The sequence below is a fragment of the Triticum aestivum genome, chromosome 4B (genome assembly GCF_018294505.1).
Source record: "Triticum aestivum cultivar Chinese Spring chromosome 4B, IWGSC CS RefSeq v2.1, whole genome shotgun sequence".
Classification (NCBI taxonomy): domain Eukaryota; kingdom Viridiplantae; phylum Streptophyta; class Magnoliopsida; order Poales; family Poaceae; genus Triticum; species Triticum aestivum.
In genome coordinates, this window is record NC_057804.1 from 401,430,233 (window position 1) to 401,718,590 (window position 288,358).

Below are 288,358 nucleotides of genomic sequence, written 5' to 3' on the forward strand. Positions count from 1 at the left end.
GTCGAGATTCACCAAGGAGCAAAACCAAGTGGTAGGCTGCTCCTGTCGTGTTGGTGTAGCAACTCAAGCAGGGTCAGTCCACACACGAAATGGCGACACACTTAATAGGACCCCTTTGGCAGACATGTGGCTCATCCATCGTCTTGTTCCACGTGCGATGTACCAAATTACAGTTCGGAGCAGCGGTTGGAATTGGACGCACCCCAGTCGTAGCGCTGCAGTAGTAGAAAATGAGCGATGAGGGGTCAAATCACAAAGCCCCACCTTTCCCGCATTAAGCTGGACGGACGAAGCAACCATCATTTCACTCTAGCGCGCAAGAGCATAAAGAAAAGAGAAAACAATGATGCGTGTGGCAGCTACCTAGGGCACCCTAGGGTAGGGGTCTCCACTACAGATCCTTTTTTTTGAAAGCGCCTCCACTACAAATCGGCTTCTCCCTTGTCTTCTTGAAGAAAACCGATGATGAGTGCGGCGGTAGGGTTTGTAGGAGTACTACGGCATGCAGGGCCATGTCGTAGTAAACGGGTTCGAGTCGACGCCATAAATATGTGTGGGCCGCTTGGTTTTACAGGAACGAGGCAAAATTTTGGGTTCGTCGACCAGTGGAGATATAGTACGTACAAAAAATTGTGGACGTAGGTTCGACCGAAAGGCAATGATGCATGGGCCCTGCATTTTGATATACCTGGGGCCGTGTGAAATTTGCTACTCTACTCAAAACTAGTAAGGTACACATGTATTGAAGGCATGAGATTTCGAAACCAAATTATGAATAAATACACACTATAGCATGTAAAGCTTTGAGTCATATATGCATGATATAGATGTTCGTTTAGTTCTTATAGTTCATCTCATTCAAAATCAATTAGTTTTATAAAAATGTTAAGATTCATGAGGTTGTGCATTGTAAATCATAAAGTAAAAAACAAATAATGTTCATTTAGAAAAAATAATCAATTATGATACATAAGATTCTAGAACAAAGGAGAAGTGCTTGTGTTTTGAGGTTTGTGCATTATGCTTAAGTTCAACCATGGAGTCTTCTAAATTGTACATGTGGCAGATCTGGTGGAATGTTGATGATATCCAACGGCCAGTAGTGCTTAGATTTTCCCATCTCTGCACTGTCGGGTTAGCTTCATCCAGTGACCGTCTTTCAAAGTTATTGGCACACTATATAGTTCTTGTGCCATAGTTGCATGTTTTGGAAAAAAGCTACTAGTGGGTTGTACTATCTATTTAGGAATAGAAGATGTATACATGGAAGTTGTAGGGAAAGATATGACATGGAGCATCTCAATTCCTATGAGTAGGGATTGGAAAAGAGATGTCATTTGGTTCGCATCATAGGAATTTTTCTATTGAATCTAGAAATGACATGTATCTCAATTCCTATGAGGAGGGATTAGTAAAGAGATGTAATTTGGTTCATATCATAGGAACTTTTCTATTGAATATATGCTAATGTTTATTTTCCTTTGAAATTAAGGGAGTATAGGAATCCATTCATATGAACCAAGTGGCTCTAAAGCTATAGAAATGATATCATGTTTATTTCTTTTGAAATGTAGAGTATATGAATCTATTCCTATTAACCAATTGGCTCTAAAGGAAAAAATCCTATAAAAATCATATCATATAGAGTTCCTATGATATTCCTCGACACTTAAGGATGGTTGAAATTGTTACGGGTGATACGATGTTCTTTCTTTGTAGACTCCTCACCCATCTTTATTCTACATGTGCAATTTGGTACATGAAAACTCGGTAAAAGTTTGCGAGGTTCGAATTTTCAATAAAGCTATATGCACTGCATTTCGGAACGGAGGGAGCATACGGCAGTTGCTAACACTCACGTGGAAGATTTGTGTGTAGGAGGAGTGGCTGCTCTGTTAAATGACATGGTAAAACTGACACTGTCGCATGCCGATCTAACGGTTCTGACGGCGTTCGTCGGGAAAAGGCTTGTGGCGAACATTTGTCGGATAATGATTTACGGACACATGCATTGCATTGATACGTGCCCCCCTCCCTCTCATGCACACACACCCTCACGAGTCACGACTCTCCCGAGTCCTCTCGCAGACTCGCACTTTGCACCCATCGTATATCTGCAGGTAGACGTCACACACATATGTGCTCTTCACACCCTACCCTCAGAACTTCTAAATAACAAAAGATGGTGCACACATTTTATTTTAGCTCACACGTCACACACTTATACTATTACTCTTGCGGCGAACGTTCTTTGGGCATAATATATTGTACTCTCACGAAGAGAAGCGGTGCACGCACACACTAGTTCTCTCACACCCACTCGCGGGTACACGTAGGCGCATTTTTTGAAGCTGGTACAACAAAATCACTCCACTATATATAAAAGCAGGAGCCTTGGCGCTTGCTTTACTAGGGTTCCTCTCGTTCACTCTCTCATGCTCTCCAGATCTAAGCAAGACATAGGTGGCCACACTCTCTCTCTCTCTCTCTCAGCTCACGGCTGGTCACAAATCCGGCCGGACAACCTCGACCAGGATAGGGGTGTAGGTGCATCGTTCACGCTGTCGTCAGTGGCGAGGGAGGAGAAAAATGGCTGCTCGCGCGTCCCGATCGGCGGCCGTGCCATTCTCTCCGAGAGAGCGCCGGCTCGGGAGGGCCTCCGACCCCTTCTTCCTCCCTGCGGTATTGTGGCCAAGATGCAGCCTCCCGACACCGTCTTTGCCACATGCCGATGACCCTCAGGTATATATTCCTCCGAAACTGCCTTGCTCTACTACCCCAGCTCCCTTCATGTGGATCCTTTTCTACTTCCGTCTGCTGTTCCAAAGCCACCTAGACTTCTACTATTATTAGAAGTAAAGCTAGTTCATACAGTCGATTCAAAGCATTGGTTCAAACAGGGAAGAAAGTGGGAAAGCTGTAGCATGAATCTAGGACTTGGTTCTAAGAGGAAACAGGGGAAAGTAGTAATATCTGTCACTGTTTAAATAACCGTATTTTGTATTTGCACAAACAGGGATGTCTGTCTCCATATCGTTTCGGGATGTCTGTCTCCGTATCGTTTCTATCCGCCCAATCAAAAGCACACACCTCAGTTTTAGTACAACTGCGCAAAATGAGATGGCTATCCCTCGTTGCCGTCGTCTAACCTCCCGTCTTAAGGTATCCCTACGTTGGTAGTAACTAAGGTAGAATGACCAACACAATCTAAAAGAAGCTGATTCGTACGTTTTACTTCCTGATTGCAGTGCAGGGATGAGCGAAAACAACTGCATCCTAGTCTGGAATGCACTTTCTACCAGTTCATCCATGGACCGAGGACTAGCTGGCACAGCTGCATGGCGGTTTTTTGGACAGGTGCGCGGACAAGAGGCATTGTGGTCTGCTTATTTCTGCAAATAGCGGTGCTTAAATTTAGTGGAATGCACAAGAATTTCACCTGGTCAGTACACTGCATGGTTCAGTTCAGCATTCCAGCTGAGACCACAATTATAATTGGTTATTCTGGAATGAGAGAACGTAACCCTGGATGGTGGCAACAAGAAAAAACCAGAGTGAACTCCAGGAAATTTAAGCCTTCCGGGAGGCCCTTTGCTCAGAGAATCTTCGCTTGTTTTTTCCTGATTTGTAAACCTTCTCACGACTTTGTCTTTTGCTGTGAACTAGTATATGTTTGTTATGTTCTATGAATCATTGAGATGTATAAAATTGCTTAACTTATGCTTTTCAAGTTTTTTATGAAGACGAGTTTAATGTGAGTGTTCCACATGAGCGCTGGACTAGCATGTGAACAGTTGGAATTTATTACATTGTGGCCTCAATTAACTGCATGAACCACTGTAACAAGATACATAGTTGCTTATATGTTAGACATCAGATTGTTGATTGTTAGCTGGTCGATAGCCTAGTGTTGAAGCGAGCTGAGCCAATGTGCCGTGTTTTGCACAACTGCTTACAAGTGGGGTAGCACCAAGAGTGTTTACAAGTACTTATGTATACGTCGGCGCACGGTTCTTGAACGAGTGCTCTATTTCATCAAAACACACACTGCTCGTATGATAAACGGTGACAACTTATGTCTTACCATGCCATATTCATGAAAAAACTAGTGAGGACGCATCTGTTTTGGCAACAATTATGATGGTTCTCACATGATTCACGGGCACACAAAAGTAGCAGCAGTTCCCATAGACGGATTCAAACAGAGTACCAGCCCCAGAGGGGTCGATAACAGGCAAGGTTTAGATAATTAGACACAATCCAAACTACTTTTAAATACTAGCTGGGGCGACTATTTCATGCCTCGATCTAATTTGGGCTGGACACAAGACGGACCTTGCCATGAACATCATCGAGGACATCCCGCAGCAGCTCAATCCTGTGAACCTTCATGAAGACAACCTTGTGGCCTTGCCACTGATAAACTTGTTTGTGGAGGCATGCCACGTCATCTTCCTGCGTAAGCTTGACAAGAACAGTATGCCTCACAAACGAAGGAGTAGCTTTGAACTTCTTGTGCTTCAGTACACCCTGGACAACACACCTGACAACAGTGAGGCTGGAATACAACTCTTCATTGGTATAACCGCAAATGGCTTCTAGGATCCAATAGCCTAAGAACTATGTTTTCCCAGTGCGTATATTCAGGTTGTCCGCCTCATAGAGAGTGATATGCACAACCACACAATCCTTGTCTGCATCAGGGCTCTAATTGAAACAGAAACAAATTCTGAATTACTTTTCAGTATAAGAAACACAAGTTATTTAAACCATTATGTACAGCATGGCATCGAAGCTAATAAAAATTTGCATTATTAATCACCACATACTTCCTTTTCTAAAAAAATCACCACATACATAGATGAAAAACCACAATCGAGATCGGCAAAGAAGGAAATCACCTTGGGCATCTCAGCGGGGGGGGGGGGGGGGGGGGGGGGGGGGACACATCCTCGAAGGGGGAAAACTGCTCCTGCAGTGCCACGGGGGCTGTAACCTCAAACGAGGCATTGACCATCTCAATAGTGGCCATGTGCGTATCTGGGGTCGGCTCGGTGGTTGCCTCCATCTTCTTGGAGCTCTCTGTCTCGTGGGGATCAGCCTCCCGCGTCTTCTCCAATATCGGCAGATCTTTGCCTGGTTCTCCTTGGTCCATCATGAAACTGACGAATACTAGGAGACCACTGAAAGGAAAACACAATCTCAATGACAATGAAACAAAAAAGAGAGTGAGGATCGGTTACTGCTTTGCAAAAGTTCTTTTTCTTTCTCTGAACAAAAATATACCAACATCATGGATCCGCTTACCTTCCCTTCGTTGGGAGAGAAGAACAGTGGTAGATGCGACTGTTGCCTTTCTTGAAGACGGTGAGGGAGAAGGGGATTCAGCGAAGAGTGAAATGATGGTTGCTTCGTCTGTCAAACTTAGACTGCGGGGAGGTGGGTTTTGTGATACGACAGCTCGTTACTGTCGCGCTATGACCGGGGTGACTCTCCGCCTGCATACTGCCTTCTAATTTGGTGGATGGCATTTGGGCCCGTGCGCTGCATGGCCCGCATGTCGGTGAACAAAAATATAACGGCATTCAGTAGAGGGAGACGTTTCAGTGACCTAGGAGGAGTCAGAAGCGGTAGAGTGTCTCCACTATACTAGTAGTAATTGTTTTTCTAGGTAGCTGTAGAGTGTCTCCACTGTACTAGTAGTAATTGTTTCTCTGGGCCCAAGACAAAACAGCCCATCCACACTTGTAAATAGTAAAATCAATTCAAAAGCCCATATATTTACTGAATGAGAGGGGCTACCCACACCCAGCACATCGTCCCCCCACCCAAAAAAAACCTGGGTGCTCTTCTTCCTCCTCGCTCCCACCCACCTCACGTCAGCTCGCTCCACTCGTACCCCCAAATTCCTCACCTCACTCCTACAGAAAACCCTAGATCCCCTTCTTCCTCACTCCTACAGAAAACCCCCAGCTCCCCTTCTTCTTCGCTCGCACTACAACTAGGCTCGTCATTCGTTACTCTGCTCAAATCCATAAGCGCGACGCGACGCCCTCGAGGTAAATGGAGCCGGCTGACCCCAGCGCCAAGAAGATGAGGCTCCCGCCAGCGGCGATGCCTGTTGTAGATCCCGCACCTGGCAGCGCGGGGAGAAGCGGCGACCTGCCCCCACTGTATCTCAGGAACCCGTAGAATCTCGGGTAGACTGCATCAACAATCTCCCGCACGCCGTCCTTGGGGAGATCATCTCGCTTCTCCCCACCAAGGATTGATGCCGCGCCCAAGTCCTCTCAATTTGGTGGCGCCCTCTATGGCACGCCGTGCCCCTTAATCTCGATTGTCGTCAGCTATCTCTCTTGAATGATTTTGAAATCCCCAGAGCCATCATCTCCTCCCACCAGGGCTCCGTCCAAAGCCTCTGCATCCCGTCATGCTACCTGAGCAAGCATACCATGCCCTGCACGGTGGACGCCTGGCTGAAATCCCCTGAATTCACAGAACTACAGCTGCTTGAGTTCTACTATTCCCCAGGAAATCACATACCACATACCGAATGCCATGAACTTGTGCCCTCAACACCGATGTCCATATCGCGGTTTTCCTCCTCTCTCCACACCGCCATCTTTGCGCTGTGCTACCTAGCAGACAATCTGGTACTAAACCTTCGACTCCCATTTCTCAAGAAACTTTCACTTGTGCGGGTTCGTATATCGGAGGCCTCATTGCACAACATCATCCACTCCAGTTGCCCTGTGTTTGTGACACTCCAAAAATTTTCATTTGGTTTTCAACAAATTTCTTGTTTATTTGAAGGAAGCTATTTAAAAATATTTTAAAAAGACTCCCCTCTCAAAATATTTTTTTCTCTTGTGATAAAATCTCTTTGGTGTTATCCTCAACCTTGATGGTTGCCTTTGAAGGTTCTTCTTTGGTGTTAACTCACCACAATTATTTTTGAGAGTTTTTCATTTAAAAAGAAAATCCTAAGGACTTTGGATTTATTTCTTTTATCTCCAAACATCACCTTTCTCCATATCTCTTATCAAAGTTTTCCCCAAAATACCTCCCTTCACTTTGGGTCAAGTCAAGTAGTCAATCCCAGCAAGTTCAACTCATTTTTGAATTTATATTCCATTTATTTTACCCCAAAACTATTTCTGTTTTTATTTTTGGACCTAGGTGGTTTACAAAGGAAGTATCTTTTTCCCTTTGAGTTTTGATCTCAAACCAACTCCCCTAGATAGTCCTTAGCACCCCCAACCTAGATCCATCAAGATCCACTCTTCCACAGTTCAAATATTTCAAAATTTGCCCACTGCAATTTTGGACCAGATTCATCATTTTGGTGAAATTCATTTCTTCTCTTCTCCAAAAATTCTGAGAAAATTCAGGCAGCCCCCAGATGCATTGAGAGGCCACCCCACCAAAGATCAGCTCAAGGAAAATTCCCCACATGTCAGAATCATTTCATCGAACACCTTGCTTGCACTGTTACTCTTCACTTTCAGGAAAAATTCAGAATTCAGTGATCAGATTCAGTCATCGGCGTCGTTTTCTTCAGAGATTGTCGTCAATCTCACCAGTGCACGTGCTTGGCTCCTTTCCCACTGCACCCTTCCTTATCCATGCGCCGCACACTTGCTTGGCCGGGCGTGGGCATCGGTGGCGGCGTGTCTCGCCGATGCCGGCAACATCTGCGGTGGCAGAGCCGTGGCGGCCGACAAGGAGCGGTTGCAGCTTTCGGCGCCGTCCACCACCGCCCAAATCACCCGAGGCCTCCGCGTGGCCATCTGCTCCCCTGCGCGCACCGCAGCACCGTCGCCGTTGCCTGGCAAGCACAGGGAGCACTCCCTGCCGCCGACTGGCCCGCGGAGCACTGTTTCGTCATAACCGTGAAGCGGGCCTAATCCCAACGAGGCTAGCATGTGAGTGGAACCAGTAGACCTCCATGCTGATGCCCAACCACCTAATCTGCCCGTCCGGTCACCGACTCGCCATAATCATCACCGGCGTTATCCTGTCTGCGGGACCGCCTCGGGCCGGCTATAAATAGCCACCCCGAGCTCGCCTTCGACCAGCACCACTCCCTCCACCTCACCAGAGCCTCGCCAAGCCACCAGAAGGACCCCGGGGAGGTCTCCTTCCCCGTATCCGGCCACCCCGATCCGCCTCGGGCTCCGGCTCGATTCGCTCAGGTGAGGCCATCCCCACCTACCGTACCTGGTTAGCAACCTCCTAGTGCACCCACAATCCTAACCCACGCCCAAATTTGAAGCTTGCAGCTCTGTTGGAAGAGAATCAACCTCGCCCGAACCACCGTCCGCCGGAGTTGGGGCCGTCGTCGACGTGGTGCTCGCCGACGCTCAACTCCACCACCCTCAGGTGCTGAAGGACACCGTGAACCCGTACCTCCCGATCCCCCTACCTTGCCGTGGATCGCCGCCGACGACAACCGCGGCCTTTGGGCGCCGGCGCGCTCTGTTTTCCTCCCTCCAGATTTCAAACCTGACGGGTGGGACACCCCCGCCAGCCTCTCTTTTCTTTTAAACGAAACGTTTTCTATTTTTTTTAATAAAAGGAACCCTGGAAACTTTCTGTTTCATTACAGAAAGGTCCCTAGACTAAAACCCTTGTAACTTTTAAACAGAAAATGATTTTTGATTGATTCTTTTTCTGTCATCTTTATTTTTCCGTCTAGTTTTGTCATATTTATTTGAAAAATATTTGGAACTCTTTTTGTGCACACTCGGTATTTATGTTAGAACGTATTTTTCTCTATACCGTAGATACCGGAGGAGGTGATGGAACCGCGAACTTCACCGAGCTAGGCTCTGACTACCCCGAACCAGGCAAGCATGTTTGAACCTTTGATATGATAAGTGTGTTGCATGTTTGCTTGAGTAGCTAGTTTATGGCATGTTCATACGTATAGCAGTAAGTGGTACGTTACATGCTAAGTTGATGCAAGTGAGCTTCAAAACTCCATATACCTTGTGATGTGAGTTTATATGATCATGTGGTGACATGAGAGGTGGTAAGATGGCAGTGTTGAAGCATGCCAGTCTTATGCCAAACTGTTTAACTCCAGGGTCAACGTGAATCGAGTCATGTTACCATCCGTTTCCTTTCGTGCTACCACACGTTTTCTGTAAATAATATGGTTTAGTAAGTTGCAAACCACTTTCCTCGTACACACCAAATAGAGAGGCCGTGATGAGGGTTCCATGGCCCTGGATTAAAGCCAGTCATCCGGTCAGGGGGCATGGGTGTTTCCGGTTGGGGCCGAGAGGGGGGCACCCCTTAGAGCGCGTGTATATAAATTTGATCCCATGCTATTCGAGGTTGTAGCCTCCCCGTCTCAAAGTTTTTCTTGAATGTTGCCTAGGGTGGTTCTTGGCATCTTGAGGTGGAAATGGGTGTGTACTGGTTAGATGTGTCTCTACCGAAATACCGTAAACGGAACTAGTCCCTCGTGACTACTGAAATCCGTTGGCTGTGGTTAAATAGTACAAACTCTGCAGAGTCAAAATCATTCAAGTAATCATATCTTGATCAACGACTGTGTTCATCCTATCCTTGTCAGTGTCAGTCTCAGTGACAAAACTCCGGAGAATAAACATGGGCGTTAAGTCCGGCTAAAGGATTGCTTCTATGGATGGATTAACCCGTTTATTTTCATGCGTGGAGTATTTCCTGTGAGTGATATATATTCATGAATTTATTGAATACGAATGATGAAATATAAGCCCTTTCTGTGATGTCGCTCAGACGTCCGACTGTGGCACTCTTGTTTGTACTTTCAATATAAGCCCTTTCTGCGATGTCGGTCAGACGTCCGACTGCGGCACTCATGTCATTTACTTTCAATATAAGCCCTTTCCGAGATGTCCCATAGACGTCCGACTGTGGCATCACTGTTATCTGCTCTCTTTATAAGCCCTTTCTGTGACGTCGCATAGATGTCCGACTGTAGCACACACTGTCATTTACTTTTCATTTATAAGGCCTTTATGTGGTGTCACCCAAACGCCCGACTACGGCATGTTAATTTATTTATTTCACCTTTAGAGGCGTCACTTCAGACACCCGATCGGTTTCTAGTTATTTTTTTTGGGATTTCGGGACGACTACCGCCTGATTTCCTATTATTTATCATGCTGTGCAAATTTACTATTTGAGTGTGCATTGCTAACTGCTCATGGTGCATCGTGTTGCATTTGTTATATCTTATGTCCGAACTGTCTTGTGAGTACATTCAAAGTACTCACCTGGCTTGTTGATTTGGCCAGATCTTGACGAAGGCGATCTCATGGATGAAGAGTACGATAGCGAGTCCGACGCCTAGAGGATTCCCAGTCTGTCCCGTGCGATCCTGGATTTGGTCACTTGTTTTATATCCGCTTCCGCTACCCGAATAAATTCATCGAGCCTCACTCCGACGCTCGATGAGCTGCAAGACCAAGAGTCTTGTTACCCACTCCACTGTGACATATCCACCACCACTTTTATATCTAGCCAGTAGTATGCCACCATGCCTTTGTGTCATATCCGCCTTTATGTAATATATTGGCGTACCTGTAATAAATTGTTGAGCAACCTCACCTCAACCCTGTACTATATTTAATACTACTGGATTTCTGTATCAAGTTTTGTCTACCCGTAAGAAGGATTTTCCTATACTGGTCTGCAATAAAGGTCGGTTGCTCAATAAGCTTCTTATTGAAAAACCGGTCGTGAAAAACTTGGTATTAGAGCCAGGCTGACTGTAGAAAGCCACTAGGTGCGATCCCTAATCGGTTATTAGCGTAACTAAGGCTATTTTAATATTTTGCAAATGTAGTCATTTTTCTGACAATCAGCATAAATTTATGATCTGACCATTCAAATTTTTTGCCTACTTTTGTAGATGGCTGGCATCGACTGTGAATCGCAGGTGTTCGCCAGCGTACATGAGGGGTTCGTAAAGCTCCTCACTTCCATCATCAAAATCGCGATCGGGCCTTTGACTCGTCCGAAGTTCACGCTCTACCGGCACCAGATCAACGACGGTCTGTCCATGCACTAGGCCGCGGTGCAATTCAAGGGAGGGTGTGTTGAGTCCTGCCGCTTCCGGTTTGTGGGCAGAGCCATGCCTACGGAGAGGCATGCTATGCAGATGGCTGCCTGTGAGGCGATAGCTCGCCTTCGGGATGTTCTTCCTTCTATGAAGACTCGTCGCTACCGCTACCTTCCCTGCCACGTGCCATACACCTGTCACTACGCATTTGCATGCCCTAGAGGAGAGAGGGATGAGGCTATTGAGATGCTAGTTGAATATCTCAAGGCGGTTGAGGCCGCTTTTGATAACCTTGTGGACGACCTCGTGGCTGCTCGCATGTCCGTCGTTCACAGCTGTTCCGCCAACAGGAGGGAACTTCTCCATACAGCTCCTCCTTTGACTTACATCTCGTCCTCGGCATCTCACACACCTGCCACACTCGCCACTGCTTGCCGCCTACCTACTCCTGAAGAATTTGACCAAGTCATCGCTCCTACCCCAGTCAGAGCTGCACCGGCTACCGCACCCGTTCCAGCTCCACAGCTCAGTGCTTCACGTCTGGAGCCTATTATTGAGGAAGAGGTTGAGTCTCCAACTCCACTGGGCCTTACCCTAGGCAGGCCAAGGGAAGTTCTCACCATCTCCGACTAAGTGCGCCCAGCATGCCGTGCAGAGTGTCAGCATGTATGATATGTATGATATGTACATAGGTCGTGAGAAGTAGTCCGTTTGCGCAACATGTAGGAACTGTAGAAGTGCACTAGCCTAATAACATGTCAGGGTTGTGTATGCACACCCTGAGTGACGTATTGTATAATTATGCTTGCGTGTAAGATATGTACTAAGCGGTCCTTCTCCGTGCGCAATCGAATATTTCCTTGAAAAATATTGGAGTCCTAAACTTTTTGTGTTGCAAAAAAAATTTATTTTTGTCTCACCGCTTTTCTCACATTTTTTTACAAAAATACCCCAGAGTGTAAAATGCATCGCCCTTGGACTCGCTCCATGCCAAGTCCGCCAGAAGAGAATTTTGGTACGCAGACAAGCAACAACTTCACACAGGGACAATCAAGTTAGCAGGGCAGTGATGCCGCATTTTCTCAAGTATGCCGCCTTTATGAACAGAGTAAGCAACATCACAAGGAAATGATGAATCAAGTCATCAATATGGGAAATCACCATGGTCCGTATCAACAGCAATCCAAATTATCAGAACTACAAAAGACGCGTCCCCTAACATTTTCTCATACTGACAAACCTCTTGAGGCCGACGACTGGCTTCGAGACATGGAGAGAAAGTTAATTATTGCACAGTGTTCAGATCATGAGAAAGTGCTATATGCACCACGCTATCTCACTGGAGCAACTGCATCATGGTGGGAGAATTTTCTACACATGCACCCCAATGAAAATGATATAACCTGGGAGGAATTCAAGGAAGTTTTCGTGGGGCGCACATCCCTCGAAGTATTATGAAGATCAAGAAGAGGGAGTTTGATGACCTCAAGCAGAGGACCATGACGGTGACTGAGTACAACAGTCAATTTACACTATTATCTCGCTACGCCAACGAAGAACGTATGACTGAAAACAAGAAGATGGAGAAATTCTTGGACGGTCTGGCACCAGCGCTTAAATGCCAGCTGGTCATACACACCTTCCCAGATTTCAAAACACTGGTGGATAAGGCTATTACCTTGGAAAATGAGCGACGCAGCTTGGAAGATTTTCGTAAGCGCAAGAGGGACCAGACTACACTTGTTTGCAACTAACGAAGCAAGACTGATTTTCAGAAAGGTGGGGCACACAAACCCACCACCAGTGCTTCACATCCTATCAAGAATTTCCACGCAAGAGACAAGGAGTTCACATATCGCCCATGCATTACCTGTTATGCTTGTGGAGAAGAAGGACACTATGCTAAGCAGTGTCCCAAGCCAAGGAACTCGGCCCCAAAGCCAAACAACGGTGGTAATAATGCAGCGCCCAAGCGAAACAGTTTCAACCCCAATAATAACCACAAGAAGGGTCACCTGAACCACGTGACCAGAGAGGAATCACAGAATGCCCCGGATATCGTACTCGGTACGTTCCCTGTCAACACAATACCTGCCACGGTTTTGTTTGATTCTGGAGCTTCTCACTCGTTCATTTCAAAGAGATTTGCTTTGCAAAATAATTTTTCGCTACTTCCCTTGGAAAAATCAATGATCATCAAGTCCCCTGGGAGTAAGCAAGTTACGCAGAATTACTGCCAAGGTGTGGTAATTGATCTTGAAGGACTAAAGTTTCATGCAAACCTCATCGTATTGGAAAATAAAGGACTGGATGTTATCCTAGGAATGGACTGGTTAACCACCAAGAAAGGATTTATTGACTGCTTCAATCGGACTGTGATCCTCACCCATCATCACGGGAAGACAATAAAGATTCCAGCTCAGGAAAGACAGATATCACGACAACCAAGGTTGACCAAGGTGGATATCTCAGAGTTAAACAAAGTTCCAGTGGTATGTGAGTTTCCCGACGTATTTCCTGAGGAACTACCAGGCATGCCGCCAGACCGGGAAATAGAATTCATCATTGAGCTAGCACCTGGAACCACCCCCATATACAAGAAGCCATACAGAATGGCACCCTCTGAGTTAGTAGAATTAAAGAAGCAAATAAAGGAATTAATGGACAAAGGGTTTATTCAAGCCAGCTCCTCATCTTGGGGTTCACCGGTATTATTTGCCAAGAAAAAGGATGGGACACTAAGATTGTGCATAGACTATCGAGCGCTCAACATGGTCACCATCAAAAACAAGTATCCTTTGCCAAGGATAAATGACTTATTTGACCAGCTCGTACAAGCCAAAGTATTCTCGAAAATTGATTTGAGGTCGGGGTATCATCAATTAAAAGTACGGACAGAGGATATTCCCAAGACATCATTTGCCTCAAGATACGGCTTATACAAATTTACAGTAATGCCTTTTGGACTGACGAATGCCCCAGCATATTTTGTCGACCTCATGAACAAAGTATTTATGAAATTTATGGACAAATTTGTTGTGGTATTCATTGATGACATTCTGGTATACTCCAAGACACCAGAAGAGCACGCTGAGCATCTCAGGATTGTACTGGGAGAACTAAGGAAACATCAATTGTATGCCAAATTCATCAAATGTGAATTTTGGTTGAGACAGGTCGGTTTTCTAGGCCACGTGCTAACCCAAGAAGGCGTTGCCATAGACCCGGAAAAGGTCAAGGCCGTACTTAGCTGGAAACCACCAGCCAGCGTAACGGATGTACGAAGTTTCTTGGGGATGGCAGGATATTATCGAAGATTTATTGAAGGGTTTTCACAATAGCAAAACCAAAGACCCAGTTGCTCAAGAAGGATAAAAAGTTTGTATGGACCGAAGCATGTGAGAAAAGTTTCCAAGAACTCGAAAGGAAACTGACAACAGCACCAGTATTAATTGTGCCCGACATACATAAGAGCTTTGAAGTATATTGTGGCGCATCCCGAAAGGGCCTCAGATGCGTATTGATGCAAGAAGGCAAGGTAGTCGCCTACGCTTCTAGGCAACTACGGAAACATGAAGAAAATTATCCCACTCATGACCTGGAATTGGCAGCAGTCATCCATGCACTCAAGGAATGGAGACACTTTTTGCTTGGGAACCGCTATGAAATATATACAGACCATAAAAGCCTCAAGTATATTTTCACACAACCAGAACTCAATTTGCGGCAACGACGCTGGTTGGAATTAGTGAAGGATTATGATGTTGGCATACACTACCATCCAGGAAAAGCAAATGTAGTGGCAGAAGCCCTTAGTCGAACCCCAGTCCGAGCAACGACATCCTACCAAATTTGAGACCAGAATTTCCACAGGAGTTTGCCAGACTCAACTTAATAATGGTCACCGAAGGCAGTGTGTCAAATTTGGAAATACAGCCTACCCTGGTAGAAAAGATTAAGGAGGCTCAACGTGGGCACCCCAGCATCGAAGGAATAAAAAGAAAAGTGAGCATGGGCAAGGCCTCAAAGTTCGTCATAGACGATAAGGGAATATTGTGGTACGGAGATAGAATTTGCGTACCAAATATCGAGGACCTCAAACAGCAAATTCTAGCTGAAGGCCACACCGCCCCATATTCAATCCATCCTGGAGGAACAAAAATGTACAAGGACCTTCAGGAAAATTTTTGGTGGCACGGTATGAAAAGGGACATAGCCACGTTCATTGCATGTTGTGATTCATGTCAATGCATCAAGGCCGAGCACCAGAAACCAGCCGGACTACTACAACCAAACAAGATACTCGAGTGGAAATGGGACGAGATTGGAACGGATTTTATTGTTGGACTACCTCGGTCACGACACGGAAATGATGCCATATGGGTCATCACAGATAGACTGACTAAGGTGGCACATTTCATTCCGGTGAAGACGACCCACACCACTCAAAAGCTTGCCGGGCTTTACCTCTCCCATATCGTCTGTTTACATGGAGTCCCAAAGACTATAATATCCGATCGAGGCACATAGTTCGTCTCTAGATTTTGGGATCACCTACAACAGGCACTAGGAACTCAACTGGCATTCAGTACAGCATACCACCCCCAGACAGATGGACAAACTGAACGGGTAAATCAAATTCTAGAAGACATGCTGCGGGCTTGTGTCCTCACCTATGGAACCAGTTGGGAAGAAAGCTTGCCGTATGCAGAGTTTGAATACAACAACAGTTACCAAGCCAGCCTACAAATGGCACCCTTTGAAGCCTTGTACGAGCAGAGATGTCACACCCCGTTGAATTGATCAGAGACCGGAGACAGCCGTATCTTCGGCCCAGAGATGCTCAAAGAAGCCGAGGAAAAGGTTAAGAAAATCAGGGACTGACTCAAGACAGCTCAAAGTCGACAGAAGAGTTATTATGATCAAAAACATCGGGAAGTCAGTTTTGAACCCGGTGAGTATGTGTACCTACGAGTATCCCCTATGAGGGGCCTGCAATGATTCAGAGTTAAAGAAAAGCTGGCACCCAGATTCATTGGACTGTGTAGTTGCACGAAGAGGCACCGTAGCCTATCAGCTAGACTTACCCGAAGAATTATCAGATGTCCACGACGTGTTCCACGTATCACAATTGAGGAAGTGCGTAAGCAACCCTGAGAAGCATGTATCGCATGAAGACATTGACGTGCAACCAGACCTCACCTATAGGGAACGCCCGATAAAAATATTGGAGGAGTCTGAAAGGAGGACCCGTCAGAAAACGATCAAGTTTTTCAGAGTTCAGTGGAGTAATCACATAGAGAATGAAGCAACCTGGGAGAGAGAGGATTTTCTTCGGACAGAGCATCCACACCTATATGAGGATTAGCTGAAATCTCGGGGACGAGATTTTTCCTAAGGGGGTAGGTGTTGTGACACTCCAAAAAATTTCATTTGGTTTTCAACAATTTTCTTGTTGATTTGAAGGAAGCTATTTAAAAATCTTTTAAAAAGACTCCCCTCTCAAAATATTTTTTTCTCTTGTGATAAAATCTCTTTGGGGGTTATCCTCAACCTTGATGGTTGCCTTTGAAGGTTATTCTTTGGTGTTAACTCACCACAATTATTTTTGAGAGATTTTCATTTAAAAAGAAAATCCTAAGGACTTTGGATTTATTTCTTTTATCTCCAAACATCACCTTTCTCCATATCTCTTATCAAAGTTTTCTCCAAAATACCTCCGTTCACTTTGGGTCAAGTCAAGTAGTCAATACCAGCAAGTTCAACTCATTTTTGAATTTATATTCCATTTATTTTACCCCAAAACTATTTCTGTTTTTATTTTTGGACCTAGGTGGTTTACAAAGGAAGTATCTTTTTCCCTTTGAGTTTTGATCTCAAACCAACTCCCCTGGATAGTCCTTAGCACCCCCAACCTAGATCCATCAAGATCCACTCTTCCATAGTTCAAATATTTCAAAATTTGCCCACTGCAATTTTGGACCAGATTCATCATTTTGGTGAAATTCATTTCTTCTCTTCTCCAAAAATTCTGAGAAAATTCAGGCAGCCCCCAGATGCATTGAGAGGCCACCCCACCAAAGATCAGCTCAAGGAAAATTCCCCACATGTCAGAATCATTTCATCGAACACCTTGCTTGCACTATTACTGTTCACTTTCAGGAAAAATTCAGAGTTCAGTGATCAGATTCAGTCATCGGCGTCGTTTTCTTCAGAGATTGTCGTCAATCTCACCAGTGCACGCGCTTGGCTCCTTGCGCACTGCACCCCTTCCTTATCCATGCACCGCACACTCGCTTGGCCGGGCATGGGCGTCGGTGGCGGCGTGTCTCGCCGACGCCGGCAACATCTGCGGTGGCAGAGCCACCCGTGGCGGCTGACTGGGAGCGGTTGCAGCTTTCGGCGCCGTCCACCACCGCCCAAATCACCCGAGGCCTCCGCGTGGCCGTCTACTCCCCTACGTGCACCGCAACACCATCGCCGTGGCCTGGCAAGCACAGGGCGCACTCCCTGCCGCCGACTGGCCCGCGGAGCACCGTTCCGTCGTAACCGCGAAGCAGGCCTAATCCCAACGAGGCTAGCGTGTGAGTGGAACCAATAGACCTCCACAGTGATGCCCAGCCACCTAATCCGCCCGTACGGTCACCGACTCGCCGTAATCATCACCGGCGTTATCCTGTCCGCGGGACTGCCTCGGGCCGGCTATAAATAGCCACCCTGAGCTCGCCTTCGACCATCACCACTCCCTCCACCTCACCAGAGCCTCGCCAAGCCACCAGAAGGACCCCGGGGAGGTCACCTTCCCCGTCTCTGGCCACCCCGATCTGCCTCGGGCTCCGGCTCGATTCGCTCAGGTGAGGCCATCCCCGCCTACCGTACCTGGTCAGCAACCTCCTAGTGCACCCACAATCCTAACCCACGCCCAAATTTGAAGCTTGCAGCTCTGTTGGAAGAGAATCAACCTCGCCCTAACCACCGTCCGCTGGAGTTGGGGCCTCCGTCGACGTGGTTCTCGACGACGCTCAAGTCCACCACCCTCAGGTGCGGAAGGACACCGTGAACCCGTAGTTACCTCCCGATCCCCCTACCTCGCCGTGGATCGCCGCCGGCGACCACCGCGGCCTTTGGGTGCCGGCGCGCTCTGTTTTCCTCCCTCCAGATTTCAAACCTGACGGGTGGGACCCCCCCATCAGCCTCTCTTTTCTTTTATACGAAACGTTTTCTGTTTTTTTTTATAAAAGGAACCCTGGAAACTTTCTGTTTCATTACAGAAAGGTCCCTAGACTAAAACCCTTGTAACTTTTAAACAGAAAAATGATTTTTGATTGATTCTTTTTTTGTCATCTTTATTTTTATGTCTAGTTTTTTGTCATATTTATTTGAAAAATATTCGGAACTCTTTTTGTGCACACTTGGTATTTACGTTAGAACGTATTTTTCTCTATACCGTAGATACCGGAGGAGGTGACGGAACCACGAACTTCACCGAGCTAGGCTCCGACTACTCCGAACCAGGCAAGCATGTTTGAACCTTTGATATGATGAGTGTGTTGCATGTTTGCTTGAGTAGCTAGTTTATGGCATGTTCATACGTATAGCACTAAGTGGTACGTTACATGCTAAGTTGATGCAAGTGAGCTTCGAAACTCCATATACCTTGTGATGTGAGTTCATATGATCATGTGGTGACATGAGAGGTGGTAAGATGGCAGTGTTGAAGCATGCCAGTCTTATGCCAAACTATTTAACTCCAGGGTCAACGTGAATCGAGTCACGTTACCATCCGTTTCCTTTCGTGCTACCACACGTTTTCTATAAAGAATATGGTTTAGTAAGTTGCAAACCACTTTCCTCGTACACACCAAATAGAGAGGCCGTGATGAGGGTTCCATGGCCCTGGATTAAAGCTAGTCATCCAGTCAGGGGGCATGGGTGTTTCCGGTTGGGACCGAGAGGGGGGCACCCCTTAGAGCACGCATATATAAATTTGATCCCATGCTATTCGAGGTTGTAGCCTCCCCGTCTCAAAGTTTTTCTTGAACGTTGCCTAGGGTGATTCCTGGCATCGTGAGGTGGAAATGGGTGTGTACTGGTTAGATGTGTTTCTACCGAAATACCGTAAACGGAACTAGTCCCTCGTGACTACTGAAATCCGTTGGCTGTGGTTAAATAGTACAAACTCTGCAGAGTCATAAATCATTCAAGTATCTATATCTTGATAAACGACTGTGTCCATCCTATCCTTGTCAGTGTCAGTCTCAGTGACAAAACTCTAGAGAATAAACATGGGCGTTAAGTCCGGCTAAAGGATTGCTTCTGTGGATGGATTAACCCATTTATTTTCATGCGTGGAGTATTTCCTATGAGTGATATATCTTCATGAATTTATTGAATACGAATGATGAAATATAAGCCCTTTCTGTGATGTCGCTCAGACGTCCGACTGTGGTACTCTTGTTTGTACTTTCAATATAAGCCCTCTCTGCGATGTCGCTCAGACGTCCGACTGCGGCACTCATGTTATTTACTTTCAATATAAGCCCTTTCCGAGATGTCGCATAGACGTCCGACTGTGGCATCACTGTTATCTACTTTCTTTACAAGCCCTTTCTGTGACGTCGCATAGATGTCCGACTATGGCACGCACTGTCATATACTTTTCATTTATAAGCCCTTTATGTGGTGTCGCCCAGACGCCCGACTGCGGCATATTAATTTATTTATTTCACCTTTCGAGGCGTCACTTCAGACACCCGATCGATTTCCAGTTTTTTTTTGGGATTTCGGGAGGACTATCGCCTGATTTCCTTTTATTTATCATGCTGTGCAAATTTATTATTTGAGTGTGCATTGCGAACTGCTCGTGGTGCATCATGTTGCATTTGTTATATCTTATGTCCGAACTGTCTTGCGAGTACATTCAAAGTACTCACCTGGCTTGTTGATTTGGCCAGATGTTGACGAAGGCGATCTCATGGATGAAGAGTACGATAGTGAGTCCAACACCTAGAGGAGTCCCAGTCAGTCCCGTGCGATCCTGGATTTGGTCACTTGTATTATATCTGCTTCCGCTACCCGAATAAATTCATCGAGCCTCACTCCGACGCTCGATGAGCTGCAAGACTAAGAGTCTTGTTACCCACTCCACTGTGACATATCCACCACCACTTTTATATCTAGCCAGTAGTATGCCACCATGCCTTTGTGTCATATCCGCCTTTATGTATTATATTGGCGTACCTGTAATAAATTGTTGAGCAACCTCAGCTCAACCCTGTACTATATTTAATACTACTGGATTTCTGTATCAAGTTTTGTCTACCAGTAAGAAGGATTTTCCTATACTGGTCTGCAATAAGTCGGTTGTTTAATAAGCTTTTTATTGAAAAACCGGTCGTGACAGTGTTGGAGTTCTTGGTGCTTGTTTTCATAGTTAGAATCGGTTGTCTCCAAATAAAGTCGCCTAACCTTGTAAGAATTGGAATTTCTTTTGACAAAAGGCAGCTCATCATCCAAGATGCTCCTTCACTTCAAAGGTTGATCCTTGATTCTAGTTATTCACCGTTGCAAATAACCGTCCTCTCTGCGCCTAAACTGGAGACCTTGTGTGTAATACATGATCTTTGTGCTCATTTCAATATGGTGTTTGGCTCCACAGTTCTTCAGGTACTTTATATTATCATCTACACTTGTAACCATAAGCTGCATTTTAAATTTCTACGCATAATTTATATATCATCTTGGAGTACACATTTTGTACTAATATTATGTTCTATGCTCAATGAAGAGTTTCTCCATGGATGGCCTATCAATGGTGCTGGATTCTATCAAGATCTTATATATCCAAATGAATAGTTTTGATCTGAACAAGATTATTGGCTTGCTGCAATGCTTTCCATGTATGGAGAATTTGTATATAAAGGTGATAACTTCATGCACATTGGAAGCCCGCATACAGTGTACTAGAATTAACCGTTCAGCTGTTGCTCTTTCGACACTCTTCTTTTAGACCTTAACTATTTTCAATCTTCATGTCTATTTAGGCAATAGGACGGGGTAAGAAAGTTATAACCAATCGGTGGATTCGTAAGCATCGGGATTTTCTCACTTCTCATGAGATTCAATTGAAGACAATAACGCTAGAACGATATGTAGCCAACCGTGCAAACAAAAGATTTGTCACATTCTTCCTGCTGAATGCGAGGTTACTATTGTCCATCAGGCTTAAGTTTATCAGCAGCATGGTTTTGACGGATGGGTATGTCGAAGAGCGAAAAAAGGAGTTTCAGGTGGGCAAAAGAGCTTCTGAACGTGCCGGGCTTTTATTTACAACATATTGTGGTCATAATCCAGTAAATTTTACGAGCCAGGATGTTCATTCTATGGACCTGACCGATACATTTAATCGTGACTGCCGAAAACAATGCTGGAGTTAGATGTTGTTGCCCTTTTCAATCCGGGTTTTTTGTAAACCTGATGAACAATTAACCCTCATGCTTTTGTATAGTTTGTAAGCTGGAGTTAGATGTTCCTGCCCTTTTCAACTCGGCTGCGACTGTCATATTTTCTTTGAAACAAGGCAAATGGCTTGCCATTCGTTTAATTTAGAGTGAAATATTGTAACAAATCCCAACCAAGGGAAATAACATCACTCTCGCCGGCTGCTTGAGCTCACTGTGCATTACAGAAGCCAAGTGATTAGCCCGCACTAGCACCCACAAACTTATTTCGAACTAGCACATCAAATGGGCTGTAAATTTTCATAGGAAAGGCTGCATGACCGTGACAGATTTGGATTCTGACATTTGGGACCCGCGAGGAAATAGCCCATCCAAGGTGGTGTCGACTTACTAGCCAGTCAACAAACGATTCTGCCTACCAGCCGTTGGATTGACATCCAACATCTGTCGTGTATCTATCTATCTCTTGTCTTCTTCTTCATCCAGCCGCCCAAACCAAACCACCCCGTCGGCTTCGCCTGCTCCCGCCTCCCATGGCTGGCTGTGCCTCCGCCGCCCTACCGTATGTACCCTCCAACATTGGCCAGTCCCTCCCTCTATTCCCCCACACGTCCTATTATTCTCCGGCGACGTTAGCCCCAACACGCACCCGCGCCCGAACCAATCAACCCTCGTACTCCCCTCCTCCTGCAACTGGACCGGCGCATCTTCAACGGCTCCTGTTCATTCCGTCTGAGGCCTCGCTGTCGTCCTCCTCCTTGCGGCCTTGGTTCGCTTGCCGTGCGCGGTGCGTCGCCCTCTTGCGTTGTCAACGTCGTCAAGAACTAAGAGGAACAAGGAGATGACTATACGTGGAGAGGATGACAGTAGGGGCCCACCAGCGTCATGGCAGTACACAAGCAAGTGCCTCTATAGTACAAGCCCAAAAATATGGTTCCTCCTAATGGTTGGACATGTGGGGCTCATGCCATTGTCAACGTAGTCAATAAACGAGAGAATTACACTATGATCGGCTGACACCTAGGGACCCAGCAAGTCGTGCAGTTTTTTTAGGAACAAGTTGTTGCTATTTATACTAGTTTTAGCGACGGATCAGGGTAACAATGGGGCTGTGCGGGGGCTGTGGCCCATCTAGCCAGGGTTTTATTTATGTTTGCCACATCATGAGCCCAGTTGTGTTTTTTAGGGCTGAAAATGGCTAGCCCAGTTCTATTTTTTTAAAAGAAATACCCAAACAAGGCCTACTTGCTTTATCGGCCCTGCTGGGCTGCAAACTTTCAAGACGAGGAGAGTTTCATTTGGTTTGCCCAGAAATGGCCTGTACATTTTTAAAACACATCAAACCGGGAAATAGTTTCAATTTTTTTCATTACAAGATCTTAAATTCCATTTATTTTTATGTGTGGAAAATTATTTGGATTTTATATTTATATAAATTATTTTTCAAAATAGTTTGAATGTGAATCGCTATTTCTGGATTAAAAATAGTTGACCGCACCAAAATATGCAAAATTTGGTATACTTTTTAACCGTGGCGACAATTTGGGGTGTAATGCTAACCAAAAGAAGATGGGCTCCAAAAAAAATTCTTAAGAATTAGCAAATGGGTTGTACATTATTAGAAATAATGGCAGATGGGTTGTATGCTGTTTTCCACATATTTGAGGCTGACTTGTGCGCCTACTAGAGGTTGACGCGTATGCTTTCATAAAAAAAAGGTTGACGCACACGCAACGCCCTGTCAACTTAGTCAACACACGAGAGAAGTGACTGTTGGATGTCCATCCAATGGCTGTCGTGCTTCTTCAATCTCTGCTCTTCATGCTCCAGCCGCTCAAACAAGCGCCGGCGGGACAGCCTGCTCCCTCCTCCCGCGGCCGGCTATGCTGCCGCGCAGGCCTCACGGCCCCACCGTACTCCCATCGCTGGCCTAGCCATCCCTCTACTCACCCACACATGTTGTTATTCTCCGGCGACGGCAGACGAACTAGTAAACCCTCATACTCCTTCGCGTGGAAAACAACTGCCGAGTATTCCCTGGCTTCGTGTCGTTCCCTTCCTAGGCCTCGCCGTCATTCACCTCCCTGGTGCTCTCGGCGCGGCCTGGTCAACATGGTCAATGAACGACATCCATCGGAAGTGGACTGTACGTGGAGAGGCTGACAGCTGGGTCCACGACCGCACGCAAGGAAATGCCTCCTTATTACGCGCAAAATAATGATTCCTCCACCTGACAGCTAGGACCCACAGGAAGGGACTCTGTATTTCACGAAAAAAACACCCCCCCCCCGCTGACAGGTCAGACCCACCAGCTATATCTTCGCACGCAAGGAAGTGCCTCCTTATTACGCCCAAAAAAAATGAATACCCCCCTGCTAGCTGGGACCCATCATATTGTTGGGCTGACTTGTGGGCCTACTAAGTTGATGGGGACGGAGGGCTTTGTCAACTTAGTCAATACTCCAGTGACCGTATGATGTCCATCCAACGGCCATAGTGCTTCTTCAACCTCTGGTCTTCTTGCTCCAGCCACCCAAAGCAGCGCCGGTCGTGCCGCCTGCTCCTGCCTCCCGTGGCCAGGCTCCACGTCATCCCCTTCCTAGGCCTCACCGTCGTCCACTGCCGTTGTGCTCTCGGCGCGGCATGGTCAATGTGGTCAACGACCGACTTCCATCGGAAGAGTACTGTACATCGAGAGGCTGACAGCTGGGTCCACGGCAGCCTCAAGGAAGCGCCTCCTTATTACGCGGAAAATAATTATTCCTCCACCTGATAGCAGGGACCCACCAGACGGGCCACCAATATTTTGCGAAAAAATCGTTTCCCCCTGACTGCTGGGACCCACCGGACGGGCCACTGTATTTCGCAAAAAAAATGTTCCCCCGCTGTCAGCTTGGACCCACAGGAAGTGCCTCCTTATTACGCACACAAAAATGAATACTCCCCCGGCTAGCTGGGACCCACCATGGTGGGAGGCTGACTTCTAGGCCTACTAAGTTGACGGGGATGAAGGGCTTTGTCAACTTAGTCAATATGAACGATTCTAGCTCCAGTGACCGTACGATGTCCATCCAATGGCCGTAGTGCTTCTTCAACCTCTAGTCTTCTTGCTCCAGGCGCCCAAAGTAGCGCCGGTCGTGCCGCATGCTCCTACCTCCCGTGCCCGGCTGTGCTGCCGTGGAGGCCTCACCGCCCCCTACTATTCCCATCGCTGGCCAGGCCCTGCAGCGACGGCAGCCTCACACCGCAGCCGAACCAGCGAACCCTCGTACTCCTCTCCGCGCGGGCTTCCACTGCCGCGTCTTCCCTGGCTCCGCGTCGTCCCCTTCCTAGGCCTCGTCGTCGTCCACCGCCGTGGTGCTCTCCACGCGGCATGGTCAACGTGGTCAAGGAATGACTTCCATCGGAAGAGTACTGTACGTGGAGAGGCTAACAGCTAGGTCCACGGCCACAACCCAGTTTTTTTGTGATTTGCCAAGTAAGTCGCTTTGTAAGGCCTGTTGGGCTGCAAATCTTTCAAGACAATGAGAGCTTTCATTCGGATGGCCGAGAAAATGTCCCATCAGTAATGAGAAATGGGCTGTACATTTTTAAAACATATCAAACCGACAATTAGTTTCAAATATCTTTTTTTTTCATTTCAAGATTTTAAATTACATTAATTTTTATGCGTGGGGAATTTGTTGGATTTTATATTGATATATATTTATTTTTAAAAGTAGTTTGAATGTGAGTCGAAATTTCGGGATTAAAAACAGTTCGGACCGCACCGAAATATGCAAAATTTCATATAATTTTTTAACCGTGGCCACAATATGGGATGTAATGCTAACAAAAAGAATATGGGCTCCAAAAAAACCTTAAGAATTGGCAAATGGGCTGTAAATTATTAGAAATAATGGCAGATGGGTTGTCTGCTGTTTTCCACAATTTTGAGGCTTTCCTGAAAAAAGTTGACGCACAAGCAGTGACTGTTGGATATCCATGCAACGGTCGTCGTGCTTCTTTAATCTCGGCTCTTCCTGCTCCAGCCGCTCAAACAAGCACCGACGGGACTGCCTGCTCCCTCCTCCCCGCGGCCGGCTGTGCTGCCGCGCAGGCCTCACCGCCCCACCGTACTCCCATCGCTGGCCTAGCCATCCCTCTACTCACCCACACTTGCTGTTTTTCTTCGGCGACGGCAGACGAACCAGTAAACCCTCGTACAGTCGTACTCCCCTCCGCATGGGAAACAACTGCCGAGTCTTCCCTACCTCCGTGTCGTCCCCTTCCTAGGCCTCGCCGTCGTCCACCGCCGTGGTGCTCTCGGCGCGGCGTGGTCAATGTGGTCAACGACCGACTTCCGTCGGAAGAGTACTGTGCGTGGAGACGCTGACAGCTAGGTCCACGGCCGCAGCAAGGAAGTGCCTCCTTATTACGCGCAAAATAATTATTCCTCCACCTGACAGCGGGGACCCACCGGATGGGCCACCTTATTTCACGAAAAAACGTTTCCCCACTGACTGCTGGGACCCACCAGCTACACATTCGCACGCAAGGAAGTGCGTCCGGGCAAAAAAACGATTCGCCCCCCTGACTACTGGGACCCACCAGCTACATCTTCGCACGCAAGGAAGTGCGCCCGGGCAAAAAACCGATTCGCCCCCCTGACTGCTGGGGCCCACTAGCTACATCTTCGCAGGCAAGGAAGTGCCTGACAGTCGGGACCCACCTAGTCGAAGCGTACGTAGCATTGTCATTGTGGTCGCGAACGTGTACGTACATACTGGTTGATGTAGAGGAGCACACGTGTCGTAGTAGAGGCGCGCACGTGTCATAGTAGAGGCGCGCACATAGCATGTACACGTACGTACAACAGCGAGGGTGCAAGAAAGAAAATACGGCCATGTACGTACATACGGGCAGGGTCTCGAACGCCTAGTCGCACATACGTACATGGCTGGGTCGGAACGGAAAAACAGCGTCGTCCTCGTGTTCATGGGGAGCCAACCGGCTGGGTCGGAACGGAATGCGTGGTCGTGTTCATCAGGAGGGCTTGGACGGAACAGGCGATGGAAACGAGGCCTGGCATACCGCACAACGGAGGAAGCAGACCTCCTACGTTCAAAATGGGGTCCTATTGATCGAGAGGGGTGTGGCGTACCGCAAAATGGAGGAAACGGACCTCCTACGGTCGAAACGGGGGTCCTGTTGATCGGGAGGGTTGTGGCGTACCGCAAAACAGAGGAAACGGACCTCCTACGATTGAAACGGGGGTCCTGTTGATCGGGAGGGATGTGGGGTACCACAAAACGGACAAAACGGACTTGTGTTGGAGCGCTACAGTCGAAAAGGGGGTCCTGTTCATCGGGAGTGGTGTGGCGTACCGCAAAACGAGACTCCACGGGATACTGTTCATCTCCACCATCGACCTCCTCCAGCCTCCACGGGCTACTGTCGACCTCCTCCAGCCTCCACGGGCTCCTATTCATCCAGCCTCCACCACGCGCTACTCCACTGGCTACTTTTCAACCACCCCTCCACTGGCACCCCTCCACCATCTACTGTTCATCCAGCCCTCCACACCACGGGGTCCTGTTCAACCACCCCTCCACCGTCTACTGTTCATGCAGCCCTCCACACCACGGGGTCCTGTTCATCCAGAGGCAACGCCACCGCTCGTTGTTCATCCACCCCCCCCCCCCCCGCAACGCTCACTGTTCATCCAATCGACCGGCTTCAGTTAACAGCAGTAGCGAAGGAATCGCTCCATCGGGTTCAGTTAACAGCCAAAGATCGATCGCTCGGGTTCAGTAATGCGTAGCCCACAGTGTAATCGCTCGGGTTCAGTTAGAGCTCAATGCCTTGCTCGGGTTCAGTTAGAGCCAACGCCTCGCACACACGCGCGTACGTGTACAAGAGAAACTATCAGGACCGGATTTTCGGGATATTAATTTTCCCAAAAATGCCCCTTGTGCTCACCAGCCCCAGGATTACTGTTAGCTGATGGGGCACAAACTTAATACAGAAATTTCAAGCAAAATACAAAAAAAATATGTAGTACAAGACCATTCTGGCCTATGAGTACAACAAATGGTTTCTAGTGGCTGATGGCGGAAGCGGTTTGTGGACTCTCAGCGTCTATGGGACTCCATTTCCCACAGGAACAGTTGACCTGGATAACTCCTATGTTCGCGAGGCTGCTATCGCCATTGATTGGGTTTCTGGGGCTAGCATCGCAACGCTCCTCTCCAAGCAAGAAATCTGGCCAAGACAATAGCCAGGGACAAGCCAGTGAGTACTTTGAATGTACTCGCAAACATTATGAACATGGGTATAATATAACAAACGATAATCATGCTCTGAAATATTCTATGATCGTAACGCCAGTCATAAAATAAAATCCATGATGCACGTAAGCAAGTTATTCACATAACACACAATTAATGAAATTAGAGAGTAGAGATAGAATGCCTCAATCGGGCGTCTGAGCGACACCGCATAAAGGGCTCATAAGTGAAGTAAGTAACAAATGTGCCACAGTCGGGCGTGTGTGCGACGCCACATAAAGGGCTTATAAAGTAAATCAATAACAAACATGCCACAGTCGGGCGTCTGTGCGACACCGCAAAAAGGGCTTATATAGTAAATCAATAACAAACATGCCACAGTTGGGCGTTTGTGCGACACCACATAAAGGGCTTATCACAGAATAATCACAGTCAATATCCAGGAGGTAGAACCATCCCAGGGATACTCAATAATTCAAACAATGAGAATAGTTAGTCTGTCGTGGAATTAACACATCAGATGTCCTCATGGAAGGACTTAGTCATGGAGCCATCGCAATGGGTTAGTTTGAAGGGGTTAAACCGGACAAGGGACACAAGAGTTTTTATACTAGTTCGGCCCCTTCGATGAAGGTAAAAGCCTACGTCTAGTTGTGATGGGATTGATTAGGTTTCGATGATCAGGGAGCAAATACGCTTGCCTGAGTCTCGAGTTGTTGTCTGTTGTCCCTGAACCGCCGCCGGGTCGTCCCTTTATATACACAGGTTGACGCCCGGCCGGTCTACAAAGTCCCGAGGCCGACTCATACAAGGGTCCGGCTCGGACTCTCCTAACTTACAATACAAGTTACATAACGATGGCGGTTTGTTATCATGGGCCCTAATCCGCTACTGGGCTCCGGGCCTCTACGCTTCATAGTAAAATGCCATCTTCTGAGTCTTCATGGGCTTCAATACGGTTGAGGGTAAACCGGCCCCTCCTGGGCGGTTTATACTCAATAGTTATATCCCCACCATTAGGCCCCATAGTGATTTGAATTTGTTCATATCAATCTCAGTACTTAGAAAAATCCCGTGAACATCTTCCTTTGCTTCTCGTAAACCGCCATGATGTCTTGCTTTATGAGCTTTGGTAAATCGTCATGATGTCATCCTCTGGATACATCAATGGATCATCATGACGTCATCTCTATAAAAAACAAAATAAAAAGATTCCCTTTATTAATGTCATCCCGGAAATCGAGGCGACAGCTGCGCCACTTGCCGCTTTGGACTCCTCAATTTTCGCATCAGTCTTTATCCATTTTCCTTATAAAAAGACCCGAGGGCCCTTTCTTTTCCTCCCCTTCCGTACTTCTTCTTCCTCCTCGCGACGCCCCAGCCCTGAAGCTCCGCCGCCGTCCTCGACCTTCGAACGCTGCGTCAACAAAGGCCGCTGCATCAACCTGGTTGTACCAGAGATCTTCAGTGTTCCTCTGCTATCCTGCGCATCCGGTAAGCTTCTCCCTCATAACCCTAGATCTGCATTTTAGGGCTCCTATTTCTGCCTGCGTTCATAGGTGTTCATCCCTAGTTTCTTCGTATTCACTTCTGCCATAGCTTGTTTGATTCAACTGCAGCATAAATCTCGTGCGGTAATCACTTCGTATCTAGTTTAGTATTTAGTAAATCTTCCTTGTTGTACAGAATCCCTTGACAGATCGCACGAACTCCTCTGTTCTGTTTATTGCCTTTATAGATCACAGAAAAATTTCTTTACGGAGGCGTGGTAGATCCAAATAAACTTGATCATTGCGTGAAACCTGTTTCTGTCAACACTTAGCATATTTTCATCTGTCTCCTCCACCAAAGGGCGGTTTAAACCTTGTAGTAATTTTAGTAATCCGCCACTCATTATTAGCCCTTGGTTAAACCGCCAACTGAACTTGCATGACGATTTTCCGGTTTGACTCTGAATAGTACACTTAAACCGTTAATTTGTAAACCGGCCTTATTTTTTCTTTCAGTTCCCCTTCCAAGATGACGAAACAATTCTCAGCTTGCAATTGGGTACCGTCCCGGATTACGGAAACACAAATCAACGGATACGTTACCACTGACGCTTTGGCCTCAAAAAGGGTCCTTCACTGGCGAGTTCTGGAATCTGAATGTCCACCTGAACCTCAAGATGGAGAAGTGATTGTATTTATGCAACACTTAGACCGGGGATTTAGCCCGCCCGGATCAAAAATTTTCCGGGATGTCCTCACAAGCTTCCAGCTCCATCCGCAAGACATTGGACCGAACTCTGTGTCCAATATATGCAACTTTCAAGTATTCTGCGAAGTCTACCTTCAGGAAGAACCAACCGTGGAATTGTTCCGGGATTTCTTTCATCTGACCCGCCATACAGAATTCTCAGATGGTCCCAACATAGAGCTTGGTGGCGTTTCAATTCCGAAAAGGAAAGAAGTTGACTTCCCTCATGCAAAACATCATAGCCATCCTAAAGATTGGAACCAGACTTGGTTTTATTGCCGAAACACTGCCCCTGACGGAGAAAATCCTTTGCTGGGTTATCGCCCTCACCGACTTAGCAATGGCCACCCATTACCTTTACGCTTAACCGCCGCAGAACGGAAGAACTTTGCACCTCAACTCGCCAAGCTCCGAGCTCTCATGGCCAATGGTTTGACTGGCATTGATCTTGTCCGCTGCTGGGTTTCTTGGGGCATCTTGCCTTTAAGACACCGCCCCGGATTGATGCATGAATATACTGGCAACGTCAAGGACCCTCAACGATATCACGAAGTAGTAATGACCGATCTTGAAGTTACTGAATCTGTGAAGAAAATGCTTGATGAGCCGATCTCTGCCTGCAGCCAAACCGAGTTGCCACCTTTTTGCGTCTCCAATAAACCGCCATCGGTAAAATTCATCTAAATACTTTATTGATTCGCCTCTGTATTAACTGTGTACTAACCTTTCCTTGCCTTAATTTCAGGAAAACAACTCCTTTTGGAAACGGACTAAACCGGTCAGGGCTCCTCGTGCAAAGAGCAAGGCCACCAAGACTGCCAAGAAGAAAACCACCGAGTCTTCTAATCCGCTAGAAGATGAGGAATCAGACGTAGAGGTAGAACTTGACTCACTTGGTTCCTTTTTCGTACATCTTATTGACAATGACTATTCCCAGGATGATGTTGAGGCCAGCCACACAGACCATGTTGAGGTAATCCTTCTTTCTTCTGATTCAGATCTTGTACCGGTTCAAAGAGTTCGCCGCACAGTCCGGAAAGTAAAACAATCTCACCGCCTTGCTCATTTGGATCCAAAATTTTCTTTGAAGACACAGCAAGTTGAAGAGCGTCGCACAACCCAGCATAGTGGTCAGCAAATCACTTCATCCGGTTTAGTAGATACACCAAGACGGAAACGTCGTCCAGAGGTGACTTGTTCTCCTGAAAAACTTTATCCTTTGAAGGGTTTCTTCCGATGCCCACTCAATCCGTCTGACCCGAATTATCAGGCCTCTTCCAACTCGTCTGGCGGTTCATCAACCACTCAGCTACCTCCTCTCAAAGTCATCGCTGGGTAAGTACATTACTCCTCAACTTGTTTCTTCATGTGTCGGTTTATCATACTCTAAGCTTTGATGTTGTAGTGCCAAGGCTCGATTAAGTAAGAAAGCCAAGACCAGCGACCCTACTGATGATGTTGATCCAGAGAAGATCCTGGAGCATGATGGCGAAAATCCTGAGATTGCCATAGACAGCTCTGCTGCGCAAAACCAAGGTGCTGATGCTAACCCGCCAGAAGTTGACCCAGATGTACATGTTGACACATCACCTCTCCATGCCCCTCAAAGTACAATTGTTGAATAGCGGGATTCAACTGCTGATCTGCCAAGCCCAACTAACAGACCGCCGAGCCCTGCTGCCAAAGTGCCAGGCCCTATTAAGAATGTCAATCCCTCTAGCCCGGCCAAGGACGATGATGTTATTGTTACTGGCACTGCATATACCGCCCCTGGTAATCCGGTTGCTCTTTCGAAGCACACTGCTAAGGATGAATCTGCTGCCATGAGCAAGGGGAAAGGGAAGACTGATTTGTCAGCCTATGTTGATCTTTCTGCTCAAGATCTTCATTCCGGTTTCTTGAACCGGCTTTACACCAGCCGTGATTATGAAGCCGGTTTGGTAAATCTAATGAAGGAGCGCTATGAGGTAAATAATTTGATCTTTTGCTCTGTATCTTCATTGCACTGTAGCCCCCAAGTGCCAGTTTGTCTTTTAGATAGTCAAACCGGGACTTTATGTATTCCATACTATGCTTTATTAATCTTCCTTGTGTATTTTTGATCAAACACACATTAGCCCCCAAGTGCCATGATTAAAACTTGTATTAATCCATGGGACTTCAATAATCAGCAGAAAAAATGATCCGCATTAGCCCCCAAGTGCCAAGTCTATAACTGGTTATATGCTTGGGACTTTGAATAAAGGTATTGACCTACCCTTCTTACTGTTGCAGAGTGAGATAAATCAACAAGTCTCGCAAATTGCCGATCTTCAAGAAAATCTGAAATTCCAACAAGCAGAAACCACCAAGGGCAAGGATGAATTGAAAACCGCCTTAACCACCATGGAGCAGCTCAAGGAATGGTTCCAGTCTGAGCAGGCCAACTGGGAAACCGAAAAGGCTGGATTGCTGAAGCGGGCGGAAGACGCAGATTCAGCTCTTAAACCGGTGACGGAAGAGCTTACTGGATTAAAGCGCCTAGTCAATGCCATGACTTCTGCAATATTTGGTAAGCGCTGTTTGCCAATGCTTTATGAATATTCCGCTTTGAAATTTCTCCGGTTTAACATGAAATTCTTAAACCGCTGTAGGTAGCCGCATTGCTCATCTAGGCTCTGATATGCGGAAGAAGCTAAAGGCCGCCTATACGCTGATAGAATAGTTGTATACCGGCGTCCAATGGGTTATCTACGCAACTTCTTATGACAATGCAGCTCCAACACTGATCAAGGACACACTGGACCAGCTATCTATGATGCTCGCACAAATAGAAGAGTTGAAGCGATCCGCTGCCAGGGCTGGTACCTTGTTAGCACTTACTCAAGCCAAGGCATGGATAACTGATCTTGATCCGGCTGATATAGCCAAGGTCTTCCCCAGTGAAGAAGAAAATGGCGAAGTGTTTGATAACGACGCCCTCAAGCGTGTGACAAGAGAGATGCATCCTCTAGCGAGTCAGTTGGCAGAAGAAGCTAACTTGACGGTTCACCGATCCTTCTATGACGCTAACAACAAATGGGTTGAAGCTGTTCCGGAAGTGCAAAATCTTGTTCCGCCAATCCGTAAGCACATTTACGCCCTTAACGTTGATCCGACTGAGCTTATAAGTGAAGAGGCTGTCTTTCAGGCCTTAACCCGGATTGACTAGACCACCAATGATTTCCAGCCATTGGATGGGGAGGAGGAGGCTGAAGCGACGCCAGACGACCCATCCACTTCACATCAACATGGCGATGAAGCTTGACCCGGTAATCCGGTTGATACCTCAGAAACTGTCCGATTTAAAACAATTCCATATTTTGGGCTGCTAAGTGCCTTGTAATAGGGTAGCAAGAATATTTTGATCTGCTGCCATCGTGTAGTAGGAGATACTTTATGTGATCTGCCATGATAATTTCAATGCTGGTTCATGTATCATAATATGCAATTCCTTTGTCTGCATAAAAAAGAAAGGGTCCTGGCGGTTTACCGCCGGACGGGTCATAATGCCCAAAAAAAGGCCTGATTGATTATCAAACCGTAAAAATATGAAATGACTCATACCTATGATGTAATATCATTTTAGTTGGTTGACCAACTTTGATTTTAATAAGGGTTAAAACCCAAATATGAAATTCTCGTATAACTCCATCATGTACTGATGTCGTATAATAAGTCATACCGGGTGATGATACACACCATATGATCAAAGCTGGCGACAAGTAGTTAGAGCCAGGCCGAGTTAATGAACTCCGGTTTAATAATAGGGTCTGTCAACGTGTAGTTGAAAACCAAGCCGGTTTAAGAAACACCGGGCTAATAAGATGACTGAGAAGTCATATGAGGTCAAAGAAATCGGTTTAACATACAATTCAATAAAGAAATGACAAACGCAAATAAAACTGTGTAGTCAAGGCTTTTTGAGGGCTGCCAGGCCCAAATTCGAGGCTTTTCATGGGCTGCCAGGCCGCTGAGTTGAACCATTTAACAAAGCCTTTTAAGATGGACCTCCAACTAACTAATCACCATTTTAACTTTGACAAGTGCAGGGTCTCAATGAGAGTAACTGTCAAATGTTCGGAGGGTCATGCCAGGATGACCTGGATAGGAGTGTCTTACTTGATGAAGGCGGGTTAACCCAGGGTTTTATGTAAATGTACCAGGCTTCCAAGCCGTGGGTCGATACCCGACTACAAGGGTCCATTCAAACTCCTTGGTATTTGACACAAGGAGCCCCCAAGTAACGTGATGAGCTATGCTCATTGGGTGCCTATGTTTGAGTTGTGCATAGCATCTAGACTCTCTTTGGCCCCTTGGATGTGAAGCTCCCAAGCTATGTTGTGGCGTGATGGCCGGTTTAACAGGTAGTACTCCGCTTTGTCAGCTGAAGCCCCCATGTGACTCAAAGGATATTTGAGAAGAAAAAGCAGAGGCCCTGCTTAGAGCAAGGATGTTGGTTTATTTATTGATCATAATATATATATTGTCGAAATATGTACATAAGAAGAGCCTATGGCTCAAGTGTAGTAAGGCCGGAGCAGAGCTATGTTCCACGGCCGCCGGGTCTCTTCCTCAGAGTTGCGTGAGTCGTATCGAACATCAATGAGGTAGTATGATCCGTTGTGCAGATTCTTGCTGACCACAAAGGGCCCTTCCCAAGGCGAGGATAACTTGTGCATGTCGGTCTGATCCTGGATGAGCCGGAGCACCAAGTCACCTTCTTGAAAGGTTCTTGTCCTAACCCGGCGAATGTGATAACGCCGTAGGTCTTGTTGATAAACCGCCGATCGAGCCAGAGCCATGTTTCATTTCTCATCTAACTGGTCCAGCGCCTCTTGGTGTGCTTGCTCGTTGTCCCCTTCAATATAATTAGCAACCTGGGGCGAGTCGTGACGAATATCACTTGGTAATACTGCCTCTGCTCCGTACACCATGAAGAAAGGTGTGTAACCTGTTGATCGATTGGGGGTGGTGTTGATGCTCCATAACACAGAAGGTAATTCTTCCACCCAACAACCCGGCGTTCCCTTCAAGGGAATCATGATCCGGGGTTTAAGACCCTTCAAAATTTCTTGATTTGCTTGCTCTGCTTGACTGTTGGATTGAGGGTGCGCCACAGATGCTAAGTCAAGCCAGATGTGCTCTCTCTGACAGAAATCCTCCATCTCACCTTTTGAAAGGTTTGTACCATTATCTGTGATAATACTGTGTGGAAAGCCAAAACGGAAGATAATCTTTTTGAGAAATTGAACCGCCGTAGCTGCATCACACTTGCTGACAGGTTCCGCTTCAACCCACTTGGTGAATTTATCAACTGCTACCAACAGGTGGGTCTTCTTGTCCTGGGAGCGCTTAAAGGGCCCCACCATATCAAGCCCCCAAGTAGCAAACGGCCAAGTGATAGGAATCATCCGTAGTTCCTGAGCCGGAACATGAGCTCTGCGTGAATTTTTTTGAGAAGCATCACATCGATTTACCAGATCCTCCACATCAGCATGAGCTGTCAACCAGTAAAACCCATGACCAAAAGCTTTTGCAACCAGGGATTTTGAACCGGCATGATGACTACAATCCCCTTCATGAATTTCCCGTAGGATCTCTTGGCCTTCTTCCGGAGAAACACAACGCTGAAATACGCCTGAAACGCTACAACGGTGTAACTCGCCATTGTGAATAACCATGGACTTGGATCGCCGGATTATCTGTCGAGCCAGGACTTTATCATCTGGTAGCTCGCCCCGGTTCATATACGCTAGATATGGAACAGTCCAATCCGGTACAAAATGTAAAGCGGCCACCAACTGAGCTTCCGGATCAGGAACAGCCAAATCCTCCTCTGTAGGTAACTTAACAGACAGGTTATGCAAGATATCTAAAAAGGTATTAGGAGGTACCAGTTTACGCTGAGATCCAAGCCGGCTCAAAGCGTCGGCTGCTTCGTTTTTGCGCCGATCGATATGCTCAACCTGGTACCCTTTGAAGTGACCCTCCACAATATCCACCTCACGCCTGTAAGCCGCCATGAGTGGATCCTTAGAATCCCAAGTACCAAAAACTTGCTGAGGCACCAGATCAGAATCTCCGAAACAACGAACTCGACTTAAGTTCATCTCTTTGGCCACACAAAGACCATGGAGTAAAGCTTCATACTCAGCTGCATTGTTAGTACAGGGAAACATCAAGCGGAGGACATAGCAAATTTTATCACCTCGAGGGGAAGTAAGGACAACTCCAGCCCCCAAGCCTTCCAACTGCCTGGAACCATCAAAATGAATAGTCCAGTACGTATTATCCGGTTTGTCTTCTGGTGTTTGCAACTCGGTACAGTCATTGATAAAATCCACAAGGGCCTAAGATTTGATGGCCGTTCGAGGTACATACTTCAAACCGTGTGGACCAAGCTCAATTGCCCACTTTGCAACCCAGCCAGTTGCTTCCCTGTTTTGAATTATATTGCCCAAAGGAGCAGAACTAACCACTGTGATGGGATGGCCTTGAAAATATAGCTTGAGTTTTCGACTTGCCATAAAAAACCCATACACCAACTTCTACCAATGTGGATAGCGTTGTTTTGACTCGATCAGGACTTCACTGATGTAGTATATAGGTCGTTGAACCGGATATTCCTTCTCAGCTTCCTTACGCTCAACCACAATTGCCACACTGACCGCTCAGGCATTCGCAGCCACGTATAACCGCAAAGGCCCATTATCAACCAGAGCTGCGAGAACCGGCGGTTCAACCAACTGTCGCTTTAACTCCTCAAAGGATGCATTGGCTGCTTCACTCCAGACGAAATCATCCGTCTTTTTCAACGTTGGATACAAAGGAATTGCCTTCTCTCCCAAACGACTGATAAACCGGCTAAGGGCTGCAATCCGACCTGCTAGTCGCTGAACATCATTGATACACTTTGGTTTAGCCAGGGATGTGATTGCCTTAATCTTTTCCGGATTAGCCTCAATGCCCCTGTTGGACACAAGAAAACTGAGAAGCTTGCCTGCCGGAACACCAAAAACGCATTTGTCCGGATTAAGCATCATCTTGTAACCCCGAAGATTGTCAAACGTCTCCTTGAGATCATCTATCAATGTTTCCTTCTTCCTGGATTTTACTACAATGACATCCACATAGGCATGAACATTACGCCCAATCTGCGTGTGAAGACAATTCTGCACACAATGCTGATAAGTTGCCTAGGCACTCTTGAGCCCAAAGGGCATAGAAATGTAGCAGAAGGATCCAAAGGGAGTGATGAAGGATGTCTTCTCTTGGTCCTTAACTTCCATCTTGATCTGATTATATCCTGAGTAAGCATCCAAAAAACTCAGGCGCTCACAACCCGCCATCACATCAATTATCTGATCAATACGCGGGAGTGCAAAGGGATCAGCCGGACAAGCTTTATTCAAATCCGTGTAGTCAACACACATACGCCAAGTGCTGTTTTTCTTAAGAACAAGCACCGGATTAGCCAGCCATTCAGGATGAAATACTTCAATGATAAACCCCGCAGCCAACAGCCAGGCTACCTCTTCACCAATTGCCTTACGTCTCTCCTCATTAAAGCAACGAAGAAATTGCTTGACCGGTTTAAACTTGGGATAAATATTAAGAGTGTGCTCAGCGAGTTCCCTCGGTACACCTGGCATGTTAGAAGGTTTCCATGCAAAAATATCCCGGTTCTCACGGACGAACTCGATGAGCGCGCTTTCCTATTTCGGATCTAGATTGGTGCTGATGCTGAACTGCTTGGACGAATCGCCAGGCACGAAGTCAACAAGCTTGGTCTCGTCAGCCGGTTTGAAATGCCGGGTTGGGTCATGCTCAGTGGTGGGCTTCTTTAGAGGGGTCATATCTGCCGGATCAACATTTTCCTTATAAAACTTTAGCTCCTCTGTAGCACAAACCGACTCAGCATAGGCCGCATCACCTTCCTCGCAGTCCAAAGCAATTTTACGACTTCCGTGAACCGTAATAGTCCCTTTATGACCCGGCATCTTGAGCTGCAAGTATATATAACAAGGCCTTGCCATGAATTTTGCATAAGCCGGTCGCCCAAACAGTGCGTGGTACGGGCTCTGGATCCTCATCACTTCACAGGTCAATGTTTCAGATCGGGATTCATGCTCATCACCAAACACAACTTCCAAAGCGATCTTACCTATAGGATATGCCGATTTTCCTGGTACCACACAATGAAAAATAGTGTTTGACGGTTTAAGATTCTTGTCTGTCAAGCCCATGCGATGGAAGGTCTCATAGTACAGAATATTGATACTGGTTCCTCCATCCATGAGTACTTTGGTAAACTTATAACCTCCCACCTGAGGTGCCACCACCAAAGCCAGTTGACCCGGATTGTCAACCCGGGGCGGATGATCCTCCCTACTCCACACAATAGGTTGTTCGGACCATCGCAGATAGCATGGTACTGCCGGTTCAACAGCATTAACCGCCCTCTTGTGAAGATTCTGATCACGCTTGCACAAACTAGTGGTAAACACATGATACTGCCCACCATTCAACTGCTTTAGGTGACTCTGGTAACCCGACTGCTGCTGGTTTCCTTGATTATTCTGCTGATTATTACCACCTTGGTTGCTCTGGTTGCCCTGGTTATTCTGAAATCCATAAATTGAACCGCCGCCACCATGAAAACCTGGACCTGAACCGCCCGACGGACCCCGATCATACCGGAAAAGATCAGAGTTTATGAATTCCTTCATAATGTTACAATCCTTCCAGAGATGCATTGCAGGGGCCTCCTTGGTCCCATGCTTTGGACAGGGCTGATTCAACAAACGCTCCAGATTCATCGCCCCACCACGCTGGTGCGGTTTACCTTTACGAAGCTGCACATTAGCGTTAGCCACAAAATCTGAATCCGCTTTACGCTTACCATTATTCCCATGGCCTCCTTGGTTGTTCTGCTGTCCCTTTGCACCACCGTTCTTCTTTCCCTTCTCCGGTTTCTCATTATCAGAATCGAGATCCTTGATATTATCAGAATCGGCATACTTGACCAAGGATGCCATAAGGGTTCCCATGTTGTTGTAGTGGCGCTTGAGCCGTCCCAACTTCATCTTCAGTGACTTGAACCGGCAATTGCGCTCCAGTGTTATGATCGCTTGACCAGCGTTAATCCGGTCAAACGAGTGCAAAACTTCTAAAACCCGGCGTACCCAATGAGCTGTTGACTTGTTCTCCCCTTGAACACAAGCATCCAGATCCACAATGGACATGGGCTATTTGCACGTGTATTTGAAATTGGCTATAAACCGGGCCTTCAGCTGATCCCATGACTCGATGGAATTAGCTGGTAGATTTTTCAACCAAGTACGGGCCGTTCCTTCCAACATCATCATGAAGTACTTTGCACAGGCCGCTTCATCTACATCCAGCATCTCCATTTCCATCTCATAACTCTCGACCCACGCCTCTGGTGGCTGATCCACCATGTAATTAGGCACTTTACGTGGACCCTTGAAATCTTTGGGCAGACGCACATTACGGAGAGCCGGAATAAGGCACGACACTCCCCAGGAACTGAAGGCAAGACCGGTGCCTCGGTCAACTGACGTTGTTGGCTGAACCGGGGCGGGTTGATAACGACCTAAAGAGGCATCCCTTCGTGCCCTGCCATGATCCACCACATCTTGAGCATTACGATGCCGCGCGCTGCTAGACACTTCCGATTCATCCATACGCCTGCTATAGCTTGGGCTCGGACGAGGGGTTGAATGAATTCTGTCCCGATTATAAGAATAAGCCTACTGTTGCACCATGGCAGTTTGAAGAAGGTCACTAGCCCGCCGCATTTCAATTGCTGCTATTGAATCTCCCTCCATCAGAATGGCTGCCAGGCATGATGCTGCGGCAATCATGTTATCCAGAGGGCTCGAGAAGTGACCCGGCGGTGTAGACACGTATTGCGGTGGGTTATCTGTTCGTCAGGGTGGCTCCGTTATGCGCAGTTGATCCGAAGCTATCCTAGGCGCATCAGTCCGGTTTGCAGCTGCCGGATTGCTCGGCCCAGCGCCTGGCGTCTGAAAGAGATTTAACCCTTCCTAAACCGGCGGCAGACGAGACCGGTACTTCCCTCGTATTACATCCTCTGATGCTGTCCGATCCAGCATGAGTTGATAATTCTGCGCCTGTATCTACTGTGACTGGGCATCCAACGCGGCCTATTCTTCAGCCATCCTAGCATCCTCCGTTGCCAGGTCCTCCATAGCCTGTGTTATCTGGTCTTTCAGTTTCGCAATATCCGCATTGTGCTGATCCCGCATCTCCGGGGTGACTGCCGTGGTTAACAAAGTCGCCCAGGCATCCATCAAACCGGAGAGGACTTGAGCCGGCCGGCGCACCGGGACCCCTGCCGCGGCTGCTGATCCGTTATTCATTGCTGCTGTAGATGAAGACTGCAAAGTGGGCTGTGTTCCGGTCATGTAAACAGCAACCCGACTTTGCGGTTCAAGGAGGTCCGGAATACTGATACCATCGGAATATCCTTCAAACACACCGTTATGAATCTGGTACAAGGACTCGGTTTTGCTAGTGGATGACACGCCGTCGGAATATACGGCCGTCTCGCCTTCAGACACCGGTTCAGATCCGATCTCATGGACACATCCTACGAACGCACGCTTCATGGCTGGCTTAACTCGGGCTAGACTCGCACACTGAGCCGACTCGACGAGGTCGGTGCAGATGTCCGGTTCAGGGCCCGGTTCACCGATCTTGCCGATGAAGATATGAATTCCGCCAAAGGGGACCCGGTACCCGTACTCGATTGAGCCGGCCTCGGGGCCCCATCCTTCGTCGTTGATGTAGAGCTTGCCGCGACGACTCTTGGTCATCCGACCGATCACGTACCCCTTAAGTCCTTCAGAGCATCTCTTAAAGAACTGGACACCATCGTGCGATAGCCCCATGGTGGGCGCCAACTGTCATGGAATTAACACGTCAGATGTCCTCATGGAAGGACTTAGTCGTGGAGCCATCACAACGGGTTAGTTTGAAGGGGTTAAACCAGACAAGGGACACGGGAGTTTTTATACTAGTTCGGCCCCTTCGATGAAGGTAAAAGCCTACGTCTAGTTGTGATGGGATTGATTAGGTTTCGATGATCAGGGAGCAAATACGCTTGCCTGAGTCTCGAGTTTTTGTCTGTTGTCCCTGAACCGCCGCCGGGTCGTCCCTTTATATACACAGGTTGACGCCCGGCCGGTCTACAAAGTCTCGAGGCCGACTCATACAAGGGTCCGGCTCAGACTCTCCTAACTTACAACACAAGTTACATAATGTTGGCGGTTTGTTATCATGGGCCCTAATCCACTATTGGGCTCCGGGCCTCTACGCTTCACAGTAAAATGCCATCTTCTAAGTCTTCATGGGCTTCAATACGTTTGAGGGTAAACCGGCCCCTCCTGGGCGGTTTATACTCAATAGTTATATCCCCAACATAGTCCATAATAATAATAATAATCATAATCATCATATGTCACCGGTCATAATCAAAGTTCTGGCTTAGTAGTTTTTCCTCCGAAGACCGACACTAGGACCGACACTTGACCCAACCCAGACTGTGGCAGGGACAAGTGGTAGCACGGAACAATTATGGGGGTTACTAGAACAAGACTCGATCTACGGTCGACTCAGGAGGTTTAAGTGTTACCTGCATGATTAGAATAACAAATATGTTTCCAACCAACATGCAGAATCACAATTCATCATACCTTACTATGCTATACCGGACACATCCGTCTCGACGAAGACCGGAGACAAGCTCGTGTCTACCCAAGACAGAGGCTTTCCCGGCTTCCTTCCGATAGGCATGATAGGCATACGAGGGTGATTACTATCACAACGTTTCAAATTCCAATAGCACGGAATCATCAATATGCACTTATGAGTAGGTTCATATCATCACAAAATGAATAAATAATGGAAACTCCGAGATGAGAGGTGTTGTAACTGTATCACACGACAATATTATGCCAGAGTTCAGAATGCTTGCCTTCAAGTTGTGTAGAGGCAGGGTGCATCCTAAAGCTTTTGAAAGTTTTCCTCTTCTTCAAAAATCCTATTTTTGAAAATATTGAATTAAAACATAGTTTCAAAACAGTACAAAAAAGTTGTCTGAATTTTTTTCAAATAAATCTAAAAATAAACTAGACAATATTTGAGAAAGGTAGGAAAAAGAATCAACTCATTTGGAGTTATATTTAAAAAGTTATAGCCAGTCAAAGTTTAGTCAAATTTCCATTTTTAAAATAAAACAGAAAAAAAAAACGTTTTGAAACTAACCACATCGAAGGCGTATTCTGGGTTTACGCCTCCACTTATTCCAGCGGGGACGGCACGTGGGTCACTGTCAGTGGGTCCACGGGGCCCACTGGTCAGGTTTGACCAGTCGCCTGCGCCTCCCTCCTCCTCTGTCCGACCGGGGCAGGGCTCCGGCGATCACCGTAGACGAACGGCGCTCCCCCGCGGGGTTCTGAGGGCGGGGATGGATCTGCCAGTCTAGGACGGTCCTCCCGATGGTCGAACGGCTGGCGGGGGTGAAGGGAGTCACCGGCGGCGAGCTTCACGGCGGAGATGGTTTCGGTCCGATTTGGGGGTTCGGGCTATGGTGGCTCTCCGTCGCAGCTGGGGGTTTGGGAGGCTCCGCAAGACGAAGAGGAGTCGAGTGGTGGTGCTGAAGGGTGGGGGAGGCCCTGTTCGCGATGGATGGGACCAGAGGACGGCGGGGGCCGAATCGGCCGGAGGCGAGGAAGAAGGCCTCCCGCCGTCGCTTGCTGGCCGTGGGGTGCGCTAGAGGGGTGGGACGAGGCTGCCTGAGGGTGCTCGAGCGAGGTCTGGGGCTATTTATAGCCGGGGAAGGTCTGTTCCGTCGCTACTGGGGATAAGATCACTGGCCGACCACTTCTGTTGCGGCAGGGCGACGTGGCGATGGCTAGAGTAGGGTCGATGCTAGCGGACGGGCTTGGAGATAAGGACGACCTGCTCACGACACTACTAGGAAAAGGGCTATAGATGGAATTGACACTAATGGCGCACCAGACATGTGGTGCGCCATTACTATATACTAATGGCGCACCACGTGTTGGTACGCCATTAGTGTCCAAATACTAATGGCGCACCACATCCACGGTGCGCCATTAGTAAAAATATTTTTTTAAAAATTTTGTTCAAAACTACTAATGGCGCACCGTGGGAGTAGTGCGCCATTACTAGTTGAACTAGTAATGGCGCACCACATCCACGGTGCGCCATTAGTAAAAAAAAAAGTAAAACTTTTTTTTAAATTTTTTTCAAAACTACTAATGGCGCACCGTGGGAGTGGTGCGCCATTACTAGTTGAACTAGTAATGGCGCACCATGCCACGGTGCGCCATTAGTAACTTGGCCACCACTTCCACCGAATGCACCCCCGCCATGGATCGCCTTTTCAGTTTTTAAAAAAATAAAAGAAAATGATGAAAATGTCAAAAAACTAAAAGAAAATAAGTTTCCCATGTGATATGTGGCCTAGTTGTTGGGAAAATTTGCAAATATGAATTTTGACTTCATTTGCAAAATCTCGCGAGAATTTGTAAAAATGGGCATAACTTTTGCATACTAACTCGGATGAAAAAGTTTTTTATATGAAAAATCATCTACTCGAAAAGTTACATCCAAATTTAACGGGGGAACCCGGTTAAACATTTTCAAAATCCTCAAAAACCTAACAGAAAAAAAGATACGGGGCTTTTAAGATCTGGAGAGGCAAAAAATTAAAAAAAATTCAAACTTACTAATGGCGCACCTACCCATGGTGCGCCATTACTATCTTCCCACCTTCAAAATTCAAAATAAGTCAAAAAAATAAAAAAAAGTTACTAATGGCGCACCTGCCCATGGTGCGCCATTAGTATCTTCCCGCCTTCAAAATTCAAAATAAATAAAAAAAATAAAAAAAACTTACTAATGGCGCACCTGCCCGCGGTGCGCCATTAGTATGCCGTATATATGGCTGGTCGTGGTCCTCTCCTCCTTATCTCTTCATTCCACCTCTCCTACACTCCATCTCCTCCTCTCCTCCACTCCATCTTCCCTTCTCTCCTCCACCATACTTCTCCTCTCCGGTGACCTCCTCCTCCTCTCCAGCGACCTCCTCCTCCCTCCTCCCCTCCCCTCCCCTCCCCTCCCCTCCCCTCCCCTCACGGTTTCTTCTCCCTCCTCTCCGGTGAGCTCCTCCTCCCTCCTCTCCGGTGAGCCCTCCTCCCTCCTCTCCGGTGAGCTCCTCCTCCCTTCTCTCCGGTGAGCTCCTCCTCCCTCCTCTCCGGTGAGCTCCTCCTCCCTTCTCTCCGGTGAGCTCCTCCTCCCTCCTTTCCTCCCACCCCTCATGGTTTCTCCTTCCTCCTCTCCGATGCTCCGGTGAACTCCTCCTCCTCCTCCTCTCTGGCGAACTCCTCTCCGGCGAACTCCTCTCCGGCAAAAGACCACGGCAAAAGAACGTACAAGATCCAAAAACAGGAACAAAATTTGAAATAATGTCGTGCCAAAAAACAAGCAAAAAAATGAGCAAAAAATGGGCAAAAAATCACGATCCAGATCAAGATTCAAAATGGCGCATCACTAATGGCGCATCACTAAACAGTGCGCCATTAGTATGCCGAAGTTACTAATGGCGCATCCCGTTGTCGTGCGCCATTAGTATGCCAAAGCACCTGGGTATACATGGCCCGTGGGAGGCATACTAATGGCGCACCGTGGCCTATACTAATGGCGCACCAATGGTGCGCCATTAGTATACCAGATACTAATGGCGCACCAGTGGTGCGCCATTAGTAAAAATTACTAATGGTGTGCTAGTAATGGCGCACCAGTGATGCGCCATTAATGGCCAAATTAGGTGTGCCATTAGTAGCGGTTTTTCTAGTAGTGCGAGGGCAGCTGGCGAGAAGTTGTGGCTCGGGCGGCGCCGTCCATGGCAGAGGCGTACTGTGGACGCCGGCATGCCGCCAAGAGGGCCCTGACGGCGGCGCTGTAGGGCGCTAGGGCAGCTTGGAGTGTTCTGGCGAGTGACCGAGGGCGGGGCGTAGCTCTGCAGGCGAGCAAAGGCCAAGGCATGGGGTAGCGAACGCGGCGGCTCGGTTGCGCGCACGCGTGCAAAACGTGCGCTCTAGGCGCGCCTAGAGCACGCACGCGACATGCTCGACAGAATGCCAGGGTGGGCTAGAGTTCTTGAGCGCGGCTGGCAATTAACAGGACTAGGTTAGAGTTTGCAAGGAGGTTAATGGACATGGGGGTTAGGTCAGGGGACCAAGCTTACAAAGCTAAATAAAAACCATGCCAAAACTGGCCATGCACACAAGGTGTTTGACAAAATGCTAGAGGCATCTAGGCAGTTCTTGGAGTGGCCAAAATATCCAGATCAGTGTCTCATTAGGTGGAGGTGATGGTGGCCAGTTTAGTTTTCCAAATATAGAAACTTGTTAGTGCAAATATTTGAGAAAACCAATTCTGGACATAACCTAAAGGCTATCATTTTATGTACTAAATATACTCCAATAGGTCCACTCTCCTGGACTTAAGGGTTTTGCAGGATGGACTATAAGCAGGAAAAAGAATCATGGGTAACAGAGCAAAATAAAATGTGGTTGCTGTAGAAAGTGCCAAACTGGATAAGAGAGTAAAAGATGATGATTTGCTCAAATATTGCAAAGAACATTCATAGGTTTTTGCATAAAGATGAATTACATGTATCTACTGCCATCTCCAAATACTTGGTAAAATTTTCAAAGAATTATTTAAAGGGGTTGTAGTGCAAAGGTACCAACTAGACTAGTTTTGAAAACTTGGGGTAGAGCTCAAAAATTTCAATGAATAAAAGATATTTTTGCATCAAAGTGATTTAAAAATATCACATGACATCCCCAAATTTTGGTGAAAATTTTAGATGCATTTATCAAATGGTTGCATTGCAAAGGAGGCTCCAAAACTTATGAAAAATCATTTTAAAAGAATAAAGCTCAAGAAAAACAATTGTGCAAATAAATCCACTGATAAAGAATTGTTTTATTGAACGAGTATACAAGTCCAATAATAATCTTGGAAAGTTTTTACTTGGGGCAAAAACTTCACAATATTAAAGAAAAAGGGGTTTTGAATTCAAAAGAAAATCCAGAAAGAAAAATTTTTAAACCCTTGTCAAAATTTTAATAATCAAAACATGGTTAATTTTTTGGGGTGTTACAGAAACGCGCATCGCTCGGCCCCCGACCTCCCACCGTAACCGGGAACTCCCCAAAATTTTCCTCGCCCTCGCTTCTACCACAGTTTTTTCCGTCATGGACGGCCCAAAGAATGTCATGCAGCTGCATCTCCGGCCCGCCCAGGACAAAAAGCCCATTTTCTGTCATGATTTTTTGTCATAGAAGTAGGATCCACCACATCTATGATGATACCGGATTTTGTCACAATTATTGTCATAGAAGTGTCATATGTATGACAGAAAAAAATTGTTCGGCCCAAAATGTCATGAATGTGTCTTTTTTTTGTAGTGTTTCCCTTTTTCATTTTATCCTTTGGCAAGCTCTTCATGTTTGAAAGATCATGATAAATATATCCAACTGGATGTAAGTTAGCATGGGCTATTTTTGGACACCTTTTATAATTGGGAGCACTCATTAAGTATGACATGCTAAAAGAGTTGATGTTGGACAAGGAAGACAACGTAATGGTTTATGTTTTCTGACATCTCAGTTAAAGTATATTGTCATCGACCTTCCAAACATGTTGAGCTTGCCTTTCCCCCTCATGCTAGCCAAATTCCTTGCACCAAGTAGAGATACTACTTGTGCTTCCAAATATCCTTAAACCCAGTTTTGCCATGAGAGTCCACCATACCAACCTATGGATTGAGTAAGATCCTTCAAGTAAGTTGTCATGTTGCAAGCAATAAAAATTGCTATCTAAATATGTATGACTTATTAGTGCAGAGAAAATAAGATTTCTACGATCTTGTTGTGGAAGTAATAAAATTGACGGACTGCATAATAAAGGTCCACATACAAGGGGCAATATAAAGTGATGTTCTTTTGCATTAAGATTTCGTGCATCTACCTTAAACGCACATGACAACCTCTGCTTCCCTCTGCGAAGGGCCTATCTTTTACTTTATGTTTTTTTACTTTATGCTTGAGTCAAGGTGATCCACACCTTTCCCTTTTTTTCATTTTATCCTTTGGCAAGCTCTTCGTGTTTGAAAGATCATGATATATATATCGAACTGATGTAAGTTAGCATGGGCTATTATTGTTGACATCACCTACAGGTGAATATGTTGGGAGGCAACTCAATAATCCCGTATCTTTCTCAGTGTCCGGCTGAAACTCCATAACCACAAGTATTGCGTGAATGTTAGCAATTGTAGAAGACTACAAGATAGTTGAGTATGTGCACTTGCTGAAAAGCTCTATTGTTGACTCTTTTTGATGTTATGATAAATTGCAATTGCTTCAATGACTGAGATTATAGTTTGTTAGTTCCCAATGAAGTTTTTGAACCATACTTGACATTGTGAATTGATTGTTACTTGAGCATAAGAAATTATATGATAAAATCTATATATGTTGTTGTTATAAGAATGATCATGATGCACTCATGTCCGTATTTTCTTTTTATCGACACCTCTATCTCTAAACATGTGGACATATTTTTCGATTTCGGCTTCCGCTTGAGGACAAGTGAGGTCTAAGCTTGGGGGAGTTGATACGTCCATTTTGCATCATCCTTTCATATCAATATTTATTGCATTATGGATTGTTATTACACATTATATCTCAATACTTATGACTATTCTCTCTTATTTTACAAGGTTTACCATGAAGAGGGGGAATGTCGGCAGCTGGAATTCTGGCTGGAAAAGGAGCAAACATTGGAAACCTATTCTGCACTGCTCCAAAAGTCCTGAATCTCCACGAAACATCTTTTTGGAATTTATAAGAATTATAGAGCGAAAGAAATACACCAGGGGGCCCACACCCTGTCCAGGAGAGTGGAGGGCGCGCGCCCCCTACTGGGCGCGCCCCTATCTCCTGGGCCCCCTGGTGGGCCTCTGGTGTCCATCTTCTGCTATATGAGAGCTTTTACCCTGGAAAAAAATCATGGGCAAGCTTACGCGACGAAACTCCGCCGCCACGAGGCGGAACCTTGGCGGAACCAATCTAGGGCTGTGGCGGAGCTGTTCTGCCGGGGACACTTCCCTCCGGGAGGGGGAAATCATCACCAACGATCCTCTCATCGGGAGGGGGTCAATCTCCATCAACATCTTCACCAGCACCATCTCCTCTCAAAACCCTAGTTCATCTCTTGTATCCAATCTTGTATCAAAACCACAAATTGGTACCTGTGGGTTGCTAGTAGTGTTGATTTCTCCTTGTAGTTGATGCTAATTGGTTTACTTGGTGGAAGATCATATGTTCAGATCCTTTATGCATATTATTACTCCTCTAATTATGAACATGAATATGCTTTGTGAGTAGTTATGTTTGTTCCTGAGGACATGGGTGAAGTCTTGCTATTAGTAGTCATGTGAATTTGGTATTTGTTCGATATTTTGATGAGATGTATGTTGTCTTTTCCTCTAGTGGTGTTATGTGAACGTCGACTACATGACACTTCACCATTATTTGGGCCTAGAGGAAGGCATGGGGAAGTAATAAGTAGATGATAGGTTGCTATAATGACAGAAGCTTAAACCCTAGTTTATGCGTTGCTTCGTTAGGGGCTGATTTGGATCCATATGTTTAATGTTGTGATTAGGTTTACCTTAATACTTCTTTTGTAGTTGCGGACGCTTGCAATAGGTGTTAATCATAAGTGGGATGCTTGTCCAAGTAAGGGAAGTACCCAAGTACCGGTCCACCCACATATCAAATTATCAAAGTACCGAACGCGAATCATATGAACGTGATGAAAACTAGCTTGACGATAATTCCCATGTGTCCTCGGGAGCTCCTTTCTCATTATTAGAATTTGTCCAGGCTTAACCTTTGCTACATAAAGGATTGGAACACCTTGCTGCACTTTATTTACTTTATTTAATTGTTACTCGTTACTATTTATCTTATCATAAAACTATCTATTACCTACAATTTCAGTGCTTGCAGAGAAAACCTTACCGAAAACCGCTTATCATTTCCTTCTGCTCCTCGTGGGGTTCGACACTCTTACTTATCGAAAGGACTACGATAGATCCCCTACACTTGTGGGTCATCAGTCACGTCCGAAACGCCCTTGCATCGGAGACCACCTCTGGTCCCCTTGGCCGCCTTCTTGGTTTTCTTCTCCGGCACCTTATAAGGCGTCGGAAATAGCATCTCGTCAGAAGAGGCGTTTCTTGATCTTCGGGCAGTGGAGCCGAACATTTGATCTGCTCCGCTATCGTTACCTGGGCCTGAGAGATTGGCATGGAGGCTTAGGTTCCTCCCACGAATATGCCGGCAAAAGATATATCTTGCAAACATAAAGGAACTTACCGGATTAGCCCGGCGTTTTGCGCTAAGCCCGCGGTCTTCGAACATGGGCGGTGGAACCTCGCCAGCCTTAAAAAGCACCTTCCGGATGTCTTCATGTGTCATATCAAAGAGCTCCAGCAGTGTCTGGTGCTTGGCTGGGTCGAACTCCCACAAATTACGAGTCCGGATCTGGCACGGAAGAATCCGGCAGAAGAGCATGACCTGGATCACGTTGACAAGCTTGATTTTCTTGTCAATCATGTTCTGGACACATGTCTGGATCCCAGTCACTTCTTTCGCCGAGCCCCAGGCTAAACCCTTCTCTTGCCAGGAGGTGAGCCGCATGGGGACTCCGGATCGGAATTCGGGGGTCGCTGCCCAGTTAGCGCCGCGCGGTTCGGTGATGTAGAACCATCCTGATTGCCACCCCTTTACGGTCCCCACAAAGGAGCCCTCGGGCCAGGTGACATTGGGCATCTTGCCCACCATAGCGCCTCCGCACTCCGCTTGTTTGCCGCTCACCACCTTGGGCTTCAAATTGAAGGTCTTCAGCCATAGGCTGAAGTGAGGTGGGATGCGGAGGAAGGCCTCAGACACGACAATGAATGCCAAAATGTTGAGAATGGAGTTGGGGGCCAAGTCGTGGAAGTCCAGCCCGTAGTAGAACATTAGTCCATGGACGAACGGGTGGAGGGGGAATCCCATCCCATGGACGAAGTGGGATAGAAATACCACCCTTTCTTGGGGCTCCGGGGTAGGGATAATCTGCCCCTTGGCCGGAAGCCGATGAGCGATGTCTTTGGACAAGTACCTAGCCTCCCGGAGCTTCTTGATGTCCTCCTTGTTGACGGAGGAGGCCATCCACTTGCCTCCAGCTCCAGATCCGGACATGATGGGAGTGCTTTTTTGGGGCGGAAGAGATGGGTGCTTGGGCGTTGGAGGTCGAGGATGAATGAGCAGAGGAAGAAGATGGCGTGGGTGAAAGAGGGGAATCCTTATCCCTTTATAAAGGTAGTAAAAATCGTGCGCCTCCCCGTTCGCCCTAAAACTTGCTTATATCCCAAACGCCATGCTGATGGCACGATTGGTTTACCCATGCCCGCATTGATGAGAATCCCGTGATAAGGGGACACGATCTCCGCTTCGACAAGACGTGCCAATGAAACCACACCTCGAAATACCGAGGGGCAGGATAAAAACGGTTTGTATAAAGACCAGGACATGGCGCGAGGTCACGCTTTGAGTTGTCAGTAGATTGGACTCGTGGGATATTATACCCTCTACCGTGGTATGTGGAGTTTTTTGCAGAGGCGGACACGATTCTTGTGTTCAAGATCTACTTTGGAGTATTCAGAGAAGGAACCCGCCTTGCAATGCCGAATATAATCTGCGTTCCGGACTCATCGTCATTGAAGCCTGGTTCAGGGGCTACTGAGGGAGTCCTAGATTAAGGGGTCCTCGGATAGCCGGACTGTATGCGTATGCCGGACTATTGGGCTATGAAGATACAAGATAGAAGACTTTGTCCCATGTCCGGATGGGACTCTCCTTTGCGTGGAAGGCAAGCTTGGTGATTCGGATATGAAGATTCCTTTCTCTGTAACCGACTCTGTGTAACCTTAGCCCCCTCCGGTGTCTATATAAACCGGAGGGTTTAGTCCATAGGACGAACAACAATCATAACCATAGGCTAGCTTCTAGGGTTTAGCCTCTACGATCTCATGGTAGATCAACTCCTGTAACACTCATGTCATCAAGATCAATCAACAAGGAAGTAGGGTATTACCTCCATCGAGAGAGCCCGAACCTGGGTAAACATTGTGTCCCCCACCGCCTATTACCATTAACCTTAGACGCACAGTTCGGGACCCCCTACCCGAGATCCGCCGGTTTTGACACCGACACCCACGGCGTGTTCTTCCCAAGTTATGCGTGATGAGCAGCGCCACCCCGCTGGTGACCCTGGGTGCTGCCCTGGGAAGAGTCCTGCGCGTCCTTCGTGGGACGAGGAAGGCCAGCATGCACGCCGAGGTGCTGGTGAAAATGGCGGACAGCCGCAGGGCCGTGATAGAGCTCCTTCTAACATAGTTAGAAGTCGAAGCGCATCACGGTCCACACAGCTTTCGTCGCCGCCCACACTAGCAGAAGCTCTGGCGCGTGCATAGCTGCTCCTCGACTTTCCTCCTAGTGCGGAGAAGCTCGACGATTGGAGAGCCACTATCCGGAGCCTTGTCGGCATCGCCAACAAAGATGAGCCGCGACCAGCGGGGCCCGTAGGCCGTCGCTCCATCGAGCCACCTTAATGCCAGCGATGGAAGGGCCAGTGGCGATGCAGCCATGGTGCACTCTCCTTCCCCACGCCAGCCACCGCGGGTGTCGATCCGTCGCGATGACGCTTGCGATAATATCTCCATTGAGTCATCCGATCCGCGGACCCACCGCGACCAGCGTCAAGTTCTATGGGAGTGATCCCTTGAAGACGCTTGAACCACCATCGAGCGTCGGCGTGATGCACGCCATCAATCAGACAGGCGGGTAGGACCCACTATGGGCCACCTGACACCGGGAGGCTATGGTGGCCTACCCTACGAGGTGGGTTGTCCGGCCTACACCCGTGAGCTGTGGTAGTTCCAGTGGCCCTCGCATCGCATGTTCAAGCCCGACGTTGGGGAGAAGTACAATGGCAAGACCCACCCGTCGGAGTTCCTCAGCATCTACACCATCGCGATGCAAGCTGCTGGAGCCCGCGATGATCAGGTGCTTGCCAATTACTTCCCTTTGGTGCTCAAGCCCAATGCCATGTCATGGTTGATTCACTTGCCGGTGGACTCCATTTTCTGTTGGTAGGATCTGTGCCATGAGTTCGTTGGTGCCTTCACTGGAGGCCATCAAGCTCATGGCCAAGCAAGCGACTTGCATATTATCCCCCAGAAGGAAGGAGAAAACCTGCGCAAGTACATGCAAAGGTTCAGCCAAGGGCAGTATAACATCCCAGACGTTCATCCCATCACCGTGATCAGCGCATTCCATCAGAATGTCTGTAACCGCAAAATGCATGAGAAGTTGGTGATGAACAAGGTCAAGGATGTGGCTGAACTTTACGTTCTGGCCGATAGGTGCACTCGGGTGGAAGAGGGGAGGAAGTACCGTGGCGAGGACACCAGCGCAGAAACCGACTCCACGGAAGACGACACCGCTGCCCCGATGAAGAAGGGCCGGCGCCGTAACAGGAAGCGCAAAGGCAAGAGTGTACTTGCTCTCGAGGGGTCCAATGACACCAGCACCGCCAAGAGGGCCAAGGCGAGCGACCCCGGCAAGGAAGTTACCGGGTGTGCCGCCTACCAGGCCTTGGCGGCGGCCGACAAGCCGGGAATCTCCGACAAGCAGTATTGCAAGATCCACCACACCAAGGGCTATGACCTCCAAAACTGCCGGCAAGTCGAGCTGCTTGCTGAGAAGCAAAAAGCTGAATATGAGAGGCGGGACAAGGTGAAAGGCCAGGAAGGTGCCGAAGGATCCGGCAAGAAGCATGGCGCCCAGGCAGGCCGCCGCGGCAAGGATAACCAGCAAGAGAGGCCCGCCCGGGGCCGCGATAAGAAGCAGGAAGATGATGATGATGACGAGGACGACGAGTCCGGTGACAACGACTTTCAGAAAGCTACAGAGTCCATGTGTGTCGATGGTGGCGCCTCGCTGCACACCTCTCACCGCTAACTCAATCAGTGGGCACGTGAGATCATGGCGGTGGAGCCGTCACTCGATGCACGGAAGCCACTGAAGTGGTCCAGCACGCCTATCATCTTTGACACCGAGGACCACCCTGATCGGACAACTGCGGTCAGGTGTTTGCCGTTGTTGGTTTCACCAACAATCCGCAACCTCAGAGTGACGAAGATGCTAGTTGACGGCAGGGCCGGTCTAAACTTGATCTCGCCGATCGTGGTCAAAAGGCTGCAGATTCTTGATGGAGGCCTCGAAGATACAGGCACGTTTCAAGGGGTCAATGTCGGATTTCGAGTTCCGGCAGACCCTTGAGGTTCGAACTCTAGGGTGCGCGAAGATCTCTCCTCCTACCAGCTCATGTCTCGAGGCCTCGCAAGGGTCTAGCTAGGAAGAAGAACATACAAGGGACACGAGGTTTATACTGGTTCAGGCCACCATTGTGGTGTAATACCCTACTCCAGTGTGTCGTGTGGTGGATTGCCTCTGGGGCTGATGAATAACAATACAAGGAAGAACAGCGTCGCGAGGGGCTGTTCTTGAGCTGGTGCGATGAGCTGCTTGGGTGAGCTTAGTCGCTTCTCTCTCTCTTGTCGATCTGTCGATCCGCCCCCTTGCCCTGTGGTGGGTAGCTCTATTTATAGAGGGCGGCCCTGGGCCTGTTCCCAAATTATGAGCGGGAATGGCGCCAACAATTGGCCATTTTGAAGGGGAACATCTAGTACACTTATCCTGACTAAAGTTGGTTTTCGACTGCCAAAGACTCTAACGGTGACACCGTCCTGGGCTCCACGATGACCTCCATCCTGCCGCTCTGCTGGTCTTGGTCTTGTTGCACCGAAACGGTAACCTTTGCCTGATGCCTTGGCCTATGCTTGCCCTCTTTGCACCGAAGGGTAAACAAGGACACTGCGCAGGCCGACGCCCACCTGATCTTGATCGTGATGGCTTGCGTCACGGGTACCCTCGCGAGGTACCCTGCCTTGATCTCTCCGACCCCTCACGAGCCCGCCAGATGAGGCTGCTCCTGAGGAGGCTTCCTGTCGTCCGCCCCGCGAGGCTTGGCTCCTCGCGAGGGTCTTGAGCCTGAGATGATGAAGCTGGGCTGCACTGGGCCCCCACTTGAGCCACGCCGCAGGCCGCATGTAGGCAGGTCTTGGGACTCTTGTTCCCAGAACGCCAACAGTAGCCCCCGGGCCCAAGGCGCGCCCGGACTTGGCTTAGCAGAGAAGCGAAGGGGCAAGTGCGAAGCGCCGCGGGCCCCAATAGCCTGCGGCCTTGGGTGCCGCGTGGCGATTGACTGGACGTGGGCGTCTCCGCTTCCCCAGGACGCCACGGCAACCGCACGACTTGACAAGTCCCTGCATGCAAAAATGGGTCATGATTACCTGCGATCATGGAGGCCGAGGGTTGGCCTCCTCCGGCTATAAGTACGGAACGGCGCGAGCCCTTCCAGTTCATATCTCCCTGCTACTCCCTTTCCTCTTCTTCCTCGCCCTTGCTCCACATTACGCCAATGGCACCAATCCGCCGGTTTTCTGCAGAGGAGAAGGGAAAGGCCCCCCCGAGAGGGTCCCGACCCGCTTCTGTCAAAGAAGCGGCCAGTCCCTGGCGTCGAGGCCCTAGTACGAGCGGCCGCAGCCTGGGTTTCCGCTGCCCTTGTACGCTCACATCGAGGGTCCTGGAGAAGAAAACGCTGAGCGACACCGACAGTATTGCCGTCGTCGCCGGCGGGTCACGGCGGTGCACGCCATTCCCCCTGAAGTCCATGTCGAAGGCTCTTCTCGCGAGCTTGTGCTTCACGCCGCCATGCCTCCTCGGTCTTGGATTCGCCTTCCTCCCTCCTCCGCCTTCGAGATTCCACCGAGGGGGCCTCAGGAGCTCTGGCTGCAGCACGCCGACTGCAACACCCCCGCGACTGAGGTGGAGGTCGAGGTTGTCGCCTCGGGCAAAGTCTTCCTGACCCATGGCTGGGGCGAGATCGCCCGGGTCTGTTGGATAGGGCGTGCCCTTGTAATCCATCTCGAATATGATGGCGCCTCCCTGATGTTCTTCAAGGTCTTCGACACGGAAGGACGCCGGCTGGAATGCTGCCCCAAGGAAAGCGGCCGGGGGATCGACGTGGCGAGGGCTAGGCCCGCCCAACGCTTCCCCAGCGGTTCCTCAAGCGGCAGCGGAGGAGACGGAGAGTCCAGTGACTCCCCCAAGCTTCGCGCCACTCCGGAGATGAGCGACGACAGCTACGAGCCCCCGAGCTCGCGTCGCGCTCGGAGCAGGGCAGCTGCGACTGGCCGCCGACGCAGTTGATCTGGATGGGGTTGACGCTGGCGCCTGGCAGCCAACTGTTGATGATGGCATCTCCTGTGGAGGCGCGCGTAGTTAACACTCCTTAGGATTAGCACCTTTTGTTCCCTGCGAGGAATCAAAGTAGCACCCTGCGGGGGTATGTAAGGCGCCTGCCATGTCTTTTGTGAATATGGTACACTTATTATGAATTGATGCAAGGTGCGTGTCCTGTTCCGGCTCGGCTCCCCCTTTATTTCTTCACGAGGGCTTGGTGCTCTACACTGACAGGTCCCGGTTCCCAGGCAGGCTTCAGCTGTCACTGGTATGCCAGGTCGCGATGCCGTGGTCAAGGCCAGGAGGTGAGCGGCCCAAGGTCCAGTAAGATCCCATGAGTCGCGATGCTCAGGAGGTCCCCTTTAGCGCTCAAGCAGCCTCCGCTGGGGGAGAAAGGAAGGCAGCCGTCGCCGTGACAGAGCTGCACTAGTCGTGGGCTTAGCATCGCATTGATTTAGCCTTTTCTGAAGCGTGACTTATCTCATGAGCTTGGAGTCGTCCTTCGGCGAGGTGCTTGGCCCGTGTGCCGGTAGCTGGGGTATCACAGGGTTGGGCCTTCGTGAGCTTCTTCCCTCTCGCCCGCACTTTCCTTCATGCTCTACGTCCTCAGGTCCCGGACCTCGAGTGAGCTCAGCCGCCACTGGTATGACAGGTCGCGATGCCGTGGCCAGGGGGTGAGGGCTGGAGAGCCAGTACGAGCCCATGAGTCGCGATGCTCAGGCGCCCCCTTTTAACACGCGAGCGGTTCGTGCCGGAGAGAGGGAGAGAAAACTCGCGATGCCACCAGCGTTACTCCTGGAGCGAGTCCTGCATACCAATCACGAGGGAAACAAGGTTTGCCGTTACGGTTGCCAGCCAGCCATTGGTTGCTCCGATGGAGTGATGGGGCACTGAGGGCCTGGTGAGGTGGTGCCTTACGGGGCTGCCGTGGCTAGAGCTCGACCACTCAGATTTCCCGGTGTTGCAAGGACAGACCCATACGCAAGCGCCGTGCCAGAGCGAGCGGCTCCAAAGGTAGGTGTCAATCGAGCAGGCGATTAAGTCAGGCAGGTTAAGCATGAAGGAGCAAATCCATTTAGATAGATGCAGAAAAAGCAAATGCCACTGGGTCGGGCATGAGCAGCCTGGGGATAATGCAGCCCGAGGGGCGCCCCCTCAAGGTAGGTAAAGAACATAAGCAAAATGGATACATGCCGCAAGGATGGATCCACACGGCTTGGGAATGATGCAGCCCTGTGGGCGCTCCTAGCTGAAAATGGAACTTTGAAAGATGTCACCTGATACCGTTGGAGATGAAGGGATGCTGAAGTAGCAGACGACCGTGGCGAGGAGGTTGACCCTCATGAGCTCCCGGGACCGGGAGCCTCGGTAGCCTCCGGGGCACGGGTGGATCTTCGAAGACCATCTCCATCTCCGCCAGGACCGCGCAATGCGTGACTTCCTGTCACATCCCTAGCTTCTGGCATTGTACTAGGCTAACTTCATGTGTGCATCATGTTTAAACTTTGAAAGAAACTTGAAATGGGGATTGTCCAAACCCTAGCATTAAAGGAATTCACTAGGTTCACCTAAAATATTTTCAGTAAGTCCAAATGGCTTTCAAAAATGTTCATCATTTCTGGATAATGCTAGAAACCATAACCAGTGGTGTTGCACATTTTTCCATGACATATTTGGTCACTGAATTAAATCATACATTATTTGCAATTGGGCATTTAAATGATATATATTATTTTAAGTGCTCAATTAATTCTGAACTTAAGTGTGGGATGTTAGGAATAATCCCAACAGATCCCACAATTATTTGCAGGATTTTTGGAAACGTTTTACTATTTTTAATAAAGCCCAATATTTACAGAAAAATAGAAACAGAAACAAAAATTAAAATAGAGACACAGTGTTACCTGTAGCTTACCAGCAGCCCACTTACCTCGGCCCAGCACCGTAGTCGGCCGGCCCAGCCCACCAGCGCCTCCCTGTCGTCTTCCTACTCGAGACAGTAGGACAGGGGCGTGTGTCCGCGGCGCGCACGCACGCGCAGCGCCACCTCCTCCCTCCCTGCCTGCCTGCCCCCTTCCACGACGCCGCTGCGGATGCCACGACACCTCCTGGACCCTTCTCGCTCTCTCCCTCGCCGTCACTTCGCCCCTGGATCCCTCTCTCTTCCCCACCGAGCGGAGCTCGTCGCCGCCGACGCCGTTACCGCAGCCACAATCACCCCGTCGCCCCTCTGACGTGCCCATGAGCTCCGCCTCCATCGTCTACGCCTCCTCGATGACTCACGCGACGCCGGAGGCCCTGTTTCATCGCCATCGCGGTCATCTTCAACCTCGGGCACCCGAGCCCCTCGCCGTCGACTCGCGCCGTCAAGGACGTCTCCGAGCCCACTGACCTACTGCGCCGCCTCCCTGTGAGCTCCTGACTCATCTCCTCCTAGCCCCGCCGTATTTTTCTTCCTCTAACCACGCCAACCGCCGGAGCCGTGAGCTCCTCGCCGCTGGCCTCGATGCCGTCGTCGCCACAGCCGCCGCCGCTTGCGTCCAAGCACTGGAACATGCTCAGGACCTCCCAAGAAACCCAAAGCCACCGCCCAAGCCTCTCTCCGTGCACCCTAGCCTCGTCTCCGAGCTCGGCCGAACTCCGGCCGCCGCCATGGGGTCGCTCCCAGCGAACTCCGGCCACCCCACGCCATCCCACTGGCCCCCCTAGATGAGCGCGGGCATGGGATACCTCCTGGTGCCCTGGGCGCATCGATCCATCGCCTCTGGCGCAACTCCGACGGACGCCGCCGCGACTTGAGGTTGCCGCCGGCCATACTCCGGCGATGCTGACGTGGCACGTCATTAGCGGCTAACCACCCGCTAATACCGCCACTAACTAACCCCTAGCTCACTTACAGACGGGCCCCACATCCCTTAATTAACCTGGATTAGTTTCTGACTAGGATTAGATTAACACCAGTGGGCCCAGGCTGTCAGGTTTGACCGGCCCAGTCAGCTTTGACCTGGCCCCACTGGTCAGCCTCTGCTCCTGCCATGTTACACTGACATGCGGGACCCACGCGTCAGGTTGACCGTGACTGACCGTGTTGACCTGCTGAGGTCAGCATGACGTAGTGCTGACGTCATAAAGCTTTTCTGGTGTTTTTGTTAACTCAGGAAATTCCAGAAAATGTTTAAAACTCGTAAAAATCATAGAAATTCAACAGTAACTCCAAATGAAATAATTTATATATGAGAAATGATCAGAAAAATCCAATCTATCCATCTGTACCATTTTCATGCATGTTAGAACAACTTATGACTATTGTTTAGGACAATTCAATTAAATGGCATGTAATAAATCACATATGGAGTTTGAATTTGAATCTTTTATTCAAACCAACTTCATTTAACTTTGTTGCTAGCTGCATTAGCTCAAAACACCAGCATGTTGCCATGTCATGATCATGCATCATAATGTGCATTGCATTGATTGTGTTTCCTCTCTGTTGCCGGTAATTGTTCCCTCCCGATAGACGTGGTTTCGACGATGAGTTCAATGACACCGATGAAGAACTATACTATCTTTAGAAGTGCCAGGCAAGCAAAACCCCCTTGTTCATTCCGATACAATCCCACTCTCTCGCTCCTGCTCTCCTTTAATGCATTAGGACAACACCGATTCATCTGTTACTTGCTGCGGTAGCTGAACCCCTTTATCCTTTGCATGACCTGTCATTGCCACAGTAAATAGATGAAACCCACTAGCATGAGTAGGAGTTGTTTGAGCCCTGATGTGCCTACTCATTCATGCTTGTTTGTCATGCCTGCTACTGCTTAGAGTTGAGTCAGGTCTGATTCATCGGGAATGAATCGGAGGTGTGTGAACATGTCCTACTGTGTGTGAACTAAGTGTGTGAACACGATTTGGTAAAGGTAGCGGTGAGAGGCCATGTAGGAGTACATGGTGGGTTGTCTCATTGCAGCCGTCCTCAGGAACTGAGTTCTGTGTTTGTGATCCATGATTAGTTACTACCACACATTGGGCTCCGGGTGCTCCAAGCTCTCTCGACTTATTAATCAACTCGATCTCTGTCCAGGAGTTGCAACTAGTTTCTGGTGTTTGTAGGTAGTGTTAGTAGTCTACCAAGTGGCACCCGGTACTGGTGGGCTTGGGATAGACTAGGCACAGTGGCCCGGTGTACCAAGTAGCACCCGGATGGTGGGCTTGGGAACCCTGCACACATCATTTGGGGCCGTGAGCGACACCCCGGCCGGATCTCCTTGCGGATGGAACCCGAATAGGCGATAAACCTGGACTAGAGACTTGTGTGGTTAGTCAGGTCGTGGCCGACACCCTCGCCAGGCTTCCGCTTGAAGGTTGCCGAGATACATGACGTGTACATGGAGGTAAGTGGTGAGAGCGTGCCCTCGCCAGGCTTCCGCTTGAAGGTTGCCGAGATACATGACGTGTACATGGAGGTAAGTGGTGAGAGCGTGTGTGAAGAAGTAAACCCCTACAGGGTTAATATGATCTATTCGAATAGTCGTGTCCACGGTAAAGGACTTCTGGGAGATAAGCGTGAGTGCTATGGATGGCGTTCTCGTAGGGAGACGGGAGCGGATCCATAGTGGTGTATTGATATGGTGAATATGTGGACTCGTGTGCGCCACCTCAAAAGAGTTACTTGCAGTCGTAGTTCAGGACAGCCACCGAGTCAAAGCTGGCTTGCTGCAATTAAACCCCACCATCCCCTTTGTTGATAATGATGCATATGTAGTTAGTTCTTATGTAAGTCTTGCTGGGTACATTTGTACTCACGTTGCTTAATTTATGTTTTTGCAGAGAGACTTCCGCCGGATCCTGTGCTATGGCGACTCGGATTTGGTAGTCCAGCAATCGTCTGGCGTTTGGGACTCCAAGGACGCAAACATGGCGAGCTACCGCTTCCTCGTTCAGCAACTCAGCGGATATTTTGAAGGATGGGAGTTCCTCCACGTGCCACGGGCCGACAACGAGCAAGCTGATTCCCTGGCATGAATAGGCTCCACCCGACAAGCTATACCAACCGGCGTCTCTCTCCAACGCCTCCTCAAGCCGTCTCTCAAGCCATCTCCAGAATCAGATTCCATCTTCGTGCCGCCTGACCCCGACACAGTCGGATCCGGCTTGGGGAACCAAGCAAGCGGCTCGGGGACTTCGACAGGCAGCCCGGGGACTGCCATAGTCGCACCCGACCCGGGGACTTCAGAACCCGACCCGGGGACTACTGCAGTCGGCCCGGGGACTACATCAACACAACAGGCGGTGGCCGACTTCAACTCGTCACCACCCAGCCCACCCGCCTTGGTAGCAGTAGCCGTTTTGACAATAGAAGAAGTCACAGCGCCATCATGGGCCCAACCCATCCTCAACTTCCTGGTAAACACGGAGCTACCGACTGACGAGATCTCGGCAAGACAAGTCCAACGCCGAGCCGGAGCATACACAATAGTGAATCGAGAGCTCGTCAGGCGCAGCGTTATTAGAGTCTTCCAGCGCTGCGTGGAGCCAGCGAAGGGCATAGAAATCCTTAAGGACATCCACCAAGGCGAATGCGGCCACCACACAGCCTCAAGATCACTCGTCGCAAAAGCTTTCTGCAATGGGTTCTTTTGGCCGGCTGCTTTGGACGACGCCAAGGAATTAGTGAAACACTGCAAAGGGTGCCAAGTCTTCAGCTCCAAGAAACACCTGCCGGCTTCTGCACTCATGACCATTCCTCTCACTTGGCCCTTTGCCATTTGGGGACTGGACATGGTGGGCCCATTCAAGACGGCACGCGGCGGCATGACACATCTGCTCATCGCTGTGGACAAATTTACCAAGTGGATTGAGGCGAAGCCGATCAAGAAGCTGAATGGGCCGACTGCCGTGACATTCATTGCAGATATTACAACCCGGTATGGCATACCACACAGCATCATCACCGACAACGGCACGAATTTTGCCAAGGGAGCACTGGCACGTTTCTGCGTGACACAGGGCATCCGACTGGACTTAGCGTCCGTTGCCCACCCGTAGTCAAACGGCCAAGTCGAGCTAGCAAACGGCCTCATCCTCTCCAGCATCAAGCCCTGATTGGTCGTGACACTGGAGCGTTCAGCCGACTGTTGGCTCGACGAGCTGCTGGCCGTCCTCTGGAGCTTGCGCACTACCCCGAACAAGTCAACCGGCTTCACCGCTTTCTTACTTGTATATGGTGTCGAGGCTGTCATCCCAACTGACATTGAGTTTGACTCACCTCGGGTCAACATGTACACGGAGGCGGAGGCCAAAGAAGCACAAGAAGACGGTGTCGACCTGCTAGAAGAGGGCGGGCTGTTAGCCCTCAGCCGATCCGCCATCTACCACCAGGGTCTACGCCGTTACCACAGTCGGAAGGTCAAGCCAAGATCCTTCCAAGAGGGCGATCTTGTGCTCCGGCTGATCCAGCGAACAGCCAGCTAACACAAGCTCTCGGCCCCTTGGGAAGGCCCATTCGTCATCAGCCGGGCTTTAGGCAACGACTCCTACTACCTGATTGACACGCAGAAGCCGAAGGCACGCAAGAGGGATGATTCCGGCAAGGAGTCAGAACGACCATGGAACGCCAATCTCCTCCGAAGATTTTACAGTTAAAATGCAGTATGTACCATGCTACCTTTTGTATTAAGTACGAGATAATAGCCCCCCCGAGGAGCACTCGGGGACTACCCTCTTTTATCTATGAATGATGAGTATCATGCCTATGATTATGTTACCACATTTGTTTTCTCGTACGACACCGGGTTCGATCAGTCGGCCTGGGGACTTGCCGCCTTGAGTTATATTCAAGTTCCACCTGCAGTCAGACAAGTAGTGTGCCAGCACTCAAGCCCTCTCTTGTTTGAAAGTCGCAGCTTGAAGAATCGACTGTCCGACTGGCAAGAGCCAAAGGCAGGAAAGGATGCCCACACGAAAAACGGCTAAGGACTAACGAACTTATATAACACAAGCTGGCCTCCACCCCCCCCACCAACCGGCTGTCAGAGCAGCCGGCTGGTCGGCTTCCCTTCTTACCTTGTTACAATCCAAGAAATCTCAAGTACTTGTCCTCCCAGACGGCCAAGTCCTTCCCCAGCCACAGACTGCAGAGCAGCTGTCCGGTTAGAAAGGCGGCGACCAGGGGATGGCGGCAAAGGAAAATAACCAAAGGATGAAAAGCAAGTATAAACGGAAGCCAAGCACATGCATGATTATATTTACACAAAAGGCCTTCGAAAGGCCAGCATTCAACATAGTTTGAATACACCCCCAGTGGGTGGAACTGCACAAATTTAATAAAAGTTGCTCAAAGAGTAACGAGCAAGAAAGCAAAGACGGCGAATCAGGCCAAGGGAGCAACCGGCGAGTCGGGCAGGTTGGTGGAGACGGCAGCGCCGGCTGGAGGAGTGGCCGGCTGACAAGTCTCGGCATGATCATCACCTGCTGCAGGCGGCGTGCTCGCATGCGCCTTGTTGCTAGAGGCACGATCAGGCTGAGGCTGGTCGGTCGCTCCACCGTCTGGCAGGCGTCGTCACCATCCTCCTCCTCTTCCTCTTCGCCCTCGTCACTGGAATCGATCTCCTTCGCCGATTCTTCTCCTTCTGTCGGGTTCAGCCCGAACCACTCCTCTGGCTGAGCGATGCCGTCTTCATTCACCTGAGGGGAAAAGGCGCTGGTGTCGGTGAGGTCGGCGATCGCCGAGGCGCGCTGGTGATAGCCGGCCGCACCAACTCCAGCTCCTCGTCAGCCTCCTGCTGCCAGGTGCACAGCTGGGCCCAAGTCAACCCAGGATACCAAGCCCGGACGAACTCTAGCGCCCGTCGAGCGCCCGACCGAGCTGCAGAAGCCTTCTAGGCCTCGAAGCGGCCGACTGCTACCTCCAGCCAGTCGGCGGTCCAACTGGGGGTGCAGGGACTCACCTCGCCGGGCCAGAGGGCGACCAGCACCTGCGCCCCGGCACGCTGAAGACAGCAGGGCATACGGTAAGCCAGCTGGAGGCGGGCTTGAATCGCCAGAAGCTGGTCTTCAAGCGACCGGCCGGCATCCGGTGCGATCTCAACCCCAGCCTGCCGTCGGGCCTCACGGTGAGCTTCGATGGCTTGGTTGGCGGCAACGGAGTAACCAGGGAAGTATTCTGCACAAAGAAGAAAGAAGTAGAACAAATCAGAAGATAGACCAGATGACAGGGGCGAGCTAAGGGACGAAGAAGAAGGCGGCCTACCATCAATCAAATCTTCAATCCGGCTATAGCCTTCGCTCAATGTCTACCTTGCCTCGGCCCAGCTTGCCGCTTTGGTCTCATTTTCGGCTTTGAGGGCGGCCTCGCTGTCCTGCGCCGTCTTCAGGGCCGCCTTGTGGTTCTCCTCCTGGTCTGCCAGTTTCTTGGCCAGGAGATCACGTTCCTGAGCCAAGGCATTGTACTCGGCCTCCTTGGCACGAAGGGCGGTCTGGGCCCCACCTAGCTGCTCCCTCAAGTCGGCATTGGCCCTGTAGATATGCAGAAGAAGAAAAAAGCAATAAGGAAGAAGTCGTCAGGAAAGATCCGACCCGACTGCTCAGCAGTTGGCCCGAATCTCGGGGACTACACCCAGTGGGTGCGCTGACGCGCCCCCACACGAGATAAAAAATTGAAACACTTACTCCGGCTCTCAGTGAGATCAGCGGTCTTCTGGTTCATCTCCCGGGCCTGGGAGTTGAAGGTAGCCACGTGGAGGTTGTGATAGGCCTGCAAAAAGAAAGAAGGTGCAAACAAGAATAAGACATCAATCAAGTTCTGCTAAGAAGTTCCAAGCCGCCTGCTCAGCAGCCGACTCGGAACTCGGGGACTACACCCAGTGGGTGCGCTGACGCGCCCCCACAGAAGAAATCAAGAACAATCAACGAAAAGCAAGAAGACTCACCCGAATGGCCGACCGCGTTGCAAGAAACTCTTGAGTATACTGCTTCAGCGCGACGGCTGGGACTGAAGCTGGCTCCGGACGTCCTGTGCCACCACATTCAGCACGGCCATCCCTCCACCCAGCGTCCACCCTGGCGAGCTGACGCTGGCCGTCTCCAGATCATGGGCCAACGAGCTGGAGCCCGCGGCCTTCTGCGGATCCAGCTCTGAGGTCGCCTTCCCTGCGCGCCGACGAGACGGCGACATGACCACAAGATCTGCCCTCACAATCGGCTTGCCTCCAGCCGTCTGCTCGGGTGGCGCCTCAGGCCGGCCGCTTTGGCCCGTCCCAGCCGACGATGGCGGTACCGCCTCTCCCACCGGGAAGACTGTGTTGCCCTCCTCCCTCTCCATCGCCGGCTGGTCGCGGCCGGCTTCCTCTGGCGGGGGCACTGGGATATCGGGGGCCATGGTGCGGAGGGGGATGATGAGCTGTGGGGGCTGGCTACGCAGGGCCTTCGCTGCCCTCTCTGCGGTCGCGGCCTCCGCTTGGGCTTTGGCCGCCGCATCGACCTGCGCCTCCACCGACTCCTCCGCCGTCTCCTGAGCCGCCCTGGCGGCGGCCGCCCTATGCTCCTCCGCCTCCCGTCCTCCCTCGCCTCCCGTGCGTTTCGCTCCGTCACCGCTAGGAGCTCGGCACGGGGGTCCACGCGGCAGGAGCCTGCTGATCCTCCCGCCCCTCCGACTATGGAGGTGGTAGTAGTCCGCTTGAGAGAGAGCGGAGCCTTGTTTGATAAGTCAAAGAAAAGGCTTTGAAGAATGCCAACCGAAGATAAAAAAAGGCGTGAGAGAATTGACACTTACGCCGAAACTTCCTGTGGCTGCTTCACCACCTTGCGGAAGCGGGCTGCCTTCGCGGCCGCCTTGTCCCATTTGGTCGCTGCCGCAGAACCCTTGGGCTTCTTCGGCCGACTATCGAATAGGGCCGGCGCCGCCCCGAGCAGCCGGCGCGGCAAATGAGCCCGCTCCTTGATGATCGGATGCCGGCTGGCGGTGCGGAATAGCTTCGGCCTCATCATCATCCGGCCAGTCCTCAAAGCCAGCGTTGAGCCCGGAGCCGTCTGCCTCGCCGCCTCCCCCTACGGCGTCGTCGTCTAGGGCGGCCGCCCCCATGTCTTGGTCATACAAGTCATCCGTCGCACGGTCGGGAGCGAACTGGCGTTCCGCCCCCGCAGTTCCGGCTGCCGGATGAAGGAGGGGGTTCTGATTAAAAACAAGCCGATTGGTCAGGAGCCGGCCAGGGAGAACTCGGCAACAAGAGAAGAAGAAAAGAAGGAAGGCTTACCATAGGCAGGGGATTGACGCGAGAATACGGCTCCTTGCCGTACCGCCACTCCTCGGTGAGCTTGCAGTTGGCGATATAATTCACCACGTAAGATACCTCGTCATGAGGCATCTCCTTGGTGCATAGCCGACTGGGGTCGAAATGACCGCTCATCTGGCAAATCATGTGAGGGTGGCCTGGAGCGGGAGCACCCGGGGCTCCACGAAGGCGGCTATTAGGTCGGACCCGGTCAGCCCCTCCGACTAGACCAGCACCCGGAGCCGGGAGACGGCGCCAGCCCCAGCCGGCGTCAGCAACCTGGCCCGGTAGGACCACGATGGCTGCCTCCCAACCGGCGGGCTGGCTACGTAAGCCGGCAGATTGACGAAGTCGCCTTGCGGAACGATGTTCTTCATGTAGAAGTAAGATTTTTGCCAGAGCTTCACCGACTGGATCAGCGCGATGGGCAGAAATGGGTTGTCGGCCGTCGATCTCCGCATGGTGATGAAGGCGTCGCATGGGGCAGGCACGCCCGCGACGATGATGCCAAGCCTGGACTGGAAGAACTCCCCCCAAAGATTGAGGGTGGGGAGGACGCCGAGGAAGCCTTCGCACAGAGTGACGAAGGCCGACAGCAGCACCACCATGTTTGGAGTGAGGTGGTGCGACTGGAGATGATAGAACTCGAGGAAGGAGCGGAAGAAACCGCTCGCCGGCAGGCCGATGCCGCGCAGACAGTGCGAGCGGAAGATTACCCGCTCGCCCTGTTTTGGCGCTGGCGAGATCTCCCTCTCCGGCGCGAGACGGACTCGCACATAATCTTTGCCCGGCAGCTGCCGCGTCTTGCGGAGGAAGTCGACGTTGTCCTCATGGACGTTGCAGCCATCCCAGGAGCTGGACGTTGGAGCCATGAGGACGGAGAAGTGACGGGGAAAGTGCGGCGGCAGAGGGCGCGCGATTCAACTGCGGCAAGGCTACGGCGCGCCAAGAAGGTTAGTGGAATGGTGGCGCGGTCGCGAGCAGCTGCGGCGACGGAGAGAATGAAGAGGAAGAAAATGGTGGAGCGAGGGCGAGCGTGCGAGCGTCTACCGCTCCCCTCCTCCCCCTACTTATAGCCTTGTGCGGCGAAGCCAAGGAGGCGAGGCGTGGGGGAACGTGGGATTAACTGCGCCCACTCCCCCACGCCCAGCGATTATCGCGCCTTAAGGGCGTGCGGAAACTGCCGCAGGAAGGCGAGCAGTCCGCTCGGGCCACAGAAGATCCGCACTTGGGCCGAGGCATGGAAGTGGCGGGCCCTGGTCTGCGACGGCGTCCTGTCACGCGCGTGGGCTGGTAGGCCGTTCCAGCCGAAGGTTGCCATGTGGCGTGCAGGCGGCGGGCGGCCAGCCCGCAGCCTGGCTTGCGCGCCAGTTGGTTCCCGCCTTCAGACTTCAAATGATCTTACCGAGGCGGCACGCCTGCGCAAAGACGGCTCCTAGCTGCCGACTCTTCAGGATACGAAGCTGATTGAGATTCTCGTTCCCCTTTCAGCCACGAAGCCGAACCAGGTTCGGGGACTACTGTCGGAGTAAATGACCACGGGTAGCCTAGCCTGCTCCCCCTGGCTCTCCAAAAAATAACAGGCCGATCGAGCCTTCACGCACCCAAGACATTGGGCCGCCTTCCCCCGGCCGGCTATCCCACAAGACGACTATCGGAAGGCGGCCCGACCCTAAAACCCTCATGAAGAAAGCCGCGAGAGGGCCGACTCCAAGAAGCCGACCATGAGATGACCGACTCCAAGAAGCCGGCCCCTGACAGGCGGCCAAGATCGTGCCCTCAAAGTCCGCACCCACATAACGGAGATGGGACAGGGCGTGGCAACAGTGAAGCCTGAGACCCCCGAATCCCGGAGCACGCCTACCACAGTACGCCGTACGGGGCAGCAACGACCCGTCCGGCGGGGCACTGATGCCATGCTGACCATGATGTCACCCACGATAGGCTATCAGTACGGCCCGCGGGTGGCGGGTCCCTTCGGTCAGAGAGACACCCGAAGGCGGCCACACTTCCCCTAGTCGGCATGGGACGTAGCCGACTCTCACCAGCCGGCGCCCTCCCTCCCTCGAAGTATGCACACCATTAAGGAGACAAGACGAGGTAAGGCTACAGTGAGAGCCCGCCAGGTGGCGGCACTGTAGCCATGCTTACCTCGACAAAGCCATCATCATCAAGAGTGAGGCAATAGTAACCAGCCCCCAACAAGACCCCCAAGCGGTGGGACCTACCTGTCGACCAGGAGGCCGGCAGCCGGCGGGACCCACCAGTCGGCGGGCCCCAGCGGTCGGTGGAGAAGCCGGCGAATGTAGAAACTGATGGCTAGGGCCCACATCCAGCCGGATTACCATTGTACCCCTGGGGGGTAGGCCTATATAAACGCCCCAGGGCACCCATGCAAAGGGTGGGACTCTGATAGTTTTAGACACAGCATTGAGGGAAGAAGAGAGCTAGCTTTGCCCTTATTCTTCCTCTCCCCGAAAAGCTCAAGGAGCCTCTTGTAGCCTCTTGTTAATCTAGTGATCATGCAGAGACTCCGCAGAGCAGGATTAGGGGTGTTATCTCCACGGAGAGCCCGAAACCTGGGTAAGATTCACCGGCGTGCATGTCTTTGCCTCATCCCGTTTCCAGGCACCGGCGATGTCTTATTGGCTCCCACAATGATAAGCCACCCATTGGCATATGTCGCACCTACCATCCAACAGGGACTATGATGAATCCACCGCTTCCTGGCATCTTGAGGACATTGTAGCCATGGTGAGTCACTGCCATGAACTTGGCCAGGGCTGGGTACCCGAGGATGGCATTGTATGACAGGCGAATGTGAGCGACGTCGAAGTCGACGAGCTCTGTGCGGTAGTTGTTGCGCTGCCCAAAGGTGACAGGAAGGCGAACTTGCCCTATCGGAAGAGTGGAACCGTCAGTGACTCCTGAGAAAGGCTTGATCGGCTGAAGCTGATCGTATGGCACTTGGAGATTGTTGAACGTCTCGATGGACAGGACCTTTAGTCCTGCTCTGCCATCAATGAGGGTCCGGGTGACTTGCACGTTGTTGATGACTGGGGAACAAAGCATTGGGAGGACACCGGCCGTTGCCACGCACTTGAGCTAATCCGCTGAGCTGAACGTGATAGCGCACACAGACCACCTGAGAGGGCGCGTGTTCTCAAGTTTGGGGAGGACTGCATTCACCTCGTGAGCAAACTGCTTGAAGATGCAATGTGAGGCTGGGGCCTGGGCGCCGCCCAGGATGCAAGCGATTGCACGAGGCTCCTGGAAGCCCCCAGCCCCCTCGTCCTGATGATGGTCTCCATTCCTCCTCGGCGGTGGTGGCAGAGGAGGGAGGCCTGCGTTGCTTTGAGGGCGGTCCTCACGAGGGTGATCCCTCCAACCTCCCTTGCGAGGCTGGTCCTACCAGCGGTCCTCGCGAGGTCGGTCACGCCACCCTTGGAGAGGGCCACAGTCTTCCCATCATCCTCCACCTCTTCCTCCTCCTCGGCCGTAGCCCCGATCATTGCGCTCGGGGCGTCGGCCGGTATGCCCATCTCGCACAGCCCTGAGCTCTTGGCATGCGTTGGTGTAGTGGGTGTGGAGGTCATGGTACACACAGTACCGGCTGCCCTTGGATGACTCCGGCTGATCCCTGCCTCGCTTGGTGTCTAGCTTCGCTGCAAGCACAACAACTCCTTTGCGCTTCACGTCCTTGACCTTGGGCTTCTTCACTTCCGGATCAGCAGTTGGAAGCTCGAGGAGGGAGAGGTACCCTTCCTCAGCTCTCACACACTTGGTTGCTAAGATGAACAGCTCCAGAGACGTGCACAGGTCTTCGTGGATCGCAAGCTCCTCTTTCATCTTGATGTCACATACGCCATCGGAGAAGGCTGAGATGATGGCCTCCTCAGTCACCCTGGGGATCTTGAAGCGGGCGTTGTTGAAGCACTGGATGTACTTCTGCAGGGTCTCTCCTGGCTGTTGCTTGATGTGGTGCAGGTCACTCATGGCTGGGGGTCGGTCGCGAGTGCCTTGGAAGTTGGCGATGAAGCCGGTGCGCATCTCGTGCCAAGAGGAGATCGTGCCAGGAGGCAGGTTTAGGAGCCAGGTGCGGGCGTCATCCTTGAGCGTCATGGGAAACCAGTTCGCCATGACCTTTCCGTCCCCGATGGCCACCTTGATGCCCAGCTCATAGAGATGGAGGAACTCCGCGGAGTCGGCTGTACCATTGTAGCGAGGAGGCAGGTCTGGCTTGAACCTGCCGGGCCATGCGACGCCACGTAGCTCGGCGGTGAAGGCGCGGCAGCCTGCAGTGGCCACCGGAGCTCTCTGCTGATGCGGGGCTTGCTCATGGGGATTCCCGCGCACCGCTGCCTGGAGCAGCGGGGTCTTGACATGGTGGTGCAGGGATGCGATCATGGCGCACCGGTGCCAGGATCACGCGAGCACCTTCTTGGGGACGAGGGATTTCTTGGCAGCTCCTTTCTTGTCGCGCGGGCGCGTGACACGATGGATCCCGTCCTGGGCCCACGTGCCTTGGAGCCAGGGCGCCTTCTTGGGGAGAAGGTGGCGGAGGCACCTCCTGATCTGCGCCTTCTGTGTAGGACGGGGGGCGAGGCAGCGAGAGGGACGATGCAGGGGAGCCCCCTGTGGTGCTGACGAGCTCGGTGATGCGAGCGAGCCACCCGTCATAGAGGTCGTCGACGGGACGGTAGTGCAGGAGCTCACGTGCTAGGAGCAATGCGGCGTGCGCGTCCGTGGGGGCGCGACGGGCGTGGGACAACAAACCGGCTGGAGTCAGCAACGGGGTGGTGGTGCGGCCTTCAAGCCGCACCGAGGGGTGCAGTGACAATGCTTGCTGCTCGTTCCCCGCCGGGCCGGTGGCGGCGTTGGCGGCAGGCGACGGGGAATGACGGGGGCGCCCGCCAATGGGAGCTGTCTAGGTGACTCGGGCGCGAGAGCAGCCCGACGCTTGGCGCGGGCTCGACAAGCGTCAGACATGGGCGCGGCGGACGTCTAAAGCGACGCGGTGGAAGAAGGATTCCGGCGCACCCCTACCTGGCGCGCCAAATGTCGGATTCCGGGTTTCAACAGACCCTTAAGGTTCGAACTCTAGGGTGCGCGCAAAGATATCTCCTCCTACTAGCTCACGTCTCGAGGCCTCGCAAGGGATCTAGGCTAGGAAGAAGAACATACAAGGGACACAAAGTTTATACTGGTTCAGGCCACCATTATGGTGTAATACCCTACTCCAGTGTTTGGTGTGGTGGATTGCCTCTGGGGCTGATGATGAACAATACAAGGAAGAACAGCCTCGCGAGGGGCTGTTCTTGAGCTGGTGCGATGAGCTGCTTGGGTGAGCTCAGTCGCTTCTCTCTCTCTCATCGATTTTTCGATCCGTCCCCTTGCCCTGTGGTGGCTAGCTCTATTTATAGAAGGAGGCCCTGGGCCTCTTCCCAAATTATGAGCGGGAAGGGCGCCAACAATTGACCATTTTGAAGGGGAACATCTAGTACACGTATCCTGACTAAAGTTGATCTTCGACTGCCGAAGACTCTGACGGTGACGCCGTCCTGGGCTCCACAGTGACCTCCATCCTGCCGCTCTGCTGGTCTTGGTCTTGTTGCACCAAAATGGTAACCTTTGCCTAATGCCTTAGCCTGTGCTTGCCCCCTTTGCACTGAAGGGGAAACAAGGACACTGCACAGGCCGGCACCCGCCTGGCGCCCGCCTGATCTCGATCGTCATGGCTTGCCTTACGGGTACCCTCGCGAGGTACCCTGCCTTGATATCTCCGCCCCCTCGCGAGCCCGCCTGATGAGGCTACTCCTGAGGAAGCTTCCTGTTGTCCGCCCCGCGAGGCTTGGCTCCTCGCGAGGATCTTGAGCCTGAGATGATGAAGCTGGGCTGCACTCGGCCCCCACTCGAGCCACGCCGCTGGCCGCAGGCAGGCAAGTCTAGGGACCCCTGTTACCACAACGCCGATAGTCAATCCGGGGAGAAGCCAGCCAAAGGGTAAGGTCACGCTTCCCGTGACGTTTGGGGGAGAGCTTAACTACAGGATGGAGAGGATTGTCTTCGATGTGGCCGAGATCCCCTTGCCCTACAACGGGATCATCGGCCACCTGGCACTCGCCAAGTTCATGGCGGCGTCATATTGCGCCTACAACACGCTGAAGATGCCGGCGCCGATGAACATCATCACCGTTACCTCCGACAAGAAGGACGCGCTAATCTGTGCTGACTAACTCTACCGAGAAGTAGTCGCAGCAGCTGCCGCTAAGGCACTTGCTCCTGCCACTGGAATCCTGGGAGGGAAGAAGACCGATGAGACCTCTCGCACCCACTCTGGCAAGCGCACCTCTCAGGAGTGTTGTGCTCCCGTCGAGGATGTGCCAGAGAACTCCGCCGGCAAGAGCAAGAAGTCCAGAGCTGCACCACCAGAGAACAGGAAGGTGTCCATCAGAGAGGATGGCATGGGAGGGGCTTTCACCATAAGATCCACCCTTGACAACAAATAGGAAGGCAAGCTCGTCACTTTCCTGCGGGCGAATGTCGATGTGTTTGCGTGGCAAGCATCCGACATTCCCGGCATTCCCAGGGAAGTGATTGAGCACCATCTTGCTGTCTGTCCTCATGCGCAGATCGTCAAGCAGAAGGTTAGGAAGCAAGCTCTGGAGAGGCAGGAGTTCATCACAGAAGACATCAGGAAGCTAGAGGCAGCAGGCTTTGTGAGAGTTGTACTCCATCCGATGTGGTTGGCCAATCCGGTGGTGGTGCGCAAGGCAAACGGGAAGTGGAGGCTGTGTATTGATTACACATATATCAATAAGGCTTGTTCGAAAGATCATTTCACATTGCCGCGCATCGACCAGATTGTTGACTCCATGGCCGGGTGCGACCAGTTATCATTCCTTGACGCTTACTCAGGCTACCACCAAATTTTCATGACAAGAGAAGATGAGGAGAAGACATCATTCATCACCCCATGTGGTATGCATTGCTTTTTACGGATGCCTTTCGGGTTGAAGAGTGCTGGCTCGACCTTTGCAAGAGCAGTCCAAATTGGTTTTGAGCCCCAGCTAAATAGGAATATGGAAGCTTATATGGATGACATAGTGGTCAAAACCAAGGACAAGGCGACACTTATGCAAGATTTGGAAGAGACGTTTGCAAATTTGCGCAAGATCAACCTCAAGTTGAACCCCGAGAAGTGTGTCTTCGGTGTCCCGTTCGGCAAGCTTCTTGTGTTCTTTGTGTCGCAGTGTGGGATTGCGGCGAACCCAGACAAGATCAAGGCCATCGAGAAGATTGAGGCACCTAAGCGGATCAAAGATGTGTGTCGGCTCACTGGCTGCGTCGCCTCCATGAGCAGATTCATCTCCAAGTCCGCTGAGCGTGCCCTTCCCTTTTTCAAGATCTTGAAGAAGGCGGGCCTAATGGAGTGGACCCCGGAGGCTGAGGAAACACTGTAGGTTTTGAAGAAATACCTCTCCTCCACCCCAGTGCTAGTTGCGCCCAAACCACAAGAACCGTGGCTATTGTATCTAGCTGCAACAAATCAAGTGGTTAGCACCACACTGGTTGCGCACAGGGAGGTCGACGAAGAGGCAGCGGCAACGGTAGAGTTGACGGATGGTGAGCCAGAACTCTCCCCGGCAAGCCCTGGTCTCGACAAGGCTGGGCCCCCGGCAAGGTCTGACACCAGTGCGACAGGGCCCACACAACTAGGTGAAGTGGTGCAGAAGAAGAAGATGATGCAGCACCCGGTTTATTTAGTCAGCTCCCTCTTGCAGGGGGATAGGTCGAGGTACTCCGGTGTGCAGAAATTGCTCTTCGGCCTCCTTATGGCCTTGAGGAAGCTGCATCATTACTTCCAAGCGCACGAGTTCACCGTCGTCACCCGCCTCCCATTGCAACGGATACTGCATAACCCAGATGCAACAGGGAGGATTGTGGAATGGGCCTTGGAGCTGTCAAGTTTTGGTTTGAAGTTTGAAAGCACCTCAACAATTCAGAGCAGAGTCTTGGCGGAGTTCATTGCCGAATGGACCTCGACGCTCGATGAAGAGATCCAGAAGACCACTCTCCCCGGCAAGGAAACAAGTCGCAACTGGATTATGTGCTTTGATAGGGCTTTTTCTCTACAAGGCGCCGATGCTCGTGTGCTGCTCGTCGCACCCACCGGAGAGCGCCTCAAGTATGTGATCCAGATGCACTTCCCCAGGGAGATTTCGACGAACAACACTGCTGAATACGAGGGATTGCTTGCCGGTCTCAGGATCGCGGCAGACCTCGGGGTCAAGAAGCTCATCGTCAGGGGTGATTCATAGCTTGTCGTCAGGCAGATCAACAAGGATTATCAAATCCCATTGATGGAGGCTTACATGGATGAAATGAGGAGACTGTAGGAGTACTTTGATGGTATACAGGCAGAGCATGTCCCCCGAGTGGAGAACGACATCGCTGACTACCTGTCGAAGCACGCTGCCCACAAGCTACCTTTGGAACCAGGTACTTTTGTGCTTCGATTAACTCAACCATTCGTCGGACCATTAACAGAGCAGAACAAGCAGAGGAAGTCAAGCCCCGGCAAGTACTTCCCCACCGAGCTCCCTGGAGCCGCTGGCGAAGATGTTTCCATGGACACCGAGCCTGCCGTGGGACAACCGACTCCGGCAGAGCGCCAAGCCCTTGCCATGGAGGCAACCGTTCCCGCGGCAGAGGAAATGCCATTGGTCCTTGACTTTGAGCCTCAAGCTCTAGCATGGGCACGACATACTGTCCAATTCCTCCAAACAGGGGAGCTTCCCGAGGAGAAGGAAGAAGCAGAGAAAGTAGCCCGCCGGTCTTCCCTGTACTAGTTCGTTGACAATGTTCTGTACAGAAAAAGACCAAATGGATTGAAATTGAAGTGCATTCCACGGGAGGAAGGACTGGAGCTGTTAGCGGAGATACATGGAGGCATAAGTGGATCCCACATAGGGTCAAGGGCCCTTGCCAGCAAGGCTTTCCGGCAAGGTTTCTTCTGGCCCACTGCCCTCCAAGACGTGACGGTACTAGTAACTAGGTGTGAGGCCTACCAGTGTCATTCGAAGAAGCTTCATCAGCAGGCTGAAGCCCTGCAAACAATCCCTCTCTCCTGGCCATTCTCGGTCTGGGGGCTCGACATACTAGGCCCTTTCCCCCGTGCTATCGGGGGCTTTGAATACTTGTACGTTGCAGTCGACAAGTTCACAAAGTGGCCGGAGGTGGAAGCAGTGAGGCAGGTGACAGCGCAGTCAGCCGTCAAATACTTCAAGGGGTTAGTTTGCCGCTTTGGTGTGCCAAACAGAGTCATCACTGACAAGGCACGTAGTTCACAAGCCACACCTTAATGCAATACCTTGAAGACCTCGGCAGCAAGGTCTGTTTCGCTTCCGTGGCACACCCACAGAGCAGCGGCCAAGCGGAGAGGCAAATGCTGAGGTACTGCGAGGCGTGAGGACAAAAACTTTTGACAGGCTGGACAAGAGCGGAAGGCACTGGATTGATGAGTTGCCGGCGGTTCTTTGGTCGATCAGAACGACATTAAAAAGAGCCACCGGCTAGACACCCTTTGCCCTGGTATACAGGGCAGAAGCAGTTCTCCCCACGGAACTCATATACGGGTCACCTCAAGTGCTTGCTTATGATGAGCCTGAGCAAGAGCAATTGAGGCAATATGACACGACGCTCCTCGAGGAAGATCGTCTTCGGGTTGCTGTGAGCGCAGCATGCTACCAGCAAGCCTTGCGCCGCTACCATAGCTGCAAGGTTCATGGCTGAAGCTTTGAGGAAGGCAACCTTGTTCTTCGGCGCGTTCAGTCGGCCAAGAATTCCAACAAGTTGATGCTGAAGTGGGAAGGCCCTTATCGGGTAACACAAGTCACCAGGCCCGGCCCAGTCCGCCTGGAGACCAAAGATGCCATTTCAGTGAGCAACTCCTGGAACATCGAGTATCTTTGCAAGTTTTACCCATAAGGCGTGGCTGCCGGGCCCCTCAGCAAGCCACTTTTTGTACAAGCCTTGTCGACAAGGCATGTAACCCTCTGTACAAAGCCAGGCGCAGACCCTGATCATAAATAAAAGAAGCGCTAGCACCCTAAGTTATAGCATGCATGCTAGGTTGAGTATCTCCCTCCGTTAGGGTTGATGGTGCTTAGCAGCGACTAACCCCTAGCATAGAGGTCGAGTCTGCATCTCTTTGTTCTTTTCCATCTCCTTTGGTTCGCAGGAAACATGAGCACTCCTGCCAAGCTAGATGGGGGGAAAAGAACGGGCTGGCGCCCCAGCCCCGGCAAGCCAAGCTTGCTGAGGGCTGAAGATACAAGGGTCCGCTACCGGCAAGCTGAGGTTGCCGGGGGCTGCAGATTCAGATAAGTTTTTCCTTCTCCTGTGTTACATTTCCGTGTGGGTTGGGACATGTGAACCCTCGTTTCGCTCCTAAGTTACGGTGCTCCCCCTGCCCGTACCCGAGAATTATTTCTTGGGTCGTGATCTGGTTGTAGCCGCGGTGGCGAGGAAGCAAGCATAGGGCTTAACCCTACTTCACCCATGTCTCTGCCAAGAGCGCGAGTATGGTCGAATGAATAAAGGGAGCAGCAAGGCCTGTTGTGGGGTGACAATGTTTACGTTAAAAGTAACAAGGACTCGTTCCTTGGTATGGGCTTTGCTCACACACAAAGAACCCGGCAAACACCCTTTTTCATTAATACACCCCACACAGGTACAGTTCATACGGAATGTAAACATGAGCAGGGGGATTACAAGTTTTAAATCTAACTAAGGCCCGTAGGCTTACAAGATAAAAAAGATAATGTGCCCGTAATCCCCTTCTTGTCCCTCTCCTCAAGAAACGGAACAAGAAGGCAAGAGGGTAGGAGGAGCGCCTAGGCGAGGTACGAGCAGCAGAAGGCGCCAAGAGAACATGCCGGCGGCCACCTAGGGGAGGCTGGTGATGATGGTGTCGGGAGGAGAGCTAGGAGATGAGGCAGTAGTCCGTCAATACACTACAAAGGCATTGGTGCCATCGTACTCCGACTTGACGGCCCGCCACCCGCCTTCTTCGCCTTCTCCGGCCTTCCCACACCAGCCGCCCAAGGAGGCGACCTCGAGAAGTTCAAGGAGTCGGCTCCACCAGGAGAAGGGGCGCGGTGCAGATGCTGCTGCTGCTGGCACCGCCTGGGGACGGCGGGTCCGATGCCTAGTCGGACCCGTCATCCTCCTGCATGCTGCCCTTGTCGCTGCTGTCGCTGTCCTACTCGTCACTCTCGCTCAAGGAAGAGTCTTCGTCATCGGAGGAGCTCTCCACGCAACACTTCAGGAGAGTCCCGAAGTCGCCAAAGACCTTGACGGAGAGGAGGCCATTCTCCATTAGTTTGAAGTAGAGGATGAGGCCCGCCGTCAAGCTGTGGATGCGAGCAAAGGTTTTCCATCCGCGGCGGAGATACATGATGTGAGGGGCCAGGAAATCAACGTCGGCCCATGTGCCCTCATGTGCAGCCTTAGTGCCTGCGGTGGGTCGAGCTCCATCTCCCGAGCAAATGGAGTAGGGAGACAAAGATGACGACGCGCCGGCCGGCACAGCATGATGAAGAACTCGCGGTGCTGGTCCCCGACATGGCCCTCCATTGGGAGAGGGACCGTCGGTGGAGGCAAGGCCGATGCTGTCAGGACCCCGACTCAATGCCACATCGATCTAGCATGTAACACCTCATATCACTTTGCGGCCTCACGCACGGTATCCCCACGGGTGTCGCCTTACCTTTGCCCGAGACCGTTTGCGCCTTTTGGCACACATATATGATAGTGTCGCTAGCATCCATATGATAAGGAGCCCGGGCTGACATGGCTAGTCGTAAACCCAAAGTGGCACAAACTTACAGGGACAGGCATCCATGACCCAACATCGAACGTGTCGGTCATCAGCGAGTGAATCCAGGCTGTAGCACTTGGCTAGCAGGACTCCGGTGAACCGGGCTGTAGCGGGCTAACAGGACTCCGATATTCATCGCATGACATTTCCCCGAAGGGACAGACACAGGAACGAAGAAGGACACATGCCGGCCAGCCTAAGTGTTCCGGAGCGGTAGCAAGCTACCATGGCTCAGTGGAAACACTAGGAGACATTTCCCGGTAAGAGAGGCTACTAAGGATAAACAACTAGATAGTCAGATCCCACACATACCAAGCATTTCAATAACATACACACAATATGCTCGATATGTGCAAATACAACATGGCATCACAACATGACTCTACGACTCAAGTATTTATTCAATAGGCTCCGAGGGGCGAGATATTACAAACATGGGTCTCTCGACCCAGCATTCAGAGCATACAAGTCAAAGCACAAGCGGAAGCTTAACATATCTGAGTACAGACATCTATAAATGAAAAAGACTGAAAAGCCTGACTATCTACCAGATCCTGCCGAGGGCACAAGATCGTAGCTGAGGTAACAAGCTAAACATCGAAGTCCACGCGGTACTACTAGCGAGACTGCAGTCTCTCTGCAAAAACATAAATTAAGCAACGTGAGTACAAATGTACCTAGCAAGACTTACATCAGAACTAACTACATATGCATCCTTATCAACAAAGGGGATGGTGGGGTTTAACTGCAGCAAGCCAGCTTTGACTCGGTGGCTATCCTAAACTACGACTGCAAGTAACTCTTTTGAGGTGGCGCACACGAGTCCACATATTCACCATATCAATACACCACTATGGATCCGCTCCCGTCTCCCAACGAGAACGCCATCCATAGCACGCACGCTTATCTTGCGTATTTTAGAGTATCCACTTTCACTTGTCTATGAACTGTACAGGCAACCCAGAAGTCCTTTACCGCGGACACGGCTATTCGAATAGATGATGTTAACCCTGCAGGGGTGTACTTCTTCACACATGCTCTTAGCACTTACCGCCGTTTACACGACATGTACTCGGCAACCTTCAAGCGGAAGCCCAGCGAGGGTGTCGGCCACGACCTGACTAACCACACAAGTCTCTCGTCCAGGTTTATCGCCTATTCGGGTTCCATCCGCAAGGAAATCCGGCCGGGGTGTCGCTCACGGCCCCAGACGATGTGTGCAGGGTTCCCAAGCCCACCATCCGGGTGCCACTTGGTACACTAGGCCACTGTGCCTAGTCTGTGCCAAGCCCACCTGTACCGGGTGCCACTTGGTAGACTACTAACACTACCTACAAACACCAGAAACTAGTTGCAACTCCTGGACAGAGATCATGTTGATTAATAAGTCGAAAGAGTCAATTAAGGATCCCAATGTGTGGTAGTAACTGATCATGGATCACAAACACAGAACTCAGTTCCTGAGGACGGCTGCAATGAGACAACCCACCATGTACTCCTACATGGCCTCTTGCCGCTACCTTTACCAAATCGTGTTCACACACTTAGCTCTCAACAGTAGGACATGTTCACACACCTCCGATTCATCCCCGATGAATCAGACCTGACTCAACTCTAAGCATTAGCAGGCATGACAAATAAGCATGAATGAGTAGGCACATCAGGGCTCAAACAACTCCTACTCATGCTAGTGGGTTTCATCGATTTACAGTGGCAATGACAGGTCATGCAAAGGATAAAGGGGTTCAGCTACCGCAGCAAGTAACAAATATGTCGTTGTTGTCCTAATGCAGTAAAAGAGAGCAGGAGCGAGAGAGTGGGATTGTATCGGAATGAACAAGGGGGTTTTGCTTGCCTGGCACTTCTGAAGATAATATAGCTCTTCATCGGTGTCATCGAACTCATCATCGGAACCACGTCTATTGAGAGGTTGCAAGTTCCGACAACATAGAAGGAAACACAATCAATGCAATGCACAATATGATGCATGATCATGACATGGCAAAATGAGTGTGTTGGTCTAATGCAACTAGCAGCAGCTTAAATGAAGTTGGTTTGAACCTAAGATTCAAATTCAAACTCCATACGTGATTTATTACATGCCATTTAATTGATTTGTCCTAAACAGTAGCTATAAGTTGTTCTAACATACATGAAAATGGTACAGATGGATAGATTGGATTTTTCTGATCATTTTTCATATATAAATTATTTAATTCTGAGCTACGGTTGAATTACTATGAATTTTTGAAGTTTAAACAAATTTCTAGAATTTCTGAATTGTTTTTAATCCAGAAAATGATTTACTGCGTCAGCCTGACGTTAGTGTGACATCAGCAGGTCAACGGAGCCGGTTCAGGTCAAACCTGACCAGTGGGGTCCACTGGTCAGTGACTGGGCTGATTAGTGTCGCTGACATGTGGGCCCAGTCAACAGCCACGTCAGCTTGGTCAAAGCTGACGCGTGGGCCCACTGATATTAGTTAAAACTAAAAAGAAACTAATCTACGATTAATTAGATGGCGGGGCCCAGCTGTCAGTGTAACTAAGTGTTGACTAACTGCGTTGTTAACCTAAACTAAGCGGCCACATCACCATCACCAGAGTTACGCCGGCGGCGACCGAAACGCGGCGGAGGCACACTGGGTTGGCTTGGGTTTTGCCCACGGTCGACCAAATCGACCGTGGTTTGGTCCTATGCATAGCTGGGGCTCGCGCGCATCTAGAAGGGCAAGTGGGAAGAGCTGGGGTGGCCGGAGGCGACGGCAACCATCACGATGGCGGCAGCCGGAGTTCGGCCAACGGCGGGTTAGGCAATGCTGGGCGCCAGGGGAGGCGTTGGTAAGTGCTACGTGCTCCCGGTGAGGTGTGGAGCACGGTGGTGTGCCCGGCTTCGAGCCACAGTGGCTCTGGCCACATCGGCGACGAGGCACGATGGCGGCGAGCTTCGGCCGTGGTGGAAGACGGAGCTAGGGGACAGAAACGGAGGGGGCGAGCAAGGGGAAAGAATCAAGAGCTCACAGGGAGTCGTATGGAGGTCTTAGAGGGCTCGGGGACGGGCTGGAGACGAGGTGCGGTCGCCGGCGATCTCGGATGCCCGAGGAGGAAGACGAGGGCGAAGATGGCTCCACAGGGCGTCCGGGCTTGTGCAGCTCGTTGAAGAGGAAGAATATGTCGATGCGGACCTCGGGGACGGGTCGGAGGGGCATGGCGACGGCGGTTAGCGTGCGGACGGCGAGCGGCGGCTGTGGTTGCGCTCGGGTGGGTGCGCGCGAGAGGGACAGGGGAGGGGATGAGCACGAGGGAAGGAGTGAGAGGGCCCTGGGGTGCGTGGCACTGCGGAAGACATCCAGGGAGAGGAGGAGGCAGCCAGGCAGGGAGGAGCTGGAAGCAGGAGGTGGCCGCGGGTGCGCACGCAGGCGACGCGCCTCTGCCTACTGGCGCGAGGAGGAAGGCGACAGGGAGGAGGCGGTGGTGGACTGGGCCGGCCAGCTATAGTGCTGGGCCGGTTGGTGGCGTCAGGTAAGTTATTCTCTCTCTCTCTTATTTCTGTTTTCTATTTATTCTGTTTTGCTTTGATTTAGTAAAATACTAAACCGTTTGATAAAATGCTGAAAATAACTATGGGCACTTGTGAAATTATTCCCAACAGCCCTCAAGCAGTTTCAGAACTATTAGAGCATTTAAAATTATTTATAGGATTTAAATGCACTAATTCAAATACAATATGAGTTAATTCAAAAATCCAAAAACGATCTAAGAATATATTCATCATTTTTGGCAGAGGTTTCCACCTTAACCAGAAATCATGAACTTTTCTTAGGGACATTTTGGGTTTATTGAAAAGATTTTATGGTTGACCCTATTTGATTTAATTTGTGTGCTAGGGTTTGTCAATCCCCATTTCAAGTTTAAATGCAAGTTAAACATGATGCACACATGAAGGGCTAGCCTACTGCATACCAGAACTAGGGATGTGACGGCTCACCCCTACTAAACAAGAATCTCGTCCCGAGATTCAAGCGTAGGGTAAGATGATGAGGGAACACAACTAACGCAATCTTCACGGTCCAGGTTGTACTTCAAATGAACGTTATTTTGATCCTCATCTTTGTCTTGTCGTCTTGTTCTGAGAACTCCAGCTAACATGACAAGGAGAGAAGAAGGAGACTCTAGAAGGATCGATCTTCTCGAAGATCGAGCAACTCAGGATCAACTCATGGGATGAGACATTGTCACATCTCTCGAGCTGAGACACGAAGCATACATCTGAGGAAATGGAGTGAGACAGATGACGAGGGCTCGCTAGGTAGACAACAATTCCAGACTTAAGATTGTGGTAAACGGTTGTCAATGTAGCGAGGAGTTGAATTGCCATGATACCATAACGGGGCATCTTAGGGATGGTGACTCGTAGATATATCCCCTTAGGTGGCAAAAGAATAACCTTTGATACAGATATCATTGAAACTCTTTATACCAACCTAAGGCAATTCTCGAGCGACCATTTGGAGGGGTTCAGAAGAATGGCATACCCGAATTAGAATGATGATGTGGATTACCTTGTTGAAAACAACACAAGGGAGGATTTTAGTAACTGGGAGAAGCTCAACAGTGGAGAGTGAGTCCACTGTTTGAAAAGTTATAGCATAACTGAGGACACTGAGAGCAATCCCAGTTAGTGCCGATGATAACACCTAGCGCTTGAGCGTGCTCTCAAGAACTTGAGCACTTCCATATTCATCAAGGTATTACCAATATCTGTGTCAAGGATCCTGGCAACACAATGTACTACCATGATGAATGCCAATAGAAGATGCAGATGTGAAGGAAGATAACACCTTCTCAGATTTCACCTCGGCGGGGCCAAGGGGACAAAATCTGGATGATCGACCGAGAGACATTTAGCACTCCGCTTCTAATGTTCTCCTTGATGTGCTAGCGTAACCCATTTGTTAAACTGGGTTGATATCTAGGACATCAAGTAAAGGTCGGACTTCGGGAACACAAAAATCCATAAGGAACAACTAGGGAGTAAATCCTACGAAGTCCTTATGGGGAGGTGGCCAACTTCTTCAATCAAGATATTACAATAACAGGTCTTCCAGTTGGGTGTGTTGGCCACGACATCCACTTTACCGGTTATAGAGAGACCAATATTGTAGCTCTTGGGAAACGTTCCAACCATCATATCTTCCTGAGATTCAGATCTAGTTGGTGTCAGGATATTCCAGACTCATCAAATCTAGAAATAAAAATGAAAGTTTGCAACACAAATCGACAAGATGATGTTGCGAGATTCTCAGGGAATGAACTACGATAGCAGGCTCCAAAACATGAGCTGGTTCTGCTACATACATGTGAACACGTTGTCCAAGACAAGCATGACCACGTAGTAGTCTTATAATGAAACACTACCGAGTTCAGGTGGGAACCATCATCGAGGATATCGGAGTCTTGTGCATGATCTAGAATTAACACAACCAATTCCTTTTCCTTGAGCAAATCAATCAGTGGCTTGGGGTGCTAGGGAATACATATGGGATGAAGGTTGCAAGTCTCCAAACCACAGAATACTTCACATGTATGCATGACTGACTTGGGATGATTCCAAAGGAAACAACATTGATTTTCTCGAATCCACGGCGGCAACTTACATCGAATGCACATGAACTGGAGGAAGTCACTTCTTACATCCGATCATATGTTTCACGAATGGGTCATGAAGAAAATGCTTACACATGTTTCCAATGCTAACTTAGATGTTCAACACGAATCATGGAGAAGACAAAATGATGCTGATGGGCTCAACAACAATCATCGAGATTTCCATATAAATGGAATTCCATAATTATGAGATCAAGTGATAGCATTGGTCAGAACCAAAAGATATAACGGTGTATGCTCGAAGAAACAACCACGAGTAAGACAACATTACGAATATCGTTGGTTCCGATTTGATTTGATGATAGCCCATACTCAAATCAAAGTTTTTATAAGACAATAGGTCCAACAACTGATCATGGGGACCAATCGATGAAGATATCATCTTTCTTTAACACACATATTTAAAAGATATCCCTTTGAAATGAACTAAGTAAGGCAAAGCTTTTACCTTCCAACTCTCCAAGTTGTTGTTTAGCTCAACCAACTAGTTCAGGGTATCCAACACAGAATCTTGGAGAAGGGTGGTTTACAAGAAACCAACTTGATCACGAGCTCAACATAGCGGTCAGGGAACAACCTGGTGATACTTCTGGGAAGATATCCGGAATATCATGAACCACCGATATGTTACTAAGCTCGAGAACAATCTTGCTTTTCAGGGCAAGACAATATGACCAGAAGAGCGAGGGATTGGCACAATCCTAACTCATTGATCGAAGGGTGCACCGGAAATAAGGACTAGGTAGCACAATCTATCTTAGAATGATGATTCAATAATCAGCATGCTAAGAATGAGGTTGTTGTCCATTTAACTACCAAGCAATGGAGTTGCTAGGCGTATAGATTTCACACATCACGATCACTTGTCGGTATTTCGGTTGCAACAACACGGGGACCGAGGAGTGAATAATGATGGCGAGAAGTATCACTGCGTCAAGAATTCATAAGAGGGTGTGCAATTCCCATAGTATCCCTGATATAAAGATGGTAATACTTCAAGGTAGAACATACCAGAAGCTGGATTGCAACTTGATCTGCGGAACACAACTGCTTTGACCCAATCCTGGAAATGGAAAAAAGGTACTGGAGTTTGTTTCTCCTAGTCACTCCGGAATAGAATGGATCGACGGACCACAAGAGTAATAGGCATCGATAACACGAATGCATAATCACTCCTCACTATCAATTGATAGACAAGGATCGGAATATAACTAAAGGGGGGCAACTCAAAGGAACATATAATTTTCTGAGTTGTGGATGCATGGATTAGCATGTCAAACGAGTTCAACATATTTCTTCCGGACAACCCATGCGGAAAGGTAGAACTGGCAGATTCACAATATAGAATGGAGAACTCATCAAGAGCACTCTGGTTGTGATCTTTTGGTTCAAAAGAACTCCTGCCAAGAATGGTTCATGGTATTTGGGAGAACGATATACCACGGACCTCGGGGACTATCGCAGAGGTTGCTAATATTCTAAAGGAGCTAGCAAATACTAACAACAAGAAGTAAGTAGAGAAATCTCGGGTTCAAAAACCCAGAAGTGGAATACCTACATACTAAATGGCATCACAGGATGCTTTCGAGAATGATGGCCAGAGTCATCACACTGGGACATAAATCATGGCTAGATTACTAGATGATCCCCTAGGACACCTAGGGTCATAATAACAATTCCAACATATATGTCGAGGCAATAGAGTACCTCAACCCAGCAATTAGTGTGATTAACCTGGCCCAAAGGAACATCAGGAACAGGAGGAAGGGATTTTGCAAATGCTTCAGACTATTAAGAAACCTGGGATGACTCGGATAGCATAACGGCTGTAAATGCTCGAAATATTGGAGACATGCTACAAAAAATGGTGGCATAGCCACTCAGAAGCACAATATCAAGGTTTTGAGATCAACAGTTAACATACAGAAGCTAGTAGGAACTGAACTCAAGCTTAGAACCATCAATCCTATAGGTCTATGGATTAGTAACACGTGATCCTGATAGAAAGAAGAGAAATCCTAATTCCTTAACCCCGTAGGAAAGATAAGATGACTCAGATCAGAAGGGCATAAGGTATAAGGAGTAAAAAGAGCCTTACGTTCCATCCCACAATCAATTCCCTTATATAACTAAAGAATTTCTAGACTCAACTTCGACCAGTTTGGCTTGGCAATCCTACAGGCAGTCAGGCTCTGATACCAAAGCTGTCAGGACCCCGACTCAATGCCACATCGATCTAGCATGTAACACCTCATATCACTTTGCGGCCTCACGCACGGTATCCCCACGGGTGTCGCCTTACCTTTGCCCGGGACCGTTTGCGCCTTTTGGCACACGTATATGATAGTGTCACTAGCATCCATATGATAAGGATCCCGGGCTGACATGGCTAGTCGTAAACCCAAAGTGGCACAAACTTACAGGGACATGCATCCATGACCCAACATCGAACGTGTCGGTCATCAGCGAGTGAATCCAGGCTGTAGCACTGGGCTAGCAGGACTTCGGTGAACCGGGCTGTAGCGGGCTAATAGGACTCTGGTATTCATCGCGTGGCACTTCCCTAAAGGAACAGACACAGGAACGAAGAAGGACACATGCCGGCCAGCCTAAGTGTTCCGGAGCGGTAGCAAGCTACCATGGCTCAGTGGAAACACTAGGAGACATTTCCCGGTAAGAGAGGCTACTAAGGATAAACAACTAGATAGTCAGATCCCACACATACCAAGCATTTCAATAACATACACACAATATGCTCGATATGTGCAAATACAACATGGCATCACAACATGACTCTACGACTCAAGTATTTATTCAATAGGCTCCGAGGAGCGAGATATTACAAACATGGGTCTCTCGACCCAGCATTCAGAGCATACAAGTCAAAGCACAAGCGGAAGATTAACATGTCTGAGTACAGACATCTATAAATGAAAAAGGCTGAAAAGCCTGACTATCTACCAGATCCTACCGAGGGCACAAGATCGTAGCTGAGGTAACAAGCTAAACATCGAAGTCCACGCGGTACTACTAGCGAGACTGCAGTCTCTCTGCAAAAACATAAATTAATCAACGTGAGTACAAATGTACCCAGCAAGACTTACATCAGAACTAACTACATATGCATCATTATCAACAAAGGGGGTGGTGGGGTTTAACTGCAGCAAGCCAGCTTTGACTCGGTGGCTATCCTAAACTACGACTGCAAGTAACTCTTTTGAGGTGGCGCACACGAGTCCACATATTCACCATATCAATACACCACTATGGATCCGCTCCTGTCTCCCTACGAGAACGCCATCCATAGCACTCACGCTTATCTTGCGTATTTTAGAGTATCCACTTTCACTTGTCTATGAATTGTACAGGCAACCCAGAAGTCCTTTACCGCGGACACGGCTATTCGAATAGATGATGTTAACCCTGCAGGGGTGTACTTCTTCACACACGCTCTCACCACTTACCGCCGTTTACACGACATGTACTCGGCAACCTTCAAGCGGAAGCCTAGCGAGGGTGTCGGCCACGACCTGACTAACCACACAAGTCTCTCGTACAGGTTTATCGCCTATTCGGGTTCCATCCGCAAGGAGATTCGGCCGGGGTGTCGCTCATGGCCCCAAACGATGTGTGCAGGGTTCCCAAGCCCACCATCCGGGTGCCACTTGGTACACCAGGCCACTGTGCCTAGTCTATCCCAAGCCCACCTGTACCGGGTGCCACTTGGTAGACTACTAACACTACCTACAAACACCAGAAACTAGTTGCAACTCCTGGACAGAGATCATGTTGATTAATAAGTCGAGAGAGTCAATTAAGGATCCCAATGTGTGGTAGTAACTGATCATGGATCACAAACACAGAACTCAGTTTCTGAGGACGGCTGCAATGAGACAACCCACCATGTACTCCTACATGGCCTCTCACCGCTACCTTTACCAAATCGTGTTCACACACTTAGCTCTCAACAGTAGGACATGTTCACACACCTCCGATTCATCCCCGATGAATCAGACCTGACTCAACTCTAAGCAGTAGCAGTCATGACAAATAAGCATGAATGAGTAGGCACATCAGGGCTCAAACAACTCCTACTCATGCTAGTGGGTTTCATCGATTTACAGTGGCAATGACAGGTCATGCAAAGGATAAAGGGGTTCAGCTACCGCAACAAGTAACAAATATGTCGTTGTTGTCCTAATGCAGTAAAAGAGAGCAGGAGCGAGAGTGTGGGATTGTATCGGAATGAACAAGGGGGTTTTGCTTGCCTGGCACTTCTGAAGATAATATAGCTCTTCATCGGTGTCATCGAACTCATCGTCGGAACCACGTCTATCGAGAGGGGGCAAGTTCCGGCAACACAGAAGGAAACACAATCAATGCAATGCACAATATGATGCATGATCATGACATGGCAAAATGAGTGTGTTGGGCTAATGCAACTAGCAGCAGCTTAAATGAAGTTGGTTTGAACCTAAGATTCAAATTCAAACTCCATACGTGATTTATTACATGCCATTTAATTGATTTGTCCTAAACAGTAGCTATAAGTTGTTCTAACATGCATGAAAATGGTACAGATGGATAGATTGGATTTTTCTGATCATTTTTCATATATAAATTATTTCAATCTGAGCTACGGTTGAATTACTATGAATTTTTGAAGTTTAAACAAATTTCTAGAATTTCTGAATTGTTTTTAATCCAGAAAATGATTTACTGCGTCAGCCTGATGTCAGTGTGACATCAGCAGGTCAACGGAGCCGGTTCAGGTCAAACCTCACCAGTGGGGTCCACTGGTCAGTGACTAGGGCTGATTAGTGTCGCTGACATGTGGGCCCAGTCAACAGCCACGTCAGCTTGGTCAAAGCTGACGCGTGGGCCCACTGATATTAGTTAAAACTGAACAGAAACTAATCTACGATTAATTAGACGGCGGGGCCCAGCTGTCAGTATAACTAAGTGTTGACTAAGTGTGTTGTTAACCTAAACTAAGCGGCCACATCACCATCACCGGAGTTACGCCGGCGGCGACCGAAACGCGGCGGAGGCACACTGGGTTGGCTCGGGTTTTGCCCACGGTCGACCAAATCGACCGTGGTTTGGTCCTATGCATAGCTGGGGCTCGCGCGCATCTAGCAGGGCAAGTGGGAAGAGCTGGGGTGGCCGGAGGCGACGGCAACCATCACGACGGCGGCGGCCGGAGTTCGGCCAACAGCGGGTTAGGCGATGCAGGGCGCCAGGGGAGGCGTTGGTGAGTGCTACGTGCTCCCGGTGAGGTGTGGAGCACGGTGGTGTGCCCGGCTTCGAGCCACAGTGGCTCTGGCCACGACGGCGACGAGGCACGACGGCGGCGAGCTTCGGCCGTGGTGGAAGACGGAGCTAGGGGACAAAAACGGAGGGGGCGAGCAAGGGGAAAGAATCAGGAGCTCACAGGGAGTCGTATGGAGGTCTCAGAGGGCTCGTGGACGGGCTGGAGACGAGGTGCCGTCGCCGGCGATCTCGGATGCCCGAGGAGGAAGACGAGGGCGAAGATGGCTCCACAGGGCGTCCGGGGTCGTGCAGCTCGTTGAAGAGGAAGAATACGTCGATGCGGACCTCAGGGACGGGTCGGAGGGGCATGGCGACGGCGGTGAGCGCGCGGACGGCGAGCGGCGGCTGCGGTTGCGCTCGGATGGGTGCGTGCGAGAGGGATAGGGGAGGGGATGAGCACGAGGGAAGGAGTGAGAGGGCCCCGGGGTGCGTGGCGCTGCGGAAGACATCCAGGGAGAGGAGGAGGCAGCGAGGCAGGGAGGAGCTGGAAGCAGGAGGTGGTCGCGGGTGCGCACGCAGGCGACACGCCTCTGCCTACTGGCGCGAGGAGGAAGGCGACAGGGAGGAGGCGGTGGTGGATTGGGCCGGCCAGCTACAGTGCTGGGCCGGTTGGTGGCGTCAGGTAAGTTATTCTCTCTCTCTCTCTTATTTCTGTTTTCTATTTATTCTGTTTTGCTTTGATTTAGTAAAATACTAAACCGTTTGATAAAATGCTGAAAATAACTGTTGGCACTTGTGAAATTATTCCCAACAGCCCTCAAGCAGTTTCAGAACTATTAGAGCATTTAAAATTATTTATAGGATTTAAATGCCCTAATTCAAATACAATATGAGTTAATTCAAAAATCCAAAAATGATCTAAGAATATATTCATCATTTTCGGCAGAGGTTTCCACCTTAACCAGAAATCATGAACTTTTCTTAGGGACATTTTGGGTTTATTGAAAAGATTTTATGGTTGACCCTATTTGATTTAATTTTGGTGTTAGGGTTTGTCAATCCCCATTTCAAGTTTAAATGCAAGTTAAACATGATGCACACATGAAGGGCTAGCCTACTGCATACCAGAACTAGGGATGTGACAGATGTGCCGCCCCGTCCTCCTCTTCCACGAGCGCCACGGTGACCTCGACCTCGCCCCCTCCCCCTTCCCCTCACGGCCGGCTCCGCCGCCACGGGCTTTTGGGTAGGAGGGGCACGTTGTCGAGCGGAGACCCTCGCCACCACCGTCGAAGCATCAACACATCCTCTCACCATGACAGAAAGGAGGAAGAAGCAAAGATGGGGGGAGGCGAATGGCGAAAGGTTGAGGGGTGCCATCCCTCCCGCTCCCCTCTTTATAAAGGGGTGGGGTTAGGGCTCGGCCACTCCTCTCAGCCAACCCAGCTCATTAAGATGGCAGCAGGCGGGGCTGTCGACCGTCCTCCTCACCCAATTAAAGGCGCATGGGTATCGATGCGCGTGCATGCGCATCTTCCCATATTCCACCACGCCTGTCACCCGCCCCACACCGTGAATGCAGCGTATGTCGCACAAGGAACGGGCGTAGTGGGACGCGTGGAATGACGGTTCCCAGGTGGGGAGAGTAAATAAGTAGTGGCCCTGCAGTCTCGAAGGGACACACAAGCCGCCTCTTTATTGTTCACTGCAAGATGACGCAAGCATGCTTCGATCACCCCCATGCACGATCCCCACATCAGGCGTTCAACGCAGATCATGAGAAAGCGCAGCGGGCGGAAAAATCACCACAATAAAATCAACCCCGCCTGCCCGCGCACCGTTTTGGGCCTGGCCCAACAACATGTTGCACTTATGTGTGGCCCAGACCCGGGGGTTCGTGTGGGTGTACATAAGTAAGGGCACTACTTTGTACCCCTTTACCTGTGCATGGGCAATCAGAGCGACGCCTGCGGCCATACTTAAGCGGGACAGGGGCAGGGAATCAAAGCCACAAGGCAGACAAGGCGACGCCAAGGCAGAGACACGAAGAGAAAGATGGCGAGGTGGGTTCCCATGGCAAGACCCTTGCCAGGGCGGCCTCCACGGCCCCGTCAAGGACCTTGCCAGGATAGCTTGCCCAGCCCCAATGGAGCGCGGCACCCTCGAGCCCAAGGTTTCCGACAACCACATTGGAACCAAGGCTCGGGAGGCACCTCCATGATGGCATGCAGATCATTGTGAAGACAAGAAGCACACAGAGTTGGTTGAGGATTAGAAGACGACGAGCCTCGACAAATCCCTTGTTGAGGGCATCCACGAGACCTCCGACAAGATCCTTGCCGGGGACGACCACGGTAACGCGGCAAAGCCCTTGCCGGGGCCCGGGCAAGGCCGTTGCCGAGGACATACGTGGAGCCACCGCCAGGCCCACACCTTCCAAGGTTCCACCAGCACTCCCATGCAGCTGCCAGCCCACTAGCTAGGCAGGCACCTGCGTGTCGACATGAGGCTTCCAGGCCAACTCAGCGCAGGCCTACGTGGTGGCATGCAAATCTTCGTGAAGGCCCTACCACTGCGCCACCTCAGCAGCTTGCCAGCCTACATGGCACCATGCGCACCACTGGCCTGGACACGTGTCGGAGGGAGGTGGGGCGGCGACAGACGAGACGGGGGCTGGTTTCCATCCTCGATAAAGTGAGAGGGACACCTAAGGGGCGCATTAAATGTGCCTTGTCCTGTAATGGCTAAGCGATAAGGTTAGCCACTATACACCGATGCCGCCACCTCCTGTGTGCCACTGTGGCGATCCCCTTGACTATAAAGGGAGGGCCAAGGCATCCAGGAGAGGGATTCGGACCCTGGGACGAGTTACACTCATCGTAGCTAGCTCAAGAACTCCAAGAACACTCAAATAGACACAAAAGCACGACTAGGGTATTACGCATCCTCGCGGCCCGAACTTGGGTAAACGACCCGTGTGCTTGTGCTGATTGCTGATCCCGCTCTTCTCACGACCCCGCGCCCCGCAACTGTAGTAGGGATTCCCGTTATCACATAGGTGTCGTTTCCACCGACACACCATCTACTCCTTCTTTATAAAGGTGTGGATCATCCCAGAAGTAATGTTCGTAGAAGAACTTTTTCTTTTGCTGGTATGTAAAACTAGGTGGTATAAATTTAGCAACAATGTAATTAGCATAATCATCATACCATGGAGCAGTACAAGAAGCATTTATGACAGCTAATTTTTCATCAGGAAAGCTATCATCAATTGGTAGTGGGTCATCAAAGAACATTCTCTAACCTAGACAAGTTGTCTGCAGCGGGGTTCCCAGCTCCCTTTCTATCAATAATATGCAAATCAAATTCTTGTAGTAGGAGAACCCATCTAATAAGTCTGGGTTTAGCATCTCTCTTTTCCATAAGATATTTAATAGCAGCATGATCAGTGTGAATAGTTACTTTAGAATCAACAATATAAGGTCTGAACTTATCACAAGCAAATATAACTGCTAGAAATTATTTCTCGGTAGTAGCATAATTTCTCTGGGCATTGTCTAGAGTTTTACTAGCACATTGAATAACATTTAGTTTCTTATCAACTCTTTGTCCTAGAACAACACCTACAGCATAATCACTAGCATCACACATAATTTCAAAGGGTAAATTCCAATCAGGTGGCTGAACAATAGGTGCAGAAATCAAAGCTTTCTTAAGTATTTCAAATGCTTCTACACAATCATCATCGAAGAAAAAAGGAATATCGTTTTGTAAAAGATTAGTTAGAGGCCTAGAGATTGTAGAGAAGTCCTTAATGAACCTCCTATAAAAACCGGCATGACCAAGGAAACTTCTTATACCTTTAATGTCCTTGGTACACAACATCTTTTAAATAGCATCAACTTTAGCCTTGTCAACTTCAATACCTCTTTCAGAAATTTTATGCCCCAAGACAATGCCTTCATTAACCATAAAGTGGAACTTGTCCCAATTCAAGACAAGACTAGTATCTTCGCATCTCTGCAAAACTCATTCAAGGTTGCTCAAGCAATCATCAAAAGAGGATCCATAAACGGAGAGATCATCCATGAAAACCTCACAAACCTTTTCACAAAAGTCACAGAATATAGCCATCATACATCTTTGAAAGGTAGCAGGTGCATTACATAAACCAAAAGGCATACGTCTATAAGCAAAAGTACCGAAAGGGCAAGTAAAAGTGGTCTTTTCTTGATCCTCTACTGACACATGTATTTGAGAGAAACCAAAGTAACCATCTAGAAAGCAAAAATGAGTATGTTTGGATAATCTTTCTAGCATTTGATCAATAAAAGGTAAGGGTAATGATCTTTTTTAGTAGCTTTATTTAATTTGCGGAAATCAATTACCATCCTATAACATGTAATAATTCTTTGCGGGATCAATTTATCTTTATCATTAGGAACAACAATAATACCTCCCTTCTTAGGGACACAGTGGACAGGACTTACCCACTGACTATCAGCAACGGGATAAATTATAATTACCTCGAGGAGCTTTAGTATTTCTTTTCTTACCACTTCTTTCATCTTAGGATTTAACCATCGTTGGTGATCAATAACTGGTTTGGTGTCTTTCTCCAATTTTATTTTGTGCTGGCATAAAGTGGCACTAATGCCCTTAAGATCATCAAGAGTATATCCAATAGCAGCATGGTGCTTCTTCAGAGTTTTCAATAATCTTTCCTCTTCCTGCTCTGAAAGGTTAGCACTAATAATAACATGATATATCTTCTTTTCATCAAGATAAGCATATTTAAGAGTATCAGGGAGTGGTTTAAGCTCAAACACGGGATCACCCTTGGGTGGAGGAGGATCCCCTAGAATTTCAACAGGCTAGTTGTGTTTCAAAATAGGTCCCTGTTTAAAGAATACTTCATCTATCTCCCTTCTTTCATTCATGAACATATCATTTTCATGGTCAAGCAAATATTGTTCTAAAGGATCATTAGGAGGCACGGAAATAGAAGCAAGACCAATAATTTCATCCTTACTAGGCAATTCTTTATCATGGGGTTGTCTATGAAACTTAGCAAAATTAAACTCATGAAACATATCCCCTAAACCAATAGTAACGACATCCTTTTCATAGTCTATCCTAGCATTAACAGTGTTCAAGAAGGGTCTACCAAATATAATGGGACAAAAGTCATCTTGTCGGGAACCAAGAACAAGAAAATCAACAGGATATTTAACTTTCCCACACAAGACTTCAACATCTCTAACAATCCCAATTGGTGAAATAGTATCTCTATTGGCAAGCTTAATTGTAACATCAATTTCTTCTATCTCGGCTGGTGCAATATCATGCATAATTTATTTGTATAAGGAATGAGGTATTGCACTAGCACTAGCACCCATATCACATAAGCCATGATAACAATGATCTCCTATTTTAACAGAAATAATAGGCATGCCTACAACAGGTCTATGTTTCTTAGCATCGGGTCTAGCAATTCTAGCGGCTTCATCACAGAAGTAAATAACATGCCCATCAATATTATCAGCCAAGAGATCTTTAAGCATAGCAATACTAGGTTCAATTTTAATGTGCTCAGGTGGTGTAGGTGTTTTAGTATTACTCTTATGAACCACAGTTGAAGCTTTAGCATGATCCTTTATCCTAACAGGGAAAGGTGGTTTCTCAATATAAGTAGCAGGAACGATAGGATCATTATAAGTGATAGTCTTTTATTCAACTTTAATAGGTGCAACTACTTTTACTTCAGTGGGAGGATTATATTTAAACCACTTCTCCTTAGGGAGGTCAACATGAGTAGCAAATGATTCATAGAAAGAAGCTACTATCTCAGAGTCAAGTCCATATTTAGTGCTAAATTCACGAAAGACATTGGTATCCATAAAAGATTTAACACAATCAAACTTAGGTGTCATACCTGACTCCTTACCTTAGTCGAGATCCCAATCCTCAGAGTTGAATTTATATATTTCCAATAAATCCCGTCTAAATTCAATAGGCTTCATCATAAATGACCCAGCACAAGAAGTATCGAGCATGGAGCGATTGTTGAGAGAAAGCCGAGCATAAAAATTATGAATTATCATTTCTCTTGAGAGCTCATCATTGGGGCATGAATATAACATTGACTTAAGCCTCCCCCAAGCTTGAGCGATGCTTTCTCCTTCATGAGGACATAATTTATATATATAGTTATGATCACGATGAACAAGATGCATAGGATAAAACTTCTGCTGAAATTCCAATTTCAATCGGTTGTAATTCCATGATCCCATGTCATCACGTAGCCTATACCATGTCAATGCATCTCCCTTCAAAGATGAAGGGAATACCTTGCTCTTAATAACATCATCAGGCATACTTGCAAGCTTAAATAATCCACAAACTTCATCTACATAGATTAGGTGTAAATCGGGATGCAATGTTCCATCTCCTGTAAAGGGATTAGCTAGCAGTTTCTCTACCATACCCGAAGGAATTTGGAAGTAGACATTTTCAGTAGGTTCAGTAGGTTGAGGAGCAACTCTTTGCTCTACTGGTTGGGGTGAAGATACCCCAAACAAGCCCCTGAAAGGATTATGTTCCATAGTAACAAGTGACAGTAAATTTCAGCACACTTTATAAATTTTTCCTTACCAAGTTCCACTTACCAAAGGCGCTTCACTCCCCAGCAACGGCGTCAGAAAAAGAGTCTTGATGACCCACAAGTGTAGGGGATCTATCGTAGTCCTTTCGATAAGTAGGAGTGTTGAACCCAACGAGGAGCAGAAGGAAATGACAAGCGGTTTTCAGTAATGTATTCTCTGCAAGCACTGAAATTATCGGTAACACATAGTTTTGTGATAAGGTAATTTGTAACGAGTAACAAGCAATGAAAGTAAATAAGGTGCAGCAAGATGGCACAATCCTTTTTGTAGCAAAGGACAAGTCTGGACAAGTTCTTCTATGAAGGAAAACGCTCCCGAGGACACATGGGAATTATCGTCAAGCTAGTTTTCATCACGCTCATATGATTCGCATTCGTTACTTTGATAATTTGATATGTGGGTGGACCGGTGCTTGGGTACTGACCTTTCTTGGACAAGAATCCCACGTATGATTAACCCCTATTGCAAGCATCCACAACTACAAAAGAAGTATTAAGGTAAACCTAACCAGAGCATGAAACATATGGATCCAAATCAGCCCCTTACGAAGCAGCGCATAAACTAGGGTTTAAGCTTCTGTCACTCTAGCAACCCATCATCTACTTATTACTTCCCAATGCCTTCCTCTAGGCCCAAACAGTGGTGAAGTGTCATTTAGTCGATGTTCACATAACACTACTAGAGGAGAGACAACATACATCTCATCAAAATATCGAACGAATACCAAATTCACATGACTACTAATAGCAAGATTTCTCCCGTGTCCTCAGGAACAAACGTAACTACTCACAAAGCATATTCATGTTCATAATCAGAGGGGTATTAATATGCATTAAGGATCTTCACATATGATCTTCCACCGAATAAACCAACTAGCATCAACTACATGGAGTAATCAACACTACTAGCAACCCATAGGTTGCAATCTGAGGTTTTGGTACAAAGATTGGATACAAGAGATGAACTAGGGTTTGAGAGGAGGTGGTGCTGGTGAAGATGTTGATGGAGATTAATCCCCTCCCAATGAGAGGATTTTTGTTCTTTCTTTTTTGGTTCTTTTTTTCAATAAATTTTTCATCTAGCCTCTGGTTAGATGTGTTTTTATGTTTTAATTAGTGTTTGAGCCAAATAAGGCCTTTGGGATGGCTTACGGTGATAGTTGATTTGATCTTCCTGAAAGACAGAAACTTTTGTGCCAAGTGATACATCCATTTTGCATCATGTTTACCTACTGTCATTTATAATGTTTTTATCTGTAATAATGATTTTTGGAGTAATTCGAATGCCTTTTCTCATAATATGCAAGGTTAACACAAAGAAGGAGAATTCCGACATCTAGAAATCTGGACCTGAAAAAGCTACATCAGGCTACCTATTATGTACAACTCCAAATAAGCTGAAACTTCACGGGAAATTTTTATGGAATAAATAAGAAATACTGGATAAAATAACTCCTCGAGGGGGGCCACCTGGTGAGCACAAGACACCAGGGCATGCTAGGCCCCCAGGCGTGCCCTGGTGGGTTGTGCTCAGCCCAGCCCACCTCCGGTGCCCATCTTCTGGTATATAAGTCATTTTTACCTAGAGAAAATAAGGGGAGGACTTTCAGGATGAAGAGCCGCCGTCTCGAGGTGGAACTTGGGCAGGAGTACTTTTGCCCTCCGGTGGAGCGATTCCGCCAGGGGAACTTCCCTTCCGGAGGGGGAAATCATCATCATCATCATCACAAACAACTCTCCCATCTTGGCGAGGGCAATCTCCATCAACATCTTCAATAGCACCATCTCCTATCAAACCCTAGTTCATCTCTTGTGTTCAATCTTTGTACCGGAACTATAGATTGGTACTTGTGGATGACTAGTAGTGTTGATTACATCTTGTAGTTGATTACTATATGGTTTTTTTGGTGCAAGATTATATGTTCAGATCCAATATGATATTTTACACCCCTCTGATATTGAGCATGATAATAATTTGTGAGTAGTTACTTTTGTTCTTGAGGCCACGGGAGAAATCTTGTTGCAAGTAATCATGTGAACTTGATATGTCTTCGATATTTTGTATGTATGTTGTGATTCCCTTAGTGGTGTCATGTGATCGTCGACTACATGACACTTCACCAGGGCCTAAGAGAATGCATTGTGGAGTAGTTATTAGATGATGGGTTGCGAGAGTGACCGAAGCTTAAACCCTAGTTTCTGCGCTATTCTGTAAGGGACTGATTGGATCCAAAAGTTTAATGCTATGGTTAGAATTTATTCTTAATACTTTTCTCGTAGTTGCAGATGCTTGCGTTGGGGTTAATCATAAGTAGGAGGTTTGTTCAAGTAAAAACAGCACCTAAGAACCGGTCCACCCACATATCAAATTATCGAAGTAGCGAACACAAATCAAACCAACATGATGAAAGTGACTAGATGAAATTCCCGTGTACCCTCAAGAACGCTTTGCTTACTATAAGAGACCATTTTGGCCTGTCTTTTTCCTCAAAAGTATTGGGCTACCTTGCTGCTATTTTGTTACTATTATCGTTACTTGCTCGTTACAAATTATCTTGCTATGAAACTACTCGCTACTTACAATTTCAGGGCTTGCAGACATTACCTTGCTGAAAACCACCTGTTATTTCCTTCTCCTCCTCGTTGGGTTCAACACTCTTACTTATCGAAAGGACTACGATTGATTCCCTATACTCGTGGGTCATCAAGACTCTTTTCTGGTGCCATTGCGGGGGAGTGAAGCACTCTTGGTAAGTGGAAATTGGTAAGTAAAAATTATTACTACGCGCTGAAATTTATTGTCACTTGTTACTATGGAGAACAATCCTTTGAGGAGTTTGTTCAGGGTATCTTCACCTCGATCGGAACCACAATTAATTTCCCCTCAACCCACTGCACCTACTGAAAATATTGAATATGAAATTCCTTTGGATATGATAGAACAATTACTAGCTAATCCTTATGCAGGAGATGGAACCGAACATCCTGATATGCACTTGATATATGTGGATGAAATTTGTGGATTATTTAAGCTTGCAGGTTTACCCAGAGATGAACCTAAGAAGAAGATTTTCCCTTTATCTTTGAAGGGGAAAAGCAATGGCATGGTATAGTCTATGCGATGATATTTGATCTTGGAATTGGGATCGATTGAAATTGGACTTTCACCAAAAAAATGTAACGCCCCGAATCCGATGCATCAGGTGTCTTCTAGTCATTCGTCGTTGTTGCCATGTCATTCTCTTGCGTGTTGCATCTTGACATGTCATCATGTGCATTTCATCATCATGTTGTTCAAAACTTGCATTCGCCCGGGTCCTCCCAATTCTGTCTGTTGTCGGTTCCGAGCCTTTTCACACTCGCACGCGCCCGCGGCACCTCCGAAATATTATTTTATAAGTGGCATAAAAATGTTCTCGGAATGGGGTGAAAGTTGGTGTGCGGTCTTATTATAGTGTAGGTAAACCGCCTCTCATGTTTTTTCGCATTTGGAGCTCGTCTGGTAGCCCAACTGTTAAACATATAGCGGTACCATTGCCGGTACCTTCGTCGGACGTTTCGGTCTCCGAAAATGCTGGCGGGCCGCTGTACTTCTCTCTCTTCTTAGCCCAAGGCCCCTCTACACAGCCCACAGATCCAGCCCACAAACCCCTTGCAACTAGAGCCATCGGACCATCATCGGAGGGTCCGAAACACCCCTAAACTCCCGCTAACCCTAGCAAATTTGCTATATATGGACACCACTAGTCCATTTTGGGCATCCCCTAGCCCTCAACCTACCCCTACCCCTACTTCTTCCCGTAGCCGCCGCTAGCCTCCTTAGTTTCCGCGCCCGTCCAACCCCTCCCCGCCACTTGGCGAGCCGCCGCTGCCATCCGAGCCACTTCACGTCGCTAGCCACCGGTCGGCTCGCGAGCCTTGATCCCGGCCGTCTGCGGCCAGATCGAACTGCCGGGGAACCTCCCAACCAGTCGGCGCCCTTCCGCAGCCACCGTGCCTCCCACCACCATGCGGCCCTGCAGAGCCCATCCAGGGCCCGCTTGGGCCCAAAACCCCCGCTGCCGCAACCCCCGCAGCGGCCTCCCGCAGCTCCTCCCGAGCGTCGCTATCTCCGCCTCCAGCGTCGCCTCGCCGCCTTGACCCCGCAACGCCACCTCACCCCATCGCCCCGGGTCCGTTCGCCCCGCCGCTGGCATCCCTCCGCAGCAGGTCATGCCACCGCCCCTGCCCTCCTTCTGTCCCTCTCCTCTCTCTCTCACTGGTCCATCTCTCTCTCTCAAGAACTCCACCATGGGCGCCCGACACTCCCTTGCCGTCCTGCGCCCTACCAGATCCAGTGCCGCCCGGATCCCGCTGTCCTTACCCCATCCCTGTTGCTGGCGACCCATCTTCGCCGCCCGGCCTCGCACCACCGCCTCGCTGATCGATGCCACCACCATGCTCAGGGTTGAGCAGAGGAGTTGCTCGAGCCGGTGTTGCACACGTGCATTGGCCGCAGGAACAGGCCAACCCATCTCCCCCACACGGCCCGGCCCAGTCGTCCCGCCGGCCTGCCCGATCTCCTCTGACCTGGGCCAAACCCATGGTGAGCCACCACCTAAACCCCTCCCTGTGCACATTATAGTATATTGCGCTCATCCTATTTTTTTGGAAAATGGCCAAGTCCCGAAATATTTCATCTCATGTGTGCTATTTTGACCTGCCGTAGCTTTGTGCATGTTGGTACGTTTGGAGTGCATGATATATGGAAATGTTCATCTCAGAGTGCTCTACATGATGGAGTAGTTTGCATTCATGTTGCTGTTAATCTTGATGCCTTAATCTTCAATGCAAAACTGCTAATTGATATAAACTGCTGAAAACTGTTGTTTGTTAACATCATGTATGTATCTGGTGATTGCTATAACTTTGTCCCTGTTGATCCTATGATGATGATCTTGATATGCACATGTTCTGCTCTTCATGATATACATGTTGGTGTGATTTGCATTCATGTTAGGGTGCATATAGATATCTTAATCCCTGTTGCAGAAATGCATGTTGCTGTTAACTGCTAAAAACTACTATAACTTGCTGATTTGTCATTTTTGTTGCATTTTGTGTGTGCATCCTATGAGTATGATGTCTATATGTTCTAGGAGCATAATCATGCCATATTTACAGGGGTGGAACCATGTATTTTGATATGCCCTGTAGTGAGTGCATTAAGCTTGTGAAGTGGGCTACTCGACGTTAATGATCTGTCAAGTCTGTTTCTGTCATATCATGTTGCCATGTTTGATCGATGGTACCAATTAATCCATGCATAATATGGAGATGCTTAGTTGACATTTTTGTTGTACAGGTTAAGATTTTTCATGCCATGCCTTTTTATACCTCATATATGTCCAGTAGCATATGTCTTCATTGCCATGAACATGCTTATATAATGTTCCAGATTTCTGTTAACTTCATGATGCCTTGTTGTGATCTTGATATTAGTTGATACATGCTTATTCTGGAGATTCTCCAATTACATGTTTTGAAGTATGCTATGAGTACTCTGTTCACATGCCATGTTTGATAATTTTGGGACTCCATATGCCTCTGTTCCATAATTGCAAACATACTATCACAATGTTGCTATTTTACACTTGTTGAAACTATTTCAACATTCAATCTTGTCATGTCGGTTCGCACTAATCCATGAGCCATATGCAGATGATGCCCTGATGTTATTTTATCCTTTTTATGTGTGCTTTGATGCCATGCCCTTGGTTTCTATATATACTTGCCTTAGCTTGTCTCTTTCTTGCTCTCAAGTTGCCATCATATTAACTCTGCTCATGTATATGCTCCTGTGTTATAAAGTTGCATTTTGCATTGATCATATATTGGTTTAATCTTGACGCCTATGAACCTGAAACTTAATGATATTTAAGTAGGTTATCTGTACATGAAGTGCATGTCAAGTTTGTGCTCATATTATTCCTGTAGTATGTTGTTTTGATGTTTGCAAAGTGCCTACTTGCTATTTTGGGCAGATTATTGTTATATCTTGTTTAGAGTGTATGTGTTGCATCGTTGCTCCATTTTGAGCATGCTCTATACGAAACTTGCTTAGAATTGCATGTAGTTTCATATTGTCATGTTGAATCCTTGTTCTGGGTGTGTTTACTTGTTGTTTGAATGCATTTTGGATCAATGCCATGTTTAACTTGTTTTGCTCATATCTTCTAGGTCGTAGCTCCGAATTAAATGAACTTTATATGTAACTTGACTAGAACTTCGCGTGGATCATCATGCTCCATTTTAACTTGCTGTTTAACTACTTGAACATAAGGTTTATTCAGATCTGGACCAATTTCGAAATTTGCATATGAGGACTTACCGGACTTGTTATATGTTGCTTCCGACCTCATTTAAACTTGCTTTGATGTGTTGTTCTTGTTTGTATCATCTCTTGCCATGAGTAGCATCATATATTCTTGTCATGCATCATACTTGGTTGAGCATCTTACCATGTTGTTTGCTTCTTTCCGGTTGTGCTTCTTCTCGATAATTCCTGTTTTGTTGCGATCGTGGAGGTTCATTCGTCTGCTTGGTTCGTCTTCGTCCGTTCGTCTTCTTCACGGACTCGTTCTTCTTCCTAGCAGGATTTCAGGCAAGATGACCGCTACCCTGGATCTCAGTACTATCATTGCTATGCTAGTTGCTTCGTTCTATCGCTATGTTGCGCTACCTATCACTTGTTTATCAAGCCTCCCAAATTGCTATGTCAGCCTTTAACCTTTTCACCCTTCCTAGCAAACTGTTGTTTGGCTATGTTACTGCTTTTGCTCAGCCCCTCTTATAGCGTTGTTAGTTGCAGGTGAAGTTGAAGATTGCTTCATGTTGGAACATGATTATGTTTGGATATCATAATATCTCTTATCTTTAATTAATGCATCTATATACTTGGTAAAGGGTGGAAGGCTCGGCCTTATGCCTGGTGTTTTGTTCCACTCTTGCCGCCCTAGTTTCCGTCATACCGGCATTATGTTCCTTGATTTTGTGTTCCTTATGCGGTCGGGTTTATGGGAACCCCTTGACAGTTCACTTTGAATAAAACCCCTCCAGCAAGACCCAACATTGGTTTTACCATTTGCCTAAAAACAACTTAAACTTAAATAGGGGATTTTCGCCGCCCCCTAGTATTTTTAATCAACCCCCGGGCCAGTGCTCCTCTGAGTGTTGGTCCAACCTGTCAACCGCCGGTGGCCGCCAGGGGCAACTCTGCGATTGGCCTACTGGGAGTTTGGACAATCCGATCGTGGCCTGAGACGAGATACGCGTGGCTACTATCAGGGTGTCGGCACGTCGGGAGATCTTGCTGGACTTGTTTTACCATTGTCAAAATGTCTTGTAACCGGGATTCCGAGGCTGATCGGGTCTTCCCGGGAGAAGGAATATACTTCGTTGACCGTGGGAGCTTGTGATTGTCTAAGTTGGGACACCCCTGCAAGGTTTAAACTTTCGAGAGTTGTGCCTGCCGTTATGTGGCAGATGGGAATTTGTTAATATCCGGTTGTAGAGAACTTGACACCAGATTCGAATTAAAATACCCAACCGCGTGTGTAACCATGATGTTCTCTTCTCGGCGGAGTCCGGGAAGTGAACACGGTTTGTGTTATGTTTGAATGTAAGTAGTTCAGGATCACTTCTTGATCATTACTAGTGGATGACCGTTTGCATAGCTTCTCATCTTATTCTCGTACTCGTAAGTTAGCCACCATATACTTGCTTAGTCGCTTGTTGCAACCTCACCACTTATCCATTCCTTACCAATTAAGCTTTGCTAGTGTTGATACCCATGGTAATGGGATTGCTGAGTCCTCGTGGCTCACAGATTACAACAACAACAGTTGCAGGTACAGGTAATGCGATGATCAAGACGCGAGAGCGATGTTTACTTGTTTTGGCGTTCTTCTTTTGCTTCTTCTTTGTTCAGGGGATAGGTTCTTGGTCGGCATCCTGGGCTAGCAGGGTGGATGTCGTTTGAGTTTATGTTCGTGTTTCATCTGTAGTCGGATGTTGCTCTTGAGTATGATGTTGTTGTATTCATGTGGCATTGTATGCCTTTTGTATGTATCCCCAACTATTATGTAATGGTATGATGTAATGATATTCACCTTGCAAAAGCGTCTCCAATATGCGCTTCTATCCTTGGTGGGACCTTCGAGTTCACTTATGATAGAGTCACATATTGGGCGTGACAAGTTGATATCAGAGCCTCGACCGACCATAGGAGCCCCCCCTTGTTTGACCGTAGATGGCCGTTGTTGAGTCTAGAAGAAATTGTTTTCGGAGTCTAGTTACATCAGAGAGTAGGAATTCTTTTTACTCCTCAGCCCCTTCGTCGCTCTGGTGAGGAATATTGACGTGGGCGTTTTGATTCTTCTACTCTTTCCATTCAAATTTTCTTTAGGATCATGCAGTTGGTTTTTCGATCATTGGGTCTCAGCTCTTTTCATCCGGTGTATTTCTCGTCAAGTTGACTCGAGCCTCTTCATCTTTTGCAAGATCAATCCTCAGTTGTTTTCTTTTTCCCACCCGCCCACCCCTTTTTCTTCTCGGAGCCGGAGTCGTAATCGAATATCCATCATACTTGTGCAAAGCCTTTGCATTCTTTCCTCAATTATTTCAACTGGTGTTTTCTCTTCAAGTTATTCGTCAGTTCTCCCCCTAAGTTGCCTTGTTTTTCCCTCCCTCCCACCCCTTTTTCTTCCCAGAGCCTGAGTCTCTTTCAAGCATCAATTTCATTCATGTGGAGCCTCTTCAGTCTTTCCTCAATCATTTCAACCGGTGAGTTCTCGTCAAGTTCATCATTGATTCCTCTTGTTTTCTTTCTGGTGGATTCAATTCAAGTTTTTCGGGTTGATCATATTCTTTTCCTAGGATCAAGTGATCCCCTTGCTCGTTCGCCTCTCGCCATTTAATCGTTCCGGAGTTCAGAAGACATCTCAGGAAATTCGTCTGTGTTCCATTTAATTAGAGGTTGACACCTCATTCAAGTATTTCAATTGTTTCGGTGCATCATCTATCTCTTCAACAATCCTTTTTCAACAGTGTTTTCTTTTAGTGGGCCCTAACCCACAAGTCTTTTCCCAGGAGCTTACCTGACTCTTCTAATTATTCCAGAGTTATTACTACATTCTTTTCGAAGTTTGACGTAAGAATGAATTTCATCAGTCACATGCCTTTCCAAGATCGATTTCAAATCATTTCATTGGTGGCTCAACCTCTTCACTTCCCTTTATCCCGGAGTGTCTCAGCAATTTTGGTGGTGTTTCTCATCGTTGTTTGAAGATCGAAGAAGAGTTTTCCTCTAAATCTTGTCCGCTCTCTCGGAGATTTGTGGTGCTAGGTTGTCGCTATCCTCTTATTGTTTCCAGTTATGCAATTCTTTTCTTACCCATCCGAAGTATCGTAGAAGCTATTTTCTGTTTCGTTTCACCGGAGGCCATCATTCCGGAAGAATTCTTCGTCCTCACATTCCAGCTATCGTTATCCAATTATCCCGGCGCATCTGTCAAGTATTCTTTAATCAGCTCGTGATCTCTTCGTTCTTTTACATCTAAATCCCATTGAGCATATTTGTTCTTCTAATTCTTCCCGATGATTCATTCTCTTTCATCAGTCATTTTTGAATTCTTATGGTGTTTCATTCAAAAATTCTTTTCCGTTGTTATCATATCAATTCATTCGTTCTTTCCAATCCTACCGGTGGTTCGTTGAAGACCTTCCTCAAGGTTGCACCATATACCCCTTAATCCTTTTCCAACAAGAATAAGTAGTATGCAATCCGTTGCTTCTCATCAATTAAATTGGTGAAGGATAAGCATAACATAATTCTTATTCTTCTTTCATCAAGTTGATTAATTCCTTCCTTCGGAATTTGTTCATGATGGATAATCTCTCGGTTCTAAGTTGTTCATCTTTTCCGGAGTTCCATGTTTTCTCGCTTGCCTCTTCGCGAACCTCCATCTAAATCACCGCAAGGCTTGAATCATATTCTTTTCATCATTCAATTCTATCTCATTATCCTATTGGCACCGGAGTTCTTCATGGTGGTTCTTCATGATTTAATTCATTCTTCAAGAGTTCATCAAGATTCTTGTTGATGGTGCTCAAGTTTTATTCTTCTTGCATCTCGAAGTGCAAATAATTCTCCGTATTCTTTTGAAGTGGAGTTTTTCATTTCTTTTCCTCTCAGCTATTCAGACATTTGGTTGTGGTATAATTTCACCTCAAGTTTTGAGATATTTTTCCATAAGTCCACAACAAGCTTATTTTGTTGTTGTTAATTTTCTCAACAACTCCGTTTAATCCTCCCTTCTAAGGATGTTATCTAATTCGTTCGTGGTGGAAGTTGTTGTTCTCTTATATGTTCTTTTCATTGCACTATTTCAATTCTTCCGGAGGCATCGTGTTGTTCATCTCGTCAAGTGTCATTCCATCTTGTGAAGTTCTTGTTCTATTCCTTCCATTTTCAGCCGGAGTGCTGCTGAAATTCTTTCATTATTATTCCTTTTCTATCTTGTTCTAACCGGAGTGGTTTTAGAGTCTATCTTGTTTCTTGAGCTTTTCATTCTCGTCATATTCGCCGTTCATCTTTTCTACGCGAGTGCTCTCAACTTTGTTCATCTTCTCTCTTGTGTTCTTGTTTCACCTCTTCCTCTTTATCTTCCGTATCGTTCCTAAGATCTCAGGACGAAATCTCTTGTTAGTGGAGGAGAGTTGTAACACCCCGAATCCGATGAGGCAGGTGTCTTCTAGTCATTCGTCGTTGTTGCCATGTCATTCGCTTGCGTGTTACATCTTGACATGTCATCATGTGCATTGCATCATCATGTTTTTCAAAACTTGCATTTGTCCGGGTCCTCCCAGTTCTCTCTAAGAAAATGATATATCCTGTTACTATTATTAGTGCTAACCTTTCAGAACATGAAGAAGAAAGATTATTGAAAGTTCTAAGGAAGCACCGAGTTGCTATTGGGTATACTCTTGATGATTTGAAGGGCATCAGTCCCACTCTATGTCAGCACAAGATTAATATGGAACCTGATACTAAACCCTTTGTTGATCACCAACGTCGGTTAAATTCGAATATGAAAGAAGTGGTAAGAATGGAAATATTAAAACTTCTGGAAGCAGGTATAATCTATCCTATAACTGATAGTAGATGGGTAAGTCCTGTTCATTGTGACTCTAAGAAAGGAGGTATTACTGTTGTTCCTAATGATAAGAATGAACTTATTCCACAAAGAATTGTTACAGGCTATAGAATGGTAATTTACTTTAGAAAATAAAAAAAAAGCAACTAGAAAAGATCATTACCCAGTGCCTTTTATTGATCAAATGCTAGAAAGATTATCTAAGCACAGACATTTTTGCTTCCATGATGGATATTCTATTTTTTCACAAATACATGTTTCTCAACCTGATCAAGAAAATACCACATTTACTTGTCCTTTTGGAACTTATGCTTATAGACGTATGCCTTTTGGTTTAGGCAATGCACCTGCTACCTTTCAAAGATGTATGATGATACGTCTCCAACGTATCTATAATTTTTTATTGCTCCATGCTACTTTATCTACTGTTTTAGGCAATATTGGGATTTATTATCCACTTTTATATTACTTTTGGGACTAACCTATTAACCGAAGGCCCAGCCCAGATTTGTTGTTTTATGCCTATTTCAGTGTTTTGAGGAAAAGGAATATCAGACGGAGTCAAAATGGAACGAAATCAACTGGAGAAGTTATTTTTGGAAGGAAACCCACCTGATGGACATGGACCCCATGCCAGAAGATACGGGAGGTGCTCACGAGGGTGTGGGCGCGCCGTCCCCCCTTGGGCGCGCCCCCCTGCCTTGTGGGGCCCCCGTAGCTCCACCGATGTTCTCCCTGCACCCATATATACCTACGTACCCTAAAACTTCCAGAACAGAAGATAGATCGGGAGTTCCGCCGCCGCAAGCCTCTGTAGCCAGCAAAAACCAATCGGCACCCTGTTCTGGCACCCTTCCGGAGGGGGATCCCATCACCGGAGGCGATCTTCATCATCCCGGCGCTATCCATGACAAGGAGGGAGTAGTTCACCCTCGGGGCTAAGGGTATGTACCAGTAGCTATGTGTTTGATCTCTCTCTATCTCGTGTTCTCTCTCGTGTTCCTCTATGTCACGATCTTGATGTATCCCGAGCTTTGCTATTGTAGTTGGATCTTATGATGTTTCTCCCCCTCTACTCTCTTGTGATGAACTGAGTTTCCCCTTTGAAGCTATTTTATTGGATTGAGTCTTTTATGAACACTTGATGTATGTCTTGCGTGGGATAACCGTGGTGACAATGGGTTATTCAATTGATCCACTTGATGTATGTTTTGGTGATCAACTTGCAGGTTTCATGACACTTGGGAACCTATGCATAGGGATTGGCACACGTTCTTGACTCTCCGGTAGTAGCTTTGGGGCACTCTTTCAAGTACTTTTATGTTGGTTGGATGAATCTGAGATTGTGTGATGCATATCGTATAATCATGCCCACGGATACTTGATGTGACAATGGAGTATCTAGGTGACATTAGGGTTTTGGTTGATTTGTATCTTAAGGTGTTATTCTAGTACGAACTCTTTTATAGATCAATCTGAAAGAATAGCTTTGTGGTGGTTTCGTACCCGACCATAATCTCTATGTTTGTTCTCCGCTATTAGTGTCTTTGGAGTGACTCTTTGTCGCATGTTGAGGGCTTGTCATATGTTCTATCTATGTTATTATTGTTGAGAGAACTTGCACTAGTGAAAGTATGAACCCTAGGCCTTGTTTCCTACCATTGCAATACCGTTTACGCTCACTTTTATCGCTCGCTACCTTGCTGTTTTTATTATTTCAGATTACAAAAACCTATATCTACTATCTATTTTGCACTTGTATCTTCATCTCTTCGCCGAACTAGTGCACCTATACAATTTACCATTGTATTGGGTGTGTTGGGGACACAAGAGACTCTTTGTTATTTGGTTGCAGGGTTGTTTGAGAGAGACCATCTTCATCCTATGCCTCCTACGGATTGATAAACCTTAGGTCATCCACTTGATGGAAATTTGCTACTGTCCTACAAACCTGTGCACTTGTAGGCCCAACAACGTCTACAAGAAGAAGGTTGTGTAGTAGACATCATATGACTACTATATTCTCTGACTTTTGTGAAAAGATTGTTGAGGTTTTCATGGATGACTTTTCTGTTTATGGGAAGTCTTTTGATGTTTGTTTAAGCATCTTGATCAAGTTTTGCAGAGATGTGAGCAAACAAATCTTGTCTTGAATTTGGAGAAGTGCCATTTTATGGTTAACGAAGGTATTGTTTTGTGCCATAAAATTTTTGAAAGAGGTATTGAGGTGGACAAAGCTAAGGTTGATGCAATTGAGAAAATGCCATGTCCTAAAGATGTCAAAGGTATTCATAGTTTCCTTGGTCATGCTGGTTTCTATAGGATATTTATCAAATTCTCTTCTAAAGTTTCTAGGCCTCTTATAGATCTTTTGCAAAAGGATATTCCTTTTGTTTTTTATGAGGATTGTTTAGAAGCCTTCGAAACAGTCAAGAAAGCCTTAATTTCTGCACCTATTGTTCAACCACCTCGTTGGAACTTGCCTTTTGAAATTATGTGATGCTAGTGATTATGCTGTTGGTGTTGTTCTGGGACAAATAGTTGATAAGAAACTGAATGTTATTCACTATGCAAGTAAAACTATAGACAATGCACAAAGAAATTATGATACTACTAAAAAATAATTTCTAGCAGTGGTGTTTGCTTGTGATAAATTTAGATCCTATATTGTAGATTTAAAAGTAATTTTTCACACAAATCATGCTACAATAAAGTATCTTATGGAAAATAAAGATGCCAAACCTAGTCTTATTCGATGGGTTCTCTTGCTACAAGAATTTGATTTGCATATCAGTGATAGAAAAGGAGCAGAGAACCCCGTGGTTGATAACTTGTCTAGGCTTGAAAATATTCTTGATGACCCACAACCTATTAATGATAGTTTTCCTGATGAGCAATTAGCTGCAATAAATGTTTCTCATAACACTCCTTGGTATGCTGACTATGCTAATTGCATTGTTGCTAAATATTTACCACCTACTTTCACATACCAACAAAAGAAAAAAATTCTTCTATGATTTAAGACATTACTTTTGGGATGAGCCACATCTTTATAAAGAAGGAGTAGATGGTATTATTAGACGTTGTGTACCTAAGCATGAACAGGGACAAATCCTACAGAAATGTCACTCTGAAGCTTATGGAGGACATCATGCTGGAGATAGAACTGCTCACAAGGTATTGCAATATGGGTTTTATTGGCCTACTCTCTTCAAGGATGCTCATAAGTTCATCTTATCTTGTGATAAATGTCAAAGAATAGGTAATATCGGTAAGCGTCAAGAAATGCCTATGAATTATTTACTTGTTGTTGAACCATTTGATGTTTGGGGATTTGATTACATGGGACCTTTTCCTTCCTCTAATGGGTATACTCATATTTTGGTTGTTGTTGATTATGTTACTAAGTTGGTAGAAGCTATTCCAACTAGTAGTGTTGATCAGAACACCTCTATTAAAATTCTTAAAGAAGTTATTCTCCTAAGGTTTGGAGTCCCTAGATATTTAATGACTGATGGTGGTTCACACTTAATTCATGGTGCTTTCTGTAAAATGCTTGCCAAGTATGATGTTAACCCTATAATTGCATTCCCCTACCATCCTCAGTCTAGTGGTCAAGTTGAACTTAGCAATAGAGAAATAAAATTAATTTAACAAAAGACTGTCAATAGGTCCTAGAAGAATTGGTCTAAGAAATTAGATGATGCACTTTGGGATTATAGAATAGCATATAAAAATCCTATGGTTATGTCTCCTTATAAAATGGTTTATGGAAAAGCTTGTCGTTTGCCTCTTGAGTTAGAACATAAAGCTTATTGGGAAATTAAAGAACTCAACTATGACTTCAAACTTGTTGGTGAGAAGAGGTTATTTGATATTATCTCATTAGATGAATGGAGAACCCAACCTTATGCAAATGCCAAGTTATTGAAAGAAAAAGTTAAAAGATGGCATGATAAAAGAATCCAAAAGCGTGAGTTCAAGGTTGGTGAATATGCTCTTTTGTACAACTCTCATTTCAGATTCTTTGCAGGAAAACTCCTCTCCAAATGGGAAGGACCCTATGTTATCGAGGAGGTTTATCGGTCTGGAGCTATCAAAATAAATAATTCCAAAGATATTAACCCGAAGGTTGTTAATGGGCAATGAATAAAACATTATATCTCAAGTACGCCCATTAATGTTGAAAGCAATATTATACAAACTATGACGCTGGAAGAACACATAAAAGAAACCTTCTGAAACACTCCAGAATCGTGAAAAGAGGAGGTACGTGATACGGTAAGTAAACGGACTCCGAAAAATCTGCAAAAATATTTTCTGTCCGTTTTGGAATATAAAAAATAGGAAAATAAGAAACAACCAGGAAGGCACTCCTGGTGGGCACAAGACACCAGGGTGCGCCTGGCTTGCCAGGCGCACCCAGGTGGGTTGTGCCCACCTCGGGTACCTTCCGAATTCCGCTTTTCTTCCGTTTTCTTGTTTCTCAAGATAAAAAATCTTTATATACTGCCCGAACCTATTGACCACCATATCACGGAGAAATCTTCTGTTTTCTTTTCTTGTTGTTTTTAGTCAGATCTGTTAAGCCATGCATCATGTCTTCTCCCTCCTCCAAACAAGTAGAAGAGGATGCTTGGTTAATGAAGATCGAGCTGAAGAGAGAGGGGCCCGAAGAACCTCTCGAAGGGGGCAAGAACTAGGAGGCCATTGGATATCTAGCGCCGGTGGTCGAGCAAGCCCTACCTGCCGAGAGGAATAAGAAGATATCCTTAAACCTTACTGTGCGCATCTTACCCCTACTAAGATTGAAGCCTTTTGGTTCATTGAAACAGTTCATGTGCAAAATAAATATCTCACTCGTGAAAATATTCTGTTGCAAGAGCACATCATCTTCCTTCGGGGCGTCGTCTGTAGATTGGAGAATCTCTTGGTCATGAAGGATAATATCTCCACTTCATCACCACCACCTCCTTATTCATCACCAAAAGAAAATTGAGTATCGGGTATGGGCACTACCCTTGGCTTGCACCAAGATTGGGGGAGGTTCCCCGGTATCGTATCACCTCCACTATCTTTTGCCTTTATTTACCTTAGTTTGATCCATAGTTATCTTTTTTCTTTAGATGAATAAAAGTTTAGTTCGATCCTTTCTTTTCGAGTGTTTGCTTAGTGATCTATCCTTGTAATCATGTGCGAGATATATAATAAAGTTCAGTTTGAGTTTTGCTTTCGTTACTTTCGTGTTTCAATAAAAAGAAAAGTAAATAAATGAAAAGATCATATGCTAATTTTATGGTAAGTAATGACACCACATAAGGAAAAGTATAAGTAGAGAATTTTATTGGAGATTGACAAACAAAGCATTGTTCAATGATGCAATTCATGAAAGAATTAATAGGGGAAGAGAAGATTCACATGCAAATACACTATCTTGGAATTCTTTTGTGATTGTGAGCCCCCATCAAAATATTATATGCCAAAATTGTTGACGTTGGACAAGGAAAACAAGTTAATGATTTATGTTTGCTCATATTCACATAGAAGTTATATTGTCATAGATCCTGCAACATGTGGTGCTTCCCCCCTATCTTTGCTAGCCAAAATTCTGCACCAAGTAGAGATACTACTTGTGCATCAAAAAACCCTCAAACCCAAATCTTATTTTCAAGAGTCCACCATACCTACCTAAGGATTGAGTAAGATCCTTCCAGTAAGTTATCATTTGTGCAATAAGGCAATACAAATTGCTTCTAAGAGTATTAAATCATTTAGTGTAAGAGTAAATTGAGCGTTGTATGAACTTGTGATGGCAAGGAATAAAAGCGACAAACTGCATAATAAAGGGTGCTATCATAAGGGGCAATATAACGTGACATTCTTTTGCACTAAGGGATTGAGCATCCAAACAAAAAGCGCATGGAAACCTCTGCTTCCCTCTGCGAAGGGCCTATCTTTTACTTTTATGTATTTACTTTCATGCAAGAGTCAAAGTTTTTCTCTCTATTCCTTTTTATTTTTCTCTTTTGGCAAGCATCATGCGGTGATGAAAGATCTAGGCACATATATCCAGTTGGATATGGGTAGCATGAGTTATTATTGTTGACATCACCCTTGAGGTGAATATGTTGGGAGGAGAAATTATAAGCCCCTATCTTTCTATGTGTCCAGATGAAACGTTTTGCTGACGTGTATGCGGTGAGTGTTAGCAATCATAGCAGACTATATGATGGTTGTGTATGTGGACTTGCCTAAAGGCTCAGATACGTGACCCTTCCTGAAAAGATGATGAATTGTAGTTGCGAAGTTCAATGAGAACATAGTTTGTTGGCTTCTAATAGAGTTTATGCTTTATACTTCAATGTTGTGATGAATTGTTACTTATTCATGAGAAGTATATGATAAAATTCTATGAAAAATTTTTATGTTTAAGTTTGTTGATGTTATAATAATTTACATGATGTTTCTATGTCCGTATTTTGTTTTTATCGACACCTCTCTCTCTAAGCATGTGGACATGTTTTTTGATTTTGATTTTCGCTTGAGGACAAGCGAGGTCTAAGCTTGGGGGAGTTGATACTTCCATTTTGCATCATGTTTAAATACGGTTATTTATAATGTTTTCATCCATAGTAATGCTTTTTGGAGTAATTCTAATGCCTTTTCTCTCATAATATGCAAGGTTCACACAAAGAGGGAGAATTCCGACAGCTGGAAATCCGGACCTGAAAAAGCTACGTCACGCTACCTATTCTGCACAACTCCAAATAAGCTGAAACTTCACGAGGAACTTTTATGGAACATATAAGAAATATTGGAGAAAATAACTACCAGAGGGGGGCCACCTAGTGAGCAAAAGACACCAGGACGTGCCAGGCCCCCCAGGCGTGCCCTGGTGGGTTGTCCTCAGCTCAGCCCACCTCCGGTGCCCATCTTCTGGTATATAAGTCATTTTGACCTAAGACAATAAGGGGTGGACTTTCAGGACGAAGCTCCGCCATCTCGAGGTGGAATTTGGGCAGGAGCACTTTCGCCCTGCGGCGGAGCGATTCCGCCGCGGGTACTTCCCTCCCGGAGGGGGAAATCATCGTCATTATCATCACCAATAACTCTCCCATCTTGGGGAGGGGAATCTCCATCAACATCTTCAACATCACCATCTCCTCTCAAACCCTAGTTCATCTCTTGTGTTCAATCTTTCTATCGGAACTATAGATTGGTACTTGTGGGTGACTAGTAGTGTTGATTACATCTTGTAGTTGATTACTATATGGTTTATTTAGTGGAAGATTATATGTTCAGATCCAATATGCTCTTTAATACCCCTCTGATCTTGAGCATGATTATCATTGGTGAGTAGTTACTTTTGTTCTTGAGGTCACGGGAGAAATCTGGTTGCAAGTTATCATCTGAACTTGATATGTGTTCGATATTTTGTAGTATATATGTTGTGATTCCCTTAGTGGTGTCATGTGAACATCAACTACATGAAAATTCACCATATTTGGGCTAAGGGAATGATGGGTTATTAGATGATGGGTTGCGAGAGTGACAGAAGCTTAAACCATAGTTTATGGACTATTCCGTAAGGGACTGATTAGATCCAAAAGTTTAATGCTATGGTTAAAATTTATTATTAATACTTTTCTCCTAGTTGTTGTCGGCGGGAACGGGGGTCCCCAGACTTGCCTGCCTGCGGCCTGCGGCGTGGCTCAAAGGGGGGCCTAGCACAGCCCATCTTCATCAACACAGGCTCAAGATCCTCGCGAGGGGCCAAGCCTCACGGGGCGGACGACAAGGAGCTTCCTCAGGCACGGCCTCATCAGGATGGTTCACGAGGAGGCGGAGAGTTCAAGGCAGGATACCTCGCGAGGTGCCCATGACCCAAGCCATGACGACCAAGGGCGCCAGTCGGGCGCCAGCCCGCGTAGTGTCCTCCTTTTCTCTTTGGTGCAAGGGGAGCAAGCGCAGGCAAGAGCATCAAGCAAAGGCATCCATTTCGGTGCAACAAGACCAAGACCAGTCCAACGGCAGGATGGAGGTTACCGTGGAGCCCAAGCCGGCGTCACCACCAGAGCCTTTGACAGGCGAGGACCAACTTTAGTCAGGATAAGTGTACCCGTCGTTCCCCTTCAAAATGGCCAATTGTTGGCGCCCTTCCCGCTCAATATTTGGGAAGAGGCCCAGGGCCTTTGCCTATAAATAGGACTAGCCACCCCCAGGGTAGGGATCATCATCTAGTATCGGGCATACATCTAGAATAGAAAGAGAGAGAGAGATAGGGCGACTGAACTCCTCCTAGCAGTTCATCGCACCAGCCAAGAACAGACCCTCGCGAGGCTGTTCTTCCTTGTATTGTTCATCATCAGCCCAAGAGGCAATCCACCACACCACACACTGGAGTAGGGTATTACACTACAATGGTGGCCGGAACCAGTATAAACCCTGTGTCTCTTGTGTTGATCTTTTCGTAGTTTAGGTCCTAGCGATTCGGTGAGGAGCAGGTAGACAGAGGGTGTAATCTCTGCGCGCACCCCAGTGTTCGAACCTCAAGGGTCTGCCGGAACCCGAAATCCGACATTTGGCGCGCCAGGTAGGGGTGCGCCGGGATCCGCCTTCTGCCACTTTGCGTCCGGTCGCATCGTCATCACCATGTCCGGCGACCAGGCGGGCAACCCTGATCCCTGGGCGGCTTGGCCCTCCCACGCAGATCCGCTCGCCCTGGGCGACCCCATGCCCCAGGCAGCTCGCGGTCCACAGGGCGCTGCGGGCCGTGGGCGACGCGGACAGGCCCCGACAGCTCTCACACCGCGACAGACGCGGTCGGCAGCAAGGGCCTCCAACCACGCCACGGCCACGATGCCGTACACTCGCCGGGAGCAGGCGAACTCAAGGTCCGCACTCACGGTGGCCCGAGAGCTGCTACAATGCAGGCTGATGGAAGGCGGCCACGACGTGCTGCTAGAGCGGGTGGCAGAGCTCCTGGGCTTCGCCGTCTCGGGGGCTCACCCCTTCTGCACTCAGCTCCCGTCTCAGGCCCAGGGAGGCCCGCGCGGGGGCTCCACGGACACACGCGGGCTCCAAGGCTACCCCAACACCAATGAAGCCGTCAGCACCGGGCCAACGAAGGCATTGACTCCGCTCCCCGCCAGCGAAAAAGGACTCCTCGCACCCACGGCCCCAGTGGGCCGCCGCGCTACCACCCCCAGGTTGGTACATCAAGCAGAGCTGCATGGCACGCGGAGCACTATGGCGTGACCTTCGGGATGACGGCCCCAGAAGAGTACGTGCCTCACATGATGGACCAAGGGCACCCGTGCGAGGGTGAACAAGGCTCGCTCCTCAGCCCAAGCTGGGGGGACGAGGCACTAGAAGCTGAGCTCTTCTAGGAGTCCCGGGACGGCCCCACCGGCCACGCTGGAAGTGACGATTATCGGGTACCACTAATTCCTTAGGAGCAGGCATACACTAATCATGGGTCGCAGGAGGTGCAGGTCGCCACCACGAGCAGCTGCCCCGCTCCCGCAGTCTCCTACCCCTCAGGAGGAGGGCATCGGGGGCTGCAGGGGAGGGGCTGGGATACGACATCACCACCGTGGCATTCGGAGCAAGGCGTTCCCATGAGGTAGGCCCTCCGCTGGGGAGGTGCCTCAGGGCCTGCCCCTGGCGGAGGACCCGTGGTCGTCAGGGGAACCGCTGGCGACCGCTCTACCCCATCGGCGGCGTTCTGGTTTCCGGTCGTCGTTGATGGCACTAGAGTGTGGCGCAAGGAGGGGCCCTCGTCTGGCGATATGAAGCAAGGCCGGTACCTGTGAAGAAGGCTCAGTGCCTGTGAAGCTCACCGCCCCGTGACACTCTCACGTAATAATGAGTGGGGCTGTACACGCCCCGGAGTCTCAGGGGTGCCGGCCTCAGGCCCTGGGGCTCCCTCCCACGCCCAGTGGTAGCACTTAGCTCCGCGCTGGTGAGAAGACGTCCAAGACTAGACTAGGTGCCGGACGCGGCCTTTTTTCTGCTTTCATTGCTTTTCCCTTGGTTGTTGCTTTCCCCCGCTGGATTTAAGTTGGATTCGAATTTGAGATTTGCGTGTGTTCGGGGAAGGGGTGCTTAGTCTCGTTCGAGCAATCTCTCGCGTTCTAGTTACGACCTCGCCTCAGTTGCCTCCCCTCGTGAGCCCCTCACGAGCCGGGTCTGGCCTAGTTTGCGTGCAGCCCAGACTGCCGCCATCATATCCTCTCAGGAGGTTTTTTCACTGCAGATCCTACGAATTCGATCAGGAGGCACTCGAGACACCACAGCCTCCCACAAATTATCTCAGGACCCGCACGGGACAAAGGCAAACTAGTCAGTTGGCTCGTCACCTAGCCAACCACTTGGCGCGGGCATATGGGTAATGTAGCATCCACTAGTACGCTGAACATAAGCTTTACATGAGGGGCACCCCCTCCCAAAATGCTCTTACAACCATCAGGTCGAAAGCCTGAGTTCTATTCATGCAGGGTAAGGAAACAGGAGCAATGCGCAGTCAGTCGGATAAATAACCCAATGCATCCTCAGGAGCACCACCTGAACTGTCGCTGGCATCGCTGGCCTCGCCATCGCCCTCTGCATTGTCATCAGCGGCGTCAGGACCGTTCACCACGCCGCCCTCGTCGGCGGCCACGATCGCGTCATCGTCATCTGAAGCGAAGGCTCTGACAAGAGCGTCCATGTTGTCTTCCACCGAGTCCGCCAGGTCACCCCGGACGGCCTGGGGAACTGGGGCTATGGCGGCGTCGAAGTCGAAGTGAGGATCCATGTTCTGGAGATGGCTGAAGACGCGGGAAAAGGCGCGCCCGAGCAGGCCGCGGCTCCTCTCCTCCACCAACCTGTTGGCCTTGAACGACCGCGCCTCCAGCTGCGTCACGATGTCGGTGAAGAACTGAAGGTTGCCGGCGTAGTTGATTGCGTGCGGCTCGCCAACAGCCGCCTCGCAGATGTTACCCAAGGCCGTGTTGGCTCTCTCCCAAAGCGTGGTGAGCATGGGGGCGTGCTCATGTTCCAGGAGCCGCCGCTGACGTATCTCGTCCGCATTCTGGCGCGCGACGGCCTCAGCCTCGTCCACCCACTGGCGAAGAAGAAGCACCTCGGCAGGGGAAGTAGCTGACTCCCCCTGCGCCACCTCAAGTGTGGCCCGCAAAGCATCGGCCCGCCGTGTTGCTTCCTCCAGCTTGGCCCTCAGGACGGTGGTCCTACCTTCGGCCTCGATCCGGATAGACTCCAGCCTCTCCTCGAACTCGCGCCCAAGGTTCAGGCGCGCCGTCGCCACCCGATGTCCGACCTCCTCCGAGACGCGGGTCTCCCACGCGGCGACATCGTCCTCCGCCCGTGTCATGAAGCGCTCCCTCGTCTCCAGGCGCTTGTACTCGCGTGCATGCTCGGTGGCTTCCAGCGTCAGCGCCTCCTCACGCTTTTGGAGCTCCGCCGGGTCGCTGGAGAGCACCTTCATCGACGCAAGGGCCGCCTCATGCAGCTCCACCTGCTCCTCCAGCGAGTGGCACCGTGCCAGGAGTTCCCGTACCCGCTCCTCCGCGGCCTCTCGCCGCCGGTCAGCTTCCCGGGCTTCTTCGATGGCCCGGGAACGCACCTCCCGAGAGGCCGCCAACGACTCCTTGGCCTCCTCATCATCGAGATCACACTGACAGCGCGCGAGGGCGACAGCCTCCTCCAGCTCGCGCCTCTCTGCAACCAGGCGCAGGCCCTCGGCCTCAAGGCGCGTGTCTTCATCAGCAAGCTCTTCACCAAGTAGGCTCACCGCGTCAGCCGCCCTCCGAGGAAACCCTTGGCGAAGAGCGCGATGCTCCCGGGAACGCTCGAGTACGTCTTCCGTGCCATCATCCGCCCCAAGCAAATGCCGGGGGGCACGAATCAGTGCTCCCCCTCCGGGCAGGGGGCTGGGGGCTGGCACCCTTGAGGCGACCGGGCACGCCTCGCCAGAAGCCCGGCCTAGAGCCATTTCATCCCCAAGTGAAGAGCGCTGGGAGTATCCCAGCCAATCACGGTCCACGACCAGACGAGAAGCCCATGGCAGGCTGGCTATGCCACAAGAAGGCTCGCAAAGGAAGGTCGCGAGGCGCGCGGGGCTGCGTTGCGCCTCGGGATGGTTTGTCTCTCCAACCGGCCTCACCACAAGGGCCCAGCTGCTTGGAACGATCGAAGACGGCAGAGAGGGCGGAGGCGAGAGGGATGGCTCCTCAGCCTTCTCCGTGAGCTCGGAATGAAGGGCCCTGCAGAGCATGGATCAGGAAGGGCAACAGAAGAATCTGGAGCTGGGAAGGGAGAAGGCTTACTCATCGATGGCGAAGTACTTTCTACGCTTCAGTAGGCGACATGGGTAGTCGTCGCCCAGGGCCTCCCTTTTCTTCCGGAGGGCCTCAAAGTCCACGCGGAAGCGGCCCAAGAGTTGAGCGCAGGGGTTAGCCTGTGACGAGGAGGAAACGTCGAGACGACCCGCGTCAGGGGCATCTGCCTGAGGCGCGCCGCCGGTCGCGTCACCAAGAAGAGCAGCTGGGGCCTCGGAGGCCTCAGCCGTGGGCACAGCAGGCGGCTGCTCGCCGCCCTCAGCCCCGGCAGCACGAGACTCAAGGGGTGCTTCCTCATGAGCGCTGCCCGGTGCTGTCACCTTGGCGGGGGCACCCTCAGCCTCCGGACGCTCATGCCTCCCTGCTCCGCCACTTGAGGAAGAGTCGCCTTGGCCGACTGAGAGGGCGGCCACCGCCACTGGATTCTCGCGAGGCCCCTGGAGGCCAGCGGGGCGCGGTCCCCATTCATCAAAGACGGGCATCTGATTCACGAAGTCTCTCCTGTTCGAACAGAGGTACAACAAGGCTCCCCCTTGCTGGATGCTGCCGGGGTTGGGGTCCCCAGTCAGGACCAAGAGCACCTTCCTCAGCGCTTCGGGCATCAGGTCCTCTTCCTGGAGTCGCATGCGATCCCCACGGTCGCTGAAGGCCCACATCCGATGAGAATGGCATTAGAGAGGGGCAACGCGGCATAGCAGGAACTCCTTCACCACCTTGGGCGTCGTCACGCCTAGCTCCCTCAAGAACTCGAAGCGACGCCAGACAAAGGCGAGCCGGGGGCTCACGAGCGTCTCCTGGCCCCAGCTTGAGTTGGGGACAGCGGGCGAGGATGGCTCCGTCAGCAGGGGGCTGGGCACCCCTATGTCCACATACAGCCACCGCTCACGAAACCCAGGCGCGGGCGGAGGAAGACTGAAGTCAATTCCTAAAGCCACCGTCTCGGGCACGGCGACGAAGCTCACGCACCCCGAACATTGGGTGGGGTCGACAAGGTGCAGAGAGAAGAAGTGGCGCATCAAGGCAACCGAAGGAAGGATGCCCATCATTGCCTCACAAACGAAGGCAAATACCGCAAGAAGAGTGATGGATTCGGGACCCAGATGCATCATATGGATCTGATAATGGGAAAGCACGGCGTTGAAGAAATTAGAAAAGGGGGGAACCAATCCCGCCCACAGGGCATCGGCGAAGTATCGGCCCTCAGTGGCAATCCTGTCAATGGAGAAGCGAGACGCAGGCCAGGCCGTCGTCCTCCTGCATTCGTTAAAGATGGTGGCCAGGGCCGAGCTGACCTTGCCCATGCCCTCTTTATTGATTATGATTGGCCGATCGACGGCGGGGGCCGCCGCCGACGATGAGCGAGGCGGCAGCATGGGCTTCTTCCCTCTTCCCTTCGTCGGCGGAGCCATGACGGCAGAGAAGGGGGGGGGGAGGTTAGAGATTGGATTGGATGCGGAAACTGGAGCTCGAGAGGAGAAAGAACAGAGAGCACTGAAGCAACGGAAAAGGGGAGCGGCTGTGTGCGGCTACGAGTCTGCCTAGCATTGCACAAAATAAGGAAGCGTGGGGGAACGGCGCCGCCCACGTCCAATCAACCGCCACGCGGCGCCCAAGGCCGCAGGCTGTTAGGGCCCGCGATGCTTCGCACTTGCCCTTTCACCTCTCTGCTTGGCCAAGTCCGGGCGCGCCGCGGGCCTGGGGGCTACTGTCGGCGTTCTGGGAACGGGGGTCCCCAGACTTGCCTGCCTGCGGCCTGCGGAGTGGCTCAAAGGGGGGCCCCAGCACAACCCATCTTCATCAACAGAGGCTCAAGACCCTCGCGAGGGGCCAAGCCTCGTGGGGCGGACGACAAGGAGCTTCCTCAGGCACAGCCTCATCCGGATGGTTCACGAGGAGGCGGAGAGTTCAAGGCAGGGTACCTCGCGAGGTGCCCATGACGCATGCCATGAAGACCAAGGGCGCCAGTCGGGCGCCAGCCCGCGCAGTGTCCTCCTTTCCTCTTTGGTGCAAGGGGAGCAAGCGCGGGCGAGAGCATCAAGCAAAGGCATCCATTTCGGTGCAACAAGACCAAGACCAGTCCAACGGCAGGATGGAGGTCACCGTGGAGCCCAAGCCGGCGTCCCCACCAGAGCCTTTGACAGGCGAGGACCAACTTTAGTCAGGATAAGTGTACCCGCTGTTCCCCTTCAAAATGGCCAATTGTTGACGCCCTTCCCACTCAATATTTGGGAAGAGGCCGAGGTCCTTTGCCTATAAATAGGACTAGCCACCCCCAGGGTAGGGATCATCATCTGGTATCGGGCATACATCTAGAATGGAAAGAGAGAGAGATAGGGCGAGTTCATCGCACCAGCCAAGAACAGACCCTCGCGAGGCTGTTCTTCCTTGTATTATTCATCATCAGCCCAAGAGGCAATCCACCACACCACACACTGGAGTAGGGTATTACACCACAATGGTGACCCGAACCAGTATAAACCGTATGTCTCTTGTGTTGATCTTTTCGTAGTTTAGGTCCTAGCGATTTTGTGAGGAGCAGGTAGACAGAGGGCGTAATCTCCGCGCGCACCCCAGTGTTCGAACCTCAAGGGTCTGCCGGAACCCGAAATCCGACATTTGTGGATGCTTGTGAGGGGGTTAATCATAAGTAGGAGGTTTGTTCAAGTAAGAATAGCACCTAAGCACCGGTCCACCCACATATCAAATTATCAAAGTAGCAAACACAAATCGAACCAACATGATGAAAGTGACTAGATGAAATTCCGTGTACCCTCAAGAACGCTCTGTGTACTATAAGAGCCCATTTTGGCAGGTCCTTTGCCTCAAAAGGATTGGGCTACCTTGCTGCACTTTTTTTTACTATTATCGTTACTTGCTCGTTATAAATTATATTGCTATCAAACTACTCGCTACTTACAATTTTAGCGCTTGCGGACATTACCTTGCTGAAAACCACTTGCCATTCCCTTCTGCTCCTCATTGGGTTCGACACTCTTACTTATCAAAAGGACTATGATTGATCCCCTATACTTGTGGGTCATCACCCAGTCACGTAATTTTTAAAAATCACAAAAGCGTGATAAAATTCTGAATATTTTACACGAGATTGATATACATATTGCCTCTGTTATCCTAATTGTTCAAAATTTTTGGAGTTACATAAGTATTCGAAGTTTATAGGTTACTACAGACTGTTCTGTTTTTGACAGATTCTGTTTTCTATGTGTTGATTGCTTATTTGATGATTCTATGGGTAGTATCGGGGGGTATGAACCATAGAGAAGTTGGAATACAATATATATTACACCAATATAAATAAAGAGTTCACAACAGTACCAAAACTGGTGATTTTATTTTCTTATACTAACGGATCTCATGAGTTTTCTGTTGAGTTTTGTGTTGTGAAGTTTTCAAGTTTTTGGTAAAGATTTGGTGGACTATGGAATAAGGAGTGGCAAGTTCCTAAGCTTGGGGATGCCTAAGGCATCCCAAGGTAATATTCAAGGACAACCAAGAGCCTAACCTTGGGAATGCCCCGGATGGCATCCCCTCTTTCGTCTCCGTCTATCGGTAAATTTACTTGAGGCTATATTTTTATTCACCGCATGATATGTGTTTTACTTGGAGCATCTTGTATGATATGAGTATTTGCTTTTTAGTTTGTCACAATCATACTTGATGTACACACCTTTTGAGAGGGACATGCATGAATCATGATTTATTAGAATACTCTATGTGCTTCACTTATATCTTTTGAGCTAGGCAATTTGCTCTAGTACTTCACTTATATCTTTTTAGAGCACGGCGGTGGTTTTATTTTATAGAAATTGTTGAATCGTCATGCTTCACTTATATTATTTTGAGAGTCTCTCTAAACAGCATGGTAATTTTCTTTGGTAATGAATTTAGTCCTAATATGATGGGCACCCAAGAGGGATATCATAAAAACTTCCATATAAAGTGCATTGAATACTATGTGAAGTTTGATTCCTTATGACTGTTTTGAGATATAAAGATGGTGATATTGGAGTCATGCTAGTGAGTAATTTTGGATTGTAGAAATACTTGTGTTAAAGTCTGTGATTCCCTTAGCATGCACGTATGGTGAACCGTTATGTGATGAAGTCGGAGCATGATTTATTTATTGATTGTCTTCCTTATGAGTGGCGGTCGGGGACGAGCGATGGTCTTTTCCTACCAATCTATCCTCCTAGGATCATGTGCGTAGTACTTTGTTTCAATGACTAATAGATTTTTGCAATAAGTATGTGAGTTCTTTATGACTAATGTTGAGTCCATGGATTATACGCACTCTCACCCTTCCACCATTGCTAGCCTATCTAGTACCATGTAACTTTCGTCGGTGCCTTACAACCACCTTATATCTTCCTCAAAATAGCCACCCTACCTACCTATTATGGAATTTCCATAGCCATTCCGATATATATTTCCTTGCAACTTCCACCGTTCCGTTTTATTATGACACGCTCCATCATTGTCATATTGCTTTGCATGATCGTAAGATAGCTAGCATGATGTTTACATGTCTTGTCCTTTTTTATGTCATTTGCTACGCTAGATCATTGCACATCCCGATACACCGCCGGAGGCATTCATGTAGAGTCATATTTTGTTCTGAGTATCGAGTTGTAATTAATTCTTGAGTTGTAACTAAATAAAAGTGTGATGACCATCATTATTAGAGCATTGTCCCATGTGAGGAAAGGATGACGGAAGCTATGATTCCCTCACAAGTTGGGATGAGTCTCCAGACTTTACAAAAAAAATAAAAGAGGCCAAAGAATCCCACCATAAAAAAGAAAAAAAGAGAGAGAAAAGAGAGAGGGGGCAATGTTATTATCCCTTTTCCACACTTGTGCTAGAAAGTAGCACCATGATCTTCATCATAGAGAGTCTCCTATGTTGTCAATTTCATATACTAGTGGGAATTTTTCATTATAGAACTTGGCTTATGTATTCCAATGATGGGCTTCCTCAAATTTCCCTAGGTCTTCGTGAGTAGGTGAGTTGGATGCACACCCACTTAGTTTCTTTTTGAGCTTTCGTAAACTTATAGCTCTAGTGCATCTGTTTCTTTTTGACCTTTCGTAAACTTATAGCTCCAGAACCATTAGAGGCATCCACAAAAATACTTCTTCGCCGGCGCAACCTTCTGTTCCTGTGGGATCCCATCTTGGGTCCTTTTCCGGCATCCTGCCGGACAGGGAGTCGATCACGGAGGGCATCTACTTCAACCCTATTGCCCTTCCGATGAAGTGTGAATTGTTTACCCCAGACCTACGGGTCAATAGATAGTAGCTAGATGGCTTCTTCTCTCTCTTTGATTCTCAATACCATGCTCTCCTCGATGTTCTTGGAGATCTATCCAATGTAATCTTCTTTTGCGGTGTGTTTGACAAGATCAATGAATTGCGGATTTATGATCAGCTTATCTATGAATATTATTTGAATCTTCTCTGAATTCTTATATGCATGATTCGATATCTTTGTATTTCTCTACGAAATATCGGTTTGGTTTGTCCAACTAGATTGTTTTTTCTTGCAACGAGAGAGCTGCTTAGTTTTGGGTTCAATCTCGTGAGATTTCACCCAGTGACAAAGTAGGGGTAGCGAGACACGTATTGCATTGTTACCATCGAGGATAAAAAGATGAGGTTTTCATCATATTGCTTGAGTTTATCCCTCTACATCATGTCGTCTTACTTAAGGTGTTATTCTATTCTTTATTAACTTAATAATCTAGATGCATGCTAGATAGCGGTCGATGTGGGGAGTAATAGTAGTAGATGCAGGCAAGAGTCGGTCTACTTGACACGGATGTGATGCCTATATGCATAATCATTGCCTTGGATATCGTCATAACTTTGCGCTTTTCTATCAATCGCTTGATAATAATTTGTTCACCCACCGTATTATTTGCCTTCAAGAGAGAAGCTTCTAGTGAAACCTAAGGCCACCGGGTCTATTTTCCATTATATTTGTTTCCGATCTACTATATTGAAATATTTTATTTTCATATCTATAAACCAAAAAATCGAAAAATATTTTATCTTTTATTTAGTTTTATCTATCTCTATCAGATCTCACCTTTGCAAGTGGCCATGAAGGGATTGAAAACCCCTTTATCCCAGTGGGTGCAAGTGTTTGATTGTTTGTGTAGGTGCATCTATTGGGGACTTGCGCATTTGTCCTACTGGATTGATACATTGGTTCTTAATTGAGGGAAATAATTATCTCTACTGTGCCGCATCACCCTTTCCTCTTCAAGGGAAAAGCCAATGCAAGCTCAAGAAGTAGCAGTCATCCGTATTATTTACGGTGCCGTTCTCCACAAAGTCCATGTTGCTTGCATGGCTTCATCGTGGCTTTGATCGATGGTGCATTTTTTGGCATTTGGGTGGATCATCTTTGGGCTTGCCTCTGTCCTGATTGGGAGTGTCGTCGCCATCCTTGGGTGTGTCCATCATGTATATGTCCTAGGTGGAAGCCGTCGTCCAGCGGCCAGAAAAGTGTGGTGTAACATCGGAACTGGCCGTGGCTCCATCCCCCTCGTCCATGTATTTGGTATTATCCAAATTATAGTCTAGCAGATTGGTTAAATCATCGATAGTGGCTACCAAGTGGGTGGTGGGAGGGATGCAAAATTCCCTATAGTACGCCTCGACGGGTTGACGATCGTGAGCGAAGGAGAGATCCTCTTGGATACTCATTCTTTGAATTTGGTCCAACACCTCATTTATCAAAGCGAGGGTTTCCGAACTTGGGGGCTCTAGGCCAAATTCCATTATAGCGGGGGCGGTCAATGCCCTAGCCAGTTCTTGATTTCTACTGGCCGAGCTAAGATCGGGGTGTGGGACCGGATCCTCGAAGGGGTCTGGGCAGTCATCGGAAGTCAAGGAAGGATTTTGATCCCTGCGTGTGGATTTTATGCTAGGGCTTGAGATTGAGTTGCTTCGGGGCGAGAGTGATTTTTGGCCATTGGCCGCCACTTCGTCATGGGAGTTTGCAGCTGGGTGAGCATTGTGGAGGAATCGTTCGGCCGAGATTGATTCCTGGCTTCCGCCTCCTGATCCTGCCTCGATGGTCAAGGACAAATTTTCCGTGGACATGATGGGTTCGGGTGAAGGTGGAGTCTGGTTGCCGCTCGAAGCGGAGCTCTCCTGGCTCGAAGCTGCTGGGGCCGATCCTGTGACGCCCGGATAATCAAGCTACAGTAATCCTCTGCTAATGAGGCCACGTCACCACTGTTACTGTTGCTAATCTCACTTAGATTCAAAGAGTTTCAAATTCTAATTTAAAAATAAAATCAAAAATATAAATTTTCAAATGTCAAACCAAAAATGTTCGTTGGGTTGCAAATATTCACTAGCTAATTATCACGTGGCAACCAACATCATTTGGCTCTCTGATTAATCTCTAGTAAAATATAAAGTGGTCCAACTGAGATAAGCGTAACCTTTTCAAAATAAATAAATGTTTATGTTTTTCCAACTAACTTGAAAATTCTTGGGGCTCTCCAAAATATCATACTTGATTTATGTGACAAGTGGTGTAATCAATAAAATTCGTTTGGTATTACTTTAAAATGCAAAACATTGGAGAAAATACAAAACAATAAATAAAACGAAATAAAAAGAGAAAGGCCTAACTACTATTGTGCACTTGTAGCCCATTGCTACAGTGCACAACCCAGCCCACAAACAAGCCATCTCAAGCTTGGCATGGCAGAAATCCACGACGCCCGGTTCGTTGATGCTCGACGTCTGGCACTACAGGGACGCCAGGAGGAGGATAAGACCATCCCCAAACGCAAAGGCAAACCCTAGCGCCCACATTCCCCTCCCCTCGCTCGTTCTCTTCCTTGCATCGTGTAGTCAATCGCTACTGTCGCTGTTGCGATGACCATCGGCTGCCCCGCACCGCACCGCGGAGTCCCGGAGAACCCCCGACGTCCGCTGCTTCATCCCCGACCACGCGTACGAGCCGGGAGCCGCCACACCGTCGGGGTCGAGTGCTTCTCCCCGTTCGGCCCTGTCACTGCCTCGCCATCTTCGCTGTCGATGTACACCACCATGACCTCCACGGCCTCCCTGACCACGTCATCGCGCTCACAGTGAGGCCCTCCGCTGATCCCCCCTTTCCCCCCTTTGATTTGGACACCGTAGTCCGCCATCACCGTCGTGCCCCGAATCCCTGCGTACGCGCGGGTGTGGCTGCCGCTCCTGCGCTGTTGGTGCTGCTGCGGTGCACGTGCGCCCGCACATAGCCTCGCTATCGGCGTCAAAACCGGCGGATCTCGGGTAGGGGTCCCGAACTATGCGTCTAAGGCCAATGGTAACAGGAGGCGGTGGACACAATGTTTACCCAGGTTCGGGCCCTCTCTATGGAGGTAACACCCTAGTTCCTGCTTGATTGATCTTGATGATATCAGTATTACAAGAGTTGATCTACCACGAGATCATAGAGGCTCAACCCTAGAAGCTAGCCTATGATTATTATTGTTCTCATCCTATGGACTAAACCCTCCGGTTTATATAGACACCGGAGGAGGCTAGGGTTACACAGAGTTGGTTACATAGATGGAAATCTTCATATCCGAATTGCCAAGCTTGCCTTCCACGCAAAGGAGAGTCCCACCCGGACACGCGATGAAGTCTTCAATCTTGTATCTTCATAGTCCAACAGTCCTGCACAAGTACATAGTCCGACTCTCTGAGGACCCCCTAATCCAGGACTCCCTCAGTAGCCCCCGAACCAGGCTTCAATGACGATGAGTCCGGTGCATAGATCGTCTTCGGCATTGCAAGGCGGGTTCCTTATCCGAAAACTCCACAGAAGATCTTGGACACAAGGATCGTGTCTGGCTCTGCAAAACAAATTCCACATACCACCGTATAGAGCACAATATTCCACAAATCTAATCTGCTGACAACTTTTCACAGCGTGACATCACGCCACGGCCCGATCATTATTCAAACCATTTTTCTGAACTTGCTAGTGCACATATTCGAGGCGGTTTCACTGGCACGTCTTGTCGAAGCAGAGGTCGTGTCCCCTTATCACGGGATTCTCATCAATACGGGTGTGGGTAACCCAACCGTGCCATCAACACGGCGCTTGGGGAATAAGCGAGTTTATAGGGCAAGTGGGGAGACGCACGGTTTCTGCCGTCTTTATAAAGAGATAAGGATTCCCTTTTTTTCACCCACGCCTTCTTCTTTCTCTACTCATCCATTCTCCCTCGCTCGAGCTCCAGCGCCCAAGTTCTCACCTTCTCCGCAAAGCCATTCCAAGCATGTCTGGAGCGGGAGGCAAGTGGATAACGGAGGAGGACATCACGAAGCTCCAGGAGGCCGGATACCTGCCCGCGAACATCGTGCACCGGCTTCCGGCTGAAGGGCAAATAGTCCTTACCTCGAACCCTAAGAGAGGGTAGTGTTCCTCTCTCACATCATCGGCGGACTTGGATTCCCCTGCGCCCATTCGTCCGCGGACCTATGTTCTATTAGGGGCTGGACTTCCATGATCTGGCCCCAATTTTCATCCTCAACATCTCGGCGTTTATCATCATGTGCGAGGCCTTCCTCCGCATTATGCCCCACTTTGGCCTATGCTGAAGGCCTTCAACGTGAAGCCAAAGGTGGTGGTTGGCCAACAAGCAAGTGCGGAGGCACCATGGTGAGCAAGATGCCCAATGTCACCTGGCCCGAAGGCTCCTTTGTGGTGACCGTAAAGGGGTGGCAATCGGGGTGGTTCTATATCACCGATCCGCACGACACCAACTGGGCGGCGATCCCCGAATTTCGATCCGGCATCCCCATGCGGCTCACCTCCTGGAAAGAGAAGGGCTTAGCCTAGGGTTCATCGGTGGAGCTGACCGAACTTTAGACGTGCGTCAAGAATATGATAAGCAAGAAAATTAAGCTTGTCAACATTGTCCAGGTCATGCTCTTTCGCCGGATCCTTCTGTATCAGAGACGGGCTTATAATATGTGGGAATCTGAACCGGCCGAACACCAAATGCTGCTAGAGCTCTTCGACACGACGCACGAAGACGTTTGGAAGGTGCTGTCCAAGGCCACCGAGGTACCACTGCCCATAGCCGAAGATCACGGACTCAGCGCCAAGCGCCCCGCCAATCCGGTAAGTTTTTATATTTTGCAAGATGTGCCTTTCCCCAGCATGTTCGCGGGAGGAATCTAAGCCTCCATGCAAATTTCACAGGACTGGGTGGCAATAGCGGAGTAGATTGACTGTCCGGCTCCACTACCCAAAGATCCAGCATCGCCTCTCTTAATGAAGATGGTGTTTCCGGTGCCCTATGGGGTGCCAGAGAAGAAGGCCAAGAAGAATGCCGCGGGGACCAAGAAAGGTCTCCGGCGCAAGGTTGTAGCGGACTCATCGTCCGGAGACACCGAGGCGCGCTCCTCCAACAAAGTCGAGGATGAGGAAGAAGAAATCCCTCCCCCCAACCGAGGGGAGAAGAAGAGGAAGGCCGCCCCATCTGGGGAGGCTGAGGGGTCCAAGAAGGGAAAGACCTTCCTTCCGGACCACTCCACCACAGCCACCTACAGCGGCGAGGAGTGGCTGCCTAGGGACAAGCCCCTGGTCAAGTCGTAAGTATCCGGACACTATAATACTTCTAGTATGCTTTGATTTATTGCTTCTTATCATGCCGAACATGCATATGCAGTCCGGCCAAGTCCCACATCGGGGTATACTCCTCGGATGGGTCTTTGGGCCAGTCGGCGATGAACAACGATTCACTCCCGATGGCCACCTCCCCCTGGCCCGTGAACGACACCGAGGTGTTGTCTCAGAGGATACCGGACCAAGGGGAGACAGTTCTGGAGATGCCCCCAGGCGAAATCCCAGCCACCGGGCACATGGAAGGTTAGACCCCCATGGATTCCGATAATGGGGGCCGCGGCAAGTCTGTCCCCCAGCCGGATACTGCTCCGGGACCCCGAGTAGTTCTGGATTCAGGCAGGCAACCTCTCTCTAAGGGGGGCGAGCCATCTGTGCCGATGACCTCTGTCCATCCAGAGGCATCGGACAACTTGCTGGAAGGGCTTCGCGGCGCTTCCATTGATGAAGAACACCATACCATCATGGGTATGGTGATAGAGAAGGTCCGGTCCGCCAAAAGCGGATTGCTCGGAGCCTGCGCTAGCCTCCTAACAGGCTTTGAGGTAAGTAATAAAATTGTAAGAAAATATCACAGTATAGACAGTAGCCCCTCATGCTCTGTTTGGTGTTCGGAAAGAAAGGCTGAACAGAGGATAAAATAACATCCACAGGAGTCTAACAGAATATGTCTATGTGAATAAGCAGGCGTCACTGTTGGCCACTGTCGCTCGTACTGCGGAGGTCTCCAGACTGAAGTGGGACCAGGAGCATACCGAGGAAGAGCTCGGCCTCGTGAAGAGGCAGCTCGAGGAAAACAAAGGTACACAATTCCCCGTCTGTATATATATAAAGGAAAATTTGTTGCAGCTAATAGAAGCGTCATGAACTTTAATAGGGGCCACGACCGAAGTGGCGGCCCTTAAGAAGGCGCTGACCGAGGCCGAAGACAAAGCGGTCAAGGAACGCGTCGAGCGCGAGAAGCAAGAGGCCCGGGTCGACGAGGTTCAGCAAGAGCTCCAGGATTTTGTCAAAAATACGAGTCCTTGGAGCGTGACTCTAAGGCGCGAGAGTCCGAGCTTGCTGAGGCCCTCCAGAGCGCGCGAGACACCAAAGCCAAAGCCCAAAGGGCCCTCCAGGAGATTCAGGCGGCCAAGAAGATAGCAGCGGGTAAGGCATTAATTATGCAAAGAAAGCATGTGAAGGAGACTTTCCTTTTACTTACCCGAATTCAGAGCTCTCTAGGAGCGTTCGCAGATCTGCCGCATAGCATATTGGATGCCGCGAAGTTCTACCGGGCCGAAGAACGGAGCTCGATGGAGAAGTTGTTCTAGTCTCAGTACATTGGGACCGAACACCCGATGCCCTTGAGCGACCAGCTGAAGCAACTGGTCGAACTGCACAAGGCGGTTGAATTGGCCATGAAGGACCTCATAGTCCGGCTATGGCCTGCCGAGCCCCTGCCTAGCAGCTACTTTCTCCTTGTGAAGAGGCTTGTGAGTGCCTGTCCGTGGCTTGAAGTTATAAAGCGGTCAGTTTGCATTGAAGGTGCGCGGATGGCCTTCGCCTGCGCAAAAGTGCACTGGGCGAAGATGGATGCCAAGAAGCTGGTGACGAAGGGGCCACCGAAGGGAAAGGAGCACCGCCACCCCGAAAAGTATTATGACAGTGTCCTACAGGGCTCCCGCCTTGTGGCGGAGCAATGTGCTAAGGATGTAATATTTGAATGAATGTACTCATTTGATCCTGTAATATGAAAACAAGTTCATTTGCGCTATATAACGCTTGTTGATTTAAAATTTTACCTTATGTGCGGCCGTTTATAAAATTTGAGAGTTGGCCAGTCGTCGGCTTCTGCCCCCATGTAACTAGTACCGGGGTGTTCGGGATAAATAAAAACACGCTTTATCCAAATTTTTGGTCCTTTAAGGAGGTGTTTAGCGCAACGAACAAGGCAATCGGGATAAATAAAAACACGCTTTATCCAACTTTATCACTCTCACTTAGCCATAGAAGTCTATAATTTTAAATTTTGGCGTAGACCCTGGTATTCTGAAGGCCCAACTTGGGGCGCTATACACGCCTAAATCGGACAAGGCCGATTCCTCGCTCAAAACGGAAAAAATCTTTAAGGATATGAGACCTCTCGAACAGCGACCAGCTCTCGCCGCATCATGACAGTCAGTTTTTGGCTTTCTCTACTAAGGTGCTCATCCGGAAGAACTGGGACACAATCGCAGTAGTTCTCCCTGTGCCACCTTACCCGATGTAGCAGAACGTAAGGCAGCAAAACATGGGAGCCGGGCAAACCCAACTATTGACCGAAGACACGATTCGGAGCTGATGCATATAATGTTATAAGTTCGGGGTGCCGCACTGTTAAAAGTGTTCGGACTTTTCTTGCCGTGTTATGGGGTACACTGAAGCCCCTGGCGAGCTGAACGTACCAAAATGTACGGCTGCAATTTGTAATAAATAAGCAGTAAAGGAAAAGGAGAAAGAAATGTAATAATAAGCTGACGCTGTACATTGTTTTCCATTGTTGTTTGAATAATACGTCAAGGCGTATGTATACAAGTAGTGCCATAAGCATAATAGGACTATTTGACATGTCCTAACCAAGAAGGAGCTGCGTGTGGGTATGTAAAATAGGTATAGCGATCATTATCAAAGACCACTTGGGGATGCCCTTGTACGCCAAAGCTCCTTGCCTCCTTGCTGTTTCCGTCCCGTGATGGGTCGATAGTCAGGCTATCGGAAGAGTCTCTGGAGGGACATGATAGAAAGAAAAGGGTGAATGTATAGGGGTCCTAGGGCGGTTGAGCCGCATTGTGGGCCGCATTGTAGTTGTGCCTCCGCCTATGACCATGGTATTTTAAGTGCGTAGTTATGTACGCGCGGCACGAATTTCACCGCTTGACTGGGACTAGGACGGAGGCCGAATTACTAGGTGAGCTGTGGACATGCCGGCCGATCCTGTTGTAGAGTACTTCAGACCCGCTTAACGGTGTCCGAACGCTTTTATAGCCGAATTGGAGGTCTATCTAAGAAGGTTGCTCTGTACTTCTGCTGCGAGGGCTGCCGTGTGCTCCTCCGTACGGAGGGAGCGCTCTGTGTTTCCATTGACTGTTATAACTCCACGAGGTCCGGGCATCTTGAGCTTGAGGTAAGCATAGTGCGGCACCGCATTGAATCTGGCAAATGCGGTTCGTCCGAGCAGTGCGTGGCAGCCACTGCGGAAGGGGGCGATATCGAAGATTAACTCCTCGCTTTGGAAGTTGTCTGGAGATCCGAAGACTATTTCCAGTGTAATTGAGCCCGTGCAGCAAGCCTCTACACCTGGTGTAACACCTTTCAAGGTGGTTTTGGTGGGTTTGATCCTTGAGGGACGATGCCCATTTTGCACACTGTATCCTGATAGAGCAGGTTCGGGCTGCTGCCACCGTCCATGAGGACTCGTGTGAAGTGGAATCCGTTGATAATATGGTCAAGGACCAGTGCGGCCGAACCGCCATGACGGATGCTGGTCGGATGGTCCCTATGATCAAAGGTGATCGGACAAGAAGACCATAGGTTGACCTTTGGGGCGACTGGCTCCATCGCGTAGACATCCCTTAGTGCGCGCTTCCGTTCCCGCTTGGGGATATGGGTGGCTTATATCATGTTTACTGTTTTCACTTGGGGAGGAAATTTCTTCTGTCCTCCTGTGTTCAGCGGCCGGGTCTCCTCGTCGTCATTGCCATGCAACCCCTTTTCCTTGTTTTTGGCATTCAACTTGCCGGCCTGTTTGAACACCCAACATTCTCTGTTGGTGTGGTTGGCAGGTTTATCGGGGGTGCCGTGAATTTTACATGAGCGATCAAGTTTGTGGTCCAGACTAGACGGGCCTGGATTGTTTCTTTTGAATGGCCTTTTCCGCTGACCGGACTTAGAGCAACTGATCCGGCATTAACGGCCGTGTCTTTGGCGTTATTGCCATTGTTGCGACACTTGTGTCTGTTGCGGCGGGGCTTGCCGTTGCTGTCTCTGGCATCTGAGGTGCCAGGAGTTCGCGATGTGCTGTTGCTGCGAGCCAGCCAGCTATCCTCGCCCGCGCAAAAGCGGGTCATGAGTGTCGTGAGGGCTGCCATGGACTTCGACTTCTCTTGGCCGAGGTGTCGGGCAAGACACTCGTTGCGGATGTTATGTTTAAAGGCTGCTAGGGCTTCGGCATCCGGACAATCGACAATTTGGTTCTTTTTAGTTAGGAACCGAGTCCAGAATTTCCTGGCTGACTCTCCGAGCTGTTGGGTAATGTGACTTAAATGATCAGCATCCGGTGGTCGCACATAAGTGCCCTGGAAGTTGTCCAGGAATGCGTATTCCAGGTTCTCCCAACTTCCAATGGAGTTTGCCTGCAGACTATTCAGCAAATGTCGAGCCGGTCCCTTGAGTTTTAGTGGGAGGTACTTGATGGCATGTAGATCATCATTGTGGGACATGTGAATGTGGAGAAGGAAATCTTCAATCCATACCGCGGGGTCTGTTGTCCCATCATATAACTCGATGTTCGGGGGTTTAAACCTTTCTGGGAACTCATGATCCATTACTTCGTCAGTGAAGCATAGGGGTTGTGCGGCGCCTCTATGCCAGGCTACATAACGACGTAGTTTAAATGGGTCTGGTCGGTTGTATTCGGCCCGGCCGGATTTGTATTTAGTATATCCGGCGTGGTGATCATCGTCACGCGTTGGGGCGCACCCCCGTGATCTGTAGATCGATCTTGACTGTCCTGCTTTGTTTTCCAACTTGTCTCGCAGGTCCTGTGTGTAGCCCCGGGCCTTCGTGTTTTTTCTTGATTGGCGACGGGGTGCGGGCAGGTGTTCGGGCTGATACGCCGCTTTGTCCCGGCCACGAGGTGGCCGGTCAGCCGCATCCTGCACTGGTAGTGTAGGTTCTAGTGCCTCTTCCTTGAATTGAGGTAACAACCTATGTTTCGGGTAGCTTTTGGTTGGGCACTCGAGTTTGTATTCCTCGGCTGCTAGGACCTCGGTCCATCTATCAGTTAGCAAATCTTGATCAGCTTGAAGATGCTGCTGCTTTTTCTTCAGGCTCTTTGCAGTGGCTATAAGCCAGTGCTTGAAGCGCTCCTGCTCAACGGGATCCTCAGGCACGGTGAATTCTTCATCGCCGAGGCTCACCTCATCTTCGGAGAGGGGCATGTAATTGTCATCCTCCATGTCTCCATCCATTGCCTGTTTATCAGGGATAGCTTTCCCATCCTCCTGTTCGGCTTGCTCGAAGCTTGGCTGGGCGGGTTTGTTTTCGTCTTCGGCACCATCCGGAGTGTTATTGTCTCGTGTGCCGGTCTCGTGTGCCAGCGTCACTGACATTGGTGCTTAGATTGCTTCCCAAGGAGATTAACCTCCGTTGCCTCATCGCCATTGCTTTCTTTGGGTGTGTCCATCATATATATATCATATGATGAGGTGGCTGTCCAGCGCCCTTTGTGTAGTGGTTCCTATTCTTCTCCGGCATCGTCGTACATACCATCGATGTCTTCGGAGTCGAAATCAAGCATGTCGGTTAAGTCGTCGACATTAGCTATTAAGTGGGTGGTGGGTGGGGAACGAATTTCTTCATCGTCCGCTTCCCACTCAAGCCGGACATTGTTCCGCCAAGAGTCTCCTGACAGGGAGAGAGATTTCAACGAATTTAGCATGTCGCCCAAGGGCGAGTACTGAAAGATATCCGTGGAGGTAAACTCCATGACCGGTGCCCAGTCAGGTTTGATGAGCACGGATGCGCGTGGTTCGGAGCCTATGGCCGAAGACGAGTCCGATGGTCCCATGACACAGACCTCATTGGAGGCGAAGTCCGTGTTCGGCTCTATCGCCGCTGACTGTGCGGCCTCCGTGGCGGGGCCCATCCACCAGTCCTTGGATGGCACGATCTGCTCCGGATTAAGAGCCAGGGCAGCTATAGGTGTGATCTCCTGAACACAATCCGATGGCAGATCTAAGTCATGCTTATCGTGATTGTTCGGCGTACCTGTCATGGGATCGAATCTGTCGAAGATTAAGTCTCCGCGGATGTCGGCGGTGTAGTTCAGGCTTCCAAACCCGACCTGATGACCAGGGGCGTAGCTATCGATCTGCTCCGGATGGCCAAGTGAGTTGGCCCGCAGTGCAAAGCCACCGAATACGAAGATCTATTCGCGGAGGAAAACCTCACCCTGGAGCACATCGTTGTGGATGATTGAAGGAGCCATTATGCCTTACCGCGACGACACAGTGGAACTCTCAATGAAAGCACCATTGTCGGTGTCAAAACCGGCGGATCTTGGGTAGGGGGTCCCGTACTATGTGTCTAAGGATAATGGTAACAGGAGGCGGGGGACACAATGTTTACCCAGGTTCGAGCCCTCTCTATGGAGGTAATACCCTACTTCCTGCTTGATTGATCTTGATGATATGAGTATTACAAGAGTTTATCTACCACGAGATCGTATAGGCTAAACCCTAGAAGCTAGCCTATGATTATGATTGTTCTCGTCCTATGGACTAAACCCTCCGGTTTATATAGACACAGGAGGGGGCTAGGGTTACACAGAGTCGGTTACAGAGAAGGAAATCTACATATCCAAATTGCCAAGCTTGCCTTCCACGCAAAGGAGAGTCCCACCCGGACACGGGATGAAGTCTTCAATCTTGTATCTTCATAGTCCAACAGTGCGGCACAAGTAGATAGTCCGGCTGTCCGAGGACCCCCTAATCTAGGACTCCCTCACTCGCCGCGGCTTGCTGCTGCTCGCCAACCGCTGCGCCTGCTCGCTGCTTCACTGCTCTGCTCGCTGCTCCTACTGCTGCGCTGCTTTGGCTGCTACTCCCGCCTCCCGACCATGCGACCTCACCTGCTGCCGATTGTAACGCCCCGGATACAACTTTCCATATTCGTAACTCCGACTCTTGCCTTTTCCGGAGATGCTATATGATATTTCCTTCGTGGTTGGGTTTTTGTCGTTTGTTTTGCATTTTGTTCTTATTATGCATCTCATCTCATAGCATCATTCGCATTGCATCAGCATCATTTTCATAAAACTTGCATCCGTTCGTGTTCCGCCGGTTCTCTCCGTTGTCCGTTCTGAGCCCGACCACACTCGCACGCGCCCGTGGCACCTCCGAAATATTATTTTATAAGTGGCATAAAATGTTCTCGGAATGGGTTGCAACTTGTCGTGCGGTCTTATTATAGAGTAGACAGGCCGCCTGCCAAGTTTCGTCGCATTCGGAGTCCATTTGATAGCCCAACCGTTAAATATATAGCGGCACCGTTGCCGGTACCTTCGTCGGACGTTTCGGTCTCCGAAACTGCTGCCGGGCTGAATTTCTCCTCTCTCTCCTATCAGCCCAAGCCTCTCTAAACACAGCCCACCAACCTCTCCCGGGCCTGTCTAACCTCCCCCTCGATCGGATCCGTCGGATCGCCATCGGAGGGCTTCGAAAGCCCCCATTTTCCCCTCCTAACCCCCAAACCCTAGCAAATTTGCTATATATGGACACCCCTAGTCCATTTTGGGCATCCCTAGCCTTCCCCTACCTCCCAGCCGCCTCCCTCCTCGAAATCAGCGCCTCCTCCCTCAATTTCCGTGCCTCCCTCCCTCGGATCTGGCGCTGCCAGCCCGCCGCCGCCACTTGGCACGATGCCACGGGCCAGCGCCGCCATCCTCGCGCCCGCCAGCCTCTCCTGCGTCACCACGTCGCCACCTCATCCCGCCTCCACCGCCGCAGCCCCCCCAAGGCCATTCGCGGCCCGCCCGAGCCCATCTAGGCCCGGACGAGCCCATCGCGCCGCCGCCGCCGTAGGAACTCCAGCCCCGAGCTCCCGCGTCTCCCTGCCCGCTCGCCTCCGCCCTCCAGCGCCGTCGCCTCCGCGCCAGGCCTCGCCGCCGTTCACCTGCTCGCCTGCCGGTGAGTGCCCTGCCAGGCCGAACCCCGCCGCCCTCTCCTTCTTTCTCCTTCCTTCTCCCTCTCCCTCATGGCTTCTCTCTCTCCTTCCCCGCAGGTCCCTGTCGCCCTAGGAGCTCCGCCCGTCGCCGGCTGGCCTCGCCGTCACCGGGAACGGAGCCGCCGCGCCCAGATCCGCCTGGATCCGGCCGGAGACGCCGCCCCCATGGCCTCCTCCGCCCTCGCGGCCCCTGCCGGAGCCAGCCGCCGCCGTCTTGGTCAGGGTCGAGCGGAGGAGCCGCTCGACCCAACCGTCCACTCGCGACGCCCGCGTGGGCCCCTCCTTCCACCAGCCTGGCTTCGGTCTAGTGACCCCTGCCGGCCTTCCCCGGCCCAGCAGCGTGCCAGCCCAGCCGCGCCTTGCCCTGCTGCTGCCTCGCTTCCTCTCCACCGACTGGGCCGAGCCCATGGGTGAGCAGCGCCCAGCCCCTCTTTTGTGCATGTTGGGCCAGCAAGTTTCAGCCCCGGATGTTTTTTTACCTATATGCGTTTTTTTTCATTTATCCGAGGATTTACAGTTTTACAGAAAAACCCCCCTAGTTCATGCATTTAATAACTCACAAACTGTGCATCGGATTAAAATAATTTATATATGTTAAATGCTCAGAAAATTGTGTAGATTAATAATATGCCACTTTCATCTATGTTTAAAATGTTGTTTGTGTTAATTTGCTTAAATGCCATGTTAAAATGATTTATTTCATAACTAATTAACCGTAGCTCCGATTTTAATAAACTTTATATGTAAATGGGGTGGAAAAATGCCTAGATTAACATGGTGCACTTTATTTTCCTGTTTAGCAACAATAAAATTGTGTTTAGGGAAGAACAGTACCGAATCTAAAATATGCATATGGGGATTTTCCGGACTTGTTGTTTGTTACTTCCGGCCTCATTTAAATTTTCCTAGATAGGTAGTTTCATTATGCTTTACCTCTTGCCATGTTTAACAACATTTAATATTGTTTGGTAGCTTAAACGAGATCAACTAAATAATTGCATGTGGTGTTTCGTCAATATGCAACTCGTTGCATATTGATCTCCACTTAACTTGTAGTATTGTTTGTTGCACTTGCCATGCCATTCCTCATTAAACCGGACATGCATCATACTTGTTTGTGCATCATGCCATGTTTATGTGCTGTGTGTTTACCATGTTGTTTGTTTCTTTCCGGTGTTGCTTCTTAGTTCCGGTAATGTTGCGATTGTGAGGATTCGTTCGACTACGTCCGCTTGTCTTCTTCATGGACTCGTTCTTCTTCCGTGCGGGATCTCAGGCAAGATGACCGCTACCCCGGATCTCACTACTATCATTGCTATGCTAGTTGCTTCGTTCTATCGCTTTGCTGCGCTACCTATCATCTATTTGTCGAGCCATCCCGTGTTGCCATGAACCTCTAACCTTTGACACCTTTCCTATGCAAACCGTTGCTTGGCTATGTTACCACTTTGCTCAGCCCCTCTTATAGCGTTGTTAGTTGCAGGTGAAGTTGAAGATTGCTCCATGGTGGACAGGATTTTGGTTGGGATATCACAATATCTCTATTATTATTATTAATGCATCTATATAATTGGTAAAGGGTGGAAGACTTGGCCTTTTGCCTGGTGTTTTGTTCCACTCTTGCCGCCCTAGTTTCCGTCATACCGGTGTTATGTTCCCGGATTTTGCGTTCCTTACGCGGTCGGGTGATTTATGGGAACCCCTCGACAGTTCGCTTTGAATAAAACTCCTCCAGCAAGGCCCAACATTGACTTTTACCATTTGCCTCACCACCACCTACTTTTCCCTTGGGAGTCGCTCTCTCGAGGGTCATCTTTATTATAGCCCCCCCGGGCCAGTGCTTGTCTAAGTGTTGGTCCGAACTAGAGCCCTTTGCAGCGCCCCCCTCAGGGAAACTTGAGGTATGGTTTTAGTTGTACAGATTGCTCATCCGGTGTTGCCCTGAGAACGAGATATGTGCAGCTCCTATCGGGATTGTCGGTGCATCGGGCGGTCTTGCTGGTCTTGTTTTACCATTGTCGAAATGTCTTGTAAACCGGGATTCCGAGTCTGATCGGGTCTTCCTGGGAGAAGTTCTATTCCTTCGTTGATCACGAGAGCTTGTCATGGGCTAAGTTGGGACACCCCTACAGGGTATAATCTTTCGAAAGCCGTGCCTGCGGTTAGTGGCAGATGGGAATTTGTTAATGTCTGGTTGTAGATAACTTGACACCAGATCCGAGTAAAACGCATCAACCGCGTGTGTAGCCGTGATGGTCTCTTTTTGGCGGAGTCCGGGAAGTGAACATGGTTTTGGGTTATGATTGACGCAAGTAGGAGTTCAGGATCACTTCTTGATCATTGCTAGCTTCACGACCGTTCCGCTTGCTCTCTTCTCGCTCTTATTTGCGTATGTTAGCCACCATATATGCTTAGTCGCTGCTGCAGCCTCACCACTTTACCCCTTCCTTTCCCTTTAAGCTTTGCTAGTCTTGATACCCAATGGGATTGCTGAGTCCTCGTGGCTCACAGATTACTACAACAACAGTTGCAGGTACAGGTTATGCGATGATCATGACGCGAGAGCGATGCTTGCTTGCGTTGAGTTGTTCTTCTGCTTCTTTGATCAGGGGATAGGTTCCAGGTCGGCAGCCTGGGCTAGCAGGGTGGATGTCATTTGAGTTTCTGTTTATGATTCATCCGTAGTCGGATGATGCTCTGATGTATTGTGATGTTGTATTTGTGTGGCATTGTATGCCTCTTGTATGTATCCCCATCTATTATGTAATGTTGATGTAATGATATCCACCTTGCAAAAGTGTTTCAATATGCGGGTCTATCCTTAGTGGGACCTTCGAGTTCCTTTTGGATAGGGTCGCATATTGGGCGTGATAAGTTGGTAATCAGAGCCTCGACCGACCCTAGGAGCCCCCTTGATTGTTGGCCGTTGTTGAGTCTAGAAGAAAACTATTTTGAGTCTTAGGATTATATATATCGGGGAGTAGGAATTCTTTTTACTCCTCAGCCCCCTCCGTCGCTCTGGTGAGGACTCTTGACGTAGATGTTTTGTTTGTCCTCTTCTCAAATTTCACTAAAAAAATTTAGGATCACGCGGGTATCTTGGAATCGTTCCGATGGTCTTGTGACGAGAACATTGTTCTTGGTGTCTCCTGTCTATTTATGTGGCTTTGACCCGGGGAGTCGAGCTCTGAGGTGTTGTCGTCACAATTTTATCGTTGCAGTTCTGGAATACCTGAGATTTGCCAACATCGAAAATCTCTTTTATGCAGTTGTTGGTGAGATAACCCCGATAACCCTGTCACATCCCTAGCTGCTGGTAGTGCTCTAGGCTAGCTCATGTGTGCATCATGTTTAAATTCTGAAAATTTGAACTGAGGGAATTTTGGAAGCCTCAAAAACTTAAATAAAAGAGGGGCAAAAACCCTAGAAATCTCATTCATTGCTCCAAAATGCTCTTCTTAAATGTTTGATAATTTTTGGTAAGGGTTCTGGTCCCAACCAAAATATTGAACATTTTTAAGGATTTATTTTTGGGACTTTGGATTTAATTCATTAGCTATTTGAATTTGAATTATATTCATATAATTAGAATATAATTTCAAATACCCCTGAAATATTTTATAAGCTTTTGGAAAAGTCCATCTAGCAATATAAAATATTCAGAGGAGTTTTTGGCATTGTTTGAATTATTTTAAATTCAAAACAGTGGCAAAATAAATTAAATAAAACAAAACAGAAGGAAAAAAATAAAACAGAGCAGAAAACCTACCTGGGCCACTTACCCGCAGCCTACCTGGCGCCACCAACCGGCCCAGCCGGCCCAGCCCACCTCCTCCCCCTTGTCCTCTTCCTCCTCTGCCAGGAGGACGAACAGAGGCGAGGCGTGGCGCGCGCCCGAGAGGCCTCGGCCACCTCCTGCTTCCCGGCCACCTCCTGCTTCCCCGGCCTCCCTAACAACGCCACGACGAGGCCTCGTGTCCCCTCGCTCCTCTTCCTCCCCCGCTGCATCCCCTCTCTCCTCTGTTCCCTCTCTCTCGCCCGGACCGAATGGAGCCGCCGCAACCGACGAGCTCCCTCGCGGCCACCGCCACCCCCTCTCCTCCCCGATGCGCTCCTGAGCTCCGCAGTGCCTCCCTCGACCTCCCCGTCGGCTCACGCGACCGGAGAAGCCCCGAAGCGCCGTCCCGACGTTTTCCCCCTCCTCGGCCACCGAGGACCGCCGCCGTCGATTCGCCGCCTCCGACGCCTCCCCGAGCTCCCCGAGGCCACCGTCGCAACCCCTGTGAGCTCTTCCGCTCGCTCCAGTAGCTCCCGCGTGCTCTCCAGGTTCCCAGGGTCCCGACGCGCTCCTCTGCTCTCCGGCTAACGCGCTGCAGCCACCGCATCGTGCTGGCCCGAGCTCCGGCCGCCGCCTCGCTCGCCGTAGTTGCTGCTACCGGCCACCCAAGCCGCGGCCACAGCCACCGCTGGATGCGCCGCGTCGCGGACGTTCCAATGAGCCAAACCGCGCGCCAAACCATCGCCCCTAGCTCGAATCCGAGCCACGCCGCCATGCGGAATGGTCGCCGCCGGCGATACTCCGGCGACTACCGACGTGGCACGCTTAATTAGCGCTAATGACGCCCTAACCAACCCCCTAGGCCACTGACTGTGGGCCCCACCCCTGGTCAAACCTCAGTTAGCGCTGGGTTTGACCGGGATTAGCTCCTGTGTCACTAACGTGTGGGCCCCACACGTCAGGTTTGACCCGAGCCAGCCCAGTTGACCCTGCTGACGTCACTGTGACGTGGAGCTGACGCAATAAGTATTTTCTGGATTTAATATTATTCAGGAAATTCCAGAAAATGCCTAAAACTTCAATAAATCATAGAAAATTAACCGTAACTCCAAATTAAATAATTTATATATGAAAAATTATCAGAAAAATTCAAGGAATCCATCTGTACCATTTTCATGCATGTTAGAACAACTTATCACTACTGTTTAGGGCAAATGAAGTGAATGACATTTAAATAACCACATATGGAGTTTGAATTTAAATCTTGGATTCAAACCAACTTCATTTAATCTGGTTTTAGGTGCATTAGCCCAAAACACATTCATTTTGCCATGTCATGATCATGCATCATATTGTGCATTGCATTGATTGTGTTCCCTTCTGTGTTGCCGGTATTTGTCCCCTCTCGATAGACGTGATACCGATGATGTGATCGTTGACACTGATGAAGACTCAATGTTATCTTCAGAAGTGCCAGGCAAGCAAAACCCCCTTGTTCATTCCGATAAAATCCCACTCTCTCGCTCCTGCTCTCTTTTACTGCATTAGGACAACAACGACATATTTGTTACTTGCTGCGGTAGCTGAACCCCTTTATCCTTTGCATGACCTGTCATTGGCACAGTAAATAGATGAAACCCACTAGCATGAGTAGGAGTTGTTTGAGCCCTGATGTGCCTACTCATTCATGCTTGTTGTCATGCCTGCTATTGCTTAGAGTTGAGTCAGCTCTGATTCATCGGGGATGAATCAGAGGTGTGTGAACATGTCCTACTGTGTGTGAGCTAAGTGTGTGAACACGATTTGGTAAAGGTAGCGGTGAGAGGCCATGTAGGAGTACATGGTGGGTTGTCTCATTGCAGCCGTCCTCAGGAACTGAGTTCTATGTTTGTGATCCATGACCAGTTACTACCACACATTGGGTTCCGGTAACTCGACCCCTCTCGACTTATTAATCAACATGATCTCTATCCAGGAGTTGCAACTAGTTTCTGGTGTTTGTAGGTAGTGTTAGTAGTCTACCAAGTGGCACCCGGTACAGGTGGGCTTGGGACAGACTAGGCATAGTGGCATGGTGTACCAAGTGGCACCCGGATGGTGGGCTTGGGAACCCTGCTCACATCGTTTGGGGCCGTGAGCGACACCCCGGCCGGATCTCCTTGCGGATGGAACCTGAATAGGCGATAAACCTGGACTAGAGACTTGTTCGGTTAGTCAGGTCGTGGCCGACTCCCTCGCCCGGTTTCCGCTTGAAGGTTGCCGAGGTACATGACGTGTACAGGGCGATAAGTGGCGAAAGCGTGTGTGAAGAAGTACACCCCTGCAGGGTTATCATTATCTATTCGAATAGCCGGATTCCTCGGATATGGAAACGTGGACCCCTTATATCAGTTCATAGACAAGTGAAAGTGGATACTCTAAAATACGCAAGATAAGCGTGAGTGCTATGGATGGCGTTCTCGTAGGGAGACGGGAGCGGATCCATAGTGGTGTATTGGTTGGTGAATATGTGGACTCGTGTGCGCCACCTCAAAAGAGTTACTTGCAGTCGTAGTTCAGGATAGCCATCGAGTCAAAGCTGGCTTGCTGCAGTCAACCCCTCCACCCCCTTGTTGATAATGATGCATATGTAGATAGTTCTGATGTAAGTCTTGCTGGGTACATTTGTACTCACGTTTGCCTATTTTATGTTTTGCAGAGAGACTTCAGTCTCACTAGTAGTTCCGCGTGGACTTCGACGTTTAGCTTGATACCTTAGCTACGATCTTGTGCCCTCGGCAGGATCTGATAGATAGTCAGGCTTTTCAGCCTTTTCCATTTATAGATGTCTGTACTCAGACATGATAGCTTCCGCTTATGCTTTGATTTGTATGCTCTGATTGTTGGGTCATGAGACCCATGTTTGTAATATCTCGCTCCTCGGAGCCTAATGAGTAAAATACTTGAGTCGTAGAGTCGTGTTGTGATGCCATGTTGTATTTGCACATATCGAGCATATTGTGTGTATGTTATTGAAATGCTTGGTATGTGTGGGATCTGACCATCTAGTTGTTTATCTTTAGTAGCCTCTCTTACCGGGAAATGTCTCCTAGTGTTTCCACCGAGCCATGGTAGCTTGCTACTGCTCCGGAACACTTAGGCTGGCCGGCATGTGTCCTTCTTCGTTCCCGTGTCTGTCCCTTCAGGGAAATGTCACGCGATGAATACCGGAGTCCTGTTAGCCTGCTACAGCCCAGTTCACCGGAGTCCTGCTAGCCCAGTGCTACAGCCTGGATTCACTCGCTGATGACCGACACGTTCGATGCTGGGTCATGGATGCATGTCCCTGTAAGTCTGTGCCACTTTGGGTTTACGACTAGCCATGTCAGCCCGGGCTCCTTATCATATGGATGCTAGCGACACTGTCATATACGTGTGCCAAAAGGCACAAACGGTCCCGGGCTAAGGTAAGGCGACACCCGTGGGAATACCGTGCGTGAGGCCGCAAAGTGATATGAGGTGTTACATGCTAGATCGATGTGGCATTGAGTCAGGGTCCTGACAGCGTTGGTATCAGAGCTTGACTGCCTGTAGGATTACCAAGCCAAACTGGTCGAAGTTGAGTCTAGAAATTCTTTAGTTATATAAGGGAATTGATTGTGGGATGGAACGTAAGGCTCTTTTTACTCCTTATACCTTATGCCTTCTGATCTGAGTCATCTTATCTTTCCTGCGGGGATTAAGAACTAGGCTATCTTTTCTTTCTATCAGGATCACGTGTTACTAATCCATAGACTTATAGATTGTTGGACTTAAGCCTCGTTTCAGTTCCTACTACTTCTGTATGTTAATTATTGATCTCGAGACCTTGATATTGTGCTTCTGAGTGGTTATGCCACCATTTTTGTGAATGTCTCAAATCTTTTCTGAGCATTTACAGCCGTTATGCTGTCCGAGTCTTTCCAGGTTTCTAAATAGTCTGATGCACTTGCAAAATCCTTTCCCTCTGGTTTCGATGTTCCTTTATGCCAGCTCAATCACACTAATTGTTGAGTTGAGGTATTCTATTGCCTTGACATTATGTTGGAGTTACTATTATGACCCTAGGTGTCTCAGGGGATCATCTAGTAGTCTAGCCATGATTTATGTTCCAGTGTGATGACTCTGGCCGTCATTATCGAAAGCATCCCGTGATGCCATTTAGTAGTAGGTATTCTATCCCTGGGTTTTGAACCCGAGATTCACCCTACTTGCTTCATGTTGATAGTTTTGCTCGTTCCTTTAGGTTATTAGTAACCTTTGCATTAGTCCTCGATGTTCGTGGTATTCCTTTCTTCCAAATACTATGAACCGCTTATGGCAGATGTTCCTCGCTGATCAAAAGATCACAATCAGAGTGCTCTCGATGGGTTCTTGATTCTACATTGTGACTCTGCCAGTTCTACCTTTCTGCATGGGTTATCCGGAAGAAATATGTGGAATTCGTTCGACATGCTAAACCATGCATCCACAACTCAGAAAATCGTATGTTCCTTTGAGTTGTCCCTCTTTAGTTGTCTTCTGACCCTCGTCTATCAATTGATAGTCAAGAGTATGCGTGCATTCGTTCGTCGATGCCTATTACCCTTATGGTCCGCCAAGCCATTCTATTTCAGAATGAATAGGAGAAACAAATTCCAGTACCTCATCCATATTTAGGATTGGGTCAAAGTAGTTGTGTTCCGCAGATCAAGTTACAATCCAGCTTCTGGTCTGCTCTACCCTGAAGTATTACCTTCTTTATGACAGGAATTTCATGAGAATTGCACCACCTTTTGTGAATTCTTGACACAGTGATACTTCTCGCCATCCTTTTTCATTCCTCGGTTCCGTGTTGTTGCAGCCGGAGTGCCGACAAGTGAATCATGATGTGTGAACTCAATACTCCTAGCAACCCCATTGCTTGGTAGTTAATGGACAATAATCTTATTCTTGGTATGTTGGTTATTGAATCACCATTCTAAGATTGATCGTGCTACCTAGTCCTTATTTCCTGGTGCACTCTTTGATTGATGAGTTAGGATTTTGTCAAGTCCTCGCTCATTTGATCATATCGTCTTGCCCTGAAAAGCAAGATTGTTCTCGAGCTTAGTAACATATCGGTGGTTCGTGATTTCCGAAGATCTTCTCGGAAGTATTACCAGGTTGTCACCTGACCGCTATGTTGAGCTCGTGATCAAGTTGGTTTCTTGTGAACCACCTTCTCTCCAAGAATCGGTGTTAGATATCCCTGAGCTAGTTGGTTAAGCTAAACGATAACTTGGAGGGTTGGAAGATAAAAGCTTGCCTGACTTAGTTCGTTCCAAAGGGATATTCTTGTGTAGTGTGTGTTGAAGAAAGATGATATCTTCATCGATTGGTCCCTGTGATCAGTTGCTGGACCTATCGTCTTATCAATCCTTTGATTTGAGTGTGGGCTTTCGTCAAATCAAGTCAGAACCAACGATGTTCTTAATGTTGTCTTCCTCGTGGTTGATCCCTCGAGCATACACCATTATATCTTTTGGGTCTGACCAATGCTATCACCGTGTTCACACGATGGTGGAAGTCCAGTGATATGGAAATTCCGATGAGTTGTTGTTGAGTCCATCGACAACATCCTTATCTCCTCCATGATGTTGTTGAACATTAAGATAGTGTTGGAAACTTTTGAAAGCATTTTCTTCATGCTAGCTCATGAAGTACTTGTTTGATGAAAGGAGTGACTTCCTTTGATTCACGTGCATTTTGATGTAAGCTGCCGTCGTGAATTCGAGAAAGTTTGTTTTTGCTCCTTTGGAATCATCCCAAGTCGGTCATGCACGTGCGAAGAATTCTGTGGTCTGTTAGACTGATCATCTTCATTCCATATGTATATCCTAGCACACCAAGCCACTGACTGATTTGTTCAAGGAGAAGGAGTATCTTCATAAGAGCTAATCCGGACTTATGAAAGAACTTCGATATCCTCGCTGATGGTTCCCAACCAGAACTCGGTAGTGTTTTATTGTAAGACTACCATGTGATCATGTTTGTCCGAGGCAGCGTGTTCACACATGTGTAGCAGAACCAGCTCATGTTTTGGAGCTTGCTATCGCAGTTCATTTCCCAAGAATCTCGCAACGTCATCTCGTCGATTTGTGTTGCAAACTTTCATTTTCTTCCTAGACTCGATGAGTCTGGAATATCCTGACACCAACCAGATCTGAATCTCAGGCAGATATGATGGTTGGAACTTTTCCCAAGAGCTATAATATTGGTCCCTCGATAACCGGTAAAGTGGTTGTCGTGGCCAACACACCCAACCGGAAGACCTATCATTGTAGTATCTTGTTTGAGGAAGTTGGCCACCTCCCCATAAGGATTTCGTAGGATTTACCTCCGTAACTGTTCCTTATGGATTCAATTGCTCCCGAAGTCCGACCTTTTACTTGTTGTCTAGTTACCAAACCATTTCAATGATTGGATTACACTAGCACATCAAGGAGAACATTAGAAGCGGAGTGCTAAATGTCTCTCGGTCGATCATCCAGATTTTGTTTCCTTGGCCTCGCTAGGATGAAATCTGAGTTGATGTTATCTTCCTATGCATCTGCATCGTCCATCGTTGTTCATCATGGTGGTATGTTGTGTTGCCAGGATCCTTGACACGGATGTTGGTAAAACCTTGATGAATATGGAAATGCTCAAGTTCTTGAGAGCACGCACAAGCGCTAGGTGTTATCATCGGCACTAACTGGGTTTGCTCTCAGTTTCCTCGGCAATGCTATGACCTTTTCAAACAGTTAATTCACCCTCTATTGTTGGGTTCTTCCCCAGTTACCAGAATCATTCCCAGCATTTGCATTTTGTTCCCAGCTTGCACCACCAATGTGCCATTCTACCATGGGTCTCTTCCATTTCCGGTGGTAAGCAAATTCATCCATTACGTTGTCTTTAACAAGGTAATCCACATCATCCAAGTCCGAGTATGCCATTCTACCGACCCCCGCCAATCGATTGCTGTGATTTGCCTTAGGCTGATATAGAGAGTCTCAATGATCTCTATATCAAAGGTAATTCTTTTTGCCACTTAAGGGGATATATCTTCGAGTCACCTTCCCTAAGGTGCATCATTATGGTGTCATGTCAACTTAACTCCTCGCTACGTTGACAATCGTTTACCACCTTCTTAAGTGTGGAATTATTGTCCACCTAGTGAACCTTCGTCATCCATTTCTTTCCACCCCTCTTGATGTGTATCTCGTGTCTCAACCCGAGAGATGGTTCTAAGTCTCATTCCGTGAGTTAATCCTAAGTTGTTCGACCTTCGAGAAGACCGATCCTTCTAGAGTTTTCCTTTCCTCTTCTTGTCATGATTAGCTGAAGTTCTCAGAGCAAAACGACAAGACAAAGATGGTGTTCAAATCAACGTTCATTTGAAGTGCAACCTGGATCGTGAAGATTGTACTAGTTTGCGTTTTCCCTTCATCCTACCCTACGCTTGAATCTCGAGACGAGATTCTTGTTTAGTGGGGGTGAGTTGTGACATCCCTAGCTGCTGGTAGTGCTCTAGGCTAGCTCATGTGTGCATCATGTTTAAATTCTGAAAATTTGAACTGAGGGAATTTTGGAAGCCTCAAAAACTTAAATAAAAGAGGGGCAAAAACCCTAGAAATCTCATTCATTGCTCCAAAATGCTCTTCTTAAATGTTTGATAATTTTTGGTAAGGGTTCTGGTCCCAACCAAAATATTGAACATTTTTAAGGATTTATTTTTGGGACTTTGGATTTAATTCATTAGCTATTTGAATTTGAATTATATTCATATCATTAGAATATAATTTCAAATACCCCTGAAATATTTTATAAGCTTTTGGAAAAGTCCATCTAGCAATATAAAATATTCAGAGGAGTTTTTGGCATTGTTTGAATTATTTTAAATTCAAAACAGTGGCAAAATAAATTAAATAAAACAAAACAGAAGGAAAAAATAAAACAGAGCAGAAAACCTACCTGGGCCACTTACCCGCAGCCTACCTGGCGCCACCAACCGGCCCAGCCGGCCTAGCCCACCTCCTCCCCCTTGTCCTCTTCCTCCTCTGCCAGGAGGACGAACAGAGGCGAGGCGTGGCGCGCGCCCGAGAGGCCTCGGCCACCTCCTGCTTCCCGGCCACCTCCTGCTTCCCCGGCCTCCCTAGCAACGCCACGACGAGGCCTCGTGTCCCCTCGCTCCTCTTCCTCCCCCGCTGCATCCCCTCTCTCCTCTGTTCCCTCTCTCTCGCCCGGACCGAACGGAGCCGCCGCCACCGATGAGCTCCCTCGTAGCCACCGCCACCCCCTCTCCTCCCCGACGCGCTCCTGAGCTCCGCAGTGCCTCCCTCGACCTCCCCGTCGGCTCACGCGACCGGAGAAGCCCCGAAGCGCCGTCCCGACGTTTTCCCCCTCCTCGGCCACCGAGGACCGCCGCCGTCGATTCGCCGCCTCCGACGCCTCCCCGAGCTCCCCGAGGCCACCGTCGCAACCCCTATGAGCTCCTCTATGTTTCCCCTCTGACCCCCTGCTCGTTCTCGTGCCGTAGCTGCCGTCCCCGCAAGCACCGAGCTCCGGCCATCGCCATGGCCGGCGAACCTCGCGCCCCGGAGCTCTTCCGCTCGCTCCAGTAGCTCCCGCGTGCTCTCCAGGTTCCCAGGGTCCCGATGCGCTCCTCTGCTCTCCGGCTAACGCGCTGCAGCCACCGCGTCATGCTGGCCCGAGCTCCGGCCGCCGCCTCGCTTGCCGTAGTTGCTGCTACCGGCCACCCCAGCCGCGGCCACAGCCACCGCTGGATGCGCCGCGTCGCGGACATTCCAATGAGCCAAACCGCGCGCCAAACCATCGCCCCTAGCTCGAATCCGAGCCACGCCGCCGTGCGGAATGGTCGCCGCCGGCGATACTCCGGCGACTGCCGATGTGGCACGCTTAATTAGCACTAATGACGCCCTAACCAACCCCCTAGGCCACTGACTGTGGGCCCCACCCCTGGTCAAACCTCAGTTAGCGCTGGGTTTGACCGGGATTAGCTCCTGTGTCACTGACGTGTGGGCCCCACACGTCAGGTTTGACCCGAGCCAGCCCAGTTGACCCTGCTGACGTCACTGTGATGTGGAGCTGACGCAATAAGTATTTTCTGGATTTAATATTATTCAGGAAATTCCAGAAAATGCCTAAAACTTCAATAAATCATAGAAAATTAACCGTAACTCCAAATTAAATAATTTATATATGAAAAATTATCAAAAAAATTCAAGGAATCCATCTGTACCATTTTCATGCATGTTAGAACAACTTATCACTACTGTTTAGGGCAAATGAAGTGAATGACATTTAAATAACCACATATGGAGTTTGAATTTAAATCTTGGATTCAAACCAACTTCATTTAATCTGGTTTTAGGTGCATTAGCCCAAAACACATTCATTTTGCCATGTCATGATCATGCATCATATTGTGCATTGCATTGATTGTGTTCCCTTCTGTGTTGCCGGTATTTGTCCCCTCTCGATAGACGTGATACCGATGATGTGATCGTTGACACTGATGAAGACTCAATGTTATCTTCAGAAGTGCCAGGCAAGCAAAACCCCCTTGTTCATTCCGATAAAATCCCACTCTCTCGCTCCTGCTCTCTTTTACTGCATTAGGACAACAACGACATATTTGTTACTTGCTGCGGTAGCTGAACCCCTTTATCCTTTGCATGACCTGTCATTGCCACAGTAAATAGATGAAACCCACTAGCATGAGTAGGAGTTGTTTGAGCCCTGATGTGCCTACTCATTCATGCTTGTTTGTCATGCCTGCTACTGCTTAGAGTTGAGTCAGGTCTGATTCATCGGGGATGAATCAGAGGCGTGTGAACATGTCCTACTGTGTGTGAGCTAAGTGTGTGAACACGATTTGGTAAAGGTAGCGGTGAGAGGCCATGTAGGAGTACATGGTGGGTTGTCTCATTGCAGCCGTCCTCAGGAACTGAGTTCTGTGTTTGTGATCCATGACCAGTTACTACCACACATTGGGTTCCGGTAACTCGACCCCTCTCGACTTATTAATCAACATGATCTCTGTCCAGGAGTTGCAACTAGTTTCTGGTGTTTGTAGGTAGTGTTAGTAGTCTACCAAGTGGCACCCGGTACAGGTGGGCTTGGGACAGACTAGGCACAGTGGCACGGTGTACCAAGTGGCACCCGGTTGGTGGGCTTGGGAACCCTGCACACATCGTTTGGGGCCGTGAGCGACACCCCGGCCGGATCTCCTTGCGGATGGAACCCGAATAGGCGATAAACCTGGACTAGAGACTTGTTCGGTTAGTCAGGTCGTGGCCGACTCCCTCGCCCGGCTTCCGCTTGAAGGTTGCCGAGGTACATGACGTGTACAGGGCGATAAGTGGCGAAAGCGTGTGTGAAGAAGTACACCCCTGCAGGGTTATCATTATCTATTCGAATAGCCGGATTCCTCGGATATGGAAACGTGGACCCCTTATATCAGTTCATAGACAAGTGAAAGTGGATACTCTAAAATACGCAAGATAAGCGTGAGTGCTATGGATGGCGTTCTCGTAGGGAGACGGGAGCGGATCCATAGTGGTGTATTGGTTGGTGAATATGTGGACTCGTGTGCGCCACCTCAAAAGAGTTACTTGCAGTCGTAGTTCAGGATAGCCACCGAGTCAAAGCTGGCTTGCTGCAGTCAAACCCCTCCACCCCCTTGTTGATAATGATGCATATGTAGATAGTTCTGATGTAAGTCTTGCTGGGTACATTTGTACTCACGTTTGCCTATTTTATGTTTTTGCAGAGAGACTTCAGTCTCACTAGTAGTTCCGCGTGGACTTCGACGTTTAGCTTGTTACCTCAGCTACGATCTTGTGCCCTCGGCAGGATCTGATAGATAGTCAGGCTTCTCAGCCTTTTTCATTTATAGATGTCTGTACTCAGACATGATAGCTTCCGCTTGTGCTTTGATTTGTATGCTCTGATTGTTGGGTCATGAGACCCATGTTTGTAATATCTCGCTCCTCGGAGCCTAATGAATAAATACTTGAGTCGTAGAGTCATGTTGTGATGCCATGTTGTATTTGCACATATCGAGCATATTGTGTGTATGTTATTGAAATGCTTGGTATGTGTGGGATCTGACCATCTAGTTGTTTATCTTTAGTAGCCTCTCTTACCGGGAAATGTCTCCTAGTGTTTCCACCGAGCCATGGTAGCTTGCTACTGCTCCGGAACACTTAGGCTGGCCGGCATGTGTCCTTCTTCGTTCCTGTGTCTGTCCCTTCGGGGAAATGTCACGCGATGAATACCGGAGTCCTGTTAGCCTGCTACAGCCCGGTTCACCGGAGTCCTGCTAGCCCAGTGCTACAGCCTGGATTCACTCGCTGATGACCGACACGTTCGATGCTGGGTCATGGATGCCTGTCCCTGTAAGTCTGTGCCACTTTGGGTTTACGACTAGCCATGTCAGCCCGGGCTCCTTATCATATGGATGCTAGCGACACTGTCATATACGTGTGCCAAAAGGCGCAAACGGTCCCGGGCTAAGGTAAGGCGACACCCGTGGGAATACCGTGCGTGAGGCCGCAAAGTGATATGAGGTGTTACATGCTAGATCGATGTGGCATTGAGTCAGGGTCCTGACAAACCCAGTACTGGGGCGAGCTCAGGAGTATTGCCATAACTCGTATAACGGATGCTTTTCGAAGGTTGAGGTACACGATTTCCGAAGGTTTCTTGGTTATGTGTTGACGGATGGATACAACTTGGATGTAGGTATTGTTAGTTTGGGTGAGATATATTGCTTCCCCTGTATCCCCAACACCAGATTGCATAACCAGAAAGTTTCGGGAGTTTTATAGGTCGGAATTCAAGTAGCTCCTAGAATATCTTTCCGACAGATGCATGATATGGGATTGGGTAAATCTCTATCATATGTTTGTTCCGGCTTATTTCTGCAAGCCAATCCTTTGTTTTGTTTTATTTGTCGTATTCGAGTTGCTTCAAAGTCAAGTGTTGATTCCATACCTTTCAAGCGGTGTTCTCATATTTCTATGGGAGTACTAATCCTTCTTGACCATCGAGATTGTCATGTAAATTCTTTTTCAACCGGCGTGCTTCTCTTCAAGTGGATCCCATCATTTTTTTCCATCCGCAAGACCAATTCTAAGTTTTCTCAACAGTGTTTGTTTCGTTCGTCCCCAACTTGCCTTTGTTTTCCCGCCCTCCCACCCCTTTTTTCTTCAAGGACCCAGATTTCTTAATCAAGTATCCATTTATTCATGTGAAGTCTCTTCACTCCTTTCAATCAATGTTTTGATCCGGCGATCCCTCGTGAAGATGCTCACGAGTTTTAAGTTCATCATCCTTCGTTCTTTTTCTTCTCTGGTGGATCCATTTCAAGCTTTCAGTGTTGATCATATTCTTTTCCTCGTGTCACATGCTTTTTCATACCGGTGCACCTCTTAATCTTTCACTTCTCGCTATTCATTTGTTCTGGAGTGCTGAAGATATCTCGGAAGATTCGTGCTTCCATTCTCTATCTGTTCAGGTTATTTTGAGGTTGTTATCTCATTCAAGCCATTTAATTCAACCGGTGCAATCCCCCCTTCAATCAATTATTCATCAGTGTATCTTTTAGTGGGCCCTAACCCACAGGTCTTTTCCCAGGATCTTACCTGACTCTTCTAATTATTCTGGTGCTATTACCAAATTCTTTTCAAAGTGTGACGTAAGAATGGATTCCATCAGTCACATGCCTTCTCCAAGATCGCTTTGAAATTCTTTTCATCGTTGATTCAACCTTTCTATTCTTCATCCCGGATTGTCTCAACAATTCGTGGTGTTGTTTCTCATCGTCATGCTCAACATTTGAAGACCGAAGAAGTGTTTCCTCTAAATCTTGCTCCATTATCTTCAAGATGTGTAGTTCTAGCTTATGCCATCCTCTCATAATTGTTTTCGATTGTGAGAATTTTTTTCATCCATCCAGAGCAATTCAAGAGTCTTTTCAGATTGATTCTCCGTATCCCATCATCTCAGATTTATTCATTCAACCTTTCAGCTCTCGTTCTCCAAATCTTACCGGTGGATCATTCAAGTATTCTCTAATAAGCTCATGATCTCTTCGTTCACTTGTATCTAAATTCCCTCAAGTATCTTCATTCATTCTCTAATTCTTACCAGTGATTCACCCCTTTACTTCGTTCATTTTCAATTCTTACGGCGGTTTGTTCAAGATTTCTCTTCCTCCGTTATCATATCAATTCATTCGTTGTTTCCAAATCCCACTGGTGGTTCCATCTATACCTTCTAAAGTTTGCGCCATATCTCTTTTAATCCTTTCTATGAGAATAAGTAGTATGCCAAATCCGTTGCTTGTCATCAATTTAAATTGGTGAAGGATAGGCATGACATAATTCTTATTCTTGTTTCATCCAAGTGATTAATTCTTTTCTTCCGGAGATTGCTCATGATGAAGTAATTCTTGGTTCTAGTGATCATCTTTTCTTTCCGGAGTTCCAAGTTCTCTCGGTTATATCATCGCGAAGCTCCATCTAAATCTTCGAAAGGCTTCACCTTGTGTTTTCAACTTCTCTTTCTTTTTTATCATCCTTTCATTACCGGAGTTCTTCATGGAGGCTCTACATGGTGGTTTGTCAAGGATTCTATTCATTTTTCAATTGTTCTTCAAGTTTTCTCTCGAAGTTATGATCTGCCAAGCTTTACTCTAAAATAAACATGGTGCTCAACACATGTTTTGTTTTGAGGAGTTCAAGCATTCTTCATCTTGCATTCCGAAGTGCAATTCTTTCTACCTTATCTTTTGTGGTGGTGTTATGTCACTCTTGACAATTTCCTTCATGTTTCATGATTCATATGTTGTCAAGAATGAGGTATTTTAAATCGATCATTTTCTCTTCGTTCAAGAGATCTTTTCGACCAATCAACTTCTTCTTTGGAGTTATCTTGGTATAGATTTCACCTAAATCCTTCCCCTAAGGAATGTTGCTATTTGTGGTGCTTATCAATGATCCAAGTTTTCTCCTATCCTCTCGGCGAAAGCAGTATTCATCTCTTCGTTGATTTCAAGCAAGAAATTGTTTCAGTTAGTGGCCGGTTGTCACCTCATCATTTTGAGATGTTTTCCATAAGCCCACTACAAGCTTATTCCTTTCGTTGTTGGTTTTTCCAACAACTCCGTTATAACCTTCTCGGAAGGATGCTTTCCAAGCTCACTTGTGGCAGAAGTTGGCATTTTCTCCTCCATTCTGTTATTCCAATGATCTATCTTCTATTCTTTCTTCTAGAGGCATTGTGATGTTGCTCTTTTCACTCATCATCTCGATTGTGAGGATCATGTTCTTTTCGTGCTTGTCCATTTAACCAGAGTGCTGTGTCATCTCTTCAAGTTCTTCCATCTTATCAAGTTTTGCCTCTCTTTTCAACCTAAGTGCTGTGTGAAATCCTTCTTACCCATTGTGCCATTCTTTCAATAGTTCCAGAGGCAGTGTGTTGTTGATTTCATCAAGTATCATCCCATCTTCTCAAGTTCATGTTCAATTCCTTCCATTTACAGTCTGAATGCTGCCAAATTATATCATTCTTATTCATTCTTATCTCATTCAACCAGAGTGGTTTCAATTCCTTCTTGTCCATTGTGCTCGTCATTCATGTCTTTGCAACCTTCAAGTTCTCGTAATATTCCTTGTTCCTCTTTTCTAACGGATTGTTGCAATCTCATTCATCTCTATTGTGTTCTTTCTTTCAATTTGTTCAACCTCTCAAGGTTCGTGGTTTCACTCGTTTGTCGAAGAAGCAACTTAGTTTACCTCTTCTCTTCCTCTTCCGTTTCCCTCCGGTGCCATCACAGATCTCGGGACGAGATCCTCTCGTAGTGGTGCAGTGTTGTAACGCCCCGGATACAACTTTCCATATTCGTAACTCCGGCTCTTGCCTTTTCCGGAGATGCTATATGATATTTCCTTCGTGGTTGGGTTTTTGTCGTTTGTTTTGCATTTTGTTCTTGTTATGCATCTCATCTCATAGCATCATTCGCATTGCATCAGCATCATTTTCATAAAACTTGCATCCGTTCGTGTTCCGCCGGTTCTCTCCGTTGTCCGTTCTGAGCCCGACCACACTCGCACGTGCCCGCGGCACCTCCAAAATATTATTTTATAAGTGGCATAAAATGTTCTCGGAATGGGTTGCAACTTGTCGTGCGGTCTTATTATAGAGTAGACAGGCCGCCTGCCAAGTTTCGTCGCATTCGGAGTCCATTTGATAGCCCAACCGTTAAATATATAGCGGCACCGTTGCCGGTACCTTCGTCGGACGTTTCGGTCTCCGAAACTGCCGCCGGGCTGCATTTCTCCTCTCTCTCCTATCAGCCCAAGCCTCTCTAAAGACAGCCCACCAACCTATCCCGGGCCTGTCTAACCTCCCCCTTGATCGGATTCGTCGGATCACCATCGGAGGGCTTCGAAAGCCCCCATTTTCCCCTCCTAACCCCCAAACCCTAGCAAATTTGCTATATATGGACACCCCTAGTCCATTTTGGGCATCCCTAGCCTTCCCCTACCTCCGAGCCGCCTCCCTCCTCGAAATCAGCACCTCCTCCCTCAATTTCCGCGCCTCCCTCCCTCGGATCTGGCGCTGCCAGCCCGCCGCCGCCACTTGGCGCGATGCCACGGGCCAGCGCCGCCATCCTCGCGCCCGCCAGCCTCTCCTGCGTCGCCACGTCACCACCTCGTCCCGCCTCCACCGCCGCAGCCCCCCCAAGCCCATTCGCGGCCCGCCCAAGCCCATCTGGGCCTGGATGAGCCCATCGCGCCGACGCCGCCGTAGGAACTCCAGCCCCGAGCTCCCGCGTCACCCTGCCCGCTCGCCTCCGCCCTCCAGCGCCGTCGCCTCCGCGCCAGGCCTCGCCGCCGTTCGCCTGCTCGCCTGCCGGCGAGTGCCCTGCCAGGCCGAACCCCGCCGCCCTCTCCTTCTTTCTCCTTCCTTCTCCCTCTCCCTCATGGCTTCTCTCTCTCCTTCCCCGCGGGTCCCTGTCGCCCTAGGAGCTCCGCCCGTCGCCGGGAACGGAGCCGCCGCGCCCAGATCCGGCCGGAGACGCCGCCCCCATGGCCTCCTCCGCCCTCGCGGCCCCTGCCGGAGCCAGCCGCCGCTTTCCTGGTCAGGGTCGAGCGGAGGAGCCGCTCGACCCAACCGTCCGCTCGCGACGCCCGCGTGGGACCCTCCTTCGACCAGCCTGGCTTCGGTCCAGCGACCCCTGCCGGCCTTCCCCGGCCCAGCAGCGCGCCAGCCCAGCCGCGCCTTGCCCTGCTGCTCCCTCGCTTCCTCTCCACCGACTGGGCCGAGCCCATGGGTGAGCAGCGCCCAGCCCCTCTTCTGTGCATGTTGGGCCAGCAAGTTTCAGCCCCGGATGTTTTTTTACCTATCTGCATTTTTTTTCCATTTATCCGAGGATTTACAGTTTTACAGAAAAACCCCCCTAGTTCATGCATTTAATAACTCACAAACTGTGCATCGGATTAAAATAATTTATATATGTTAAATGCTCAGAAAATTGTGTAGATTAATAATATGCCACTTTCATCTATGTTTAAAATGTTTAAAATGTTGTTTGTGTTAATTTGCTTAAATGCAATGTTAAAATGATTTATTTCATAACTAATTAACCGTAGCTCCGATTTTAATAAACTTTATATGTAAATGGGGTGGAAAAATGCCTAGATTAACATGGTGCACTTTATTTTCCTGTTTAACAACAATAAAATTGTGTTTAGGGCAGAACAGTACCGAATCTAAAATATGCATATGGGGATTTTCCGGACTTGTTGTTTGTTACTTTCGGCCTCATTTAAATTTGCCTAGATAGGTAGTTTCATTATGCTTTACCTCTTGCCATGTTTAACAACATTTAATATTGTTTGGTAGCTTAAACGAGATCAACTAAATAATTGCATGTGGTGTTTCGTTAATATGCAACTCGTTGCATATTGATCTCCACTTAACTTGTAGTATTGTTTGTTGCACTTGCCATGCCATGCCTCATTAAACCGGACATGCATCATACTTGTTTGTGCATCATGCCATGTTTATGTGTTGTGTGTTTACCATGTTGTTTGTTTCTTTCCGGTGTTGCTTCTTAGTTCCGGAAATGTTGCGATTGTGAGGATTCGTTCGACTATGTCCGCTTGTCTTCTTCATGGACTCGTTCTTCTTCCGTGCGGGATCTCAGGCAAGATGACCGCTAACCTGGATCTCACTACTATCATTGCTATGCTAGTTGCTTCGTTCTATCGCTTTGCTGCGCTACCTATCATCTGTTTGTCGAGCCATCCCATGTTGCCATGAACCTCTAACCTTTGACACCTTTCCTATGCAAACCGTTGCTTGGCTATGTTACCACTTTGCTCAGCCCCTCTTATAGCGTTGTTAGTTGCAGGTGAAGTTGAAGATTGCTCCATGGTGGACAGGATTTTGGTTGGGATATCACAATATCTCTATTATTATTAATGCATCTATATATTTGGTAAAGGGTGGAAGACTTGGCCTTTTGCCTGGTGTTTTGTTCCACTCTTGCCGCCCTAGTTTCCGTCATACCGGTGTTATGTTCCCGGATTTTGCGTTCCTTACGCGGTCGGGTGATTTATGGGACCCCCTCGACAGTTCGCTTTGAATAAAACTCCTCCAGCAAGGCCCAACATTGACTTTACCATTTGCCTCACCACCACCTACTTTTCCCTTGGGAGTCGCTCTCTCGAGGGTCATCTTTATTATAGCCCCCCGGGCCAGTGCTTGTCTAAGTGTTGGTCCGAACTAGAGCCCTTTGCAGCGCCCCCTCAGGGAAACTTGAGGTCTGGTTTTAGTTGTACGGATTGCTCATCCGGTGTTTCCCTGAGAACGAGATATGTGCAGCTCCTATCGGGATTGTCGGCGCATCGGGCGGTCTTGCTGGTCTTGTTTTACCATTGTCGAAATGTCTTGTAAACCGGGATTCTGAGTCTGATCGGGTCTTCCTGGGAGAAGGTCTATTCCTTCGTTGATCGCGAGAGCTTGTCATGGGCTAAGTTGGGACACCCCTGCAGGGTATAATCTTTCGAGAGCCGTGCCTGCGGTTATTGGCTGATGGGAATTTGTTAATGTCCGGTTGTAGATAACTTGACACCAGATTCGAATAAAACGCATCAACCGCGTGTGTAGCCGTGATGGTCTCTTTTCGGCGGAGTCCGGGAAGTGAACATGGTTTTGGGTTATGATTGACGTAAGTAGGAGTTCAAGATCACTTCTTGATCATTGCTAGCTTCACGACCGTTCCGCTTGCTCTCTTCTCGCTCTTATTTGCGTATGTTAGCCACCATATATGCTTAGTCGCTGCTGCAGCCTCACCACTTTACCCCTTCCTTTCCCTTTAAGCTTTGCTATTCTTGATACCCATGGTAATGGGATTGCTGAGTCCTCGTGGCTCACAGATTACTACAACAACAGTTGCAGGTACAGGTTATGCGATGATCATGACGCGAGAGCGATGCTTGCTTGCGTTGAGTTGTTCTTCTGCTTCTTTGATTAGGGGATAGGTTCCAGGTTGGCAGCCTGGGCTAGTCGGATGATGCTCTGATGTATTGTGATGTTGTATTTGTGTGGCATTGTATGCCTCTTGTATGTATCCCCATCTATTATGTAATGTTGATGTAATGATATCCACCTTGCAAAAGTGTTTCAATATGCGGGTCTATCCTTAGTGGGACCTTCGAGTTCCTTTTGGATAGGGTCGCATATTGGGCGTGACACCGATGCTCTCTACTGCTTCTCTTGTCGCTAGTACTGCTCCTTGCTACTAGCGCTGCTCTGCTGCTTCCTTCTGCTGCTAGACTGTCGCGGCTATTGCTTGTTGCTTCTGCTTCTTTTTTGCAACGCCGCTGCTGCTTGTTTTTCCGGCTACCATTGCCTACTACAAATTGCTTTTTGCTGTTGCTAGTGTGGCTGGTCCTGGTTAGCTTATGTTAGGGATAAATTAGTGGCTAGATTAGTCTATGTCCAGATGACATGTGGGTCCCCACTGCTAATTTTACTAGTTAAATAAACCTATTAAAATACTTGTCTATATGCACTTAAAAAGAAAATGTTGAATATGTGAGAATGACACCAGGGCCCCAGCTGCAGTTTTGACTAGTCAACAGTCAACAGTTGACTATTGACTGAGTCAACTGGACTCCTCCTTGGTCCCACCTATCATCCACTATGGCTACCCCACATTAGGTATAATAAGTATATCCTATTTTTATTTCCAAATTATAATAAATCCAGAAATTCGAAAAAATATTTTAAACTTAGAAGTTTAATTTAAAATAATATGTAACTCGGATGAAAAAGTTTTCTACATGAAAGTTGCTCAGAATGACGAGATGAATCTGAATACGCTATTCGTTCGTCTGCCACACATCTCTAGCATAGCGAACATGCAACCTTCCCCCTCTGGTTCATCTGCCCAAAAATGCCGAACACCGGGGATACTTTCTCGGATGTTTTCCCCCTTCACCGGTATCATGTAACACTGCGTTAGAACACCCCTACCACTGCTTTTTGTCTTGTCATGCTTGGTATTGCTCTTATTTGCTTTGTATTTACTGTTTCTTCCACCTATTCTCTTCAGCAGACCTCGAGACCGCCGCTGAGGCCCCTGTGAACGACTACGTAACCGACGACCCTTCTAACCTTTAAGCGGAGCTTCTAGGCAAGCCCCCCCCCCTTTGATCATCCCGATATCGCCTATTCCATACTCTCAAGCTTGCATTAGATTTTTCTACTGTAATTGATTGCTCCTATTCTGATGCATAGCCTGCTTTTGTACCTACTGTTGTACCTTACCAGCTTATCCTAAACTGCTTAGTACAGGTTGGTTAGTGATCCATCAGTGACCCCCACCTTGTCCTTGTTGCCCCTACTTCATCATCAATGACTCGATCAACATGATCGACGACCAGAGCCCGACACCTCACATCACATCACACCCCCTTTGTTGCCCGACTCTGTAGGGCTACTATCGAGTGCTGAGGGTGATACCTCGTAACACACTCCTGATGATAATTCTACAGTGTAGCTATCTGGTCGTGATCATAGAGAGTGATTCCTCCTTGATCACTCCTGATACGACTCTGTCGTGCAACTCCTGAACTGTGAACCTCGAGGGTGGTTTCTCTTACATTCACCTTGATGATTACATTGACTGGAATCCACCGAGGATGATTCCTCGGGTTTTCTCCTTGATGTTTTGGACACACGGTTACCTTCACTTTACTTGAGACCATTGATGGAGTCGGGTCGGCCATGAGGGGTACCCGTGAGTTGATGTGACAGTCGTGCAGGCCCGGAGAGCACCTGCGAGTTTTCCATGTGGCACGGTCGGGCAGTCTAGGCCCTTGTCGTAAGTCTGCAAGATGGGGCGACGGGGTCACATTATCGTGAGTCTCTGCTCATTTCCGCGAGCCACCAATGTACTAAAAGATTTGGGTATTTGTTCTGAATTGGCCTCTAGCCTTTACGCCCTAACAACCACGCGAGAATAGTTATGGGCCTCAACATCGCAGTATCACGTGAAGCTTTGTCAGACGTCTAGTTCAGCAGTGCGGCATGGTCGAATCGTTTTGGCCATCCGAGGCGGTGCTGGTATCCACCCTGCTCACAACGACCCGGAGTGCTGCTGGTGATGGGCCCAAGACCCCGGAGTGCTTAGGATGCAGACCGGCGGGGACATCTCTGCTGAGCCTAGGTAGGGTTGCGACATGTTGATCTTCCGAGGATGGGCATTGACCCAGTAAAGTGTGTCCGGCCAGAGTAATCAAGCGTGTTGGGTAACTTGGTGCACCCCTATTGGGAAGATATATATAGGGATACCATCACTACAAAAAAAAGACACATCCGTGACATTTTGGGCCGAACGAATTTTTTTCTATCATACATATGACACTTCTATGAAGATAATTGTGAAAAAACCCGGTATCATCATAGATGTGGTGGGCTCCTACTTCTATGACAAAAAATCATGACAGAAAATGGGCTTTTCATCCTGGGCGGGCCGGAGACGCAGCTGCATGACATTCTTTGGGCCGTCCATGACGGAAAAAACCGTGGTAGAAGCGAGGGCGAGGAAAATTTCGGGGAGTTCCCGGTTACGGTGGGAGGTCGAGGGCCGAGCGATGCGCGTTTCTCTTGTTCAGGTACGCGTGTGTGTGTGAGGCGTTGGCTCTAACTGAACCCGAGTGAGGCGTTGGGCTCTAACTGAACCCGAGCAATAGCACTGCAGGCTACGCGTTACTGAACCTGAACGATCGATCGATGGCTGTTCACTGAACCCGATCGAGCGATTCCTTCGCTACTACTGCTAACTGAAGCCGGCCGATCCTGCCTCTCTGGATGAACAGTGAGTGTTGTGGGGGGGGGGGGGGTTGGATGAATAGTGAGCGGTGGCGTTGCCTATGGATGAACATGACCCCGTGGTGTGGAGGGTTGTATGAATAGTAGACGGTGGAGGGGTGCCCGTGGAGGGGTGGTTGAACAGTAGTCGGTGGAGTAGCGCGTGGTGGAGGCTGGATGAACAGCAGCCCGTGGAGGCTGGAGGAGGTCGACGGTAGCCCGTGGAGGCTGGAGGAGGTCGACGGCGGAGATGAACAGTATCCCGTGGAGTCCCGTTTTGCGGTATGCCACACCCCTCCCGATGAACATGACACCCGTTTCGACCGTAGGAGGTCCGTTTCGTCCGTTTTGCGGTACGCCACACCCCTCCCGATTAACAGGACCCCCGTTTCGACTGTAGGAGGTCCGTTTCCGCCGTTTTGCGGTACGCCACACCCCTCCCGATCAACACGACCCCTGTTTCGACCGTAGGAGGTCCGTTTCCTCCGTTTTGTGGTATGCCAGAGCCATCCCGATGAACAGGATCCCGTTTTGAACGTGGCATATCGAACACAAGGCCATTTTCTCCATTGTGCGGTACGCCAGGCCTCGTTTCCATCGCCTGTTCGGTCCAAGCCCTCCCAATGAACACGACCATGCATTCCGTTCCAACTCAGCCGGTTGGCTCCCACGTTTTCTGTTGCCTCCCGATGAATACGACGCATTCCGTTGCCTCCCCATGAACACGATGCATTCCATTGCCTCCCCATGAACACGATGATGATGTTTCTCCATTCCAACCCAGCCATGTACACGAGCCCTGGCCGTACGTATGTACGTACGTGGCCGTATTTTCTTTCTTGCACCCAGGCCGGTGTTCGTACGTGTACATGCTATGTGCGCGCCTCTACTACGACACGTGTGCGGCTCTACAACGGCACATGCGCGCCTCTACATCGACCAGTATATATGTACGTACACGTTCGCGACCAGAATGACAACGCTACGTACGCTTCGACCAGGTGGGTCCTGACTGTCAGGCACTTCCTTGCGTGCAAAAATGTAGCTGGTGGGTCCCAGCAGTCAGGGGGGCGAATCATTTTTTTTGCCTGGACGCACTTCCTTGCGTGCGAAGATGTAGCTGGTGGGTCCCAGCAGTCACGGGGTGAATCATTTTTTTTTGCCTGGACGCACTTCTTTGCGTTCAAAGATGTAGCTGGTGGGTCCCAACAGTGAGGGGGGCGAATTGTTTTTTTTTTGGACGCACTTCCTTGCGTGCGAAGATGTAGCTGGTGGGTCCCAATAGTCAGGGGGCGAATCATTTTTTCCATGAAATACGGTGGCCCGTCTGGTGGGTCCCCGCTACCAGGTGGAGGAATAATTATTTTGCGTGTAATAAGGAGGCACTTCCTTGCGGCTGCCGTGGACCCAGCTGTCAGCCTCTCCACGTACAGTCCATGTCCGATGGAAGTCGTTCCTTGACCATGTTGACCACGCCGCACCGAGAGCACCAGGGCGGTGGACGACGGCGAGGCTAGGAAGGGGATGACGCGGAGCCGGGGAAGACGTGGCAGTGGATGCCCACGCGTAGAGGAGTATGAGGGTTCACTCGTTCGGCTGTGGTGTGAGGCTGTCGTCGCTGCAGAATAACAGGGGGTATGGGTGAGTGGAGGGATGGCCTGGCAAGTGGTGGGAGTAGTAGGGGCGGTGAGGCCTCCGCGGTAGCAGAGCCGGCCACGGGAGGCAGGAGCAGGCGGCACGACCGGCGCTGCTTTAGGCGGCTAGACCAAGAAGACCAGAGGTTGAAGAAGCACGATGGCCGTTGGATGGACATCGTACGGTCACTACAGCTAGAATCGTTTATATTGACTAAGTTGACAAAGCCCTTGGTACGTCAACTTAGTAGGCCCACAGGTCAGCTTCCGAAACGGTGCACCCCAGATGTCAGGGGGAGGAATCATTTTTTGGGCGGGTGAAGCTAGAATATCCTAGATTGAAGAAGAAGCACGGCATCCGTTGGATGGACATCCACCGGCCCCTGTTGATAGAACCGTGTGTTGACTATAAGTTGACAAAGCCTTGCATATGCGTCAACTCTGTTTTTTTAGGGGACACGTCAACTTAGTAAGGCCAGAAGTGTGTGGCAGAGAACTTATAGCCCATTTGAGATTTGTAAGAATGTGCAGCCCATTTTTGAATTCTAATGGAATTTACTACAGCCCATTTACAGTTTGTTAAAAGTACAGCCCATTTCAACCAACCGTTCAAAACAGAATTCAATAAAATTTCCCACATTTTGATGGGATCCGAAATATTTTTATACCAAAATTTCTTGTGAGATTAAATACAATTTCAATATACATTTATATTACGTAAAAATCCAACGAAACATTGTGCTCGCAACAATTAATGAAATTAAAATTTTCAATATCCAAAAATAATATTTTATAAAGTAATTACGTGTTTGGTGCATTTTTTTATAGTTACTGCCCAATTTTTATAATTACATCCCATTTATTATTTCTTAAAGCCCATTTTCTTGTTAAGCCTAATGCATCCCTCCTAGGAAAGATTTGCAGCCCAGCAGGGCAGAGAATAACAACTTGACCTTGCCTGGGTATTCCTAAAAAAGGTATAGCTGGGCTAGCCATTTTCAGCTTTAAAAAAATTAATGTCTGGGCTGGATATCTGGCCTGGGCTAGACGGGCCACAGCCCGCCCAGTTAATACATGCAGCAATGTTTTCATTGTTGTTCATAGGAGAAACTTAATATTTGGGCTAAACATCGAAAAACTCTGCAGTGCTCACACCTCAAAAACACAAATACTGCTCGAGCTGCTTGGTCCCAGTTGTCGGCCGCTTCTTGTGCAATTCTCTCGTTTATTGACTACTCCCTCCTTTTTTATAGTGCTCAATTCAAAAATCTCACCAATCAAGGTAGATGGCGAGTGGTGGAATACTTTTTGTAGTTTTGCAAAAGCACCTAATTAATGCTCTTGTTATCCTCAAAAAAATTATGTTTATTAATGCATTAATTGCAATGCATGCATGCATAAAGTACATGCATTTTTCAATTTTCTCTTAATACTTGCATGCAATGATTTAATGCACCTTGGAATCTAAACATGTGATATAAAACAACCAAATGGAGCCTTATAAAATGGAAAAACTAAAGTTTTGAGATAAGCCCTATAAACCGGAAAGGAGGGAGTACATAGGTTGACAATGGTGTGGGACCATGATGTCAGGAAACCAGGAGGAAGCAAAATAAATTATAGTTATATATATATATATATATATATATATAAGGAGGCACTTGCGTACGTGAGGCTATGGCCCTGGTGGGTCCCCATTGTCATCCTCCCCAAGTAAAGTCATCTCCTCGCCCGCGCGTGCTTTCCGCCCGAAACAGTCAGCACCGCCCGCCCCGCTTCCCGGTGCAGGTGATTGCTCCGCCTTCAAACGACACAAGTGTCGTCCGTCCGTCCATCTGCCACCCACATTAATGATATGCGGTTGCCGAGGCGGCTATTCCAGCGCCACACGTCCGTCCCTCAGCCGCCCACCATTGCTATATAAACTGTTGCACCGGCCATAGTCGCAGTCATCCGCATCTGTTCCCTTTGTCTTGTCCACACCACTACTGCCCACCATGGCTTCCTCGCACTCCAGAGCTCTTCGGGACGGGCGGACGATGGACCACAAGGAGATGGCAACCATTGTCGGCTACCAGCTGGCCGGCAGGCAGCCAGAGGACGATGACATCCCAATGGAGAACATGATAGTCGATGATCCGGCGCCAACCCCCTCCTCCGTGCCATCCTCGCCGGTGCATTGAACCATGACCATCGTCGAGGCCCGTGCCCAATATATGGACACGGTGAGGCAGATACTTGAGGAGCAGTTCCGGGTGGCGCAGCCCGACGCCGCCTACAACCACCATCTCCTCCAGGATCACCTGCAGGGGGAGGAGCAGATCGCCGCGGAGCGGGTGGGGAAGGAGGCGCTGCTCGACTTGTACCGCTCCACCCGCAAGGGCCGCCTCGAGCGCTGGCGGCATCGCATGCGGGTGGCGGAGACTACTGCCGCCTACAAAGAGGGCGATGAAGCGGGCGACGCGCTGTTTGGCGAGACCGAGGACGAGGTAGAGGACAATGTCGGCTCCGACGAGTCCCAGCTCCGCTGGCGTCGACGAGGCCCTACTCCGCCGAGGCCCCGCGGCGCCAACAACGAGGCAGAGGACACCGCCGGCTCCGCCGAGGCCCCGCCCCGCCAACAACGAGGCAGAGGACATCACCGGCTCAGCCGAGGCCCCACCCTGCCGGCAACATGGGGGAGGACTTCCACCGCTCCATCGCGGCGCCGCCTGCCGGCAGAAAGAAGAGGACATCGCTGGCTCCACCGAGGCCCCGCCCCGCTGCCAACGAGGCCGCGCCACACAGAAAACGAGGAAGAGTAGAACACGGAGGTCGCCGCCGCTCGGGTCCAAGTAAGGCCACCGCTACTACCCTCCAGTTGAAGCCAAGCTAGGCGGGTTGACCACTGACGGCTGGTTAGCTTCTTGGCGGTGACGTGGAGTCGGAGAGCTGTGCTGGAGAAGAACGCTGCTTCTACTTAACTGCTGGTGCAGTTGTCTGACTGACACATGGGCCCAACAGGCCACATGTTAGTTATGCAACTGCACCTGCATTTAAGTCACTGAAGCTTCTGTTCGGCTCAGCGGGACACAGGTGGGTAGCTTCGGTTAATTAATTATACCTCTAGCGCACCCCTTTTTAGTTGAAGAATGTATGAAATGTAACGAAATCCAGCATGTTTATATGAAATCCGACCGTGTATGAATGAATTTATTTCGATTACTTCGAATTCCTGTATCACTGTCATTGGATGAACATGCAAAACAATACGTACTAGCATTATTCCCAGGGTGATCACCTCGTTTGCAGCAGTTTCACATGTACTCCCTCGGTCCTTTCTAGTCTGCATACAAGTTTTGTCTGCAGTCAAAGTATCTCTACTTTGACCAATCTTATACGAAAAAGTATGCACTTTCGCAATGTGCAAAGTAAAAAGGAACAGAAGGAGTACAAAGAGTTTTAGCAGCTTTTTAGCGTTTCTGTACATTGCAATCAAACACACAGGGCTGGCAATTCATAGAGAACATTCAAAACAATCGATGATTATGCATCTCAGTGACTCACATGTCAGAGGCAATATTTACTTCACAACTGAAGAATAAAGAAAAAAATTGATTGACGCTGCTGACAGCAAAGGGCGTCCCATTCCAAAATATCAAATGCCTACGATTGTGGAATGGACATGGTTTGCCATCAGTTTGGACATTGACATGGCACCTCGTGCTAAATAAACCAGCTGTTCTTTTTATGCAGTTCCACCAAAATCAACCAAATTCACGGGTAGCTTGTATGATTTCGCACTTATATGTTGCAATGCCTTGAACTTATTGGCACCTCCTTTCTTATGGTGGAAATGAATAATTCAATGTATTCATGAACATTTTGTGCAGTTCCCATTCAAATCAAGCTGAGGACCCATGTTTGCACAAATACAAAAAAGTGATTAGTATAAAGCAAACTGTACTATGAATTGACAGTTTAAACAAGCACCTACATGGTCCATGTAGAGCACACTTTTAGAAAAATGGAACTCACCAGAAAGAATCCTAGAACAACATTGTACTCGAGCATCACAACAAAAAATGGAGATTTGCCAGTCCTTCTGAGTTGAAGTTAGTTTGGTCTTGTGGGGAGTAATGTAACCATTCTTCAACTGCTCCTTCTGATGAGAAGATAGACAGGGCTTCTTCATCCTAGCATAATAGGAACTAGTCACTTCACGTATGAAACGTCCATTTTGCATCATGCTTTCATATCAATATTTATTGCATTATGGACTGTTATTACACATTATATCTCAAATACTTATGGCTATTCTCTCTTATTTTACAAGGTTTACCATGAAGAGGGGGAATGCCGGTAGCTGGAATTCTGGCTGGAAAAGGAGCAAACATTGGAAACCTATTCTGCACTGCTCCAAAAGTCCTGAAGCTCCATGAAACATCTTTTTGGAATTTATAAGAATTATTGAGAGAAAGAAATACACCAGGGGCCCACACCCTGTCCTGGAGAGTGGAGGGCACCCCCCCCTACTGGGCGCGCCCCTATCTCCCGGGCCCCCTAGTGGGCCTCCGGTGTCCATCTTCTGGTATATGAGAGCTTTTACCCTGGAAAAATCATGGGCAAGCTTACGGGACGAAACTCCGCCGGCACGAGGCGAAACCTTGGAGGAACCAATCTAGGGCTCTGGCGGAGCTGTTCTGCCGGGGACACTTCCCTCCGGGAGGGGGAAATCATCACCATCGTCATCACCAACGAGCCTCTCATCAGGAGGGGGTCAATCTCCATCAACATCTTCACCATCACCATCTCCTCTCAAAACCCTAGTTCATCTCTTGTATCCAATCTTGTATCAAAACCACAAATTGGTACCTGTGGTTGCTAGTAGTGTTGATTACTCCTTGTAGTTGATGCTAATTGGTTTACTTGGTGGAAGATCATATGTTCAGATCCTTTATGCATATTATTACTCCTCTGATTATGAACATGAATATGCTTTGTGAGTAGTTACGTTTGTTCCTGGGGACATGGGTGAAGTCTTGCTATTAATAGTCATGTGAATTTGGTATTCGTTTGATATTTTGATGAGATGTATGTTGTCTTTTCCTATAGTGGTGTTATGTGAATGTCGACTACATGACACTTCACCATTATTTGGGCCTAGAGGAAGGCATGGGGAAGTAATAAGTAGATGATGGGTTGCTAGAGTGACAGAATCTTAAACCCTAGTTTATGCGTTGCTTCGTTAGGGGCTGATATGGATCCATATGTTTAATGATGTGGTTAGGTTTACCTTAATACTTATTTTGTAGTTGCGGACGCTTGTAATAGGGGTTAATCATAAGTGGGATGCTTGTACAAGTAAGGGCAGTACCCAAGTACCGGTCCACCCACATATCAAATTATCAAAGTACTGAACGCGAATCATATGAGCGTGATGAAAACTAGCTTGACGCTAATCCCATGTGTCCTCGGGAGCACCTTTCTCATTATTAGAAATTGTCCAGGATTATCCTTTGCTACATAAAGGATTGAGCCACCTTCCTGCACTTTATTTAAATTATTTGCTTGTTACTCGTTACTATTTATCTTATCACAAAACTATCTATTACCTACAATTTCAGTGCTTGCAGAGAAAACCTTACCGAAAACCGCTTATCATTTCCTCCTGCTCCTCGTTGGGTTTGACACTCTTACTTATCGAAAGGACTATGATAGATCCCCTACACTTGTGGGTCATCAAGACTCTTTTCTGGCGCCGTTGCCGGGGAGTGTAGCGCTTTTGGTGAGTGGAACTTGGTAAGGAAACATTAATATAGTGTGCTGAAATTTTCTGTTACTTGTCAATATGGAAACTAATCCTTTGAGGGGCTTGTTTGGGGTATCTTCACCCTGACCAGAAGAGCAAAGAGTTGCTCCTCAACCAAGTGAACTTTATAAAAATATTTACTTTGAGATTCCTTCGGGTATGATAGAGAAACTGCTAGCTAATCCATTTGCAGGAGATGGAACAATGCATCCCGATTTACACCTTATCTTTGTGGATGAAATTTGCGGATTATTTAAGGTTGTAGGTATTCCCGATGATGTTGTCAAAAGGAAGGTCTTCCCTTTATCTTTGAAGGGAGATGCATTGACATGGTATAGGCTATGTGATGATACAAGATCTTGGAATTATAAGCGACTGAAGTTGGAATTTCACCAGAAGTTCTATCCTATGCACCTTGTTCATCGTGATTGTTTGAGTAATGGGCCACGGGTAGCCTCACCCGAGTCCCAAGATTTATCAAGACTTTGGGCCAGCTTCGCCTTGCTATGCCCCAAGCTGAAGCTCCGCCCTCTGGGGACCGGCTAGCTCAACGGCCGGCCACCAGAGGGCGGCCACCAGGAGACGGCACCACGAGAGGCCAGCTCCAGCCAACCGGCCTCTAGAGAAGACGGCATCGAGCAGGCGGCCACCTCGCGCCCTTAGAGTTTGTGCCCCCATCAAGAGGACAAGATGGGGCGTGGCTACAGTGAAGCCCTCACCCCCAAATCTTGGGTTTAGCATGGCCACAGTGTCCCGTATGGGTGGAGATCTCCGCATGGCGTGGCACTATTGCCCCCTTCCCTTGACGTCACTCTGGGCAGGCGGAGCCCTGTTCCCCACGACGGCCTGTCAGTACGGCCCGCGGGCTGCGAGCCCTACCGTGCAGTGACATCCCAGAAGACGGCGGGCGCCGAACCAATCGGACCAGGGGAGGGCCGGCCTCCAGCAGGCGGCCGTCCCCTCCCTCGAAGCAATTATGCCACTAACCTTATGAGACCAGGTGTGGCTACAGTGATCTCCCACCAGGCGGCGGGACTGTAGCCACGCTGAGCTGACCGAGCCATCGTCGTTAGCAGCATGGCTACAGTGAGCAGCCACCAACCAGACCCACTGGCGGCGGGAGCGCCCTGTCGGCTCCGTACCAGCCCAGTCGGCGGGGCCTGCCAGGCGGCAGGCCCCAGTAGTTGGCGGAGAAGCCGGGGGTCGGAGACACTGACAGCCAGGCCCAGCAGCCGGCCAGATTACCATTGTAACCCTGGGGGTAGGCTTATATAAACCCCCCAGGGCACCCATGCAAAGGGTTCCCACCCCATTAGACCTAGCCACATCCATAGAGCAGGAGAGGGCTAGCCTTGCCTTCCCATTCCTCTAGCACACAACTCAAGGAGCAACTTTGTATCACTTGAGCCTTTAGTGATCATGCGGAGACCCCGCAGAGCAGGACTAGGGGTGTTATCTCCTAGGAGAGCCCCGAACCTAGGTAAAGTACGCTGGCGTTCGTGTCTACGCCTCATCCCACTTCCAGGCATCGGGGACGTTCTACTCGCTCCCACCATGATAAGCCACCCACTGGCATATGTCGCACCCAACCCCCGACATTTGGCGCCCACCATGGGGCGAGGTGCACCGTCTCCCGGAGATCTGCTCTAGACGGGAACCTTGTTCCTTCCTGGCGAGCGAAGCCAGCCCAGCACGCCCGACGGAGTCAGCCTTGACGCCCTGCATGGCACGGAGATCGCCTGCGCGGCGAGCTGCCTCGCCGACCTCGTTGGTGAGATTCACCTCTCTGACGAGCCGGCCTCCGACACGGGCACCGGCTGCCCTGAGAGCCGCCTCGTCAGCCTCCTCAACCAGCTTCACGTCACCAGCGAGCCTGCTGTGGACCTGGAGTCTGTCGGCTCCACCGACCCGATGATCATCGACTCCGACATGGCGTTGCTTGACGCATTCCCCACCAACATGGTGATCTACGATGAGCCGCCTCCTCGCGAGCACAGCGGCAGGAGCACCGTCAGGGAGGTGCTTGTCATCAACAGTGGCGAGCGCTCGGCTGGAGATGCTCGAGACCCACTCGATGCAGCGTTGCGAGACCTAACGGCGCCCATCCCAGAAGACGCGGACGCTGAGACGCTGGAGGCACGCCGTGTCCAGCTCCTCGAGAGCACTGGCCGACTCGCCAGCATGCGACGCCTCTCGGATGCCTATCGGCGTGACATGGACAGAGCAGTCGTAGGCACGCCGGCCCATGGGGGGCCCAACCGCATTGGCCCTATCCGACAGCGTGGCGGGACCATCGCCAGCATGTTCGGGGCAGAACGCCCCGTCTACACCACGCCTGCAGAGAACATCCAGGCCGCCCAGGCGGTGACGGACGAACTAGACAAGTACGAGGGCGATGAGCGTCACCACATGACGGAGCGACTCTAGCACTCCTTGACGCGGCTGCCGTGTTGCACGAAGCCGTCTGCCGTGCTGAAGAGCCCTCCCCTCGGAATGAAGAGCCGCCCCATCGCCAAGATCACGGCGCGACATCCCGGACACCGACTGGCGGTGCCCGCGGAAGACGAGGTGACGAGGCGTCGGCTAGCCGAAGCCGGACTAGCCTTTCAATCGATCGTGATGAAGACGGCCGCCCTCGAGCGATGGAGCAACGAGGCGATCCTCCGCCTCCTCCACCTCGTGGGGCAAGACATCCCACTCCACCGCCTGTCATGCACCCGACACTCGGCGACTGCCTTGGCCGCCGAGAGGGAGTCGGAGAGAACGACGCCCGCCATTGGATCGACCACCTCAACTGATCCCTGGCGCTAGAAGAAGAAGACGCACTGGGCCCGCCCTGTTTTGGCCCACGAATATGGGATGAAACCTTTCCCAAAGGGTTCACCCTCCCGCGAGATACGCCCAAGTACACTGGCTCCGTGAAGCTAGAGGATTAGCTGGTCGACTACTCGACTGCCGTCAGCATAGCAAACGACAACAAGCGCGTTGCCGTGAAGTACGTCCCACTCTCCAGGGTACAGCCCGAACGTGGCTCAACAACCTGAAGCCCCGCAGCATCAACAGTTGGGTTGATTTCACCGAGGCCTTCATCCGCAACTTCACCAGCATGTACAAGCAGCCTCCCAAGCCCCGACAGCTCTCTTTGTGCGTCCAAGGGCCCACATAATCAACTCACGACTACCTCACGCGCTGGGCCGAGCTGCGCAACTCCTGCGAGGGCGTGCACGAGGTGCAGGCAATTGAGTACTTCACCGCCAGGGGCCGAGAGGGCACCCTCATCAAGCATCGACTCCTCTGCGACGAGCCTGCGACGCTGGACGAGCTGCTGATCATCGCCGACAAACACGCCACGGCCGACTCTTCCATGAAGGCGGAAATCTTAGTTGATGCATCCAGCAAGGTGGCACCACAGGCCCCTTGGACTCTGGCTGGTGACACCAGTCGGCGTCAGCATCCAGGAGACAACAAGCGGAAGGCCACTCAGCCGGCCTCCACCAGCCGGCAGGTGGCGACAGTCGAGGATCAGCAGCCGGAAGGACAGCCGGCACCTAAGCGTTAGAACGGCAGCAAGTCCAATTGGTTGCCCGCCTTCTCTTATGAGCAGACCTTAGATGCACCCTGCAAGTTCCATAGCGGCGCGAAGCCGTCCAAGCACACCACTCGGAAGTGTCACTGGCTCACCAGAATCGCCAAGGGAGATGGACTCCTGCCTGGTCTGCCTGCCGGACCGCCGCCTCCTCAGCCCCAGCAGCCGGTGGCCCGGCCAGTCGGTGCCATACAAGACGAGTATCCAGAGGAGCACGGAGCTTATGTTGTGTTCACCAGTGTGGCCGATGACAGACGCAGCAGACGGCAGCAACAACAAGAAGTGCAAGCACTGGCCTCCAGTACTCCTGAATTCATGCATTGGTCCGAGAAGCCTATCAGTTGGAGCAGGGCCGACCACCCGGAAGTGATGCCTTCCCCAGGTTCGTACGCCCTGGTCTTAGATGCTACCTTTGCAACAAAGAGGCGGGCAGCACGTCTCTCCAGAGTCTTGATAGATGGCGGCAGCAGCATCAATATCATGTACCATGACACAATGGAGAAGTTGGGAATCAAGCAGAAGCAGCTCATCCCCAGTCGGACTGTATTCCATGGCATAGTCCCTAGCCTTTCCTGCTCACCAATCGTCAAGACGCAAATTGATGTTCTCTTCGGAGACAAGAATCATTTCCGCTGTGAGCCAGTCTGGTTTGAAGTGGTGGACCTCGAAAGCCCCTACCATGCACTGCTTGGCCGGCCTGCTCTGGCCAAGTTCATGGCAGTCCCCCACTATGCTTTCCTCAAGATGAAGATGCCGAGTACCAAGGGGATCCTGACCGTAGTCAGAGACTACAAGAAGTCGGTCGCTTGCGCCACAGATAGCAGCCGGCTGGCCGAGTCCCTCGTGATTGCAGCTGAGAAGCGACTCCTGGACCGGGTGGTGGCGTTGGGAGGCAAGAAGCCAGAAATGTCACCCATCCCCAAGGAGTCAGGGGTTGAGGGCTCGTTCAAGCCGGCCAAGGAAACAAAAAAGATACCCTTGGACCCGGAGCACCTGGAGAGGCACACTGTCATAGGTGCAAACCTTGACAGCAAATAGGAAAGTGAGCTCGTCGATTTCCTCCATGAGAATCGGGGCATCTTCGCATGGTCTCCCAAAGACATGCCGGGTGTTCTGACGGATTTCGCCGAGCACAAGTTACATGTCCGACCTGACGCCAAGCCGGTCAAGCAGCCCTTGCACCGCCTGTCGGAAGAGAAGAGAAGACTTGTCGGAGAAGAGATAGCCCGGCTCCTAGCAGCTGTATTCATCATGGAAGTGTTCTTTCTAGAGTGGCTGGCCAACCCAGTCCTAGTATTGAAGAAGAATAAGCAGTGGTGCATGTGTATTGACTATACTAGACTCAACAAAGCTTGCCCCAAAGACCCCTTTGCCATGCCAAGAATTGACCAAGTGATAGACTCCACAGCCGGATGCGAGCTGTTGAGTTTTTTGGATGCATACTCAGGGTACCATCAGATAAAGCTGAACCCGGCCGACAGGCTGAAGACCGCCTTCATCACGCCATTCGGAGCCTTCTGCTACCTGACCATGATGTTCGGCTTGCGAAACACAGTCAGTGTTGCATGCAGAAGTGTCTCCTCAAGCAACTCGGCAGAAATGCCCATGTCTATGTGGATGATGTGGTGGTGAAGACGGAGAAGCATGGCACGCTGCTAGAAGACCTCAAGGAAACCTTTGAGAACTTGCGCCGATTCCAGATCAACCTCAAGTCGGAGAAATGTGTCTTTGGAATACCAGCCGGCCAGCTTCTTGGCTTTCTGGTTTCAGAGCGCGGCATAGAGTGCAACCCGGTGAAGATCAAAGCCATTGAGAAGATGGAGGTGCCCAACCGACTGTTGGACGTGCATGTCGGTGTTCTGGGAACGGGGGTACCCAGACTTGCCTGCCTGCGGCCTGCGGCGTGGCTCAAGGAGTGGCCCAACACGGCCCATCTACATCAACACATGCTCAAGACCCTCACGAGGGGCCAAGCCTTGCGGGGAAGGGCGACAGGAGGCTTCCTCAGGCATGGCCTCGTCAGGCTGGCTCGCGATGAGGCGGAGAGATCAAGGCGGAGTACCTCACGAGGTGCCCGTGATGCAAGCCATGATGACCAAGGCCAGGCGGGCGCCGGCCTGCGCAGAGTCCTTGTTTCCCCTTTGGTGCAAAGGGGGCAAATGCAGGCAAGGGTATCAAGCAAAGGCAACCATTTCGGTGCAACAGGACCAAGACCAGCAGGACGGTAGAACAGAGGCCATCGTGGAGCCCAAGCCAGCGTCATTGTGAGGGTCTTTGGCAGGCGAGGACCAACTTTAGTCAGGATAAGTGTACTAGATGTTCCCCTTCAAAATGGCCAATAGTTGGCGCCCTTCCCGCTCAATATTTGGGAAGAGGCCTAGGGCCTCCGCCTATAAATAGTACTAGCCACCCCCAGGGTAGAGGCAACTGATCCATAGGCATCTTGAATCGACCCCTCCAAAGGGATGACACCACCATAGGAACAGACCCTCGCGAGGCTATTCTTCCCTTGTATTGTTCATCAGCCCAGAGGCAATCCACCACACCACACACTGGAGTAGGGTATTACACCACAATGGTGGCCCGAACCAGTATAAACCTTGTGCCCTTTGTGTTGTTCTTCGTGTAGTTTAGATCCTAGCAAGGCGGTGAGACATGAGTAGGCTGGGGGTGTGATCTCCGCGTGCACCCCAGTGTTTGAACCTCAAGGGTCTGGCGGAACCCGAAATCTGACAGTGCCGAAATTCACCGACTGCCTGGCATCAATTAGCCGTTTCATCAGTCGGCTGGGCGAGAAGGCTCTTCACCTGTACCAACTTATGAAGAAGACCACCTTTTTTGAGTGGAACGACAAGGCGGACGAAGCCTTTTCCCAGCTCAAGAAGATGTTGACAACCCCGCCTATCCTGGAAGCTCCAACCGAGAAGGATCCCATGCTCCTCTACATCGGTGCCACCAGTTGGGTTGTCAGCACAGTCATTGTGGTAGAGCGCAAGGAGGAGGGCAGAGCATTGCCGGTCTAGAGACCGGTATATTACTTGAGTGAAGTGCTGTCAGCCTCCAAGCAAAACTACCCACATTATCAGAAGATGTGCTATGGTGTGCACTTTGCCGCCAAGAAGCTGAAGCCTTACTTTCAAGAGCACCCAATAACAGTCGTCTGCACTGCTCCGCTTGCTGAGATCATTGGAAGCCCGGATGCTTCTGGCTGAGTGGCCAAGTGGGCTATTGGTCGGCCCCTTACACCATCTACTACCAGCCTCGCACTGCCATCAAGTCACAAGTGTTGGATGACTTCCTCGTCGACTAGGTCGAGACCCAGTACTTGCCACCAGCACCAGACTCCACCCATTGGCAGATGCATTTTGATGGTTCCAAAATGCGCACCGGTCTAGGAGTCGGCATCTTCCTCACCTCTCCCAAGGCGACAAGCTCAAATATGTGTTGCAATTCCATTTTGCCGCCTCCAACAACGTAGCAGAATATGAGGCACTCATACACGGACTCCGGCTTGCCAAGGACCTCGGCATTCACCGGATCCTGTGCTATGGTGACGCTGACTTGGTGGTCCAGCAGTCATGAGGCGACTGGGACGCCAAGGATGTGAATACGGCAAGCTACCACTTCCTCATGCAGCAACTCAGTGGATACTTTGATGGGTGCGAGTTCCTCCACGTGCCAAGAAATGATAATGAGCAAGCAGATGCCTTGGCACGGATCGACTCCACTCGACAGGCAATACCAGCCGGCATCGCCTTGCAGCGCCTCTTCAAGCCGTCTGTCAAGCCATCTCCAGAGGCCGACTCCATCTTCGTGCCGGCCCCTCCTGAAGCAGTCGGATCCGACTTGAGGATACCAGAAGCCGGTGCGGGGACTTCGGCAGGCGACCCAGGGACTGCAGCCATCGCACCCGGCCCGAGAATTCCTGAACCTGGCCCAGGGACTACAGCAGTCAGCCCGGGGACTTCTTCAAGACAGCAGGTGGCAGCCGACTCCAACCCGCCGCCTCCCAGCCCAACCGCCCTCATACAAGTTGTCGTTGTAGCAGTCGGAGAGATAGCAGCACCATCATGGGCTCAACCCATCCTCAAATTCCTAGTGAACAAAGAGCTGCCAGCTGACGAGACCCTGGCCCGACAAGTGCAACGGTGGGCAGCAGCATATACCATAGTCAACAAGAAGCTGGTTCAGCGCAGTGTCACTGGTGTGTACTAGCGCTGTGTGGAGCCGGACTAGGGCCAAGCAATCCTTAGAGATATTCACCAGGGCGAATGTGGTCACCACGCGGCCTCAAGGGCACTCCTGGCCAAAGCCTTTCCCCATGGTTTCTTCTGGCCGACTGCTCTAGAAGAGGCCAAAGAGTTGGTCCAGAAGTGCCAGGGGTGCCAAAGATTCCGCTCCAAGCCGCACTTGCCAGCTTCTGCACTCAAGACTATTCCCAATGCTTGGCCCTTTGCTGTTTGGGGTTTAGATATGGTGGGGCCATTAAAGACAGCTCATGGCGGCCTGACTCATCTGCTTGTCGCTGTGGACAAGTTCACCAAGTGGATAGAGGCCAAGCCAATCAAGAAACTGAATGGGCCGGCTGCCGTGACTTTCATCGTCGATATCACCACTCGGTACGGCATACTGCATAGCATCATCACTGACAATGGCACAAACTTTGCCAAAGGAGCCTTGGCGCGTTTCTGCGCGATGTAGGGCATCCGACTAGAATTAGCATTCATTGCCCACCCACAGTCACACGGCCAGGTTGAGCGAGCAAATGGCCTCATCTTGTCTGGCATCAAGCCCCGACTGGTCGAGCCTCTTGAGCATTCGGCCGGCTCCTGGCTCGATGAGCTATCGGCCGTCCTCTGGAGCCTGCACACAACTCCGAACAAGTCGACCGGCTTCACGCCCTTCTTCTTCATCTACGGTGCTGAAGCCGTCATCCCGACAGATATAGAGTTTGACTCCCCGCGAGTCACCATGTACACCGAGGTGAATGCCAAGGAGGCGCGAGAAGGCGGCGTCGACCTGCTGGAAGAGGGCCGGCTGTTGGCACTCAGCCGGTCCACCATCTACCAGCAGAGTTTGCATCGATACTACAACCGCAAGGTGAAGCCAAGATCCTTCCAAGAGGGAGACCTTGTGCTCCGGCTGATCCAGTGAACAGCCGGCCAGCACAAGCTCTCGGCACCTTGGGAAGGCCCCTTCATCATCAGTAAGGTGCTGGGCAACTACTCCTACTATCTGATCGTCGCTCAGAAGCCCAGAGCATGCAAAAGAGATGATTCAGGCAAGGAGACGGAGAGGCTGTGGAATGCAAACCTCCTCCGGAGATTTTACAGTTGAAAGCGGTATGTATCACGCTACCTTTTTGTATTATGTACAAAGACTCTGGGTCCCCCGAGACGAACTCGAGGACTGCCCTCCTTTTATCTATATGATAAGTCTTATGCCCATGAGTGTGCCTTGTTATTATTTCCACCTGGCACCGGGTCGACCAGACGGCCCGGAGGTTCACCGCTGTCACATCCCTAGTTCTTGTCTGCTCTGGGTTAGCTAGTCTTGTCTTGCATCATGTTTAAATTTCTCTTAAACGTGAAATGGGGAGCAACAAACCCCAGCACCCCCCCTGAAAATACCAGGTTCAACTGAAAAAACATTTCAATGAACCCAGAATGCCTTCACAAAAGTTCATCATTTTTGGGTTGGTCTAGAACCTCTCCCAAAATGATGCACATTTTTCTAGGCCATTCTGGATTTCTGAATTAAATCTTATAGTATTTGCATTTGGGCATTTAAATGCTATTAGATATTTTAAATGCTCAAATAATCATAAACTAAAATGTTTACTCTTGGATATATTCCAAACAGTAGTCATGATTAGTTTCATGATTTTTGGAAATGCCCTGACATTTTTAATAAAGCCCTGAAGTTACAGAAATAATAGAAAACATGAATTAATAAAAAGAAAGGAACTTACCTCGCAGGGCCCACAGTTCAGTTTGACCTGGACCAGCCCCGTTGACCGCTGACGTCACCCAGACGCAGTGCTGATGCATTAATTCAATTACTGGAATTATTCTTATACAGGAAATTCCAGAAAATAACTAAAACTTCTAAAATTCATATAAATTCAACCGTAGCTCCAAATGAGATAAATTATATATGAAAAATTATCAGAAAAATCCAATCTATCCATCTGTACCATTTTCATGCATGTTAGAACAACTTATATCTGCTGTTTAGCACAAATCATATAAATGGCATTTAAACCTTCACATATGGAGTTTGAATTTGACTCCTGGATTCAAACCAACTTCCTTTAACCTGCTACTAGTTGCATTAGCTCAAACACACTCATTTTGCCATGTCATATTCATGCATCATGTTGTTGCATTGCATTGATTGTGTTTTCTCTGTGGTGCCGGTATTTGTCCCCTCTCGATAGACTTGGTTCCGACGATGAGTTCGATGACACCAATGAAGAACTATTTTATCTTCAGAAGTGCCAGGCAAGCAAAACCCCCTTGTTCATTCCGATACAATCCCACTCTCTCGCTCCTGCTCTCTTTTACTGCATTAGGACAACAACGACATATTTGTTACTTGCTGCGGTAGCTGAACCCCTTATCCTCTGCATGACCTGTCATTGCCACAGTAAATAGATGAAACCCACTAGCATGAGTAGGAGTTGTTTGAGCCCTGATGTGCCTACTCATTCATGCTTGTTTGTCATGCCTGCTATTGCTTAGAGTTGTGTCAGGTCTGATTCATCAGGGATGAATTGGAGGTGTGTGAACATGTCCTACTGTGTGTGAGCTAAGTGTGTGAACACGATTTGGTAAAGTTAGTGGTGAGAGGCCATGTAGGAGTACATGGTGGGTTGTCTCATTGAAACTGTCCTTAGGAACTGAGTTATGTGTTTGTGATCCATGAACAGGTACTACCACACATTGGGTTCCGGTAACTCGGCCCCTCTCGGCTTATTAATCAACTTGATCTCTGTCTAGGAGTTGCAACTAGTTTCTGGTGTTTGTAGGTAGTGCTAGTAGTCTACCAAGTGGCACCCGGTACAGGTGGGCTTGGGACAGACTAGGCACAGTGGCCCGGTGTACCAAGTGGCACCCGGATAGTGGACTTGGCAACCCTGCACACATCGTTTGGGGCCGTGAGCGACACCCCGGCTAGATCTCCTTGCGGATGGAACCTGAATAGGCGATAAACCTGGACGAGAGACTTGTGTGGTTAGTCAGGTCATGGCCGACTCCCTCGCTGGGCTTCCGCTTGAAGGTTGCCGAGTACATGTTGTTTAAACGGCGATAAGTGGTGAGAGCGTGTGTGAAGAAGTACACCCCTGCAGGGTTAATATGATCTATTCGAATAGCCGTGTCTACAGTAAAGGACTTCTGGGTTGCTTGTACAGTTCATAGGCAAGTGAAAGTGGATACTCTAAAATACGCAAGATAAGCATGAGTGTTATGGATGGCGTTCTCGTAGGGAGACGGGAGCGGATCCATAGTGGTGTATTGATATGGTGAATATGTGGACTCGTGTGCGCCACCTCAAAAGAGTTACTTGCAGTCATAGTTCAGGATAGCCACCGAGTCAAAGCTGGCTTGCTGCAGTTAAACCCCACCATCCCCTTTGTTGATAATGATGCATATGTAGTTAGTTCTGATGTAAGTCTTGCTAGGTACATTTGTACTAACGTTGCTTAATTTATGTTTTTGCAGAGAGACTTCAGTCTCGCTAGTAGTTCCACGTGGACTTCGACGTTTAGCTTGTTACCTCAGCTACGATCTTGTGCCCTCGGCAAGATCTGGTAGACAGTCAGGCTTCTCAGCCTTTTTCTTTTGCAGATGTCTGTACTCAGACATGTTAAGCTTCCGCTTGTGCTTGACTTGTTTGCTCTGAATGTTGGGTCATGAGACCCGTGTTTGTAATATCTCGCTCCTCGGAGCCTACTGAATAAATACTTTGTGTTCTAGAGTTATGTTGTGATGCCATGTTGTATTTGCACATATCGAGCATATTGTGTGTATGTTATTGAAATTCTTTGTATGTGTGGGATCTGACTATCTAGTTGTTTATCCTTGGTAGCCTCTCTTACCGGGAAATGTCTCCTAGTGCTTCCACTGAGCCCTGGTAGCTTGCTACTGCTCCGGAACACTTAGGCTGGCCGGCATGTGTCCTTCTTTGTTCCTGTGTCTATCCCTTCGGGGAAATGTCACGCGGTGTCTATCGCAGTCCTGTTAGCCTGCTACAGCCCGGTTTACCGGAGTTCTCCTAGCCCAGTTGCTACAGCCCGTATTCACTCGCTGATGACCGACACGTTCGTTGCTGGGTCATCAGTGCCTGTCCCTGTAAGTTAGTGCCACTTTGGGTTCACGACTAGCCATGCCAGCCCGGGCTCCTTGTCATATGGATGCTAGCAACACTATCATATACGTGAGCCAAAAGGCGCAAACGGTCCCGGGCCTGGTAAGGAGACACCCGTGGGAATACCGTGCGTGAGGCCGCAAAGTGATATGAGGTGCTACATGCTAGATTGGTGTGCCATTGAGTCGGGGTCATGACAGCTTTGGTATCAGAGCTTGACTGCCTGTAGGATTACCAAGCCAAACTAGTCGAAGTTGTGTCTAGAAATTCTTTAGTTATATAAGGGAATTGATTGTGGGATGGAACGTAAGGCTCTTCTTACTCCTTATACCTTATGCCTTCTGATCCGAGTCATCATATCTTTCCTACGGGGTTAAGAAACTAGGCTTTCTCTTCTTTCTATCAGGATCACGTGTTACTAATCCGTAGATTCTTAGGATTGTTGGTTCCAGGCCTCAGTTCAGTTTCTACTACTTTGGTATGTTATCAATTGAACTAGAACCTTGATATGATGTTGTTGAGTGACTATGCAAATCCTTGTGTGAATGTCTCAAATCCTTTTTTTGAGCATTTACAGCCATTATGCTGTCCGAGTCATCCCAGGTTTCTAAATAATCTGATGCAATTGCAAAATCCTTTCCCTTTGTTTTCGATGACCTTTCTGGCCAGGTTAACCACACTAAACGGTGAGTTGAGGTACTATGTTGCCTTGACATATATGTTGGAGCTATTATTATGACCCTAGGTGTCTAGAGTATCATCTAGTAGTCTAGCCATGATTTGTGTTCCCAGTGTGGTGATTCTGGCCATCATTCCCGAATGCATCCCGTGATGCCACTTAGTTAGTAGGCATTCCACTTCTGGATTTTGAACCCGAGATTCACCCTACTTACTTCATGTTGACAGTAATTGCTAGCTCCCTTAGGTTATTAGTAACCTTTGTGTTAGTCCTTGAGGTCCGTGGTATTTCCTTCTTCCAAATACTATGAATCGTTTATGGCAGAAGTTCTTTGAACCAAAAGATCACAACCAGAGCTCTTGATGAGTTCTCGATTCTATGTTGTGACTCTGCCAGTTCTACCTTTCTGCATGGGTTATCCGGAAGAAATGTTGAGTTTTGCTCGACATACTAATCTATGCATCCACAACTCAGAAAGATATATGTTCCTTAGAGTTGTCCCTCTCTTTAGTTGTCTTCTGACCTTCATCTATCAATTGATAGTCAAGCGTATGTATGCATTCGTTCATCGATGCTTATTACCCTTGTGGTCCGTCAAACCATTCTATCCGGAATGACTAGGAGAAACAAACTCCAGTACCTCTTCCATATCCAGGATTGGGTCAAAGCAGTTGTGTTCTGCAGATCAAAATGCTAATCTAGCTCTTGTTATGTTCTACCTTGGAGTATTACCATCTTTATATCAAGATTATCATGGGAATTGCACACCATTCTATGAACTCTTGATACAGTGATACTTCTCGCCCTCATTATTCATTTCTCAGCTTCCGTGTTGTTGCAACCGGAATGCCGACAGGTGAACCGTGATGTGTGAAATCAATACTTCTAGCCACCCCGTTGCTTGGTAGTTAAAGGACAATAATTTTATTCTTAGTGTGTTGGTTCTTGAATCATCATTCTAAGATAGATTGTGCTACCTAGTCCTTAACTCCGATGCACTCTTCGATCAATGAGTTAGGATTGTGCCAATCCCTTGCTTATTTGATCATATCGTCTTACCCTGAAAAGCAAGATTGTTCTCGAGCCTAGTGACATATTGGTGGTTCATGATTTTCTGTATATCTTCTTGGAAGTATTACCAGGTTGTCACCTGACCGCTATGTTGAGCTCGTGATCAAGTTGGTTTCTTGTAAACCACCCCTTCTCCAAGAATCTGTGTGGGATACCCCTGAGCTAGTTGGTCAAGCTAAACAACAACTTGGGGAGTTGGAAGATAAAAGCTTGTCTGACTTAGTTCATGTTAAGGGATATCTTTCCCTGTGTGTGTGTGTTGAAGAAAGATGATATCTTCATCAATTGGTCCTTGTGATCAATTGTTGGATCTATTATCTTACCCAAACCATTGATTGAGTATGGGCTATCGTCAAATCAAATCAGAACCAACGATATTCGTAATGTTGTCTTATTCATGGTTGTTCCTTGAGCATACACCATTATATCCTTCGGTTCTGACCAATGATATCACCTTGTTCACATAATTGTGGAATTCCACTAATATGGAAACCTGGATGAATTGTTGTTGAGCCCATCAGCAGCATTTTGTCTCCTCCATGATTCATGTTGAACATCAACCTAGTGTTGGAAACTTTGTAAGCAATGCCTTCGTGTTCCGTTCATGAAGCTTGTGCTTGGATGGAAGAAGATACTTCCTCTAATTCACGTGTACTTGATGTAAGTTGCCGCCGTGGATCTGAGAGAGATTGTTTTTGCTTTTATGGAATCGTCCCAAGTTGGTCATGCACATGTGTGAAGTACTCTATGGTTTGGTAGGTTGGCCACCTCCATTCTATATGGGTTTCCTAGCACACCAAGCCACTGATTGATTTGCTCGAGGAAAAGGAGCTTGTTGTGCTAATACTAGATCATGCACAAGACTCCAATATCCTCGATGATGGTTCCCAACCAGAACTCGGTAGTGTTTATTGTAAGACTTCTACGTGGTCATGCTTGTCTTGGACAGCGTGTTCACATGTATGTAGCAGAAACAACTCATGTTTTGGAGCTTGCTATCGTAGTTCATTTCCTGAGAATCTCGCAACATCATCTCGTCGATTTGTGTTGCAAACTTTCATTTTACTTTCTAGACTCGATGAGTCTAGATTATTCTGACACCAACCAGATCTAAATCTCAGGCAGATATGATGGTTGGAACGTTTCCCAAGAATTATAATATTGGTCTCTTTGTAACCCGGTAAAGTGGATGTCGTGGCCAACACACCCAGCCGGAAGACCTATTATTGTAGTAACTTGATTGAGGAAGTTGGTCACCTCCCCATAAGGATTTCGTAGGATTTACTCCAATAAGTTACTCCTTATGGATTCTTGTGCTCCCGAAGTCCGACCTTTTACTTGATGTTCTAGTTATCAAACCATATCTTTAAATGGGTTGTGCTAGCACATCAAGGAGAACATTAGAAGCGGAGTGCTAAATGTCTCTCGGTCGATCATCCGGATTTTGATCCCTTGGCCTCGCTAAGGTGAAATTAGAGAAGGTGTTATCTTCCTTTGCATCTGCATCTTCTACCAGCATTCATCATGGTAGTAGGTTGTGTTGCCAGGATCCTTGACATGGATATTGGTAATAACTTGATGAATATGGAAGTGATCAAGTTCTTGAGAGCACGCACAAGCGCTAGGTATTATCATCGGCACTAACTGGGATTGCTCTCAGTTTCCTCGATTATGCTATAACTTTTCAAACAGTGGACTCACTCTCTACTGTTGAGATTTTCCCCAATTACTAAAATCATCCTTTGTGTTGATCTCAACAAGGTAATCCACATCATCCATACTAGTCCGAGTATGCCATTCTACCGAACCACTCCAAACGATCGCTCGAGAATTGCCTTAGGCTGGTATAAAGAGTTTCAATGATCTCTGAATCAAAGGTAATTCTTTTGCCACTTAAAGGGGTATTTCTACGAATCACCTTCCTAAGGTGTCTCGTTAAGGTATCATGGCAACTCAACTCCTCGCTATGTTGACAACCGTCCACCACCCTCTTAGGTATGGAATTGTTGTCTACCTAGTGAACCCTCTTCATCTGTTTCACCCCATCCCTTTGGATGTGTGTTTTGTGTCCCAGCTCGAGAGATGTGATATGTCTTACTCCATGAGTTGATCCTGAGTTGCTTGATCTCCGAGAAGATCGATTCTTTTAGAGTTTCCCTTTCCTCTCATTGTCATGTTAGTTGGAGTTCTCAGAGCAAGACAACGAGACAAAGATGGTGATCGAATTAACGCCCTTATGAAGTGCAACCTGGATCGTGAAGATTGTGTTAGTTTGCGTCCCCCTTCATCTTACCCTATGCTTGAATCTCGGGACGAGATTCTTGTTTAGTGGGGGTGAGTTGTCACATCCCTAGTTCTGGTCTGCTCTGGGTTAGCTAGTCTTGTGTTGCATCATGTTTAAATTTCTCTTAAACGTGAAATGGGGAGCAACAAACCCCAGCACCCCCCTGAAAATACCAGGTTCAACTGAAAAAACATTGCAATGAACCCAGAATGCCTTCACAAAAGTTCATCATTTTTGGGTTGGTCTAGAACCTCTCCCAAAATGATGCACATTTTTCTAGGCCATTCTGGATTTCTGAATTAAATCTTATAGTATTTGCATTTGGGCATTTAAATGCTATTAAATATTTTAAATGCTCAAATAATCATAAACTAAAATGTTTACTCTTGGATATATTCCAAACAGTAGCCATGATTAGTTTCATGATTTTTGGAAATGCCCTCACATTTTTAATAAAGCCCTAAAGTTACAGAAATAATAGAAAACATGAATTAATAAAAAGAAAGGAACTTACCTCGTAGGGCCCACAGGTCAGTTTGACCTGGACCAGCCCCGTTGACCGCTGACGTCATCCTGACGCAGTGCTGACGCATTAATTCAATTACTGGAATTATTCTTATACAGGAAATTCCAGAAAATAATTAAACTTCTAAAATTCATATAAATTCAACCGTAGCTCCAAATGGGATAAATTATATATGAAAAATTATCAGAAAAATCCAATCTATCCATCTGTACCATTTTCATGCATGTTAGAACAACTTATATCTGCTGTTTAGCACAAATCATATAAATGGCATTTAAACCTTCACATATGGAGTTTGAATTTGACTCCTGGATTCAAACCAACTTCCTTTAACCTGCTACTAGTTGCATTAGCTCAAACACACTCATTTTGCCATGTCATATTCATGCATCATGTTGTTGCATTGCATTGATTGTGTTTTCTCTGTGGTGCCGGTATTTGTCCCCTCTCGATAGACTTGGTTCCGACGATGAGTTCGATGACACCAATGAAGAACTATTTTATCTTCAGAAGTGCCAGGCAAGCAAAACCCCCTTGTTCATTCCGATACAATCCCACTCTCTCGCTCCTGCTCTCTTTTACTGCATTAGGACAACAACGACATATTTGTTACTTGCTGCGGTAGCTGAACCCCTTATCCTCTGCATGACCTGTCATTGCCACAGTAAATAGATGAAACCCACTAGCATGAGTAGGAGTTGTTTGAGCCCTGATGTGCCTACTCATTCATGCTTGTTTGTCATGCCTGCTATTGCTTAGAGTTGTGTCAGGTCTGATTCATCAGGGAAGAATTGGAGGTGTGTGAACATGTCCTACTGTGTGTGAGCTAAGTGTGTGAACACGATTTGGTAAAGGTAGCGGTGAGAGGCCATGTAGGAGTACATGGTGGGTTGTCTCATTGAAACCGTCCTCAGGAACTGAGTTATGTGTTTGTGATCCATGAACGGCTACTACCACACATTGGGTTCCGGTAACTCGGCCCCTCTCGGCTTATTAATCAACTTGATCTCTGTCTAGGAGTTGCAACTAGTTTCTGGTGTTTGTAGGTAGTGCTAGTCGTCTACCAAGTGGCACACCGTACAGGTGGGCTTGGGACAGACTAGGCACAGTGGCCCGGTGTACCAAGTGGCACCCGGAAGGTGGACTTGGGAACACTACACACATCGTTTGGGGCCGTGAGCGACACCCCGGCCGGATCTCCTTGCGGATGGAACCCGAATAGGCAATAAACCTAGACGAGAGACTTGTGTGGTTAGTCAGGTCGTGGCCGACTCCCTCGCTGGGCTTCTGCTTGAAGGTTGCCGAGTACATGTCGTGTAAACGGCGATAAGTGGTGAGAGCGTGTGTGAAGAAGTACACCCCTGCAGGGTTAATATGATCTATTCGAATAGTCGTGTCCGTGGTAAAGGACTTCTGGGTTGCCTGTACAGTTCATAGACAAGTGAAAGTGGATACTCTAAAATACGCAAGATAAGCGTGAGTGCTATGGATTGCGTTCTCGTAGGGAGACGGGAGCGGATCCATAGTGGTGTATTGATATGGTGAATATGTGGACTCGTGTGCGCGACCTCAAAAGAGTTACTTGCAGTCATAGTTCAGGATAGCCACCGAGTCAAAGTTGGCTTGATGCAGTTAAACCCCACCATCCCCTTTGTTGATAATGATGCATATGTAGTTAGTTCTGATGTAAGTCTTGCTGGGTACATTTGTACTCACGTTGCTTAATTTATGTTTTTGCAGAGAGACTTCAGTCTCGCTAGTAGTTCCACGTGGACTTCGACGTTTAGCTTGTTACCTCAGCTACGATCTTGTGCCCTCGGCAGGATCTGGTAGACATTCAGGCTTCTCAGCCTTTTTCTTTTGCAGATGTCTGTAGTCAGACATGTTAAGCTTCCGCTTGTGCTTGACTTGTTTGCTCTGAATGTTGGGTCATGAGACCCATGTTTGTAATATCTCGCTCCTCGGAGCCTACTGAATAAATACTTTGAGTCGTAGAGTTATGTTGTGATGCCATGTTGTATTTGCACATATCGAGCATATTGTGTGTATGTTATTGAAATGCTTGGTATGTGTGGGATCTGACTATCTAGTTGTTTATCCTTGGTAGCCTCTCTTACCGAGAAATGTCTCCTAGTGCTTCCACTGAGCCTTGGTAGCTTGCTACTGCTCCGGAACACTTAGGCTGGCCGGCATGTGTCCTTCTTCGTTCCTATGTCTGTCCCTTTGGGGAAATGTCACGCGGTGTCTATCAGAGTCCTGTTAGCTTGCTACAGCCCAGTTTACCGGAGTCCTGCTAGCCCAGTTGCTACAGCCCGGATTCACTCGCTGATGACCGACACGTTCGTTGCTGGGTCATCAGTGCCTGTCCCTGTAAGTTAGTGCCACATTGGGTTCACGACTAGCCATGTCATCCCGGGCTCCTTGTTATATGGATTCTAGCAACACTATCATATACGTGAGCCAAAAGGCGCAAACGGTCCCGGCCCTGGTAAGGAGACACCTGTGGGAATACCGTGCGTGAGGCCGCAAAGTGATATGAGGTGCTACATGCTAGATCGGTGTGCCATTGAGTCAGGGTCCTGACAACCGCCCTCCGCTATATGCCGCCTCCAGCAGCCAGACAAGTAATGTGTTGGCACCTAAAACTTCCTCTGTCAGAAGCCACAGCTCGCAGAGCAATTGAATGGCGGGCAGAGGTCGCAACATGGTGCCCACGTGAAAAATGGCTAAGGAAAACGCATACAGTTGAGGCCGGCGCGGCGCTCGTTCGGCCGGCTGACGAGCAGCCAGCCGGCCGTTTCTACTTGCCTTGCCAAAACCTCCAAATGGTTAAGTACTTGCCCTCCCGCAAAAAGCTAAGTACTCAAACCAGTCGTAGTCCGCAGAGCGGCTGCTTGGCTGGCAAGAGGATAGCTAAGGGAGGGCGCCAAAGGAATAAAGCAAGGAGTATAGGCAAGAGAAGTTAGAAATCGGCAAAACCAAGCATAAAGTTGCGATAGAATATTTACATAGATAAAGGCCCATTGGTCGGCATTCAGCAAAGTTTGATATACACCCCCTGGGTAGAATTGTGTGAATTTAATAAAGATGTCCAGACCAAGCAAGCAGGAAAAGAAAAAGATAAACACCCTAGGGAGCAGCGGAGGATTCCGGCTGGGCGCTGGGGTCGATGGCGCCAGCTGGTGCGACAGACGGCTCCGGCTGGACGCTGGGGTCGGTGGTGGCAGTTGGTGCAGCAGGCGGCTCCGGTTGGATGACGGAGCCAGCCGTGCCAGTTGGTGCGGCAGGCGGCTCCGGCTAGACGCTGGGGTCGGCGGTGCCAGTTGGTGCGGCAGGAGGCTCCGGCTGGATGACGGAGTCAGCTGCGCCATTTGGCGCGGCAGACGGCTCCGGCTGGGCGCTGGAGTCAGCGGTACCAGTCGGGACGGCGGAGGGCTGGATGACGAAATCGGTGGCGTTTGTCGGAGGAACGGGCGGCTGGTCAGTCACCACCTGGCCGCCCCCAGTAGCAGTCGGCGCTTTGGAGCACGGGTCGTTGCTTGAGGCCCGGTCAGGGTGAGGATGATCATCCGCACCAGCCTCCGGCATGTCGATGTTGCTATCCTCCTCCTCCTCCTCCTCCTCCTCCTCCTCCTCCCGCTCCTCCCCTTCGTCACTGGAGTCGATGACTTCAGCCGAGTCCTTGCTGTCCTCCGGGTTCAGCCCGAGCCACTCCGGTGGTGCTTCGGCGCCTTCTTCGACCACCTTCGGAATGAAGATGCTGGTGTCGGTAAAGTCGGCGCCCTATTGATAAGCTCGGCCTCCACCACCGCCAGCTCCTCCTGCGCCTCCAGCCTGAACGTGGCCAACTGGGCTAAGTCTAGCCCAGGATACCACGCCTTGACAAACTCAAGGGCATGACGCGCTCCTGCCCGGGCTGCAGAGCCCTTCTAGGCCTCCAGGCGGCCAGTCGCCACCTCCAGCCAGTCGGTCATCCGACTTGGAGTGCATGGAGCCGGCAAGCCTGGCCAGAGGGCGGAAATTTCCTGGGCCCTGACGCGCTGAAGATGGTGCAGCACTTGATGGGCAGGCCGAAGACGGGCCTTGATGCTGAGGATATGCTCATTGAGGGTCCTGGGGGCGTCAGTAGCAATCTGCGAGACTTGGCTCACAGCGACAGAGTGACCCGGGAAGAAATCTACTCGGGCAGAAGGCAAGGAAAAACAAAGTCAGAAACAAGCAGTCGGCTTGGACAAAGGCCGGCAGCTCAAGACAATGAACAAGAAGAATAAAACTCACCATCGACCAAGTCCTTGATGCTGCTGAAGCAGGCCGTCGTTTGCACCTCCTTGTCGGCCCAGGCAGTGCGCTTGGTTTCAAACTCGGCTAGGAGATCGGCCTCCTTCGCCTTTGCCTCCCGATGGGCCGTCTTGAGAGCCTCCGTCTGCTCGGCGAGCTTGGCGACTAGCCGGTCTCGCTCCTCGGTCAGCTTGCTGCACTCCACCTCCTTGCCTTGCAGAGCGGTGTTGGCTTTGCCCAGCTGCTTCTACAAGGCGGCATTGGCCTCTGAAAAGAGGGAGAGAAGAAAGAGCATCATTCAAAAAAAGACAAAGAGGGATGCAGTTGCTTGGGAGATCAGGCCTGACTGCTCAGCAGTCGGCCCGAATCTCGGGGACTACAGCCCGCGGGTGCGCCATCGCGCCCCCGCAGAGAAGAAGTAGTTAACAAAGGTAGAGCCACTGAGGAGATTCGGCCCGACTGCTCAGCAGTCGGCCCAAACCTCGGGGACTACAGCCCGCGGGTGCGCCAGCGCGCCCCCACGAAGAAAGGAAGTCGGAGCTTACTCCGGCTCTCTGACAGATGGGTGGTCTGCGTCTCCAGCTCCTGGACCCTGGAGTTGAAGGTGACCGCACGAAGATTGTGGTAGTCCTGCAGAGGGGATATCAGACAAAAGTCAACATTTGACACATACAAGTTAAAGTTCCAGACCGCCTGCTCAGCAGCCGGCCCAAAACTTGGGGACTACACCCAGTGGGTGCGCTAGCCCGCCCCCACGAAGAAAGCAAGAAGATCAGGGAAAAAAGAAAAGCGAAGAAAACTTACGCGGATGGCTGCCCACGACTCCAGAAGGCTTCGTTGCAGTGCTTGAGGGCTTTGGCTTCAGCCCGGACGTCAAGGGATGCTTGGGCCAGGGCGCCCGTCCCTCCCCCGGGTACCCAGCCGGCCGGCGCGGCACTAGTTGCTTCGGTGTCGGGGATCGACAAGCTCGTGGCACCGGCTTCTAGCGGCCGTGGCGTCGAGGCCACCTTTGCAAAACGACGGCGCGCGGTTGTGCGGACCTCAGGAATCAGGTTCGTGACCATCGGGTCCCAGACTGGTGGCACCGGTGGCTCGGCCGGCTGCTCGTCCTGCGTCCCGCTGGCCGGTGGCGGTGGTGGCACGAGGACTTCCGACATGGCTACGTCGCCACCCTCCCGCTCCCGGAACGGCTGCTCGTCGCCGACTCCCCCGGTCGTCACCTCAAACTCCGGCGGAGGTGGCGCGGTGTTCAAAGGCGTCACGAGCAGTGGCTCCTGGCGGCGTGCAGCCTCCGCGAGCCGCTCCCTCTCCACGGCTTCGGCCTCCTCCTGCGCCAACTTCCTTGCCGCGGATCCTGTGGCCTTGTCCGCCTCCGCCTTAGCCAGACGGTCGGCTTCCTCCTCATGCGCCTCCCGCGTGTTCCACTCCATCGCCTCCCGGAGGTCGGCGGCCGGGTCGATTCGCCGGCTGGTGGAGGAGGTCGTCGCCGACCTGATGACCGAGGCGGCGCCCGACTTCTCGAGAGTCAGCGGGGCCCTGAGATAAGAAGACAAGTCAAAGAAAATTTAGGCTGGATTGGCGAAAAGACGAAAAACATGAAAACAATACTTACGCCCACACCATGACTGGTACCTTCGGCTGCCTCTGATACTTGGCCACCTTGGCCGCGGCTTCTTTCCGCCTGGTCGCCACGGCTGGGTTCTTGGGCTTCTTCGGGGCGCTGCCAAACAGGATAGCACCTTGCCTCCGCTTGCATTTGCCGCCACGGGCGGGCAGCCCAGTAGAGGGGCCTGCGCCGGTGTTGGCAGTGCTCCGGGAAGGGCGCGGCTTGTCTTCATCGTCGTCGTCGGGCCAAGTCTCCACACCGCCGCCCTCCTCGGAGCCGCCTGCTCCACCGTCACCGCCTGTTACGTCGTCCGCCAGGGCAGCCGCCCTTGAGTCAGGGTCGTCCAAGTCGCTCACAGCCCTGTCCGACAGGTAGTCACCACCCGGCCCCATGATGGCTATCGCCTCGGACATATAAATCTGCACTCCAGAAGGGAGTCACATCACGACAAGAACAAGACCGAAAAAACAGAGCGGAAGGATGAGATGAAGGAACTTATGGCAGGCAGCAGATCGTCGCGCGGGTACGGCTGCTTCCCGTACCGCTACTCTGCCTCCGACACCTTGAGGTCGGAGATCTCGTTCACCATCCGCGTGACCTCGGCAGTCGACATCTCCTTCGTGCACAGCCGACAGGGGTCATGGTGCCCGCTCATATGGAGGACTCGGTGCTCGACGAAGGCGACGAGGAGGTCGGAGGCCACGAGGCCCTCCGACTCCTGGAGCACCCAGAGTCGGCCGATGGTGGCCACCTCATCCGGCGACACCGGCTTCAGCTTGTATCCCCAGTTGGGCCGAAGCCCGGTGGGAGGGCCGGCCTCGTAGGCCGACAGGTTTATGAAGTCGACAGCCGGGTCGACGTTCTCGAGGTAGAAGTAGGATTACTGCCACATCTTTATAGTCTGTGCCAGCTTGATGATGGGGAAGGCGTTCCATTTCGCCGGCCGGCGCACGGCGACGAACCCTCCGCACTCAGCCGCCGTATCCTTGGCGGAGGTGCCAAGCTTCTCGTAGAAGAATGCTCCCCACAGCTCGAGTGTGGGGAGGATGCCGATGTAGCCCTCGCACGCTGTGACGAAGGCGGAAAGCAAGGTCACGGTGTTGGGCGTAAGGTGATGAGGTTGGAGGTGGTTGAAGTCGAGAAAGGAGCGGAGGAAGCCGCTAACCGGAAGGCCGCAGCCGCGGAGGAAGTGCGAGCGGAAGATGACCCGCTTGTTCCCCCTCGGCGCCGGCGAGATCTCGTCCTCCGGCGGCACCCGCTCCTTGACGAATGTCATGTTGGGCATCCGACGCGTGTCATGGAGGAAGGAGATGTGATCCTCGATCACTGTCGACCCATCCCAATCGCCGCCCTTCTCGCACGCCATGGCTTCGGGCAGGCTGTGTGAGGAGGAGGGGTGCATCGGCAACAAGCGGCGGCAGCACCTCGGCAGTACGGAGCAGCGGCAACAGCTATGGAGGAGAGAGCAGAGGAAGAAGAAAGAGTGGGAGGGGACGTGCAAGCTTTGCCGCACACCTCCCTCCCCCCTACTTATAGTCCTCAGGCTACAAAGCCGAGGGGCGGGGCGTGGGTTGTGGGATTAACTGCACCCACGACCCCACGACCCCCCATTTACCGCGCGCATTCACCATGCCTGAGCGGTCATGGGAATCGCAACCGCCCCCCTCGGCACAGTGGATCTGCCCGGGTGCCGAGGCGCGGTAGTGGCGGGCCCGGCCCACTGTGACGTCCCATCAGGGGCGTGGGGTGGCAGGCTGGCCATGTTGGCATGCGCCGCGTGGCGTATCTGCAGCGGGCGGCGGCCCGGGAAGCTTAACAGGCACGCCACCTGTTTTCCCGCCTTGAAGTTCAAAAAACGACCAACGGTCCTGCCTAGCCAAAGCCGACTCCAGCAGCCAGACAAACGCAAGGCGGATCGAGCATTCTTCCGGAGCTCAGCAAGGGGAGAAGCTGCTGAGACTTCGCGGCCCCTCGACCACAACGCCTCACCGGCTTTGGGGACTACTGTCGGAGTAATGGGCCACGGGTAGCCTCACCCGAGTCCAAAGATTTATCAAGGATTTGGGCCAGCTTTGCCTTGCTGTGCCCCAAGCTGAAGCTCCGCCCTCTGGGGGCCGGCTAGCTCAATGGCCGGCCACTAGAGGGCGGCCAACCACCAGCAGACGGCGCCACGAGCGGCCGGCTCCAGCCAGCCGGACTCTAGGGAAGACGACATCGAGTAGGCGGCCACCTCGCGCCCTCAGAGTTTGTGCCCCCATCAAGAGGACAAGATGGGGTGTGGCTACAGTGAAGCTCTCACCCCCGAATCTTGGGTTTAGCGTGGCCACAATGTCCCGTACGGGCGGAGATCTCCGTATGGCGTGGCACTGTTGCCACCTTCCCTTGACGTCACTCTGGGCAGGTAGAGCCCTGTTCCCCACGACGGCCTGTCGGTACAGCCCGCAGGATGCGGGCCCTACCAGGCAGTGACATCCTAGAAGACGGCGGGCACCGAACCAATCGGACTAGGAGAGGGCCGAGCTTCAGCAGGCAGTCGTCCCCTCCCTCGAAGCAAGTATGCCACTAACCTGATGAGACCAGGTGTGGCTACTGTCGGTGTCAAAACCGGCGGATGTCGGGTAGGGGGTCCTGATCTGTGCGTCTTAGGCTGATGGTAACAGGAAGCATGGGACACAATGTTTACCCAGGTTCGGGCCCTCTCCACGGAGGTAAAACCCTACTTCCTGCTTGATTAATATTGATGATATGAGTAGTACAAGAGTAGATCTACCACGAGATCGTAGAGGCTAAACCCTAGGAGCCAGCCTTTGATGATTATGATTGTAATTGTGATCGGCCTTCTAAGAAACAACCTCTCCGGTTTATATAGACACCGGAGAGGGCTAGGGTTTACATGGAGTCGGTTACAAGGAAGGAAATATAATATCCAGATCGCCAAGCTTGTCTTCCACGCAAAGGAGAGTCCCATTCGGACACGGGACGGAGTCTTGAGTCTTGTATCTTCACGCTCCAATAGTCCAGACGATGTATATAGTCCGGCTGTCCAGATACCCCCTAATTCAGGACTCCCTCAGTAGCCCCTGTACCAAGCTTCAATGACGATGAGTCCGGCGCGTAGTTTTGTCTTCGGCATTACAAGGCGGTTTCCTTCTCCGAATACTCCAAGGTAATCATCGAACAAATAAACCATGTCCGGATCTGCAAAATGATCTTCGCATACCATCGTAGAGAGAATTATATTTTAGCTGACAACTTTTTAGACGACGTGATATGTCATTGCGGTCGGATCATTATTCGAACCGTTTTCCCACAACCAGCCATAGCGCATATTGCGAGGCGGTTTACTTGAAACGTCTTGTCAAAGCAGAGATCTTGTCCCCTTATCACGGGATTCTCATCAATACGGGTATGGGTAATCCCATCGTGCCATCAATCGTGACGTTTGGGAAGCAAGCGATTCTCAACGGGCAAGTGGGGAGGCGCACCGCTTTCGTCACCTCTATAAAGGGATAAGAGTTCCCCATTTTTACCCACGCCTTCTTCCTCCTTTGCCCACCCTTGCCGCTTCGAGCTCCAGCGCCCTAGTTCGGTTTTCTCCGCACAGCTAAACATGTCCGGAGCAGGAGGCAAGTGGGTGGCCTCAACCGTGAAAGAGAAGCATATCACGAATCTTTAGGCGGCCGGATACTTGGCCGCAGACATCGCGCATCGGCTACCGGACAAAGGGCAGGCCATTCCAACCCCGGAACCTCACGAGAGGGTCATGTTTGTCGCCCACTTCGTCCGTGGACTGGGATTTCCACTTCATCTCTTCATCCACGGGCTCATGTTCTACTACGGGCTAGATTTCCATGATCTAGCCCCAAATTTCGTCCTCAACATCTCGGCGTTTATCGTCGTTTGCAAGGCCTTCCTCCGCATCAAGCCTCACTTTGTCCTATGGCTGCAAATCTTCTGCGTGAAGCCGAAGATCATGAGCGGCCAGCAAGCAGAGTGCGGAGGGGCCATGGTGGGCAGATGCCTAACATCACCTGGGTTGACGGATCCTTTGCGGAGACCGTGAAAGGGTGACAATCGCGGAGGTTCTACCTCACCGAGCCGCGCGGTGCCAACTGGGCAGCGGCCCCCGAGTTCTAATCCGAACCCCCATGCGGCTCACCTCCTGGGAAAAGAAGGTCCTAGCCTGGGGAGAACCTACAGAGCTGACTGGACTCCAAAACTGCATCAAGAGCATGAAGGACAAGAACATCAAGCTTGTCAACGTGATCCAGGTCATGCTCGTTCACCGGATTCTGTCGTGCCAAAGGCGTGCATTTAATCTGTGGGAGTTCGTCCCGGCCGAACACCAGACGCTTCGGAGGCTCTACGGCATGACGCATAAAGACGCATGGAAGGCGCTGTTCAAGGCCTCCGCACTACCTCCTCCTACATCTGAGGACCGTGGACTTCATGTCGCGCGGGCTCCTCATCTGGTGAGTCTTTTTGACTACCACCGGATTCAGCTCTTCCCAATATATTTGTGGGGGAGTCTTAAGTAATTGTGCATATTTAATCAGGATTATGTGGAGACAGCGGAGCAGATTAACAGTCCTGCTCCGTTGCCAGAAGGCCTAGTTGATGCTCTCCTGACGGAGATGCTAGTCTCGGCGCCCTACAAGGCACCAGAGAAGAAGGCCGAAAAGAAGGCCTCGAGGACCAGGAAGGGTCTCCGGCATAAGGTTGTACCGGAAGCCTCGTCCGAAGACGATGAGGCATACTCCTCCCACGAAGGGGAGGAAAAAGAAGAAGAAGGGGCCGCCCCATCCGGAGAGGATGGGGGGCCAGACAAGGCAGACCAGGGGGCCGGGAAAGGCCCTCGGCGCAAGGTCGTCATACCCACGTCGTCCGAAGACAACGAGGCAGATTCCTCCTGCGGAGGAGGGGGGAGCAAGAAGAAACTCTACCTCCCCGCACTGGGGAGGAGAAAAAGAGGAAAGCTGCCCCGGAGGAGGAGGCTAAGACGTCCAAGAAGGGAAAGGTGTCCCTTACGGACTACTCTGCCACGGCGGCCCATAGCACGGAGGGGTGGCTGCCCAGGGGGAAGCCCCTAGCGCGATTGGAAGTATCCACACTCTATCAGATTTCAGTTCATAGTCTCTTTATAACGCCAAACATATATGCAGTCCGGCCAGGGTTCATCCCGAGGTACCGTCTTCGGATGTGTCCCTGAGCGATTCAACGATGAACTCGCTCCCGACGGCCACTACTCCTCAGCCCGCGGATGACACGGAGGTGTTGTCCCGAAGGCTCCCAGAGCTGGGGGAGGTGACTCTGGAGACGCCCCAAGGCAGAATTCCAGATGTCGGACATGCGGGGACCAAGATCCCCGTGGATCGTGTCGATGAGAGCCACAGTAAGCCGGGCTCTCAGCCGGACACTGCTCCGAAACCTTCAATGCTTCCGGACTCAGGCGGGCAGCCCCTCATTAGGGAGGGTGATCCGTCCGTGCCGAGGACTTCCGTCACGCCAGAGGCGTCGGATAGTCTGGTGGAAGCGCTTCGAGGCGCTTCCATGGATGACGAGCACCGTACTCTTATGAGTGTGGTGATTCAAAAGGTTCTGTCCGCCAAGAGCGGACTAACCGAAGCCTGCACAAGCCTCCTGACGGGCTTCGAGGTAAGTAGGAAATATGTAAAATTACCACCCGATAGGTAGTAGCCCCTGATACTCGGTTTGGTGTTCGGAAGGAAAAGCCAAATAGAGGGTCAATTATAATTCACAGGAGTCTAATAGTAAGTGTGTATGTCAATAAGCAGGCTGTGCTGCTTGCCGCTGCTGTCCACACAGCCGAGGTCACTAGACTAAAACGGGACCTGGAGTAGGCGCAGGGAGAGCTCGACCTCACGAAGAGGCAGCTCGAAGAGAACAAAGGCGAGTAATTCCCCGCTCTCATATAATGAAGAATAGGCAAAATTGGTTATTCTGACGATAAAGCATCATGACTTTGCAACAAGGGCCACCGCCGAAGTGGCGTCTCTGAAGAAAGCATTGTCCGAGGCCGAGGAACAAGGCGGCTCTGGAGTGCAGAGAGAGCGAGAAGCAAGATGCTAGGGTAGGCAAGGTACAGCGAGAGCTCCAGGAACACGGTAAAAAGTTCGAGTCCTTGGAGCATGATCTTAAGATGAAAGAGTCTGAGCTTGCGAAGGCCCTCGTGAGTATGAAAGATGCCAAGGCCATAGCCGAGAAGGCATAGTAGGAAATCCAGGCGGCCAAGAAGATAGCGGCGGGTAAGACATTCTTTATGCAAAGCAAACATGTTGAGGCGGCGCTTCTTTTACTTACCCGAATTCGGACCTCTCCAGGGGCATTCACAGATCTGCCACGCAGCGTCTCAGACGCTGCGGAGTTCTACCGTGCCGAGGAGGGGAGCTCCACGGAGAAGCTGTTCTAGTCCCAGTATGTTGGGGCCGAACACCCAATGCCTCTGAGTGACCAATTGAAGCAGTTGGTTGAACTCCACAGGGTGGCCGAAGTGGCTATGAAAGATTTCATAGTCCGGATGTGGCCTGGTGAGCCCCTGCCCACTAGCTACTTCGGCCAGATCAAGCAGATGGTGAATGCCTGTCCGCGGCTTGAAGTTATCAAGTGATCCATTTGCATTGAGGGTGCCTGCCGGGCTTTTGCCCGCGCGAAGGTGCATTGGGGCAAGCTGGATGCGGAGAAGCTGGTGAAGGACGGTCCGCCGAAGGGCAAGGCGCATCACTGTCCTGAGAAGTATTATGATGGCGTTATGAAGGGCGCTCGTCCCATGGCCGATGAATGTACGAAGGACAAGATCTTTGAATAAATGTACCTTTGTCGCTGTTGTAATTTAAAGATGAAGTTACTTGTGCTATGTAGCACTGTTTGATTTAAAATATTACCTTCTGTGCGGCTGTTTATAAAATTCTGAAAGTAGGCCAGTCGTCGGCTTCCGTCCCCACGTAACTAGTACCGGGGTGTTCCTGGAAAAACCCGGATACTCTTTATCCATATTTTTGGTCCCTTAAGGAGGTATCTGGTGCAGCGAACAAGGCAATCGGACTATGCGGCTTTATAACTTTTACTTAGCCATAGAAGTCTATAATTTTAAATTTTGGCGAAGCCCCTAGAATTCGGAGAGCCGAATTGGGACGCTATATACGCCTAAATCGGACGAGGCAGATTCATTGCCTAAAGTGGAAAAAATCTTTAAGGATTTTAAGACCTCTTGAACAGCGACTAGCTCTCGCCGCATCATGCCGGTCAGTTTTTGGCTTTCTCTACTGAGGTGCTCGTCCGGAAGAACCGGGACACAATCGCAGTAGTTCTGCCTACGCTACCTTAGCCAATATAACGGAACGTAAGGTACCAAAACAAGGGAGCCGAGCAAACCCAACTATTGACCCAAGACATGATTCGGAGCTGATGCATATAGTGCTATAAGTTCGGGGTGTCGCACTGATGAAAGTGTTTGGACTTGCTTTGCCGTATTATGAGGCGCCATATGAAGCCCCTGGCAAATTAATCGTACCAAGGTGTACGGATGCAATATTAAATAAATATTTGCAAGAAAAATGCGCAAATAGGAATAATAAGCCGACGCTATATATTATCTCCCATTGATGAATAATACGTTTAAGCGTATGTTTACAATGGTAGCATTTAAGCAGAAGTGAATAGGACTATTTAACATGTCCTATCCAAGGGCAGGCTGCATGTAGGTATGTAAAACAGGTAGAATGATCGTGAACAGATTCCACCTTGGTATTTCCTTTTGTGCGCAAAGCCTGTTGCCTCCTTGGTTTTCTCTCCTATGTAAGTCCGACACTCCGGCTCTTCTGAAGAGGCTGCTCTAAAGCAATGTCCTGAAAAATAAAAAGGGAGGATTATGAAGGTATGTAGCGGTTATACCGCACTGTTGACTGAGTCATTGCTCCGCCTCCGCCTATGTCCATGGTATTTTGAGTGCGTAATTGTGTACGCGTGGCACGAATGATGCTTTGATGGGGCTTGAGCGGAGGCCGGACTGCTAGTCGCGCTCTTGGCGTGCCTGATGATCCTGTTGCGGGGTGCTCTAGACTCGCTTGACGGTGCTCGAAGTTGTTATCGCCGGGTTGGTGGTTTGTTGGAGGAGGCCGCATTGTACTTCCGCCATGAGGGCTGCAGTATGCTCTTCCATTCGGAGAGAGCGGTCCATGTTTCCATTGATTGTTATGACCCCGCGCGGTCCTAGCATCTTGAGCTTGAGGTAGGCATAGTGTGGTACCGTATTGAATCTAGCGAATGCGGTTCGTCCAAGCAGTGCGTGGTAACCACTACAGAAAGGGACGATATCGAAGATTAACTCTTTGCTTTGGAAGTTATCCGGAGATCCAAAGACCACTTCCAATGTTATAGAGTCCGTGCAACAGGCCTCTACTCTAGGAATTACTCCTTTAAAGGTGGTTTAGGTGGGCTTGATCCTTGAAGGGTCGATGCCCATTTTGTGCACTGTGTCCTGATAGAGCAGGTTCAGGCTGCTGCCGCCGTCCATAAGGACTCATGTGAGGTGGAATCCGTCGATAATTGGGTCTAGGACCAATGCGGCTGAGCCGCCGTGACAGATGCTAGTAGGGTGATCCCTACGATCAAAAGTGATCAAACAAGCTGACCATGGGTTGGATTTGGGGGCGACTGGCTCCATCGCATAGACGTCCCGTAGTGCTCGCTTCCGTTCTCACTTGGGAATATGTGTGGCGTAGATCATGTTGACCGTTTTCACCTGGGGGGTATTTCTTCTGTCCCCCCGTGTTCGAACGCCGGGGCTCTTTGTCATCGTCGCTGTGCAGCCCCTTGTCCTTGTTTTCGGCATTTATTTTGCCGGCCTGTTTGAACACCTAGCACTCTCTGTTGGTGTGGTTGGCTGGCTTGTCTGGGGTGCCATGAATTGGCACGAGCGCTCCAGTATGCGGTCCAGACTGTACGGTCCCTGATTGTTTCTTTTGAATGGCTTCTTCCATTGACCGGATTTGGATCCACTGAATCCGGCGTTGACTGCCGTGTCTTCGGTGTTGTCGCCGTTGTTCCGTCACTTGTATCTGTTGCGCCGTGGCTTGCCGTTATTGTCACGAATGTCCGAAGTGCCAGAATGTGGCGTGGTGCTGCTGCGAGTCAACCAGCTGTCCTCACCCGTGCAAAAGCGGGTCATTAGTGTCGTGAGAGCTGCCATGGGCTTGGGTCTTTCCAGGCCGAGGTGTCAGGCGAGCCACTCGTCACGGATATTATGCTTAAAAGCCGTCGGGGCTTCAGCGTCCGGACAGTCGACTATTTGGTTCTTTTTAGTTAGGAACCGAGTCCAGAATTTCCTGGCTGACTCTCCGGGCTGTTGAGTAATGTGGCTCAAGTCATCGACGTCCGGTGGTCGCACATATGTGCCCTGGAAGTTGTCGAGGAATGCGTCTTCCAGGTTTTCCCAACTGCCAATGGAATTTGTTGGCAGGCTGTTTAGCCAGTGTCGGGCGGGTCCTTTGAGCTTAAGGGGAAGATACTTGATGGCATGTAGATCATCTCCGCGGGCCATGTGAATGTGGAGAAGGAAATCTTCGATCCATACTGCGGGGTCTGTTGTGCCATTGTATGATTCGATGATTACGAGTTTGAACCCTTCTGGGAATTCATGATCCATCACTTCGTCAGTGAAGTAGAGGGGGTGCATGGCGCCTCTATGCCGGGCTAGGTGGCTACGCAGTTCGAATTGGTCTGGGTGGCTGTGTTCGGGCCGGTCAGACTTGTTGATAATGTATCCGGCGTGACAGTCATCGTCGCGTGTTGGGGCGCGCCCCCGTGATCCGTAAATCGATCTTGGCTGTCCTGCTTTGTTTCCCAGTATATCTTGCAGATCCTGCCTATTGCCCCGGGCCGTAGTGTAATGGCGTGGGGGTGCGGGCTGGTATTTGATCTGATATGCCGTTTTATCCCGGCCACAGGGTGGCCGGTCAGCCGTGTGGCGCTCGAGTACGTATTCCTCGGCTGCCAGGACTTCAGTCCATCTATCTGTGAGCAAGTCTTGATCAGCCTGGAGTTGCTGCTGCTTCTTTTTCAGGCTCCTCGAAGTGGCCATAAGCCGACGCTTGAAGCGTTCCTGCTCGACGGGGTCCTCAGGCATGCAGAACTCATCGTCGCCAAGGCTAATCTCGTCTTCGGAGGGGGGCATGTAGTTGTCCTCCTCTGGATATCCGTCAGTCGCCTGTTCGTCTGGGTTGACCTGCCCGTCTTCCTGCTCGGCCTGCTCGAAGGCAGGCTGATCAGGGTTGTATTCCTCTTCAGCACCATCCGGATTGTTTTTGTCTCCTGGGACGGTATTGCTGTGGCGGGGCTTGGAGCGGCGCCGATGACGCCCATGCTTTGCTTTTTTCCCTGAGGGGTTACCCTTCATTGCCTCATCGCCATTGGTTTCCTTCGGAGTGTCCACCATATATGTATTGTAGGAGGAGGTGGCTGTCCACCGCCCAGTGAGCGGTGGTTCCTGTTTTTCTCCTACATCATCGTCCATACCGTCGATGTCTTCGGAATCGAAGTCAAGTACGCCGGTTAGATCATCGACCGTGGCAATGAAGTGGGTGCTGGGTGGGCAACGAATTCCTTCGTCGCCTGCTTACAGGAGCCCAACCAGATTCGGCATGCTCAGGAGAGCGCGGACTAGAACCTATAGCCGGATACGAGTCCGGGGGTCCGGTGTCACATGCTTCTTCGGAGGTGAGGCCTATGTTTGGCTCCACCGCCAATGAGTGTGCGGCCTGCGGGGTAGGGTCCATCCACCCGTCCTTGGGCCATGCAGTCTGCTCCAGATTTAGGTCCGGGGCTGCTGCAGGGGTGATATCCCGAGCATTGTCCGACAGCATGTCACGACCGGTTTTCCGGGTATTGATTTCCAGAAAGTGGTCGTTGTGCTCACCAGGCCCAGGATTACAATTAGCTGATGAGGCACCATCTTGATGCAGAAATTCCATGCAAAATACAAAGAAAATATGTAGTACAAGACCATTCTAGCCTTTGAGTACAACAAATGAATTCTAGTGGTTAATGGCGGAAGCGGTTTGTGGATCATCGGTGTCTATGGGACTCCATTTCCCACAGGAACAGCTGACCAGGTTAACTCCTATCTTTGCGAGGCTGATATCACCTTTGCTTAGATTTCCGGGGTTGACATCACGTCGATCCTCTCCGTGCAAGAAATATGGCCAAGACAATAGCCAGGGACAAGCCAGTGAGTACTTTGAATGTACTAGCAAACATTATGAACACGGGTATATCATAAATGATAATTATGCCCTGAAATATACTATAATCACATCGTCAGTCATAAAATAAATTCTCTGATGCATGGAAGTGGGTTATTTATATTCAACATGAATATGCAATAATGGAGTGAAATAAAATGCCACAGTCGGGCGTCTGTGCGACACCACATAAAGGGCTTATAAAGTATATAAATAATAAGCATGCCACAGTCGGGCATCTCAGTGACACCACATAAAGGGCTTATAAAGTAAATAAATAACAAGCAATGCCACAGTCGGGCGTCTCAGCGACACCACATAAAGGGCTTATAAAGTAAAAAAAAATAACAAGCAATGCCACAGTCGGGCGCCTCAGCGACACCACATAAAGGGCTTATAAAGTAAATAAATAAAAAGCAATGCCATAGTCGGGCGTCTCAGCGACACCACATAAAGGGCTTGTAAAGTAAATAATCACAATGAATATCCAGGAGGTAGAACCGTCCTAGGGATATTCAATAATTCAATTAATATAATGGGTTAGTCCATAATAATAATAATCATAATCATCATAATCACCGGTCATAATCAATGTTCTGGTTTAGCTGTTTCTCCTCCGAAGACCAACACTAAGACCGACACTTGACCCATCCCAGACTGTAGTCCTTAACCATGGACATGGCTATTCGAATAGATTAAATCTTTGCAAAGGGTGTACTCTTTACCCACGAGTAACGGATTCCTTTAGTCCATCGGGACTAATTCCGTCTACGGTCTTTTAATTGTGAACACACCTGACATGCACACACTAGCTTAACTTACCGGTGTCTGGAATCACCCACGACACCTGTCAAGCAAAACTCTAAGTGGGGAGGCTACAACCTCGCGTAGCATGGGATCAAATTTATATCGCGCGCTCTAAGGGGTGCCCCCCTCTCGGTCCCAACCGGAAACACCCGTGCCCCCTGACCGGATGACTGGCTTTAATCCATGTTCGTGGAACCCTCATCCCGGCCCCACTGTACGGTGTGTGCTACAAAGGGGTTGACAATTTACTGAACCATACCCTACCTATGGCAGGGACAAGTGGTAGTACGAAACAAGTGTGGGGGTTACCGGAACAAGACTCGATCTATGGTCGACTCAGGAGGTATAAGTATTCCCTGCATGATCAACATACGAATATATATTTCACCCAACAGATAGAATCCCCACTCATCATACCCTGTCATGCCATACCGGGCACACTCGTCTCGACGAGGAACTAGGGACAAGCTCAGGTCTACCCAAGACAGAGACTTTCCCGGCTTCCTTCTGGCAGGCACGAAAAGCATACGAGGATGATTATTGTCACAAGCCTGACCATTTCCAACCGCGAGGAAATTTCCAATATGCATGAGATAATTAATATGCACTCATGAGTTTGAACCTATCATCACATAAAATAATGGACACTCCGTGTCGAGGTGGTATTGCCATCGTGTCAGTCAACACACACAAAATTATGCCTGAGTTCAGAATGCTTGCCTCCAAGTTGTGGTGGGGTGAGGTGCACTCCAAAACTTTGGAAAGTTATAATCTCCTCTCCAAATTCCTATTTTCAAAAATATCCAAACAACACATACTTTAAAAACAGCACAAAAAAGTTGTCTGAAATTTTTTCAAATAAATCTGAAAATAAACTAGACTAAATTTGAGAGAGGTAGGAAAAAGAATCAACTCATTTGGAGTCTTATTCAAAAAGATATAGCCAGTCAAAGTTTTGGTCAAAGTCTGTTTTTAAAATAAAACAAAAAAGGAAAAACGTTTCGAACTGACCACGTCGAAGGCGTATTTTGATTTTACGCCTCCACTTATCCAGCATGGACCGTGCGTGGGTCACTGACAGTGGGCCCGCCTGGCCTACTGGTCAGGTTTGACTGGTCTCTCCTCCTTCCTCTTCCTCTGCCCGAGCGGAGGCAGGACTCCGGCGATGCTCGCCGGCGAACGGCGGCATCTTTCAGGGAACCGAGGCCATCCGCGGGCTCAGGGGGTCGAGGCGGTCATTCCGGTGGTCGCCAGGGTTCCTGGGGTGGACGGAGCTGCCGGCGGCGAGCTCCGCAGCGGACGGTGGCCGTCGGGCAGAGTGGGTTTTCGCCTGCGGTGAGTCCTGATCAAAACAAAGTAGGGGGATGGGCTCACGAGAGGGAGAGGGAGTTCCTGGTGAAGAGAGTGGAGAGGGGGAGGCCCTGGTGGCACTCGAACGGCCGGGACAGTTGCGGCGGCTGCGGTTGCCGGAGATGGGGAAGAAGACCTCCCTGGGTCGATTGGCTGCCACGGGGGAACCAGGGGAGTGATTTGAGGCTGCCTTGGGAACAGGACATGCTCGGGGGCCTCTTATATAGCGTGGCCATGTCGGTTTGCGGCGGACGCGGATAGGATCGCCGGGGAACTGCCTCTCTTGTGCTGCAGGAGGACGTGGCGGCGACGAGCGCTAGGGGACACGCTTGTGGATGAGCTCGTGCTGCTCCAGGGGGCAGGTGGCAAGTCGGGGTGGCTCGGGTGGCGCCGACCAGGGCAGGAGCCACTGCGGCCGACCGCTAGCCGCCGTGGCCGACCTGACAGCGGCCCTGTGCAGCTCCAGGGGAGGGCTTGGATGGTTCTGGTGAGTGGCTGAGGTCAGGGGTGGGCTCTGCAGGTGAGCAAAGGTCGGGGGCGCGGATTGAGCGTGACGCGGCGGCTCGGGTGTGTGGCTGCAGTTGGCGCGCTCTGGGCGCGCCCAGTGCACGCCCACCAACTGCTCGGTGAAATGCCATGGCACTCCAGAGTGCTCGGGTGAGGTTGGCAAGCAACAGGACTAGGTTAGTGATAGAGAGAAGATCAAGGGACAAGGTGTTTAGGTCAGGGGACCGAGCTCACAATGCAAACAAAAACTCATGCCCAATCTGTCCATGCTCTCAAGGTGTTTGACAAAATGCCACAGGCACCTAGGCATTTCTTAGAGTGGCCAAATCTTCCAGAGTGCGGTCTCTTTAGATGAATGAGAGGGTGGTGAGGTTAGTTTGCCAAATGTAGAAACTTGTTAGTGCAAGTTTTGCAAAACTTCAATTCTGGACAGGGGGTAAATGGCATCATTACATGAACCAAACATGTCCCAATGGGTGCATGCTCCTGGACTTAGGGGTTTTGTAGGGTTGACTACAAGCAGGAGAAAGCACAAGGTCACTAGAGCAAAAATAATTAGGGTTGCAGTAGAAAACACAAGGCTGGACCAGAATGAAAAAGAGGTTGATTCTCTCAATTTTTCCAAAGAACATCACTAGGTTTTTGCATAAAGTTGAATTGCATGCTACCACTGACATCCCATAATTTTGGTAGAAGTTTTAAAGAAATATTTAAATAGGTTGTAGTGTAAAACTGCCCACTGGACCAGATTTGAAAACCTGGTGTAGAACTCAAAATATCCAATGAATGAAATATACTTTTGCATAAAAGTGATTTAAAAGCATCACATGACATCTCCAAATTTTGGTGGGATTTTTAAATAAATTTATCAAAGTGTTGCAGTGCAAATGGAACTCTGAAATTTATGAAAAGCCAATTTTGAGAAATAAAACTCAAAAAATAATAATTATATAGATAATCCCACTGTTAAAAGAATTGTTTTATTTGAGAGGGGAAATAAGTCCAAAAATGACTGAGAAGTTTTCACTTGGGGTAAAAACTCCATAGTAATAATGAAAAGAGTGGTTCTGAAATCAGAAGGAGATCCAGAAAATAAAAGTTTTAGTTTCGTGGCAAAATTTTAAATGTATAAAAACAAGGTCAAAATTTTGGGGTGTCACAACACTATCCCCCTTAAAGAAAAATCTCGTCCTCGAGATTTGTTAAGAGTTGTTTTTGAAAACACCATTCCTGTTAGTTGGAACCAAAAGATTTATTCATAGCACGAACTCGTGTCGTCGAGGTTGGTCTTTGTTAGCTATGCTTGGGAATAAAAATGCAACTGCACACCAATATACTCATGCATGGCTACTATTAAAAACAGGGACGCACAGTCAAACAGCATTTAATAATGGCGGTACAGGATCACACAGTTACAAGACAAGGACATACTAAGACTCAGTACTACTCGAGCGACTCTAGTCTACCTCGTTAATATCTAATCGGGCTTGCCTCGTGGACGTCGAGGTTTCTCCACGGTTTTCATCGTCGGGATTAGCTGGAGGGGGTTGAGGGACTGCAGGGTCGGGGTAGCGATGATGACCATTTCGGGGATTGTTGGCTACAATCCCACTGGAGTGTGTTCCCAAAAGGCGACAAAGCACCTCTGGGGTCATCAAGGCATTTTGGTTGATGACTGGGGCAGACCTCAAAGACTCGATTGGTTGTCCGAACAGCACGACTGGGTTGTCGGTGTTGGGCTCTTCTTCTCCTCTTGCCGGGGCTCGGCGTGTCAGTTCTCCATGAGATGCGATCAGATCAAGGGTGATTTGATCGAACAGGTTCTCTAGCGCACTTACATAGCGCACTAGATGCAACAAAGCAGGATCTGTCTCGTGATCTCCGTTGGCAACTTGGGGTGGTTTACTACCCTTCACGGCTGGGGTAGTAGTAGAACGAGTGACAGTTAACTCTGGGCGACAAATGCCGGAGTTGAACTATAGCCTCTCGAGCAGCTAGTTGGATGGCTTGTGGCTCAAAGGAAGTTGTCCTTCTGGTGAACCTGTAGGGGCATTCTGGAGATAGACCCCTACCGTAGACGTGCACGGTGGCCCAGAATTGAAGGCTTTCACCGCCCATGGGTCCTTGGTACACAACGTATTCTGGGGGCTCTTCTAATGCAAAGGCACGGCGTGTGAGGTTCGCGAGCACGGTCACAAAACCTCCAAGGTTGGTTGCTGCTGTCTCATTGTGCACGACGGGGCTAGGCATTATGGCTTGGTTTGAGGAATAAGCTGGGATGTGCTATGTTGAGGCTAGCGTGCCCTTTTTATAGAAAAAGGGAACGAAGTCTTCCTTCGTACGCTTGCGAATGGGAAAATTTATGCGTCGGTCACTGGCGCGTGATCGACAGCCTAGGCTGATAGGTTGGGCACCGACTGCCAAAAGGTGTCGGGTCACAGTGTGGCTATCTTGCATGGGAAGCTTGGTTGGGGTTCGGTTAAGGTCTGGTGGGTTGGTTAACCTAGGTTTATTGACCTGGCTAAGATAGGATTAGCCAATGGCCAGCCTGGCTCTGATACCAAGTTTGTCACGACCGGTTTTCCAGGTATTGATTTCCAGAAAGTGGCCATTGTGCTCACCAGCCCCAGAATTACTGTTAGCTGATGAGGCACCATCTTGATACAGAAATTCCAAGCAAAATACAAAGAAAATATGTAGTACAAGACCATTCTAGCCTTTGAGTACAACAAATGGATTCTAGTGGTTAATGGCGGAAGCGGTTTGTGGATCATCGGTGTCTATGGGACTCCATTTCCCACAGGAACAGCTGACCAGGTTAACTCCTATCTTCGCGAGGCTGCTATCACCTTTGGTTAGATTTCCGGGGTTGACATCACGTCGCTCCTCTCCGTGCAAGAAATCTGGCCAACACAATAGCCACAGACAAGCAAGTGAGTACTTTGAATGTACTCGCACATTATGAACACGGGTATATCATAAATGATAATTATGCCCTGAAATATACTATAATCACATCGTCAGTCATAAAATAAATTCTCTGGTCCATGCAAGAGGGTTATTTATATGCAACATGAATATGCAATAATGAAGTGAAATAAAATGCCACAGTCGGGCGTCTCTGCGACACCACATAAAGGGCTTATAAAGTATATAAATAACAAGCATGCCACAGTCGGGCGTCTCAGCGACACCACATAAAGGGCTTATAAAGTAAATAATTAACAAGAAATGCCACAGTCGGGCGTCTCAGCGACACCACATAAAGGGCTTATAAAGTAAATAAATAACAAGCAATGCCACAGTCGGGCGTCTCAGCGACACCACATAAAGGGCTTATAAAGTAAATAATCACAACGAATATCCAGGAGGTAGAACCGTCCTAGGGATATTCAATAATTGGAGTAATACAATGGGTTAGTCCATAATAATAATAATCATAATCATCATAATCACCGGTCAAAATCAATGTTCTGGTTTAGCAATTTCTCCTCCAAAGACCGGCACTAAGACCGACACTTGACCCATCCCAGACTATAGCTCTTAACCATGGACACGGCTATTCGAATAGATTAAATCTCTGCAACGGGTGTACTCTTTACCCACGAGTAACGGATTCCTTTAGTCCATCAGGACTAATTCTGTCTACGGTCTTTTAATTGAAAACACACCTAACTTGTGCACACCAGCTTAACTTACCGGTGTCTGGAATCACCCACGACACTTGTCAAGCAAAACTCTAAGTGGGGAGGCTACAACCTCGCGTAGCATGGGATCAAATTTATATCGCGCGCTCTAAGGGGTTCCCCCCTCTCGGTCCCAACCGGAAACACCCATGCCCCCTGACCGGATGACTGGCTTTAATCCACGGCCGTGGAACCCTCATCCCGGCCCCTCTGTACGGTGTGTGCTAGAAAGGGGTTGACAATTTACTGAACCGTTCCCTACCTATGGCAGGGACAAGTGGTAGTACGAAACAAGTGTGGGGGTTACCGGAACAAGACTCGATCTATGGTCGACTCAGGAGGTATAAGTATTCCCTGCATGATCAACATACGAATATATATTTCACCCGACAGACAGAATCCCCACTCATCATACCTTGTCATGCCATACCGGGCACACTCGTCTCGACGAGGAACTAGGGATAAGCTCAGGTCTACCCAAGACAGAGACTTTCCCGGCTTCCTTCCGGCAGGCACGAAAAGCATACGAGGATGATTATTGTCACAAGCCTGACCATTTCCAACCACGAGGAAATTTCCAATATGCATGAGATCATTAATATGCACTCATGAGTTTGAACCTATCGTCACATAAAATAACGGACACTCCTTGTCGAGGTGGTATTGCCATCGTGTCAGTCAACACACACAAAATTATGCCCGAGTTCAGAATGCTTGCCTTCAAGTTGTGGAGGGGTGAGGTGCACTCCGAAACTTTTAAAAGTTATAATCTCCTCTCCAAATCCCTATTTTCAAAAATATACTAGACTAAAAAAGTTGTCTGAAATTTTTTCAAATAGATCTTAAAATAAACTAGACTAAATTTGAGAGAGGTAGGAAAAAGAATCAACTCATTTGGAGTCTTATTCAAAAAGATATAGCCAGTCAAAGTTTTGGTCTAAGTCTGTTTTTAAAATAAAACAAAAAAAAGGAAAAACGTTTCGAACCGACTACGTCGAAGGCGTATTTCGACTTTACGCCTCCACTTATCCAGCATGGACCGTGCGTGGGTCACTGACAGTGGGCCCGCCTGGCCCACTGGTCAGGTTTGACTGGTCTCTCCTCCATCCTCTTCCTCTGCCCGAGCAGAGGCGGGACTCCGGCGATGCTCGCCAGTGAACGGCGGCATCGTTCGGGGAACCAAGGCCATCCGCGGGCTCAAGGGGTCGAGGCGGTCCTTCCGGTGGTCGCCAGGGTTCTTGGGGTGGACGGAGCTGCCGGCGGCGAGCTCCGCGGCGGACGGTGGCCGTCGGGCAGAGTGGGTTTTCGCCTGCGGTGAGTCCTGATCAAAACTGAGTAGGGGGATGGGCTCACAAGAGGGAGAGGGAGTTCCTGGTGAAGAGAGTGGAGAGGGGGAGGACCTGGTGGCACTGGAACGGCCAGGACAGTGGCGGCGGCTGCGGTTGCCGGAGATGGGGAAGAAGACCTCCCCAGGTCGATTGGCTGCCACGGGGGAACCATGGGAGTGATTTCAGGCTGCCTTGGGAACGGGACGTGCTTGGGGGCCTCTTATATAGCGTGGCCATGTCGGTTTGCGGCGGCCGCGGATAGGATCGCCGGCGAACCGCCTCTCTGTTGCTGCAGGAGGACGTGGCGGCAAAAAGCGCTAGGGGACACGCTTGTGGATGAGCTCGCGCTGCTCCAGGGGGCAGGCGGCGAGCCGGGGTGGCTCGGGCGGCACCGACCGGGGCAAGAGCCACTGCGGCCGGCCGCTAGCCACCGTGGCCGACTTGACGGCGGCCCTGTGCAGCTCCAGGGGAGGGCTTGGATGGTTCTGGTGAGTGGCTGAGGTCGGGGGTGGGCTCTGCAGGTGAGCAAAGGTCGGGGGCGCGGATTGAGCGCGACGCGGCGGCTCGGGTGTGTGGCTGCAGTTGGTGCGCTCCGGGCGCGCCCAGTGCACGCCCACCAACTGCTCGGCGAAATGCCATGGCACTCCAGAGTGCTCGGGTGAGGTTGGCAAGCAACAAGACTAGGTTAGTGATAGGGAGAAGATCAAGGGACAAGGTGTTTAGGTCAAGGGACCGAGCTCACAATGCAAACAAAAACTCATGCCAAATATGTCCATGCTCTCAAGGTGTTTGACAAAATGCCACAGGAACCTAGGCATTTCTTGGAGTGGCCAAATCTTCCAGAGTGGGGTCTCTTTAGATGAATGAGAGGGTGGTGAGGTTAGTTTGCCAAATGTGGAAACTTGTTAGTGCAAGTTTTGCAAAACTTCAATTCTGGACAGGGGATAAATGGCATCATTACATGAACCAAAAATGTCCCAATGGGTGCATGCTCCTGGACTTAGGGGTTTTGTAGGGCTGACTACAAGCAGGAGAAAGCACAAGGTCACTAGAGCAAAAATAATTAGGGTTGCAGTAGAAAACACAAGGCTGGACCTGAATGAAAAAGAGGTTGATTCACTCAATTTTTCCAAAGAACATCACTAGGTTTTTGCATAAAGTTGAATTGCATGCTACCACTGACATCCCATAATTTTGGTAGAAGTTTTAAAGAAATATTTAAATAGGTTGTAGTGTAAAACTGCCCACTGGACCAGATTTGAAAACCTGGTGTAGAACTCGAAATATCCAATGAATGAAATATACTTTTGCATAAAAGTGATTAAAAAGCATCACATGACATCTCCAAATTTTGGCGGGATTTTTGAATAAATTTATCAAAGTGTTGTAGTGCAAATGGAACTCTGAAATTTATGAAAAGCCAATTTTGAGAAATAAAACTCAGAAAAATAAAAATTATATAGATAATCCCACTGATAAAAGAATTGTTTTATTTGAGAGGGGAAATAAGTCCAAAAATGACTGAGAAGTTTTCACTTGGGGTAAAAACTCCATAGTAATAATTAAAAGAGTGGTTCTGAAATTAGAAGGAGATCCAGAAAATAAAAGTTTTAGTTTCCTGGCAAAATTTTAAATTTATAAAAACAAGGTCAAAATTTTGGGGTGTCACACAGCAGGTCTAAGCCGTGCTCATCGTGACTGTCCGGCGCTCCGGGCACAGGCCCGACTCCGTCGAAGATCAAGTCTCCGCGGATATCGGCCGTGTAGTTCAGGTTTCCGAACCTGACCTGGTGGCCAGGGGCGTAGCTGTCAATCTGCTCCAGATGGCCAAGTGAATTGGCCTGCAGTGCGAAGCCGCCGAACACGAACATTTGTCCGGGGAGGAAAGTCTCGCCCTGGACCGTGTCGTTGACGATTGAAGGCGCCATCAAGCCTCGTAGCGGCGACACAGAGGAACTCTCAGTGAAAGCACCAATGTTGGTGTCAAAACTGGCGGATCTCGGGTACGGGGTCCCGATCTGTGCGTCTTAGGCTGATGGTAACAGGAAGCAAGGGACACAATGTTTACCCAGGTTCGGGCCCTCTCGATAGAGGTAAAACCCTACTTCCTGCTTGATTAATATTGATGATATGAGTAGTACAAGAGTAGATCTACCACGAGATCGTAGAGGCTAAACCCTAGGAGCTAGCCTATGATGATTATGATTGTAATTTTGATCGGCCTTCTAAGGACCAACCTCTCCAGTTTATATAGACACTGGAGAGGGCTAGGGTTTACATGGAGTCGGTTACAAGGAAGGAAATATAATATCCAGATCGTCAAGCTTGTCTTCCACGCAAAGGAGAGTCCCATCCGAACACGGGACGGAGTCTTGAGTCTTGTATCTGCACGCTCCAATAGTCTGGACGATGTATATAGTCCGGCTGTCTGGATACCCCCTAATCTAGGACTCCCTCAGCTACAGTGATCTCCCACCAGGCGGTGGGACTGTAGCCACGCTAAGCTGACCGAGTCAGCGTCGTTAGCAGCACGGCTACAGTGAGCAGCCACCAACCAGACCCGCCGGCGGCGGGAGCGTCCTGTCGGCTCCGTACCAGACCAGTCAGCGGGGCCCGCCAGGCGGCGGGCCCTAGTAGTCGGCGGAGAAGCCAGGGGCCGGAGACACTGACAGCCGGGCCCAGCAGCCGACCAGATTACCATTGTATCCCTAGGGGGTAGGCCTATATAAACCCCCCAGGGCACCCATGCAAAGGTTCCCACCCCATTAGACCTATCCACATCCGTAGAGCAGGAGAGAGCTAGCCTTGACTTCTCCTTCCTCTAGCACACATCTCAAGGAGCAACTTTGTATCACTTGAGCCTTTAGTGATCATGCGGAGACCCCGCGGAGCAGGACTAGGGGTGTTATCTCCTAGGAGAGCCCCGGACCTGGGTAAAGTACACTGGCGTTTGTGTCTACGCCTCATCCCGCTTCCAGGCACCGGGGATGTTCTACTCGCTCCCACCATGATAAGCCACCCGTTGGCATATGTCGCCCCCAACCGCCGATAGTGATTGTAATTACATATATAATTTCAGGCCTCGTGAAGGAGAAAGCATCGCTCAAGCTTGGGGGAGGCTTAAGTCAATGTTATATTCATGCCCCAATCATGAGCTCTCTCGGGAAATGATTATTCAGAACTTTTATGCTCGGCTTTCTCTTAATAATCGCAACCTGCTCGATACTTCGTGTGCTGGTTCTTATATGCTGAAGACTATTGATTTCAAATGGGACTTATTGGAAAGAATTAAACGCAACTCTGAAGATTGGGGTTCCGACGATGGTAAGGAGTCAGGTATGACACCTAAGTTCGATTGTGTTAAATCTTTTATGGATACCGATGCTTTTCGTGGATTTAGCGCTAAGTACGGACTTGACTCTGAGGTATTAGCTTCTTTCTGTGAATCTTTTGCTACTCATGTTGATCTCCCTAAAGAGAAGTGGTTTAAATATAATCCTCCTGTTGAAGCGAAAGTAGTTGCACCTATTACAGTTGAAGAAAAGACTATCACCTATAGTGATCCTATTGTTCCTACTACTTATGTTGAGAAACCTCCTTTTCCTGTTAGGATAAAGGATCATGCTAAAGCTTCGACTGTTGTTCGTAAGAGTAATACTAGGACTTATACACCTCCTGATCAAATTAATGTTCAACCTAGTATTGCTATGGTTAAAGATCTCTTGGATGATGATTTAGATGGGCATGTTATTTATTTTTGTGGTGAGACTCCTAATATTGCTAGACCAGACACTAAGACACATAGACTGGTCATAGGCATGCCTGTTATTTCTGTTAAAATAGGAGATCATGTTATCATGGCTTATGTGATATGGGTGCTAGTGCTAGTGCAATACCTTATACCTTATATCAAGAAATTATGCATGACATTGCACCCATTGAATTAGAAGACATTGATGTTACTATTAAGCTTGCTAATAGGGATACCATTAAACCCTTTGGGATTGTTAGAGATGTTGAAGTTTTATGTCGGAAGGTTAAATACCCTGCTGATTTTCTTGTTCTTGGCTCCCCACAAGATGATTTTTGTCCCATTATTTTTGGTAGACCCTTCTTGAATACAACTAGTGCTAAGATCGATTGTGAAAAAAAATATTGTCACTGTTGGCCTAGATGGTATGTCTCATGAGTTTAATTTTGCTAAGTTTCATAAACAACCTCGTGATAGGGAACCACCTAGTAAGGATGAGATTATTGGTCTTGCTTTCATTGTCGTATCTCCTGCTGATCCGTTAGAACAATATTTGCTAGACCATGAAAACGATATGTTTATGAAGGAAAGAAGGGAAATAGATGAAGTGTTTCTTAAACAGGAACCTATGCTGAAACATAACCTTCCCGTTGAAATTCTTGGGGATCCTCCTCCACCAAAGGGTGATCCCGTGTTTGAACTCAAACCATTACCTGATAATGTTAAGTATGCTTATCTTGATGAAAAGAAAATATATCCTATTATTATTAGTCCTAACCTTTCAGAGCAAGAAGAAGAAAGATTATTGAAAACTCTGAAGAAGCACCGAGCAGCTATTGGATATACTCTGGATGATCTTAAGGGTGTTAGTCCCACGTTATGCCAACACAAAATTAAATTGGAGGACGATGCCAAACCCGTTAGAGATCCTCAACGACGACTAAATCCCAAGATGAAGGAAGTTGTAAGAAAGGAGATACTAAAGCTCCTTGAGGCAGGTATTATTTATCCCGCTACTGATAGTGAATGGGTAAGCCCTGTCCATTGTGTTACTAAAAAGGGAGGTATTACCGTTGTTCCTAATGATAAAGATGAATTGATCCTGCAAAGTATTATTACAGGTTATAGGATGGTAATTGATTTCCGTAAGTTAAATAAAGCTACTAAGAAAGATCATTACCCTTTACCTTTTATCGATCAAATGCTATAAAGACTATCCAAACACACTCATTTTTGCTTTCTAGATGGTTAATCTGGTTTCTCTCAGATACCTGTGTTAGCAAAGGATCAATCTAAAACTACTTTTACTTGCCCTTTTGGTACTTTTGCTTATAGATGTATGACTTTTGGTTTATGTAATGCACCTTCTACCTTTCAAAGATGCATGATGGCTATATTCTCTGATTTTTGTGAAAAGATTTGTGAGGTATTCATGGATGATTTCTTCGTTTATGGATCCTCTTTTGATGATTGTTTGAGCAACCTTGATCGAGTTTTGCAGAGATGCGAAGGCACTAGTCTCGTCCTGAATTGGGAAAAGTGTCACTTTATGGTTAATGAAGGCATTGTCTTGGGGCACAAGATCTTCGAGAGAGGTATTGAAGTTGATAAAGCCAAGGTTGATGCTATTGAAAAGATGCCATGTCCCAACGACATAAAAGGTATAAGAAGTTTCCTTGGTCATGCCGGTTTTTATAGGAGGTTCATTAAGGACTTTTCTAAAATCTCTAGGCCTCTGTCTAATTTATTGCAAAAAGATATTCCTTTTATCTTTGATGATGATTGTCTAGAAGGATTTGAAATACTTAAGAAAACTTTGATCACTGCACCTATCATTCAGCCACCTGATTGGAATTTACCTTTTGAAATTATGTGTGATGCTAGTGATTATGTTGTAGGTGTTGTTCTAGGGCAAAGAGTCGATAAGAAATTGAATGTTATCCAGTATGCTAGTAAGACTCTTGATACTGCCCAGAGAAATTATGCTACTACTGAAAAAGAATTCTTAGCAGTTGTGCTTGCATGTGATAAGTTTAGACCTTATATTGTTGATTCCAAAGTTACTATTCACACTGATCATGCTGCTATTAAATATCTTATGGAAAAGAAAGATGCTAAGCCTAGACTCATTAGATGGGTTCTCTTGCTCCAAGAATTTGACTTGCATATTATTGATAAAAAGGGAGCTGAGAACCCCATTGCAGACAACTTATCTAGGTTAGAGAATGTTCTTGATGACCCACTGCCTATTGATGATAGCTTTCCTGATGAACAATTAGCAGTCATTAATGCTTCTCATACTGCTCCTTGGTATGCTGATTATGCTAATTACATTGTTGCTAAATTTATACCTCCTAGTTTCACATACCAGCAAAAGAAAAAGTTCTTTTATGATTTAAGACATTACTTCTGGGATGACCCACACCTTTATAAAGAAGGAGTAGATGGTGTTATTAGATGTTGTATGCCTGAGCATGAACAGGAACAGATCCTACGAAAGTGTCACTCTGAATCCTATGGAGGACACCACGCTGGAGATAGAACTGCACACAAGGTACTACAATCTGGTTTTTATTTGCCTACTCGCTTCAAAGATGCTCGTAAGTTTGTTTTATCCTGTGATGAATGTCAAAGAATAGGTAACATTAGTAGACGTCAAGAAATGCCTATGAATTATTCTCTTGTTATTGAACCATCTGATGTTTGGGGCTTTGATTATATGGGACCTTTTCCTGCATCTAATGGTTATACACATATTTTAGTTGATGTTGATTACATTACTAAGTGGATAGAAGCTATCCCAACTAGTAGTGTTGATCATAACACTTCTATTAAAATACTTAAAGAAGTTATTTTTCCGAGGTTTGGAGTCCCTAGATATCTTATGACTGATGGTGGTTCACATTTTATTCATGGTGCTTTTCGTAAGATGCTTTGCTAAGTATGATGTCAATCATAGAATTGCATCACCTTATCATCTGCAGTCTAGTGGTCAAGTAGAGTTGAGCAATAGAGAGCTCAAATTAATTTTGCAAAAGACTGTGAATAGATCTAGAAAGAATTGGTCCAAAAAAACTTGATGATGCATTATGGGCCTATAGAACTGCATACAAAAATCCTATGGGTATGTCTCCATATAAGATGGTTTATGGAAAATCTTGTCATTTACCTCTTGAACTTGAACATAAGGCATATTGGGCTATTAAAGAGCTCAACTATGACTTCAAACTTGCCTGTGAGAAGAGGTTGTTTGATATTAGCTGACTTGATGAATGGAGAACCCAAGCCTATGAGAATGCCAAGCTGTTCAAAGAAAAAGTCAAACGCTGGCATGATAAAGGGGTACAAAAGCGCGAGTTCAACGTAGGAGATTATGTGTTATTATTCAACTATCATTTAAGATTTTTTTTGCAGGAAAACTTCTCTCTAAATGGGAAGGTCCTTACGTTATCGAGGAGGTCTATCATTTTGGTGCCATAGAAATCAACAACTTCGAAGGCACAAGTCCAAGGGTGGTAAACGGTCAAAGAATTAAACGTTATATTTTAGGTAATCCTATCAATGTTGAAACTAATATTATTGAAACTGTAAACCCCGAGGAATACATAAGGGACACTTTCCAGAATGTTCTAGACTCCGAAAAGGAATAGGTATGTGGTACGGTAAGTAAACCGACTCAAAACAACTCCAATGGAAATTTTTACCAGTTTTGGAATATTTAAGAATTTTAGAAAGAAAGAAGTATTCCGAAAGGGACACGAGGCCCCCACGAGAGTGGAGGGCGCGCCCCCCTCTACTGGGCGCGCCCCCTGTCTCATGGGCACCTCGTGTGCCTGCCGGACTCCGCTTTCTTGCACATTATGTATTTTGGTCGGTAAAAATTCATTATATATGCTCCCAAAGGTTTTGACCACCGTATCACGCAAATATCCTCTGTTTTCATTTCGAGCTGTTTCTGTTTCAGATCTAGAGCATCATGTCGTCTCCAAGCGCTCCCAAGGACAAGTTTTTCGAGAGGGTTATCAACCCCTATCTCGCGGAGGTGCTGCAACACCCTCAAACCATTGAGATGCATGAGGGGGTGTTGTACATCCGCGATGTGGAGGGACCAAGGCGTACTGGAAGCGTGGAGATAAAGCTCGAGCCGTAGAGCAGCAAGTTTTCAAGTGCCAAGGGATGGTGGAGCATGGACTCAACGCCAACCAGATGATGATCACGGAGTTCACCAACAACCAAAAGTTAGATGCCAAAGTCATTGGGGATACCATCTTCAAGCTTCAACAGAAAATCGAGCACCTCCAAGCCCAGATCTATGACCTGCAAAACCAGAACTGTGAGTATGAATATAGATTCAAGAGAATGAGTTTGGCTGCAGATTTAAGGATCCCGGAGACTCGATCATCCTTCTATGATGGTGAGCCTATGCCTTGGAAGATGGACGACAAGCCTACATCATCAACAACTCCTACTTCACCACCTCCGGGGACATAATTACATGGGTATGGGAACTTCCCTTGGCAACTGCCAAGCTTGGGGGAGGTGCCCCGGTATCGTATCACCATCACACTCCTATCTTTACCATTTTATTTAGTTTGATCCTTTTAGTAGTATCTTGATCTAGTAGATTGAAGTTTTGATATCAAGTAGTTTTTAATTTTGCATTGTGATCTCTTTTTGTAATAAAGATTAGTGTTGAGTCAAGGGCTTTGCTATGTTGCTATGATCTTCAGAAAGTAGAAAGAATAAAAGGGTTCATATTGATCTTATGAATAGTGATGACTTCACATATGGAAAGTATGAGGCATAAAAATTGTTGAGAGTTGATAAACGTAGTCTTGGTCATCGTTGCAATTAATAGGAAGTGATAAGGAAAGAGAGGTTCACATATAAATATATTATCTTGGACAACTTTTATAATTGGGAGCACTCATTAAGTATGACATGCTAAAAGAGTTGACATTGGACAAGGAAGATAACGTAATGGTTTATGTTTTCTGACATCTCAGTTAAAGTATATTGTCATCGACCTTCCAAATATGTTGAGCTTGCCTTTCCCCCTCATGCTAGCCAAATTCCTTGCACCAAGTAGAGATACTACTTGTGCTTCCAAATATCCTTAAACCCAGTTTTGCCATGAGAGTCCACCATACCTACCTATGGATTGAGTAAGATCCTTCAAGTAAGTTGTCATGTTGCAAGCAATCAAAATTGCTATCTAAATATGTATGACTTATTAGTGCAGAGAAAATAAGCTTTGTACGATCTTGTTGTGGAACTAATTGCTACTTCTTGAGCTTGCGTTGGTTTTCCTCGAAGAGGAGAGGGTGATGCAGCAAGTGTAGCATAAGTATTTCCCTCAGTTTTGAGAACCAAGGTATCAATCCAGTAGGAGGCTCCTCAAAAGTCCCACGCACCTACACAAACAAACTGAGAACTCGCAACCAACGCAATAAAGGGGTTGTCAATCCCTTCACGGCCACTTGTGAAAGTGAGATCTAATAAAGATAGTATGATAAGATAAATATATTTTTGGTATTTTATAATATAGATGCAAAAAGTAAAGATGGAAATAAAAGTAGATTGAAAGCAAATAAGATAAGAGATAGACCCGGGGGGCATAGGTTTCACTAGAGGCTTCTCTCAAGATAGCATAAGTATTACGGTGGGTGAACAAATTACTGTCGAGCAATTGATAGAAAATCGCATAGTTATGAGATTATCTAGGCATGATCATGTATATAGGCATCACGTCCATAACAATTAGACCGACTCCGGCCTGCATCTACTACTATTACTCCACACATCGACCGACTCCTGCCTGCATGTAGAGTATTAAGTTCATAAGAATAGAGTAACGCATTAAGCAAGATGACATGATGTAGAGGGATAAACTCATGCAATATGATATAAACCCCATCTTGTTATCCTCGATGGCAATAATACAATACGTGCCTTGCAACTCTTTCTGTCACTGGGTAAGGACACTGCAAGATTGAACCCAAAGCTAAGCACTTCTCCCATGGCAAGAAAGAACAATCTAGTAGGGAAAACCAAACAGATAATTCAAAGAGACTTGCAAAGATAACTCAATCATACATAAAAGAATTCAGAGAAGATTCCAATATTATTCATAGATAAACTTGATCATAAACCCACAATTCATCGGATCTCGACAAACACACCACAAAAAGAGTTTACATCGAATAGATCTCCATAAGAGAGGGGGAGAACATTGTATTGAGATCCAAAAAGAGAGAAGAAGCCATCTAGCTAATAACTATGGACCTGTAGGTTTGTGGTAAACTACTCACAACTCATCGGAGGGGCAAGGATGTTGATGTAGAGGCCCTCCGTGGTTGATTCCCCCTCCGGTAGAGTGCCGGCGAAGGCTCCAAGATGAGATCTCGCGGATACAGAAGGTTACGGCGGTGGAAATTGTGTTTCGTGGTGCTCCTGGATGTTTTCGGGGTACATAGGTAAATATATGTCACGACCGGTTTTCCAATAAACAGCTTATTGAGAAACCGACCCTTATATAGATCAGTATAGGAAGAATCTCCTTACTAGCAGACAAATCCTTGATATAGAAATCCAGAATTACTAATTATTATACAAGGTTGAGCTGAGGCTGCTCAACAATTTATTACAAGCATGCCAATATTATACATAAGGGCGAATATGACACAAGGGTGTGGTGGCATACTACTGAGTTGTAATAAAAGTGGTGGTGGATATGTCACAGTGGAGTGGGTGACATGACTCCTAATCTTACAGCTCATCGAGCGTCGGAGTGAGGCTCGATGATTTTATTCGGGTAGCGGAAGCGTATATGATACTAGTGACCAATTCTAGGATAGCACGGGACTGACTGGGACTCCTCTAGGCGTCAGACTCGCTATCGTACTCTTCATCCATAAGGTCGTCTTCGTCAACATCTGGCCAAACCAACAAGCCAGGTGAGTACTTTGAATGTACTCGCAAGACAGTTCAGACATAAGATATAACAAATGCAAACATGATGCACATGAGCAGTTAGCAATGCACACTCAAATAATAAATTTTCATGACAGGTTAAATAAAAAAGGAAGTCAGGCGGTAGTCCTCCTGAAATCCCAATAAAATAACTGAAAACCGATCAGGTGTCTGAAGCGACGCCTCGAAAGGTAGAAAAATAAATTAACATGCCGCAGTCGGGCGTCCGAGCGATACCACATAAAGGGCTTATATTGAAATGTAAATGACAGTGCGTGCCACATTCGGACGTCTACGCGACATCTCGAAAATGGCTTATAATGAAAGTAAATAACATGGATGCCACAGTCAGATGTCTGAGCGACATCACATAAAGGGCTTATAACAAAAGATAAACAACCAGAATGCCACAGTCGGACGTCTGCGCGATGTCACATAAAGGGCTTATAACAAAAATAAACAACAAGAATCCCACAGTCGGTCATCTACGCGATGTCACATAAAGGGCTTTTAACAAAGAAAATAAACCACAAGAATGCCACAGTCGGACGTCTGCGCGACGTCACGTAAAGGGCTTATATTTCATCATCCGAACTCAAGTTGTTCATGAAATTAAGTCATTCCAAGAAAATACTCAGTAATAATAAGCAGGTTACTCCATCCACAGGAATAACATTCAGCCGGGTTTACCATTCATGTTTGTTCACCGGGGATTGTCACTGAAACTGACTCTGAGACTGACATAGATAAGTTGACCATAGTCCTTGACCATAGATACGGTTACTCGAATGATTTTGACTCTGCATAGTTTGTACTATTTAACCACAGCTAACGGATTCCAGTAGTCACGAAGGACTAGTTCCATTTACGGTATTTCAGAAGAAACCCATCTAACCAGTACACACCCATTCCACATCCCGATGCCAGGAATCACCCTAGGCAACGTTCAAGAAAAACTTTGAGATGGGGAGGCCACAACCTCAAGTAGCATGGGATCAAATTTATATCGCGCGCTCTACGGGGTGCCCCCCTCTCGGTCCCAACTGGAAACACCCATGCCCCCTGACCAGATTACTGGCTTTAATCCAGGGCCATCGATACCTCATCACGGCCCCTCTATTTGGTGTGTACAAGGAAATAGGTTTGCAACTTTCTAAACCATATTCTTTGTAGAAAACATGTGGTAGCACAAAAGGATGGTAACGTGACTTGATCCACGTTATCACTAGAGTTAAATGGTTTGGCATAAGATTGGCATGCTTCAATTATACCATCTTACCACCTTTCATGTCATCACGTGATCATGTGAACTCACATCAAATAACACATCGGGTTTCGAAGCTCACTTGTTTTAGCTTTGCATGCAATATAACACTTACTGATATTCATATAAACATGCCATGAAATAACTACTCAAGCAAACATGCAAAACACTCATCATATCAAAGGTTCGAACATGCTTGCCTGGTTCGGAGTAGTCAGAGTCTAGCTTGGTGAAGTTTGCGGTTTCGTCACCTCCTCCGGTATCTACGGTATAAAGAAAACGCGTACTAACATAAATACCGTGTGTGCACAAAAAGTGTTCTAAATATTTTTCAAATAAATATGATAAAAAACTAGACAGAATAATAAAGATGACAGAAAGAGAATCAATCAAAAATCATTTCCTGTTTAAAAGTTATTAAGGTTTTAGTCCAAGGACTCATCTATAATGAAACATAAAGTTTCCAGGGGTAGTTTATAAAAACAGAAAATGTTTCGATTAGAAACACGCCAACTCCAAAGGAAAACGTATCCTGCTCGAAGGCGTCTTCAAAAAACGGTTCAAAAAGAAGAAAACACTGACGAGGGGGTCCCACCCGTCAGGTTTGAATCTTCAAAACAGAGTCACCGGCGCCCGAAGGCTGCGGTGGTCGCCGGCGGCGATCCACGGCGAGTTAGCAGGAGTGGATGGTACCTATGGACTCGGGGTGCTCTTCCACGTCTGTGGGTGGTGGAGTTGGTCGTCGGCGAGCACCACGTCCACGGCGGCCTTTACTCCGGCGGACGGTGGTTCGGGCGGTGGTGGATCTCGCCTAGGAGAGCTGCAAATGCCAAATCGAGGCTAGGGTCAGACGTGTGGGTGCACTAGAGGGTTGCTGACGCGTTTTGGGAGGCGGAGGTGTTCTCACCAGAGTGGATCGCGCCGGAGCCCGAAGCGGATCGGGGCGGCTGGAGTCCAGGAAGGAGACCTCCTCGAGGTCCTCCTAGTGGCTAGGCGGGGCTCTGGTGAGGTGGGGAGTGGTGCTGGGTCAGGAACAAGCTCGAGGGCTCCTTTTATAGCCGGTCCGAGGCGCTGGCCGAGAACGGGATAACTCCGGCGATGATTACGGCGAGGCAGTGGCGGTCAGGTGATTAGGGGATAGGCATCACCGCGAGGGTCTACTGGTCCCGTTCAAGTGCTAAGCTCGGCCTACCTTGGGTGATACTCCAAGTTTCCGACGGAACGGCTCACGGAGCTCGTCGGCAGCAGAGAGCACGCTCTGCACTGCTCAGGCCACGGCGACGGTGCCGCGGCATGCACAGGCAAGCGGACAGCCATGCGGAGGCTTCGGGAGGCTTGGGCGGTGCTGGACTGCACCAAAAGGTGGTGCTGGTCCCTGCTGGCCGCCACGGGTGGCTTTGCCACCGCAGAAGTTGCCGGCGTCGGCGAGACACGTCGCATCCGACGCTTGTGCCCGTCCAAACGACCGTGCGGCGCTCCAGATATGAAGAAGGAGCAATGAGCATCGTGCCGACGCGGGCACTGGCGAGATTGACGCCGAGGCTCTGAAGAAAACGACGTTGTCGACTGAACCCAACACTGAATCTCTGAACTTTACTGAAATTGAATAGAAACAGTGCACGCTAGGTGTTTGATGAAATGATTTTGGCACGTGAATTTTTTTTCTGGAGCTGATCTTTGGTGAGGTGGTCCCTTGATGCAACTAGGGGTTGCCTGATTTATCCCAGAATTTTTGGAGAAGAAAATTATTGAATTTCACCAAAAATGACAAATCTGGTCCAAACTTGCAATGAGCAAAACTTGAAAATTTTGAACTGTGGACAAGTGGGTCTTGATGGATCTAGGTTGGGGGTGCTAAGGACTAGTCAGAGGAGTTTGTTTGGGATCAAAACTCAAAAGTAATCTGGTACTTCCTTTGTAAAACACCTAGGTCCAAAATAAATGACAGAAATAGTTTTGGGGATAAAATAAATAGAATAAAAATCAAAAATGGGTTGAACTTGCTGGGATTGGATATTTGACTTGACCCAAAGTGGAGGGAGGGGTTTTGGAAGAAAGTTTCAACAAGGAGCATGGCAAAAGAGAATGGTTTGAAATAAAAGAATAAATCCAAAACCCATAGGATTTCTTTTTAATTGAAAATCTTTCCAAGAATTAACTGTGATGAGTCAACACCAATGAAAAGCCTTCAATACCAAACATCAAGGTTGAGGATGACCCAAAATACAATATTTGCCAAAAGAGAAAATTTTGATAAGAAGAGTCTTTTTTGAAAGATTTTAAATAGCCTCCTTCAAATCAATTAAAGAATTTGCTAAAAACCAAATCAAAATTTTTGGAGTTTCACAACACCTACCACCTTAGGAAAAATCTCGTCCCCGAGATTTCAGCAGATCCTCAAATAGGTGTGGGTGTTCTGCTCGAAGAAAATCCTCTCTTTCCCATGTTGCTTCATCCTCGGTGTGATTACTCCACTGAACTTTGAAAAACTTAATTGTTTTCTGACGGGTCCTCCTTTCAGACTCCTCCAATATTTTTATTGGACGTTCCCTCTAGGTGAGGTCCGGTTGCACGTCAATGTCTTCATGAGATACATGCTTCTCTGGGTTTCTTACGCATTTTCTCAACTGTGAGATGTGGAACACGTCGTGGACGTCTGACAGTTCTTCGGGTAGGTCTAGCTGGTAGGCTACTGTGCCTCTTCACGCAACTACACAGAAGGGTCCGATGAATCTTGGTGCTAGCTTTCCTTTAACTTTGAATCGTTGCAGGACCCTCATAGGAGATACTCGTAGGTACACATACTCACCGGGTTCAAAGCTGACTCCCCGGTGTTTTCGATCGTAATAACTCTTCTGTTGGCTTTGAGCTGTCTTGAGTCGGTCCCTGATTAGCTTAACTTTCTCCCAGCTTCCTTGAGCATGTCTGGGCCGAAGATACGACTGTCTCCGGTCTCTGACCAATTTAGTGGGGTACGACATCTCAGCCCATACAAGGCTTCAAAAGGTGCCATTTGTAGGCTGGCTTGGTAACTGTTGTTATACGCGAACTCGGCATATGGCAAGCTTTCTTCCCAACTGGTTCCATAGGTGAGGACACACGCTCTCAGCATGTCCTCTAGAATTTGGTTCACGCGTTCAGTTTGTCCATCAGTCTCAGGGTGGTATGTTGTACTGAATGCTAGTTGAGTTCCCAGAGCTTGTTGTAATTGATCCCAAAATCTAGAGACGAATTGAGTGCCTCTGTCAGATATTATAGTCTTTGGAATTCCATGCAGACAAACTATATGGGAGAGATAAAGTTTGGCAAGTTTCTGAGCGGTGTGGGTCATCTTTACTGGGATGAAATGTGCCACCTTAGTCAATCTATCTGTGATGACCCATATGGCATCATTTCCGTATCGCGACCGAGGTAGTCCGACAATAAAATCCATTCCAATTTCGTCCCATTTCCACTCGGGTACCTTGTTTGGCTGTAATAGTCCTGCTGTTTTTTGGTGCTCGGCTTTAATGCGTTGACACGAATCACAACATGCAATGAATGTGGCTATATCCCTTTTCATACCGTGCCACCAAAAATTTTCCTGAATGTCCTTGTACATTTTGGTCCCTCCAGGATGGATTGAATATGGAGCGGTGTGGCCTTCGCTAGAATTTGCTGTTTAAGACCTTCCATATTTGGTACGTAAAGCCTATCTCCGTACCACAATATTCCCTTATCATCTATGACGAATTCTGAGGCCTTGCCCAAACTCACTTTCCTTTTAATGCCTTCGATGCTGGGGTGCCCATGCTGAGCCTCCTTAATCTGTTCCATTAGGGTAGGCTATATTTCAAAATTTGACACATTTCCCTCCGTGACCATCACCAAGTTGACTTTGGCGAACTCCTGCTGAAATTCAGGTCTCAAGTTTGGTAGACCGTCGTTGCTCGAACTGGGGTTCCGACTAAAAGCATCCGCCACTACATTTGCTTTTCCTGGGTGGTAGTGAATGCCAACATCATAATCTTTCACTAATTCCAACCAGCGTCATTGTCGCAAATTGAGTTTTGGTTGTGTGAAAATATATTTGAGCCTTTTATGGTCCGTATATATTTCACAACGATTCCCAAGCAAAAAGTGTCTCCACTCTTTGAGTGCATGAATGACTGCTGCCAACTCCAAGTCATGAGTGGGATAATTTTCTTCATGCCTTCATAGTTGCCTGGAAGCGTATGCGACTACTTTGCCTTCTTGCATTAATACGCATCTGAGGCCCTTCCTGGATGTGTCACAATACACTTCAAAACTTTTGTGTATGTCTGGTACAACGAATACTGGTGCTGTCGTTAATTTCCTTTTGAGTTCTTGGAAACTTTTCTCGCAAGCTTTAGTCCATACAAATTTCTTATCCTTCTTGAGTAACTGTGTCATTGGTTTTGCTATGGTGGAGAACCCTTCAATAAACCTTCGGTAATATCCTGCGATTCCCAAGAAACTTCATACATCCGTTACGCTGGCTGGTGGTTTCTAGCCAAGTACGGCCTTGACCTTTTCCGGGTCTACGACAACACCTTCTTGGGCTAGTACATGGCCTAGAATACCAACCTGTCTTAACCAAAATTCACATTTGCTGAACTTGGCGTATAATTGATGTTTCCTTAATTCTCCCAGTACGATCCTGAGATGCTCAGCTTGCTCTTCTGGTATCTTGGAGTATACCAGAATATCATCAATGAACACCACACCAAATTTGTCCATAAATTTCATAAATACTTTGTTCATGAGGTGTACAAAATATGCGGGGGCGTTTGTCAGTCCAAACGGCATTACTGTAAACTCATATAGTCCGTACCTGGAGGTGAATGTTGTCTTGGGAATATCTTCTGTCCGTACTTTTAATTGATGATACCCCGACCTTAAATCAATTTTTGAGAAAACCTTGGCTTGTGCGAGCTGGTCAAATAAGTCATTTATCCGTGGCATTGGATATTTGTTTTTGATGGTGACCATGTTGAGTGCTCGATAGTCTATACATAATCTTAGTGTCCCATCCTTTTTCTTGGCAAATAATACTGGTGAACCCCAAGGTGAGGAGCTGGCTCGTATAAATCCCTTGTCCAGTAATTCTTTTATTTGCTTCTTTAATTGTACCAACTCGGAGGGTGCCATGCTATAGGGCTTCTTATAAATGGGGGTGGTTCCAGGTGCTAGCTCAATGATGAACTCTATTTCCCGGTCTGGCGGCATGCTTGGTAGCTCTTTGGGAAATACATCGGGGAACTCACACACCACTGGAACTTTGCTTAACTCTGAAATGTCCACCTTGTTCAACCTTGGTTGTCATGATATTTGTCTTTCTTGAGCTGCAATTTTTATTGTCTTCCCGTGATGATGGGTAAGAATTACAGTCCGATTGAAGCAGTCAATAAATCCTTTGTTGGTGGTTAACCAGTCCATTCCTAGGATAACATGCAGTCCCTTATTTTCCAATACAATGAGGTTTGCATGAAACTTTAGTCCTTCAAACTCAATAACCACACCTTGGCAGTAACTCTGAGTAACTTGCTTAATCCCGGGGGACTTGATGATCATGGATTTTTCCAAGGGAAGCATCGAAAAATCATTTTGCAAAGCAAATTTCATTGAAATGAACGAGTGAGAAGCTCCAGAATCAAACAAAACTGTGGCAGGTATTGTGTTGATAGGGAACGTACCGAGTACGATATCCGGGGCATTCTGTGCTTCCTCCTTGGTCACATGGTTCAAGTGACCCTGTTGTGATTGTTATTGGTGTTGAAGTTGTTTCGCTTGGGCGCTGAATTATTGCCACCGTTGTTCAGCTTGGGGGCCGAGTTTCTTGGCTTCGGACACTGCTTGGCATAGTGTCCTTCTTCTCCACGTAGCAAGTAACACCTGGGCGATATGTAAAATCCTTGTCCCTCGCATGGAAATTTTTGTTTGGGCGTGAAACATTGGTCGTGGGTTTGTGTGCCCCACCTTTCTGAAAATCTGTCTTGCTCCGGTTGTTGCGAGCAAGAATAGTCTGGTCCCTTTTGCGCTTGCGAAAATCCTCCAGGCTATGGTGCTCATTTTCCAGTGTAATAGCTTTGTCTACAAGTGTTTTGAAATCCGGGAAGGTGTGTACGACCAGTTGGCATTTAAGTGCTGGTGCCAGACCGTCCAGGAATTTTTCCATCTTTTTGTTTTCATTCATATGCTCTTCGTTGGCATAACGAGACAATAGAGTAAACTGACTATTGTACTCAGTCACTGTCATGGTTCTCTGCTTGAGGTCATCAAACTCCCTTTTCTTGATCTTCATAGTACTTCTGGGAATGTGCGCCCCACGAAAACCTTCTTTAAATTCTTCCCAGGTGATGTCATTTTCATTGGGGTTCATGTGTAGGAATTCTCCCACCATGATGCAGTTGCTCCAGTGAGATAGTGAGGTGCATATAGTACCTTCTCACGGTCCGAACATTGTGCAATAACTAATTTCCTTTCAATGTCTTGAAGCCAATCATCGGCCTCAAGAGGTTTGTCAGTATGAGAGAACGTTGGGGGATGCGTCTTTTGTAGTTCACACAATTTTGATTGCTGCTGATACGGTCCATGGTGATTTCCCATATTGATGACATGGTTCATCATTTCTTGATGCTGTTGCTGGCTTTGCTCATAAAGGCGGCATACTTGAGAAAATGCTGCTTCACTGCCTTGCTAACTTGACTGCCCCTGTGTGAAATTGTTACTTGTCTGCGTACCATAATTTTCTTCCTGCGGACTTGGCATGGAACGAGTCCAAGGACGAGGCATTTTCCACTCTGGGGTATTTTTTGTAAATCTTATGAGAAGAGTTGAGTGGCAGAATAAATAATTTTGCAAGGCGAAACATTAAGAACTCCAACATTTTTCAAGAAAATACTTGATTGCGCATGGAGAAGGACTGCTCAGTACATATCTCACACGCAAGCCGTAATTATACAATACATCACTCAGGATGTAAGTACACATTCCTGACATGTTATTTAGGCTAGTGCACTTCTCCCAGTTCCTACATGATGTGCACACAAACTACTTCTCACAACCTATATACATATAAACATATCATACAAGCTAACACATTGCACGGCTACTAGGCGGACTCAGTCAGAGATGGTAAGGACTTCCCTCGGCCTGCCAAGGGTAAGACCCAGTGATGCTGGAGACTCAACCTCCTCATCACTAATAGGCTCCAGACGTGAAGCACTGAGTTGTGGAGCTAGTGCAGGTGTGGTAGGTGGTGCAGCTCTGACTGGAGTAGGGGCGATGACTTGGTCAAATTCTTCAGGAGTAGGCAGGCGGCGAGCAGTGGCGAAGGTGGCGGTGTATGGGATGCTGAGGACGAGACGTAAGTGAGTGGTGGTGCTGTATGGAGGAGCTCCCTCCTGTTGGCGGAACAGCTATGCACGAAGTCCATACGAGCAGCCACAAGGTCGTCCACGAGGTTATCAAAAGCTGCCTCGAGAGCCTTGAGGTACTCAACTAACATCTCAATAGTCTCATCTCGCTCTCCCCTAGGGCAAGCGAATGCATAGTGACATGTGTATGGCACGTGGCATGTGAGGTAGCGTTAGCGACGAGTCTTCATTGAAGGAAGAACATCCCGAAGACGAGTTATCGCCTCACGGGCAGCCATCTGCATGGCATCCCTCTCCGTAGGCATGGCCCTTCCCACAAACCAGAAGCTGCATGACTCAAAATGTCCTCCCTTGAATTGCACCACGGCCTGGTGGATGGACAGACTATCACTTATCTTGTGTTGGTAGAGTGTGAACTCCGTACGAGTCGATGGCCCGATCGCAATTTTGACGATGGAGATGAGAAGCTTGACGAACCCCTCAGGTACATTGGCGAACACCTGTGACTCACAGTCGTTGCCAGCCATCTACAAAAGTGGACAAAAATTCCGAATAGTCAAATCATAAATTTATGATGACTAACAGAAAATTGCTACATTTGCTAAATATTATAATAGTACTCATTACTCTAATAACCGATTAGCGATCGCACCTAGTGACTTCCTACAGTCAGCCTGGCTCTGATACCAAGTTTGTCACGACCGGTTTTCCAATAAACAGCTTATTGAGAAACCGACCCTTATATAGACCAATATAGGAAGAATCTCCTTACTGGCAGACAAATCCTTGATACAGAAATCCAGAAGTACTAATTATTATACAAGGTTGAGCTGAGGCTGCTCAACAATTTATTACAAGCACGCCAATATTATACATAAGGGCGGATATGACACAAGGGTGTGGTAGCATACTACTGACTTGTAATAAAAGTGGTGGTGGATATGTCACAGTGAAGTGGGTGACATGACTCCTAATCTTACAGCTCATCGAGCGTCGGAGTGAGGCTCGATGATTTTATTCGGGTAGCGGAAGCGTATATGATACTAGTGACCAATTCCAGGATCGCACGGGACTGACTGGGACTCCTCTAGGCGTCAGACTCGCTATCGTACTCTTCATCCATAAGATCGCCTTCGTCAACATCTGGCCAAATCAACAAGCCAGGTGAGTACTTTGAATGTACTCGCAAGACGGTTCGGACATAAGATATAACAAATGGAAACATGATGCACATGAGCAGTTAGCAATGCACACTCAAATAATAAATTTGCAAGACAGGTTAAATAAAAAAGGAAGTCAGGCGGTAGTCCTCCTGAAATCCCAATAAAATAACTGAAAATCGATCGGGTGTCTGAAGCGATGCCTCGAAAGGTAGAAAAATAAATTAACATGCCGCAGTCGGGCGTCTGAGCGACACCACATAAAGGGCTTATATTGAAATGTAAATGACAGTGCATGCCACAGTCGGACGTCTACGCGACATCTCGAAAAGGGTTTATAATGAAAGTAAATAACATGGATGCCATAGTCGGATGTCTGAGCGACATCACATAAAGGGCTTATAACAAAAGATAAACAACCAGAATGCCACAGTCGGACGTCTGTGCGACGTCACATAAAGGGCTTATAACAAAAATAAACAACAAGAATGCCACAGTCGGACGTCTACGTGACGTCACATAAAGGGCTTATAACAAAGAAAATAAACCACAAGAATGCCAGAGTCAGACGTCTGCGCGACCTCACGTAAAGGGCTTATATTTCATCGTCTGAACTCAAGTTGTTCATGAAATTAAGTCATTCCAAGAAAATACTCAGTAATAATAAGCAGGTTACTTCATCCACAGGAATAACATTCAGCCAGGTTTACCATTCATGTTTGTTCACCGGGGATTGTCACTGAAACTGACTCTGAGACTGACATAGATAAGTTGACCATAGTCCTCGACCATAGATACGGTTACTTGAATGATTTTGACTCTGCAGAGTTTGTACTATTTAACCACAGCTAACGGATTCCAGTAGTCATGAAGGACTAGTTCCGTTTACGGTATTTCAGAAGAAACCCATCTAACCAGTACACACCCATTCCACATCCCGATGCCAGGAATCACCCTAGGCAACGTTCAAGAAAAACTTTGAGACGGGGAGGCCACAACCTCGAGTAGCATGGGATCAAATTTATATCGCACGCTCTAAGGGTGCCCCCCTCTCGGTCCCAACCGGGAACACCCATGCCCCCTGACCGGATGACTGGCTTTAATCTAGGGCCATGGAACCCTCATCACGGCCCCTCTATTTGGTGTGTACGAGGAAAGAGGTTTGCAACTTACTAAACCATATTCTTTGCAGAAAACATGTGGTAGCACAAAAGGGAAACGGATGGTAACGTGACTTGATCCATGTTATCACTTGAGTTAAATGGTTTGGCATAAGACTGGCATGCTTCAACAATACCATCTTACCACCTTTCATGTCACCACATGATCATATGAACTCACATCAAATAACACATCGGGTTTTGAAGCTCACTTGTATTAGCTTTGCATGCAATATAACGAACGTTGGGGATATCGCTTATCGGGAACTTATCGGTCGGCCCATGATAAGGGGTAAATCGGCTAGTTTATCGGCATATCGGCCGATTTATCGCCATATAGGCTGATTTATCGGCCGATTTATCTTATCTGTCAGACACAGGTAAGCGATAAATCGGCCGATTTATCGGAATATCATAAGATATCTTGAACAGTGAATATAACACTTACTGATATTCATATAAACATGCCATGAAATAACTACTCAAGAAAACATGCAAAACACTCATCATATCAAAGGTTCGAACATGCTTGCCTGGTTCAGAGTAGTCGGAGTCTAGCTCGGTGAAGTTTGCGGTTCCGTCACCTCCACCGTTATCTACGGTATAAAGAAAATGCGTACTAACGTAAATACCGCGTGTGCACAAAAAGTGTTCTAAATATTTTTCATATAAATATGATAAAAAACTAGACATAAAAATAAAGATGACAGAAAAAGAATCAATCAAAAAATCAATTTCTGTTTAAAAGTTATTAAGGTTTTAGTCCAGGGACTCATATGTAATGAAATAGAAAGTTTCCAGGGGGTAGTTTATAAAAATAGAAAACGTTTCGATTAGAAACACGCCAACCCCAAAGGAAAACGTATCCTGCCCGAAGGCGTATTCAGAAAACGGTTTAAAAATAAGAAAACACTGATGAGGGGGTCCCACCCGTCAGGTTTGAATCTTCAAAACAGAGTCACCGGCGCCCGAAAGCTGCGGTGGTCGCCGGCGGCGATCCACGGCGAGTTAGGAGGAGTGGATGGTACCTACGGACTCGGGGTGCTCTTCCGCGTCTGTGGGTGGTGGAGTTGGTCGTCGGCGAGCACCACATCGACGGTGGCCTTTACTCCGGCGGACGGCGGTTCGGGCGGTGGTGGATCTCGCCTAGGAGAGCTGCAAATGCCAAATCGAGGTTAGGGTCAGACATGTGGGTGCACTAGAGGATTGCTGAAGCGTTTTGGGAGGCGGAGGTGTCCTCACCAGACTGGATCGTGCCGGAGCCCGAAGCGGATCGGGCGGCCGGAGTCGGGGAAGGAGACCTCCTCGAGGTCCTCCTAGTGGCTAGGCGGGGCTCTGGTGGGGTGGAGGAGTGGCGTTGGGTCGAGAACGAGCTCGAGGGCTCCTTTTATAGCCGGTCCGAGGTGGTGGCCGAGAACAGGATAACTCCGGCGATGATTACGGAGAGGCAGTGGTCGGTCAGGTGATTTAGGGGCTAGGCATCACCGCGAGGGTCTACTGGTCCCGTTCAAGTGCTAAGCTCGGCCTACCTTGGGTGATACTCCAAGTTTCCGACGGAACGGCTCACGGAGCTCGTCGGCAGCAGAGAGCACGCTCTGCACTGCTCAGGCCACGGCGACGGTGCTGCGGCATGCACAGGCAAGCGGACAGCCATGCGGAGGCTTCGGGAGACTTGGGCGGTGCTGGACTGCACCAAAAGGTGGTGCTGGTCCCTGCTGGCCGCCACGGGTGGCTTTGCCACCGCAGAAGTTGCCGGCGTCGGCGAGACACGTCGCATACGACGCTTGTGCCCGTCCAAACGACCGTGCGGCGCTCCAGATATGAAGAAGGAGCAATGAGCATCGTGCCGACGCGGGCACTGGCGAGATTGACGCCGAGGCTCTGAAGAAAACGACGTTGTCGACTGAACCTAACACTGAATCTCTGAACTTTACTGAAATTGAATAGAAACAGTGCACGCCAGGTGTTTGATGAAATGATTTTGGCACGTGAAATTTTTTTCTGGAGCTGATCTTTGGTGAGGTGGTCCCTTGATGCAACTAGGGGTTGCCTGATTTATCCCAGAATTTTTGGAGAAGAAAATTATTGAATTTCACCAAAAATGACAAATCTGGTCCAAACTTGCAATGAGCAAAACTTGAAAATTTTGAACTGTGGACAAGTCGGTCTTGATGGATCTAGGTTGGGGTGCTAAGGACTAGTCAGAGGAGTTTGTTTGGGATCAAAACTCAAAAGTAATCTGGTACTTCCTTTGTAAAACACCTAGGTCCAAAAATAAATGACAGAAATAGATTTGGGGATAAAATAAATAGATTAAAAATCAAAAATGGGTTGAACTTGCGGGGATTGGATATTTGACTTGACCCAAAGTGGAGGGAGGGGTTTTGGAAGAAAGTTTCAACAAGGAGCATGGCAAAAGAGAATGGTTTGAAATAAAATAATAAATCCAAAACCCATAGGATTTCTTTTTTTTGACTATATACTGCAAGGCAACAGCCTCATAGTGCTTTATTAAATTTTAACAAGAGGTTTACATAATTACATGGGAACAGAAAGCAAGGAAATAAAATACTTACAATAAGCCTATCAGAGAGAGGCTATCCAGAGTAGTAAGCTATCCTTATATTTACATTTGATTCTATGAGCTAATAGGGAGATATCATGTATGAAATTCCTCCTCCAAGAAATGAAGGTAGGTCTCTCATTCCTAAAGATTTTCCCATTCCTTTGTGTCCAGAAGTAGCAGTAAAAACCACCTCAGTGAAGAAAGGATGACCAAAATCCCTCCTAGCAGCAAGAGCCAGCTCATATGTAGTCTAGTTTGGTTGAGCATTCCAAGAAATCCCAAGGTAATTCCAAACCCTCTGGCTGAAGTTGCAAGCAAAGAAGAGATGTGCACGATCCTCATGTGAGGCACAGAAGCAAAGGACACATGTATCATCCTGGATGATCCAGTTCCTACGTTGCATCATATCCCTAGTATTCAAACGGTCCATTAGGAGAAGCCATCCAAACACTTTAAACTTGAGCGTGCAAGCAGATTTCCAAATCCATTTGAAGATGGGATCAACCACCAAATGGGAGAAGCAAGACTGATAATACAACTTTGATTTAAACTCCCCAGATTTAGATGGCCACTTCCAAATATCCTTGCAGTCCCCATTTAAGCTGACTAAAGATAGCAAATCTTGAAGATGAGATAGTTCGGAGTAGGCCTCTTGGGACAGAGGCAGGTGGAAATGTTCCGAGATCTCAGGAAGCTCCATAAATTCTCTGACTGTGACTGTGTCATCAATGACAAAAGAATGAAACTAGGGAACTTCGCACTCAACAGAACCACATTATTACCCAACTGCCATCTATCAAGCCAGAAAATCACCGTGTTGCTAGCGTGTACTTGTGGGACAGCTAACTTGCAGAAGTTGGTGTATAAGCTCATTACATCTCTCCACCAAAATGAGCCACGACTCTGCGTGACCTGTGGTGGCGAAGCAGCATAGTAGCTGTCCCAAATTAGTGTGACCCAAGGCACGTCCATTCTGTTAAAAAACTTGAATAGATGCTTTAATAACAAGGCTTCATTTTGGAGTCCCAAATTGAGCACACCCAAACCACCACATTTCTTTGGACGGCAGACCCGATCCCATGCAGCTAGGGATTGTCGAGGGTTATCTGTGTTGCCTTTCCACAGGCATTGACGCATGATTCTCTCAATCTGCTGCAAGATGCCCTTGGGGAGAGATAGAGTGCATAGGAAATAAATTGGCATTGAGCAAAGCACGGACTGAAGGAATTGCAAACGACTTCCTTGATTTAGTAGACACGAGAGGGCGGATAACCGGCGTTCAATACGGTTAACAACAGGTAAAAGATCATAGATCGTGGGTATGGACGTACCCATGGGTAGTCCAAGATATGTGAAAGGCATAGATCCCACATCACAACCTAGAAGGTTGGCAACCCTAGCGCCCTCTTCATCACTCATATTGATTGGAATAAGAGATGACTTACTAAAGTTGACACGTAAACCAGTTGATGATGCAAAAGTGTTGAGCATGACCTTGAAGGAGATCAGCTGGTCTTCAATCGTAGGTAGTACAATTAATGTGTCATCCGCATATTGAACGATTAGATAGTCATTGGAATTTGTTGGAATTGGCAAAGTGAGAATGTTTCTTGAGCACATCTCATTGATTACCGACTGAAGCAAATCAACCGCAATGACAAATAATAGTGGAGAGAGAGGGTATCCTTGACGTACGCCAGCTCTGCAGACAAAGTGATTACCTGGAATACCATTTGAGAGAACCGAAGAAGAACCCGTGGACAAAATGCTATTAATCCAGTTTGTCCAACGAGTATCAAAACCCTTGCACTGAAGGATTCTGAGGATGGCTTCATGCTCAATTGTATCGAAGGCCTTCGTGAAATCAAGCTTAAGGTGGATGATGGGCCGCTTTGAAGCTTTACATTGATGAATGTATTCAAAACACCAGGCTAGACAATCCTAGATAGAGCGGCAACGTAGAAACCCATACTAGTTGCGATGAATACATCTCAAGATCACTTTTTGTAGCCGATTGGCTAGCAACTTAGTCAAAAACTTCGAACACGTGTTTGTCAGAGATATGGGCCTAAAATCTCCAACCACTTCAGGGCTTAGCTTCTTGGGGACAAGGGTGATTAAGGAAGTATTAAGACATTCCAAATTACACCTCCCCTCATAAGACTCATTGACAAGTTGCATGAAGTCCTCCTTGAGAATAGTCCAGCACTTCTTTAAAAAAAAGACCTGTAAAGCCATCGGGGCCTGGAGCACGGTCGCACGGCATATTCTTAATTACAGCATCAACCTCAGAATCCAAGAACGGCAAAGAAAGATCCTCTAGACCATCAACCCTCTGAATTAAGTTGTGCAGATCGAAACCCATTTGAATTCCTTTTGCATGTCCCATGCGCTGATTGAAATCCGACCAAAACATGCCCGCCAACATTTGATGGTCAGTAACCACCTCACCCGCCGAGTTCTTGATAGAAGAAACTGTATTCCGTCGGTACCTCTCGGTGGCCATAGCGTGAAAAAACTTTGAATTTTCCTCCCCCACCTTAATGCTTCTGATCGTACAACGCTGTTTCCAGTAAATATACTACCAGTGCAGAATATCCTGAAGGTGTAACTTAACTATTCGCCTGAAATTGAATTCATGCCAACTTAAAGGCCGAATCTCCTCCATCTCATCAAAGAACAGAATAACTTTATTACAATCGGCAATTAACACCTTAACTGTGGACAGCTTTAAATGCCATTTCTTTAAAGCATGTCGGAGTGCTTTGAACTTGGTAGAGATCGTTAAAGCAGCAGAAGACTTACGCACTATCCGGCCCCAAACCTGAGCAACCCACTCATTAAAGCCAGGTAAGTCAACCCAATAGTTTTCAAAACGAAAAACTTTAGCTTTAGGAATGGCCGTGGCAACAATGACCACACAAGGAACATGATCCGATGTTGATCGCGCAAGAGGCAAGACCAGAGTGTTTGGATGATCCGACGTCCAAGCAACCGAAGTGAAAACCAGTCAATTTGTTCAAGAAGGGGCTAAGACTGCATATTAGACCAAGTAAATTGTCTACCCTTAATTGGCAGCTCAACAAGACCCAAATGCCCTATGATTTCATTAAACAGAAATATGTCGTTGACATTACCACCCGGTAGGTTACGGTTTTCAAGCGATCTCGTAAAGTTAAAATCCCCCAAAAGAAGCCATTTGTCATCACAATTAATGTCTAGATTATATAACCACTGCATGAACTCATCTCTAGCAGGACTCTGACAAGGACCATAGACACTGCGAGCTTCCAAACTTCAGATGTATGTTTGGAAAGAAACTCCACAATAATACCAAATGGTTTAGCCTCAATTAACTTGCCCTCAAAAAAGAAGAATTCCAGATAACAACCATACCAGCTGACGCACCAACCGAAGGAACAAATGCAAAGTTGTCAAAACGTCGAGGACAGAACTTCCTAATGAACCTATGATCAATATGCATAAACTTAGTTTCTTGTAGGCAAACCACAGAGCAACCACTTTCATCAATTTTCTATTTCACAGCAAGCTGCCGCACTTCAGAATTAAGGCCATGCACGTTCCAACACAGAACCTTCCAATCTTTAAACCCAGTCTGACTCATTACAAACCATAAGAAGTTGCAGCAAAAGTAGACCACACAATGGTCCACATAGACCAGCTAAACATAGCAGAATGACAGAGTTGGAAACATAAAGACATAAATAAAGATAGATGGCGTTTAAGGTGGTACACCATGAACCAAAAAGCATATGCATGCACTCAAACATCAGAACTCTTGCTGCTTGTAGACTGAGCTGGATTAGCAACAAGCTTATCTGCGGCTATCTTCTCCGGAGCGATGCGTAGGCGAGCCCCAATACGCTGAAGTTCAGAGATGGCAGTTGGTGGTGGCACTGAAGAAGCTCCATCAGACTGAGCCGACTTGGTCTTGCGTTTCTTCATAGTGTGTGGAGACTTGTTCAGACTAGAAGATTTGCTGACGCCATTGCATGGCAAACGATAGCCATCTCTTAACGCACTGAGCCATGCACTGTGACGAACCTCAGTGTCCACCAAAACTGTAGCCTTTTGCTTGCGATCACATTTCAGAGTCACCTTTGGTGCAGCAGTGAACTCAAAAGATTCAGAGATGGGTTCAGAAATGTCATCAAAATAGAGTGCCCTAGCAACTGGCCTTTTTGTAGGAGGAAGAAGACGAGCATTACTGGAAGAAGCAGGCACAGGTGGCAGAACCAAGCTGAGATCATATCCATTAAAGCAAACATCCCAAGACTTTCTACAAAGCAATATTGACCCAAATCCAGACTTGAACAGAAGCTTTGGAATTTCAGAAAAGCAGAGTGTGGGCATTATCTTCTCAAATGATCGCTTCCACAGCATGTCAGGAGGCAGGACAGGTCCAAAGACAGCGATCACCTGTCCAGTATGCAGAGGAGGCTATGGAGGAGCCCCAGGTGGCTGAAACATGACCATGTCATTCACCGGCTGGTTATTAACAGAATCATCTGAGACTTGCAGAACCATTGATTCTTGCGATTGATCAACAACCACTTGATTCTCATCCACAAGCTCCTGTTGTACATCATGCAGATCATCATGTGGAGCATCCTGGTGCTGAGGTGCATGGTTATGTTCTGGAGGCGGCAACTCATCCCAGCCAATCTTAGGAAATTCAGGCATAACCCAGTTATGGTTATGAAAATGCAGATGTCCATGGAGCGGATGCGGGTTGCCATCCAGGGGCATAGGATCCTCATCAGCTAGCAGAATATCAGCAAAGTCTGCAGAGAAGATGTATATCGGAGCAGACCAAGAAATGCGGGAACCACCAAAGTCAGCAAACTCTCGATACACAACATCCCTTGGCACTAAAGTGGTTGCAGGGAAAGAAACATATGCCAAAGTACGCACAAGCAGAGGATCATCCTGGTGCCAGTGATGAAAGCGGCCAAAAGTGCTAATAGCATCTGAAATAAACTGAGTGCGCCTGTAGTCTAGGGGAATTTCAACAATCATAACCCAGCCCCGACGAAAACCTTGGATAGCTCTGTAGTTAATACCCTCATCATGCGGCACAAATCTAACAAATCTATCATTGCCAAGATCGAATGGAGGATGATCAACTAGAGCTTGCCTAGCAAACGGGCTATTGAAACAAAAGAGACCGACTCCTTGAATCCAAGGCTGAGCATCAAGAACAGCGCGGCTAAGATTGTTAATGACAAAATCACTGACCAAATTTCTGATAACGAGATTTTCTTCAGGCAGAGGAGCAGGCTCAATGATTGTAATGGCGTAGTCTTCATGTTGACGGTCAGGAGCCACAGCAGGCGAGTAGAAGGTGCGTGGGAGACGCCGTGGACCACCATCAATGATCTCGAAACCATTGGGGACGAATGGCGTGGGGTCGGTAGCAAAGGTGGCCCAATGAAAATCTTTCCAAGAATTAATTGTGATGAGTCAACACCAATGAAAAGCCTTCAATACCAAACATCAAGGTTGAGGATGACCCAAAATACAATATTTGCCAAAAGAAATTTTTTTGAGAAGAAGAGTCTTTTTAGAAAGATTTTAAATATCCTCCTTCAAATCAATTAAAGAATTTGCTAAAAACCAAATCAAATTTTTTGGAGTGTCACAATATAGGAGAAATAAGTACGTCGGTGGCCACCCGAGGGGCCCACGAGACAGGGGACGCGCCCTACAGGGGGGGCGCGGCCTCCTATCTCGTGGCTTCTTCGGCAACTTCTTGACTTGCACTCCAAGTCCTATGGATCACGTTCGTTCCAAAAATCATGCTCCCGAAGGTTCCATTCCGTTTGGACTCCGTTTGATATTCCTTTTCTTTGAAATACTGAAATAGGCAAAAAAACAGCAATATGGGCTGGGCCTCCGGTTAGTAGGTTAGTCCCAAAAATGATATAAATGTGTAAAATAAAGCCCATAAACATCCAAAAGGGGTAATATAATAGCATGGAACAATAAAAAATTATAGATACGTTGGAGACGTATCAAGCATCCCCAAGTTTAATTCCTGCTCGTCCTCGAGTAGGTACAGGATAAAAAAGAAATTGTTGATGTGGAATGCTACCTAGCATAATTCATAATGTAATTTTCTTTATTGTGGCATGAATGTTCAGATCCAAATGAATACAAAATAAAAGTTCATATTGATAAAAGAAATAGTAACACTTCAAGCATACTAATCAAAGTTATCACGTCTTCTCAAAATAACATGGCAAAAGAAAGTTCATCCATACAAAATCATATAGTTAGGCTATGCTTCATTTTCATCACACAAAGATGTTCCCAACTTCTATACCCCTGATGACAAGCCAAGCAATTGTTTCATACATAAATAATCTCAAACTTTTTCAACCTTCACGCAATACATGAGCGTGAGCCATGGACATAGCACTATGGGTGGAATAGAATATGATGATGGGGATTGTGTGGAGAAGACAAAAAAGGAGAAAGTCTCACATTGACGAGGATAATCAACGGGCTATGGAGATGCCCATCAATTGATGTCAACATGAGGAGTAGGGATTGCCATGCAACGGATGCACTAGAGCTATAAATGAATGCTCAACAGAAAGAAACTAGTGGGTGTGCATCCAACTTGCTTGCTCACGAAGACCTAGGGCATTTGAGGAAGCCCATCGTAGGAATATACAAGCCAAGTTCTATAATGAAAAATTCCCACTAGTATGAAAAAGACAACTTATGAGACTCACTATATGAAAACATCGTTCTACTTTGAAGCACAATATATGATACTCACTACATGGAGAACAAGGTGCTACTTTGAAGCACAAGTGTGAAAAAAGAGATAGTAACATTGCCCTTTTTATTTATTTTCTTTTTTTTTCTTTTTTTTCTTTTTTTCTTTTCCCTTTTTTTGGGCCTTTCTTTTTTCCTTCTTTTGGCCTTTCTTCCTTTTTTTCCTTTTTTTTCTTTGGGCAATGTTCTAATAATGATGATCATCACACTTCTATTGATTACAACATAAGAATTACAACTCGAAACTAGAACAAGATATGACTCTATATGAATGCCTCCGGTGGTGTACCGGGATGGTGCAATGAATCAAGAGTGACATGTATGAAAAATAATGCTTGGTGGCTTTGCCACAAATACGATGTCAACTACATGATCATGCAATGGCAATATGACAAAAGTAAAGTATGTCATGATTATGAGGAACGGAACGATGGAAAGTTGCATGGCAATATATCCCGGAATGGCTATGGAAATGCCATAATATGTAGGTATGGTGGCTGTTTTGAGGAAGATATAGGGAGGTTTATGTGTGATATAGCGTATCGTATCACGGGGTTTGGATGCACCGGCGAAGTCTGCACCAACTCTCAAGGTGAGAAAGGGCAATGCACGGTACCGAAGAGGCTAGCAAAGGCGGAAAGGTAAAAGTGCATATAATCCATGGACTCAACATTAGTCAAAAGCACTCATATACTTATTGCAAAAATTTAGAAGTCATCAGAAATCAAGTACTACGCGCATGCTCCTAGGGGGATAGATTGGTAGGAAAAGACCATCGCTCGTCCCCGACCGCCACTCATTAGGATGCACAAGCCAGGTACACTTCATGTTTCAAATTTGTTACACAACTTTAACCATACGTGCATGCTACGGGACTTTAATATCATAATCACCCAACTAGCATGACTTTAATATCACTACCTCCATATCTCAAAACAATTATCAAGTATCAAGTTGATCATAGCATCCAATTCACTTCCTATGATAGTTTTTATTATACCCAACTTGGATGTTCATCATTCTAGGACCAACTTTATGATAATAGAAAATACCATGTTGTTCTAAAAGACTCTCAAAAAGACATAAGTGAAGCATGAGAGACTAGCAATTTCTTCAAAATTAAGATACCACCATGCTCTAAAAATTATAAGTGAAGCACTAAAGCAAAAACTATCAAGCTCAAAAGATATAAGTGAAGCACATAGAGTACTCTAGCAAATTCTAATCAAATAGGCTTCTCCCAAAAGGTGTGTACATCAAGTATGATTGTGGTAAACTAAAAATCAAAGACTAATATAATACACGACGCTTCAAGCAAAACACATATCATGTAGCGAATAAAAATATAGCTCCAAGTAAAGTTACCAATGAACGAAGACGAAAGAGGGGATGCCTTCCCGGGGCATCCCCAAGCTTAGGCTTTTGGCTATCCTTGAATATCTTGGGGTGCCATGGGCATCCCCAAGCTTAGGCTCTTTCCACTCCTTATTCCATAGTCCATAAAAGCTTTACCCAAAACTTGAAAACTTCACAACACAAAACTCAACAGGAAATCTTATAACTTCTGTTAGTGAAAGAAAACAAAACCACCACATAAGGTACTGCAATGAACTCATTATTTATTTATATTGGTGTTAAACCTACTGTATTCCAACTTCCTTATGGTTTCTAAAATAATTTACTAGCCATAGATGCATTGAAATAAGCAAACAACACACGAAAAACAGAATTTGTCAAAAACAGAACAGTCTGTAGCAATCTGTAACTAACGCAAACTTCTGGAACTCAAAACATCCTACCAAAATAGGAAGTCCTGTAAAAAAAATATTGAACAGCAGCAAAAAGAATCAATGCAAAAGCACGTTCCTGTGATTTGACAAAATTATATTCGTGTGCGCAAAGTTTCTGTTTTTCAGCAGAATCAAATCAGCTATCATCGTAGGTTATCCTATAGGTTCTACTTGGCACAAACACTAATTAAAAGATAAAAACACATCTAACCAGAAGGTAGATGCAAGATTTATTACTAAACAGGAGCAAAAAAACATAAAGAAAATTGGGTTGCCTCCCAACTAGCGCTATTGTTTAATGCCCCTAGCTAGGCATAAAAGCAAGCATAGATCTAACGGGTACCATCTTTGGCACTAAATTCATAAGTAGCCCGCATGATAGATTCATAAGGTAATTTGACTTTCTTTCTTGGAAAGTGTTCAATGCCTTTATTTAATGGAAATTGAAATCTAATATTCCCTCCCTTCATATCAATAATCGCACCAATCGTTCTAAGGAAAGGTCTACCAAGAATAATAGGGCAAGAAAGATTGCAATCTATATCAAGAACGATAAAATCTACGGGCACCAAATTTCTATTTGCAACAATAAGAACATCATTGATCTTTCCCATTGGCTTTTTAATGGTGGAATCCGCAAGGTGCAAATTTAAAGAGCAATCATCAAGATCATGGAAACCTAGAATATCACATAACGTTTTTGGAATCGTGGAAACACTAGCACCCAAATCACACAAAGCAAAACACTCATAATCTTTAATTCTAATATTTATAGTAGGCTCCCACTCATCATTAAGTTTTCTAGGTATAGAAACTTCCAAATTAAGTTTTTCATCATAAGATTGCATCAAGGCATCAACGATATGTTTGGTAAAAGCTTTAGTTTGACTATAAGCATGAGGAGAATTAACAACGGATTGCAACAAGGAAATACACCCTTTTAAAGAACAACTATCATAATCAAATTCCTTGAAATCCAAGATAGTAGGTTCAACATTATTGGAAGTTGAGGATTCTCCAATCTCACTTTTACCCAATTTAGCATCAAGATCTAAAGCTTCCGAATTCTTGGGACGCCTTTTAGGCAAAGTTGATTCATCATCAGTCCCATAATCATCAAAATTCATATTGAAAAACATAGATATAATAGGAGATGCATCAATAACTTTAAGATCCTCATCATTATTTTCACGGAAACTAGAAGAACACGCTTTTATAAAACTATCTTTTTAGCACGCAATCTAGCGGTTCTTTCCTTGCACTCATAAATGGAAATTCTCATTACTTTGAGATACTCATTGATATCATGCTTAGGAGAAGAAGATCCAAGTTTAAAAGAATTAACATCAAGCGAAAGTCTATCAATGTTCCTAGCCAAATCATCAACTTTGAGCAATTTTTCTTCAAGCAAAGCATTAAAATTCTTTTGAGAAATCATGAATTCTTTCACACTATTCTCAGAATAAGAGGGCATCTTATTAAAATTACCATAAGAATTATTGTAGGAATTTCCATAATTATTAGAGGGATTACTAGGGAACGGTCTAGCATTAACTCTATAAGCATTGTTTCCAAAATTATTCCTACCAACAAAATTCACATCCATAGATTCATTATTATTATCAATCAAGGAAGACAAAGGCATATCATTGGGATAAATAGGAGTATTTTTAGTAGCAAACATCTTCATAAGTTCATCCATCTTTCCACTCAAAACATTGATTTCTTCTATAGCATGCACTTTTTTACTAGAAGATCTTTCGGTGTGCCATTGAGAATAATTAGCCATAATATTATCAAGTAATTTTGTAGCATCTCCTAACGTGATTTCCATAAGCGTGCCTCCCGCGGCCGAATCTAAGAGATTTCTAGAAGCAAAGTTCAAACCGGCATAAAATCTTTGTATGATCATCCATAAATTCAAACCATGAGTAGGGCAATTGTGAAGCATCAATTTCATTCTTTCCCAAGATTGGGCAACATGCTCATGATCAAGTTTTTTAAAATTCATAATATCGTTCCCAAGAGTAATGATCTTAGCGGGACGAAAATACTTAGAGATAAAAGCATCTTTGCACTTGTTCCAAGAATCAATACTATTTTTAGGCAAAGACGAAAACCAAACTTTAGCACGAAGAATCAATACACATTATATCTCAATACTTATGGCTATTCTCTCTTATTTTACAAGGTTTACCATGAAGAGGGGGAATGCCGGTAGCTGGAATTCTGGCTGGAAAAGGAGCAAACATTGGAAACCTATTCTGCACTGCTCCAAAAGTCCTGAAACTCCATGAAACATCTTTTTGGAATTTATAAGAATTATTGAGCAAAATAAATACACCAAGGGGCCCACACCCTGTCCAGGAGAGTGGAGGGCGCCCCCCTACTGGGCGCGCCCCTATCTCCTGGGCCCCCTTGTGGGCCTCCGGTGTCCATCTTCTGCTATATGAGAGCTTTTACCCTGGAAAAAATCTTGGGCAAACTTACGGGACGAAACTCCGCCGCCACGAGGCAGAACCTTGGTGGAACCAATCTAGGGCTCTGGAGGAGCTGTTCTGCCGGGGACACTTCCCTCCGGGAGGGGGGAATCATCACCAACGTCATCACTAATGATCCTCTCGTCGGGAGGGGGTCAATCTCCATCAACATCTTCACCAGCACCATCTCCTCTCAAAACCCTAGTTCATCTCTTGTATCCAATCTTGTATTAAAACCACAAATTGATACCTGTGGGTTGCTAGTGGTGTTGATTACTCCTTGTAGTTGATGCTAATTGGTTTACTTGGTGGAAGATCATATGTTCAGATCCTTTATGCATATTATTACTCCTCTGATTATGAACATGAATATGCTTTGTGAGTTGTTACGTTTGTTCTTGAGGACATGGGTGAAGTCTTGCTATTAGTAGTCATGTGAATTTGGTATTCGTTCGATATTTTAATGAGATGTATGTTTTCTTTTCCTCTAGTGGTGTTATGTGAACGTCGACTACATGACACTTCACCATTATTTGGGCCCAGAGGAAGGCATGGGGAAGTAATAAGTAGATGATGGGTTGCTAGAGTGACAGAAGCTTAAACCATAGTTTATGCGTTGCTTCGTTAGGGGCTGATATGGATCCATATGTTTAATGATGTGGTTAGGTTTACCTTAATACTTCTTTTGTAGTTGCGGACGCTTGTAATAGGGGTTAATCATAAGTGGGATGCTTGTCCAGTAAGGGAAGTACCCAAGTACCGGTCCACCCACATATCAAATTATCAAAGTACCGAACGCGAATCATATGAACGTGATGAAAACTAACTTGATGATAATTCCCATGTGTCCTCGGGAGCTCCTTTCTCATTATTAGAAATTGTCCAGGCTTATCCTTTGCTACATAAAGGATTGGGCCACCTTGCTGCACTTTATTTACTTTATTTGCTTGTTACTCATTACTATTTATCTTATCACAAAACTATCTATTACCTACAATTTCAGTGCTTGCAGAGAAAACCTTACCAAAAACCGCTTATCATTTCCTTCTGCTCCTCGTTGGGTTCGACACTCTTACTTATCGAAAGAACAACGACAGATCCCCCCCCCCACATGTGGGTCATAAACGTACTCCATATTCTTCTTCAGAGGAAGATGATCCTGTTGTGCAAAGACAAGAGGACTACTAAATGCTAGCATCCATGTTTTCTCAAAAAAAAGGAAAGGAAATATTTAAAATAGCACAGATGAAGCACTTCTCAAGGACAATACCACTTTTTCATGACATTATCTAAACAGTAGCACAACACCAATAGAGATGACCAAGATCAATCATATGGATGAAATCAGTGGGCGAGTACCAACCTTTGTCAGGAGGCTTATTGTGTAGAGCATACTGATGAAGCACTTCTCCGGAACCATCTGTTGCTATCTACGGTGGTGGCCATGCTTACTATATACTCCTCCATTAGTTTAATGTTTCCAACATCTTCTTGTGCAGTTCCACTAAAATATATGGTATCTTCAAAGAAGATCCTTGTTTGCACAAGTAGAGATAATTACGTATTACATTAAGAGTGGCATCAAATCAGTGGCAAAACAATATGCTCGTTCCAGCCATAGCAATAAATTAAGATGCAAAACTATATCATTACTTGTGTCATCAGAGTTCCAGTGCTTCATTACAGCACTGGGAGTTGATTTTTGTTTTTCTTCCGCTTGTTCTTCCCCTTCATCACTTGGTTCAATAACAGACAAGCTTCACCTTCAATGTAAGATTTGGCATGTCAATTAGGGAGCACAAGTATAGTACTAAACTTAATTTTCTGATGAAAGTGGCAAAATACAGGCCAACAGTTGTGAAATATCCTTATCTTACCTCAATGGGATATTATGGTGCACATACAGATTGGAGGCCTTGTCTCCATTTGTGCAATTCACTAAAATCAAGCAACATTATCGTACAAGTAGCACAACATACGAAAGCACACTGCAGAATCATGTGAAAGAAGGCTAGTGCTAACCTCTCATGTTACGGAATTCAAACAACTCATAAGAAGAAGATCTGAACCAAATTTGCCAACACGGATAGGAAGTAAGATCTCCTCTTGTGCAGTTCCACTAAGATCAAGCAATCAAGCAACATTGTCGGTGTGACATTTTGGTTGAACTTAACAAAACACTCTTAAAACAAAAGTATTTTGTGCAGTGCAACAAAAGGTCACAATGGCAATGAGGTGAAGTAGATAACCCTGTTTACACAGAGGCGCAAAGGAAACAATTAGTGGTCAATAACGGTGGATGGCACAGAAGCCAACAAAAAGAAGCATCTACCTTATCTAAATGGGAAAGAAAGCAAGACAGTAGCATTTCTCAAACGGTGGCATTGATTAATATTAACATAGAGATTATATTAACAATAAAATTCATTAAACATGTAATTTTCTTTTAATTGAGGCATTGCATCAATTTTCCAGCGGCATTATTAGAGGGTGTTTGTTTACAGGGACATTTTGGTGTAGGGACTAAAAAAACTCTGTGTCAGTCCCATCTAAACCAAACAGGAGGGACTTTTTGGGACTAAAAGTGGGCATTTGGGACTAAAGAAAGAAGACCCCGAGGGAGTCTTTTTGGGACTTTTTCCAACAGTTGCCCCTGCCACGCATCGCACCTTGTCTCTATTAGTTCATTACTAGGGGTAACATGGTCTTTTGGCATGTTATTTAATAACCTCTAGTCCATGTTTAGTACCTGGAACCAAGCAGGTAGGGACTAGGGAGTTTTTAACCAAACAGGGTCTTAGATTAACAACAGCTAATGAGTTACACGAGACAATGGACGCACCAGCACCATGTGCATCTACCGATGTACTGTGGCAATGCACAGTCTGTTGCGGCAAAGAACGAACAACCAAGGAGCATATTTGTGTTGTTCCTAGTTTTGTTATCCTTAGACACCTTTCCCTATGTGAGCGTAGCAAATCTAGTCATTCTCAAACTCTACATCCAGTCTGTAGTAGTACTTTTGCCCCTTCCTTTCCTCTTTGAACCACGTCCTAGATTTATGCGATACAACTTTCCCCACTACTTTCCCCCCATTCCTTTCCAACCATGTCCTAGATTCATGCTATACAACTTTCCCCCTTCATTTCCTCTTTGAACCACATCCTAGATTCATGCTATATAAAACTTTTCCCACTACTTTCCCCCACTCCTTTCCTCTTTGAACCACGTCATAGATTCATGGTATACATGCAGCTAGAGCAATGCATGTGGAGTAAGTAAATTATACCTTAAGGTTCTTGGGGCGTGGTTTGGTGGGCGACGGGATAGTGGCGAAGAAGAAGTGGTCAGAGGCCCTCCCGCACCACCGCTGGGTGAAAGTGAACAGCTGTGCCGGTAGTGGATTCCCTCCCTCGCCGACGGCGACAACGTTAAGCCTCCTTCCCTTCCCGGCAGACGGATCCTGCCGGCTCTTTGAGCAGCAGTGAGGGGAGAGAGAGGCCAACGAAGTCTTGTTTAGATCTGGAGAGGGCAAGAGAGTATGAAGAGAGAAACTACAAGCGATGAGGCTCCAGTGGGAGAGGGCAAGAGAGTGTGAAGAGAGCAAGTACAAGCGATGAGGCTCCAGCGTGTATATATATACTGGAGAGAGAGTGTGAAGCGTGCAAACCCTAGAAAACAAGTGCCGAGGCTGCAGCTTATACGTGATGAGGTGATTATACGGTCAGTATGAGATCGTATAGCTCCGTATCCATCCATTTTGACCAGTCATAGAATCCTCCTGGCAAAAATTATGCTCAAGTGTAGTTATCGAACCTGAAACCTCAAGTTTGATGAGCGAACAGGCTAACCAGCTACACAACCCTCCCATTATGTTCAACAAGAGGAAAATAACCTTTATACATTCCTGCATTCGTGTGACAATCATGCCATGTTTTTTTGTTTTTTTGTGTGTATGGGAGTCATTGGGATTTCAATCATAATCATGTCATGTGGCTTTGGTGGTAAGACTATCCACAGTGGTGCAGAAATAATGCAGCCTTAGTCACCTTACCTCACTCCATGTAGTACGTTGGGTCCCACCAGTCAGAGGGTGAAACAAACAAATTAATAAGAAAAATTAAAAGCGCCAGCGGTGTATCTTACCTCACACATCTCGCTACTGCTCGGGAAAACTATCCAATTGATCCCTCTGTTCGCTCACGTACTATTTTAAGTGAATCCTTATTATAACATGCACACAATTTTGGGCACTTGTATTCGACTTAAGTCAGTGTGCCACCGTATCTCGTATACTTAATACTCCCTCTGTCTAGGTGTAATAAGTCATGTTAGAAGGTGCAACGAGACCAAGGTGTGTGTGTGTGTGTGTGTGTGTGTTTAACAGCATGTGTGTGTTAGAGAGAGAGCGACAGAGAGATGGTGTGTAGTGTACGATTTTAGCCTCGAGAGTCGGTGCATCCTCTTGTTTCCGGGCGTGTCCGGTAGGGACATGCGGACAGCTGCCACGCCCGCTCCTGACCAGCCTGGCCCACCCAAATCCCCTCCATCGCCCGCGCGCGCTTCCCGCCCGAAACGGTCAGCGCCGCTCCAAAGAATCGGTGCCGCATTCATTCCCGGGCAGAGCGGACGTGACCTCCAAGAGTGATGGTTGCTTCGCCCGTCCAACTTACTGCTAGGCAATGGGAGAGAAAACATAATACACACTCTTAACTAAACAACCATCACTCAAGACCACAATAGGTCCATCTCATTTATTTTTGCGAGGCATTATATTTGTGTTGCCGCTTATCCTCCTTCTCACCCTCGTCGGCGATGGTCTCGGTGTTCACACAAAACAACAAAAAACGTGTGTTAAATATGGTTAATCCTAAGGCGTCTTTCTCTCCCTCTCTCTCCCCCCCTCTCTCTCTCGCTCGCTGGCTTTCTCTCACTCTCGCAATGAGAAATCTGTTGTTTTCCCTTGGGACATTTTTCAGAGGTATGCACGTGTATTTATTGATGTTTTCTTTTCCGTATATGGTTATAGTGGGGTATTTTTTTGCAATCCAGATTGTCGTCGGAATGAAAAAAATGGATCTTGTGCTATAAATTATAAGTTTGCTTCCATAAGAATATTTTAAAAATATTTAACAGGTAAAATTAACATCATATTTAGATTCCACACATTTTTCTAATATAATTTCATATATAATATGTTAAAATCAAATTTACGGTTTAAAAGATATAGATAATTTAGAAAATCATTTGGTTTGACTCAAATATATTCCAAAATAATATTTAAAAATACTTAACAGGTAAAAATAATCTCATATTCATATTCTACATATTTTTCTAATCAAATTTCATATATAACATGTTCAAATCGGAGTTACGGTTTAAAAGATATAGATGATTTTAAAAAGCATTTGTTTGACTTAAATATGATCCGCGGATGAATTACCTAAAACATCAAGGGGGTTTTCGAAAAATGTAAAATAACGGTTCGGGTGTGACTTAAATCCGGACGGCAGGTTGATTTCAAGAAAAGACAGGGACTTTTGTGTAAAATACGAAAATAACGCTTCGTTTTAACTTAAAATAGGACTACGGGTTGAATTCTTTAAAATAGGAGACTTTTCTGAAAAAATGCCATGACGGACGAAAGAAACCCAATTTGCTTTCTTATTAGGTAAAGATTACTGAGGTGGTAGGACTACTGGATGTCCCACGCTTTCGGCGAAAGGAGGTACTACTAGATTACAATTTTCTCCATTCTTACAGCGGAGGCGTGCAAGAGCAGTGAAAACACGCAGGCTCAGTGATTACATGGCCCACCTCACACTATCACCGTGCGACACCTAACTCTTTACATAGTACTCCCTCTGTTCCTAAATATTACTAGATGAGTCCCCGCGCGTTGCCGCAGAATAGCCGTACATCTCTCTGCGCAAAATTATCGATTTCATAGAACTAAAAAAACTCTATAACCGCATGACAAATGTGGTAGCCAAACTAAATAAACTCCCATCATCATTTAGATCATCCCACGTAAGGAAAAAAGATGAGCCAACTCCTACTACATAATGGGATTATATTTTTCTTTTTGACATGTTAATGGGACTTAAAAGCTCACTTACATGCATGCTACCGGTGCATGCTTGCATGCAGACATGTTGATGGGATTTAAAACCCACTCACATGCATGCCACGGTATTTCTGCATGCTTGCATGTGGCTTAGTGCGGAGCCTCTCAATGTATAGATCAGACGGCTATTATGGACCGATTTAGTTCATCTAACGGCTACATTAATTTTGATGATGTGGCTCAAGGAGAGGATAAAGAATTCCTAGTAGTGGGGGTTAGCTATTACTAGTAGATAAATCTTTGTAGAGATTCCACTACATACGGAACGAAATGAATGAATCTACACTTAAAATGCATCTATATACATCCGCATGTGGTTCATGGTGAAATCTCTACAAAGACTTATATTTAGGAATGGAGGAAGTACTAGTATAGTACGTACTGTAATTTATCAGCGAGATAAATTTGTACAATTCTTTGAAGCTTCCAGCTTCTGTTACATGTATTTTGTGTCCATGGTTGCCCGTTGCAACATTTCATCAAATACAAAGGAGACTAACATGCATGCTATTGCATCTCAATGATTGACAGATCATAGCAAATATGTACTCCCTCCGTTCCAGTAAGTGTCTCAACTTAGTGCAAACTTTAGTACAAAGTTGTACTACTACTAAAGTTGACACTTATTTTGGAACAGAGGCAGCTAAAGAAAAAAATGATACATGCAGTCCCTAGCCCTTGAACCGTGAACCCTAACCAGGCTTCAATTTGTTGGCAACATTCGAGCTTCCTAATAAATGCAGTTTGCAACCTTTTGACCATCGGATCATTTTGTCCAGTTTCACCAAAATTGAAATGAGCATCCCTGTGGCAAAGAAATTGAAGAAGCGTGATTAGAATAAGATTACTGGGACTAGTTGATGAGACATAAACTCATCAAAAATACAGTATGTAGAAGCCAGTAGAGGTATGTGCGGGGCAAAGAAGTAGAGAAATATCCACAGGGAGTGATGTGGGCAGCTGGAGCAGTGGTGCAAGCCGGCTATAAAGGGAGTTGTACCTAAGGGACATAGCTCAACCTTGAGGAGGGCGGCGGGAGGCGGCAACTGCGCAAGTCGCGGCAGTGAGCAAGGGACGAAGGCAACCTCACCGGCTTTGTGAGAGAGAACGGCGGGGACCCCTGATCGAGACGTGCCGACAGTGGGTTTTCACCGTCAGCGACGGCGACCGCATCTACACTAAGCATCCACCCCTTCCCCCAGCGGACGTGATCCGCCGGGATGTTAGAGATGTGGCCACAGTCATTTTGTGTGAGAGAGTGTGAAGAGAGCAACCCCAGCAAGCAACCGTGTAGGATGGCCCGTCCTGACTATGTATATAGTGGAGCCGTTTCCTTTTCTCTCCATATGAACCTATCATATTGCGTACGTGCCACTGAAGAAAAAAAACTTTATTTATAAATGACGCGGCACCTAGTACTCGTTCTCCTATAACCTTGCGCTTGGCATCTCCAAAATATTAACCTTGCGATTGGCTCTTCGCCTCTTCGGGAAGTCGAGCAATAATGGTAGTGCAGTATATATCATTCTGGCTATATGAGATCGAATGAATTGCTGCACGTCCATCGTGTGGGCGAGGGTCGAGGGGCGAGGGAGAGTGCTACATACGGAGCAAAATGAGTGAATGTACAGTCTAAAATACGTCTATATACATCACTGTTTGGAGTACGTACTAGTAGTTCATATTGAAATCTACTAAAGGACATATATATTCCAAACAATATGATATAATCTCTATAACCAAGGTAGTAGGGATGAGGAGTAAACGGAGGGAGTAGTAAATTTTTCTCCTCGTCCTGTGAGCCACCGCGCGCATGGGCGAGGGAGCGGGCGTAAGGCGGACAAGCTTCACCTCATCCTGCAAGCCACCGCGCCCGTGGGCGGGGGAGACGGTGTACTAAGCAAGCTTCTCCTCGTTCTGCGAGTTGACGGGACACATCAAAAGTACTCCAGTGTATAGAGCCTTGCGTCTAAGGTAGGCCCCACATGGTTTGCCTCTTTTTTAATTTAACATAACGTGGCAAGTCGCAATTTGTTTGTTCACTGTGGTAGATGATCCTCCCTCCACCAAGTGGACAACCAGTACACATGCCAAATTACCACGTGGGCTGTCTTTTTTGTACAGAAATGAGCTCCACTGTGTACCCGCGCGGGTGTGTTGGGAATGAGACGGGAGTACGTGCGTCGTGCATGCACCTCTTCTCTTCGTACACGTCCCCCACCTACGTGGGTGTGTGTGAGAGATACAAACCGCGTTTGTGAGTGTTTTTTGTTTTGGGGTTGGGGTGGGGTGGGGTGGGGGTTTATTTCATGAATTATTTGTGGGAATATGTGTCGATGACATCTCAAAACAAATTTTGCATGCAATCTGTGTGAAATGGAGGCCTATCCATATCATATATAGAGGGTCGGGCAATCCACGAGAAGACAGGGAGGGGTCATAGCTATCGATAGAGTCGAAGAGATGATCAAGTGGGTGGGTGCGAGATCGATGAAGAGAGCCATCGAAATTGTGTGTGTGTGTGTGTGCAAGTCAAAGATATAGGGCGACTGGCCTACCGGAATGTTAGAGGGCACATGTCAAGTTTGTGTGTGGCAGGGAGACATGACTACAGCGCTTGATGTATCGGTGTGTGGGGGGGGAGGGGGTGGGGGAGGGGTAGGCAAAGGCCTAACTATAGAGGTAGAACGACTCGTATATGTGTTGAGAAGAAGAGACCCAGCTATGTCTTGAGGGAGATCGGTCGACATCCATACATAACTGAAGGACGGGAAATATGATGGGACAGAGAGAGAGGGAGAGGGAGGGAGAGGGGTAGAGTGCTGGATGGGTGATGGAGTTGCTTCTCGAAGATGGTGGGAGAGGCCTACTAGACAAACTGAGGGTGGAACTGCAATGTTATCCATAAGAGTGGGGATGTGTTTCTGTTTGTGCCTGTGCGTGATAGATCTGTCGGGACGCATCCATGGATGATGAAGGGGAACCATGTGTTTGGTAAGCAAACCTAACTAGATCGGTAGATCAATTGTTGTTTGTTGGAGGAAGGGAGAGACACAACTAACAAGGTAGATCGATTGATGCATGGGTAAAAGGGAGTTATAAGGACCTAGCTAGCTATATGTATAGCGAGAGGTCTGTCGGTGTACGTCCATTTGTTAGAGGAAAATAAGGCCCGGCAAGACGAATAGACAGAGAGAATGGAGCTAGGAGGTGGTGCGAGAGGCCCAGCTACTAGCTAGATAGGGGGAGGAGTGTGTGGTTGTGAGATCGATGAAAAGAGGGGCGAGAATTTACACGTGTGTGTGACCGTATGAGAGACACAAGGCAAGGACACGTAGAGGAGGAGATTGAAGGTGTGTGTGTATTTTGTAGGCAGGCATCGCTAGAGAGGTTTATCAGTCGGTGTGTGTCAGAAAGGAGTTGTGGAGACTCTGGGAGAACGACCTAAAGAAAAAAAATGAATGTGCCCGGTGGATAGAATGCCGAGGGAGGGGGAGGGCGAGGAGGGCGTGTGCATGCACGAGAGAAAGTTAGTGGTAGCTACAAAGGTTAGAGGATTGTGTGGGTGTAAGAGACTAACAAAGATCATAATTTGATATGAAAGCGGATTCATATATTTGAATAGGAGATCATAGTGTTTTAAACATTGCATGCATGAATATAGCAGTGATACACGTGCTATGCACATGTTATACCATAATGTGATAATGCATGGCGTTTGCAACTCACAGCTAAATGCTGAATAATCTAAACCATACTATACATCAAACAATCTCACATTTTATTTGAATTTGTGATAATGTGTGGCGTTTGCATCTTACAACTAGATATCGAACAATCTAAACAATACTATATATCGAACATTCTCACATTTTATTTGAATTTGTGGTAATGTGTGGTGTTTGCAACTCACATCTAAATACTTGTAGCCGTAGGGGGTGGGGCACCATACATAATGTGATAAACACATTATACATATGAGACATGGTTTAGATTATGAAGATCTAGCTAGAGCTAGAAATGTAATGTGATTTGAAATCAAAATAAAGTGGATTCAAAAAATCGAGTTCGAGTTCATATAGTACACATAGTTCGTATGTAACTCGAGACTAACCATGTGGTGTGCTGTGAAGATAATACACAAATGATGGTTTAACTTGACAATAATGATGATTCTAGATCTTACTAAAACAGAGAAACGAATTCAAATGCTTGACTTCACAACAATCATTACTGTAGATCTTATTCAAATAGAGAAATGAATTCAAATTTAGTTCATATTGAAGCGGTAGTATATACGTTTGGAATGCACTAAAACGTTCATTTGAGTAGTAGGTTGCATGCATTATACACGTAGCAAAATATTTTAATTGAACATAACATGAATTCAAAGTTTTGAATGACATTTGTAGTGTGCATTGATTTGGTACAGTACACATTAGGCTTGTCCGGAAATTTCAACCCGTGCCTTGTTAGCCCGAAATATTTAAGATATATCTTTGTCTCGTTGTGCTCCAACAACTCCCTCCATCTCAACCCGCGCCTTGCTATTCTGAAATTACAACGTACGTGAAAACTCCCACCTCCTGTGAAATCCGAACATGCGAAATGCCCGTGGTACCCCTGAACCGAAAGAACCGCCTCAAATCGGTGAACGTACTTTCGTAACTTACCCCACATTTCGGACAAGCACATCCCTAAGCCATGGTTCCCCACTGCCATCCCATCTGCCCACCCATTCATACACTGAGGCCACGAAAACCCGCGACGAAACCCCACACCCTGCTCCGTCCGCCACCCAGCCGGAGCCTCTTCACCGACGACATCATCCACAGCAACACCTCGACGTCCCTCATCCACCGTACCGGATGAGGATCCGTCGTCGATCTCGTCGTCCCGCCGGTTCAGCCACCCCATCCTCCACCTCTAAGGAGCTGCCCCGACGTTCCCCTCGTCTATTGCACCACCTCCATTCCCACACCGCCATCTTCACCTGCACCACCAGAAGAGCATCATCATCATCGTTTCCTCGGGTAAAGCTGCGGCCTAATCGGCGCCACCAAAGAGGTTGTACACTAATCGCCGCATTTTCTTCTTGATTCAATCTCAGGGTGCTGCCGGCGCTTGGTCCCGAGCCAACACGGCGCGGCTCCATCCACGGCGGCATCGCCGGCCACTTCCTCCATGGCGTCGCTCCCTCGGCGGCGACGTCCACATCAGTAGGAGCTGCTGCTGCTTTAGCTCTCGCTCGTGCTGCTGCTCTGCTCTTGCTCTTGGTCCCCTACTTGGTCTACTCTTGTTATTGCTCTTGCTCGCGCTGCTGCTCTCGCTCTTGCTCTTGCTTACGATGCTGCTTCGATTTAGCTACACTTCAGTCGACTGAATCGACTATTGGGTTAGTCGATTTTCACGGGGTGGGGGGCTCGCCGGGGTGAAGGAAGAACCAGCCGCAGCGGGGAGGGGGGCTCACCGGAGAGGTACCCCACTATCTATCTTAGGGTTCAGGATGGGGGCGGTGGTCGCCGGCGGTGGCGCGGCGTTGGCGGGGCGGTGGCGTGGGGATCGCCGGAGAAAAAGCTCGTCACGGGGGGGCCTAGAGGGATGGCCGGGGCGGCGGCGGACCGGCGGTGGGGAGTGTTTTCGGGGCGGGCAGGGCGGCGCACCGCCGGCCGCGGGCGGCGGGGGCTGCTGTTTGGCCGGTGGTGGCTGGCGGCTCAGGGGGTGGAGGTTGAAGATGAACCGCAGGCCCTTGATTTCGTATCCAACTACTGCAAAATCGACTGACCAGAGATGAAAAAGTCAGTCGACCGACGTGTAACCTCACCTTGCTAGTGCGTTCAGTTTCGACAGTAAAATTCGGTTTCGACAGCAAAATTCAGTTTCGACAGTTAAGTTCAGTTTCGACAGTGAAGTTCAGTTTTGACAATTAAATTCAGTTTCGACAGTTAAGTTCAGAGATGAGCGGCTGATGTATTTTCCATCTAGCACTTTTTGGTTATGTATTTTACGTCATGTATTGGAGATGCTATTAGAATTCCACTCAGGTGAACGTTGTTCATTGTCTCTCTTGTCCTGCTTCAGCCTCGGCGTCGTACAACTCACCGGAGCTGCTCCAACAACGAAACCCTCCATCACAGCGGAGCAGTACCTCGGGCTCCATCTCCAGATGCCTAAGATCTTCTTCCCCTCCTCCGACAGCAAAGTCAGCCAGAGCATCCTCACCGGCCAACCCAATCACGCTGAGATCGACATGGCTTCGCCAAAGAGGTTGTACACTTGTTGCATCTCTTTTTCACTGTACATGTTATATATATATTGTCCACTGAGCACATGGATTTGTTCCTTTAGTGTCTCCTTGAAAGAAAAAACGTAGGAATTTTAAATTTCACTTGTCCTCCTTTTCACATTTCTTTTCATGAAGCACAAGACTAAGAGATAGTAGCATAATAGCATTATAACCGTACATTTTCTTGTGGTTTGACTTAATCTCACCATGCTTCTTTGCATCTGATACGTCTTCAACATATCTATAATTTTTGATTGTTCCATGCTATTATATTACCCCTTTTCGATGTTTATGGGCTTTATTTTAAACATTTATATCATTTTTGGGACTAATCTACTAACCGGAGGCCTGGCCCGTATTGCTGTTTTTTTGCCTATTTCAGTATTTCAAAGAAAAGGAATATCAAACGGAATCCAAACGGAATGAAACCTTCGGGGGCGTGATTTTTGGAACGAACATGATCCAGAGGACTTGGAGTGCAAGTCAAGAAGCAGCCGAGGCGGCCACGAGGGGGGGGGGGGGTAGGGCGCCCCCCCCCCCTACAGGGTGCCCCCCTGTCTCGTGGGCCCCTCGGCCGGCCACCTACGTACTTCTTCCTCCTATATAAGCCTACGTGCCCCAAAAACGTCAAGGGAGCCAACAAAACACAATTTCCACCCTCGTAACCTTCTGTATCCGTGAGATCCCATCTTGGAGCCTTCGTTGGCGCTCTGCTGGAGGGGGAATCGACCATGGAGGGCTTCTACATCAACACCATAGCCTCTCCGATGAGTTGTGAGTAGTTTACCACAGACCTTCGGGTCCATAGTTATTAGCTAGATGGCTTCTTCTCTCTTTTTGGATCTCAATAAAATGTTCTCCCCCTCTCTTGTGGAGATCTATTCGATGTAAACTCTTTTTGTGGTGTGTTTGTCGAGATCCGATGAATTGTGAGTTTATGATCAAGTTTATCTATGAGAAATATTTGAATCTCCTCTGAATTCTTTTATGTATGATTGATAACCCACAAGTATAGGGGATCGCAACAGCTTTCGAGGGTAGAGTATTCAACCCAAATTTATTGATTCGACACAAGGGGAGCCAAAGAATATTCTTGAGTATTAGCAGTTGAGTTGTCAATTCAACCACACCTGGATAACTTAGTATGTGCAGCAAAGTGTTCAGTAGCAAAAGTGGTATGATAATAATGGTAACGGTAACAAAAGTGAAGATAAATGTTTTTGGGTTTTTGTAGTAGTTTTAACGGTAGCAACGGAAAAGTAAATAAGCGAAGAACAATATATGAAAAGCTTGTAGGCAATGGATCAGTGATGGATAATAGTGCCGGATGATGTTCCTCATGCAATAGTTATAACATAGGGTGATATAGAACTAGCTCCAATTCATCAATGTAATGTAGGCATGTATTCCGTAAATAGTCATACGTGCTTATGGAAAAGAACTTGCATGACATCTTTTGTCCTACCCTCCCGTTGAAGCGGGGTCCTTACAGAAACTAAGGAATATTAAGGCCTCCTTTTAATAGAGAACCGGAACAAAGCGTTAGCACATAGTGAATACATGAACTCCTCAAACTACGGTCATCACCGAGAAGTATCCCGATTATTGTCACTTCGGGGTTGTCGGATCATAACACATAATAGGCGACTATAGACTTGCAAGATAGGATCAAGAACACACATATATTCATGAAAACATAATAGGTTCATATCTGAAATCATGGCACTCGGGCCCTAGTGACAAGCATTAAGCATAGCAAAGTCACAGCAACATCAATCTCAGAACATAGTGGATACTAGGGATCAAACCATAACAAAACTAACTTGATTACATGGTAAATCTCATCCAACCCATCACCGTCCAGCAAGCCTACCATGGAATTACTCACACACGGCGTTGAGCATCATGAAATTGGTGATGGAGGATGGTTGATGATGATGACAGCGACGAATCCCCCTCTCCGAAGCCCCGAACGGACTCCAGATCAGCCCTCCCGAGAGAGATTATGGCTTGGCATTGGCTCCGTGTCGTAAAACGCGATGAAACTTTCTCCTTGATTCTTTTCTCCCCAAGACGGAATATATGGAGTTGGAGTTGAGGTCGGAGGAGGTCCAGAGGGCCACGAGATAGGGGGCCGCGCCCTAGGGGGCGCGGCCCCCTGTCTCGTGGACAGGCCGTGGGCCCCCTGGCACTAATTCTTTTGCCAAATATTCTTATTAATTCCAAAAAGTGCCTCCGTGGATTTCCAGGACATTCCGAGAACTTTTCTTTTCTACCCATAAAACAACATCATGGCAGTTTTGCTGAAAATAGCCTCAGTCCGGGTTAGTTTCATTCAAATCATGCAAGTTAGAGTCCAAAACAAGGGCAAAAGTGTTTGGAAAAGTAGATACGTTGGAGACGTATCAACTCCCCCAAGCTTAAACCTTTGCTTGTCCTCAAGCAATTCAGTTGATAAACTGAAAGTGATAAAGTAAAACTTTTACAAACTCTGTTTGCTCTTGTTGTTGTAAACATGAAAAGCCAGCATTCAAGTTTCAGCAATTATTATGAACTAACCATACTCACAATAACACATAGGTCTTACAGTTACTCATATCAATAACATAATCAGCTAGCGAGCCATAATAATAAAACTTGGATGACAACACTTTCTCAAAATAATCATAACATGATATAACAAAATGGTATCTCGCTAGCCCTTTCTGAGACCGCAAAACATAACTGCAGAGCACCTTTAAAGATCAAGGACTGACTAAACATTGTAATTCATGGTAAAAGAGATCCAGTCAAGTCATACCCAATATAAACCAATAATAATGCATGCAAATGACAGTGTGCTCTCCAGCGGGTGCTTTTAATAAGAAGGGTGATGACTCAACATAAAAGTAAATAGATAGGCACTTCGCAGAGGGAAGCAGGGATTTGTAGAGGTGCCAGAGCTCGATTTTAAAATAGAGATTGAATAACATTTTGAGCGGCATACTTTCGCTGTCAACGCGACAACTATGAGATGGCTGTATCTTCCATACTACATGCATTATAGGAAGTTCCCAAACAGAATGGTAAAGGTTTATACTCCCCCAACCACCAACAAGCATCAATCCATGGCTTGCTCGAAACAACGAGTGCCTCCAACATACAACAGCCCTAGGGGAGTTTTGATTAATTATTTTTGATTTGCTTTGATCTTTTTGGATCATGGGACTGGGCATCCCGGTTACCGGCCCTTTCTCGTGAATGAAGAGCGGAGTCCACTCCTCGTGAGAATAACCCACCTAGCATGGAAGATATAGGCAGCCCTAGTTCAAACATATGAGCTGCTCGAGCATACAAAAAAGAATTTCATTTGAAGGTTTGGAGTTTGGCTCATACAAATTTACTTGGAATGGCAGGTAAATACCGCATATAGGAAGGTATAGTGGACTCGTATGGAACAACTTTGGGGTTTAAGGAGTTTGGATGCACAAGCAGTATTCCCGCTTAGTACAGGTGAAGGCTAGCAAAAGAATGGGAAGCGACCAACTGAGAGAGCAACAACAGTCGTAAACATGCATTAAAATTAATTTACACTGAGTACAAGCATGAGTAGGATATAATCCACCATGAACATAAATATCGTGAAGGCTGTGTTGATTTGATTCAACTACATGCGTGAACATGTGCCAAGTCGAGTCACTTAATACATTCAAAGGAGGATACCATCCCATCATATCACATCATAATCATTGTAATAGCATGTTGGCACGCAAGGTAAACCATTATAACTCATAGCTAATCAAGCATGGCACAAGTAACTATAATCTCTAAATCTCATTGCAAATATGTTTACTTCATAATTGCTGACTCAGGAACGATGAACTCATCATATTTACGAAAACAAGAGAGGTCGAGTTCATACCAGCTTTTCTCATCCCAATAAGTCCATCATATATCGTCATTATTGCCTTTCACTTGCACGACTGAACGATGTGTATAATAATAAGAGTGCACGTGCATTGGACTAAGCTGGAATCTGCAAGCATTCAACTCAAGAGAGAAGACAAGATAACATGGGCTCTAAGTTAAATAATCAATCATGCATATAAGAGCCACTAAGCATTTTCAATATAGTCTTCTCGACCCACAAAAGAAAGAAAAGAAAATAAACTATTTACACGGGAAAGCTCCCAACAAGTAAAAAGAAGAACAAGAAATGTTTTTGGGTTTTCATTTTAATTTCTACTACAAGCAAGGAAATTAAACTAACTAAATTTTTTTGGTTTTTCTTAAGATTTATCAAACACACAAGAAGAAAACTAGAAACAGAAATTTAAACTAGCATGGATAATACAATGAAAGAGTATGAGCACCGACGACTAGTGTGTGAACATGAATGTAAAGTCGGTGAGAAATACGTACTCCGCCAAGCTTAGGCTTTTGGCCTAAGTTGGTCTAATGCCAATGACCGCCTGGCTGATATCCATAAGAGTAACTGGGGTAGTACTGAGATGCAGAGGCGACTGCCTCCTAAGAAGCAGCGTGTTGGCGAGCTGCCTCCATTCCCCTCTCATATTCAGTTGCTTCTTCCCTCGTGACAACATATCTTCCTTTTGCCTGATAATCAAAAAGGTAGGGAGCAGGAAGAGTAACAGGGATGACGTGGCGTCTGTCATAGGTTAGTCGATAATGGAGGAATTGTTCATTCCTCTCAAGAAAATTATGATCAATCATAGCTTCTTTATCCAAATAAACAGGAGGTACAATCATATCCCCCTCTCGTGGAGCTATATTAAGAAAATTAGCCACACGGGTTGCATAAATTCCTCCAAAGAAATCTCCCCTTCTACTATTATTCTGCAACCTACGTGCAACTATTGCCCCCAAGTTATAACCTCTATAACCTGACACAACACTCTTGAGGACACAAAGATCAGGAGCACACATGTGACATACTTCGTCCTTACCATTAATGCATCTACCAATAAAGAGAGCAAAATAATGTATAGCAGGAAAATGAATGCTCCCTATGGTAGCTTGTGCTACGTCCCTAGACTCTCCCACAGTAATACTAGCAAGAAAATCTCTAAGTTCAGATTTGCGAGGATCATTAATATTACCCCACTGCGGGAGTTTGCAAGCAGTTGTGAAATCCTATAAATCCATGGTATAAGATGTATCATAAATATCAAACATGACACTAGGAGAATTACGCGTAGAAATATATTCGAACCTCCGCACAAAGGAATGAGTAAAGTGATAATATTGAGGACACTTATCCTGTAAGAAGTCCTCCAGCTCGGCATTATGCACATACGCGTCAAATTCCTCCTTGAAGCCTGCTTCGACCATAAAATCATTGGATGGCCACTCACAAGCCCGTACATTTGTGTCCCTTGGCAAATTAATATCTTGTTCACGTATAGCAATCCTCGGTCCTTTCTTTGCCGAGGAACCTCCTTGGTACATTCTTGTAAGCATATTTCTTTTTTTGAAAATTTCTGAAATTTTAGTAACTTCAAAGTAAAAGTGAATAAAACTAAACAAGATTTGTAGCAACTACTCCTACAAGTGCCTAGAGCCTATATCATGCATTGGAATTGCTTGGGACCTCAAAAATTTAACATGCAAGCTAAAGAACATGGTCACCTAAGCAGCAAAAATTTGCAATGAATAAAGCACTAGAATAAAAACTAATTGGACCAACGGAGGAGTCACATACCAAGCAACAATCTCCCAAAGCAGTTTTGTGAATGGAGCTTTGAGCTAAGAGATCGAAAATCGCAGCAAAACGAGCTAGAACTTGTGCTTGAGTTGGATGGGGATTTTTTTGGGTAGAAGATGAAGTGTGTGGGTGCTGGCATAAGTAAAGGGGAGCCACCAGGGGCCCACGAGACAGGGGGGCGCGCCCTACAGGGGGGCGCGCCCTCCTATCTCGTGGCCTGGTGCTTGGCCCTCCCGCAGTGTTTTCAGTGCCTAAAATCCTCAAATATTCCAGAAAAAATCATACTAAATTTGCAGGGCATTTGGAGCACTTTTATTTTTGGACTATTTTTTAATGCACGGATAAATCAGAAAACAGACAGATAATACCATTTTTGCTTTATTTATTCTAAATAACAGAAAGTAAAAAGAGGGTACAGAAAGTTGTGCCTTCTAGTTTCATCCATCTCCTGATCATCAAAATGAACCCACTAACAAGGTTGATCAAGTCTTGTTAACAAACTCATTTCGAATAACACGGAACCAGCGAAATTTTGAATAAAACTAAGTTACCTCAACGGGGATATGAAAATCCCCAACAATAAGAATATCATACTTTTTCTTGACAGTAGGGAGAGGAAATTCAAAATCTCCAAAAATGATAGTTGGAACTTTTTCAATAGAATTGATGCTATGAACTTGAGATTGTTTCCTCAGAAACTGTACCATATGCTCATTACCATTAACATGAAAAGTGACATTGCCTTTGTTGCAATCAATAACAGCCCCTGCAGTATTAAGAAAAGGTCTACCAATGATAATAGACATACTATCATCCTCGGGAATATCAAGAATCACAAAGTCCGTTAAGATAGTTACATTTGCAACTACAACAGGCACATCCTCACAAATACCGACAGGTATAGCAGTTGATTTATCAGCCGTTTGCCAAGATATTTCAGTAGGTGTCAACTTATTCAATTCAAGTCTACGATATAAAGAGAGAGGCATAACACTAACACCGGCTCCAAGATCACATAAAGCAGTTCTAACATAGTTTCTTTTAATAGAGCATGGTATAGTTGGTACACCTGGATCTCCAAGTTTCTTTGATATTCCACCCTTAAAAGTGTAATTAGCAAGCATGGTGGAAATTTCAGCTTTCGGTATCTTTCCTTTATTTGTGATGATATCCTTCATATACTTAGCATAAGGATTTACTTTCAGCATATCAGTTAAGCGCATACGTAAGAAAATAGGTCTAATCATTTCAGCAAAGCGCTCAAAATCCTCATCATCCTTTGACTTGGATGGTTTAGGAGGAAAGGGCATGGGTTTCTGAACCCATGGTCTTTCTTTACCGTGCTTCCTACAACAAATCTCTCTTATCAAAGTGATTCTTGATTGTGGGTTATCAAGATCAACAGCAGGTTCAATCTCTACATCATTGTCTTTGCTAGGTTGAGCATCAACATGAACATTATCATTAACATTATCACTAGGTTCATGTTCATCACCTAATTGAGTTTCAGCATCAGAAATAGAAATATCATTGGGATTCTCAGGTGTGTCTACAGTAGGTTCACTAGAAGAATGCAAAGTCCTATCATTTTTCTTCTTCTTCTTTTTAGAAGAACTAGGTGCCTCTAAATTATTTCTCTGAGAATCTTGCTCGATTCCCTTAGGGTGGCCTTCAGGATACAAAGGTTCCTGAGTCATTCTACCAGTTCTAGTAGCCACTCTAACATCAAAGTCATTTTTATTATTTAACTCATCAAGCAAATCATTCTGAGCTTTGGGTACTTGCTCAGCTTGAGTAGCAACCATAGAAGCATATTTGCTAACGCGGTGAAGTTCATCTTTAACTCTAGCCAGATTATCACCTACGTGTCCTATCTCGAAAGCAATATTCTTTAACTCTCTACCAACATAAGTATTAAAACTTTCTTGTCTAGCCATAAAGTCATCAAATTCTTCTAAGCATGGGCTACGAAATTTAGTATAGGGGACTTCAACTTTATCATATCTATAGGGAGAATTTACCTTTACTACCTTTGTCGGGTTATCAAGACAATGTGGTTCTTCAGGCGGTAAATTAAGACCATGTATTTCTTCAATAGGAGGTAAATTCTTTACATCTTCAGCTTTAATACCTTTTTCTTTCATTGATTTCTTTGCCTCTTGCATATCTTCAGGACTGAGAAATAAAACACCTCTCTTCTTCGGAGTGGGTTTAGGAATAGGCTCAGGAGTTGGCTCAATTGGTTCAGGAATTACTTTAGGAACTGGCTCGGGGAGAGTCCAATTATTTTCATTAGTCAACATATTATTCAATAGTATTTCAGCTTCGTCGACTGTTCTTTCCCTGAAAACAAAACCAGCACAACTATCCAAGTAGTCCTTGGAAACATCGGTTAGTCCATTATAAAAGATATCAAGTATTTCATTTTTCTTAAGAGGGTGATCATGCAAAGCATTAAGTAACCAGAGAAGCCTCCTCCAAGCTTGTGGGAGACTCTCTTCTTTGATTTGAACAAAATTATATATTTCCCGCAAGGCAGCTTGTTTCTTGTGAGCAGGGAAATATTTAGCAGAGAAGTAATAAATCATATCCTGGGGATTACGCACACAACCAGGAGCAAGAGAATTATACCAAGTCTTAGAATCACCCTTTAATGAGAACGGAAATATTTTAAGAATATATAAATAGCAAGACTTCTCATCATTAGTAAACAAGGTGGCTATATCATTCAACTTGGTAAGATGTGCCACAATAGTTTCAGATTCAAGGCCATAAAAAGGATCAGATTCAATTAAAGTAATAATTTCAGGATCAATAGAGAATTCATAATCCTTATCAGTAACACAGATAGGTGAGGTAGGAAAAGCAGGATCGGGTTTCGTTCTAGCATTAAGAGACTGCTGCTTCCATTTAGCTAATAATTTCTTAAGATCATTTCTATCATTGCAAGCAAGAATTTCCATAGCAGCTGCTTCATTCATAACATAACCCTTAGGAACAACAGGTAATACATAATCATTGGGGGAACCTTCATCATCACTATCATCAATAATAGGTTCTTCAATATTTTCATTCCCCCTAACTCTAGCAAGTTGTTCATCAAGAAATTCACCTAGTGGCACAGTAGTATCACGCATAGAAGTAGTTTCATCATGCATAGGAGAAGTGGCATCATCAATAACATGCGACATATCAGAATTCATAGCAGTAGCAGGTTTAGGTGTTGCAAGCCTACTAATAACGGAAGGAGAATCTAGTGCAGAGCTAGATGGCAGTTCCTTACCTCCCCTCGTAGTTGAGGGCAAAATAGTAGTTCGGCCGTCTTTCAAGTTCTTCATAGTGATCAACAGATATAAATCCCAAGTGGCTCAGAGAATAGAGCTATGCTACCCGGCAACGGCGCCAGAAATTAGTCTTGATAACCCACAAGTATAGGGGATTGCAACAGCTTTTGAGGGTAGAGTATTCAACCCAAATTTATTGATTCGACACAAGGGGAGCCAAAGAATATTCTTGAGTATTAGCAGTTGAGTTGTCAATTCAACCACACCTGGATAACTTAGTATCTGCAGCTAAGTGTTTAGTAGAAAAAGTGGTATGATAATAATGGTAACGGTAACAAAAGTAAAGATAAATGTTTTTGGGTTTTTGTAGTAGTAGTAACAGTAGCAACGGAAAAGTAAATAAGCGAAGAACAATATATGAAAAGCTCGTAGGCAATGGATCAGTGATGGATAATTATGTCGGATGCGATTCCTCATGCAATAGTTATAACATAAGGTGATCTAGAACTAGCTCCAATTCATCAATGTAATGTAGGCATGTATTCCGTAAATAGTCATACGTGATTATGGAAAAGAACTTGTATGACATATTTTGTCCTACCCTCCCGTTGAAGCGGGGTCGTTACGGAAACTAAGGGATATTAAGGCCTCCTTTTAATAGAGAACCGGAACAAAGCATTAGCATGTAGTGAATACATGAACTCCTCAAACTACGGTCATCACCGAGAAGTATTCCGATTATTGTCACTTCGGGGTTGTCGGATCATAACAGATAATAGGCGACTATAGACTTGCAATATAGGATCAGGAACACACATATATTCATGAAAACATAATAGGTTCAGATCTGAAATCATGGCACTCGGTCCCTAGTGACAAGCATTAAGTATAGCAAAGTCATAGCAACATCAATCTCGGAACATAGTGGATACTAGGGATCAAACCCTAACAAAACTAACTTGATTACATGGTAAATCTCATCCAACCCATCACCGTCCAGCAAGCCTACGATGGAATTACTCATGCACGGTGGTGAGCATCATGAAATTGGTGATGGAGGATGGTTGATGATGACGACGGCGATGAATCCCCCTCTCCAGAGCCCCGAACGGACTCCAGATCAGCCCTCCCGAGAGAGATTAGGGCTTGGTGGCGGCTCCGTGTCATAAAACGCGATGAAACTTTCTCCTTGATTTTTTTCTCCCCAAGACGGAATATATGGAGTTGGAGTTGAGGTCGGAGGCGGTCTAGGGGGCCCACGAGATAGGGTGTCGCGCCCTAGGGGGCGCGCCCCCCTGTCTCGTGGACAGGCCGTGGGCCCCCTGGCACTAATTCTTTCACCAAAAATTCTTATTAATTCCAAAAAGTGTCTCCATGGATTTCCAGGACATTCCGAGGACTTTTCTTTTCTACACATAAAACAACATCATGGCAGTTCTGCTGAAAACAGCGTCAGTCCGGGTTAGTTTCATTCAAATCATGCAAGTTAGAGTCCAAAACAAGGGCAAAAGTGTTTGGAAAAGTAGATACATTGGAGACGTATCAATGATTGAGTTATCTTTGCAAGTCTCTTCGAATTATCAGTTTGGTTTGGCCTACTAGATTGATCTTTCTTGCCATAGGAGAAGTGCTTAGCTTTGGGATCAATCTTGCGGTGACCTTACCCAGTGACAGAAAGGGTTGCAAGGGACATATTGTATTGTTGCCATCGAGGATAAAAAGATGGGGTTTATATCATATTTCATGAGTTTATCCCTCTACATCATGTCATCTTGCTTAATGCATTACTCTGTTCTTATGAACTTAATACTCAAGATGCAGGCAGGAGTCGGTCGATGTGTGGAGTAATAGTAGTAGATGCAGGTAGGAGTCGGTCTACTTCTTGCGGACGTGATGCCTATATACATGATCATGCCTAGATAATCTCATAATTATTCACTTTTCTATCAATTGCTCGACAGTAATTTGTTCACCCACCGTAATACTTATGCTATCTTGAGAGAAGCCTCTAGTGAAACCTATGGCCCCGGGTCTATCTCTTATCATATTTTTTTTCAATCTACTTTTATTTGCATCTTTACTTTTTGAATCTATATTATAAAATACCAAAAAGATATTTATCTTATCATACTATCTCTATTAGATCTCACTTTCGCAAGTGGCCGTGAAGGGATTTGTCGGTGTCAAAACCGGCGGATCTCAGGTAGGGGGTCCCGAACTATGCGTCTAGGCGGATGGTAACAGGAGACAAGGGACACGATGTTTTTACCCAGGTTCAGTCCCTCTCGATGGACGTAAAACCCTACTCCTGCTTGATTAATATTGATGGTATGGGTAGTACAAGAGTAGATCTACCATGAGATCAGAGAGGCTAAACCCTAGAAGCTAGCCTATGGTATGATTGTTGTTCGTCCTACGGACTAAAACCCTTCGGTTTATATAGGCACCGAAGAGGGTTAGGGTTACACAGAGTCGGTTACAATGGTAGGAGATCTACACATATGTATCGCCAAGCTTGCCTTCCACGCCAAGGAAAGTCCCATCCGGACACGGGACGAAGTCTTCAATCTTGTATCTTCGTAGTGCAGGAGTCCGGCCAAAGGTGATAGTTTGGCTATCCGGACACCACCTAATCCGGGACTTCCTCAGTAGCCCCCGAACCAGGCTTCAATGGCGATGAGTCCGGCGCATAGATTGTCTTCGGCATTGCAAGGCGGGTTCTTCTCCAAATCATGTGTACCTGTTGAATAGCATCTGGCTTCTTGTAGATATTGCGCTCCTCGGCTTCCACGCCCAATAATGGCCATCTTCCACGTGTGGAACGAATGCGAAAAGCCAGGGTATTTTTACATTTACCCCCCTAGTTGCGCAAATGAGCTGCCTATAAAGGAGACGAGGATCTAGATCCGAATCACACCATCCTCCCTTCGCGAGCATTCATCAGAGCGCATCTGATAGAAATCCATTCCATCATGGACAGTCGACGCAGCTGCTCCTCTCGCCTTCCCAGCCCTCAGCCTGGAGATTGGGAGAGATGCTTCGTCCCACACAGCGAGCTAGTGACGCTCCAAACCAAGGGATTTCTTCCCCGAGCCTTCATGGTTCCGGTTCGAGCCGGACTCGCCACCTATAAGGGAGGGAAGCAAGCGGAGAGCGTCCCCGGTCCCTCCAAAGGAGAGCGGGTATGCCTTGTCCCTTATTTGATAAGAGGGCTCGGATTTCCAATTCATCCATTTCTTCGGGGGCTCCTGGAGTTCTACGGCCTCCAGTTGCACAACCTTACGCCTGCCTCCATCTTGCATATTGCGGGCTTCGTGGCCCTTTGCGAGCTATTTTTGGGCATCGAGGCTCATTTTGCGTTGTGGAAGAAGTTGTTCTGCCTTGTGCCCTATTCTCAAGAGGGGTCAATATATCAAGTGGGCGGAGCCGAACTATGGCGCATCGCCGGAACCGGATATCTATCCGGAACCCCGAAGAAGGCGTCCGAAGACTGGCCTTCGGAATGGTTTTATATAGAAGATGTCCCCCTGCCGGACCCTGTTCGGATCGGCCTCCCTGAGTTCAATAACGCTCCTTTGAAGAAACGCCTAAGCTGGCGTCCACGGAGCCCTCAGAAGGAAAATGACAGGGACGTCCTTTACCTGATGAGCCGAATTAGGTTGTTAGCTCATTCCGGACTAGCCATGATCGGGGTCATGGCCACATGCATTATGCGGGGGGTGCAGCCGCTCCAGTATAGAGGCCACCCCATGTGGGATTTCAACGGGGAGGATGATGCCACCCGCTGCGGCCGTAAGGGGCCGGGATCGGTCGCCGATCTGATGAAGATCTTGTCCGCATTGTACAAGGGAGAAGAGGAGGAATTTCTCCGCGTCAATCCACAGGACGGATTTTCTATGTACAATCCTCCAAGCTGGGTAAGCGGACATTTATTTTTGCCTATCCGATCCATACTCCCATAGTCAAGTATCTCATTTTGTGATTTCGGCGCAGGAACTGCGCCGGGCCGTAAAGGATATAAACAGCCCGCCTCCACAACCCGAGGATCCAGAACGGTTCCTCGATCCGACCTCCCAAGAGGATCCGGACATATCGGTGGAGCTGATCGATGGGGTATTTTACCAACTGAGCATCGATAATGCCTTGGTCGCCATTACGGCCGATTACCCCGGAATACTTCCAGCCTCGCAGGTAACTGAGACCGAAGTCCCAATACTTTGAAAATGACCCATCCGTGCTTGTTTTTGATCACCGTATACCAATGGTGTTTCGCAGGGGAAGTCCTTGAGGCGGAAGGCCGAGCCTGCGACGGCTAGTCAACAAGGGACAGCAAGGCCCAACAGGCTGAAAAGAAGTGCAGTCCAGATTGAAACGCCGGTGCAACGGTATGGCGTGTCATCTTAATCCCAGGCCTTATTTCCGGGAGGCATACTAACGCTCGTGCTTTCTCAGGAAGAAGAGCGCTCGCCGGACTGTATCCGGAGAGGTTGCCAATCAATCCTCCGCTCGCCAGGCTCCAAAGCCAGGTCCAGAAGCGGAGGCGAACACGAGGCGTGCGTCGGATGCTCCTCCGACAGAGGATGCCGACAGGTTATCTGCCACCAATTCCGAGGTGGAGAGTGCCATGAATCACAGGCGTCGCCGGACAGTTCTTCGTGACGCATGTTTCTCCCCAGAGGCATTGGATGCCTTCAATTCGGGAGATGCGCACCTCTGTGCCGCTCAAAATGGTCTAGCCAGAGCCACGGAGCAGTATGTAAAAGACATACGGGTGAGAAAATTTGACAGTTATATATGCCAGTAGCCCCCGAGACTTGAAATAGTTAGAATAACTGATTTAAGGATCATTTATTGTGCAGGATCTTACAGAAAAGAATACCCAACTGTCCCAGGAGCTGGAGGAGTGCAAAGCCCAACTTGAGGCCGCACTAGCCGCAGCGGGGGAAGCCAAAGAGACCCCCTCTGGTAATATATGCTTCAAAAGATAAGTAATTTGTGAAGTGCGGCGTGTGTATAAGTCTGACAATAATATTGCAGATGGCGCCGGGATAGATCCGGACAAGCAACAGCTCATGCGCCGGTTAAAGGCCGGCGAGAATGTGCTTACAAGGGTGAGGCAAGAGAAAAATAATCTCCAAGATGCCAACACCCAGCTGGGTGAGGAACTAAAGGATGTTCGTGCCCAGCTGTCTGACTCCGTTAAGGAGAATCGGCGGCTTCGACGCGGCATTTTTAGTAAGTGCTTGAACGAACTTTGAAAAAGAGTTCGGCGAGGAAGTCGACTAACAGAGGTATGTCTGTAGGTATGCTCACAGGCCGTCCTGCAGAGGAAATGCCCGGTTCTACGGGTGACCTTCTTCCCGAGCTCTTGCAACTGCACGAACGAGTTCGGCAGGTGATGAAAGGCGTCGCCCAGGCCTTGTGGCCATCTGTCTCCCTGCCCGAAGGCCTTGGAGAGCTTGCAGAGAGGCTTCAGGGAGCGCGGCGGCGCTTCCGATTATGGAAGATATCGGCCTGCCGTCAAGGCGCCAGGGAGGCCTGGGCCATGGTGAAGACGCGGTACACGAAGGCTGACCCAAACCACATGGCCGAGGTCGGACCTGTGGGGCCCGATGGGAAGGAGATCCCTGTGAGCTTAGTGTACGGCCAAGTAGAGTTGGCCGCAAAGTATTCCCAGCAGGACTGTAAACTAGACAGCCTATTAGATGGCATTGAAGAGGAATACAATCAGTCGAATTGACTATGTAATTTAAGATGACATGTAAAATGCCTTCTAGCCGGATTGTAGATCGTTTGTCATAGCGGACCTTTTCGCTTCAACCTCGGGACCCAATAGTCCGGAGTGTGTCCGAATACCCTCGCGGTTATATAAGAACCGGGGCATGCGTGGAGACCAGGCGTAGGGGTCATTAGTGCTTTATCAGACAAGTGCCCAACTAGTTATGTTATATTACATGGTTAGTAAGAAACATCTTCCAGGGAGAATAGTTCCGTTAGGGGTTCCTTTCCCTGGGAGGCATGCCCTAAAGTGCATGTCCGGACTGCGAAAAAAGCAGAAAAACATCTGGGGGCAGATAAATAAATAGGTAAGAAATCGTCTTTTAGTTCACCGACCGAATATTCCCTTAAGAACGCTAGCTTTCGGCTTCACCCAGTCTGAGGTACACATCCGGCTGACCCGGCAGTAACAATCGCAGAGGTGCTCCCTTTACCACCTAGCCGAACAATCGGGAACGTAGGGGTAAGCACAGGAGCCAGGCAACCCAGCTTGGCCAAAACTTAAGTCATATCGATGCATATAATGGTGAATAAAAGGTACATGCGGAAGTGTGACACATGTGTTGGGCATGAAGCCCGTATAAATAAGCTTCTGTTAAAGAAGCCCCCAGGTATAATGAGCGCGGATAGCGCGTCAAGTGTGTGCGAACAAAGCGCGAACGAGCCTTCAAAGGCTGTAAGAGAAAAGGGGGGAGAAGGGGAGAAATATAAGACAACTACTGTATAAAATATAGACGGAGGAAGGAGACGAACTCAGAATCCGGCGCTAGGCGTAGAATCTTCGGAGACGGGCTGCGTTCCATGGGTTCGGCTCGAGTCGGTTATTCGATGCATTTCGCAGACGGTACGCTCCGCCGGTCAGGACTTGGTCAATGATGAAGGGACCTTCCCATTTGGGCTTGAGTTTGTCCTTTTTCTTGTCCGACGGGCTTAGAACTAACTCGCCAACATTGTAAGTTTTGGCCCGTACTTCTCTGCTTTGATATCTTCGAGCCTGCTATTGATAGAATGCGGAACGGGCTTTTGCCACGTCACGCTCCTCCTCCAAGGCGTCTAAACTGTCCTACCGATCAAGCTCAGCTTCTCTTTCTTCGTACATGCGCACGCAAGGTGAGTCATGAATTATATCATAGGGCAGAACTGCCTCTGCGCCGTATACCATGAAGAATGGTGTAAATCCGGTGCTGCGATTCGGAGTGGTCCGCAGCCCCCAGAGTACGGAGTCGAGCTCCTCTACCCAGTGCGTGTTAGATTCCTTGAGGGACCGCACTAATCTGGGTTTGATGCCGCTCATGATTAGACCATTTGCTCGCTCGACTTGACCGTTAGTTTGAGGGTGATAGACTGAAGCATAGTCGAGCTTGATGCCCATGTTTTTGCACCAGAGTTTGACCTCGTCGGCCGTAAAGTTCGTGCCGTTATCAGTGATGATGCTATGGGGGACGCCGTAACGGTGTACGACCCCTGATATGAAGTCTATCACCGGTCCGGATTCGGCCGTCTTAACAGGTTTGGCCTCTATCCATTTGGTGAATTTATCCACCATGACCAGTAGGTATTTTTGCTTGTGGGTTCCTCCTTTAAGGGGTCCAACCATGTCAAGCCCCCAGACCGCGAAGGGCCAGGTTATGGGTATAGTTTTGAGGGCGGTGGGTGGCATGTGGCTTTGATTAGCAAAGAGCTGGCAACCGACGCATCGTTGGACTAAGTCCTGAGCATCTGCCCGGGCCGTCGGCCAATAAAATCCTGTATGGAAGGCCTTGCCTACAAGGGCCCGGGCTGCAGCGTGGTGCCCGCCGAGTCAGACATGAATTTCAGCCAGAAGATTCCGCCCTTCCTCTTCGGAGATACACCTTTGAAGGATTCCGGTTGTGCTTTTCTTGTAAAGCTCTCCCTCATGGACCTTATAGGCTTTAGATCGCCGCACTATGCAGTGAGCCTCGTTTTGGTCCTCGGGAAGTTCCTGCCTGGTTAGATAGGCTAGGAATGGTTCCGTCCACGGGGCAATGACTGCCATTATTACGTGGGCTGAGGATGTTACTTCATTGGCAGAACCACCGATTGTGCCAGAATGTTCGGTGTCGGGCAGTGCGGTTGGGTCCGGGTCGTTATTTCCGGATTCCCCCTCCCATAGTACGGGTGGCTTGAACAGCCTCTCTAGGAAGATGTTGGGAGGGACAGCATCGCGCTTTGCGCCAATGCGTGCCAATACGTCTGCTGCCTGGTTGTTATCCCGGGCTATATGGTGAAATTCGAGCCCCTCAAACCGAGCTGACATTTTTAGGACGGCGTTGCGATAAGCTGCCATTTTCGGATCCTTGGCATCAAAGTCTCCATTTATTTGGGATATCGCGAGGTTCGAATCCCCGCGCACCTCTAGGCGTTGAATGCCCATGGAGACTGCCATCCGGAGGCCATGTAGAAGGGCCTCGTATTCGGCTGCGTTGTTGGAGTCCATATACATTATCTGGAGTACGTATTGAACCGTATCTCCGGTTGGGGACGTCAGAACGACGCCAGCCCCCAGACCAGCCAACATTTTGGAGCCGTCGAAGTGCATGATCCAGTTGGAATATGCGCCGTACTCTTTAGGGAGTTCGGCTTCAGTCCATTCGGCGACGAAGTCGGCCAAAACTTGCGACTTAATAGCTCGCCGTGGCTTATAGGTTATGTCGAACGGGAGGAGCTCAATGGCCCATTTGGCAATCCGGCCCGTCGCGTCGCGGTTGTTTATAATGTCATTAAGAGGTACTTCGGAGGCTACTGTTATCGAACACTCTTGAAAGTAGTGTCGGAGCTTCCGCGATGCCATGAACACCGTGTACGCTATGTTTTGATAATGCGGGTACCGTGACTTGCATGGAGTTAGGACAGTGGACACGTAGTAAACTGGTTTTTGAAGGGGGAACTTGTGTCCGTCCGTTTCTCGTTCGACAACGAGCACCGCGCTCACAACTTGATGAGTTGTCACGATATATAATAGCATTGGTTCACCCATATTGGGCGCGGCCAGGACCTGGTTTGTTGCCAATATGGCTTTTATTTCTTCAAGTCCAGCCGTGGCGGCATCCGTCCACTCAAAGTGTTCCGTGCGTCGGAGGAGGCGATGGAGGGGTAATGCCTTTTCTCCCAAACGGGAGATAAAGCGGCTTAGAGCCGCCACGCATCCAGTCAATGTTTGTATTTGTTTGAGGTCCTTTGGGATATCCAATTGTGACAGAGCTCGGATCTTGGCTGGGTTTGCTTCAATTCCTCTGTCGGATACAATGAAGCCCAAGAGCTTTCCGGCTGGTATGCCGAAAACGCATTTTTCCGGGTTGAGCTTGATGTCATATGTTCGGAGATTATCGGATGTGAGCCTCAAGTCGTCTACTAGAGTTTCGACATGCTTCGTTTTAACGACCACGTCGTCTACATATGCCTCCACTGTTTTGCCGATCTGGTTTGCCTGACATGTCTGAATCATGCGTTGATATGTTGCGCCGGCGTTTTTGAGCCCGAAGGGCATTGTGTTGAAGCAGAATGGGCTGTATGGGGTGATGAATGCCGTTGCGGCTTGGTCGGGCTCTGCCATCTTAATTTGGTGGTAGCCGGAGTATGCGTCGAGGAAGCACAATGAATCGTGTCCTGCGGTAGCGTTGATAATTTGATCAATGCGGGGGAGGGGGAAGGGATCCTTTGGGCAAGCCTTATTAAGGTCCTTGAAATCGACGCATAGGCGCCAGGATTTGTCCTTCTTTGGTACCATCACCAGGTTTGCTAGCCAGTCCGGATGTTTTATATCTCTAATGAATCCGGCCTCCAATAGTTTGGCTAGCTCCTCTCCCATGGCCTGTCTCTTGGGTTCGGAGAAACGCCGTAGAGCTTGTTTGACTAGCTTGAATCCTTTTAGGATGTTTAGGCTGTGCTCAGCCAGCCGGCGTGGGATTCCTGGCATGTCTGAAGGGTGCCAGGAAAAAATGTCCCAATTTTCGCGTAGGAATTCTCGTAGTGCGGCGTCTACATCAGGGTTTAATTGTGCCCCGATGGAGGCCGTTTTTGTAGGGTCCGTTGGATGGACTTGGAATTTGACTATTTCGTCTGCTGGTTTAAAGGAGGTGTACTTGGATCTCTTATCGAGTATCACATCGTCGCTATTCACCATGGAGCGCAGCGCAGTGAGTTCCTCGTCGCTAGGGCTTCGGATAGTGCCTCAAGGGCCAGTGCGGCTGCCTTATTTTCGGCGTGGAGTGCTATGTCCGGGTCACTAGCAAGAGTGATGATTCTGTTGGGCCCGGGCATTTTGATCTTCATGTACACGTAATGGGGTATAGCTAGAAAAATTGTGAATGCCTCTCGCCCTAATAGAGCGTGATATCTGCTGCTGAACGGGGCCACTTGGAACGTGACCTCCTCGGACCTGTAATTATCCGGCATGCCGAACACCACATCCAGTGTGATTTTTCCTGTACAGCATGCTTCCTGACTGGGGATTATTCCTCTAAAGGTTGTGCTGCTTCGCTCAATGCGGCTCCAGTCTATTTCCATTTTTCGTAGGGTTTCCTTGTAAATGAGGTTCAGTCCGCTGCCACCGTCCATGAGTACCTTGGTAAGGCGAAAGTCGTCCACTATTGGACTGAGGACCAATGCGGCTGGTGCTCGGGCTATTCAGAATTTAGGTTCGTCACTGGCATTAAAGGTAATAGCCGTGTCACTCCATGGGTTTATTGTTGCTACTTGGTAGACTTAGGCAAGGCTGCGGAGTGTTCGTTTCCGCATATTATTTGATGCGAAAGTCTCGAAGACTGTTAATACCGTACTGGTATCCTTGGGCTGGTGCTCTGGAGTTAGAAGCTCTTCGCCACTTTTGGCCACCTGCCATAGTATCCAACATGCTCTAAGGCTATGAGTTGGAGTGGCGCCCTCTGTACTATGAATTTTGTAGGGTCCATTGAGCCATCCTTCCAATACGGTTCCATGCCCTATAGAGGGGTTTTGCTTTTTGGTGTTTAACCCAGGTGCCTGGCGATAATGCACCCTTTTATTTCGGACTGGGGTTGTATTCAGGGTCGGATTGTCCCAAAATTTTATTTCGGTTTTCCAGGCGCTTTCCATTGCACAGTACTTTCGTACTATGGACGCCAAGTCAGCGAAGCATGTAATTTCACGACGGCTTACGGCGTTGAGGATTCCCTTGTCCGTGCAATTATTGCAGAAGAACGAAATCACGTCCTCCTCGCGGCAGTCCTTTATCCTGTTTATAACCAGGAGGAATCTGGCCCAGTAATGCTGTACTGTTTCTGCGGGCTCTTGCTGGATTTGGGATAGATCGCTTATGTTTGGGTGGGCGGGTCAAATTAAATTCGGAACCCCGTCCAATTTAAGACTCACGGGCCAAGTAGTTTCCGAACTTAGAAGCTTGGGTTCTTGGATGTTGTCCAATGAATCTAGCCCGTTGCCTGACTTTAGGTTCAGGGCTTGAGTAACGTCCTCCCCACCGCGGGAATCCGGCATGGAGGGATCGGGAGTCCGGACATAGCTAGTCCTTAAGGTAGAAGAAGGGTCGCGGTATTGTTCCTCAACCATAGCAACATGGTGGGTAACCTGGGGAGAGTTGATCTCTCTCAGATCGGGTTTAGGCCCAATATGATCATAGTCTGTAGCGACTCCTAGGGCGGCGATGCGATCCAAGAGCTTGTTTAAGGAGGAGAGCTCCATTGGATCTAACTGCTCGGCGGGTTCCGAGTTAACGTGAAGATTGCTTTCGATGACCCGAGGAGTCATCGTCGGAGCGGTGGCCGAACAGGCGGTCATAAGAAAACCGCCTAGCCGGAGAGTTTGGCCGATGGCCAAAGCTCCATTAGCGACAGTGTTGTCTTTAAAGACGGGATGAGGCATCCTTCCTGATGGCGACGGCACAGAGGAACTCTCAATGAAAGCACCAATGTCGGTGTCAAAACCGGCGGATCTCGGGTAGGGGGTCCCGAACTGTGCGTCTAGGCGGATGGTAACAGGAGACAAGGGACACGATGTTTTTACCCAGGTTTGGGCCCTCTCGATGGAGGTAAAACCCTACTCCTGCTTGATTAATATTGATCGTATGGGTAGTACAAGAGTAGATCTACCACGAGATCAGAGAGGCTAAACCCTAGAAGCTAGCCTATGGTATGATTGTTGTTCGTCCTACGTACTAAAACCCTTCGGTTCATATAGGCGCCAAAGAGGGTTAGGGTTACACAGAGTCGGTTACAATGGTAGGAGATCTACACATCCGTATCGCCAAGCTTGCCTTCCACGCCAAGGAAAGTCCCATCTGGACACGGGACGAAGTCTTCAATCTTGTATCTTCATAGTCCAGGAGTCCGGCCAAAGGTGATAGTTCAGCTATCCGTACACCCCCTAATCCAGGACTCCCTCAGGATTGACAACCCCTTTATTGTGTTGGTTGCAAGTTCTTTGTTTGTTTGTGTAGGTGCGTGGGACTTTTGAGGAGCCTCCTACTAGATTGATACCTTGTTCTCAAAAACTAAGGGAAATACTTACGCTACTATTGTTGCATCACCCTTTCCTCTTCAAGGAAAACCAACGCAAGATCAAGACGTAGCAAGAAGGATTTCTAGCGTCGTTGCCGGGGAGGTCTTCGGTCAAGTCAAGACATACCAAGTACCCATCACAAACTCATCTCCCTCGCATTTACATTATTTGCCATTTGCCTCTCGTTTTCCTCTCCCCCACTTCACCCTTGCCATTTTATTCGCCCTCTCTTTCCCAATCTCCTCCTCTCTTTCGCTTGCCTTTTTCTGTTTGCTCGTGTGTTAGTTCGTTTACTTTGTCATTATGGCTAGCTCGGTCTTTATCCCTTTGTCTCCCGACTTTGAAGTTCTCCATTTCAAGCAAAGACAAGGAGAAAATTTAAAAGACGCTTGGTTTAGGATGTTAGAATCTTATCGTAGTTGTGCTTTAGAAGGAGATTTCAAGATTTTAATTCGCAATTTTTACGTTGGGTTAACCTTACCCCACAAACAACTTCTTGATGTTCCCGCAAAAGGGGAATTTATTGAAATTGATCCTAGTTCCGCTTATAAAATTATAGAGGGGATAGTAGGAGTACTTCCCCGACAAGAAGGATCACCCTTCTCCCTTGAAGGAACCCAAATTTTAGAGAAATTACTTGAATTGCAAAAACTTGTTGAACCTTTTAAGAATATTGTTGGGAGTATCAACCGCATGAATAATTTGATCACGCTTTACAATAAGCGGTTGGATGCCTAAGATCAAAGAATCTCTGAGCATGAAGGGAAATGCAAAGAGCCTCCCGGGCTTGAGCATAACTCCATTAAAAAAATTAGTGCCAAAGATGGCACTACTTAGATCTATCTTTGCTTTTATGCCTAACTAGGGGCGTCAAATGATAGCGCTAGTTGGGAGGCAACCCAATTTTCGTTCTGTTTTTTGTTTTTGTTCCTGTTTAGTAATAAATCTTGCATCTACCTTCTGTTTAGATGTGTTTTTATCTTTTAATTAGTGTTTGTGCCAAGTAGAACCTATAGGATAACCTATGATGATAGTTGATTTGATTCTGCTGAAAAACAGAAACTTTGCACGCACGAATTTAGTTTTATTAAATCACAGAAACGTGCTTTTGCGCTGATTATTTTTGCTTCTGATCAATATACAAATTTTCCAGGACTTCCTATTTTAGTAGGATTTTTGGAGTTCCAGAAGTTTGCGTTAGCTACAAATTGCTACAGACTATTCTGTTTTTGACAGATTCTGTTTTTCATGTGTTGTTTGCTTATTTCGATGCATCTATGGCTAGTAAAATAGTTTATAAACGATAGAGAAGTTGGAATACAGTAGGTTTAACACCAAAATAAATAAAGAATGAGTTCATTACAGTACCTTATGTGGTGGTTTTGTTTTCTTTCACTAACGGAGCTTATAAGATTTCCTGTTGAGTTTTGTGTTGTGGAGTTTTCAAGTTTTGGGTAAAGCTTTGATGGACTATGGAATCAGGAGTGGCAAGAGCCTAATCTTGGGGATGCCCATGGCACCCCAAGATATTCAAGGATAGCCAAAAGCCTAAGCTTGGGGATGCCCCGGGAAGGCATCCCCTCTTTCGTCTTCGTTCATTGGTAACTTTACTTGGAGCTATATTTTTATTCGCCACATAATATGTGTTTTTCTTGGAGCGTCGTGTATTATATTAGTATTTGCTTTTTAGTTTACCACAATCATCCTTGCTGTACACACCCTTTGAGAGAATCCTACTTGATTAGAATTTGCTAGAATACTCTATGTGCTTCACTTATATCTTTTGAGCTTAATAGTTTTTGCTCTAGTGCTTCACTTATATCTTTTAGAGCACGGCGGTGGCTTAATTTTGAAGAAATTGCTAGTCTCTCATGCTTCGCTTATATCTTTTTGAGAGTCTTTTAGAACAGCATGGTATTTGCTTTGGTTACAAATTTGGTCCTAGAATGATGAGCATCCAAGTTGGGTATAATAAAAACTATCATAGAAAGTGAATTGGATGCTATGATCAATTTGATGCTTGATAATTGTTTTGAGATATGGAGGTAGTGGTATTAAATTCATGCTAGTCGAAGTGATTATGAAAAATACTTGTGTTGAGGTTTGTGATTCTCGTAGCATGCACGTATGGTGAACCGCTTTGCGATGAAGTTGGAGCACAATTTTATTTATTGATTGTCTTCCTTATGAGTGGCGGTCGAGACAAGCGATGGTCTTTTCCTACCAATCTATCCCCCTAGGAGAATGCGTGTAGTACTTTATTTTTGATGACTTCTAGATTTTTGCAATAAGTATATGAGTTCTTTTGACTAATGTTGAGTCCATGGATTATACGCACCCTTTCACCTTTCCACCATTGCTAGCCTCTCTTGTGCCACGCAACTTTCGCCGGTACCATACACCCACCATATACCTTCCTCAAAACAGCCACCATACATACCTATTATGGCATTTCCATAGCCATTCCGAGATATATTGCCATGCACCTTTCGACCATTCCGTTCATATGACACGCATTACTTTTGTCATATTGCTCTTTGCATGATCATGTAGTTGACATCGTATTTGTGGCAAGGCCACCTTCATAATTTTCATACATGTCACTCTTGATTCATTGCATATCCCGGTACACCACCGGAGGCATACATATAGAGTCATATCTTGTTCTAGCTTTGAGTTGTAATTCTTGAGTTGTAAATCCATAAAAGTGTGATGATCTTCATTATTAGAGCATTGTCCTAGTGAGGAAAGGATGATGAAGACTATGATTCCCCCACAAGTCGGGATGAGACTTCGGACTTTACAAAAAGAAAAAAAGGAAAAAAAAGAAAGGCCAAAAAGAAAAAGAAAAGAAAGGCCAAAGGAAAAAAAGAAAAAAAGAAAAAAAGAAAATGAGAGAAAAGGAGAGAAGGGACAATGCTACTATCTCTTTTTCCACACTTGTGCTTCAAAGTAGCACCATGATCTTCATGATAGAGAGTCTCCTATGTTGTCACTTTCATATACTAGTGGGAATTTTTCATTATAGAACTTGGCTTGTATATTCCAATGATGGGCTTCCTCAAAATGCCCTAGGTCTTCGTGAGCAAGCAAGTTGGATGCACACCCACTTAGTTTCTTTTGTTGAGCTTTCATATTTTTATAGCTCTAGTGCATCCGTTGCATGGCAATCCCTACTCACTCACATTGATATCTATTAATGGGCATCCCCATAGCCCGTTGATACGCCTAGTTGATGTGAGACTATCTTCTCCTTTTTGTCTTCTCCACAACCACCATTCTATTCCACATATAGTGCTATGTCCATGGCTCACGCTCATGTATTGCATGAAAGTTGAAAGAGTTTGAGATTATTAAAGTATGAAACAATGGCTTGGATTGTCATTGGGGTTGTGCATGATTAAATACTTTGTGTGATGAAGATAGAGCAACAGCCAGACTATATGATTTTGTAGGGGTAACTTTCTTTGACCATGTTATTTTGAGAAGACATGATTACTTTGATTAGTATGCTTGAAGTATCACTATTTCTTATGTCAATATGAACTTTTATTTTGAACCATTTGGATCTGAACATTCATGCCCCAATAAAGAAAATTACATTGAGAATTATGCTAGGTAGCATTCCACATCAAAAATTCTGTTTTTATCATTTACCTACTCAAGGACGAGCAGGAATTAAGCTTGGGGATGCTTGCTACGTCTTCAACGTATCTATAATTTTTTATTGTTCCTTGTTATTATATTACCCCTTTTGGATGTTTATGGGCTTTATTTTACACATTTATATCATTTTCGGGACTAACCTACTAACCGGAGGCCCAGCCCGTATTGCTGTTTTTTTTCCTATTTCAGTATTTCGAAGAAAAGGAATATCAAACGGAGTCCAAACAGAATGAAACCTTCGGGAGCGTGATTTTTGGAACGAACGTGATCCAGAGGACTTGGAGTGCAAGTCAAGAAGCAGCTGAGGCGACCATGAGAGGGTAGGGCGCCCCCCCCCTACAGGGTGCGCCCCCTGTCTCGTGGGCCCCTCGGGCGGCCACCGATGTACTTCTTCCTCCTATATAAGCCTACGTACCCCGAAAACATCCAGGGAGCCAACGAAACACAATTTCCACCGCCGTAACCTTCTGTATCCGTGAGATCCCATCTTGGAGCCTTCGTCGGTGCTCTGCTGGAGGGGGAATTGACCACGGAGGGCTTATACATCAACACCATAGCCTCTCCAATGAGTTGTGAGTAGTTTACCACAGAACTTCTGGTCCATAGTTATGAGCTAGATGGCTTCTTCTCTCTTTTTGGATCTCAATACAATGTTCTCCTCCTCTCTTGTGGAGATCTATTCGATGTAAACTGTTTTTGCGGTGTGTTTGTCAAGATCCGATGAATTGTGAGTTTATGATCAAGTTTATCTATGAGAAATATTTGAATCTCCTCTGAATTCTTTTATGTATGATTGAGTTACCTTTGCAAGTCTCTTCGAATTATCAGTTTGGTTTGGCCTACTAGATTGATCTTTCTTGCCATGGGAGAAGTGCTTAGCTTTGGGTTCAATCTTGCGGTGACCTTACCTAGTGACAGAAAGGGTTGCAAGGCACGTATTGTATCGTTGCCATCGAGGATAAAAAGATGGGGTTTATATCATATTGCATGAGTTTATCCCTCTACATCATGTCATCTTCCTTAATGCGTTACTCTGTTCTTATGAACTTAATACTCTAGATGCAGGCAGGAGCCGGTCGATGTGTGGAGTGATAGTAGTAGATGCAGGCAGGAGTCGGTCTACTTGTTGCGGACGTGATGCCTATATACATGATCATGCCTAGATAATCTCATAATTATTTGCTTTTCTATCAATTGCTCGATAGTAATTTGTTCACCCACCGTAATACTTATGCTATCTTGAGAGAAGCCTCTAGTGAAACCTATGGCCCTCGGGTCTATCTCTTATCCTATTTGCTTTCAATCTACTTTTATTTGCATCTTTACTTTTTGCATCTATATTATAAAATACCAAAAATATATTTATCTTATCATACTATCTCTATTAGATCTCACTTTCGCAAGTGGCCGTGAAGGGATTGACAACCCCTTTATTGCGTTGGTTGCGAGTTTTTTGTTTGTTTGTGTAGGTGCGTGGGACTTTTGAGGAGCCTCCTACTAGATTGATACCTTGGTTCTCAAAAACTGAGGGAAATACTTACGCTACTATTGCTTCATCACCCTTTCCTCTTAAAGGAAAACCAACGCAAGCTCAAGACGTAGCAGCATCATGTGATCTTCCAACTTTTGTGAATCAAACACCCAGATTGGCAGAAATCCCGTGTTTTTAAATTCTCTTTTTTGCACGTGCATTCCTATCATATTCCTGTCTATTTCCTATCCCTGCATTGTTGGAATCCTCCAATTCAAACGAGCCCTTACATAATTACTTCTCTTATAGATAGTTGTCAAAGAAAACCTTGCGTGGTTTGTCCCGCTCCTGCTGTGTCGTCGTCTAGCCCAGCTCGGATGCTCCAACGACAGAAGGGTCCAGCACAGCAAGGATCCAGCCTCCAGACTGTCTTTCGCCGCCTCAGATCTTCTTCCCCGCCGCTGGCAGCCATGAAAACTGCATTACCATCATCAACTGAGCAGATGACCTCGAGGACTACACGGGTCCGCAAGAGAGGTCACACTCTTTCGTGTATGCTTACATTATGCATCGCTTAATATTACATGCTGCTTTATCGTCCTGTTCACCGATTAGACTCTGAGTCAGCTCCAAACTAATGGTCAAACTTGAGTTTTTAAATGGTTGTGGGGTACATATCGGGGCCGCAATCAATAGTATCTATCTACTATCTGGTTAATCTCCGGTGTCTACTATGAGTTTCATGTTGGGTGGGAAACAAACACTAAAGAAGCCATTATCTGTATTTTTTAACTGAAGCCATTATATGCCTGGTATTATTGGTTTTGGGTCTATCCACAGGTTGCTACCATCACTCTGGATTTCTGCATGCACTCCTTACATACTCTCACTATGTTTTATTCCAATGCATGACAGTTATTGTAAACAATGGAACTGAACATGTAGAGCAAAAGAGATGAGCCTTGCGTGGCAATAAAATTTCATGCAGATGTCGCTCCATGGTAGGCGTAAAAGCAGCCCCCCTCCACGCATTTCATATTGTAATCGAGAGGAAGATATTTGTTCTGAGGGGGATTCAGAAGGAGAAGCCAACTCCTATTTACCCCCTGAGGTCTTCGCTCTAACTTGGCATGCTGATGTTCGTTATATCATGCATATGGTGTCTTGCATTGCTTACTTTATACATCAAATATGTCATCTTCTTAGTTTAGACATCCTTTGTGCGAATGCCATCTGTTTAGTTTATTCATCGTTTATGTGAATTATGCAACGCCATCTTGTTTAGCCAGGCATCATATATGTGAATTTTGCAATGCCATCCTGCTTAGCCAATCATCTTATATGTAAATTATATCAGGCCATGCTTTTTTTCATTACATATTACATTTGTCAACAATGTTAGTACATTCAACTGCCCTTTGTGTGCATCAGCCATTTGACACGATGATGGCAAATTCTGGAGTGAAAACAAGGTCTTCAGAGTAGACTATGCTATCTGACGAAGCGCATATCTCGCTGGTTACGGATAGCTCCTCGGAGGGGCACTACTAGGAAAACCCTTACTAGTAGCGCTAGTTTTTTGGCTATTACTAGCGCGGGAAGGAACGCTACTGCTACGACGCTACATCTATTTTTTAGCAGTAGAGCTTGTTTGAACCAGCGCTACTGCTATCTGTATCTAGCAGTAGCGCGCCTCTGTCCATCGCTACCGCTAATACTAGTAGCGTGGCCCTTCAAAAAAACGCTATTGGTAAGCAGCGCTGCTACTACTCCAATACCCCACGCTACTGCTAGTATTTTCTTTTTTTATGTTGTTGTATTCGTATTTTTACAGGTTTTATACAGTTACAACATACACATACACTGGAACTATATGAAGTGGTACAACATAGTCTCATCATCATCATCGAAGTGGTACAACATAGTCTCATCATATCAACATTGTCTCAACACAAATGATGTCGATCTCATCATCATCTCAAAATAGCGATACAAGTTAATGATGACATGTCTCTTACATTCTCACTGTAGACACATGTTTCATCATCTACCTAAACTAAGACATACACGATAAGAGCGATCACGATGATCAAAAGCGGTATTATGTAGTAGTTTTTGCAGTGGCGCTGGTTCTGAATCCCCTGTTGTGCTATGAATCTCAAGTAACTAGCTTCGGCTTCCGCTCTGCTATCAAACCCTTTCTATCTTCCGCCGGAGAAGCCAGAGACTTGGGCCTGACACTCTGGCCACTCATCATACACACCCGGAACATGCCCTACATACACGGCATACCACTTCCTCGCCATCGTTGATCTATATACCTGTCAGAGATGCACATATATATACCATGAAGCAAATTCAACAAAACAGTTATGAAATAGAAGCAACATATATAGTAAACATAGTTAACAAATTTTATCGTACCGAAAATAATTAACTAGAGCGCGGCACCATACATCTAATAGTTTCATCGTACTGAGAGATTCAAAGTTTCATCGTACAGAAAGTAACAAGTAACTAAACAGACACATTGTTTTTAAGTAGTGCACTCTTCCCATCTGTCCATATCCGGAAGGGTGCACCCAAGCTTAGTGAAAGGCGTCATGTCCTAACGCTGTAGGGCAATGCGGGTTTGGATGTCAGCTCGTGATATTGGGCCGCCGTAGAACATCCCATTCTCTTCGAGGACATCTTTGATGATGATGGA